Source organism: Anguilla rostrata, chromosome 15 (assembly GCF_018555375.3).
Source record: "Anguilla rostrata isolate EN2019 chromosome 15, ASM1855537v3, whole genome shotgun sequence".
Lineage (NCBI taxonomy): Eukaryota > Metazoa > Chordata > Actinopteri > Anguilliformes > Anguillidae > Anguilla > Anguilla rostrata.
The window spans coordinates 12,347,180-12,635,537 of NC_057947.1; the positions used below are offsets into that span (position 1 = coordinate 12,347,180).

Below are 288,358 nucleotides of genomic sequence, written 5' to 3' on the forward strand. Positions count from 1 at the left end.
TAATAACGCGCACCTCTCTCTTTGTCCTCACCGATAGGCAACATATTCTCTCCTTTAAAGCCAGGCTTGCCTTTCACATGTCTCGCCTTGTAATCCCCTTATTCCAAGATAGCAATTATTTTGAGTATTTTATTATTATTATTATTCATGCAGCTCTTTCCGAAGGGGCTGATTGCCGCTGCTTTCGTCCTCGGACCCGATCCGCGGTTTTCTCGCTTTGGGTGGGGGTAAGAGTTTCTGCCCTGGACCCCATTCAGGGGGACAGATTTTCTGGGCGTTTGAGCGTATTGTGAAGTGCGGGTAATGAGAACCAGCAAGCCCTTTAGCACAGAGAGAAACATTAAGAATCTGATTAAAGATGGTGAAGAAGAGAGAGGAAAAGGGAAGAATGGCTTGTTAGGCCAGGGGAGTAATTACACACGCGGGTTTTGATCTTTTCCTTGCTGGGGCATGAATGGATGGCGAGATGGGGCTAAAGTACAAAATAAAAAAGGACTGTTTCACTATTTTATATTTTTGTACAGCTTCTCCAATTTTTCAGGAAGTATAACTACATGAGTAATTATATCCACCCTCCCAAACAACTGACCAAATACCCATTCAAACGCCCACACACACACCCACACACTCACACACACACACGCACACACACACACACACACACACACACACACACACACATACATATACATTCACACACACCGGCTTGTTCAGTTCAATCGCTTGCTGTATGGACATAATTGTACAATTTTCAAATTGTATTTCTTCAGAAAAAAAAATACCAGTGACATCAATCATATTGGGTTCAGTGAATAATTTAAGGCTAGTGTTACATTATGTTAGATTTTACTGTAGTGTATGTCTAAAGGCAGCTGTAACTATAAATCATGTCATTCTAATTTTTTTAAAGGCAATATAGAATCTCTGAATGTACAAAATACTACCTTAAATCAATGTCTAACCTCTATAGCACAGATCACACTTTTAAAAATATATTTAGTTTTGCATTGTGCTGAACATAAGTGTGAGCATGCTGTCCTGTACAAGACTGGAACCTTCAAATTGATGACCTACGAAAGACTCAGTGCTAATTATTGTACTGTTATTGTTATTGTTAATTTTGAGGGCCATGCATATGAATATACAAACATACATATATACATTTTCCTCACAAGGCCATAATAATCACAAATTTTATTCCTGTATTAATTCTCAAAGTGTGAACTCACCTTTAAAATTTTACTTCAGCTGTTGCTGAAATGAAAACGGCTATTTATTTTCAGCTAAAAACTTTCAGAACTGGTTAGTGAAATGGAGGCTGAAGTCCGTCATACAGAGCCATGCACATAAGAGTCCAAGAGGTTCTAAGGAACAAGTCATTTCAGAAGAGTCCAAATGGGGGGGGTGCCGTTATTTGGGGAACCGAGATACAGGGCCATTGTGGGTGAATCGGGGGAGCCTGCAGACCCCGCAGGAGCAAAGCTGGCCTCCGGGAGCACCCCCCCCTGCCGTGCCCCACTGGAGGGGGGGCAGCAGGGGCTCTTCGGTGGGGCCGGGCAGCAGGGGGCACTTGGTGGGGGTAAGGAGGGAGTCGGAGGCCAGGAGCAGCTGGCTGGGGGTGAAGAAGGGCCAGCTCCCCGTGAGCAGGAGCCTGGGTCCGGGCGTGGCCCCCACGCCCACGCTCACCTCCCCCAGCAGCCTGCGCATCTCCTGCAGTGACGAGCTCAGCAGCAGGATGTAGTTGCGCGCCAGGATGAGGGTGGAGATCTTGGAGAGCCTACGGCCGGGCGGGGCCCCGGGCAGGGCGGCGTGGGCGTGGCTCTGCGAGGCAGGGGAGGAGTACGGCACCATCACCTCCCTCAGCGCGTCCATGGCGACGTTCAGGTCCTGCATCCTCCTCCTCTCCCGGGTGTTGATCTTCCTCCTCAGCTCCTGCTGTTCCATGGGGCTCAGCTCTCTGTGGGGTTTCCCCCCGATCCTCAGTGGCCCCCTGCTGCTCCCGTGCTGGCCCGTGGGGTACCCCTCGCCCCCCGGGTCCTCCAGCTCCCCCCTGCCCTGGTCCTGTCGAGAGGGGAGCTGGCTCGAGTCCCCGATGTTTGGGATGGTCTGGCTACTCATGGGCGGTTCTGCAGGAATCAGTCTGGAGATGTGTCCGGCAGTCTTCTGCAGGATCACGCACACAGCAAACGCACCACGCCAGGATATCCTGTAGCAAAGGACTGTGGGTAGTCTGACTTGCACATCCACCCAAGGCACGGGCTGAAGTTCTGTAAGTCCTATAAGTGAGCAAAGAGCCGGTGCGTTCCTAAACTAAGTGCCATCTTCCCACAGATGCTCCAAGTTAGCGTCTGACAGGTTCTTTAATTGTTAAAATCACAGCAGCGCTTTGCAGAGTAGACTTGTGAGAGAGAAAAAACAAAAACAAAAAACAGTCACATGAAGAGGTCTCCACAGTATGGCTGTTAATGCTTCTTTTGTTCCTGTCTCCCTCTTGCAGGCTTTGATTGGAGAGATGGCTGGTCCTGTGCTCTTATGAGATGCAGAGAGGGAGCAATGTGGCATTTCTTCCCAGATGGATCTCAGCAGAGATATTTAAGGTGAAAGCTCCTCCCCAGGTCCAAGAATTGACTGATGTCCACTCCCCAACCCCAGCGCACATACGCATGCAAGTGTGCGTACACACCGACATACAGATGCACACACACACACACACACACCTAAGAGAAGGCCTTTGTAATGGATTTTCTGTAGGGTCCTCCCTTTGTGGTCAGTCTTTCCTGCAGTATTTTGAGCTGAACTTCCACATTTCCCTTTCTTGATACCTGAAAAATAAATCAACCTGTAATCTATGTGCTACACAAGAATTCTAATATCTGATCCAAGCCAAAGCAAGTCAAAAAGTCCAGCATACAAAAATAAGGTAATCTTGCGTAAGACTCCTTTGTCTAAAGCTACTGTAAAAATGATTTGCTCTGCTTGCAGAGTTCCTCATTAGTTCCCCAAATTAACAGTAATTCTAAGCCTTTCTGGTCTGAGACAGGGCTCAGGAGTATTTGGGTTCCATGTGGTGAGTGTGCTTGGGGGTGTGGTTGAAGCCAAAAGGGGAGGGGATTGTGTGCCTCTAGAGAGTAAACTGTAGCTGAATGTTGATAAAGTGGAAGCCAATCAAGGCATAATGAACACCCAAGGATCAATATTTTTGGTTGAGCAAGTGCTCTCTGATTGGGGATAGATAGAATTTTCTCAGCTTTTCACATTTTGCCATTGGTCTTAAAATGATCATCTGGGTTTATACTTGCCTACAGTACCTCCAGCTTGCATGTACAGGAAAGGAAGATATAGACAATATCAATATACACACTGCTACATAATATCTATAGAACATCATCAAATGTCCACCTACTAGTCTGCTGTTTCAAATTCCATAAAACGTTTACCATCCATGGAGACCAACTGCAGATGAAACATAAAACTAAGTGCTACAGGACCGATTGAGGTCCTTCAGCGAGAGGGCTGTCAAAATGTTACTTTGTGTTTGGAAAGGTATTGTCAAACTTCAGATCACTTACTGGCAGAAAAATCATTGTCACGCACAGATAAATCAAGCTGTCTCTCTACAGCATTCCCTTAAAATCAACAGATCATCACTTGCCACATTTCAATTCTAATTGAAGTACCACCATTGTTTATTGTGGGCATTCAATAGTTGAAGAAATGAAGATATACAACCGGCAAGCATACTTTTTTGTATAAACCTTTTCGTAGCTGGGTTTAATGCATTCTTTTCTTAAAGGGGGAGAGTTTTTAAATTTCAGTAGTATAAAACGTTCTGTCAAACAGTGTGTGCTCTACTGGCTTTGGAAAGAATGGGAAAAGAAAGGAGTTTAGATCAGTGAAAGCTTAGGGGCGGCTGGAGGCGGCAGAGAAGCCGGTGGCTGTACTGAGAGAGGGAAAAAAACCTCAAACTCAGATGTTCCATTTACGAGCTTTAACAAACAGACCTGGAACCGGGCCTCAGTGTCTCTGGGACTCTGAGCTCTCCCTCTCTCTCCGAGAGAAAGACGGGGACAGGGGGAGGGCTGTCCAAAACAGAAAGCGAAGTGTTTACGGTGAAAGCTGGGCAGGATGAAGGAGAAATCTTTTTTCCTCTTTTTTCAACCTCTGAGAGAAAAGTTGCGGCACAAAGCCGGGCGGCGCGGGGCGGCCCTGCCAGCGGCCCGGTGTGGTCCGGCTGCGGCGGTGCCCGGCGCTGAATGGAACAGGAAAGGGGCCGCAATGAAAGGCTGGCCGGATGGCCCGGCAGCTGCCGAGAACAGAGCGCGGACGCGGCCGTCCTGGGGCCAGGATGTGTGTGCGAGACGCGCCACTTCCAGCTCCTGTCCCGCGCTGAAAAGGGCCGCCCGTGATAGATTAGTGAGAACGGGGGCGAGGGCGTGCGGGGCGGGGGTGCAGGAGGAGGGAGGGGGGAGGGAGGGCTCCTTTAAAAAAAGCCGGTGATGGTTTTCGCTTGTCTGTGGCTGTGGGTCTGTGTATGTGTGAGTAAAAGGGACACCTGCACTGATGGGGGTGGGGGGCAGGGGTGGGGGAGTGCAGGGAGGAGCGAGGTTAAAGAGGAAACTCAGAGTCCACATAAAAGTCAGAGCAACAGCCTTTCTATAGTGAAACCCCACCACCCCCCTCAAAAAAGAGGAAAAAAAAGCTGGGTCAAGTTTGTAGGCTTGGTGTTATAAAGATATTTCTCACCAGGAAACAAGAAATCCAGCTCTCTCTCTGCCTTCCTTGCTTCCTCCTTCCCTCCCTCTCTCCCACCTGAGATGAGCTTGCAGCAGCAGTACTGATGCTTCACTGTGAGAGAGAGAATGGGGAGGTTGACAGTCCCTGCGGTTTTCTCTGGATTCACACATTCATCCACTCAAAATCCATCCATCTCAGACTCTAGTCTTTTCCATCCATCCATCTCAGACTCTAGTCTTTTCCATCCATCCATCTCAGACTCTAGTCTTTTCCATCCATCCATTTCAGACTCAGTTCCGTCTCAGCCAGGCCTGGCCTTGGTCACTGTTCTGATGCACAGAGCCACACCAGTCATCTTTCACTTTGTTTCCTCAAAGATGAATAATCCACCAAAAGAACATCTTTGTGACCAAAAGAGATCAACATCAGACTGAACCAAGACACGAAAGTATCTCAGCCTTTTCTCATGATAAATATACAGTGTCATTGAAATCTCAGTTCAGACTCACTGAGTTCTCTGCAGTATCTTTTGAATGGTTTATCAATCTACTCAGTAAAATCGCAATTATTCAAGAGAAAAAAATATATTTTATAATTTTTGTATAATTTTAAGGAACAATTTACAAGATGTTGATTCCATTTGTCTATTTCTTATTTATGATGTGAGCATGTCACATTGTTTTTTGTTTTCTTGATGCATTGCTACAAGTGCTCAGATTTTATGAGATTCTGTTTAAATTCTTTGAACAAGCCAGTAATCAGATACCCAGTTTATCTTCTGAGAAAGGAATAGTGCACTGCGAAACAAAGTGGATGGATATGCTTTCCCCCTGGGCTGACAGAGTTCTCCCAGACTCCAAGTTCACTGTCAACTATTTATAAGAAACGGATCCATTTGAGCAAATTCTGTAATATTTACAGATATATGTGAATTGATTGTGCCTTCACCAAATACAGTTAATTTTGTTTTACTTAAATTCAATGATACTGTAGTTTATTAATATCAAACTAGCTATTTATAAATTTCAATTCCCTTCCAACTGTATTAAGTAGCTTCTCTACTTCTCCTCCACATACCATGAGACATATAACTTTTAAAATAACAAAACGATGGGAGTTTTTTATTGTCCCAAAGACTATACCATGTACTGTATCTGTTGCAACTATGCAAGACTTCATTGTTTTAATTTGTTGTCTCAAGTATGGAAAGTCAAGGTCTCTGCTTCTTGGGAAATTAAAATAAGTCAGTTCTGCAAAGATAAGTGGTGTAAATGTCCAGAACTTTGTCTCAAGAGGCCTCTGTTCTTTGTAAGGTCAAAAGTAAATTGGAAACCAAAGCAGGCTGTTGTGTTGTTTTCAATATTCATAAACAGCACTTTCTCCACACAATTGTCTTAAATACAATGGGCATAAAATTTGACCAACTGCTAGTCCTTGACCAGACACCTTGAGGCAATATTGCCCAAAGACATTTTCTGTTTAAAATGTGCATAAACAAACTAATGAGAAATTAACAGATGCAAACGGCTATATTCTCCTGAGGCGGCAGGTGCTACGGCAACAATACAAATGTAAGAAGCGAGTTAAAGGGTTAAAGGCGAGAGAAATGCTGCTCTCGTTTGTGCCCCAAACTCCTAATTCAGCCTTTGAGAGATGACAGTCAGTTTCCTCGAACGATATGAGAAGATTACAAGCTGTTAATAAGGTGGAACCAATCGCTGAAGGATGACCATTATCCTTCACAGCATCCTTGGGGAGCTGCCGCCTGCAAGAGGGGCCGTTTGGGCTGTATTGTGGTTTGGGGAGGGGGGGTGGGGGGTGACCTCATGGGCGTTTTGTTAAAAGCCGGATGAGACCCCCCGTGCTGTGTCTGTGCATGCTAGCTTTGTCACACTCGTTTACAGCTTGAGATCTGTTTCCACACACAATCAGTACGTTCGCTCAGCGCACGGTACCACATAACAGACTTTCACATGAAGGGTCGGTTATATGATGCAGCCTATGGAAATTAACCAAAGTCATTTTTTTATGCTGGACAGGGGGAGAGACAAGCACAGTCTAAAGCTGGTTTAGAGTTATTCAGCCTGTTTAAAGCTACTTTAGAATAATATGGCTGGTCTAAAGCTGTTTTTAAAAGATACATCCAGTCTAAAACTGATTTAGAATGGTAAGGCTGGTCTAAAGCTGGTTTATAGTAATAAAGCCAGTCTAAAGCTAATTTACAGTGATATGGTTGGTCAAAAGCTGGTTTAGAAGGTAAGTCCAGTCTAAGGCTGGTTTAGAATAACAAGGTCAGTCTAAAGCTAATTTAGCAAATATCTGTGTTCACCACTTTTCTTTGTGTATTTCATGAGCTATGGACAACATCCTAACAATAGTAAAGGTTGACATTGAATGGTATAAAATACATTGAATACGCCGCATGAACGTACTGGTGATGGAACCACAGGAGCAGCACTCTGCTCTGAGATCTCCTCTCAGGTCCAGGCGTGTGATTGGCTGGGCTGTTCAGGCGGGGGATCCTGAAGGGTGTCCCCCGACAGCTGCCGTCGCATGGAGCCCTTCGACAGAGCAGAACATCGCCACACCTCTCAGCACACCTCGCAAATGCGATTAGGCCTCTGCTCTCTGGCCCCCTCCAACCTGGTCACACCCCTCCCCAGACGCCCCGGGCCCAAATCTGTGCTCCGCTCTGATTCAATTGTTTGGCACGGGGGCAGAGCGAGGGCAGTATCAGATTGCAGGGCGGGACGGTGCCCCATATGGTTTTACCGCACAGTCAGAAGTGCCACTGTCACCTAACAATGGTACCAAACATTAGAAGGGATATTGTAGGAACCTTCTCTACTCAAATCAGCACCCGCACCTTGCTAAACCCCTATTTATAATGTGCTTTACAGCTGGGCCAGGTATACTCTGATTTATCCAGGAAAGTGGAAAGAGGACTGAATAAGCAGGAGGATAATATCACTCCTCTCCAGTGTGCTTAAACATTCATCGCTCTGTTCCTGTGCTCTGCTCTGAGTCATCCCCATGTGCAGGTACTACATGCACACTCTTTTTTATCATTTCAATCCTTCTGTTGGTAACTGGCCAACTATGTCCATTTCTGTGGCCTGCAGTCAAACAATGCTGCCCTTAAATGCAGGCATTGCACCTATTCTTCTCAAACTCCATTTGGCAAGTTTGTTTTAGTGATGGCTGAACTCACCAAACTGTGTGAAGAACAACAAAACATATGCTTGATTTTATTGTTCTTCAAAGATAATTAGATATGGTGATGGAACAGCCTATTTTTCTGATTAAGGAATGATTGGATAAGTTGATTGCTGAACTGTACCATGTTCTCTACACTGGCAGTATTGGTTCCATTAGCCTTTATGATTAATTCTGCTGAATTGTTTGATTAATATAATAGGGTAAGGCATCCCTGTGTCAGTGCAAGCAGTGATTTTGGGGAAGGAGTGGTTGATGATGGGAGCCCTGCTGCTCTGCACTGGCACTCACAGGGATTATCCCAGGGGAGGGCCTGGAGGGATTGGGTCAATGGGCCCCCACATGACCTGGTGGAGGGGCACCTCGTACTCCACCTGTTCAATGGAGACAGCCATGTTAACACCCTGCACCCTGTATCAACTCTAGCTGCACCCATTCTAACACACTGCACCTGGTCTTTACCATGATTTTCACAACTCTACCTCTGGTCACCCCTGTCCTCTCTCTCTCACACACACACGCAAAAACACACCTACACACACAGATACACTCACACACAAACACGCACACACATACCCTATACAATGAGTTTATCCTTAAGCTGTATCTTTCCTTGTCCTAAAGATACAGAAATTTAAACCTGTAAAATTTCAATGCTGATGAAAAAGCAGAAGGTAGACGTGCAGGCAGATGGATTTGAGTGAGACTACGCAGAGTGAATGAGCCTGAGGGTGAATGTGCACTGGATGTGTCCATGGGACCAAGTCTAATGCAGTGCTGTTAGACCCGTGTGTTACGCACTGCGAGGGGGCTCAGGAGCAGGCTGGGGGTGGAGGCTGAGGTGCAGCTGTCATCTGAGGATGGTTCAGGGTTAAGATGGATGAGGCGTCGATGGGGCTTCCCTTTCCTCCTTTCACTGCTGCCCTTGTGTCCCCGTGTCTCTGGGCAGATTCATTACGCCATTTATCTTCACTTGTTGGAGATGTCCTGACAAACTCAGGAGAGTCAATCCTGCATCAGCTCTGAGTTGGGTCTGTCTCCTGGAAAGGCAGACACCCTGAATTCCCTTTACACTATGGACTAAATCAATCAAATCCTAACAAGATATTTCACTGAATACAAAATGGTAGCTTTACTTTCGGGATTTGGGCACATCTTCCTGTCAAATCTGCCCCCCCCCCCATACTTCGCGACACAACCTTGACAGTGGGATGTCTTGTATTGTCAGAGAGAACATCTGCCATTAGCAACTGTTTATCTCTCTTTCCTTCGCAGTTATTCATTTCTCCTTTTTGGGGGGTGTTTCCTCATCCATCATATCCTATGACCCATTTATATCCCTGTTTCCCCCCTCATACACACCCCTGCTCAACCCTTTTAGACCCCCAGACCCCAAACACACGCCCCAGACCTTGACTATGAAGTTTGGCCCACAGCTGATGCTATTGGGAAGTAGCAGATCCATCACTGTCGGCTTACGGGCCGTGAGGTGGGGGGATTACAACTGCTCTGAGCCCCATACCACCCAGATCTGAGAGGAAAGGTTCAGTCCCTGTTTACTACACCACGCTGTACATACACACACACACACACACACACACATGCCTACACACACACACACCCACAAGCACAAACACACACACACATAAACACAAACACGCACACACACATGCGCACACACATACACACATGCACACATAAACGCACACATAAACGCACACACACACACACACACATGCACACTTCAGAATTCATTCTGATGCTGCTATCTGTAGTTACATCACTGAAGACATGTGAGCCAGTGCCTGTGGCAGCCATACATGCCCAAACCATAACACCCCCGCCACCAGGTTGCATAGATGAGGGAGGGTGCTTTGGATCTCGGCCATTTCCTTTTGGCCTCCACATTTTGCTTTTGCCATCACTCTGATACAAGTAAATCTCATATATCCACAAGACCTGCTGGCTCTTTGGGCACTTCTTAGCCACATGTAACCTGGCCATCCTGTTATTTCTGCAAACTAGTCGTTTGCATCTTGCAGTGTAGCCTCTAAAGTTATGTTTGTGAAATCTTCAGCGGACAGCAGTCGCTGACACATCCACGTCTGCCTCCTGAAGAGCGTCTCTGATCTGTCGGACAGATGTTTGGGGGTTTTTTCTTCATTATGGTGAGAATTCTTCAGTTATCAAGCATAGAGGTCTCCCTTGGCCTACCAGACCCTTTGAGATTACTGAGCTCACCAGTGCTTTGTTCTTAATGATGTTCCACACAGTTGATTTTGGTAAGCCTAAGGTTTGGCCTATGTCTCTGACTGTTTTCATTCAGCCTCATAATGGCTTCCTTCACTTTCATTGGCACAACTCTGATCCTCATGTTGATGAACGGCAATAACAGACTCCAAAGGCAATCAAAAGCCCAGAATCAATACTAGATACTGAAAGTTCTCTTATACCTGCACTAAGGAAGTAACAGAACACAATTGACTAATCTGAAACACCTGTGAAGCCATTTTTTGAAGCATTATGGTGCCCTGAAATGGAGGGCCTGTGTATAAAAAGTGCTGCAATTTCTACATGGTGAAACCAAAATGCATAAAAATACCCCAAATATCCTTTAATAAAAGCTAAGAATCTGCACTTAAACCACATGTGAATTGTTTGAATACAAATCTAAAATTGTGCCAAATCAAGAAAACATTTTTTATTTGTCCTAATGGTTATGGAGCTCACTGAGTACACACTCAGTGTGTGAGTGTGTGTGTGTGTGTGTGTACACTCTGTCTCACACTCACACACATTCACACACACACTCAGTCTCCCTCACTCTCTTTATCTCTCTCACAAACACATGCACCCACTCATTCTCTCTCTCTCTCTCTCTCACACACACACACACACACACAAACACAGATGAAGTGGGTGGGGGGTGTTTTAGGGGCAACTCATCTGGTCACTTCCCCTGAGAGGGGGACAGATGATTGGCTCTTTATTCAGCGGTGTGCGGAGAGCAGAGGATGCTCCCCACCCCCTCGGCCCGCTCCCCCATCGCGCTCCGCCGAAGCCGCTCTGGCTCTCGCTGTGCCATTGATACCCAGTTGATAAACTCCCAGGATCACTTTGAAGTTAAATCCCATCTTCAGCACACCCTCTTTCATTAGCCCGCCACTAGCGCTAACCCACCCATGAATATCCAAAGGTTCGCTTGCTCCGCGGGATTATCCCACTCCCCTTTCTGAAAAGCAGCTTTGCGGAGGATTCATCCACAGAAAACACTCAATAGAGATCCTTTCACTCTCATCCTCTCTCTGTCTCTCCTTCTTTCCCTCTCTGTCTCCCACCCTCTTTTCCTCTCTTCTTCCCCCTTCTCTCTGTGTTTCTTCGTAAACACATTGATCCACCCTTCCAGAAGGTTCCTTTGCTTAGCGTGCTGGATAGTTCACTGGGTCCCACCCCACTTTCAGAAGCACTATTGCACCACATGGCAACCCTCTACGTATATATATTTTTTCAAAAATGTTGTTTTCTGTTAGGAATAATACAAGTACATCCCAGAATAATCTAATTTAACAACTGGTATTATAGCTGTCCCGATGGCTTTCGATACAGGGACAGCTCACTACTTTACTTCTGCCTCAAAGAAGCAATGGACCGAACTGCATGGCCTTCACACATACACTGTATCAATGAGGCTCCGTTAAGATCCTTTCAGCTGTCAATCACTGCAGATTATGGTATGCTTGCTTTATCAGTTCAGCTCTTCTGCTCCTTGGTCATCCACTGTTTCCCATAATCCACTCTGGCAAAGAAAAGAAAAACAATAGGACTACTACAAGTTATTAACTGCCAATACTGGAAGTTAGAAAACTCTCATAACCTGTCAGCCATTTTACAACACTTTAGCATGTTTAATACAATTAATATTACATATATAAAACAGCCATGACCAGCATGGTGTCTAGCTGACTGTCTGAGACAATGGTGATTGAAAGTGAGTGAGAATACAGTTTTTTTCCATTTATTCCACAGAGACAGCGTCCTAAGATGTGGCCTTAATGTCATTTGGGGATTCCCTGGTCCCCCAATACATCAGTGCATCTCTGAATTAAAACGGGGTTCTTTGTGCGAAGCTGCTACAATCACACTCTTTTATGTGTATTCTTTCACTTTTTGCTGTCTCCGTTTGTGTTTACCATTACCTTTGATGCATTTCTTCAGGTCTTTACCCATAATCCCTTTAGCTAACACAACATGGAGCGTCTGTGTGAATGGGCCTACATCTGTGCTGTGTTTGGGAGGTTTAATTCTGCTGTAAGTTGGTGTCAGACCAGCGTCCCTGCCACCCCCTAAGACACGCCATGAATATTCAGTTGTCAACAGCTGAATGTGGAGCTGGGAGCGGAGGATCTCTCTAATTCCAAGCCAAATGCCGCTCATCCCCAATGCTGCTTTCTGCGCACTGCATGCAGGAGGACCCAGGGACTGTGATCGTAGCAGATGCTCTAAATAACTCCAGATGTGCAGCTTTTAATAAGCCAGCTGTCAATCATACATTAGGGGAGGAGCTGGAGGCCTGGTGTGGCTCACAAAGCCATCGATTCTCAGTGAAATCCCACTGCTTGATTCTTTGCTGCAATACGCCCCCTGAATGTAGTTATGGATATATGCACCAGTGCAGTTCTGGACCCTTTTTGTGATGTAAAACAGCAGGTCTGTTAATGGGCCAGTTTGGTTACATCCAGTCTGTGATTGTGATTGTGTGCATGTGCATGTGTATGTGTGTGCATGCAAGATAGGGGACCACCATTGTATTATACTTGGTCTTACCCCTTCACCCTTAATTCATTTTCATAAGTTGCATCTAACTGAATGGTCATACTGAACTCTGAAAACTGTTAAGAATACAGAGCCAAGTATCTGGTGGTTCTGTAGAATCTGTGGCATGACCTAATGAGGTAGATTGAGGGGAGTGCAATTCAGACTGAAATGTTGTACTCTGTGATGTGACAACTTTATGAAGAGAAGGAAGGGTGGAATAATCCAGCAGATGTCGGCAGAGGAACAGAAGGTATTTCCAGGCCAACCCTGCTGGGTGTCAGATTGCCATTCTACCTTGTGGCTCCCCTCACCCAAAAACCAGCCTGCACGTTTGGCCTGATTCATGGAGAAGAGATTATAGTCATTACCACTAAGTCATGACTACACCAGAGCCTCCACACTTTTATGCTTGCATGTATGCCTGCTCACTGTGTGCATTTGTTAGTAATTTTGTCTGTATGCTTGTATTTTATTTCTGCATCTGTACGTGTGTGTCTCTCACTCTTTCTATCCGTCCCTCTCTCTCTTCCTTTATTCCCACCTCTAGTTTTTCTCCCTCCCTGTGTGTCTGCATCTTTCCTAAAATGCTATTTCTCCAGCTTCCTGTTCATTACCCCATTTATACAATGGGAGTTTGTCCCCTTCTGCCCTTCACACCTGTTACTGTGATTCTACTCTGCTCTCTGGGGGGATCTGGGAACTGAGAAGGCTGGGGATGCAGGGGGTATGACTTATCAAACAGTCAGGGAAGAAACAGTGCCCTGGACATCTCTGCCTTTCTCTCTCCCTCCCTCCCTCTTTCTTTCCTTCCCTTTCTCTTCCTCTATCTCCTTCCTTTTCTCCCTCCCTCTCCCCCTCTCCTTCTCTCTCCATGTCTCTTTCTCCCTTGCTCTCTCTGACTCACTCCAGATGCCAGGGTGCTAATTATGGTCCCTGGTGGATACTGAGGGCATTTTCTAAAGCCTTAGACAGACACACCCACCTGCATGCTCCTGTAGCTAATCCTGCACGCCAGTTCTCTTTAATCTCATTTACAACGCTGGGAATTGCTATTAGTTTTGTTTTCTGATTGCAAAATATGTGCCACAATACAGGAGCTGTTTTAGTTCAGTACACTATAGCTCTGTCTCCACTTCACCTCTCTGTCTCTGTCTGTCTCTCTCTCTTTCTCTTTCTCTTTCTCTTTCTCCCTCCCTCACTCTCTCCACATCTTGTGAACTGTAGACACATAGCCTTCCCTCCTTTGGCCTTTCTCAATCGCTGAGTCTGTACTTGAGATACGCAATGAGTGTGCAGCTCACGATTTAGGATGATAGAATAGTTTGGAACAAGATCAAAATTCAACATTATTTCATACCTTTCTGTGCATATTGTGGAAGCTTTTTAAATGAGCATAGTCACTGCCATGCTAAAACTCCCTGACCCTAACCTACACCCTAACCCTCCACTCTATTATTTAGAGGGTGTTCAAGGGTAGATTGATGATAAATAGAGGCGGATCTGTGCTGAACCCCCCAACCCATGATTTACTTCTCACAGTTCTGTAAGTTATTGCAAATTACAGCTGTTTTGGGTGGAGACCATCTCTGTTAGTCTTATATTCATCTAAAAAAATACAATTTGTCTAATTGAGAGAGATTGATTGGTTGCTCTTTTTGAATGAGTATTTTAGTGATACTGAAGCTAAGTTCAAATGACAGCGAGAGAAGAATGAGCTCAATCAAATTAATTTTAAATATTTTAACTCTACAGTGCTTGCTCAGGTATTAATTATCACGAACATCGTCTCGCATTAATATTTTAGTGGCTGCATTGAAGATAATATTTAAATAAATGTGCTGTGTTTGTGTGTGTGTGTGTGTGTCTGTGTGAATGCACTTGTGTTTGTGTGTTGTGGATGGATGTTCATGGCAGGTGTGACTTATACAAATAGTTGCAGGGAAGAAAATTAATAAATATACATGGTCAGAGTTTGGATTTTTAAATGTTTTCAGTAATTTCTGTCGTTGATAATAACAGATGATGCATATTGTACTTATTTCTAATATTCCCTTTAATTTTTTCGTTCCAAATTTGACCTTAATAATCAAACACAATGTTCCCTACGTTATCAGCGGTGGACAGCATATATGCATGGTATCCTGAAAGAAGACTCGTATTGAAATACTTCACTGAATAATATGAGAGTCTTGCCGTGTATCTGCAGTAAAAATTCCAGTTTTTTGTGTATGTGTATCTAAATTCCTTAGTCTACATTTTTTATGTAAGTGCACCAGAATTAGTTACGACATTGTTTTTAGGACATAATTCCCTGATCTAAGTTTTACTGCATTTCTCGCAGAATTCCGTGGCCTGTGTTGTATTTGTGGTCTGATGATTATTGCCCTCAGTTCTTTTCGTCCGCTGCTTTGCCTTTAAAATTTACGTTATCTTTACAACTTGATGAATGCTATTTTTTGTTAGGAACGTACTTTTATTTGTTTATTTTATTCACATGTTTATGATTTACTCAATCAACTGAATTGTCAATGTGGAGTTGCCTGTTTTTTTTTTAAATGTTTTATCCCAGATTCAGTTAACCTTTGCAAGGTTTTGCCGATTGAGTTGCCACACTAATCAGTGAGCCTACAAAATGCTTACAATGAACTATAAGCAATGAGAAAATAGTCACATATCATTATATAAACGAATAATCCGTAAACTGATAAGATATTGTCAACTGAACTTTCCATCCCGTTCAGCACCAAATGACGGAACAGCACCTTTCACCATGCAGCCTCGGTCGGGTAGTTTTTGTAGGTCCGTAGGTCCGGAGCACAATCTGTTCGTGCGTTAACGGCAATTGCGACCAGTCGACCACCGCTGAATCTTTATCGGCGGGCGGACTTCTTCATTTAGTAATTTTGCAGTGTGTGAGCCACTAAAGAACTTAACAGTCCTTTAAAGATACACATGCATAATTTATTTATTTATTTATTTATTTCAAATTCAGATTCTGTTTTTGAACTTTTAATCGATATAGACATGGATATATAATTCTATATCATGTATAGGCCCATGCCTATTCCAATGTTCGCTATAATATTTTTTTTTGAACTGGGTCTGCCACTAAGCCTTAAGCCTACCAACCGAAATTTCATTTATGATTAAAAAAATTGAGACCTATAAACAAATCCTACTTCTGTTCTGTAGTAGCAGTGTAGCCTATGTAGCGCGTTATTTAACATGTCCTCCTTTATTTCGTTTGCATTATAGACACCGTGAATTCAAGACGTAGCCTATTAAAAATTAAAGATGAAATATATTTTCACTGGTGCGTCATTTACAAAAAAATACATGTTTAATTATGTCTTTAGAATGCCCTCATTGGCTTTAATAAAAAAAAACTGCTTTCACAATGAGAAAAAGAACAATAATTATAATAGAACCTACTGACCAGAATTAAGAAATAAACAGAATGAAATAAGATACATTAATATCTTATATAATATAGGCTATAGACTATATTTACACAATATACATAAATATAGACTATAGGCCTATCGTTGAGAACGCATCTGCATTTATCGCACATGTAGCCTACATAAAACCTTCTGTGGAACTTTTAAGTAAATTATCAATATTGCTGTTAACAGAGAAATGATTGAAAATACATTCTTTCCCTCATATTTTAGGTGACCCCATACACGGTATTGTGTTTTAAGCGCCGCTGTTTTCTTATTCTTTGTGAATCTGTAAGTTTCACCAGATATTAAGTTTCTCGGGAGCATCTTAATAGCAAAATCTAAAGTCCCTATATGAACCCACTCTGTTTAGAATCTATAGTGGTACTAATCCGTGCAGAGAATTAGATTCTGCCATTGTTTTTTAGTTTCAAGTGAATAACAATGTAGCCTACTCGCACGAAAACCTATTCAAACTCATGTCAGTAATTTGTCTCGTGGTGGATTTGCTCAGCAGTAGTTCCTGTACTATCTCAAACCGCTTTCTGTCCTAAATTAGGCTATATATTCTATTTTGTGCTCAAATTTTTCAGACTCTTATCGCAACTGTAAAACAGTATTCGTTTAAAGAACCATTGCTTTGTAATGGAGAAGACAGTCTCAGCAAACGCTGATCGGCAAACATCAAAATCGGTAGATGCCAGGGTAAAGTCAACATCTAACCGATCTAATTATATGTCGTAATATTTAATCTTCAAATAAGGTCTAATCTGATTAATTGAAAGTTCGCTAGGTCAGTTTCTGTGTTTAGGTGCAGGCTATGAATGCATGAAACAAGGCAATGAATTTGTGTTATTAAATTATTTGATCACGTAGGACTTTATGTGTCAAAACTAATAAATATAATGAGACCAAGTAGTCGACGCTCACCTTATTAACATATGTAATCCCTATCGAAAGACAACACATTTAGGTATGCACACATGCTATTTAAAAGGACATATAGGCCTAATATCCTAATATATAAGGTATATTTTAACCTTTATATTAAATAATGGTTCGCATACTATTTGTAATTAGTAATAAAAAAAAGAAAAAACTGTTAAAAGAAAGAAAATAAAAATTTAAAAAACTTAGCCCAAAGGCAAAAATAAATAACATGACGTATCAGACAAAATGAATAAATAAATTTGGCTTGAATTTCGGACTGGAACTGGGGATGATGATAATAACAATAATAATAATAATAATAATAATAATAATAATAATAATAATAATAATAATAATAAAAACATGTGCTACAGCATCAAAAACAGGTATTTAGGTCTAATTTAAAAAATGGTGGTTTTTAATTAAACTTAATCAATTCAGTTGTAGCTTTTTTGTAATGCATCTTTTTTAGTTGGAAATTAACTTCAATGCCATATAAACATGGCCTCAAGTCAATGTTTTATGTTATTAGGTAAATAGGCCCATGTGTGTAAAAGACCAGAATGAAACAAAAGTTAGACCATTAGTTAGATTTTTATTTACATTTAAAATCCCAACATCTCACTCATTCGTTTAAAATTCCAGCGAAATAAGTAAATAAATATCATTTAACACTTTTATACAAAAATAAAGAGGCAATCGTTCTTTTCATCAGGCAGTGACAGTAGCATGCTTGTGGAAAACACTATCAAATGGAAGAGTGGGTAAACTCCATACAGGCAGTGGCTGTGGATTAGCTCGGAAGACATTAAATAAACATTCGTGGGGACATGGGGAGACACAGGACAGAATGTGCAGAGCGCTTGCGATACAGCTAGCGTGACATCAGTGAGTTGGACGGCGAGTTGAGAAGCATAACTAAGATAAAAGATCGAAAAAATCACCAGAAACACATCAACAGTGGCCGTTCTAATAGATAATCTCCCATACTAAATAAGCAGAATTCTGGCTCTAAATATTTACACAGCAGACATAACCGTTTCAGTCATGTTATTGGGGAGGGAAGTTTTGTTCCTTCCATTTTTGGATTACCAGTCGCTAAACACAATCGAATCCAACTAGAATATCACTTTATATCATTTTAAAAAAATTGTTATCCGAACCATATGAGATTCTATCAAGATGAAATATGCACAAAGTAATTTACAAATAAGCGAGTACATCAAACAGTAAATGCTCACGCGGCCTAATATATTATTTCAGTGGTTGATGCCGTGATTCAGTCGGGCTAAATATTCCATGTTTGATGTTGCATAAGGTCATTGAAATTGAAAAATATATATAATAAAATATATAAAACAATACAGTTTCTTTTCCCTTGACAGTACATAATAATTGAACAAAACAATTAGAGAGAAAAGGGAACACCAGACTTCTGCAAACTAAGCCAGCTAAATTGTTAGAAAGTTCTACATCAGGCGTATCACCTAAACAAAGGGATACAAGGCAGTTCGTTTTTTTCCTCTATCTCTCGTTTACAGTAAATTTTTTGGAGTTATTTGGAGTCAGTGGCGAGCCTCGGGATGCTGACCGCGCTCATGCCAGAGACGTGTGGAGGAGGCGCCTGGCACATGCTGCACGGGCAGGGCATCCCTGCGCCCCAGTGTTGGAAACTGCTGCCCAGAGGACCCGCGCTCGCGGAGGGCGCTTTCAGCAGTCCGTGGTGAGGTCTGACCGAAGTGACGGCTGAAATACCGGGCGCAGAAAGAGAAGCGGTAGACACTGCCGGTGGGAGGAGCGGGTGGTGAACCGGGTGAGATGCGTGGGAAACGGCAGGGTGACCCGGCAAAGGACCAGTGTGTGACAGGGTCCCACACGCTGATGGGTGGAACCCGCTGTGGTGACCGCCTCCGTAGATCTCACTGACCAGGCGCTTCATTTCTTCCAGAGAATTACTGAGCATCAATATATAGTTTCTGGCCAGAAGGAGAGTGGCAATTTTGGAGAGCTTGCGCACCGAGGGGCCGTGAGCGTAGGGCATCACTTCTCGTAACCCGTCCATTGCGATATTAAGATCGTGCATCCTCTTCCTCTCCCGACTGTTGATCTTCAACCTCATCGACTGAAGTTCGTTCTCTGATAGAAGCTTTCGGTCCTTCTTTGAAAGCATTTTCAGAGTGAGCCCGTCCTCATCATTGCTGGAAAGACTCCGCAGGTCAGTGCTCAGCTCCGGTGGAGAGTCGCTTTGCGTGGAGGAGACGGCGCCCGAGAAGCCACCTGTCTTTCTCACTGTAGACATAAAAATATCTTCCACCTCTGGGGAAGATGGCCTGCTGGACACTCGACTGGTATCGGAGTCCATGGTCTTCACTTCAATGTGCACAACTTGTCCTATGGGAGAACAGATATATCTTAGTAAAGTAGAGCTGCCGTTTTTTATTTATTCCATAATTTAAATATAGGCTAATCTGAGGTGTTTTTTTTTCATGCGTTTTTTCATTTTTCCTAAATACAAGTGTATATAATTCATAAACCAGCAAAAATGAAAAGTTTCTACAAAGTATTCCTATATTCATAGAGGATAAAAGCGGAAATGTGCCAGAGACAACGATGTAAAAGTAATAATAATAAATGAAATTATATATTATATATTTGGTTTAAATATTCAAGCAATGAAACATGCCATTTGTTCCCGTGTCCTAAATTTCTTCGGTTTAAACTAATGTTTAACAAATTCATAAACAAAACCACGCTATACTTACCGAGAGCGAGAGCGCAGCACAGAGCAGAGGAAGTGTCACTCACAACTCGGCTTGTTATTCCAAATCAGTACTGACGGCCTATTGCAACCTTGGGCATGGCGACAGGTTTTTATAGCGGGCTCGACAATGAGGGGGCAAGTCTGAGGGAAATTGTTATTGTCTTTCATACTGCCAGCAAGGGACCAATAAGCTTCCTGCTAACGAGTAGAGTAGGGGGAGCGTGGAGGGGTGGTGAGGGGTCTCCAAATCTGATGTCATTACAAAAAAAAAAAAAAAAAAGAACAGGCTCAATTAAATCAGACACACTCAAGCAGTGGAATATGATCGAAAAAGACGGAAAACTGCAATATAAAAGCAGGTTCATAGACATGCTGCCAGCCTATAATTAGCAATGCAGTCAAATAAAACATATTGGCGGAGACTACGACTCATTTTCCGCAATAAACATAAATCAACAGCAGTTTAAATTTTAAATAGGTACATCTACGCTTATTACGGAACAGTCGCGCAGGCAATCGATATCCTATAATGAAACGGAGAAATGTAAGTGTGAGATTTATATTATTAAACCTGCCCCCGCCAAAGTCTTGGGAGGCTAAAGTTAGAGCGGCTGCACTAAATGAAACGCGCTCGTGTGTTAAATTCACAGAGCGTCCTCAGTACAGCATCTGTTCCGCCTACTACAATTCAAAACTTGAACGTAATTTGTCTGCGCAAGCGTGACATTACATTGACAAGTAGGAATTAATGATTGAAAATAATATTCGTTTGTGAACAATCAAATGAAAAGGCGGTATGATTTTTCAAATCTATAGCCTAATCCAAATTTCTGAATCCATTAGTTTGGACCATTAAAAGGGAACTGAGAGTCTAAGTATACCCGTCTCTTCTCTGGTCCGTAACTAATTATTGCAATTTGAAGATCTGTTGAAGAAGATTAGAGTAGGCTACAGAAAATGTGGTGCTTTCTGGTGCAATATGTTCCGCGCACGTTTTCTGTCCCCGACACACACACAGCGCGCGCCTAGTTAATGCACTGATTGCAGGTTTAGTTAACGCTGCGCTTATTGTTTTAACCCGGCGACCCCTCCTGCGTCTAACAGCTGACGGCGTTGTTCCTTAATTCAGCCGTTAAAGTGTGTTTAAAACGTTAATAAACGAAGCGTGCAAAATTGTTCTTTAACGGTTATGATCCGTAACATTTCAATTAGTCAAATCTGCAGTCACAACAGTGCACGGTCTATCAGCGACACTGCGAGGTAGGGGTGGGCGTTAAAGAGAACACAAATTATTTGCTATTACTCCAATACTATAAACAATCATTCTGCTCAATTATCATTGGTTTGTCTATTTTTGAAACGGTAGGCTAACTGATGTAATAACGCTGTCATATGGTTGCAACACACTACCATTTCCAGCAACTGCTAATACAATATCACTACTACTACTACTACTACTACTACTACTACTACTACTACTAATAATAATAATAATAATAATAATAATGGTGTTATTATTATTATTATTATTATGAAGAAGAAGAACAACAACAACATCAAAAATTACCATTATTGCTGTCACCACCATCATTTTCTTTTTAAAAAGTAATTTATTATTATGCGTGGATATACAGCATATATGGTGCAATAGCAATGTGGGAAAAACAGTTTTTTTGGGGATAATATACACACGTCTTAGTGATTATTCAAATGCTGTTTTCTGGAGCATAATACTGTTTACTTTTTTACACTAAAGGTAAATCCGTTATACTCCATTAACATGGATGATTTGACTGTGTATGGAACTATCTAAATGGTTCCAATTGTGCTTAACTTTTTAGGCATAATTATCACGTGCCTAACACGCAAGCATACTACTCTGTCACTAAAAATGCTATCATCAGAGAAACTACACTTCCGATCATATTTAGTGGGACAAACATGAAAAGTACACTGAGAACTGAGGAAATTCATACTAAAGGCAACATTGTCATTACTGCCTGTGTCATACATAATGTATACTAATTTGTCTGATAGTCATTAATTTCATTGAGGAGGAAAGTGCAGAAGCACAATCTTGGCCCTGTGAGCCTAGGGTCCACTAAGACCTGCATGGGGTTAATCAACATTCCTCCTCTACCTCTCATTAAATACACTACCTTCAATATCAACACCAAACTAAAAAAAACAGTTTTTGGAGGGAAAAACATGGGGTGGAATTTAATCATCAGTTAAGTCAAAGGAAAAAAATCATGATTCAGGTACATTAGACCAATTTATAAGGAGCATTGGAGAATATTTATTTCTTTAAAAAGACTATCCAAATTCTTGAACAAATATCAGATTTTTAGACAGCACATAGTAGCATATTTTCTTTGACATATCATGTAACTAAACAGAGCAGCTATGCTGTGGCATGCCTGAAGTGTAAAATAACAGTATGTAACAGTAAAAGACTGTTCATTGTCTGTTATTCTCCACCAGAGGCAGAACTGTGCCTTCCCTCACTATTGTCCTTTCTACACACCCACTATATTCTCTGACCTTTGACTTTTACTGCCATCTGTTTTAATGCTGATCCTTTGCTCATTTACAGAAGAAATAAAAAAATTCATAAATATTTATTCACCAGTGTGTGGGTGTAGATCACTGGGGGTCATGCCTCCTCCCCAACTTTGGGCAAACATCAAGTGGAACTGTTAGTGCGTCCCCCCCAAAAAAAAAATCCTAAAGAAAATGAAATTTCTTGTATGTTTTCCCCCAAAGTTGAAATGAGATTTATGTCCTTGCTACAGTGTATGAATTACAATTTATATTCTATATGCACCAAATATTATGCTTCTAAATTCTGCGCAAATCATATTTTATTGTGGGCATATACATGTTTGTCCCTCACAATTTTAAGTTTTCCTTTGTTTCTCTAAAAAAGATGCATGTACTGATAAATGTTAGTCAGTGTACCAGCTAGGCTACTGTTTTTTGTAAACATTGGTGAAAAATATACATACAGCAAACACTAATACAGACATCATTTCTTATGAAAAATAAAAAAATAAAAATAAAAACATTCACAGATATGCTGTACACTGAAACTAAGTATTGTCTTTGCCACAACTTTTGAAAGCTAGTCTACTACATGCAAAGTGCAACTATCCATTGGATCATAGTTCTAGTAGGCCTACTCACATTAGTGCATACGGGGCCTTGTCACCGACGCTGTACTTTCCCTTGTGATGGGGTTGACCAATTGCCGTTTGTAACGTGGCCGGTAAGTAGCTGCTAAGGTGAGTTACTTGGCGCACAACTGTGCAGTAGACGACTGAGCGCGAAGACGGCGGATTCGCAAGCCTCCCATATTCCCACTAGTGAGACACAATGCGGTTCCTGCGAACGCGGGGGAGCTCTGGAGAACATGTCACAAAATCAAGGTTATTAGCATACTTTCATTGTTTCTCCCTGTTCCACGGCCCCTTCGCTCGGTGTGTGTGTTGTTTAATTGTTTTCTCCTCCCGTGTCTGCCCGTCTGTTTGCTTGTTTACTCGCGCTGAATAAGATTATGGTAATGAGAACGGATAAACCGCGCCACTGTGAAAAGTGCCATTTTAATCACTGCGTTCAGTTGAGCGCGATGCCTTCATTAGAGATTCTCATAATCTCACTTGTTAGCGTAACAAATGGTAATAAATGCCTTGCGGGTTAGACTTAAAATATTAAAGGACATTAAAGGAGACCACGGTTAATGTTTGCGTTTATTTCTCTGTATCATTATTTTAAATGTCAGGCTAAGCGAATAACAGTGAATCAGGGAGAATATTTTCTAGACTTACTCCCGCAACGACTATTGTCTTTAAACTAAGTACTCTATGTGGCTTGAGTTAGAGAGAGAGAGAGAGAGAATATAAATTTAATTTTATACATTAAAATCATGTGCAGCCGCACCGAGATGTCTAAATGGACTTATTATCCAGGGAGATATTCCAAGGATATGAATGATCACGTAGAAATGTGTGTGTTTGCTTTGCTTCTGTAAATAATATGCTTTAGTTTATAGAAAACAAGTGTGATCTACAGTATGTGGCATGTGAATTAGAGCTGTTAAATAGTGATACACTGTTGGGTGTGGCATGGTGTTGGGTGTGGCCTCCACACTTTGTATAGGGACTGAGTAAGAATACTACCTTCTGCAATTCACAAAGTATCTCAGAGCAGCAGTGCTGATCTAGGATCCGTTATCTAAAATGATCCATTATGAGATAAGGACAAAACTGAGCAAAAGTCAGTCCTTTTAGGAGGGGGACAGCGTTGCTGCACTGAGAACCAGTTCCATACCTGCAGTTCCCTTTGGAGGGCCTGTCGTTGTTGCCCTCTGTAACTTTGCGGTTACTCTGGTGAAATGATGCTCAGAGTAGCTTATCAAACAGATGAAAGGTCTCTGTGCTGCTGGTACATGCTTAATTTCACAGATCTGGTGCAAAATACGGAACATTGAAATGGAAGGAGAATTATCACATTTACTTCAGCCTGTTAGCCTATAATTATTCTGTGGTTAGCATTGGTACGCAAATCTTAGTGCATTGCGCTGAATAACAGTGCATGTTTAATGGAGAATGCTCTCTCCGGCATTCTGTGGGCCAAGTGCTTGATTGCAATGCTTTTGCCACCTTAAGGCTAATTGTTCTGAGGCGATTAATTGATCCTGTACAAACCAACCTGTTCTTCATGTGGATTCAATTATCTCTGCTTCCTGCTGCTTTCCATGGAACACATTGATGTTCAGGGGAATGATGTTTTAGAAGACAAATGGATCCAAAGTCCTTAGTGGTCTAAACAAGACATTAATATGATTGCTAAAATGATGACAGTTGGAATGGACGATTGTACACTATAACCTTCTGAGACCGGGCGACCGGGAAATGTTTAAATATTTTCTTTTTTTGACATAGTACAAGTGTTTTGAACGACTAACCATGTTTCAGTGAAAATCTTTTTTTTTAAATTCCATTTGTAGGTTTCTGCTAGTGGAATATATGGTTCTTGAGAAAGACTCGTATCCCATAGTAACTAGTGTCAATGTCCATACACATCCAAAGTGTATTTTCATGGTTATGAGGGTTCATGGTAGTGAGGGTTAATGGTTCTCATTTCTGAAGGTGAGCGGTTGTGGAGGTTCATGGTTGTGAGAGTCTGTCTCTGCTCATCTCTCACTGTGTCCCTCCCAGAGATGACTGAGTGACACTGACCATCTCTGTGCCCCTTGGTCGCTTATTTACATCCTAATCCCACTGTCTGCTCCCATACGCTGCAGGTCCTCTGTCTGCAGCTTGCTGAAGCAGGAGGTGGTTTGGGATGTCACAGCACTACTGCATATTTTTTAAAGGGGGGCTTTGTCTGGGACTTTCTTTGCAGATAATGAAGTTGAGGGTCATCATCATAATGATGAGTGCAACTTACAAATTTTGGCAGGGTATGCACACGTCCCATATCCAGTGTTGGGGATTAGTTAAACTAGTAGTTTAATTACATTTTGCAGCAGTTTGCTGGTAGTTCAACTAAATTCAAATTTGTGTAGTGGTTGTAGTAATTAATTCGTTTTTTGTAATTTTGAGGTGTTAACTACAGAAACTACCAACTGTTTTTGGCGCTAAAATATTTTTTATCCAAACCCATTTGACCAAATGCTGCCTCCACCTTTTCTTTTCCCTCTAATCCTGATTGGTAAGAAGCATTCCGCTCCACTATAGTTGCCAACGATCAACTGCCAATTGGCACACATTTCTGGTTCCGCCCACTGAGCTGTATAGTGGTTCTCCCCATGTGCAAAAAGAAGACATTGCTTGCAGTCAATTCTGAGGAGCATGATAATAACAATTTGTAAATAATTTTTTTACAAAGTACTTTAAACTACATTTTTTGAGTAATTGCAGTTTCACAAGCTACAGTCCATTTCTCTTTAGGGTAGCATTCAGTGGGAAGTAATTGTTAGTTGGTATGACTGTTTTCAGAGCCCAACACCACCCATACCAGCCTTCAGCAGGGAAAGTCACCAGTTGCAGGAGCTAATAAAATTGCAGCATGCTTTTATTTTTGTTGTTTGTGCATGAAAATTGTGTCACTGATTTACTGGATCATTCCGGTGTTATAGAATGTTCCAGTGTTTCTCATAGATTCTGTGGAAATTGAGCAATGCATGCTGTTTATTCATTTTTAAAATAGTTCATAGGGTTTTTGGATGAGCCCTTCATGCTCACTCTCGCCAGTCTCTTTCTGCTGTACCTCACCTCTCTCTTCTTTCTGTCAGTACCTGTGCGACAGGTGGTCTAATGTTGTTTTCTTTCTCTCTCTCTCTCTCTCTCTCAGGTTGATGTTGTTCTCTCTCTGTTGGGTGATGCTGTGCTCTCTTTTTGTTGGGTTGTTGTTCTCTATCTTAGTTGGGTTGGTGTTGTTTTCTATCTTAGTTGGGTTTGGTGTTGTTTTCTATCTTAGTTGGGTTTGGTGTTGCTCTCTGTCTTAGCTGGGTTGGTATTGTTCTATGTTGCTTGGGCGGGTGTTGTTTTCACTCTCTCTGTTGGATTTCTGTGTTCTGTTTCAGTTGGGTTAGTATTACTCTCAGGTCGATGTTGTTCTCTCTCTCTCAGTTGGGTTGATGCTGTGCTCTCTCTCTCAGTTGGGTTGGAGTTGTTGAATGCCAATACTGAGGAGGAGCATATGTGAACCATGCTTAATCCCTCTAATCTGCCTTCGAAATAAAAAAAAGAATAAAGGGGAAAGAAAAAAGAAAAAAAAAAACTCCTCACTTTTTCCTGGGGGCTCCTCCGGCCATACAACCACCACCCTCCCCGCCCATCCCCCCCCCCCCCAAGGATTGCCCAACAGAAGCCGAATGAATTGGGATAAACTAATGCCACTTCTGTTCAGCCTGATTTTCTCAACTTGGATCAACATGAAGTGAAATTAAAACAAAACAATAGAGAAGACTGTTGAAAGGAAGTGGGGGTGTGGGGGCAGGGCAGTCCACTGGGGGGGGGCAGGAGGGGGCAGGTAAATACCCCTGTATTACCTCACCTCAGGCCTACTATTCATGAGCAGATTAGCCCGCACCAAACCCTGAGAAATATATTTGTGTCTTTTAGGGAAGCACGGTTCTGTGTGTGTGTGTGTGTGTGTGTGTGCGGAGGTGTGGGATGGGGGGGTGTGGGGAGGGGGTAAGGGGGGAAGGCGGGGGGGTCCATGTATAAGGCTTTATCCCTACAACAGCTATTAGGAGGTAATTAAGTCCTAACACAGAAGAGCCTCCCATCGCTACTATAACACCACTGCAAATGGAAAGCTTACAAGCTTCTTTAGAACAGGGCGACAAATTGAATGGAACTCATTGGGGTTTAGCTATTATTCCTGGGGACCCATCTGGTTGGTAAAAGAGAAAGGGGATTTGGTGGAGGTTGTGAGGGGTTGTGCTGGGGGGTATTTCTGGGGGCCAGGGGCGGCAGGGGCACACTGTCAGAGCGGAGGGGTGGTTTTTTTTCTGGGAGGGATTTCATCTCCTTTTCAATGGGCGGGCTGGGATTTGCTTTTGGCAAATGTTACAAATGTTTCGACAACCTGTTCTCTGATCCTGTGAGGTCACGGGGGGGCGTCTGAGCGCCTCGGCTTATTCCCTGGGCCCCCCCGGGGAACGGCCCGCCTCGAGCGATGAATGCGTCCCCGCGTCCGTCTTTCTGTCTGCCCCATCACACCCCCGAGCTGCTGACGCTTTGTTTCGTCCCACGGCCTTCCTTTCCGCGACGAGAATGAGGCGGTTGATTCCGACCTTTTTTGACCTCGCGCCTCAATGCGCGGAGGGTTTATGAGGAACGAAAAAAGCCCCCCTGCCCTCGTCGTCTGGACACAAGGAGACACGTCGGACACAACGAGACAACATGCTGAGCTATAAATAGTCAACATGCAATCACTGGGATCGCACGCATGCACATTCAGACATGTAGCCAAGTGGCATTTTCCCAGAAAAGCTTAAGAGTGCATATAACCAGGCTAGTGCCAGATGTATAAAACTGACTGATTCACAGGCAGATCTAAGTCAACTTTTGAGGCTAGCACAAGAGAAGGTGAAAGATTCAGAAACACATATACACAACAGGTCAGCATAGTCCTATGGGGAGGGTGAATGGGGAGTGTGGGGGGTGGGTCCTGCAGGGACAGGGGGGTGACCAGGATTTGAACACAGTTCTAAAACCTGAACGGCCAGTGGAGTGCATGCCAATATGGGCCCAGCTGCTCAGAGCAGTGCAGGGCTTCACCAGCTCTAAAGCAATTAGTCTCACAGGGGGAAGGGGGGGTTCTGGGTAACTGCAGAGCTCTCCACTCACCTAACGAGGGGGGTAGGCCCCTCCCCGCCACATTCCATCAGCAACAGGTTGCTTCTTCTCTTTCTGCGCAGTGATTTGCAGCATCCAGTGCCCTCATGGTCACCTTCCAGGCTGTAAGTGGGTGCAAACAATGCTATTGTCTTCAGACTCTTAGCTTGCCAAAGGAATATCCCTCTGCCTCTCTTCCTCTCTTTCTCTCTCCCTCTCTCTCTGGCTCCGTCCTCAGGGGAGCGAAGGCACACAAAGGCTGTGGAGATGAGTGCTGTTGTGTATAGGGCTGGAGGGTGCCATCTTCAGCACACATGTTCCACAGGACAATGCGGCCTCTTCAGCGTCCGTGGAGAGCTGCTGCCTTTATCACCCTGCCTCCACACTCAACCGCACGCTGGTACTGCGTCACGCTAACACACCGAGACTCAATCAACCACACGCTACGCTGGTACTGCGTCACGCTAACACACTAAGACTCAATCAACCTCACGCTACGCTGGTACTGCGTCACGCTAACACACTAAGACTCAATCAACCACACACTACGCTGGTACTGTGTCACGCTAACACACCGAGACTCAATCAACCACACACTACGCTGGTACTGTGTCACGCTAACACACCGAGACTCAATCAACCACACACTACGCTGGTACTGTGTCACACTAACACACCGAGACTCAATCAACCACACGCTACGCTGGTACTGTGTCACGCTAACACACTGAGACTCAATCAACCACACGCTACGCTGGTACTGTGTCACGCTAACACACCGAGACTCAATCAACCACACGCTACGCTGGTACTGCGTCACACTAACACACCGAGACCCACTCAGCTGCACCCTGGTACTGTGTCACGCTAACACACCGAGACTCAATCAACCACGCGCTACGCTGGTACTGCGTCACGCTAACACGCCAAGACTCAATCAACCACACGCTACGCTGGTACTGCGTCACGCTAACACACTGAGACTCAATCAACCACACGCTACGCTGGTACTGCGTCACGCTAACACACCGAGACCCACTCAGCTGCACCCTGGTACTGTGTCATGCTAACACAGAGACCCACTCATGCTTGCACACACTTTCAACCACTTGCTACCTACAGTAACACTAATGCACTAAACCTCAGCCTGAAGTACTGAGATAAACTCACTGCATCATACTAAGGTGCTCACACTCACTCTGGTGCACTGGCTTTATGTCACACTGACACACTGATGATGTCATAACAAACCTCATGGAAACTATGAGTCAGATTTGAGAAACTGAAGACCTAAAGGTACAGCCAATTCTAATGGTCAATGTAGGAGAAACAGGTGTCAAATACTGTTAAGATAAGCTAAAAAAAAAAATTATGAACTGGAAAAGAATGAGCAGAACTAAAAATCTGAAAAGCTTAAACAGGGTTTCTGCCTTGATAGGCACTGGAATGAGCTGAAGTGGTTGGGATTCCTGTGAAGTCCGGGTGATTGTTGAATCACTCAGAAAGAGAAGAGGAAGACAAGGGGAAGACACAAAAAGAGCAGACTGATTGAATTAAAGTAATACCGGCTCAGGATTTGGGGTTTGGGGGGGGGGGGGGGTCCGATGTGGAGGAAGAATAGCTGTGTGTGAGGGGGAGGGAGGAGCGGGGGGTTTGGCAAGGAGGAAAGTGGGACTTGTGGAGGGAACAAGACAACATTTTCTTTTCTTTGCGCGGTCGTCCACCCTTCAGATGAGCTGGTTTTGTTGTGCGGCGCTCCTGGCTGTTCCCTCTTTAGCGAGCTGGGTAGGGGGTACCGATGAGCTGTTTGTCGGGGTGAATCGGCTCGGAGTGGTTCACATCATCAGCGCATTGATGCCGTCCCCTCCCCTGTTGTAAAACAAGGGTCTGTGTGCCTGTCGGAACACTGGGGGCATTGTGTCCCCCTCAAAACCGCTATACCACCCAGAATTCCCCCCCTCCCAACCCCCCATACCTAACTGCCCCTGGTGCAAGCTTTGCCCCTGCATCTCCTCACTGCTCCATAGTACTCTGCTGCTCTCCCTCACTGGCCCTGTGTCAGGGGTGTGTGTGTGTGTGTTTGTGTGTGTGTGCCTGCCTGTCGAAGAGTCCCACTGGAGGCTGGATGGGGTGAGTGGACGGAGGGGTTAAAGAAGAAGGGATGCTGAAATTGTTAAGGAGATGCAGAGGGAAAGTCAGTCAGTGAGGGGGTGTGGGGAAGCGTGGGAGGGGGGGCGGAGCCCAACGTACCCCCCCCTCGCGGTTAACACGGGAGGTTAATGGAAAGATTGATGTATGGTGACGGGCGGACAAAACGGAGGGTGGCCATAAAAAGAGAGGGAGAGAAAGAGAGAGAAAAGGCAAGGGGTGAACAGGGCTTGTATCATGGGCAGGGGTATGTGTGTGAGTCTGGGGAGGGTGAGGGAGGGGGTATATTTACTGCACTGGGGGGGGGGTGGGGGGGTAAACCTCTCCTTAATTACCAGGGAGGCCTCCGGGGTCTTCCAACAAGACGAGTGCAAATGGAGAGAAAGAGGGAGAGGATACAGGGTCAGAGGAGGTCAATGCTGACCACCTAAGATGTCTCCCTCTACCCCCCCCCCACTCCCCTCAGCCCCCTACCCTAACGCTGCTCCTCCCACCAGCATCGCCCAGACCCCGCCCCCCCCGTACCAGGACAATGACATAAATAAATAACCTGTCTCCACAGTGAGAACTGTAATTTACTGCCTGGCCACTCTACAGCCATCGCTTCTCCATTTCTCTTCCCCTCCCGGGGGCCCTAACGGCCGGACCCCTTTCAGCATGGAGGGTGTGGCTTGTGTTTTTAGAAGGGCTGTCCTCGACTCCTGGAGCACCTTGAAGAGGACCCCACAAAGACAGTGGGGCAGGGGCTCGCTGCGCGGGGAGAATGTTCCTCTGTTCCCCGATCACCTCTGAGGTTAACGAGCGTTTCATTTCCCGCTTTTGTTGGCTCGCTGGAGTCGGGCGTCCCTGCGATGGTGGCGCTGGAGTCGAGTCGGGCCGGGAGAGCGCCCTGTGCCCGGCTCTGCTCTGCTCCGCTTTATTCGCCCTCTTTAGTATTCTCTCTCCACAGGCTCTTATTCTGATCTTACTTTGTTTTTCTTTCTCCCTCTCCATTCATCCCATCTGCTCACTTTGGCTCACTTTACTGACATTCACCTTGAGAGAGGGAGGGGGGGAGGGAGAGAGAGGGAAAGAGAGAGAGAGAGAGAGGGAATGTGCATGCCACCAGTCCTGCCTGCCAGTGCTGCCAGATCAAACAAGATTTGTACCTGTATGAAGAAACACCAGAACACACACAGTGTGTGTGCGTGTGTGTCTGTGTGTGTTTGTTGCTATTTGTGTATTTGTTCCCGGGTGGTGTGTTGTGTGTCTGTGTGTGTTTGTTGCTGTGTGTGTGTGTGTGTGTTTTACCATTGTGTGTGGGTGTGTGTTTCTTCCAGTGTGTTTGTATATGTTTGCTTGTTTCTCTGTGTGTGTTTGTGTCTTTGTGGTTCTGTGTGTGTGTTTGTTTATGTTTGTGTGTTTGTTTCTGTGTGTGCATATGTGTGTGTGTGTGTGTATCTGTGTATGTGTGTGTGTATGTGTTTGTTTCTGTGCATGTGTGTTTGTTTCTGTGTCTGTGTGTGCGTGTGTGTGTTTCTGTGCATGTGTGTTTGTTTCTGTGTGTGCGTGTGCGCGTGAGTGTGTGCGAGTGTGTGTGTGTGTGTGTGTGTGTGTGTGTGTGTGTGGATAGTGATGGGGGAGGGTCTGTTCTCCAGCCAGTGAAGCTGAAATAAAGCCACAGCAGGGCAGGGCTGGTGATCTCATATGCTGCCAGTACAGAGTCTCTCATGCAGCTGCACTCACACACAGGGTCACACACTGAGCTGGGCTGGAGGCAGGTGGGCCGGTGGGGTGTGTGTGTGGGGGAGGCAGCCACTGGGATTGGCAGAGGTGCAGAGTGATAGGTGACCGGTTTCATTCCCCTGCTTCACCCTGGTGTTTCTGTGCACCTGCTGCCTCTCTGCACAGAGAGCACAGGCTCCTGCCCGCAGCAGACCAGGAAATGCCTTCACACTTCCTGGAAAGACAACAGGTCTTTGCTGGAACTTTGCTCTTTTGGCTTTGCCGGCTTTTTGTCATTCCAGTGCTAACATGTAGGGTAAAGCCTATGCCAAAATGAGACTGGGTGATGGGTAAGCAGTCTGTCAGTGGGTAAGCAGTCTCTAGGAAAACCTAATGGAATTCAGTAACTAACCTCTATGCTGACCTCACCTGACATTACATCAGCATTAGTGGACTCTAGGTTTCTGTGTGTTGAAGGAGAGAAACAGAAGTTGCCAAACATACCGTTGTGGAAGCAGTACTCATTTAACGCATCGTGCCTCAGACCCTGGACCTCAATGATCTGCCAAAGCTGATGGACAGGTCTCTGGCCTGAGAAGCCCCCCCAAATGCACTGCCGCACAGAATACCCCTGCATCACGGCAGTGACATCACAGAGACTCCCCGTGCCAGTCTCCCGTTAGCATCCAGCTCCCAATTATACCGTAAGCAGCGGGCGGAATTAGCGGCGCTTAACGGGCAGGTGGTAATGAGGTGATGGAGGAGTGTTAAACTCCCGTAATGAGGTGGCGGGGACGGCCGGAGCCGCAGCCAGGACCTGGCACCATTAACGGAGGGTAATTACCGCCTGTTTGGGGGGCTTGTGTCAGTGTGTTGGAAAGGTTACCTTCACGCCCACCCGACTGAAGCAGCACTCTCTCCGTCAGTGGAGCTGGAGGACTGGCAGATCTCCAGCTCACTGAAACAGCGCTTCAGCTCCGCGCAAACAACAACAAAAAAGAAGTTCCTGTCAGCCACAGAAAAACACCGTCCAACTGCAATTCTACTGCCTACACGTGCTTTTAGACTTAACACAAATGCTTTAACTCCTTTCATAGCTTTTTGTGTTTGTGTGGAAATTGTTAAATCATTACTTGACTGAAACTCATTTATTAAAATGATTTACAGTTTAAATTAAAATGTAGTGAATGTGTAGCTAAATATGGCAGAAATGACAGCACATTCTGTACCTTAAGTTTTGTTATTCAAATCAGAGGACACGTTTGTTGCTGAATTAGTTGAAGAAGAGGTCAGATTAATATAAAGGCCTCAAAAGAGGACAGGAAGGATGTAAGTTTCTGCATTTTTCATCTGTTCCCTGGCTGACCCACAGGTGACCCTACTGCGACCTCCCGGAGACACCCTGAGTTTGGGGAAGCCCTAGAGATGACCCCATCAATCAGTGCTTGGTCACCAAGCCAGCCAGTGTGGATGCTGGGCTCAGACAGCGGGCAAGACCCACCGGCCTGCACTGTCTCCCATTCTACCAGCTCCTGCATTGTTTCTCTCCATCATCATCAGCAACTCTCCTTTGTGATTAATAACCACATTCTGGTATGTGATATCAGCTCTCCCTCTCTCTCCTCTCTCTCTCTGTCTCTTTCTCACACACACTCTCTTTCACACTCTGTCTCTTTTACTCTTTCTTGCTCTCCCTAGCTCTTTGTCACAGTCTCTGTAGCTCCATCTCTTTGTCCATGCATTGTGCAGTCTTCCCGGCTACTTTCATCTGTTTCCTCTGTCATACTTCACAATTTTTCTTCTTTTTCCTTTTTTTTCCTTCTTCCTGTGCTCTGTCCTCATCCTCCTCTCATCTTTTCTCATTTTCATTTCCCATACTTCTCTCATGCATCTTTTCCTGCCTGTGGTCAGGATGGTTGGGCAGTCCAGGTGATTTACAGAACACTGGTCCTGATTTAGTGGAAATCCATCCTTCAGTTATGTTACTGGACCACAGCAGTGTTAACGGCTGGTCTAGCTGTCTCAGAGAGGGAGGCCATATTACAGTAGACTAAGAGTAGCTGGAGGTAGACAAAGAGAATACAGAGAGGGGAAAATGAGTTTTAGGGGCACCATGTCCCCCCTCCCCTCCACCCGTCACCCCCCCATACCAAAGAGAGCCCCTGCTGATCCTCACAGCCTACATCCCAATCACAATGCCCTCCCCTCCCCCACCAGCGGCCTGACCGCAGACATTATCCATATTGTAGAAATCTGGGGAGCTTTATGCAGAAAAGTCTGGGGTTGAATTGGGGTTTGATGCTCACTTTGTGAGTCTCTCCCAATCCAGCCTAATTGGCTCATTTCCTCATCCAGGGAAACCACATCATCAAATCACATCATTGGACCAAGGGATTTTTATAGTCCCTTGGTTGGATATTAGGGTTCCCTGAGTTGGATGTGGGGGGTGTCCTGGGTTGGATGTTGGGCATCCCTGGTTAGTGTTGCTGTACCCTGACAGGCTAATGTAAGCAGTGAATCCAGCCTTCCAGGTCAGGCCTCCACCAGAAAACAGATTAAGATGTAATGTGTTTTTGTGGATAAATTAGGGTGTTTGGGAGAATGGATTGGAGGTTGATTTGGATCCATGCACCCATTGAATGGTTGAGAGGGAAACCAGAGAGTTGGAACTGGTTAACGTGAGAACCAGTTGTGCTGCAGTTTAATCACACTGCTTTTAACCCTCTGAAAACTTTGGTGTGACTTTGGGGGTGCGGGCTAATGCACTTGGAAAGTTTTATGGTGCTGTCAGCGATCACCTGTATTGGATAACTTCACACAGAACTGAGGATTTTTAGGGTTGAGGAATTGTGATTTTGTCACATTTGCACACACACTCTAACACACACGCCTAACAATTTTGGATGCACATTTCCTCTATAATTCGCTTCTACTATATGCATTTTTTACATTCTTTGAGTATGTGATAACGTTTCCTTCATTTGACTGTGCCTGTTTGCTAGTTTACTGGTGCAGTGAAAATCTTTGATCATCTCACAAACAGGAAGAGGTCAGAAGACCCACCTTATCCTGCTTATAATAGGGGCTACAGTGCAGAACTGTGTTTATTTTTTTCAGAATTTCATTCTGGCCTGTAAAGGTCAGAATGCCCATTAGAACTGAGTGATGAACCTATGATTGACAGATGAACATGCAAATGTCACTGATAAAGCTATACCTAATTGGGTATTTGTGCCACTAAATGTGGAACATGCATTAAAATGATATTAAGAAAGGAGGCAATAAATGTAGTTTAGTTTTTTATTAAATAAATACAAATTCTCTAGACATGCACAATGAACCAAAATACCATACAGATATTAAGGTGTGTCTGAAAGTCATATAATGACTGAGGGGAGGGGATCCCACGGAAAATAGATAACATTTTTGATGTTAAATGTTGCAATTACATGTATAATAAAATATGAGCCCACTGTGTCGTAGTGATAAGGTAACCATGTAAAAACTTTATTGCTCTTCTGTGTACTGTGTTACAGTTACTGTGGCTGGGCTGTGTTCTGTGACTGAGCTGAACTGTGACTGGGCTGTGTTCTGTGACTGAGCTGAACTGTGACTGGGCTGTGTTCTGTGACTGAGCTGAACTGTGACCGAGTTGTGTCCTGTGAGTGAGCTGAACTGTGACTGGGCTGTGTTCTGTGACTGAGCTGAACTGTGACCGAGTTGTGTCCTGTGAGTGAGCTGAACTGTGTGGGTGTCTGTGACTGAGCGACTGTGAGTTGTGTCCTGTAAGTGAGCTGACTGTGCTGCTGTTCTGTGCAGTGAGCTGAGTTGTGTCCTGTGAGTGAGCTGAGTTGTGTCCTGTGAGTGAGCTGAGTTGTGATTGTGCTACAGTGTGACAGGGCTGTGACTGGACAGAGCAGAGCACAGAGCAGTACAGCTGTACAGTGGCTGGAACATAGCCCGACCCACATCGCTTACACTGCCGTGACGCTAAAGGTGAGACTTTCTTCAGCGGTAAAGAAGAGGCCTGTTTCAGTCCTGCCCTAATTACTCCACCCGATTACCATTCCTCTTCTTTACTTTATCCACAGAAATGTGTTATGACTTACCCCCACCCCCCGCCCCCCTGGCCCCCCAGCCCTGGTTTGTGGTTTTATTGCTGCCTCCCTCATGCCACCAATTAGCTGAATAATGTGAGCAGGCCAACCTGCAGATCGCCCGCTGCGTAATGATCTGTGATTACTCGAGCAGAAAGACACAGTGGCCTGAAGAAAAGAGAAGGAGGTATGAACAGACTGGGGGTTGGGGGGATTGGGAGGGGGGCGCAGTGGCAGGGCTGGCCCTCTCTTTCTGTTCGTCACTGGGACTGGCAGTGTTTCATTTGTGCTGGAACAGTATCCGGGACCTCTCAGTTTAGGACTGACTGCGCTCCGGGAACTATTTGCGTGAATCCAGAAACTCTTGAACAGGGAGAAAAGTTATTATGTTTTTAATCCATGTGTTCATGTGCGTTCATGACATTCGGTGGCATCCTGGTCTGCCACCTCCTGATTTACAAACTAAGCAGTGGGGACCAGTGTTCTTTTTCTCTGCCCCCCTCAGTGGCGAATGCATCGATCAAACGGCGTCTCTTCAGAAGAGCAGCGGCGCTTTGGGGTCAGGGCTGGTTGACTTTATGGGACCGTAGAGGAAAGTGGCTGAAACGTGTTAACGAGGCAAACGGACAGCGTCCATTTCCTGTCCCCTGCTGCAGGGCCTCTGGCGGAGAGAGACACAGTCCCTCCCGCAGGTGGAGGCCATGCTGCTGACCACATGCACATTTTCTATGGACCAAAAACATTGGCATATCTTTAAAGGCGCTGTAAGCAACGTAAATAATTGATTGGTGATCAGTCACATGTACACGCTCACATGATCAGCGCTGCAGCCAATGGGATGGCTGGCCCATGAATCCTGTCACATATGCCAGGCTATTTTGGTGGGATTTTTCAGGAATCCATTTCTGCTGATCCTACAGGCAGAAGCTCGATCAGTCGTTGGTCAATTCCCTTTACACAGTGAGCAAATGAGAGCACAGGATGCAGCTCAATGATCATTTGAGCTTCTGTGAGGAGTAAACATTGCAGCAGAAAAAGAGCCTATGCCTCATAAAAAATAATAATAGAAGCAACAGTGAACTGTGCTTAAAAATCAGTAAATAAGTACAATTTGCAGGGCTTAGACACTGAGGCTCTGATGGAAACAGGAACAGGTGGTTAGAGTCTTTCGTTAACAGCTTTTTCTCCAAGGTGCTCTTGTGCAATGAGACTGAGACTGAGAGTCTGTGATTGGATGCGGCTCCCCACAGCCCTCAAAGCTCAGCCGCATTTTAAATGAGACCATCAAACTGTCCAAGCTACTGTAACTGTGAACCACACCTATACCACCTTGCCTTCCCGCACAGTAACAGACTCAGTGCTAATTCAGTTTGACAGTTTAAATTAGTCCAAAATTAAAAATGTACTCAATAAGATTTGTTTTGACATGATATTTTACTTTGTGCTACAGCCCATTAGCCTTATACATTCTTACAGCACAGTTCATATAGCAAATGTGCTTTACTGATAATAGATCTTGAAGAACAGATTATTGCATGCAAAATGAGAGCCATGGAAAAAATATTGTATTAACCTTGGCATGGCAATATGAGTAATAAAAATGAGCTGTACATCTTTTCTGCAAAAAAAAAACACTGGATTTATTTGAATAAATCATCATTAGGTTACGGCCCACCGTGGGCTATTGCTGCAGAGCAGGGCGTAACAGTCACAGTGTTGTGCTAGGCGGTTCATTAGCATTTTTACGGCGTACCCCTAACCCTGTTCGTGTCCCTTTGCTCACCACGTTTGGGGAGGAATATGGGAGTTTTTCTGTGGGAGAATAAAAGGCTACTTTCTCAAAGCTGAGGTGCGGCAGTGCGGCTCTCCCAGAGCTGATCTGACCCCACGCCTGCGGCGGCCGCTTTGTCTGCTTGGTCAGAACCGCAGCATTGAGGAAGCATTGTACTTATTAATTAATGAAGCCTTTTTTCCCTCCAGTCCCAGATTACCATATTCATGAGGTGGACAGCTTTGCGACAGCTTTGAAAGAATAACGCGAGCATGTTTTCTTTCTGCGCTTTTTTGTTTTTTCCATACGCAACCCCATTTGTTGGATTCCTTAAACTCCCATTAGCGGACGCGATCCGACATGTTGCTCGGAAAACAGCGGCAGCATCTCAGACCGCTCCATTTCATGCTAGAGTGAGCAGCCTCTGATTAAAAGCGGCATTGATATGGGTTCTGCACAGACACCGTCCTCTAATGCAACTTTAGTCACTTGCAGTACAATGTGAGGGCATTGTGAAGGCAGCCGAAAAGAAGATATCAACAAGTAAATGCAGCCCACACTATTCATATTTATATGAAATATACTAATTCACTGGTGCTGGTTGAACTTTTTTGTCTCATTGTCCCAAGCCTGACTGCCCTGGCCTGCAGGATTCAGGTTGTATGGGCAATTCTTTGATTCATACACTATACACAAACTTCTGCAGGTGCACAGTGATTCCATCCATCCATCCTTGGTTGACCCAGAAAACAAAAGCATCTCTTCTCTGAGGTTGACCTATGACCTTTTGTATCCTATGGTCTCACATTTTCCTGTCCTGCTGAAAATATGTCACTTGTTTTATTTTTTTCATATTTGTGTGTGGATGTACAGTTAACTGTTCTCCAGTGTGTCGTTTTAGCTGTGGCAATTAAGTATGTTTTCAGTGTTATTCTGTGGTCAAGCTAATCTTCAGATGGATGGAGAGGGCAAGTTTGAGTCATTTCTTTTTTCCTTTTTTGCCCCCTTCTCTTTCTTTTGACAGGAGCAAAAACCAACAGCCTCCCTTATTAGCGATGTCCGTCAATGTCCTGTCATTTTACTTTTTGTTTTTTTCCCCCTCTTGCCGTTTAGAGTGACACCCCCTCTCCTAAAGCCCCCCTTCTCTCTCTCACACACACATACACACTCACACTCCCCACCAATTTGTTGCCTCTGACATCACATTGTTTCTGAGCTTTGCTGTTCAGGCTGCTTCGTTAGCCTTCCTTTAATGAGCAGCTTAATTGAGCTGTCTACCAGGCCACCTGTCACCCTCCGGCCTTATTAACATACTAATGGGCTGACATTGTGCTGCTCTGACAGGCTGGGCTGGGGGGGTGGGGGGGTTCTGTCTGGAATGGGGATCACAGCTCACTGAGAAGGAGGGAAGGAGAGAAGAGTTTTTGGAAGGAAAAGTGGATGAGAGAGCAAGAAGATGAGTGCTGGAGTGAAGGAAATTAGAGAAGAGGAGACAGAGAAGAGAGGAATGGAAGAAAGGGAAGATGGGAATAGACAAGGAGAAAGTAGAAAGAAGTAGAAGGAAGGAAAGTAAAACGAAAGAAAAGAAAGGAGAAGTTTTGAAAGAAGTAATGATGAAGAGAATAGTTTTAGAGTGAAGGAGAGAGAGTAGTTGAGTGAAGGGGACAGTGTAGTTTTAGAGTGACGGGGAGAGAGAGTAGTTTTAGAGTGAAGGAGAGAGTAGTTTTAGAGTGAAGGAAAGTATAGTTTTAGAGTGAAGAGAGAGAGTAGTTTTACATTGAAGGAGAGAGGATAGTTTTAGATTAAAGGAGAGAGAATAGTTTTAGATTGAAGGAAAGAGTGTAGTTTTAGAGTGAAGGGGAGAGAGAGAGTAGTTTCAGAATGAAGGAGAGAGTGTAGTTTTACAGTGAAGGAGAGTAGTTTTAGAGTGTAGGAGAGAGTGTAGTTTTACAGTGAAGGAGAGTAGTTTTAGAATGAAGGAGAGAGTAGTTTTTTAGAATTAAAGAGAGAGGGCGAAGTGAGGGTGTAGCACGGGTAGAAAATTACAATTGAAACTTCAAATCAACATCAAAATCCAATCACATGAAAGATACATAAGAACATTAATTAACATTTAACATTTACAAATGTATTGTAGAAGTTACACTTTTATGAAGGTTCAAAATTAAATGTTCTGTTCGTGAAAATATGTAATACGCATTTCCACAGAATCTCTGCTTTAGCCAAAAGGGGAGAGTGACCAACAGCTGCACAGAACATCTGAGAGCTTCCTGTTAGCCGAACAATGTGAGCACGTGCAAATCCGCCGACAGGAGCACAGGTTCACTTTACCTCGGCAGAAGTGATGGAGAGGAGGAAGCTAAAAGAATCGGGGCTGAGTGTCATTGTGCGAATGTCAGCGCGGGTTTTGTTTTCCCTGACTGGCATATTCAGAGGCACCCCGGGGCCTGAGGCCGGGAGAAAAGGGCAGAGCGCGCGGGGTACGGGCCAAGACGCCCCGCGCCACTCCCCTCTCGCCCGCTCCCTGCAGCAGGTGGCCTGCGCAGCCACAGTTTAGAAGTTATGTACAAAAAACAAAACAAAAAACAAAAGGGGGCCAAGTACATTACTACTCTCACTGCACGGTCAAGAATGCAATCTTAGAAATGCAGGCCAGAGCCAGGCTTGAATGAGCGTCATGGCAATGGTGAGGATGTTTAGACGCTGACTGTTTTGACATGCCGTTATGAGTATACAACCCCCAGGAGACCGCTTAACCAGAATGCATATTCACTGAAAAGCAAAGAAAAGGTTTTAGTGTTAAAAGTTTAAAGTAACTGAAATAATATAAAAAAAACACGTGCAGATATCAGTATGAAATTTAGGTAACTTCATCACCTCTGAAATGTTTACCTTTGTATGAAATAATTTTTCATATATCAGGTTTATGCCTAAAATAATACATTTGGGAAAGAGCTGTGGCTGACTGCATGATTTAGTCTCTGGTCAGGGACATTTAAGGGCTTATGATATACCTCCTTAAATGGAAGGGGATTCAATAAAATGCTCAAGAGGTTTTCATGAGGCCATTTTCTTCATTTATTAACTGTAACCAGTTTTACTCAATGTCACACACACCTAAAGTAGCTCAAAGTCTACCCCATCACTTCAGCAGAAACAGACTCAAATGATTTGATTACAGGGTCAGAGGGTTGGGAGGGGGGGGGGGGGGGCTGAAAGGTGGTAAGTGTTTTGGGATGCCAGCCAGGACTGAGTGACACACCTTCACCCATTGGCCGGCTGGCTTGACCCTGACCTTCAGCCACAGTCACCCTGACAGATGGGGGTGCCTCTTTAAGCCACAGATAGATGTGAACTTTGACCCCCAGACTGACCACTCGGTGTGGACATGTGGGCGCAGAGGTGGGGCAAAGTTCCTCTTCAGCATTAAGGCCTTCCCGTGACCTTACCTTGCCTCTCAGCCAACACAGGCAGGGACATGTGACACTTCCCAGGGGGCAACTGTACCACTGCTCTGATCTTCTGGGGTCTCTTGACTCAGGCTTTCATTGGTTCTTTTTCGGCACAATATCTGGGCCCTGAGAGACACCCAAGATCACATGAAAGCATGGCAATCTTTTTTCTGTATTATAGGGAATATTATTTTTTATAATTGTGTTCTGCTTTGATCCCCGGAGGAACAATGCTTAATTGAACGTGTGTACAGTGCATAGGGATAGTATGTATGTTTTCTCCTCATTGCCGGTGGTCTGCTGTTCCTACAGTGTGCATGTGTTGTTTACCATTATCGCGCACAAACCTTTATCTGTCCAATGCTTGGCTGGATATCTGGGTTTATAGGCATCAACTCTGTGATCCACACTGAGCCAGAACCAGAGATTCTGGAGGAGAAAATACTGGTCTATCATGATGCATTGGGACAAATAGAATCCACACATCCATTCCTGAATATCAGCTGTGATACAAGCTGTGATATCAACTGTGATGTGAGTTGTGATATCAGCTGTTGTGATATCAGTTGTGATGTGAGTTGTGATATCGGCTGTTGTGATATCAGCTGTTATGTGAGTTGTGGTAACAGTTATGATGTGAGTTGTGATATCAGCTGTTATGTGAGTTGTGGTAACAGTTATGATGTGAGTTGTGATGTCAGCTGTGATGTGAGTTGTGATATTATCTGTGATGTGAGCCTAGTTGGGCCATGCTGTGGACAGCGTAATATTCCCAAAGGCACAAAACTGGGAGAGTAAGAGATTCAGGGGAGTTGTGGTACCCCAAACTCACCATCTCTTTTCAACCATGTGGCAGGAAAAGGCCAAAAGGAACAGAAAAGAAATGTAAAAGAAATTAAAAAGGGGAAGGGGAGAGAGGGAGGGAGGTAAGGGGGGATTATGGCTGAAAAGGAAGGGTGGAGAACGAAGGAAGAAGGGAAGTCATGGTAGTGAGGCAACACGCATTCAGCATGGGATGAATAACCGAACCTACACAGCCATATGCTAATGACAGGCACCATTTAACAGCGCAAATTCACAAACTCCATTCCCCTTTCTGTTTCTTTCTGTGCCTGTCCCTTTCTCTGGGGCTAATTGCTGGGCTTCTCTCTGCTTTAAAAGAGGGGCTCTGTTGTGAATTAAGCTCCATATTGTGCCCTTGTTCTGCCTTCTCCTGCCTGCTGCTCCCAGCCACCTTGCTCACATATTGGGCCTGATTCTGTGTGTCGCTCGTCCGGCGTCTGCATGCGGATGGGAGGAGCCGTATTATCAGCCAATGCCCTGTAACGCCCTCCGCCCCTCCAACACAAGCCTCTACGTGGCCCCATGCCGCTAACACCATGCTCTACGGGGCACTAGGGTGGTTGGGGTCACAGCATAGGCCCCTCCCTGTGCCGGCACTCAGGTTGAGGGGATACACAGTCTTACCAGATAGCCATACTTCCTGCCAGAAACCCACTCGCTACCCAACACCCCATTCTCTACCCAACACCACTCTCACCCAGAACCCACCTCACCAAACACACCCTCTCACCCAAACCCACTCTCACCCACACCTACCTCCACCAGAATCCCACCCTCTACCCAGAATCCCACTCTCGACCCAACACCTCACTCTCCACCCAGAATCCCACCCTCCACACAGAGTCCCACTCTCTACCCAACACCTCACTCTCCACCCAGGACCCCACCCGCCACCCAGAAACCCACTCTCTACCAAAACCTCACTCTCCACCCAGAACCACACCCTCCACCCAGAACCCCCTCTCTACCCAACCCCTCACTCTCCACCCAGAACCACCTCACCCAGAGCCCCTCTCTACCAAACCCTCACTCTCACCGACCACACCTCCACCACCTCACCCACACTGTTTTCAGCCTCTCACACTGACCAGCTGCTTCGGCTCACTACACTAAAGAACTGTGTGTGTGTGCATGTGTGTGTGTGCTGGGGGGCGGGGTATACAGATGAAATCAGATGTAATGGCTGTACATGAATTAAATTGTATATTGAGCTTTGTAAAGGTGAAAAAAAAAGATTAGCAAAAGAGGACATATTTTCCTGACAACCACATCATACACTGTATGAGCACCTGCTTCTCCAGAGATGCTGCTTTAAGTGTGATAAAATAGTGGAACAGCTAACAATCAATTTTTCAGAAAAGTATTGTCAAGTAAAGTTTTGACATATTTACATATAAAATGCAACAGCAGTATTTTTTAGGTCACGAGAAATAAATTAGAATAATAAAGTCAAGGAAATGAAACTCATGTTAAAAGTGATGAAGAACATTGAATAACCCCAACCTACCTGACCAGTCCAGTCCTGTCCTGTCCTGTCAGTGAAGCTGAAGTATTTAATCTGAACTGGACCAGAGACCTCTCTTTTCAGCAGACCCACAATGAAAATGTGTAAAAGCGGCTAAAGCAGACGGCGATCCAGCCCTCGACATGCGGCGGCGTTGTTCCTGAAAATCGGGACAAGTGGTTGGGAAATCAGAAAATGTGTCGTTGGCCAGCGGCGCCTCGTCTTTCGCCCGCATGCCTTTCCCCTTTCTGCTGCGCACTTGACCCGACGCTGCGGCCCGGCCTAATCCTCTGATCAGCATGCCAGGGAGGCCCGCTCCGCGCCCGGCCCAGCCCGGCCTCAGATTGTCTGAGGCACTTATACTAATACACTGGGGTCTTGGCCTATTGTGGGGCCACCCCGGAATCAATTCAGCTCCGAGCTGGGAAAATTAGACGGAAAGAAAATATAAAAGTAAGTGAATGAATTGCATTTTTCAGTGCATTTTGTATTATTCCGACAATGAGACACCCCCATTATGTGATTGTGTGTGGAGAGATAGAGAATAAAGATAGAGAGGGCGAGAGAGAGAAGGAGAAAATCCCGCTAACGTCCCTCTGGTCCAGGTCCCAACACCAGGTTCAAGTTTTTTTGCACGGCGAGTCGAACAAAAGCGCGGAGTGGAGGGCTGGACTTGGGGAGAGCCGGCAGCTCGCGAGGGGAGAAAAGCTTGGCACACAAACACTTAGCGCTTGTTCCACTGAGCGCCGCGCTCGCTCCAAATCCACAGATTTGTTCGAACAAATTGGCTGGGCCCTGAGGTCTTGTTTGCCTAGCCCCTGGACTGAGAGAGAAGGGGGATGCGAGCGACACAAAGCCCCCTCCAGAGAGTGGCGCATATGGGGAGGAAGTAAATAAAGTCCCTGGTCTGAACTCTGGCCTCTCTCAGGATAGTCTACTACACATACTGTAGACAATGTATCATCTTATATATTAGAAAGCACAGTAAAAACACAGTAGACAAACCAGTAACATACGCTTTTCATAACCTCTAGTAGTCCTCTGGACCAAAGCTATTTGTTTTTGGAAGCGTTGGGGCAGACATTAAACCCGGTTTTTTGAATGCTCCCATCCTGTTGGGCCGTCCCATCACCTCGGCCAATGCTACGTACTTGCCTCTGATCCGCAGGCTGAGCTGTCACTGCACACAAACACCGTACAGGTGATGCAAAGACTGTGGGCACCTGCTCCACCACAGGAGGCGCTATTGAACAAAAAATGAATCATTGCAAATTTCTAATGAATTTGCTGTCAAGACATAGGATATTAGAACCATGAGCACATGGAAATGAATTACGTTTCTCCTTTTCTCCATCTTACACTCATCCACCTTACACTCATCCTTTGGTCATATCCTTTCATCCTTTCTCAGACATACACTTTTGAGAGAGTATGTTTGACATCTTATATTTCATAGTTATGCAAATAACCATTTCTTATTGAATTCATGTCACTCATCTTCATTTCAGCAGAATTTTGCTGCTATCACAGTGTGTAATGGGAACTAAAAACAGCCACTTGGCTCCAGCTGTTATTTCTTTAAAAATGTAGTTGCACAGAAAGGAGGAATCCAATGCTACAGCAGTCACTTGCACTGACCTAACCATTCTTGTATTTAGGACCTAAATACAAGAATGATGACTTGCAGCTGTTATGTCTAAGAAAGAAGAAATGTTCTGCACTGACAGTAAGCTTGCACTACTCCAAGGACATCAGCGTTTAATTTTAAGATTTATTTTATTCTGCATATTTATTTGTGGCTACATTTGCATATGTATTTGAATGTTTTCAAAACGTGTTTTTAAAAAAATACTATTTTATAAATTCATACATTTTTGGCAGTGTGTTTTTGCCCTGAACTAAAACAGCGTATTGAGCGTGGGTGAGGGAGTTTAGGGGCAGTGTTTTAAAACAAAGGAGGCGGGGCAGTCAGGAAATGACAGTGTGATTGGACGATGTTAGTGATTTCCTTTATCACTCAGTGCCCTTTGAGCAGTGGCAGTGTAGCATGGCACCATATGAAGTCCCAGCCAAAAGCTAAGCTCTGTGACTAATCCTGTTTGCCCCTGTATGGGCAACATGTCCCAGTAGAGTGGGGAATGGTGGCCTGCACACGCACCCCTCATTTGAGGGACCCTAGTGGGACGCCCCAGCATCGCTCCCCATCTGGGACAGGGCCTGCTCACGCTGGGGGGTGCAGAGAGGAGGGGGTTAAGCCTGAGTGCCCAGGCATTTACAGACCCAGACACGCCCCCCTGCCCATGCCCCACCTGGGGTACCCCATGACCCCCCTTAGACCCCCTCGATCCCACAGCCATGGACAGAGCCACACTCACACACCGAGGACCACCAATAAGGATAAAGGCAATGTTAACACAGCACAAGCTAATCCTCTCCAAGTATTAAGCGATTCAGGGACATCCTCCCTCTCTCACAGTCTTCTGGCTCAAAATGGCTGCTGTGCATCACCCACGTGAGGATACACATTGTTGGTGGTTGAAGTGGGTTTCTGAGTTCCCGCTCTTCACTATAAAGAGCCTTGTGATTGTGAGAAGGCATTATATAAAAATGTAATCCATGATGATGATGATGACAATGATGGTGGTGATTATTATTATTATTGTTATTATTATTATTATTAATATGAGCTGGCAATTATAGCAAACAAGGACTATGAGCATGACTGGCTCCATTGGTAGCAGTGCTTACTACAGCGTACCACCTGTCTAGTGCAATATTTTGGAAGACCTGCATTTAATTAAAATATAAATCCAGAAGAAAGACTTAACTAAAAAAGATACAGTATTATGGATTAACTGGCAGTTCAAATAAAATAAAATAAAAAGAGTGTGAGGCCAAATGTGACAATGATTGGTCTCATAGCCTCACAGTGTTGGTTAAGTGAAGTACTGTATCCCTCATAGCCTCACAGTGTCGATTAAGTGAAGTACTGTAGCCCTCATAGCCTCACAGTGTCGGTTAAGTGCAGTACTGTATCTCTCAGCCTCACAGTGTTGGTGATGCAAAGTCTGTCTCAGAGAGGTACAGTGCTGGTTCTGTCATGCTGTTAGCTCCCACCTGGGACGTGAACCTGAGGCGTTATGGGTCAGCAGTGCAGAACTCTGACCCGATCTCCTTACTGCCGCCCCGATGTCCACCCAGGGGTCCAGCTGTCCGGCAAAGGAACGGGGAAAACGGGTCCGTGTTCTGAGGCAGATTTGGGCGTGACCTCTGAACTTGAGCTGCGACTCAAACTGACCACTCTCTCCATTTACGGGGTCAAAAAGTCACAAAGGTTCCAGCCCATGGTCACAGTGCTAGTGATTATGACACAGATCAGATTATCAGGGTGATCCATAATCAGCCGCATGTGTCCGTTGCTGTAAAAGAGACCAGCGTTGAAAAGGGAACCTCTGGCTGGATTCCAGAGCTGCATGTTCAAACCTCTGAATCCATCCTCTAATAAGCAAAACCCCTATTTCTTGTTCTTATTGTTTGCATTCTGTCTTTTCTAAAGGGGCCTACTTCTTGTTGTGCACTCCATCTCCATCAGTGATTTCCCAAAACTCAGGCAAGCAGGGGCCTATGCCAAACATCCAATATGTGGCTTTTCAGACACTTGGTGGTGCTTTAGCCTTTGATCGAAATGCAATTTCCAACAGTATTAAAAATCCCCAGTCAATTTCCAATTTACATTTGTTGGTTCCACCTTGTTGGACACAAATTGCAGCTGACTGCATATATTGTACAAACAATTCAGTCTTTCATTTCAGTGTTTAGTATACATATTGTGAATGCAGTTATTTGAATTTCTTTGGCTGTGATACGTAAAATATTTAAATTGTTTCAAAATAAAACTCAACTTCTCCATTGAATCCTTGAAATTTGGGTAGCCCTTTAACCAGTCTGTGAGAAGATTGCAGGTCTGAAGACTACCTGGATTAACTCTCAATATAGTATTGCTTTTATCACGTATATCTTTCTATCTTAATATACTAGCACTTTCATGTTACACTTGTGTTTTCACCTGGCACTTATACTTGTATATCGTTATCTTGACATTGTAGCTCTATCATATCTCGTCACGCCTCATTCTAGTTTCACTTTCATAACTTTCTGACCTAGCCTATGCTTACTCTCTGAACTGGACTTGATGTTCATGGCTATGGATAACTGTTACATAATGAGTATTGCACGTACCTTATTGGACACTGTGTTTTGTAGTTGTCCAGTGACCTTCAGCATGCACTTATTACGCATCACTTTGGATAAAAGCGTCTGCCGAATAAATATAATGTAATGTAAAACAAAAATTCAACAGCAACCATTTTTTTGAAAGCCATACATTATTCAGATTTTAAATGTCACAAAGCAACTCTGGTTATTATAGGCCACACTTATACATGGCAAATATGGGTCCATGGTATTTTTTTACTTTAAATATTTTTAATGCTTTTATGAATTCCTCAGTAAGCTGTTATTTTGCCCTGGATGCAGTCTCAGAGCAGCCTGCTTGCTGGTGCAGTGTTGTGTGCTTAGTTTATTCCCAGGCTTGAATGCCCTTAAGGAACATGTTTAATTTCATGTTTTCAAACAGGGAACATTTCAGTCCATTAAACCGTGAACATAATTAACGAAATATGTCAGCAATTTGTAGTCTCTTATTCTGTATACACCAGGGCATTTGCGTCTGCTTGGCCCTGTAATCATGTCTTGAAGCTATCCCTTTGTGTTCACACATTTTATTTTCATTTGAAAACAAAAACGTTGTTTGACCGGCAGGGCACTGTCATCCTGGAGCTTCTAAACAGTGTTGCAGGAATGTGGGGTTCTGATCAGTGAGTGGATTATGCAACAGGGACACATCAACAGGGTCACATTAACATAAATAATGCTATAAAATTAAAATGTCTTATGAAAAAAAAAAATATATATATATATAGATATTCTAACTTGAAATCTGCGGTCATGGATGGTTGTGGCCCTGTGCGACTGCATAGTGTGTTTATATCAGCAACCAGCTGAATCCTCTAATTTCATGATTTAAAAAGTAAGACAATTGTGACAAAAAAGAAAAAAAACACCAAACAGATTAGGAATATCTGCCTACTTCTGTATTATCAAAAAGTTTCCAATACCATAGATATTTCCAATACCATAGTCAGTAATGTCATGGTATAATCACCACGCAGCTAGATGAAAATTGCCACGTATTAAACTCATAGACCACGCACTTGTACCAGTACAATTATGCCCCATGTAGATAAATTGGTTTTATGAAGCAGTAAGAAACTACTGAGCCTTCTTCTGACATCACTCCATATGGGTGAAATCTTATGGGAGATTTAAGTCATCGTCATTTGTCTAATTCATGTGGTGATATACCGTGTTGAGGAGTTTATCTCTATGAAAGAGTATGAGTGCCCTCCACTGGACACATATATATTTGATTTCACTAATCATTAATTAAGGCGGGTAAACTTGAGCTACCATATTGAGCAATGTTGAGAGGGAGTTCAGAAGGACATCCTGTGGTCATAGCAACTGGGGAACATTGAAAGAGGAGAGTAGGCAAACAAAAAGCATTTGGGTGGACAATTGGTGGTTGAATGTGGCTAAATATGGACCTGGTGTGAGAGAGATAGTGCCTGTAAATTTACCTCCATGATTTCTTTCTAAAACCAAGAGTAGATATGGATTTGATTGAAAGCAGGAGAAAATGGGGTGAGGGGGAGGATGTGACTAGGTAGAGGTATATTGATAGTAAGTGCTATTAATTTGTTAAGATGTTCACAGATGGATCTAAGGATCCAGACAGTGGCAGGGGAGGAGCAGGGGTGTATACCCCAGAGTTTGATATCAGGCCATATAATTGATTGTCAGATCAAGTCTCCGTGAATATGGCTGCGATGATGGCTGTTATAACAGGCTTTGAGATGCATGCACAATTCACCTACTGTGCTGGATTGTGGAGAGATCTGCTACTAGAAATGTATATGTTGTTATTCAGACTTCACAGAATGGGCATTACAGTACAGTTTTGTTGGGTGCCGACACGTGGGTGTTGGGGGAAATGAAGTAGCAGACAAATTAGTAAAAAAGGCCACTAAAGAAGGAACTGATTGATGGAAAGGTCCCATTAGGCAGAACGAACACAAAAGCAATTATCAGGACAGCTGTCAGGGAAGAGTGGCAGGAACAGTGGAATAATGGCAAAGATGGCAGATGGCTATACAAACTGCAGACCTCCGTTAGGGAAAAGCAGGTTAAGGGGAAAAATAGGAAAGAGGAGTATTGGTATTGGCCAGGATAAGGTTGAGGCACACTGTTTGAATTCCACTTTGCGGTTGATGGGGAGACACATAGATGGGTGAGATGTGTATGGTACCAGAGACTGTTCAGGATGTAATAATGGTATGTGGCAAATTTGTCAATTAAATAATTATGTTATTTAACAGGATATTGGAAGGCGGTGGTATGGTTGGTGATATTAGAGACATTTTGGGTGAGGGGGAAGGTTCAAGTAGGAATTATAGGGCCGTACTGCAATATCTATTAGAAACCGGTTTGGATCAGATCTTATTACTGGCCTAATCTGCTCCACACTCCAGCACACTAGGTGGCAGTAATACACCTTTCATGCAAGTTACGAACGGCAATGGACAACGTCGAATAAGAAAAAGGTAAGGGGAGTGTTTTTTACATGGCGGCATATTTTCTGAAGCCAAAACAAATCGGTTTGGTTTCACGGTTTGACTGGTTATACTGAATTATTTGCACATAACGTTAGTATGGAGAAGAAAAAGAAGTTTAATATCAATTTGGACAATTCAGTTTTCACAAAAGAAAGAACTCCGGTTTGTAATCTAGTGTTTTATTAACTTTGTCGGTGTGTCGGACGGTGTAATAATGACAAAATGAATGAAAGTATGGCTGAGAATAGTGTAGCTTGATAATTAGAACACAACATTAAAGACAGCTGCTGACCTCCGCAATGGATGGACAAATGGCTGTATTATCTAGCTAGCTTAAGCGAAAAGGATAGAAATGTGTCTGCTTATCGAGTGCATAACCTGACATACCCAACGGATATGAATGAAGTAACGTTAGCTACCTATTTTGAGAACGTAGCTATGTTCTCAAAATATGGCATCATTAACGTATTTTGCTAGACAACTTTAGCCTGCCTCACACAATGATTATAACTCTCTAGGAGACACCCTGCTGTAGGTATAAGCTCTACATTAGGGTGTCTGTAGCTCCAGTCTTGCAGGTTGTGTTTTAGTGCTTAATAAATTTGATCTTTATTTAACTGGTTGCAAACGTTAAGGTGAAAACCAGTCCATAACTAGGTCTGTCCAGAACCAGAGCGGTGACCCATGGTCATGTTATGATGGGCTATTTGTTAGACTAAATGGATTCTTGAGCCGTGCGGTTAATTCAACGGCATCTTGAAGTCGTTACGCAAAACAATCTGTGAGCTTAATTCACATGAAGATCAAATATAACGGATTGTGTAGTACAGTGAAATATGTTTTAACTTAAAGTCCTTTGTGTGTTTGTGGTCGGATGAATTTCAGGCTTTTAGGTAATGGGCAGTAAGGCTTCCTATATGTTCATGCACCATTTGTACTAACGTTCATTTTTACTTTGTCACTTTGGACAGGTGAAGCCCTTGTTTAAACCCTCTTCTGAAAACAGCGTAGGAAACCCATCGGTGTGCGTGTCCAATGAGCCCACAGCGCCGTCCGCTGGCCAACCGCTGTCCTATGCACAGTTTATTGTCCAGAGCAAGCGGCAGGTGCCGCCGCAAGCCACCGGTCTCCCTGAGAGAGGAGGCGCACCGGGGGCAGGAGTGGGGGGACAGGTTGCCAGAGAGGAACACGGGGAGCCAGACTCCAGAGGGGGGAGCTCAGGAGACCCCTTGGGTTCCACAGAGCCAGCAAAGCCCCAGGGGAAGGCTGCCGAGGCAGAGCCCCAGGCCCCTCTGGAGGGGGCCTTACAGGGACAGGAGGAGCGAGGAGGTCATAGGTCAGAGACTGCCCCCAGCAGCGTCCCCAAGATGCTTGGCACAGGAAACAGCATTATCGTTAGCCCCAGACAGGTAAGAGTGACTGGAAGCTGCCAAAATGGTGAAGTAAAGCCATTTTTCTCCCAAGCTTCAAATTGCCGGCTGTGCCTTTTGAGGTACTGTGGAAGTGCCTGCACTCCTCTGATGCTCTCACCTGTGAGCCAGTGACAGAGTTACTCTATTGTTCACCCTACAGGACATACAGCTCGAAAGGAGAGGCAGACACTTTAAAACCCTACAGGCCACACATAAGTACATCAGGGAGCCAGTGACTACACCGTACAAGGCTCAGAATACTGCAGGAGAACCAGTGCCTATTTTACACGGTATTTTTCTCCATTTAATCAGAGAAGGAGCACAGAGGGTAATGGATAGAGATGGTATCACAGTACAGAAAGTAGGGATTCATATGTGGGTTCAGAGTCAGACCTTCTATGGACACCTGAGAAGGACTGGTTGAAGGGTTAAAGGTTGAAAAGTGTAAGCGCATGCTGTACTGTGGTCTTCAGAGAGGAAACCCCATCCTGAAGTTTGTGAGGAGCGTGCCGTGGGAGTTTGGTGAGGTGGTGCCAGATTACATCCTGGGACAGACGACCTGCGCCCTGTTCCTCAGGTCTGTGTGGATCAGTGACTTTCCCTCCTGCCATTGGATAATGGCTGACCGTATGTGTGCATCCTTCATAGCATGGCTCAATTCTGGGAATTTTCAAAATATGAGATTTTCCAAGGAAATAGTTTCCACAAATTTAAATGAAATATTACAGAATTTATGGGAATTATTTTTGTTGCAAACTGATTCCCTGTTCTCTCTGATGTGTTTATTCTTTTTGTCATCAGTTGAAATATATTCTTCATGACAAATAAAACCTTTCTTAGGTTATAGCTTTCAGTTGTATTTGCGACATTGCTTGCACATTTTTCATCAGAAATGTCTTTAGGCCCTGAAGACCGGTACTTATGTGAGTGTGTGATACCCTGTTTCTGTTTCCCCCTGTGCCTGCAGTCTGAGGTACCACAACCTGAACCCCAATTACATCCATGACCGGCTCAAACAGGTGGGCCAGACCTTCATGCTGAGGATCCTTCTGCTGCAGGTGGATGTGGTAAGAGCAGACCGAGGAGATTCCTGCTTCCTTTTCCTGTCGTTTCCTGTAATCGAAGTAGCATTTTTATCCTCAGTAAACAACAGCGGTTTTGATTTGTTTGATTTTGATAGCGTTTCATTGAGGTTTGTAACTGTGACTGTGAACACGGAGTGCTGTGTGGGTTGTTTGTAAATGCCGCTGTACTTAAACAGGTATTGACTTATTGATTGTTCCATTCCATTAATCTGTTTCAGTGTTTCAGGCATTTCTGTCTGTGTATTGACTCCCACCCCACCCCCATCTCTGTCCCCCGCTTCAGAAAGACCCCCACCACGCCCTGAAAGAGCTGGCCCGCATCTGCATCATGGCCGACTGCACCCTCATCCTGGCCTGGAGGTAGGGGGAGATGGTGTTTATCTCTTTCAGTGAGTTAAGGATGGGTCACTGCTGTTAGGCTGACTCACTCCCTTGTTCTAATAACATTCTGTGGTGTACCCATAAGCCCCGAGGAGGCGGGGCGTTACCTGGAGACCTACAAGTCCTACGAGAAGAAGCCCGCTGACCTGCTGAAGGAACAGGTGGAGAAGGACTTCCTGTCCAAGGTACGGACTGCAGAGGAACAGACCGAGAGACAGACAGGAATGGAGAGAAAACACTCCCCCTGCTTGTCATTTACCATCTAATCCATTGTCACCTGGGGAGGCCTGGGCCCCGTATCACAAAGCAGTTAGCTGGATAACTGTGCTGAGTAAAACCTGGAACACGGACTCAAGCAAAAAGAGCGGGTTTTACTCAACGGGTTTCACTAGTTTAACTCTACTCCAGGTGAAGTAAACCCATCCATTGATTCTCAACTTTGCTCAACTCACTCAGGTGACCGACTGTCTGACCACAATCAAGTCCGTCAACAAGACAGATGCCATGACCCTTCTGTCCACGTTTTCTGTAAGACTTTATTTTCTGGAAGGATTGTTTTTAACCATCATATTTATAACGGCTCTCTGATACAGACTCTTTACATTTTTCTGCAGAAATATGGTGATTTTCAGTGAGAAACATGTTTTTGCTTGTTCTGAACAGACCATAGAAGGGATCATGAACGCCTCTAAAGAGGAGCTTGAGCTGTGTCCCGGCCTGGGACCACTGAAGGTCAGTGAGTGACTGTGTAGTATGGTGGTTAGGGAACGGGGTTTGTAAATTAAGGTTTGCTGGTTCAAATCCCAGGGGGGCCATGGTATTGCTTCTGTGAACAGTCAGGTGTACAAGGGGGTTCTATGTGAATTAAAGAAAAAAAATGCTCAGTGGAGAATAAAAGCTCAGGGTTTTTCCTGGCTCAAAATGGGACAGAGGCAGTACTTTAGTTGTGATCAGATTTACCACATATTGCTATTAATGTGAATTATACTTTTAAATTTTCAGTAATGATCAGATGATGACTGTTCTGTTTTTCACCTGCTCTTCTCACAAACTCTCTTTAAAATAAAAAAAATAAAAAAGATTCTACTGGCCATATCTGCAAATTTGATAACTTTAAACGGATAGGATGTAATTCAGGAAATCTTTCGGACCCGTCTGAACTCAGAGCTTCATCTGATCATGCACTCCATGCATACAGTGCTGTAGCTTTGTTTTCTTCATTTGCACCTTTCCTAGTGCATTGTGCTGATTACGATACAGCGCAGGAGTAATGCTGCTATTGCAATCACAAATGCTGAAAATCCTCTGAGTGCAAGGCTTGCATTTATAATCTTTTGTGCAGACATCAATCATATTTTTGTGGAGGTGGCACCAAATCCTACTGAACTCTAAGCAGGAAAAGCCCTGGAGCTATAAGAGTGGCGGGCATGTCTCTGTATAAACAAGTGATTGAGAGTGACTGTGTTTTGCTGTGTTGATCGATGTCTTGTTGCGTTGTTACATTTCTGTGCACTTGTTGGTTGCGTCTCTCCTGCAGGCTCGAAGGTTGCACGACGTGCTCCACCAGCCCTTCCATAAATCCAGGAAGAAGGCCGACGCGTAGGGCCAGCAGCCAATCATGATCCCCCCTGAGTGGCATTTCTCCTCCTACTGCAGCTCTTAACCAATGAGGATCTGTTGCTAGCATGTTCCTGGAGGCCTCAGACTGGACACAGCAGGTGATCTGATGTGCTGTGTGGTCAATAGCTTCAGTGAAGCTGAGGGGTACAGAGTTTCAAAGATATTGAAAACTTCTGACTTCTATTAGTCTTATCTGTGGAGTTAATTTCATGCCAACGTATTTGTAAATTTTTAATATTGTAAACCACACGTTTTGTACTAGTACACAAGTCTGCACATTCAACTGCCATTTCTACCAGTTTCTACCATTCATAGCAAGAGTACTTTGGTCATGATTACCTTTAAACCTGCTTATCAATGTGGGAACAGTACTGTGCTGAATTGAAGCTTTATTAAATGTGAAGATAATGTATGCTTGCTATACTGTACTTGTTATACTGCTCTTATGCATTTGGAGGTGCATATCTGTGTACTCAACATAAGAGCAGCATAATGTCACAGCCATTTTAGCACAAGTCAATGCAACAATAAACTGATTTATTTATAAATCTTTAATACAAACATACCAGCAAATCAACCCCATTAATCACAATAGTAAAGACAGTGCTGGCTCATTTACAGCTCTCCATTCAAGTTTTACTTTGATTAAACATAGTAAACAGTATAAAGCCACCTCTTATCAGATGTATAGACCTGTATATGTATAGGTCAGATCTAGACCTACATGTATAATATCCTGGACTTAAGAGTACGCATCCGATATAGTGCAATGCTTGGAAAACCAAGGCCGTGGTTTAGCTTAATGCCCATAAAGAGACCCGACTGAGGATGACGAATGAAAGAAGAAACTCAACAGAAATGGCTGCGTTTGCAAAACCATTACCCATACATTCATTTTCTCCCCTGAGAGAGTCAGAAAGGCCACTGGGTTCAAAGGGCTCTGGCCCGTTAACACATTCCACACAGACTGCAAGTTTAAACGTTATAGGGATTCACCTGAAGCATTAAACTCACCACTCACTGTGAATTATTTGGTGTAGACAAACGTGTTTTGATTGAATTAAAGTCAGTAATTGATGGCTCTTTGCATCTCCACCCATTAGGGGGTTTACGGAAACATAACTCCTCATCCTTACCAGGTTTGAGGTTCTCTTAAAAGGCAATTTGATTGGTTAAAGCCACTGGTCTGGGTATGATGTAACCCCACGTGGTGCTATTACTTCCCTTCACACCCAAGCAGGGCCTCCACCAATCAGCAGCAGAGTTCAGCAGAAATGCCACTAACCCGTGCCCCCCCCCATTCCCCAGTGCTGCATTCACACTGTACAAAAGCTCCTTTCTCACAGTGATTCCAGACATTTGTACGGAGTGACAGCGTCTCGTTGGCACTGAGGGGAAAGGGGGTTAGTATCCAATTAGAGTGCGTCTGTGGTGCATACAGGATTGGAGTCTTCATTGGTCAGTCTGCTAGCTGAGCCAGCTTCCGTGTTTCAGTCTGTTTCCTGACAGTGTTTCCCTATCTTGGTTGCTCCTTTGGGGAAGGTGGACAGTCCGCCCCTGGCATGTCGCTCAGTCGTAGTGCAGGCTCTTGAAGTTGAAGCGCTTCCTGTCTGAGAAGCCAGTCATCTGTGGAGAGGAGACATCCATTCACAATTCCCTCCTTGCATGCTGTTAAATCTAAACTTGGACTTCAGCTGTAAACTGGAAACTTAATAGCAACAATGAAGGTGGCTCACCTGATTTGGATCTTTAGTGAAGTATCTCTTCTCTATGACCTGAAAGAAAACCAGCAGCAGACCATTGGCCATCACAAGTGTCAACACCATGTATCAGAAATACTAGAGCAGTACCAGGCTTCAGGATGATGTACTGTCTGTCCTTACTCGCATACAATCACATGTACTCCAAGGACAGCGAACATGTGTGTCTGTATATTCAGGACTTTTTTTACAGGTGGTGTATTTTAACCGGGATGGCAGTAGCGAGTCAGTGAATCTCACCTTGTCAAAGAATCTGCTCAACTTCACAGCGTTTGATGAGCCTGCAGCAAAGTATCGTGGGTTTGTGCAGTCCTGGAAGAGGGGAAGAAAAACAAACCCTCTAAAACGCATTTGGAAATTTAAGTATTAGAATGTGCACTATAACGGATGCAGGGACTGTGACTATCAGTGGAAAGTTAATTAAACAGTCATTTTTTCATACAGTATACCCCTCTGGTGCAGGAGACTGGTATACTGAAGTGTGGTCTACTGCCCACATCTGCTCTCCGATGAATGGGTGTCCATATTATATTCACATTATAATCGCTGGCAGATGACAAAATCTTGTGTCTAAGGATTATGCATTCTATCTCTGACCCCAAGGTTACTGGTGCAGGGACATGGGAAATCCAGTCAGGTTTAACCTAGAGTTAGCACCTTTAAATAAGAGGAAGAACCAGGTTTAACCAGGAGGAAAAAAATGGTTTAACCGAGATATAGTATCAGGAGTAACCAGGAGTAGTGGTCAGGTTTAAGTGGGAAAGCATTGTGTTTATCCAGAAAAAATGATCAGGTGTAACCAAAAGAACGCACCAGGTTTATCTCCTCTGCATTGAAGTCTTCGGACAGGAAGGCAGTTCTCTTCAGCACGTCATTGCGCTTGTTCTCCGGGATCTGGTCAAACTTGGTCCCGATCACAAGCAAGGGGAGGGAGTTTTCAGCGAACTGCTCTCTGTCGTAGTCACTGGGGACCGTGTGGGAGGAAATGGCAAAGCAGCCGTGAGATTTTGAAGAACAGATCTGGCTTGCTGATAAAACATGTCACGTAAATTCAAATATTTGTGTTGTCAGTCAGAGACATACCCATTTGTGACAAGAACTCCTGTGGGTGACGAATCTTTATTTAAGGCCTCTAATGACCAGCGGTACAGATTCTGAGAGGATTTCTTGTTTGTTAGGTCATGGACTAATACAATGCCTGGAAAAACAAAATAACACAAATATGAAGTTGTAAAGGAAATCTGATTACACTGACTGCATTAGTGTGTTCATCCTTATGGTTATTGCTCTTTACCATTGACAGAGCTGTAGAAAACTGATCGGGTGCTTTTCACACTGCTGGCGCAGCCCACGGATCCTCCAACATCCCATAATTCAATGTAGAATGTCTTCTCATCTGGAGTTCCCTCTTTGTAGTCATGGACCTGTCAAACAGTGATTGTGTGTAAACTCCAGGTATTTTCATGAGCCAGTTTACGTGATTATACTTAGTTGTCCGAAGTTATCGGTTGGTAGGTAAACTGGTAAACTGAGTAAGCAGGGATTCGTATCATTTTCAAAACCATTCGGAATATGAGTTTACACGAACATGTAACAATATCACCCGTACACGAATCAAAACAAGAATTAGCATACTGTTCAATTAGCTAGGAAATTGAGGGCATCCCTTACCCGCACATCAACTGAGCAACCCACTGTCCAGGATGGGTTGCCCAGAACTTGATTTTGACACAACAAATGCACAAGAGACGACTTCCCAACACCTGTAAGATGAAAATGCACCGTCTCATTCAGTTGTTAGCTTGGACAGTTACAACTAGCAGAAAATGTTATATTCGACCTAGCTCGTTAACGTAGTTTGTCAGCTGATTGTCAAAAAGAATGCGGCTAACAGCTAGGTGGTTATAATTATTGTTAATATTTTATATATTAAGTATATTTTAAATTATTATTTTTATTTTTTTTGGAACATTAGCTAACTTTGGTATAGCCGAGGACGGTTGCACTAACTTTACTAAAAATAAAGACTATAAGTCTACACTGAGCTCCACGTAGAATTATATGTAAAACTAGCTAGCTAGATAAGGCCATGCTTCGCCTTAACAAGTGAAGAGGCAGGCAAAATTAGTGGTCTCCATAACTACATTGCTTGGTAATTTGGCTGAAGTTGGCTAACTTAGTTGAAGTTAAGGAACCACACGTGATATGCATGGTATTTTAACTACACGATGCACAACGCCAAACATGACTTCATATTCATATTAAAATAAAAGCAAATTGAAAGATCACTGACCTGAATCACCCAAAACCAGTACTTTAACTCTATCAAGAGAAGCCATTTTTCATAAACATTACGACGTTGTCCCGGAAGCACACACTGTACGCGACAGCTCACTCTTCTTCTTACATGATGTGTAACACTATATTGCACAGCCCGAAAAGTGTATCATCGCCACCTACTGTGCAGGAGTTTGGTTATGGTTAAATACCACACTGAGACTGTAGGTGGAAGTAGAGTACACGCACCGCCACACTGAAAATTATTTTTTCTTAAAAAAGTACTTAGGTTTTAAATAAAATGAGACACACATTCCATGATAGTTAAACTTGTTTATTATTTAGTGTACAAATGTGAGCAGATGGAGCGAGATTCAACACAGGTGGTCTGCAAAAAAATAACTATGTTTTACAGCAGCTGTGAGATGATGGTTTGTGATTTTGCTGGTTTTCCCACCTTCCTACCATGGCTGTGTGCAGACATTAGAACAGAGAACAAGTCCTATATATGAATCTAGTGTGTTTTGAGTATACACACAGGGTAGCTGTGTGTATACTCAAGGAATACCAGGAATCCGTGCTTCATATTTATGTAATACAGCGAAGGGTCTCATTCAATACTGCATTGCTTGTCTGTCCCTGTCTCTGCCCATGGCTGCTATGTGCATAGCTCTGCACAGACCTAAATCATGGCCAGACTTATCATCATTAATGCCTGGGGCAGATAGAAATGCTAGTCCAATAATTACTGTCAGTGATATAGATAGTGACAGAGCTGAGCAGAGAAAGACTTACTCAGGCTCTGGTTAAGTGGGAGGGGGGCTTGTCTATCCCCTGTTTTGATTCTGCGCGGTTACACATAGAGTTCACATAGATTCTACGTGGTTACACATAGAGTATAGAGCTTACGGGTGTTAATGTGTTCCAGTCTTCAAGCACGTGTGCCGAACGCTGCCGTCCGTTGATCTTCACTGCCGTATTCTCCTGTCCCTCCTGATGTAGGGCGTACAGCACCTCCCAGACCACCGTGAGGCTGTGCAGCAGACTCCTGAGTTACAGGCCATCCGCAATGGTAACGATGGTGATGGTGAAGATGCTGTTATCAGTGTTATTATTTTCACCATCATCATCAGATGTAGAGTGGCGCAGTTGCGTGCAGTATATTCTGGGCACAGACTCCATCTCCTGAAGTTGGCTGGGTTCCACATTGAGGGAGCACACCGTGTGCTGTAGGTCTCACATTTCCCTTTCAGCCCTGCAGCACATGTATAATTCAGCTGACCTGCAGAGAGGGAGGGGGAGGGAGCGGGAGAGCGAGAGAGAGAGGGGGGGAGCGATTCACTACATTTTAATTAACGTGCGGTAACTTTCTAATCACTGCCAAATATTGTGTGCTGCAGCCTAGCAAGTCCAAGCAAGATTTTTCTTTAAAAACATGTAATTAATGTTTTATCTTAATCAAGATCAACGGTAAAGGTGCTTCTTTAAAGTGACTTTGTGACGGTGTCTATGTAAAAATAAATTATTGAATTGCACTGAGTAAAATTGATTTATTTTTGTAATGCTTTAAATTTTATAAATGAGCTTTTTGGCACATTGTGCTAATTGTTTTCTGAGCTACATTTTCAGTGCCAGTTTCAGGTGCAGAGTGTTTTAGTGGATCTGGTCTGAATTATGGTATATTATAAAGATTATAACCCCATTAATGTTAATGAGAAGGGAGGGGAGTATAGAATAGCAACATAAGTTTGCCACTGGTGCCAAACTGTAGACACAGTGAATGTATTTATAGGTCTTAACAGCAGGGAGGTAAAGCGTAGGTGCAGTATGTGAGGTTACTGGTAAAAGCAGTGTAAGGAGAGGGTACTTGGAGTGCAGATTTATGAATGGAGCAGAGCAGATTTTGACCAATGGGAGCTGTCAGAGACACAGGAGCGCCTGTACTCCAGACTGTACGTGTGAACGTGAATGCATTTTTATTCAGCGTGCTCCACAGTGATTGGCTGTCCCAATGTGCCGTGGTTGACAGGGCTGATAAATGGGCAGAGTGCAGCCTGAGTTATTTATTTATTTATTTATTCATCACATTCTCGGCTCGATGTCTGGACCCTGTCCAGAATGCTTTGCTGCATCATGACATCACTCCATTCCTTTTCTAGATAGGGTATGATGTGCGTGTGTGTGTGTGTGTGTGTGTGTGCGGTGCGCGTGCGCGTGCGTGTGTGTGGGTAAGGGGTGTCCAGTGATTCCATCTGTTCAACTGACAAAATGATTTATCTTTATCTGTATTTGGATATAAAACCAAAGTGGTCATGGATTAGAAGTTGGGTAAACCATAGGGTTGTTCAACCTGGTCTAGGTTGGAATGTTGCTAGCTAGCAAGTCACTGTTGCAGGTAGCAAAACACTACTGACTTCAGAGTTGCTAACACTTGATGATTTTTTTTTGTAGCAGTCAGAAAGTCAGGGATGGATCATTGTAACTACGGTGGCAGATTTGCGCAGTTTGTGTGTGTTTGTTTACATGGACACGCACATATTTGTGCTTGAAGGTACTGTGCCTCAGAGCCACTTTTGGAAGAAACAAAATCTGTATATAACGCATGATCTGTGTATTTCCAAATGCCATGCTGGATTTGGATACAAGTGCGTTTGTATTTCTGTGTCAGCTTTTTTGTGTTTATGTGTGCATGCATGTTCAAATACATGCGTGCTCTATGCACAACATAATATGATCAGTCAAGCCTACCCTAGTCCTGCACAGTGATTTATTTGTTCTGAGAGTATTTCCTGATGCCCATTTCCTGAGATCTCTGAGTCTCTATATAAGGAAGAGGATTTGCTCACAGCCTGTTAAAGCCTGCATTTTATTGAATGGGTAGGGTTGCCAGTACCAGCACTAGTTCACCTTCAGCTGAATATCCCTGGTATTACAGAAGGCCACATTCACCTTGATTATGAATTCATCCCATCAGGGGGATCCACGCTGGTTATTAAGAACTCAGCTAGCGATGCCAAACCTTCCAGTCTGTCAGAATGGCGGAGGCGAACTCCATTGTAGGTTCAGCCAATAGTCTGACAGATGACTGATAGGAAATGGCACTAGTGCGTGTGTTAGTGCGCATGACAGAGCCGAGGCTTAACAAAGCAAAGCTGCCTTGAGCTACTTGTCAATCATTCAGAGTAATTTGCACACTGGAAGAGGACACAGAGGGAAGGCTTGTGTACCGGAGTGAGTGTCATTATAATATAGGGCCTATAGTATAGGCAGATTGCAATCATATGAAACATACATGCAGACGCAGACATGCACACACACACACACCCTGTGGTGAAATAAGTAGCAGAACATGTTCCGTACAGCAGCACCATCACCGCCTGCGACATAATTGAAGACTCGTTGACGCAGTGCAACTGAAGACATCACTCTAGGCTGAACACTGACAATATTTCGCCTGTAACATCACTGGAGGTTCAACACAGACATAAGTACACCTGTGTCATTACCACAGCTTAATCCCTGGCACAAACATACCTGTAATACACCTGTGACATCACACAAGTTGTGCCTTTGTTGTAAAATTTGGGTCATCGTGTTTTGGAATAAGCATTTGCGCTAGGCCTGTCTCATTACTGCAGTGTAGGAGGCTGTGGTAAATCAGGGATGTGGCTGGTGCGCCACAAGACAAGGGCAACTCTACTGGCCTAATCCCTTCCTCTGAGTGATGCTTCAGCCAATCACGTGCTGCCCTGTGGAGCTGCCAGCAGCAGTCAGCACTGGCCTGGTCTGGACCATGGCGTGCACCTACACTGTGGAAGCCGGTGTCTCAGCAGGGTTGTCCACCTGCCTGCCTCTTATTTAACTGAGAAGAAGTGCCCGTGACCCGCGTGCGATTGCCGTGGTAACTCTGAAAAGGGAAACGTGGCCGCTAACCCGTTAGCCGAGGTGCTCATTTGCTCCCCTTCCCTTTTTGCACCTCGGCCCGTGCTGGCTGCCTTTGGAGCTGTGATGAAAAAGGCCCAGCAGGCGGGGAGATCGATGCGGTTTCTGGGAGTCCGGGCTCCCCGGGAGAGGAGGGGGAGGCCTGTGGGGAGGCAAGCGGTGTCGGATAATTGGTGTCCTGCTGATTCCAGCACTTCTCAGGATGAGCCTCCACAGTCAGACTGCAGCGGCGGGCCTGGGTTACACTGCGTAATGTCCCCACAGACGCCGATCCACAGCCCCTCACGCTCAAACGCACTTTAACGTGTGACCCTGACCTGTCTCATGCACACATTCTTTCACACGCTTACCTCTGCAGTACATAAAAGATTTTTATGTTGGATTTTTTTTGTCAGTCGAACAAGCTATCATTGCTGGAAACTTGCTGAAGGTAAATTTTACACAGATATAAGGATGCACTTGCTAAACAGGAGTAGTGGTCAGTGTGTGGAACAGCTTGCCGGGTCAGTCTGAAGCAGAGAGTCTTGGGTACTGGAGTCCAGGCTTGACGCTGGCATGCTGGAGGGTGAAGGATGCAAGCTTAAGTGCCTCGGCTTCAGGGAAATGTCTGTGAGCTCCATTACAGCGTTAAGAGTTTTCCTCCAAGGCGAAGCCGCGTTCAAGGAACTGCAGCAGAATATTAATAGGCTTTTTAACATTATTGCAAGGTCGCTGTGATTCATGGAAACGGCGAGGAGCGAGCTCTCAGCGGCCGCATGACGCAACACCGCCGCCGGCGGGAGGACCGCTGGACCGCGAGCGTTACCGCCGCGGCGCGGAGCGAGCGGGAACGCGGCCAGCGACCGGCGGGCGAGCCTGTCCGAGATGCCATCCCACCAGCTGGTCCTCGTTGCCCCGCCTGCGTCCAGCGGCACGTTCAGGACAAAGGCTTCCTGGCTAACAGGAAACACATCGAGAGCGCCGGGGAGCATTCCAGTTAGACTCATCCTCAGCTGGGGACATTTCACATACTGTTCTTAAAATGGAGCCCTGCTGTTCAAACCAGGTTCTGTTAAGATAACAGAAAAACATGCCTGGAATGTGGCACAGACACCCCCACATGGCTATAATTACTCATGAAAAAACATGTAGTTTATCTGTCATTAACATTTTAAGAATGTTCTGAAAGTAGGTGCATTTAAATGTTGCTAATGGTCCCGGTAAAGCACAGTTCAGTTCTCTGTGGAAGTTCAGTTCAGTTCAACTTGAATGAGACAGCTGAATAACATTCTGAGGCCAGAGCTCCAATGTTCCACCTGACAAATAAAAAATAAAAAAAGATTGTGGACGCATCCAAGAAAGAGAAATGCTTTCACATTGGGAATGCTCACTGCCCTGACTGTGCTGCTCTGGCACTGACAGAGGAGCAGAGAGATGACCAGATAAGCAACAGTGACTCATCAGGTCCTGAAGGAACATGTTGAACGTCAGATTCTCTGCCAGCCTTGTGTTTGCGTTTACCCCGCCAGCCCGACCCTTAGTGAGCTCATTAGAGCTATGATTTCATATTCAGATGTTTCTTAGAAAGCGATCTCTGAAAGCAGAGATGCATTTGTGGGTGATGCCATTTAAGGTGACGCTGAGCGGTTGCTGTTATATCCTTTAGTGTGGCTGTCGTGGTTTCTAAACAGATCCTTCCTTTTAACAGAGCTATCTTTGAGCCACATTTTGCAATGTGGTTAAAGATGCTTGACTGCTTCATGGTGAATGCAGAAATGAAAAATAAAGGTCAGCATTCAAGTGGTTATGCCTGTATCTTGACTGACATATTCTGTATTGAAAAGAATTTAAGCTTTGAAGGACACAGGCTTAAATGCTAGAGCTAAATCAGTGTTTCTCAGTTTGGTCTTGAGGACTATTGGTACAATGCTACGTTTAATTCAGTTGAGCAGTCAAATCACCGATTCAAGTGTTTGCTTTGTTTGTTTAATTGTGATTCAGAATTCACATAACTAATTGTGACCATTAGTTTGTGCATTTATCGATTGTAGGAAATGTTCATTCTGACCAAATAGTACAGTTAAAGAATATTCTGTGAGTTATTTATATTCATTTATGCCTCTTAAATTAGTCTCGGACAGCTATTTAGTTTTATTTTTAAGCATAAGGACTTATTCTGCGGGGACTGGAGCTGGTAATTGAAGGAATAATTTAGCATATATCGAGACTGCTGCACCCACATCTGCAGGAGAGAGGGGAAATGCACGGACTGAACGCCGGCACAAACGCATACCCAGACAGCACATTTACTGCGCAGAGATTTGCACACATGAATTCAACGTAGAGATGCCAAATGAAGACAGAGCTCACTCAAACATAATTAATTTGGAGCTCACGCATAATGAGGACCAACTTGCACAATAACCACTCAGCCTCTGGGGAATGTAGGAATCGGAAGTGTGGACCACGGGCAGGAGTCAGAGAGTTATGCATGATCTTGTGTTTTTCCATTGTCTTTCTGAACAGAGAACTCTTGCCTCTGATGTCATAGTAGACTCCCCAGAGTCCCTGGGCCCGGAACACGCAGAATACAGATGCCTGCCGCAGCACCAGATTGGCTAACGCTGGAGCACAGATACTGTAGACTCACCAGAAGGTAATCAGCTCCTGCACCCCTTCCATCCGCTTGGCTTATTAGCTGTGGGAGGTTCTGGTTGGTAACAGGATGTGCTGGTACTGCATTATATTACATGAAAGCCATTGCTACAGTACTGCGCTTGGTCACACCTCTTACTGAATTTCAAATGGGAATGTTTTGGCTTCGATGTTAGGTAGATGGAGCTCTCAGTGCTAAGAATTTGAAGTAAGCAAGGTGTTTATTTTTCCTTTATTTTTGGTGGTTTGTGTCATTACCATACTTGGCTTCCACTGTTTCAAGAAAGACTCTGTCTTCTGACATCTGAACAACTGCTGCTTTTGACATGTGGTTCTAGAACAATCTTTTTTCTTTGTCTAAGCTGTCCAATGCTTATCCTGTGATTATATTCAGTTTCAGAAAGACAAGCTGTGCAATTAAACACAAAGCGCTTTGTTTGGTTGTCTTATGACAGTGACAGATTACAGGCTATGGCAGCTCCTTAATCCCCACTTCTGAAATTTAATGAGTTTATGCTTTGCGCATATGTCAGGCATATGTAGTTTTAAATAATGTATTATATAACTGATGAAATTCTCTGCCAGTTGTTTGTTGCTCAAATGATGTCTGTATTTTCATCATGAAATGAAAATATTGCTTTATAATTGCAGACAAAATTACAGAGGAAATTACAGACAACCCATAACAGTCTGCACAGGTCAGTGGAATCAAATAATAAATCTAAGTGTTGGGATCCCTTCCTTGCTTAACAATAATGAGCCTGTGGCAGTGTTGATGAAATAATATCTGTGTGCCGAACGTTGACGTTTAAATTTATTTGAGTGAGTGTTTCTTTATGCGTCTGAGTACTGAGGGAGATTGTTAAGAAACCTGCTTCCTGTGGGCCAGTATCCCAGCAGGCTCGTGGGCTGAACGGATGCCTATATTGGCGGGATATGGATCGAGCAGGATTGGGATATTACGTGAGCAGCCGTTTTCTGGAAAAGCTGCTAATCCAGTTTGGCTCTCTTGGTTTTTCCCCGAATGCGATTAGCCGCTAGCCGCCCTTTATTTTCCTATCCGGCCGCGCGGTAGCATGGCTCTGTGTCCTTGGCGCTCGGACGGAAGGTGAAATGCGAGAGAGAGATGAGAGCCCCTCTCCTCAGGGTCCTCCCTCCGGGTGGCTAGCACTGCGAAGGACCCACAGCCCCTGGAACCCGGAGCACAGGAGCTGAGTGCCTGTGCCTGTAAACTGTGTGCTATAGATGGGATCTAGACCGCGTAGCGAAAGGTCACTCAGAGTGCCAGGGCTTCACCTGTGCGTCCCACCTGAGTGTTGATTCAGCCGCTGCTGCTGTTTTTAACCTGACAAGTGAAATAGACCTATGGCTTTGGAAAGGTTACCTGTCCTGAAGCAGCCACATGTACTTGACATTTTCACTCCAAAAATTCAGCTGATTGAGAAGTGAATTTGCATGTAGGGAGTTCTAATGTCCTCTGAGCACTATGAATGTGCTAATTGGCCAGCGCATTATTGCTTTTTTGTGCTTTTGGCCAAACTCAGAGCTGAGCGGGAGCGTGAATAGCTGACTCCTTTCCGGTGGGGAAGGTGTTTTGAGACGTGTGAACGTGAGGCCCAGTGAGGTTTGAAGTGAGACCTTTCCCAGACGTTTCCTCTCAGGTGACTGGGCCTGTCAGCACTTTGCTTGTTTTTCTGAGCTGTGACAAGACGTGGTAATGGGAGCGTGCTTATTCACCTGTTACACTCCTCAACAAGAGCTCCGTGCTGCTGTTTCCTCAGATATTCCAAAAGGCTGCAGTACCAAACCTTGGCATTGGTTGGCTCTCTGTTGTTTTCCCTGCAGCTCTCTGGGTGGGGAGCCAGGTATGTAACAGACCCCACCTGGAGGTGGGGGTTCCTGGAGAGTACCTGTCAGCGGTGCTTCAGCTCCCTTTGAACAGCATTGGTACAGGCAGGTTCCTTCCTTCAGACGCTTCAAACGCTCTACCTGCGCCACTGCCGGCTCCGCCGCCTGCTGATTCGCCGGGATGGTGCCAGACTCGCCCCGCCCCCTCACCTTCTTATGTGACCACATCCCAGGACGAACCATCTGGCAACCCTGCCCAATTAGTTCCTGCTGATTGCCCTTCAGAAAGGGGACGTGAGAGTGGTGCGTTCGCTCCGCATGCCGACACAGTGAAGGGGCGGGGCCCCAGCTGGCGTCACTCCGAAAGGTCACCATGACAACATCTCCCTCTTCCGCTCTGGCCTTTGGGCCTTTAATTTAATTTTTAAGTTGTTTAATTTCACAAGGTGCCGATTGATCTCCGAGCGCACCCAGGGGTGGGGTTTCCCAGGGAGTGTCTGTCAGCCCCTCTGATGGTACAGACAGCAGTGCATTGTGGGAGGCGGCTCAGGGCTGTGTGTGTCTCTGAACTAAAGAGGGAATAATTCAGGAGGGCAGGGAGGGGCGGAAGCAGAGACACTTGCAGTGGTGGGAGGTCTCCTCACTGGCCTCTTAATTACTGAGGATTACACCATAATTAGCAGGCCTCAATCAGGTTATGTATCTATTAAACTGTCAATCAGTTTCTCCTGCTATCTGTCTGTCGTTTTAAGTTTGACTGCAGGTGCCTTTTCCACTAATTAACAGAGGGTTGGAGGGAGACATTGACTGGTGTTGGAAATGGACTGACTGGGTTGTTGTGAATTGCTGTAGAAGCCACACCCGAGCAGAAAGACTTTTACAAGTGAAACCTCACCAAGATGGGGCAAGGGCAAATCTGCAGCTGACAAAAACATAGATAGATAGATACTTTTATTTGTCCCCGTGAGGAAATTGGTTTGCAGCATAATCACAGGCATTTCATCATAACATCACAAAAAAACACTAATAGACATACTCTATACTTCACACTACACACCTCTAACTACACATACTTCACACATTGCAATAAATTAGGTGTAAAATATATAAAAAATAGCAATAAAAATAAATAGTTAAGATGGGGGTAGCCTAGTGTGAGTGAAGCCTAAATACACAGATACTACATGAACCATCATAAAAAAGAAATAAAAATACAAATGTAGAGTAGCGTAAAAAGTTGGATATTATTTAAAACATGTACAGCATTCTACAAGCATCGTTGTTAATGACAATTTAAATATAACTATGGAATTAAAATATGCAAATTTGATTTTAATCTGTAGATTCTTTCCTAGACTAAGGGCCATAATATGTAAGACATTTATTTCCATCTTCTGTTCTAATACTTTAAACTTTGATTTTCAGTAAATTGCTTGATCTTCGGTTGTGACAGGAAATGTATCCAGGTAATTTGCCTTGATGGGCTTTGTAAATTAAGTTACACTAGTGGTGCAACATCTGCTGCACATGCGAGCTCTAACCAACCAAATATATAACTAAAAATTATGTTTTGTAGTCTGATTTTGTGATAAACTGTATCATCACAAAATCAGACTATAATACACACCATTTTTAACGCTGCTTTGTCCCATTTGTCCAGCTTAGCCAAAGGACAAGCAAATCTATTTGTGTAGTCGCCGTAGGCAAGCTGGAAATGTAAAAAATAAACCAGAAGTCAAGTTTTTGTAAGAGTTAACATAAAAACAAATTTCCATTTTGTACGTAAAACTTAATGTAAAATTTTGTTTCTTTGCAAAACCAGAAGCATCTCCGGCCCTCCAGGCCCAGGGCTGTCCGTGGTCTAAAGAGTGTGTTCACATCTGCCCCAGTAATGAAGGGAGCAGCAGTTACAGACACTCCTTTCTCTGTGTCCTGGCTAATTAATGCGCATCCGGTCGGCATGGGAACGGTGCTGTCACACCTGCCATCATCACTCTCCCTCTCCGTCCACCTCCACACGGCGGCATTCTCAGGTGGGAACCTGCCGCAGGACTGTGATGCGTTTACGCCTGTTAGACGGCACCTCAGAAACATTACTTGTGACCGACAAAAAGCCCCCGCAGTGGGTGGACGGGGTACACAACTGCACTTGCATGAGAACAGCAACACGATGCACTCCCTGGGGCATGCGTGTTTAAATTCTGTTATCTACGTACATTTCAACAGCAGTGACCGCGGCAGCCATCGTAGTTAGCAGAAGAAGACACCACTAAAATGTTAGGCATGCAAGAGATCTGATCTCCCATACAAGGGCGTCCCTGTTTGTGTCATCAAAGAGGGAAACTGTCATTGCGAGTGTACTTGGACTGCATACCAGCACTAGTGGGCATGTATTAAAAAAATTCCTATAACTGTGTTACTTTAATCAAATTAATAAACAAGAAAATATAGGGGAATACTTGAGTACTTTTTGTTTGTTAGTTTTGATTGCCTTTTTGGCTTTACATTTATATGTCTGTGTTACTTTAATAAAACCATTCATTCCGAATGGTCCAATTCTATGAATTGAGATAGCAAGTTCCAATAAATATTGAACCGCCACATTCATTAGATATCTCTCCTGTCATGAGTGGTTACTTTTTTTAGTCATCCTTATTCCTCCGTCATGATTTGTGTGCCACGCTGAAATGTATCCCTTGTGAAATGGTAGGCAAGCTTCCAGTTAATGGTACTGAATCAGCAGTTGCTGAACTTCACAGCCGGCCATTTTCTTTATTTGTGCATTTGGAGATAGCATGATACCCAGACCAGTAATAGTGCTGAGACTGCTGAGATGAGGCCTCTGCTGTAAACTAATGCAGCAGAGAAGATGAAATCCTGACCTTTGCTCAAAATATATCTTGTGACGGCTGAAATATTATGATAGCCGAAATGTCATGATTTACAACTAATACATAGCACATTATTGTGCTTGTGAACTGCGCTCGCTAACTGTTGGCTGTGGTTCTGCAGGTATTTGATTTGCTTCAATACTTTAGTGAGGTTTAGGTTGTTGTACAATAATCAGCACAAACTGTGCTTGGTATTTTTTTTAGTGGATCTACAATGGAATGAAAGGTGGCTGCTCCTCTAGGCTAATTACAGTCCCTACCACGAATGCCAAAACTGAGCTTCAAATGCAGACTGTCACGCAGACACACATATACAGGGCTGGATTTGAGCCTCATGAATCCTTCCTCCAGAGACCTGATGCACTGGGAGCAGTCTCATAAAATGAAAGTGATTAGGCACTTTTGGCACTACAGAGAAGAAAACAAAGCTTTTATAGGCAGGCCTGCAATAGTTACATGGCCATTTATATTCTCAAAGTATCAAAGAACCTTCACTGGCACAGTGTCAGTTTGCATATACATATGAACACTTTCATGTGCAGTTTTAACATTTCTGGCTGCTTTGGCTGCAAGCTTTGAAGCAAGAAATAAAATAGGACGTTTAAAAATGAAACGGAGTGATCTTCGTCCAGCTTTGTTAACTCCAGCTCAAGGTGAGAAAGGAGAATCGGGTGCAGAAAAAAGGTAAATAATGGATGTCTTGTTTTGAGTGGGATTCACCGACCTCAGCTTCAGAGCGGGAAGGTTAATGAGCTCTAAATGAGGACAGATGTTATGTGTGTAAACGGTAATTGGTGTTAGCATGTGTGCTGCTCCTGAAGGAGTCCGGACCACTGGTCATGCGCCAAAAACAACGGCGGGTTTGGACTGCTGCTCCGTCTGGACTAAAAGCAGCACAGGGCCAGCCATTTCCCACACACCATCGCGTCCACACACCAATACCATGTTCTCCCTCTCTTTCTTCCCCTTCCCTGATCTCTGCATCGCTTCATTTTAGTCTCTCACTTTTTCTCTCACTCTCTCTCTCTCTATCTGTGGAAGAGGAGGTGGTATAATTACATGTTCCCAGAAGTCATGGAATGGAGTGAAATGTTTTTTGTTTCTCTTTCTCTTTAGGGAAGCTTGTTCCCATTGTTTTTAATCGATTTGGAAGAGGAGGCAGGTGGATGTTTAGGAGAGTGCAGCTGCACACCTCTTTCATCCCTTCTTTTTCTCTTTCCTTCCTTGAATGCGCTTAGTCTTTATAGGTTCCTCTGGCAGCAGTGTATGAAACAGAAGTGCATCCACTATTCCCCTTCCCCTCGCTGTTCTGGAGGAGGGGCCTGGGGTAATGACTGACTCGATCGGGGATCAAATTACAAAGCCTGACCTTCAACATGTGTCCCCGCCTCTCCCCGTGTCATTGCCCCATCGATTCCTTCAGAAAGACGGCAGAGAGGAAATGAGAGAGAGAGAGACTGACAGAAAAAGAGAGGAGCAGACTGCTCTCTGTGTGCAGTCGGTCTGTTCAACATGTGCTCGCCAGATAACGCTCACCAGACTGATCAGAACCAGCCGAGGTGACCTATCAGAAGCCGGCTTTCCTTCTCATGCCTGTGGCTGCATGTGGCCTGAGACCGAGCTCTGCATTGGTCATTCCCGCTCACGCCACCCTCAGAGCACCGCAACAGCGCCCCCTGGACCCCGGCCTCCCAGGCGGCGCGTCCACCCGCAGGTGCGTTTCAGACGGAGCAGGAAGGAGATCAGAGTAAACCAGTTATATCCGCCCGCAGGCATCAGCAGCAGCCTAGCCGGGACACAGCTTGTCAGCGCATCTCTCTTTCACAGCGCATGCATTAGAAGTGACACAAAGCATTTTATACAATTTCTATGGGTGACACGCCAGAACCGGCGCATTTCTGCCATCATGCCAGGTAATGACAGGCAGGTGTGTGACAAAGGGAAAGTGACAGAGCGCAGAACTGCTCAGGTTTGTGAAATTTGACTTGGTTTGGGTGGTTTGAACAGAAAACACAATATTAGTGGCAGAGTCCTATTGACTGAGGATGTCCACTGCGAGGAAAATCCGCTTTAATGTGACAGCTCCTGGTACCCCAGAGGCCTGTCTGACTGCAGTGACCCCTCCCCTCCCTGCCCCCCCTTTTTAAGGCTTATGATGGATTTTAAACCATACACCATACAGTTAGCAGCTAATTTTAGTGGTTTTGAACAAAGTAAAGCATGAGAACAGGCGTTAAATTTTACAGTGATCAAATGAAAAGAAATGAAAAGTAATTAGCTAGCTAGCAGCAAATACTCTGGAAACTGCCTACCTTAAAAACAGGCAAACATCTGTGTTCGGAATTCACTGGAGCCAATGAATTTGTTTATCATTGTTCAGCTGACCGCATTTGATCTGATAGACAAACACAGGTAGCTGTGCAGGTGTTTTCGAAAAATATGTTTTATACTACAATCATTGAGGATTCCATCAGACCCTTTAGCCCCACTCATTCTGTCCCAGTGACTAAGGCTGCCGCTGAACACAAACTCATGAAGATGAAACATCTTCAAAGGAATTTTCAATGTCAGTGACTGTCAGAAACAACTTATTTTATTTATATTTTCCCCCTGTATTCTTGGCCTTGGCCGCAGGGAAATATTGCTTTGATGTTCGGCAGTAAGAGCTGTTGCCAGGTGATACCGAGGGGAATCGCGCTGGAGAGGCTACAGGCACAGCACATTACAAATGGAACACTTCCATTTTGAACAGAGCGCTCACGGGACCGTCACCTCAGACAAACATCGGTGCGCTGGCGCACTGCTCTGAAGGGTGTTCCCACCGCTCAAGTAAAAGGCAAAAATAACAAAATTTTATTCTGTGAGAGAGAGATTGAGAGAGAGAAAGATGTTTTATTTTTACTGTATACATTATTTTTACATTCCAATTAACATCTCTTTCCTTCTCCATATTTTCTCTGTTCTCTCTCTTCCCTTTTCCTTTCCTCTGCCCTGTAACCATCCCTTTATCTCTGTCTTTACTAATCCCTCCTTCCCTTGCCATTTTTATCTGTTTCTCTCCATCATCTCCTGCTTGCACACTGTACGGCTGTACTGGCATCACCCCCCCCGCCCTTCCACACTGCCTGCTGGGAAATTCCTCTGAGTATCCACGCAGAGCCACACGATGACGTCAGCGCTGTGCTGTGCCGGCGCTCCCAGCGAGGCCTGCACTCGCACAAAGCACTTGTGCTCTACAGCAAACACGCAACACGCGACACGCTGCTAGCCCAGGAGTACGCGCGCCGAGCGCTAAAGGAATCAGAATTTCCCTTTGTGATTATTTACGTTTTCGGCAGTGTGTGTGCTGATGTGACGGTAGTTCATTCCCGTTTTCTGTTGTTCCTTCTGGCTCATGGTTTTGTCCATGTTTCTTTGTTAGGGGGTTATCTGGCACAGATTTGGCTGAATGGAGCCTGAAACAGAAATAGCCTGTGATAGCCTGTTCCCGGCCGTGCCCCGCCCAGCCTCCTCGCCCCGCTCTGTGTCTCTCTGGGTGGTGGAGAACAGGCTGGGAGCGCGCTCTTCCCGCAGGCCCGGCCATATGGCAGCGCCCACAGGCTCCAGGGACAGAGCAGCCAGTGGAAGGAACTCGCGGCTAATGACTATGATGGCCGTAATGATGTACGTTTAGCGTTATGAGAGTCTGTCAGCTTTCCCCACTCATTTCCTCTGGCACTCTCCAGCAGAGCCATTCATTTTACACACATTCATTTAGGATTTTATAAAAATATCTCAATGGGACAAACAACTGAATCAGTCCAGAATGTTCAATGGTAAAGCTGTTTTAAGCAAAACAGGAAAACACTGGAGATGCTTTTCCCATATGCAACTTGTGCTGTATTATTAAGCTTTAGTTAGCATTATTTCTGTCCTTGGTCTCACTTAGTAAACTTTGATAAAGACAGATTATATCTGGGTGAGGCCATTCCCACTCTGCAACTCATTTACTGTATATAACTGCTGGCATAGCACAAATAGTCTGTTGCTGTTTTGTTCTTATAGTTTCGTCCCTCAGCGCTCCCTTGATTTACTGCAATCTTGTTTTTTTTATATTCTGCTGAATTTCAGTGGTCTCCAGGCAACGTCAGCCAGACATTTTTCACTCATTTCTTAATTTTCTTGTGTGCCAGTCCATCATTCCAATAATCAATATCTGACACAATATCAATATCTGACACTCTGTACTGGCTCGACCTGTTGGTACTAAACGGACGTCAGCAGGCTAATGCAGGGCTCGTATGTAATCATGTGCAGTGTCCTGTCAGTGGTGGAAACAGTCCGGTGTATGTTCCTTCCGCAGAAGGGCAGTGGAGTGGTTGAAACAATCCCAATTAAATCCCAAGGACACCGTCGCGCACAGTTGACCTGCTTGTCACTCAGCCTGGCATGGCCCCGCCCCCTTTCCTGCCCCCTTGTGACAGAGCTGATTAATCACACACGGTAGGCGACGGGCCGGGCTGACGCCTGAGAGCCGATTTATGGGATGTGTCTATGCAGCCTACACTTCATTAGGGACAATTCCAGTGAAAAGGTCAATGCTGAGGGTAGACGCCGCACCAGGCACAGCGTCGGTTCCACTGTCAAGCAGAACGCTAAAGGGACTGACACTCTGGAGCTCGGCTCATAGGTTAGGCTCAGCGGGCAGTGCAATGACTGGAAGTTATCTGGAGTTTGTGGACAGTGGAAGTCATATGCTGAGAGAGAGAGAGGGGAGAGAGAATGGCATAAAGAAAAGTGCAGGTGATCAAATGAAATGTGAAATGATGATGAAATGAAACTGCTTTTTCACAGTTTGTCATTCTTATGTCACAGGCAGAACTAACTGCAGAGTCACACAGCTGGCTGTAACTTGAGTGTGTTAAAATCAGCTGAGGAGGAGATTGGCATGTCCCATTTTAATGGACTCAGGGTTGAGGCAGGGGTTGGTGCTGCCTTGTGTTCCTTCCTGATTTATTTATGATTCTGATCCTTTTTATTTATTAGACACTTCTATTTTTGAGACTCCATATGTGAGAGGTTTTTAGTCTCTGGTGTGCCATGCATTGTCACTTGTGAAGGATAAAAGCATTAGTTGGCTATTTGGCAATGCATACTGCTGGGGTTGTAGACAGTGAAAGTATTACACTGATAAAGCACTCACATAAGGGGATTTTTAAAAAGCCTGGCATTGAAGCACAGTGTGTTGAATGGATCTAAAGTCTGCTGTCTTTGAGGTACAGTTCCATACAGATGCACTCCTGTCTGAGATGAGATGAAGATTGATAAAGCTCTACATCTGTATAGATATCAAATGCAAATAATGGTTAATACAAATAGGTATACTTGTGTTTGGATAATGAGATTAAAGAATAATACAGATAAGCAGGTGTACCCCTCTGTGGATATGAGGCTGAAATATGTTGCCTGTCTGAAAAGTACAGTACTGACATTGATAAATATGGTAAGCTTCTGCCTGGGTATGAGAGAGAGAATGTGGAAGCAGAGCTGGCTAGATCTATTCAGTAAAATAACATGACTGTACATAGAGCTCGAAGATGTTTTGGGTAAGAATGACAGCTGGTAGGATGAGATTATCACCACCATCACCCCCAGCAATACAGAAAGAGAGAGAAAGAGAGAGAGAGCATCTTTCTAACAACTCTAGTATTTGTTTTTGCTAGCCGTTAATTAGCTAATCTGAGAGGCTCTGTGTTTATATTTTATCATCAAATTCAGAGTGAAATATCAATGATCTTTCTGCAGCACAATTTATGGCCCAAAAGCAGATGCAAGGGACTCAAGGCTGTGTTAAGAAAGAAGCTTATTTGAATAAACATTTGCTGCTTATAATGAGGCTCAATGCCTCTGAGCTCATACGTATGCACTCTATCACCTCATTTCATCTGGTCCCCGTGCAGCAGGATGACTCAGTGTTCAGGTTCCGTGGCTCCTGAAGAGAACCTGTTGTGTCCCTGAGCACCGTGTCCTCCCCGGGGCCGACAGCCGGCATCAGCACGCAGCTGAGCGACTCCCCACCCCCGATTGTGGCTGGCGCGGTCCTCCGCCGGGCCCGGATGGGAGCTGTCTGTCGGGCGTGGTCCTCTGCCGGGCCCGGATGGGAGCTGTCTGTCGGGCGCATCCCTTTACGCACCCGAGAGACCAGGCAGTGGTGAGCGGCGTGTCCCAGCGGCTAACGCGTGGGATTAGGACACTGCACCACACCCAGAGATGTTTCTCGGAGGGGCAGGCAGACTGCCGTAGAGGATACTGCTTTCAGTACTGCCCTGGAACTAAGAGTTCCTGTTAGGCTTTCTGTTGCCAGCAAGGAGACGTCATGTTCTCTCGTCTCTCTATGACTCAAGATCTTGTAGTGATCAACCGGCCGGTGCAGAGTAGCAGGCCTTCAGCGGCTCTTAACCCAACCTGACAGCCCAACCTGTCTCAAGGTATTTAGCTCACCGGCGCTCTGGAATATATTCTGGTAGCCGGTGTTTGGGTCTGTGCTGATTCGATTTATGAAAGAAAAATTTCTTTCATCGTTCTTTACTGTGCTTTCCCCCATTCGGAGTTTCTGCAGCTTCCCTTCAGAGTCAGCACATCCTCTCGAGTCTCTTCTATTCCAAACGGCTGTCGATTCAACCGGCCAACTACCAAACGGGTGTTGATGAGCGTCCATTAAACCCAGTTATCCAGCATTGTAACCATGACGATACCGCGCCCACCAGCCCTGGTAATGTGCACCCAGGTGCTCGCTCATTGCAAACGCGTTAGAGGCCCGTAAAGTCAACTCGGTTAATGAACAGACATAAATCTGTTTCCTCATTTGACAGCAGACATGGCCTGTAACGCAGTCTCTGTGATATCCTTGCTATTAGATGCACCTTCCATAAATCACAGAGGAGTCCCCTGTCCGGACAATTCAGCTTTTAATAACTCACACTGCGTCATCAAAAACACGTTCACAATCGAGTATCGACATCACTAGTTTCCTTTTCTGAGAGCACAGCATGGAACATTTGTATATGGAAATGACTAAAATCTTTAGTAATGAAGTTGAAACGAAATTAATCTTCCTGCATATCAAGACTTTGTACTTTCACATTCACAAGGTTCTAGGCTGTAAGGGCTTGCTGCAAACGTCTGAAGTGTTCCATTTCCTCTCTCTGAAGAGGCCATTTCCAGCACTGGCTGTTAAGCTAGAACCATTAGCGAAATGAAATCCCCATCAGTAAGGGATAGGAGGAATATTCATTACTACAGTCTCTCTGTTAAAAAGCACCATCAATGACAGGGATGCCTTTACCAGCCTATTTATATGTAAATCAAGCTGATATCTCCCCCATTGCAGACCCCCACCTAACTTCCTTAATTAAATGGGGTTGAGCAGTTTATTCCACATCTGAAATTCAGATGAATTAAAACTACACCCCTTCTTTGAGGTGGCAGGACTCAAAGGGCTATCTCTGCAATGAACACGCACCTCTGCAGCACACACGTCCATGAAACGGCCATCTTCCTGCGGTAATGAACTTCAGCCGAAGGACGGCGCATCTGCAAAACAGCAAGTCTGCATCATCAGGTGATGTCAGGGATAGATCTGAGAAAGGCCTGTTCATAAAATCACACACGTGTGTGTGTGTGTGCATGGGCGTGTGCGCATGTGGGTGTTATGGGTGATAGGTTACCCATGGTTGCCATAGGAGACAGATCAGATGTCAGATGTTCTCCTCTGCATGGCCGTTTCTGGGTTTGAACACTGAGAGAGCTGACAGCCACGGGCAGTTATACTCAGGCACACAAACTCACCCCCACATCAGTTCATTAACTGCAGTATTTAATGTAGAGTGTAAAATTTTATTTTTGGGCCTGTCTTGTCAGAAAGACATTCTCTTTCAACTCAGGAGAGAGCAAACAAGAACGCCCGCTCCTCTGGAGCACTTTATTGACCAGAGGAGGGCGCTGGTGTGCGGCGAGATAAGCACAGTCCTGCTGACTGAGCACCACCCTCCTCGGGCGCAGTTCGTTAAGCGGCACCCTGGGGGGCTGCCCGCCGCGGCTGGCACCGGCGCAGTCAGCATTCCGTACCTGGCTGTGGGGCGCGCCCATGCGCTGCGCCAGAGCCGTAACGGGATGAGTCACTCGCTGTTCTGCAGCACTTTTGGACGCGTGCGTTTGGGCCTGCAGAGTCACCCCCCTCCCGTCCCCACTGTCACCCCTCCTATGGATTTCTTTGCCCTTGCGTCTCATGCATTGTGAGTGCATCTTCAGACCTGCTGATTCTGCGTGAGTGAAGCCATGGCCCAAAAATGGGAATTGACTTCCGTGTTTTGGGACTACAAACCGTAACAATCTATAGCAGAGTAGAAAGCAGACAGGTGCTATCACAGTGGCCAATCCCCTTTAGTGATGTCACAGTGGAGAGTAGGCATGTCTCTTCCTTTTAGTTATGTCATAATGGAGAATGTGCATCCCTGTCCCTTTTAGTGATGTCAAAGCGAACAGCCTACATGCCATGAAACTGCCATGTCATTGCGTTCGATCAGATTGCAAATGTCCAAAATTCATTTTTTGATTGGATTTGAGCTGTTTGTCTTCAGTAAATTGTTTCTATGTATATTACTACATCAATCATGCTGCTTTTTCACAGCATATAGTCTGAGAATGGGGTCTGATAGGCATCAAAGACATATCTACAGTATGTGTTTGACTTCGGCCTGGCCTGTCCTTACCTTTCACAGACCAGGCAGAGTTCCACCCTCAATTCTTCTTTTTAATAAAAAGGAATAAATCTGACTCATCAAAGTCTGGCTCATCTGATGGAGGTGGAACAGGAGGTACTACCTCCACTCTACAGGAACATTAGTACAGTGGGATGGTTTAAATGGCTCTTAATGAGGTAGGCCTATGAGCATCATGGTTCAACTAGTCCTGCTCACTCTTCAGACAGGTAGGAAAGAGAATGCTCCTTTTGTCCTGTAGAGTTCATTGACTCCATTATTGCATACTGAACAAACAATACAGAATAGCTGTAGGACAGTGCATCTGAAAATCACAAAATGTCGTGGCATTTGAGAAGATGAGCTGCGTGAGGCAGCTTTATCTGTAGAGTGCCATCTGAAGAAGTATAGTGGTGTAAGAACAGCCTCAGGGTTATGCCATCCATGGCAGAAACAGACCTCTGTGCATTTAGACTAAGATCCTGAGCTCCCAAGTGGCTCAGTCAGTAAAGGCACTCTCTGCAAGTGCAGACCATTCCATAGTTTACTAATAGATTACTGTGTTACTTTGGCATTGAGATCCTGTGTTACTGTAGCATTAGCTCCTTTGTTACTTTAGCATTGGGAATCTGTGTCACTATAACACTAGCTCCTGTGTTACTTTAGCATTGGGAATCTGTGTTACTGTAGGATTAGCTTCCTGTGTAACTTTAGCATTGGGAATCTGTGTTACTATAGCATTAGCTCCTAGGTTACTATAGCATTGGGAATCTGTGTTACTGTAGGATTTGCTTCCTGTTTTACTTTAGCATTGGGAATCTGTATTAATGTAGCATTAGTTTTTGTATTTCTGCAGAATCGTGATCCTGTTACTATAGCCTATTAGCATCCTGTGTTACTGTAGCATTGGTTCTTCTCACAGGATGCCAGGTGCTCTCTGTGACAGTTATGTCTCTGTTTCGAGTAGTGATAAGGCATTGAATAAGTGCATTGTGTGGGCAGCCATGGTGGGTACAATAAGAACAACAGGTAAAGTGTTAGTGAATGTAAATTCATTGAGCCTCTTGCTTTCATTTATATTGTGTGACTGTTTATGCTGCAATTTCTTGGCTAGCGCTCCCTTGAAAAATACATTTTAGATCTCGATTTCGATGGGACTCCGCTGGATTAAATCAGTGTTTTATAGTGTTTATTAGTGGTTCAAATGTTCATATCTCTCTGTTGGGTTGTGATGTGGTATCTTCACCTCACTGCTGGGTTGCTTATTTATTTGCAATAGGTCAACTCACTGTGTTGGGTTGAGTGCTTATCTGTGGCTCATCTCACTGCTGGGTTGAGTGTTTATCTGTGGCATGTTAATCTCACCGTGCTGGGTGGAGTGTTTATCTGTGGCATGTTAATCTCACCGTGCTGGGTTGAGTGTTTATCAGTAGTATGTTAACTGACTGTTGGGTTGAGTGTTTATCTGTGGCATGTTAATGTCGCCGTGCTGGGTGGAGTTTGAGAGGAATTATTCGAGGAGGTCTTTCATGTGACCTTCAGGCCTTATTGGTGACAGAGAGTGGATTGGGGGGAGGGGATGTCTCATTGCAGGCACATGCCTGATTTATTGAGCCATGCTGCATGTTAACAGATTAATAGCAAGGACACACATACTGAGAGACAGACTCATAAAACAGACTCATTTACACACTAATGCATTACTTTCCACAGAGCTTCCCATCTCTGCACTTCAAAGCCTTCGCCGTTTAACGTTAATTTAGCAGCTGTGTGACGCTCTGGTGCTCATTCTGCCAAAGAGCACAATTGATTCTGAGTAGCAGTTTCCTCTGACAAAAGCAGAAATATTACCCTGTTCCATAGTGACTTGCACAATTCAGCAAAAGCATGCGTCTGCAGCAAATCTGGGACCATCACCCCTGCCCCCAAATAAACGGAAATAAATAAATACTTTTAAAATGTCTTTACAGTATCCATGGGATGCTTGTAATCCTTGAAAAGGTCAGATGTTCACATGCTGCCCAGGGCCGACTTCTGGGCAGTGATGTCATCATCTTCCTGATTAAGGTGATTATCATGGCAGTTTATCCTGCTCAGGAGCCATCTTCATGCCTTATGTACCGGAGACCACTCATCACTATGGAGACAAGGCACCTGGCAACCCCTCCTGCTGTAAATCAGGGGTTCTGGTTGCTATTTTTGGGTGTGTTTGTAAGTTCTGGGTGAGCTCGGAGGAGTAAGAGCGGAGATATGATTATTCACCAGAGCAGCGGTTGATGGGAAATGAGGCGGATTGAATGAGAGCGGAGGGTCTCATCAGACCTACTTGTTAAGCAGAACATCAGGCTGTATTGATCCTGAGGGGTCAGCTGTGTTTACCTTCTCATCTAATTTCAGAAAGAGAGAATGCTATGAACTCTGAAAATACTGAGGGGGATATTGAGGACAAACATAACCTTTCCATTTCAAACACACACTCTCCCATAGGTTGTGTCTAGTTAATAAAAAGCCCCAGGGGATATAAATAGAGTATACATATTAAAATGATAAAGTCTATTATAAACTATAGTCCTTTATAAGCTGTAAAATCTGTGGTCACAATATGTAGTCGATTCAAATTCCTGATGAATGTGACAAAACAAGCACAAAAGGGAACAAGGAAGCAGAGGTCAAGAAGCCACCCTGCGTATTTACATCACTGAATTCTACACGTTGTGGCTGTGACATCACTTCTGAGCCGTACAGTGCATATTAATTACCCAGAGGGAGTAGTGCATATTGAGTGGTTTCACATTTCCCTGAGAAACAGAGAGGTTGTTTGAGGTTAGCGGGATGGGGACGACGTTGGGGAAAATTGGGACAACCCCCCCCCCCCCCCAAAGATCTCTGTGATAGATACTGAAAACACTTTCCTATGTCCATCATCTGTCACATGATCCAACACTGCATTCAGCCCTGCATTTAATACATCCATCAACAGAATATTAACGCATCATTCACCTTAAAAGTTTTCAACAAAGCGGTCAACACACTATCCAAAATAGCATCAATAGAGCATGCAAGGCTTGTTAAATACAGCACTGGTCTATAAAATCATAAAATATATAAAATTATAAAAAAACACATCCGACAAGCAGCAGTAGGTTTGAGAGTAATGTACTGCTGGGTCCATGAAGCCAATTCCAAATTACATGAACCTTCTAAGCAAAGCCTTATATACTGTAAACGTGCAAGCTAATTCAATATACAATTTATATAACCTGAAGGTAGTGAACACCAAGCTCTGTTTGCTTTTCCACTGTCTTCTGTTGTGTCTAGCCTTGACAAGTATTATTTTTTTTCACCCTTATCAAGTGAAACTGTCTGGACTGTCAAGCTTTCAAACATTATTTTGGTGAACATCCACGCTGATTGGTGTTCTGGGCAGCTCTGCGCTGGTTTCGTTTTTTTCTGGTTTAAAAAAGTCTCAGTGTTTTCGGAATCCAGAGATGATCACATGCAGACAGCATCATGTTGTCGTTGGGACGGACATTTAAACGAAGCGTTCCGCCGCAGGGTCTTTTTTATGAGCACACAGAAGGGGGTTTGGTGAGACTATGTCGTGCTGTAACCGGCTTTCTTCTGCAGTCATTTTGGTTCTCCCCAGGGCACCTGATGTGTTTGTGTTCTAATCCCTGTGGGCAGGTTTGAGCTGTGAGATTACGCTTGTCGCCCGCCATGCCACTCAGGCTCTGTGCCACCATCTTGGTGAGGTGTAATCTTTGAGATTGCATACTCAGGGGGACAGCAGGGGAAGATTATTTTGCTTTTCCCTCCAGCCCCCCCCACCACCACCACCATTCGTCTACTCAGTAGATTGTCTTAAAATTCTGAAGTGTTTGAGAGGTAACAATTTATTACAGTTGTACCAGAACCCTGTATAACTATCAGTTAAATGGAAAGCCCTGTATAAATGATAGCCCTGTATAACTATCAACTAACAGTTAAAACTACCACTGCTACTAAAACTATTTCAACTCTAAATAACAATTACAATGACAATAACTTACTACTATTATTATTACTATTATTATTAGTATTATTATTATTGTTGTTGTTGTTGTTGTTGCTGTTGTTAGTGGGGGTGGTGGTGGTAATTTATTACGGTACGCTTCTGGCCTGAGGGTAAGCATATGCGTGGAAAAAGAGATGGTTGATGATGTAAGTACTTATACAATGCAATTATTTAGTATTGTTTTTAAACGTTTTAATAATTTATTACGTAAAAGGGATGTCCAAATTACTTTTAAGGAGCTCCATGAGAGGCGCAAAATATTTTAAATCGCGCTCATACATTATGTTTCCCTCCAGCTGAAGCCATGCGAATAAGTCGCCATAGGTCCTGGACGTTCGGAACCACGAAAAGCTCTGCTTTATCCGAAATCCATGCGACGGTGATTAATTGCACAGCTGTCGAATACAAACAGCTGGGAAAGGTTAAAAGCAACCAATCAGAATAACGTCTTATCCTGAAGATCCAGACGTGTTTACTGCAGGTCTAGAACAATAGGCCAATGTAAATGTCTGTCAACCTTAAGCGTTGTGATATGTTATGCGAAAAAAAGATAACTGAAAATGTAGCATTTTATTCGAACGTGTTGGGTTGCGCATATCTGTTAGCAGTGCAAACTGTATTTATTTGTATTACGAGCTAAATGACAGTCGCTTTATTCGTTACCCAATCGTAGCTCGGAAAGGGCGGGGCGTTGGCAGGAGTCGCCAGAGGCGGTCCACAGGCGTTCGTTTTCAGTACCGCGGACAGCGACTCGCACTTCACTGCAGGAAATCCTGAGAAGCAAATTGCTCGTATTGCCTACTGTATGCTGGATCTGCAACTCGACGCGAAGACTTAAAATTCAGTGCACCAATTCAAAGACGTCGTCCGTTTAAAGCTAGTGAAAACAAGCTTCTTGGACCTGCAGTCTTTTCTTTTTTCCCTGTGTGTGCGTGTGATAGTGTTTGTGTGAGCGCACGCGTGTGTAAATGCATGTGAACGAGACCCCCTTTTCTTTGCTGAAGCATTTATGTTTTACATGAGCAACGTTACGAACATTGTTTACTTTCGGTTATATACCCAATGATCATCGTCTATTTTGCTTATTTCCATTCACCATTGTGTTGTGATTTTTTAAATGTATTGCTGATTTCGGGGATTTTAAGTTAGTGCTTGATCATGCAAAAAATAATTAACTTTCCTAGTTCAGTTTGAACTTTGTACATCCATGATCCTGCATTCGCATTTTTCATTATCTTTTTATTTGTTACTCTTAAGAACAACCATACGGACGTATTTGGACCAAAAAATCTAATCAAGATGAAGTCACTCCATGACTTTATGAATTTTATTTGGGAACAGAAGGGAGCGTAGAGGAGCGCGAAGCTGCAGGCACAGCTAACGTTGAATTTCCGGAAGTTTTAGTTTAGACTTTGTCGACCTTCTTATTAATGTTATTTCAGTTTGATCGATAAAAATTTTTAGATAGAATTTGTAATTGACATTTGTATGACATTCCTTCAAAATGAAGAAGTTCCGGAAGGTTTTGGACGGACTGACAACCTCTTCTCCAGTAAATGTCGGTGGTACACCGCCTTGCAGTAGCGCGGCCAGTACTCCGACCACAGCGTCCACTCCCAGAGAAATCGAAGTGCAGGAAACACTTGTATCCGAAAACTTTCAAATTTGCAAGGTGAGTTTTTTTAATTTTTATCTATCTTTTGGTTCTTTTTCACTTCATTTTGTCTGACTAATTTCAGTGCTTGCTTGTAGAAGTTCGGTTGCCGGAGATGCGCTTCGTTCCAATATAGTCTATAGGAGATTGTATGTTGTAAGAAATCACAGTGGGGCGTAACGTTGTTGTGACGAGTGTAAGTCTACCGCAGGGTGTTGTGTTGTATGGCTGAATAAGTGCGACACGCTGAAAGTTTAGCTTGGTGTGTCACACTGTGAATCCTAATCCGGAATTCAACGTCGCGCACGAACGAACATATCCGACCTGACGCCTTTGACTTTGGGTGTGCGCAAGGCAGCAATTTGTTTTGCTGTAGATGCGTCCTGTTTTTGTCGCACGATTCACATCTCTGAAAGCGCGATTTGCGTCTCGTCAGTCTGCGGGCTACTTATTTCACTAAACACAGGGAAAGTGCAATTTAGGCACATCTCTCTCAAATTAATTGCCATTACCAGTCTCCAATCTGTACTGTTTTGGTGACCAGCTCGGAGAAAAGGCAGCGATTAAGTGATTTTATTCATATAAGGCCTATATCGGTTGAAATATTTATGGAGGAATTTTCCTTCAGGAAGACGCTGTTGTTAGGATTTCATTTCGAAATCTACTTCGCTGCGGAGCCTGCGCACGCTATTGGCAATGGTTATTAATTCCACACAGGCTTCGGTGCTTACCGATCTGTGTAGCGCTGACCTCATCCTGTTGTCATTTCATGCTGGTGCACAATAACTACCAACTGAATTCTTCGAGGGTCCTTCAGTTCTGGTCAAATTTGTGAAAATGATTCAGAGCCACTGTTATGGATCTGGTATATCCATAGGAAGAAAGGAAATAGTGTCTGGAATTGATGACATAACTGTTGTTACTCCCTTACATAAAAAGCAAAGGGCCCCGCGGTGCTATCCGGCTGATGTGATTTTCGTTGGGGTTATTTTTAGCAGCGACAGAGCCGGTTGCTGCGCACTGATGTACTGGGCGCTGACTACAGCGTTTATTCCAGGTTGGAGGAGCGATTATTTGAATCCAGTGTGAATTATTAAACAGAATGAATGGCCGGCAGTGTTGCAGCAGGGCGGAGGGGAGAGGAGTATAGTGAGACATTAACGCGAAAAAAACAGCTATTTACTTCCAAGTAACTGGTGCAGCACTGGCCGGGTGTGGAACCAGAGAAGAGATGAAACCGTGATCTGTGTGCGGCCGGGAAGGGAGGGGCATAATTCTCGATTTGGAATATTTAACTTTTTGCTGTCTCAGGTGTAATTCCATTGGATGCAAATAAAATTGTATTTATTTGCACACACATGCAGCCTCACACATAGGCACACACATGCAATTTAAGCAAGTTTATGGACGGGATGCATACTTCAAATATCATGTCAATGCATATTATTGCACAGAGTATTAAATAATGCAGCAGTCAAACTGAAGACTGTAATTTGTAAGACAGTAGATTATATGACAGAATAGATGCTGTCAGGACATCAGAGTCCATGTAACAACATATATTGACTGTCATTACTTGTGGCCATGCCTTAGAAACCCTTTCATTGTGTGTTGCATGCAGACCTACACTCTTGGACCTTATGGCCTCTGTGTGTAGGACCTCAGGCATGCAACATGATGGGGGCTCTTATATGAGCATAGTTTCATGTAACTAGCTATTGTGGTGCCCGCTTGCCACTTTTGTATGTTGCTTTGGCTAAAAGCATCAGCTAAATGATTAAATTGTAAATGTGTGTGCATGCGTGGGCGTTTGCGTGTGTGTGTGTGTTTGTGTGTGTCTGTGTGTATATGCTTGTATGTGGGTGTGTGTGTGCTCGTGTGTGTGTGTGTGTATCTGTTAGTATACGTGTGTGTGTGTTTGTATATGTTTGTGTGTGTGTGTGTTTGTGTATGTTTGTGTGGGTGCGTGTGTGTGTGTTTGTGTGTGTGTATGTTTGTGTGTGTGTGTGTGTTCTGATCCCCAGTGTGGTGGTGACTCTGTGATGCTTGTGGTGCAGTGTGCTGTGCTGTGCTCCATTAAGAATGGCCTGCTTTTATTGATTTCACTGTTGTTCTGCCACTTATGAGGCCCGGTGAACAGGCCATTACATGATTGCATTCACTCCTGTTTAACTCAGCACACCAATGGTACCATGATCCTCACCATGATAGCACTGATGCTAGAGGGTGGAGCATTTCACACACTTTACATGTTTTGTATGTTATCATTTTTTCTGTATATTATCATTTTGGTTGTGCATGTACAGGATACAAAACCAGGGCGCGCATAAAATAGAGCTGTTTATAGTGTTTATTTTAATTTATAATTTGTACTTCAAAAACTCCAGCACTAAATCTGATGTTTTGGCAGAGCCTTTTTCAAAGCTTTCTCCCAGCACTCCCTTGAGAAAGGCCAAAACAGTTTTGTGCTGCCATTTCGGAACTACACATTATAAATTATTTATTGCACTCCGGTTCTGTTAGACTCGTCTCCGATGATTGATTTTGTCATAGCACTGCATTTTTGGAGTGTTACTGTTAACGTCTGCTTTTCGGGAGTCTTCTTTATTGACTAGGTGTATGTACAGTGAGCTCCATAATGTTTGGGACAAAGACATGTATATATATTTTTGATTTGGCACTGCACTCTACAATTTTAGATTTGTTATCAAACCGATGTGGTTATCATGTGGTTAAAGTGCAGATTCTCAGTTTTTATAAAAAGGTACTTTACATTTTGGTTTTTCCATATAGAAATTACAGCACTTTTATACATTATACATACCCCCCCCCCCAGGGACATATGAATGAAATGTAAACAAAATTAGTCATGTTTAATACTTTATTGCATATGAACCATAGACATCTCCAGGTGTTCAGTATCTAATGTGGTGTTGCTCTGCCAGGCCTGTACTGCAGCCAACTTCTGCTCCTGTTTATTTCGGGGGCTAGTGGCTTTAAGTTTTCTCTTCAGTGTATGAAAAAAATGTTCAATTTAATTTATATCAGGTGAATTACTTGGCCAGTGAAGAATTTTACAGTCTTTAGCTTTGAAAAACTCTCTAATTTTGATTTAGCACCATGTTTGGGATCATTGGTTTGCTGTAGGATGAAGTGCTATCCAATCAGTTTGGAGGCATTTTTCTGAACTTGAGCAGATAAGATGCTTCTGTACACTTCAGAATTCATTCTGCAACTGCTATCAGCTATAATTTCCACATGGTGAAACCAAAATGGATAAAAATACCCTTTTGTCTGTTTTGGAAAAATACATCAGTAGGCTATGCATTAGAGTGTAAGACAGGATCCAGGATCCCCCCAGTCTCATCTTCTTTGAGGAACAAATGTTCCGGGCTGATGGAGGTTTGTACAGAGGGGGGGTCCTAAAAGAGCTATGTCATAGAACTATGCATTACTTAGCTGGTAATACACTCTAAAGGAATGTGTCTGAGGACTGAATCTAATCAAACTCAATCCATTTCTCTGTGTAGACGTCCACTTGGTTTTCACACACACTAACCTTCACAATGCACGACATAAACGTTCTCCTGTAGTACTGTGTGTGACCTGTAGAGTGTACAATAGTCACTGACACTCCTGTAGTACTGTGTGTGACCTATAGGGTGTCCAATTGTCCCTGGCTCTCCTGTAGTACTGCATTTTACCATTACAGGGTGCAATAGTCACTGACTGCAGTAGAATTGTTTGATCTGTAGGGTATAAAAGCTCTTCTATGGGGCCTGCAGGGTGTAAAATATAAAAATATACTGTACTGTGAGTAAATATAGTCTACATAGCCCTTGTAGCATGATGCACATGATAGTGGTGTCCTTACCAAGGAGATGTCACCATGACTCAGCCGAAATACCCTTTTTAGTGAATTAAAACTCATTATGGAGACTGATAAATCATCGCGGTCACATGCCGACTGAAGAGATGAGTTGTGCAAGAGGTATGTCTGTGTAATTCCAGGTGCGTGTGTGTGAGTGTGTGTGTGTGTGTGTGTGGGTGGGTGGGTGGGTGGGGGGGGTCATATATTGGTGGGCTCCAGGGAAACAGGCTGGGCCCATGGAAGTGGGCATGGAATCTAACCTGCACCCCCCCCCCCCCACATACATTCTCTCATACATAATATTAGCACATTCCTCTGCTAACATACGACAGGCAGCCATAAGAACATGCAATACCAACTTACATGTTCACACACAAACATACAAATTCATGCTTACTGTGCATACACATGTGCGCTAACCAAATAAAGTTATTGTTATTCAGTGGTCCGGGCATTACAGTAAAACAGACCGTGTGTAGTGGGCTCTGTGTGTGTACATACAGTACACACACAGTGTGTGTTCCTGTACACACACACAGCTTTCTTTAGTGTGTTGTACACATGAACACATAATAGGTTTTAGTGTATTGCTCTACACGCTTACGCACTCACACATACAAACATTAGTGTCCACTCTGTGCCTATACCTACGGGTGGCTATGCACTCTGGTCCTGCCTGTATGAGTGTTTACTCTGGTGCACACACACCCCTAATAGCCTGTAAAAAGAAAATGAATGATACATGAGACACTATGAAAAACAGCATTTCTACAGTAGCCTGGGATGAGCTTGATATCAACAGTATTAATACAAATACCCATAATACTGTTCAACCACCATTAAATCTGCTCTATTAGCATACAGATAAAATGGCTTTCTGTCCTGGTGAGGGAATATGACAGAGGTGATTAGCAATTAAATAGTACACATGTGAAAAAACATTTAAGCAAATTGATTAAGATGGCGAAGTAATTACCAGGCCATTAAATATGTTGTAGCTGTGCAAGATAAGGCCTCCGGTCTATCCAGCTTGCTGTGAAAATTCCTTCTGCTGCAGAGGTTATTCTCCCTCCAATTTGCAGAGACCCCAGATAGCCCCACTTGCTATAGGCTACTCAGAATTTAGCTCCCCAGTCTCTCTCGCCATTTCAAAACAATGTCAGAGCACGCTCAAAATCTCTTCTGTCAGCTCTCCCTTCTACTGGCTGCCCCCGGGTCCCACACGAGTCTGCACCAGCTTACAGAGGAATGCCCTGCAAATGGCTGCATCCTGTATCACTTTTATGAATGAACATTTTGATAAATCTTAAGTATGTTGTAAAGACATTGTTAATGGCTGAAAGAGATGAGTGCCGTTATAGAGTTTGTGTATTATGAGATTGAATGGGCTGTGCTCTCCTAAAATAGCTGTGCGTAGAAGTGCACATTCTTTAGAACAGTGGTGCCCAATCGTGTGCCATGGCGGGCTGAGAGTATGCAGGTTTTCATTCCGCCTAACCACTATACCTGCTGATTTCACTAATGAACACACCTTCAGCCAGAGGGGGCAACTAATTAGTGAAATCAGCAGGTGAAGGGATTGGTTTGAATGAAAACCTGCACACTCTCACTTCAGGTACTGCGTCGCCTGAACACGCTCCATGCACACCTGCTCACTCTGCTTCACCTGCCCTGTGTGGGCCGTCTCCCCCTCACCAGTGCCCAGGCGCACACACACACACACACACACAAGCAAGTACTTCATGCATTATTAAACCCTTGTAAATGTTGGAGTCACAAGCTGAGGTGCAGGTGGTCCTGCGGTCTCGCACAGATGGTGTGAAGATGTACATCACTTATGTAAAGATCTGCTGTGGTTTGACTCACATGCAGGTGACTTATGAATATATATTATTGTACTCAAGGTCATACACCATGTATTCTGGGCATTTCACTGCATATTCTTACAATACTGTTTTGAGACATTTTACTTATTGAATTGTAGATTGTTGTTGTCAAAATGTGAAGGCCGATCATTTTAGAGGTGTTATTCTTATAATAGGCATGCTCTGTGTGATCATTCTGAGAGAGAGAGGGAGAGAGAGAGAGACACTGCAGTGAGACTGTGAGACTGTAATCTGACCCCACCCTTCCCCAAATATGGTTCAGTCTGTTTTAACAGCTTCTGAAACTGAGCCAGTTACACAGAATATTTAAGAGGTGTGGGAATATTCAGTGAAATTTATGAAGATGAATAAAAAATGAATAAAATCCTTAAAATCCTTCTGCTGCAGGGTCATTGTGTACCTGGTGTGGCATAGGGAGTGTTTATAATCACATATCTGTGGCATGACACAGCAGGCCAACTGAGCTCTGAAATTCAGGTGGCTCCCTAGAAATCCGCCCGGCGTCATCGTGTGGTAAATCTCTGCTCCGTCGGCTTGGGCGTGCTGGTCTTTGGCTCAGATAGGGTCGGGTGGAAAAGCAGGGACGGGAAATGGGTTGTAAAAAAACAGCCCTGGACGAGTGGAACGAACCACAAGCTCTAGGGCAGCGTTTTCAGTGTGGAATACACGGCTCACAGGAGTACACCCTGGCTCCACTGTTCTCCTAATACAGCTTTTCTCATCTCTAGTACTGGAGAACTGTAGGGTGTGTGGTCGTTCTTACAGAAAAAAAAAATCTTCCTATACAGCAAAGTGAAATTTTTTGTAACTACTCTCTTTGCTGTGAAGCGTGTTGTGCCCGAGCTGTCTGTGTGTGATTTATTTATAAGTGCATTCACTCTGCTGGTGACTCCATCATTAAGTTTTCATTTGCTCTCAGGCCTGGGAGACATTAAGGCCCCAGAGAGCCTGTAGTCCTCTCTTTCTCTGGCTCCCTGTGCCTGGCTCTGCACTGCTGCCCGACATGGCCACAGGCGGCTGTGGGGCACGACGGTCCGGCTCCCTGTTAGGGGTGGTGCGTGGGGAGGGGGGACGGCACCTCCCTCGCCCGCCGGTCGTCACGTCTTTGTCTGCGCACAAAAGGGAAGCCCGTGTGTTGTGTTGTGTTTTGTTTTTGTTTTCCTCTCCAGTGTGGGCCCTGTTTAATGGTCTGTTTCAGCAGCTCCAGCTGTGTGAGGCTCTTCTCTCTCTTACTCTCTCTCTCGCATACGTGTGTGCGGCCCTGCTGAGAGGAACAGAGAGTACCCTTCCTGCAGCTCTGCAGCAAACTGACCAGCTGTCTGACGTCCGCACGCCCACACGCGAGAGCATCCAGATACCACGCAGCCCACGTACCACGCTCTCCACATCAGCTTCAGCTCCCGTGAAAATCTCACCGCATGCCGCAGTTCAGTACTGCACTGCCTAGCTTGCATGGGTGGGAAAATGCTGAAAAAATGATTGAAGTAAAAATAAACACGTCGCTGCTGAGAGCAGAATGTGATCTATGAATAAAATGGCTGAAATATGAATGAGAAATTGTAAATGCCTCAGCCAGATACTGAAAGGGGACAGTGGGCACGTTACATTAATTTTTCAAGCGTTTCACTTCTCTGTGTGGAGTGAGTGCCTCTGCCTTCAGCTGAAGGCTTTTTACAGGCCATGACAGAGCCAGGAGCTTAGCTGCAGGCTTTTATGAGCCTGCACAGAGCTGGGAGACTCCGTTGCAGGCTTTTTACAGGCTTTGTAGTGTCAGAAGACTCAGTTGCAGGCTTTTTATAGGCCTGTGAAGAGCTGGGAGACTGTTGCAGGCTTTTTACAGGCCTGTGAAGAGCTGGGAGACTTGGTTCCCAGCTTTAAACAGGCCTGTGCAGAGCTGGGAGACTGTTGCAGGCTTTTTACTGGCCTGTGTAGCTATGGGAGACTCAGTTGCAGGCTTTAAACAGGCCTGTGCAGAGCTGGGAGACTGAGTTGCAGGGTTATTACCAGCCTGTGTGGAGATGGGAGACTCGGTTATAGGCTTTTTACAGGCTTTGTAGACCAGAAGTGGATGGTGCATGGTGGCAGGTTCATGTAGCATGCTGCCATACGTCGTAATGTAGATTTTACAGCTACCGTAGCCCTACTTAAGCAGGGTATCACTAGAATTCTGCTTATAATATGCTTGAAAATTCGCTTGAAAAAATGGGAAGTCACAGGTTGCAGTTTTTTGGCTTGTGTTTTTGACACTAGCTAGCCATCAATTTAGTCATTCGCATAGGTTAGTTAGATTAGCTTGCCTACAACTGCCATCCAGTTCGCCCAGTGCTTTGCAGTGCTTTGTGCTCAAAATTTAAAGGACCTGACCTGAACCAAGCCCAAGAGGAACCACTTGTGGTGTTTCTGAGGTCATAATTAGACATTAATTACATTAATTAATTACAAATTTCACTCACAGAAAACCCCTTACCTTGAAAGAACCTAGTTCTGCAGTTCCTTGGTTCTGCTGAGATACTGCTGTCTCTGTTAAGCCTGGCTGTTCACGCCTTGTAATGTATTGGGGTGGGGCCAGGCGTGTGAAAGCTGTAGAATAAATATCACTGGGACGTGGCTGGGGTCAGCCATTGGCGATCGGTGGCCATGTATTTTCAAAATGGCCCTCGAAGGTCACATCTCTCTCCTGGTCCAATGAAAAGTGGATGTCATCACTCAGGTACATGAGGCAGGCAAAGCCGTCAGGCTTTAATCGCAGGCAAAATGAAATTAAAGCCCATAAGCTGAGCCTTTCATTCATTAGCAGAGTGAATAATGACTGGGATGGCATGAGGCAGGTCTGACATGCTGCCCACTCACGCTCACACGCTCTCCCATCCACACAGAATATGCTTCGCTTTTCTTCTGCTTTGGGTAATCACTGATGCTCTCTCTATCTCTCTCATTCTGTCTCTTTCTCTCTCTCTCTCTGGCTTGCATCAACCGACATTTGTCCTTAATGTCCTCTTACAAATAAATACAAGTGTTACTTCTTTGTTCTGGCAGTCTGGCAAGGCGATTACTTAACTTGTCAAACAAACAAATACTGTTAGCATTTAATAGTCGGTCAATATCGAGGAAAATGTTGATTGAACACAGCCAACTCTCCTGACATTTCGATACTTTTTATCTGTTATCCATTTCAGAAACATGCATAAATTATTAATGAATGAACAGAAACAATTATGAATAAAATAACAAACAAACAGAGGCTGTGAATTCTCTGCATGCGCAATAGGACCACAGATGTCTCTACTCCTTGAAATGTTTCCCCTTGGTGCTTCTCTTCAGAAGCCAATGCTAGCCTTGGAACCTACTCTTTATTCAAAGTTTTAAGATGGCTAATAATCAAACAATAATATAAATCTCTAGTACTCTTCAACATCTCATAATTCTTGTTAAAGTAAATTACAATGGGACTCTCATGAGGCAACAGTTTTTATTTGTAGCCAAAATGATTGCTAATCGATATTATAACCTGGGACTAAATTAACATGTACATCAAATGTGCCAAGGTCTTAGATATCTGGCAGGTTCTTTTTATGCTTTACTACACCAAAATTAAAAAACGAAGCATATTTCGTATTCATTGCACTATTGTATGTATAGTTTGCACCGCATAACATTAGACAGTTGCTAACATTAGGCAGCCAGCAGGATTAGGAGTGTGTTGACGTTTTGATCATTTGACTGTTGGTTCTGATAGAAGTTATTTCTGGTGAGTTTGAGGAAGGTTATTGAAGTGGATAAACAAGCTGAGTTCTACCAACAGAGCAGGATTGCATAGGTGGAAATCTCAAATGGACACATGGTTTTTTTATGACTTTACGAATTAAAATTCATGAAATTGCTTGCCAGGGACTCATTGTAGAGGCAAATCTTTGTAGTGCTCAAGGACCAACATGACAGAGGACGAAATGAACTCAGGAGATTAATTTGGAAAAATATATAAATAATATGCCTAGATGTACTGCACAGTCTGTTCTCCTTAGCATTTATATATTTCTTAGTTTTAATTTGAACTCAGATTGAAAGCACAACACATTCATCACAGTATTGTACTCTATGTACAATTTTTTTATTATTGCACTGTTATGTGTACCTTGCCACAATCCGTTCTTCTCCTAATTCATTTAGTATTCAAATGCTTGACGTTATTTCCGATGTAATCCTTCTTTCAGACGGTTCGCCATGGATTTCCGTACCAGCCCACTGCTCTGGCGTTTGACCCCGTTCAGAAGATACTGGCCATCGGCTCCCGGTCCGGGGGCGTGAGAATGTATCCTTTCTGTTATGTCTTCGCATGCAGTTCATTTCCTGTATTTTGTCAAAGTGCTCGATATCCAGCCCTCAGGAGAGACTGTGCATTGCGGTGATCACGTGGGAGTTGGAGGTAAGAGTTTAATTCCACTGGTTCTCCTCCCTGCTCACCTGTTGGCTTAGGTCTGTTATTAGTCATGTGACACGCATACATGTGGGCGTGTGTATATGAGTGATTGGTAGGGCAGGACATGGCGTGCAGTGTCGAGAGAGATGCTGGAGTTTCCAAGTGATCTGACACTCCCCCACCTCCCTTTCTCCACTCCTCCACCTTTTTCTGTCTGGCTTCGTCTCCTTGGAGCAACGGGAGTGCTGGTTTTGGTGACTGCTCAGGCAAGTTCAGGCTAACAAGGAATTTTAATGATAGGCAATACTGTGCCAAGCGATATTGAGAATCTTATAACTTCTTCCTCATGTGTGCTGTATCTGTAGTTTCTACGCATCTCCTGTCATCTTCATCTGCAGGAGTGGGTTGTTTCTCTGGAGAATCAGAGACATTTTACAGGCTTGTAGCCATCAACTGTATTGTCCTTGTATTTATTTAATTATGGGGGCGAAGCTGTTCCAGCACAATAATTGTTCTTCTGAGATAGCTGCATTGTGAAAGGTTGTATAATGTCAGTGGAGCCTTGTGCATTGCATGATTGTGTGAGAAAAGTGTGTCACATACCAGGTTGCAGACTTTGATGAGCACTCTTGGAAGATGAAACAGCTTGTTTATTTATATATGTACGTATGTTCACTGAATTTTTCACTGGGAGACGCGGAGATGCTGTCTTTGGAGAGTCACAGTGGGACCCAGTGCTGGAGAAGGCACTGAGGCCTCATTTATCAAAATTTTCTTGGATCTAAACTTAAACATAATCGTGAGATCATTTCCCAAGTTGTGTTTGCACTTATGATTTTTAAAAATAACTGAGACTGAAAAAAAGCTCACTTTGGATTAAAGTGGAGTATCTACATCTTATGCACCCGTGATACATAAATGTCAAATGAACATCCACTTGAACATGAACATGCTTTACAGTAACCCAGTCTTGTGAATGTGGCTGATAACAGCCATTTCTCTCTAAATAGTGTTGCATTTGAACATCTCTTGCACTCTTCATGCCTAACATTGATTATCAATTAAACGTTATTCTTAAAGTACGAACACAGCCCACTTCTGGGCTTTGCGGCAGCTATCAAATGTGCTCCATATAACCAGCAGGTAATTAACTTACGTCTAGAAGTCTATAGTATATGATATATATATAAGCAGGATAGTCAAGGACAGATAAAGGACAGATTAAAAAGGGGATTTTCTGAACAGCTACGACGCAAGCCACCGTACAATTTGATCGTAAGACTGTTGAGGCCCCTGGTTAATTCCCCTCACTTTGCTATAATCAGCCACCAGCCTGATCCTTTAAAGAGTATGAATTAGGCTCTTTGAGAGAAGGCTTGAATCTTAAGCGATCTGCCCAGTGGTGAGTACGCATTGGTTGAACTATACAGGGCTGCAGCGGTTGTCAAAGATCTGTGCTGATACCCCTTGATGGAGAGCAGGCTGATGTTAGTGTTAGGGCTGATCAGTTTAATGTCCTGTCTTTTGAGGCTTTTGGCAAATGCAAACATTTCACTTAAAACATAGTTTTTGTTATTAATACTTATGGAAGTCTGTCTTTTGAGGTCCAGTTGTCCTCAGACATTATCTTTGAGGTTTGTGGTTGAGGAGCTGGGCATGTACTGTAGGTTCAAATTCCAGGTCTGGGTACACTGCCATTATTCCATTAGGAAAATATTGAGCAAAAATTTTTCATTAGTTAGAAAACCTTTGAAGCAGATCTGGAGGCATAGATCCTGAATGCGTGCAGAGGTTTTCAGCAGTCTAAGTAAATGAGTGAATTCCTTTCTCTCTGACCTTCAGTCCCTCCCCGTCCTCTCAGGTAGATTAGCTCAAAACAGCTTTATTGCAGAGCTTTATATTCCGTCATGTTGTGGGAACGCATAAAAGGTTGGCAAATTTGAAATAACTGCATACCGAATATGCCTGAACCTGGATGATACTAGATTTGCCCTCTCTTTCTTTCTCTTTTATTTATCTTGTTCTCTCTCTGAAACTCGTCCTCTGTTCTGTATCTGGCTCATAACTGAATCACTTCCTGGGCCCGCAGACCCACCACACTGACACTTTGCAGGATTGCATTTTTCAGCCCCAGTTAAGAAATCCATATTGATCCGCGGAGCAGTGGAGATGAACATTCAGACGCCTGATCAGTGTTGATTGCGTGTGTCTGTACGCGTTGGGCGCATGTGCTGCGTGTGTTAGTCGTTTTTATGTGGTTTCTTCAAATGAGTGTGAGGGCACGTGTGTGTGTGTGTGTGAGAGAGAGACAGAGAGTGCATGTGTGCATTTTCATGTGTGTGCGTGCCAGAAGACTGGATCTATAACATTTCCAGACAAAAGAGCCCCTGACAGAGGAAAATCAGGATCAGTCATTCAGTAATGATTAGGTGGCCTCAAAGCCAATACAATAAAAAGCTCAGGCAATCTCCATCATAACACATTAATGAAGAGGAGGAAAGAAACACTGTATGCTCAGATGTAATTACTGAGAGTGCTCAGTGGCTCTGGTCTCTTTACCAGCACGGAAGATTGTACTGTAAGTATTCTGTGATCACCTGTATAATTCAGACGTTTGTGTAAATTCCAAAAATATGTCACACCAATGAGAATTAGATCCCTGGTCTGTGAGAATGAATAACTCAGAGTATTTATATACGGACTGCTGTATTACAGTGATGACAGTGTGTGTGTGTGTGTGTGTGCACATGTATGTGTGGGTACGTGTGTGTTTGTGTATTAATGCGTGAGTGTGGATGCAGTGCAACACAGCATTTCATTTCATTTATAAGCAGCTTGTATGCACCGTGAATACAGTGAGAAAGCAGGCCACAGATGGAAGGCTGCTGCTGCTCTCCTCTTTAATGACAGTCTGAATACCTGCTGGGTGGAAGAGATTGATCATAGGACCTCACTGCTGTCACCAGCTCTCTATTCAAACCTGCAGTTCTGTTTTCCCACACTCAGTTAAAACCATAAAATCAGAATGTAAGCTATGAGCTGTGCAGTCTCTCTGATTGGCTGTGAGGGTGATGAGGTCTTCAGTATTGTGATTGATCTCTTATTACATTTCAGTTCCTCCCAAGATTTCTCCCTACTGGAGGTATTTGTTTTACTCATGTGCTTGTTATTTGTGGGTTTAGGTCTGGCTTCTGATTGGTTCTTGCTCTGTTTTTGCTCTTGCTTTGTTTTTGCTCTTCAGCCACTCTATAAAGCTTCTTCGTGGCAGTTTTCTGTAAAAAGCTCTATACAAATGAAATAGATTTGATTTGATTCAATACTGCTTAGGCAATATGACTTTTAACTTTATGGGAATGGTCTTTCAAAGCATTATGGGTAGGATTTGCCAGTATGATTCTGAACATTCATAATTCTGGGTTGCTTCTGTTTTCATTTTTTATTGTGCGAATAATATAAATGATTTGTTGTTTTAAATATGAACAAATGGCTTGCCCATGTAGGCTGAAAGTCCATTTTAGTGCTCTGCGAAGCAATACGGAGGCATGATGTGGTTTATTTAGCCCCAAGGGGCCTATGCTGCACTATGACTGTCTGAGGTAAGGTGAGGACAGCGCTAAGAAGCTCAGAGCAGCATGCGCTTTGCTTTCTCCGAGGTGATTCATCCTGATTCAGCCGCGGAAAGGCTGTCCTGCACAGAAATGATAGCTGAGTGAAAAGGGAACAGAGATGCGGTGTTGTAATGCCCTCATTGTTTTCTGTTTCGTGCTGTAGGGAAACATTGCCCATTTTTTTCATGAAAGAAAGACGCTGCCAGCGCACTGTAACTATTTGCAACAGCGCATCTCTCAACCATTTTGTCTGGGGGCCGAATTCAAATAAGAATGTAATTGCTGTAGTCTGATATTCTGTTTCCAGGCTCTGCAGTGTGTACTTTCGGTAATTTAAGCGAATTGGAGACAGGAATGAGGGGGTGATATATTCAGTGTGTTATATTGCAGGGTCTGGCCAATGCTGAAGCTCCATTTTTCACAGGGATACTAAGCAGAAAGCTGTCTTCCTAATAAATGACTACTGTCTAGGAGGAAGAGGTTAATGCTTATCTTTCAGGCTTAATGATTATCTTTCAAGGTCATGTGTAAATGCTTATAGTGATATCCGGAGGCAGGAATTATACATCATGCACATACAAATACTTCAAAACCGTGAAGGTGTGGCTGTGCATGTTTGTAACTGCACAAACAATTCCAGTGTAATCAGAAAAAAAGGTCTACATCCTACATCCTACTGTCTACATCCGCATTGAGCCATGTAGTAAATATCACTGAATATTCTCACCTCCGGAATTTTCTGTGTGACTGGGTCAGTTTAAGAAGATGTTCAAACAAACTTCTCCAGATTTGAGGAAGCGTGGGGTCAGATTAAAATCTCACTGCAGTGTGGAGTTCACACCTCTCTCTCTCTCTCTCTCTCTCTCTCTCTCTCTCTCTCTGTTTCTCTGGTGTCAGTGCAGCTGTTCTCTCTCCCCTCTGCCACATATCCAGATAATGGGTCTCACTTCTTCTTGACTGTTCTCTCCACAAATGAGTGAGGTGCCAGAGGGGCAAGCATGATTCAGACCACCCTGTTTCCATCTCCATATACACACTGCCTTACTGTCAGGGAATGGAGAAAATGAGCTTTCTAACATGGCTACACGGGGATACTGAAGCCCCTTTAACCCGAGTCATGTGACTTTCCTTACTCCAACCCATGAGCATTCTGTTCCAGCCTTCCTGTCCAAGTCAGAGCTTCCTGTCCCAGTCGACAGCGCGATGCCTTTTAAAAATGGCTTTCGAAACGCACCGCGGCGCGAGGGGAAACAGAGCTGTGTTGTTGTGACAGCTGCCATATTCTTGCGGTGGTCATCGTGACAGCGGGGGACGAGGTGACAGTGACAGCTTCATCCACACTCCCGCAGACACGCGTGGAACCTTCCAGATCCGCTTTCTCACTCTCCGCCGCATCAGAACGTGCAAACTGGCCTTCATAACATGGGAAGGGTGAATCAGCGTACGAGTGTGTGACAGATCCAACAGAGGGATATAGAAAGAGAGAGAGAGAGAGAGAGAGAGAGAGAGAGAGAGAGAGAAAGAGAGGATCTGGACTCCACAGAGAGAGAGAGACAATATCACTGGGGAACATCACATGAAAGCAGTTAGTAATGTCTGCTCGGGTCACTGGCTGTGTAAATAGGCCTGGAGACAAATTCCCATGAGGCTTTGCAATTTTCTTTGCTCAGGTGACATCATCTAACAACTCTCTGTGTATTTACATGGTAGCTCCCCGCATTGACTCAGCAGATGCTGTTATCCAGAGCGACTTGAAGATGTGGAAGTATTTGTGTCAGTAAGACAAATGTGGGATAGCACCAATAGGCACAGAATAACAAAGTGTAATGTCAGCAAAACGAAACAAAAAAAAAAACAGTATTGTACTTAGTATTGTAAACAAAAGTACATTTAACCTGTTTACATCACTATGCCTATTGCCTGTGTTTACATAACCAAGCATGATTAATATCACAAAAGGAGCTCCAAAAAAAGAAGAGGGTAGCTACAGACATTTGAGCCATGGTGCAGTCTGAAGAGATAGGTCTTCAGTCTGAGTCGGATGGCCCTGGTGCTCACTTCTCCGCAGAACTGAATGTGTTTTAGATGCAGCCATTGATGTCGGCATGTTTCGGCGCTAACCCTCAGATCTCTGCAGGAGTATTTTCTCATTTCTGTGAGCGGCAGGCTCCTCCTGCAGCGTGGGCGCTGTGGGCTCGACCGTGGCTACGGCCTCAGGGCACCTGTGTGCCATTGTGTTCTGGATCACATCCACACAGTAAACACACCTCTAGAGAGGCGGCTATAAATACAGTGGAAAGGAGGAAGGAAGCGTGAGTGAGGGAGAGAGAGGGGGAGAGGGGCGTGGCTCCTGTACGCGCTCGTCTCCGCCGCGGAGCCCTGGTCACACGGGGCCCTCGGGGCGGAGGCAGGAACTGCAGCGGCGAGCTGCACACACGCAGGGAAAGGTCACTGCACTATGAATGACAGCACAAAGGGGGAACGTCAGCGTGCTGCCGTAAGGCATGGCAGAGCCTGCGAGCTCGACCCCAGATGCACCTGAGCGCTCATATGCTTTGTGTGTGTGAGTGTGCGTGTGTGTGTGTGTGTGTGTGCATTGCATGTGTTTACCTATGTGCGCATGTGTGTGTGCGTGTGTGTATGTATTTGCGCGTGTGTGTGTGCGTGTGTGTCTGCGTGCGTGTGTGTGCGCGTGTGTGCGTGTGTGCTTCCTTACCTTGTTGATTGTGAGAACACAGCAGCAGCAGAGGGATTATATTACAGTGCTCTGCCCATTATGCAGCACTGTGCCTACAGGCTAACAGCAGAACCTTTATGCTGCAGTGCTGTACCAGCAGGCTAGCAGCAGAGCCTTTATACTGCAGGCTAACAGGCAGTGGGCACAGTCTGTAGTAATTCAATCTTCTCACCCATTTTCACCCATTACTGTGGAGGTCGCGGCCCACCATAAGGGATGGCTGAGTCTGTGAGATGGGAGGCAGAGCACTGCAGAAAACAGATCTGAGATGCGCCCGAGTGCTGCCGCTCTCCGGGTGAGGAGCTAGCGGGGGGAGCTAGCGGGTCCCCGCCTGACCCCTGCTCCCATCGGCGTGCGGGTCTTTGATGAGCCTTTTCACTCTGTGAAGTTTAAAATGGCTGTTGACAGTTAGTGCTCCCGGTCCCAGGAGAAGGGGAATAGATTTTCTCAGAGGAGGAAGTGCTGAATGGTGCAACCGTGCTAAAACAGCAGGGAGGTATCCCCGGTGAAAAGAGTCCCGGTGCCTGCTTGTAAAGGAAAAAAGGGGCTAGGGGACAGGAGATAGGGCATAGGTGGGAGGGCATAGGGTGCACAGTGTAAATTATATATCATAGGAGGGGGTCCAGAACTTGCTTAGAAACTGTAATCATCTTGGTTTATCTAACACACTCTTCCCCATGGTAATTTTCTAAGTGCTGTGAAATTGTAGGTTATTATTGTGTTTTTCCTTTATTGGGAATATTTTTCCCTGTGCAGAATGGATTAGGGGAAAAGTGGGGTAACGTGTTGGATCCCTGTCCCCTGGGGATGGGATAATGGGTGCAGGTTTTGGAGGGGGGGCGGTCTCTGAGGACAGTGGTGAGGTTCAGTTTCATAGCTTGAAATGGCTGTCTTTGTTTTGGCCCGGTGTCCATCGTCTGATGGGCGAGGTAAGCGAGGCCCGGGGGGGGAGGAGATACACGACGGCGCGCTGAAATACGCGGGAGCTTAATGTGCTCATTTAGATACCGCCGCCGTCGCCGTACCCTGCCGTGCGTGTTTCCATCTCATGTTTTTAAAGAAGCGGTTATTCAGGTCTGACAGGCTCGCCACAATCCTGCGGTTTGAGCAGCTCCACGGTACCCCCTGCGCCCTGTGTGCCTATGCTTTCTGATGGGGGGGGAAAGACATCCAATACACGGTTTGAGAGTATTCATATTATATTTCATATTTATATTCAGGCTTGTAAGGGGGGTGGGGGGGGGGGGTTGGAGAGATGAGGGGAGGGGGATAGGGCACCTGTTGCTATTGACCCAAGTGCTGGATTTGCCCCTTTAATTTGATTAAAAAATGTACAGTATATTTGTATAATTATTGTAGCTGCTATTCATTTTCATTCATTCATTGTGGTTAAATGTATTCTGCACAACGACTAGACATTGTAAAACAGTTTTTCTAGGTTTGCGTGCCCTTTTCTCACTTTGAGCACCTGCCCCTCAAAAGATCTCTGCATGGCTTTCCTTTTACCCCCATCAATACTTTAATGCCCCCTAGTATTCAGAATGTTACAGAAATGACATCTCAAAGAATATGGTGTAAACACGACTCTACTCCCCTTCTACAATAGCACCTATCTTCCAATTATCTTTGCTCCCTCCTGCACACAACAACTGCAGAATTACACAGTGTGTAAGTATGGTTTTTTTTGAGAGTTAATGTTATTATTATGGCTGGGCCATAGCAACCAAAGCAACACACCTTTAGTTCCCATGCGAAATTATGCAGTCACAGGAGACGTGTTGCACACAACATGTTAGCTGCCCTATATTGTGCCACTGATCTTATGCGTTTATCACACTTTGGCCCACATAAAGCCTTATTAGGACAAGCCTAATTTTCACCGCCTTTTTTTATTTTTTTAACTAATAATAAAGAAACAGAACTGTCCTAAATATACTCTGTTCTAAAATGGCTTAAAATAAACAGAGGTGACCAGACCCTGCCTCAGAGTGGAAACAAGCATCTGCTTCTGAGACTGGAGATAATTCACATCTGATAGGCCAATGCCTGACAGGGAGGACAGATTTTACAAAACAAGGCCAAAGCATCCCATTCAATGGAAACAACCATTTCTAAAGGTCCATATGTCATCAAGGCTGTGATCCATAAATAAAATGCATTTTTATGTGTTTGTAGTCTGTTGAAATTTTTATCTGCCAAATTCAGAGCACCTCCTAAAGCATAATTCACTTAACCACTGTTGTTGACAACCAATCGGAATGAATGCATTGAATGTTTTTAACAGCCAATCAAAATGCAGCTTGTTTGTTCCAGGAAGCTCCTGAATAGAGGTGTGCTCACTACCCCAATCTGAAACTGTGACCATAACCCTCAATCAACCAGACTAGTAAGAAACCAATTCTCTCAAATATCTTTATTTCTGAGATCTTGGCATCACAAGTTGGACTGTTGAAAGTATGAAGTTTTCCTTTCACTGTTTACATGTACCAAGACAACCCACGCTGAATTATTTTGATTTTATTTATTTTTTGGGAAATCAGCTTAGCGTGAATTATTAAGCTTTTCCCAGTCCATTGCTTATGTGTCTGCGTCTGAGATTGTACTTGCTTGTTTTGCTGGTTTTATTTCACAGTGAGATAGCGTGTGTTTATCATAGGCCGTGTTTTGAAGAGCTTGACTCATAATGCACATGCAGAGTACCATTTTCCCCACGAGCACGAATTGTGACCATGTATTTCAAAGTTAATCTGTATACCAAAAAAATAAATAATAGTGCACTATATTGTTCTTTGGCTACAAATCAGAATTTCTGCTTTCTGCAGGGCCATTGAGTTGACTTGAAAGTGTTTGGTCTCACTAGATTTGCCACGCAGGTGATTCAGATTGTGATTATAATTGCTGTATATATTTTGTGCTGGGTCAAGCAGGAAACAAACCGCATGCGCTGATGGTTTGTCCCCGGCTGTGGAAGTGGCCTTGTGTCTCCGAGAAAGGTAACCGGATCGGTTTCACATAAGGCTGGTGTGTGTAGGATGTGGGTTTGTGGCCTAATCACACATGCAGGCCTGGAGAATGCGTCTGTGATGTGGGGACCCCATTACGGGGCCATGCTGGGTCTGCCTTTATCAGCTGAGCTTCATTTAAATTGGTGCCACTTAGATTGAGATTTTACGCCAGCAGCATCTCTCCATTCTCCAGATAATGCCCAGCCCGGCCCGGTGTTTGCGTGTAATTACGGCTCATCATCGTCGCCGTGGCCCGGGAGTTTGGAGCCAGGGAAAGGGCAGATCCTGCATCTAATAAGGAATGGCTGTTTTCCCTGTGGAGTGGAGGTGCGGCGCGGATCGGTGTTTGTGCGCGTTTGTGCTCGCGGTCAATTACGGGTGACAAATGTGTTCTTTGCTGAACGCGATGCTTTCGCTGCGACTGTGGGCCGCCGTACACACGTGCGCGCGCACGCACCTCCGAGCCTGCTCGCCGAAACCCGTCCCTCGCGGCTGACAAAGCAGCGCCCGTCGCCGAGGAGGATTCCTCATCAGTTTCATTTGTGGGCGAGGAGCTGTGTGTGCTGTCTTTGAAGTCCTTTTGTTCATCCCGGTGGTCCTACATGCTGAATTTAACCTTACCCTTCCCTTCTCGTGGCTCAATCAGTCCTGGCAACAACAACATCAAGGGTGTCTTTTATTTTTTTGTGTTGGAATAATGGTAATCTGGCAGAGGAACACTCGCTGCATGCTAATGACGGAGACGAGTGGAGAGTGGCGACTGCCGTTTTGGCGGCTGCTTAGATCTGCCTCCTGTGAGATGTGGGATGCACCAGGGTGTGATGTTTTATGGACGTTTATCAATGGCCTGATTTTTTTATTAGGTTGCTTGTTTCCACCGCTTTTAATGCTTTGCTTGTGTGGTTCCCCTTTGTTGTGTCAGCGAAGCAAATTTGAATTTGAGGAAAAAGATGAAGAGAAAAGATTCAATCTGCGTGTGAATTGAGAAGTGGGCGCATTGTGAAAGAGGTGGGACTGTTTGTTTGAAACGTGCTGGCCTACCTTTTGTGTGCCAGTTGAAACCTTGAATAAAATACTGCATTCATAAGCATTGCATACTGCCTGTGTGCACTGCATATTGCACTGACGGAGGTTTTCCCATTTGAAGAGCTTCACTCACTGTGTCTTGTCTAGCATGGTCTTGATTGGTGTCCACACTGCAGGCTGATTGGGTGTTGTGACCGACCCTGTCAGTCCGCTCTGTTTGGGTGTTCTGATTGGTCTATGGGCAGAAATTAGTGCCAGCAGAAATTGAATTTGAATTGCATAACTTAAATTTCCATTGCGATAAGGCCTACCCTCGCAGGGTGAACATGCTGTATACTGTTCCTGAATTGCTTTCGCTCAGAGTAAATGTGAAATGAGGATCATGGCAGTTAGTTTTTCTGTACAGTGTGATGCTGTACCAGTCCTCTTACATTACCTGCTCATAACGAGTACTGACAGTCAGTGCTTTGAGATTGGTTTTAAACCCTGCCCTTGTAAGCACCTCCGGTGATCATTACATGTTTGATGTTTATATTCTAGATAACCAGCTGGAGTAATGCTGACGGGTCACGTGGAGGTGTGTCTGTGCTGCTTCTGATTGCATCACGATCACTGCGTCCCGTGGCCCTGAGCTCCATTAGGGATGATGGATGGAGTGTGTGTGGAATCAGCTCTTCATGTTGTAATGCTCACTTTTGCTTACTGACAGATAATGAATGTTCCCACTCTGCCACTTGTCTTAAGTGGCATTTAGAGAAGATCAGGAGACATGACTCACTTCTGAGAATGAGCTCGGTGCTTTCCTTTCATTGCTGCGCAAAGCTTTAAACTGTGTGCGTGCGTGTGTGTGTGTGTGTGTGTGCGCGTGTGCATGTGTGTGCGTGTGTGTGTGTGCGCGCGTGTGCATGTGTGTGTGTGTGTGTGTGTGCGTGTGTGTGTGTGTGTGTGTGTGTGCCATTTCACATTTCACTCTCTTGCAGTCTACCGAATGCCAGTGTGAGTGTGTTTTCTCGCATGTGGCAGCTGTGTGAATATGTCTCCTCTGGGCTTTTAAACATGCAGAGCTCTGCGGCTTCAGAGAGCGCTGTGGTCTGCCTTCAGAGGTGTTCATGAGGTGAAGCCATTGTGTGATTATCAGAGGGATGAGATAACAGGATTTTTCTCTCTGTATGAAATGATGTTGTTCATCTCCAAGGAGAGCAACTCATCCAGACCTGTGGCTGGGACACTCCGGTCACCTATTTTAAGTGATTAAAGTGTCTGATTAAATTGGACATAATTTCGGCGGGTTGTTGTAATGTGCTGCGAATGACATCATTCCTGTTCTGATGCGCTTTTAGGCACACAAAGCCTCCTTTCAGACTGCAGTTGCATTCTCAAAATTTCAACAACCGCTGTGAGGAGAATAAGGTCAAGGTTGAGAAGGATGTTCCATCTGGGAAATCAGGCGCTTTTGAAGATTTAAAATTTAAAAACCCCAGCAATCTCATTTGCATTCACATCCTAAAAAAACCCTGATTTTTGCAACCTGAGGATTACTGTTTCAGTATTACGTGGGAATACACACACAGCACTAACACAAACGCATACACCTGCATGTACAGGCACCATGAATGCAGTCTTGTGGGAGGATGATGATGCATTAGCATGGAGATTACATTCCTTCAACAGAATTTAGTGCACTTTAAGAAGCTTTAAGAAGCTTGAATATTTTCTGTTACAAAACTGTGAATATATTTTGTTTATTTTCTGTTATATATATGTATATATATATATATATATATATATATATATACACTGTTTATGTATTATATTTTTAAACTGTGATTTGGTCTATTTAAATGTTATCTAACATTAGGAAGTAAATTAATTTAAAGCAACTTTTTAGAGTCCTAAAACAGAAGTGGGAATGGCTGTATGGTAATTAGCAGGAGGGATATACACATGTAATTAGGAGCAAGAAAATTTCAGTCTGTTGTTAATTAATGCAGCACTTTCTCTTTCTTTAGCATACTCTGTCTCTCCCCCCCTCTCTCAGATTTCTTTTCTTTTTCGTACCATTTTTATCTCTTCTTTTTATATCTTTGTCTTTTTCGTCCTCTCCCCTTACTCCTCCATTCTATGTTGGTCTTTTACCTCTCTCTCTCCATCTCTGTCTGCATCCCTCTCTCACACCACTCATCTCTCTCTTGCTCTCTTTATCTGCACACAGCCTGTGTGCTCAGAAGAGCAAGCAGTGAAAAGGAAAGTGCTTTAATGATTGGTTCTTGTTGCTATAAAAAGCTTCCAGGAGAAAATCAATATTTCCTCATGGTGGATGGTTCTGTTAGAGTGATATATTAAGAGATCTGCAGTAATGGTGTAAATGTTTTGATTGGTTAATTTTATCACATGGTTCAGACATTTCATTACTGGTACCCAATCAAAGCATACAATACATAAACGTAAAGTAATAATTACCCATTCTTAGATTTCAACAGTAAAATAATAAGCTTGCTATCATTGGCAGACTGTAAATCTGAATAGCTTGACTACAAAGTGTCAGATTTTACTATTGTTATTTTACTGACAAAAACATTCTGCTTAGTCGTTTTCCAGGGATTTCTGCCTAAATGCAATGCCTCCACAAAATTGTACAGCAAAATAAGTTAGTAATTTAGCATGCTTTGTCTTTATAAGAATCAGATCAAAAATTCATTTTTGTTTGGATCCGTGTCTATGCAAAAAAAGGACTTGTACACAGCAAGTCAGTGTGGAGTCAAGTCAAGTATTGAATCCTCCAGAGCTGAAGTTGTTAAAACAGTTAATCTGTAGCTTCAGGTTTCTCATCGGTACCTTGCTGCTGGTTCTGCATTGGTACCTTGCTGTAGGTTTTGTATCGTAGCTGTGCTGCAGGTTCTATATTGTCACCATGCTGCAGCAGAACTGGATATGAGTTGTGAATCTGAGGAGCTGAGAATTTAATATTTACGCTGCTTTTCTGCAAACCTTGCATTTTTGGTCTGCAGGAATTATGCGAAAAGAGAGTGAGGGAATGTATATACTTCAGCTAAACATACCCACCAAATGCCATTGAAAGATGCAAAGCAGATGTTCAGCATTACATCATAATACGACTGCTGTTTTTATGGGAATAGGATTGTGATAGTTCACAGTGCTCCTGCAATGTGCTGAAACATCCTCCTGAAGCCACCTGTAGGGTATCATTAACACTCCCTGAACCAGCAATGGCTAATGACTTTTTTAGCTTCATTGAAAAGAACCCCCTGTCGGTCAGGTTTGTGTGTATGTTTGTTCAGAATTAAGTATCTGCATTCATTTGAGTCCAAAGAGCTGTAAATAACCACTTCCATAGTGACTCCTGCTAATGCATCATCATCATCATCATCAATGGAGTTCCTGCAGCACAGCCTATAGAAGACTGCTGTGTTTCTCTCATATTCCTTGTTTTTTTTTTAGTCTAAAGAATGCTTTTTCTGTCCTTGTGCATGTTGATTTAACATACAGTTACTGTACATCTATCAGTATGCATCTCTGCATGCCAATATAACAGTCTGCATCTCTGTGCATTTCAGTCTAATAAGTACATCTGTATATGTCAATCTCACGCTGCATCTCTTTATGCATGCCAGTCTAACGACTGCAGCTCTGTATTCCAATCTATATGAGCTTCTCTGTACATGCCAGTTTAACAATCTGTGTCTTTACGCATGCCAAAAATCCAGTACGTGTAAGTATAGGGATAAGGCTGGTCTTTTGTTGTACATGGCAGTCCGTAGCCTGCTTTGTGTCTTTGTGCAGAATGATCTAAGAAACACTGTGTCTGCAGTCTGTGATGCTGTGGAGTCTCTGCCTGCAGTGAGCAGCAAAGCGGCACGCCGTCAGACACTGCGATAAATACTCCATTTTATAACATCCCTCCCTGGCCAGCACACAGACTGGCCCCTCCCGCAGCTGACTCCTGGCTACTGCACAGCTGAATCTCTGTACCCTTTGTGTTTTAGGGACCCTGTGCGTGTGTGTGTGTGCATGTGTGTGTGCGTGCATGCGCATGCGCATGTTGAGGTTGAGATGAATGCCGAAGAATATATCTCCATACCATTTGTCAGGTGGTAGTGGAGTAGGGAAAATTTGACTCAGCAGAATGTATCTCGTGCAATCCAAATGTGTTAGGCTGTGTTTTCCTCAGTAAGAGCCAGTGTGTTATAGATATGCACACATGGGAGCTGTGGTGTGGAAGCCACAGGCACATTACAGCCGAGAGCAAAGCACATTGATTCCCATCTGTGTGTGTTAGCAAATACAAAAGAACAAATTTTACAGTATTAGGAATGAGGTGGGAATGGTCTCTGATGCCCACCCTGCCTTTTCTGGATGCTTTCTTGTTTTTTGAAATTTTATTTATTAATCTATTTTTTTTTTTAATTTGGAGCACAGTGTGCAGCTGAACATGTCCAATTCCCACCCTTATATGGAATGTCCAATTATCTGCTTCCTCAGCTGCGTTCACACGTGAAACCACTGCTGATTCAGGGGAGTGTGGACAGCCATGGTTCTGCTCTGCTCGCCATCTTCTTCTGTTCACACCGCAGACTACAGCCAAGCTCCCACAGACTGGAGTTGGACCTTTCATATGGGCCTTTGCCATGCAGTCCACGGCTCCCTGATAAACCATTGGAGGTCGCTGGAGAGCGATAAAGCGTGGTGGCCTAACCGACTGAACCCTCCCATAACCTGGGCGACACAACCGGCAATTGCATCACCTTATGGAGCTGCCACAGCCAGCGCCAGCGTGGCCTGGATTCGGTCTGAAGCCATGGGGTTTGTCCTCAGCCTAACGAGCCACAAAGCAGACTCTGCTTGCTTTCTCATTGGTTCATGAACATCAGTGTCTGCAGGCTCCTGGAGGGTTGCAGTATCTGCAGGTTTAAGCAGATTTAAGGTGAAGTAGATTGCTAGTAGACTGGGACAAACTGTACACCAATTGCTTTCATACATACAGCAGTCTTCTGTCTCTTAGTGGACTGTTCACTATTCAATTCACAAGAGTGTTACATTATTTATTTTTATCTTCTTTCTCTCTCTTGCTCTCTCTCTCACTCTCTTCACTCATTATTAGCGGGAATCCGAGGATGTAAGAGCGACAGGTCCCTGCCTGTTGAGAGTTCCACATGCACTGACCCCAGGGGATGCTGGGATACGACAACTTGAAAGCCAGAGTGTTTGAGATATTAGACAATGACAACAGCCTTCATTCTTATGATCTATTGAATCTGCATATGCTCCAGCCTTGAAAGAATTAGCATTTGCAGCTAATTTTGATGAATAATTACAAGTGCTTGTTTGTTTTTGTTTTTTTTTCTTTCTTTTTTTTTCACCAGCACAATTTTGTGAGCCATTTTGAGTCCTTTTGTTGATTGCTGGTCGCTAAAAACAGTGATTTTATTTGTGAGAATATAAGGATCTGTTACATGTTAATTGAATCCAGGTGAGACTCTTCTCTATTGTTGGCTTGACTGTGCTTAAAGGATGAAGCACAGTCTGCTTTACTGTGTCAGTTTTCCTTGGATTTGTACTAGGGTTGATTATTAATAGAATGAATTTTCAAAGTATTCAAAGTTGAATTTTCAAAGATGACTGAAATACAACATTTTAGAACTATCTTCTACATGATTAACGACATGGATTCTGATAATTGGGAATTTCTGATTGGGTGTGCTATTTCTTCCTCCCTCTCTGATTGGTTGGGCTGCTTCTTTTTCCTTCTCTGATTGGGTGGGCTACATCTTTCTCCCTCTTTAGTTGGGTGAGCTCCCTCTTTCTTTTGCTCAAATTATGTTGGCTCGCTCTTTTCCCCTTTCTTATTGCACTGCAACTCCTGGAGGTTTGACACATCTTGACAGTCTTTTGAGCTGTGTGTTCAGCCTCTCTAAGTGATCAATAATTGATTTAGTGAGTGATGCAACACGTTGTTCATTTCAAGCACAGTTAGCAGGCCCTATGACTGGTGAGAGAGAGTGTGAATGTAGAGACAGTGTAATGGGTAAACCTTGCCACGGATTTGCAGCCTTACTGTCATAAACTTCAGAGAGTCTGGATTCTGCTGTCTTTCTCATTAGCTGATGATTTGTTCTCCATTCCCTTTCGGTGTTTTATCTCTTCTCTCCTTTTCTCACCATCTCCTTAAAATCTTTCAGTGAAATTCTTTCATGTCAACTGAGCTTGTTATGAAAGAGTAGAAACAACAACAACAGCGTTTAGCAGATTTGTCTGTTGTGCTATTGTTCTCCACAATGCTAAAACAAAGGGCAGTTGTCACTTCGGTTCTGTCGAGTTCATCATTTAGCGGGGATCATCTTGATGAACGACCTGCGGGACAAACGATTTTCACAGCCGGTTTGTTTGAACAATGTGAGCTCACCTGAGTGAGGATGAGTCATGATGTATTGATTCTATGTGAAATCTCTGTAATCACTCCCCTGTCTGCAGTGGTACTGGACCATAAGAGGTCTGCCTTTCTGGTAGCATTTGAGTTCTCTGGAAGTTAATTCCGATAAAGGTTATGAGATGGCTGTGCTTTTGTCTCTGCACCACTTTTCCAAACAAGGTTATGCCATGTGGACCCAAGTCAAATCATTATTTGAAATGCTTCAACTACAATCATTTTCAGTTGTATACAGAATTATTATTTTATATTTGTACATTTTTGTTCAAAACATGTTTGACTGAAAATCCTCAACGGTCTGTAGGATTCTTTTCATATTTTACTGGCATGTAAAATGTCAAAGTATTTAAAATGCATGTCTGTCTGAGTCCTGACTATCCTATTACTGAAAGGCAGCAATGTGGAGCACTCGCAAACAGAAGGTTAGTGGCTTATATCCCAAGGATTATGGGTTAGAGCCATAATCAGGAAAGACATTGTTGCACTTTCAAAATGTGCAACTTCGTTCAAATTCCCTATCAAATTTGTTGATGAATGATGCAAGTACCTTTCACAAGAACGTAGTGAGCATGTAGTAATGGCCTGGAATCATGGTGTATTTCCTTTGATTTTGGGAACAGCTAAGTGAATAAGTAATTTTGCATTGTAATTTTGCTCAGAGCAGGCGGTGAATTTGACAGCGAGCGCTCCTGTCCCATTAAATCCACTTCCTGTCCTTTATCAGCTCAAAGCTGTCGTCGGGTCATTGGCAGAGTTATCATTATCCCTGCCTGTTTGATCTCTCCTGCGTTAAATGGAGCGTGGTGAATGAATGCCGCTATTTACTGGCCTGTCAAAAGCAGTATGAAAGTTTGAGCGGAGGGGGAGGGAGGGAAGAACAGAGCGTGCTTATTGCTGCTGATCGCAGTCATTAAACTCCCTCCCCCCTAAACATCGTTCCTCACTCTAATTCCCAATGGCTAGACCAGACAGATGCCCCCCAGACAGCTATGCACCCCATGAATGATCAAATTCACAGAAACTGGAAAAAAAAAAGTGAATCAAAACAATGAAGAATTATTGCTCATCCAAATCACTGGGTTTATGTAGATATTGGCCTTTATAACAGCTGTCATCTTTTGGTGTGAAGGAAGCCTTGAAATGAGAAAGCGTAAGGTGAGGAAAAAATCAAATGGAGACATTATAACACGGCAGTGACCTGGCGGTGACAGGTTATCTTATCTCCCCGACGCCGCTGCGATTCAGAGCCCGAGAGAACCCCTCAAATCCAATCAGATTTCCCCGCTGAGAAGGGCACGCGGTATTTGCGTTTTCTCCTCATTTGCGGCAGGCCACCTGTGGCCCGCCGTTATCGCTCTGAGATCGCGCGGCCGCTTTCCAGAACGTTCCTTCCTCTCCTTCCCCTGCGCGGCAGATGTTCCCGCGTGGCTCGGCACCACAGACTGCGGAGTCATTTCTCTGCATTCATTTCCTCCCGTTCGCTAACAGGTGTATCATCTGGCTATCAGGTTCCCTTTCCCCCCAGATGTGGAAAATACAATCAGAGGAGATAATTAAAGAGAGCAGTCTATCAGCTACCTGAGCTGTCATTCAGAGGGAGAGGGAGTGAGGGAGAAGGGGAGAAAGGGAGGGCTTCTTTGAACCAGACCATGGTTGAGATAATCACTTAGTTGACCTGTAAAAGTTCAGGTTCAGTTCATAAAACCCATGCTCTAACCTCTGGACATCACAATTATTGAGGATTAAAACAATAACTTTTTCCTAAATTAATGAGAGAGAGTAAGAGACAGTGTATAACATAATATTTTGGCATAATGCCACTTTGGCCTGCTTTTCAGACATCATCGTTAGAATGTTTTGGATATTTAAAGAAAAATACAGATCATTTGTCATATTCCCCTTGACATTTCATATTCCCCTTTACTCAGACCAAGCAGATTTTCAAGTTCTTTGACATGCATGATATTGAAGAGATAGTTTTCACTGGTTTAATGTGGATACCACTGGGTTAGATCGGATCTCCATTCAATGCAATTAGCATTCAAATTTTCATTTGACATCCCTAGAACAGCTGCACATTTGTAATTCGAGACAGAGAGACGAAAGGGCCAGCATGCTCTTGTTTACTCTGTTTAATCTTGGCACTAGTTAAAACTATCATTTTTAAAAATGCATGCAAAGAATATCTAATGGCAATTTACCTAGCTGTGCAGTACATGAGCATGTATGATTGATGTTAAGGCATTGGAATTGGTGCATCTCAATTCTGTTTATTGAGGCTCTTGCTATTAGCAGTTTATTACCTGGAATAGGAAATAGACTGGATTGCATTCACAGCCCCTGCCCTGGAAAATGGTCACATGGTCAGGCTCTTCCACCAATGAAAGTAAAGCGAGTTTTTGAATGGATTAATTATTATCATTGTGGTAAGATGCTGGTAAATTTATGAAACATTGTGGAACTGAATGGGTTACATGTTTGGATCAGTGGCTCTCCGGCTCCCTGACCGGACTCAGGATGCCAGTGTTTCTTTGCCTCTCAGTTCCTGCAGACTCTGTGTGGTGTGTTTGGTTCTCAGTGCGGTCCCTGCTCTGTGTGGTGTGTTTGGTTCTCAGTGCGGTCCCTGCTCTGTGTGGTGTGTTTGGTTCTCAGTGCGGTCCCTGCTCTGTGTGGTGTGTTTGGTTCTCAGTGCAGTCCCTGCAGGCTCTGTGTGGTGTGTTTGCCTGAATGCAGGTCTGACTCATCTTCATTTCGATCACCGTGCTCCACAGAGCTGTCAGATTGGATCAGCAGGGAAGCTTGCAGCTCCCAGGCACAGACTAATGACAAAATAACTAAAGAGAAAGGCAAGTTGAGTGAAAACAGGGTTTTACTGAAGGACAGGGTTTTTTTCTGAATCAAAACTATGTCTTGGTTGGTTCTTTGTTGTGGTATTGACCACAAGCCAAATGGAAAGTAAACACTCAGTAACGCTGGACCCATTTTTATGTGTCACTTCCTGCAAATGGCAGTTGAGCATCAATGAGTTCTCATTGATTTTTCATTCAGATGTTTGATTCAATTGATGGCCACTTGACCCCTGACCTTCGGCTTTTGTCCTTTCACTAGCACAGCGTTAACAGGCCTGTGGGGGCACGGCAGGAGGGGTTAGTGAGAGGAAGAGGGGATCATGCATTGAAATGGTAGGCTTTTTCAAGAGTCTTTGGGTCTCTGAATGCCAGGAGGTAGGTCTGTGACTGTTTCCATTCATTCAGATGCTAGCATAGGTCTTTCAGAGAAGGGTTCACATGCCCCTGTATGCTCCAGGCTATGCGTTGAGGCACCTGTAAGAAAGTGTACAATCCTGGCCCTTGAGGACAGGAAAGGTCCTTTCAGGACCAGAGGAGTTCTTCCTGTTCTAGAGTGAATTCGGGAGAACCACACATGACCTTGAAGTGACATTATTTGAATATCTGTGGGGTTAAACTGTGTGTGTGTCTGTGTGTGTGTGCGTGCCTGTGTATGCATGTGCCTGTGTGCGTGTATATATGTGTGTGCACATGACTGTAAGCACTTGTGTGTGATGCAGTGGGTTTATGTCCTGTGTTTACTCTGCTCCTTGCATGGATACTGCAGGTTCCCAAACAGTGTGTGCAGAAATATTTGCTTTCTCACAGTGCCTGTGAAAGATTCAGAGGCACACACTGTGCAGGGTCAGGGTTAGTGTTGATTTTTTTCATGTGGACTCTGTGCCTTCTCCAGGGAGATGGCTGTGAGATTCAGTCTGCTACTGAAGGAGTGACTGTGGCAGTGAACTGATCCTGGGTCCTGCTTTGGGCAGTGAACCCTCTGCTCCTGACAGAGGAGACAGGGCTCAGCTGATCTGAGATCAGGTAGAGGTGATCCCGCACAGTACAGATTGCTGTTGTGTGCCGAACAAAGAGCATCTGAAGGGCGTGTAACAAATCTGCTATCATTTGAAGCATGCCTTAATAAATGCCCTTGCCCATAACTCTTTGTCTGTTTGAGAATATTGGAAGAATAAGCTAGCTCTTAATACCTGACATATTTCATATATTATGCTTATAAAAAGAGAACTTGGGTATAATGCCCCTCTTTTTAAATTCCCTTTAGATTCACTTTAATTAAATCGGAGAGGTGACATACTTGCTGCATGTCTAATTGCTAAAACAGTACTAGAGTTGTCCTTTCCCCCCAGGCTGAGAGGGGACAGGGGACGGAGGTGGGACAAGGGAGTAGTATTTTTTTCTGTGTTTGCATTGCTTCCCCATCAGTGATCTCGATCTGATCAGCAGTGATGCGGATACTGTATCTGTAGAACTTTGCTAGAGGCTCTAGAGATTGTAGCCCTGTGAGGGCTGTTGATTGGTTGTATCAACAGTTTGCCGCGGGGCTCTTGGAGCTCAGAGCTGTGTTAGCGAATCGCACAGATGATCATGCTGATGCATTGCACTGTCAGGCAGTACAGCTATTTTGCAGGCAGATTCACCACACTGCTATGAACTACAGAACCCAGAATTCCCCAGGAGAGCTCAGAGTATGAGTACTGCTATATCCATACTGTAAGTGTCACACTGAGCTTGATCTAAAGTTGATGTGCATGTGGTAGGATCTTCAGCTTGATCCTAAACTGGATGTAGACAGGTAGGAGTCCCCATGGTGATGTGTCATCTTGTGTTTCATGTAGACAGGTGGGGCTTCCCAAGGTAATGTGTCTCCTGTTGTAAAGACAGCGATGGGTTCCCTGAGGCTTCAGTTTCAGTACAAACGCAGCACAGAGCTTCAGCAGGGCGTGTGGTGGCAGTGTAGCGCAGTGGTTAGGGAACCAGGACTGCAACTCCAAGGCTGAGGGTTTGATTACCAGCTGGGGTGCTGCCGTTGTACCCTTGAGCAAGCACTTAACCTGAATTGCTGTAGTAAATATCCAGCTGTATAAATGGATTTTGTATAAAAAGAATGTGAGCTTTTTAATTCGCTCTGGTTAAGAGCATCTGCTAAATGCCCAAAATGTGGTGTAATGTAATGACTCCTCTCCTCCAGCCCAGGATGGGTGGATTTGAACTGAAAACAGACCATGCCAGTGGGCGGAGGGGTAGGAGGGGAGGATCACTTCCTCAGTACGGTTTAGTGGGAATTCTACGTACAGTGGAGAGCTGGACTGCAGTTGTCCTGCATTAATAAGGCTTTCCTGACACTGCAGGGTCTGAAGGCTTTTCAGACCGGCAGTTCATCTCTTGGCCCTGGTTGAGGATGCTGAACACTGGGAGTCTGCCTGTGTGAATCAGAAGGGAGCTGTCACACTAGCAACATCAGGCGTCCCATTTTCAGACCCTGTCACTCTCTGAGTCACAGCCCACAAGCCTGCATTCATTTTCATCCTCTCCTCATCTCACCTCTCGTCTCCTGATTCTGTTCTTGCCTGTGCCTGTTGTTTACACTTCCCCCTCTTTCCCTCTCCCACTCTCTCAATCTCTGCCTAAATCCCTTCTGGACCTCCCTGTCTTCCTGCCTGTTCGCTCTCTCCTTTTCTTCACCTGTCTCCGTCTCTTATCGTTCCTTATCCCTCTTTTCAGCACATTCTCACTCCCAGTCGTTTTGTCCCTTCTGTCTTTCAGTGTTTTCTTTCTTCCCCAACCCATGTGACTAGTCTGCTAGCCTCCCTACTCTCTCTCCCTCTCTTTTACTCCTAAACTCTTCCTTGCATTTTCTCTCCCTGCTTCTCTCTCCTCTCTCACTCCACCCCCTCTCTCTCTCTGAAACATAGGATGTCTGCATGTGCAAACCTGACTCACTGCATTGAGTGTGATACATAGTTTATAACCATACCTGCAGAATGCTTCCGTTGCAGTGAGTCATAGAGCTTCTCTATACATATCCCCACTGCATTTGTCCGTGTGTTAGACTGGTATGTCCCTGTTAATGCTGGAAGAATGACATGGCTGTGCTCACTGGCTCAGTGGAATAGGGCCAGCCGCTAGGAGTGCATAATAAGGTATGTGCTTTTTTTCTGTTTGTTTCTTGTTCATGCCTGGAAGTCCTCTCGTGGGCTTTGTGCTTCCTGAGAGAACTCTGCCCAGGGTTGCCAGGTGAGAAGAGAGGTGCAGGTGTTGCGCTAAGAGTGTGGGAGGTTTTCTCTGTGGTTGACATTCGGATCACAAGCTCTTCAAGCAGGATTTGAATGTTCGATATATGATTCCTTACCATGTGCTTCCTATGAAAGCCATTTTATACCTCATTTAAGACAAACCAAGGAAAGCTACAAATGATCTTATAACAGAATCATTTATAAATAGTCTTAGAAATTAAATGAGAAAGTGGAGGAAGTGGACAGTGAGTTACGTGAGTGTGAAGCTGCTTGTATTCCAAAACACAACAAGAGTGTATGTTTTTGTGTGTACGTGTGTGTGGGTGTGTGTGTGTGTGTGTGTGTGTGCGTGCGTGTGTGTGCGATACAGGCAGCCTCACTGCAGTTCTCTCCAAATCAGGAGTAAAGACATAAGGCTAAATAAATACAGACGTTAAGCCACATTCTGCTCCATGTCGCCGCTGGACCGCAGTGTCCACGCGCTGATGTGCAGCAGCTCTTACTCTCGCTCAGTCGCGCTCCTGAAAGGCAGATGGGACAGAAAAGAGTGCGTGCCAGTGTGCGGGGAGCCACCCGTCTTTTGTAAACACCCATGTGACCCGTCCTCTGCCCTTCATTCATGAGAGCGTGGAGCCCGGCCCACGGCAGTCACCTTCTCAGAGGTAATTAAACTCAAGGACAATTAATAGGCATTCATGCATCGGCAGAAATGAAAGCTGTGACCCCATTCCTCTCCTGACCAGAAACCATGGAAACCCCTGGCACTACCACACCAGCCTCCCCAGAGATCTGCCTACCTCAGGTATAGGTTCCTCATTTACATTGTCTGTCCATGCCTGCACTTTAATGCCATTAGGTATGTATATTCATACAATGGCAGGGGTAAACGCTTCGTTCTTATGGTGAAAGCTCTCACATATATTCATACATATAGGTAGAATAAGCATGTCCATTTGCAGCTATCTCACTAGCAACCATAACTACCTGGTCTTGTTAATATGCAGGTTTATTAGAGATACAAATCATGCAGTGTGGCGGTGTTGTAAAATGATTAGGACTGCGCTTGTAAATTGAAGACTGTGAGTTTGATTCTCAGTAGGGATGCTACAGTTATGCCCTTGAGAAAGGTACTTAACCTGAATTGCTTCAGTAAATATCCAGCTGTACAACAGTAGAAATGTAATCTGTGTCGTTTTAGATAAGTGTCTGCAAATGGCATAATGCAATGGTGTCAGTGTGGGTTTAGAAAGGTATGTGATTTCTCACCACCATGTTTATGGCAGTATTACTGTATGTCATTGTCATAGTTTATATCTTGCATGTTAAAACACACAAACACGCACACCCATAATGCATTTCTGTTTTAGTTGCACATTTTGTTTATGTATTGCTCTTATATATAATAATGCATTTTGATAGTCATCCTCCTTCCAGCAGTGTATGGCTGCTGATAGCAAAGTAAGCCATTGTCTCTGAGCATCGTTATAGCCCTCAGACGGAGTGTTGAAATGCGGAATATTGGGAATATCAGTAGGAGCAGTAGGGAGCAGTTTTACCTTCTCCAGAGAGGAGCAGGTGTATCGCGCAGCGCTGTCTGTCACAACACGCTCTCACTCCTGCCACGTTCCCCCGCGCCTCCCTGCTGACATGTGACACCTCTGCACTTTATTTTAGGTTCTTTCTCCTGTCTGTCCCGCGGTGTGAAGTCCTGCGACTCACTGGCGAAAAAGCGGATGATCGAATGCATTTAAGCACAGAGATTTACACTTCCTCTCGCTAAGAACACACGGGATTCCATTTCCTCAACCTGCATGTACCAGAGACTTGCACACCTTTGTGTTCTGATCTTCAGCCCTAGTTTTTCTGTGGAAATCACGCTGTGGCAAAACAGGTCGCTGTGTTGAGCCTGCGTGGAAAGGCTTTCCTTCATTTGAAACGGCAAAGTTGGGTGTCTGTCTGTCTGATTTTCTGTCTGACAGGACCTGCATTCCTCTGGCTCATCTCTTTCATGATCCTGCCCTGATTGATATATAACATCTGTTTCATGGGTCTGACTTGAACGGATAGGATATTGTGTTATGGTCTTCCCAGCTGGTTTTATTGATTTCACTGTGTTGTCAGGAGAAAGAAAAATCAATGCAAGGAATTCCATTTGAAGACATATTTATAGCCTGGTCAGAAGGCTAGTGCTAACCAACAGTGCTGTTTTCAGAGTTTGAGCTTCATAACACATAACAATTGTATGTGCATGCGTGTGTGTTTGACTGTGTGTGTGTGTGTGTGTGTGTGTGTTTGAGTTTGAGTGTGGATACACATGTTTATATTCTTCATTAGTGACATAGTTATTACAATGGATTGCTGATAAGAAGTGTTTTCAAATCCAGCTGAAACTGAGCTGATGGGCATTGCAGGCATAGATTCTCTACCTTCAGTTTTTCAGCCAGTCCTGGCTGCAGCAGAGAGTGAGAGAATTGGAGACATTTAGAGAGCTTCCACAGAGACCAGGCTATCTGCTCACACACCTTTTCACATATTCTCAACAAGAAGGCTGCCACTGGAACCTGAGGCATCTGTCTGCAGCTGATAGAGGACAGAGCAACCTAATACCTCCCCCCCCCACCCCCCGACACAGACCGTTATTATTTTTTTGGTCGAAAATCTTTACAATTTGCCCTTTCTTGTTTTAATTTCAATGTAAATGCAAGCAGCTCATAATGATTTGCTTTTCTCCATTGTATTACATGGATACATTCATTTCAGGTCAGAAAACACTGTCACACACACTCATTTTATTTCTGAAACTAGAAGACAGGACATCACAGAGAAAGTGCATTTGCGAGTGCATGCGTGAAGAAAGCAAATTGTTCTACACTAACTACTGTTATTTTGAGTCCTACGCTGTGCAGTTGCCTAGAGCAAAGCCTGTGTACTTTTATCTGCATGTTTGCCTTGTATCTGTTTTTAAATGTACCTGCTCTATCCATCTGTGGCCGCTTGCCCCCACTGTCCCACGGAGAGAGACTAGCCCATTTCTCCTGAGTCATTGCTGAACATCGCAACGACCACAGATTTCTTTTCTTGACTATTGACAGTCTTTTAAATCTCAATTATCTTACTTTTTTGAGCAACCAGGCCTGTCTCTAAATCCAAAGAATTTTCATTAAAAATTAAAAATATTAAATATTGGAGCTGGTGTTGTCGATCCCATCGCTCCATCTCCTTGGGATCTCCCTTCTCACCACCCTTCATCTAAAGTGGAAGTTTTTGATGTGATTAATGAAGAAACTATTAGTGATATTATCGGGAAGAGGAAGTCATCCACATGTTCCCTTGACCCTATTCCTACTAAGCTTTTTAAAGGTCTTCTCTTGCTGCTCCCAAGACATAATTATGATTATCAACTCATGATTGCAATCTGGAATTTTCCCTAAAGCTTTCAAGACTGCCGTGGTGAATCCAAATTGGACAGTGCAGTCTGTAACAATTATCGACCCATATCCAATCTTCCCTTCCTTAGTGAACTTTCGGAGAAGATTGTTCTCAGTCAATTGACAATTCACCTGAACGACAATAATGTATTAGATTAATTTCAGCCAGGCGTTCGTGCCAACCACAGTACTGTCTGAGACTGCACTCTCCAAAGTAGTTAATGACCTTCGACTTTCTGTTGATGACAACAGAAAGTCGTTGTCGTTGCTTGTTCTTCTAGGCACTGCATTTGACACTATTGAGCACAGTGATTTAATTGATGGACTGAAGAAATGGGTTGACCTCTCTGACAGGGTCTTTAACTGGTTCCACTCATATTTAACAGGGAGGTGGGTCTGTCAGTCTGGGCGAACTGGTATCTGAAAGTACTGAGAATATTGACCTTGGCATTGCCCAAGGAAGTATTCTTGGCTCAATTATATTTTCTCTGTGTATGCTCCCTCCAGTCACCCGGTCATCTCATAAGTCATCACAATGTCAGCTATCACTGTCATACTGATGACACGCAGGTGTACATATCTGTTTAACAAGGTGATCCCAAAACTCTGAGTGCCCTCACGGCCTGTCTCACTGACATCAACTTGTGGATGAGCACAAACTTTCTAAAGCTAAATGAGGAAAAGACAGAGATTCTCCTTGCAGGATCAAAAGTGAAATGACAGATACTCATCTCAAAACCCTGCTATCTTCTGAACAGCCGAAAATAGTTTTACTTTGCTTTTTAATGTCACTAAGACCACATTTTTACAGTGCAGCTTATTGTGTTACTAGTTTAATGGTCATAACTTACTTCCTTGTGTTGATATGGTTAGTCTAGGTTTGGACTGGGGGAAATAGCCAGTTAGATTCCATACTCTTTTGTATGTAGGCCAGTTCTCCATTTCCCAGGCTTGTGTTTAAGCTGCGTTGCTTCAGCATTTATAAACAAGCTCAATGGCTCAGAAAAGTGATATGTCTGGGATGAAATTGCTATTTATTATTATTATTATTATTATTATTATTATTATTATTATTATTATTATTACTGTGTATATGCAGTGTCATACTGATAAAGAGTTATGTCTGTCACAGAGTGTGAGGATTTAATGATCTTGTCTTTACCTTTAAGTATTACGTTTTTTATTTTTACTACAGGTGACTGAGGTAAAGTGTTTGTCTGTACATGCCTCTCCCGGTGTGGTTGTGTTCAGCGTTTATCTGGGTTGGGCCTTCCCCATCCAGACCTATTTGTCATGTGTGTTGGAATCCTTGATTTGATGATGAAATCAGACTGGGACGTCCCGGCGTGGACTGCTACTGCCAGCATGACAGTGGAGCGGCCGTCCTGCAGCTGCAGTTCCTCATCAATGAGGTAAGAGCGACCCTGGCTCGCCACCCTGGCAAGGCATTCTGGGATTGATGGGCATCAAAAGTGCAGGCTTTTCTGTCAGTCCTTGTATTGTTGATATGTAGTTAATGTGGATGGATACCAACTGCTTAACTTGTTTGAGATTTAGCATGGAAAATTGTACTCGTACTTGGCAAATACATTTAAGATGATGATTGAATTGATTTAATGTGATCATTGGACTAAAATAAATGTATAAAATTGTTGACGCATATAGTAATCACAACAGATAGTGGCACTGCAGTAGTAACAGATTGCTTATCTAGCACACGTCCGTGTGCGTTGCTTTGTTTTGGGCATATTATTGCCAAGGAGGTTGTTCTGGGAGAGGAGTGGCTTCGACTTTGTTAATGGGGAGAAACACTGTGTGCCAGACTCTCAGAGAAAGTGCCAGACTTGCTCTCTCATGCCAAAAGGTACTGCACTGCCACACTAATGAATATGACACCAATATACCAGACAGGGCTGCTGTTAAAAACCTCTGCCATGAACGCTTGATCCATCCGCAATGCATTGTGGGCTTGGAAGCTAAAAACTGCTTCTAATGTTGCAGAGAGGCATGGATGTTAGCCAACTGTTCTCATGAACTAGTATAATACAAATAGAAGTTAAAAATATGATTGGAGCTGATATTATTCCTGGTGTTTTTTTATGAATGCACCTTCTAAATTTAAATGATCATTTTGGAAAGGAGGACAAAAATTTGTGTTTGACTGAGCATCATTTAGCATCCTGGAGGGGAACAGAGTTCATTCATGAAATTTTACATATTTTGGTAAGAAGACCTCTATTTAACCCCTTATGTAGCACCCCCTCTTTAACACAAGCCTGAAAATGACGTACCCAAAATAAAATGGTTACTGTTCCTAAACTCTTTTGACTACAGACATAATTCTGGTCTCTACTGAAAGGTAGCCCATGTGAGTTTGTTTTGGAATATTTTCTAAATATTACAAGTAACAGATGCTAAAATACAGTGGAAGTGGAAGTTTTTTCTTCTGTTTTTCTTTTCAGTGGATGCAAATGCTTGTTGCTGTGCCTGTGGCAATGCTGCCACAGCCACAATGCTAGACAAATCCTCGCTCAAATTTTATGACAAAACCATCAGAAATGAACATTCTGCATGTTTTTTTCTGAGCTATGTCTAGGCAGGTTTCCAAAAAGGCCATTTGGATACTCGAAAAGGACACTCGGAAACTAAATGATATTATGGGTCTTTAGAGGTGTAAAATTCAATATATTGTATAATATATGCTCGTGAAAGAAGTATGCTTAAAAGTTGCTTGCTTTCCCCTTGCCTGTCACCCTCCTCCCTCTCCATCCTGTCTGTGTTGTTCCAAAACAAAACAAAAAAAAGGTGAGGACCCCCCAAGCTTGTTCTGCTACCCCACATGTTACAAATTATGAATTGTTGTTGCTAAAACATTGACTTTGTAAAATAGTTTATAGAGATAGAACCATGAGTTTTACAACTTTCAAGTAGTGTATTGTATGACCGGACTGATTGATAATTTCACCGTAAAAAAAACCAGAAAGAATGCAAATAAACCCACTCCGGCCTGTGCGATTTAAGGGGTTAATGATCAATGGAATTTTATTCCAGACAGAAGACAGTGTAAGAGTAACTGTAAGAGTTTCAAAGACAAAATGCAGGAACAATAAAGTGAGATTGCTACAGCAACTCAATAGTTGATCTATTTCATGACATTGCTTTCCAACAGACACCATACATGGCTTCATTCCAGAATCGCCAACAGATCTTCATTAAGATCTCACTGATATGTGGGATGTATACAGCATGATGCTATAGACATATAAAATATGAAGAGTGCTATAGAGGGGGCGACATAGCTCAGGAGGTAAGAGCGGTTGTCTGGCAGTCGGAGGGTTGCCGGTTCAATCCCCCGCCCTGGGCGTGTCAAAGTGTCCCTGTGTAAGACACCCAACCCCTAATTGCTCCCAACCAGCTGAATGGTTCCTTGCATGGCAGCCTTTCACTGTTGGTGTGTGAGTGTGTGTGTGAATGGGTGAATGAGAGGCATCAATTGTAAAGCGCTTTGGATAAAAGCGCTATATAAATGCAGTCCATTTACCATTTACAGTTATAATACAGGCTGGGATTGTGGTGCTATTTATTGGAGAATAATAAGCTGTGTCTTGTAGACTTTTACAGCCAGATCTGAGGGTGTTGGAGAGAGCAAGTCAACTAAACGAAATGCTCAAACTGCCTCTGATCTTTTAGAATGTGATTCTATCTTTTGGAAATGCAAATGCTAACATGTAGGTTGTGTCACGAATGGTTGTTGTAATTGTTTCTTAAAAAATAAAAAAAATCCAGACGTTTATATAACAAGAAAAAAGAGAGCAAGGCGTTGGAGCAAAGCTGTTAATCTCTGCAGAGGTCTGTTCTGACTTTAATTTGGTGCCAAATCTCTCTCTCTCTCTCTCTCTCTCTCTCTCTCTCCCCCCCTAACCCTCACCCTCTCTCTCTCTCTGAAATGCACACATGGACACACACATGCACAAGAATCAGCGCACACACACGCACACATACATTTAAATTATTTCAAAAAGAAAATGAATTTTACAGGACACAAATGGTTTTTCATTTTGATTAATAAACCAACCAGCAGCTCAGGTACAGGTGTGTTCCATCTGTGTGAGGCAGATTCAGATGATAAATATTGCACTTTAATAATAAAACAGGGTTCTGGTTGGTATTGTGTCTGTTGGGAAGCCTATCAGGTGAAGATCTGAAGGCTCATCAATGGACATCGTAATGGGATTCAGGACATTGTGTTCCCCATTGTGTTCCCTGTCTGTGACAGATGCAGGAGAGAGTCTGATGTTAGCACTGTAATGCTCTGAGTGTCAATCTCCTGTTTCTTTTAACCTGTGACTTTTTTTGTGGTATTTATTTTTGATTATTCGATTTTTCTCTTGCAGTTATGTAACGTTTCTCCTCACTGCATTTCTCCACAAAGTGACTTTGAAAGTCAAGTCTCGTTCTGCCTTTATCTCTCCCTCCATGCCTCCATCTCTCCTCTTTGATTCCCCTTGCCTTGTCTCACCAGTGTATTGATGAAATTGAGCAGCCTGAGGCCTGGCTTGTGTAAATACCCACACTGTAGTGTGTCTGGGGAGGGTCACCCTGGTGAGCAACACACTTAGGATTATTGATAATGGTCAGCTACATGAGGGGCGGAAAGCACGCTTTGAGAAATCACATTATACACAGTATTGTGTAACTTCATTACCTGAAGGTGCTTTGCAATTAGATCGATGTACAGGGTCAATCAAATCTGACATGGATTTACTGAGCATATCGGAGTTAATGCTGTCAGACTATATGGAACTGACCCATGTAAACACGATAAGGCGGCACTCACATTAAAAAGGAAGGGTTCAATGATCTCCACACTGTTTGCCTGTCTCTGAATGATTTAGCCAGATTATCTGTCTAGAGTATTGCACAAAAACACCACAAATGGATTCACAATTCATGAAGAGGTACAATTAAGAACCTCCTGGGGAGTAGACATAGATATTGTGTTAAACATTAACATATTCAGCTTGTTATATCACAGTAAAAACAGTAAGGGAATATTTCCTTATCTTTTCTATTTTCTTTCCCTGCACAGGAAATTGAATTTAAATTTGAACAACGGTGAAAAAACATCAGTGATGATCCTCCACACACACACACACACACACACACACACACGCATGCCATGTGCTCACACACACACACACACACACACACACATATGCACATGTACACACACACACATATGCTGTATGTGATTCATTGCTGTAACAAAATTTTAAAAAATAAAAACATTTAGAACAGTTTAACTGCAGCATGATGTCATTTTTGTTATTTTCTTACTTGGTAGATGTAATAGCAGGTTTGACTGGGCGTAACATGATGCTGTTTGAGAAATTAAACATGGAATTAAATAGACAAAATCTGTGCTGATTGCTTTTCCATGTTCCATTATGACTTCCTATAGGGGGCGCTGGTCACAGCCTGTGCGGACGACACGCTCCATTTGTGGAACCTGCGACAAAAACGCCCGGCCATCCTGCACTCGCTCAAATTCACCAGAGAGCGGTGAGTGCTCACGTGCCCGCACACACGCACACACCCGCACACATACATACACACACAAAAAAACTCACTCACGCACACAGATAAACTCACTCTCTGACACACATTCACAAATGGTCACATATGCACGCACACACACATACATTCACACACATACACAAAGGACATATTCACGCATACATGCACACATTTTTATTATTAGACCTTTATTTAACCAGTTGAGAACTAATTCTCATTTACGATAAACAAATGCACAAACCCGCCCTACATACACACACATGTGCAAGCACACAGAAACACACAAAAGCACTCAGAGACACACACATACACAGACAGAGCAGAAAGCTTTTTTTATACAGTGTTTCCTGAAGGTGCAGCATACAGTAGATGGTTCTGAACAACGTACCTGAGGGTGTACAAATTATGGTGCTGTAAATGTTTAGTATCAGAAGGATGTGTTTGTTTGGTGTAGATGTTCAAGAGATGTACCAACTTTAGCTTCAGCTGATTCTCACTTTTAATAAGTGAAAAGTACAAGAGTTTAAAACTTTTATCAGCATCAGGCAAAAAAGTTTAAGGAGTTTTACTCCATTACATCTGAAGGGTGAGCAGCACTCCAAAAGACTGAACACATTAAATTAATGGAAATGTTTAATGGTTAAGCTTTCTCTGCAGACTCTTTTGCTACCTTGCTTTTCAAATTAGTGATATGTTGTGTCTCTATGTTTCTGTCCGTCTTTATGGACTCATAATCAAAGGTTTCTCTACTGAAATCTCTCGCCCTCATCTGTTCTCCATGAGTTCTCTCTAGTTTGGTGTGTCATGCAAATCACAAATTTTTCAAATCACAAAATTTTATGATTTACAACTACAGTTATAACTCAGAAGGCCAGAGTTTATAAACCTCACAGTGGCACTTCTCCAGCTCTTCTCTGAAGCGTCCACAGCGTTCAAAAGAACGGAGAAAGGAGTTATCTGAATGTTCCCCGCTGCAGGGCTGCCCTTTGTGAATTCTGGAAGCCAATTTCATTTCAATGCTGCAGTTTCAACAGGATAGCCTCTGACTTCTCTAAAATATCACTTCTAATAAAGCATACCATTACAGTGACCACCGTAGAAATGTAAGATGTATATTATTGAATTAAATCACTTAATTAAATCTATTTTCCGCTCCCGACGACATACCGCAAACACCCGCAGTCAGACTTGTTTGTGTACTTGTGTCACGCCCTACAGCCGCAGGCCTGTGATGCGAGCGGGGCGGGGGAGACGGAGGAGCGGGGTTTAGCCGGAAGGTTCTGTGTGTGCGCATGATTAGTGATCGATTCAGGGTTTCTCACTGACCTGCTGTTACCGGGTTACGCATTCCATCATGACTGTTTGTGTGAATGCATATGTGAGCTTGTGTGTCTGTGTGTGTGCACGTGTGTGCATGCATGTGTGTGTTTGTGTGTGCAACAAAAAAAAGGTGACAGATCTGAAAAGTACTGTCTATGCCATTATTTTAATTGACTCAACGTCAATGATCAGTGCAAATTTGATGAAAGAAGAAATATTCACAGTCAGTGTGTCCATTCAGGGAAAGCAGTGGACATGCATCAGATGGCAGTTTGAGATGAGGATGATAGGTGGCAGATACAGTGGATCAAATTGCATTCATGCTCACAGACAAGCTATATTCAGCCTTCAAAACAAAGCAATTAGTGTCATGCTGTTCTATTCAATGCAGGGCAATTTATCTGGCGGTAGGGCCCCATTCCACGATAGTAAATGGGTACAAAAATGTCACAAATTGACAAATGCACATATATGACAGTGACAAAATGATTTAAAATATTTCTACTCTTTGACTGCACCACTGGTTGTTCAACAAGCTTTCTTGTCAAATGAGGTACGCCGTTTAGCTGAGCCGACTATCAGAGCTAAACGTGCCATCAAACCGGCAGCCTTGGCTCTTTTAGTGATAATAGGTTTCTGCATCCAGCCATTCCCATGCTCATCTCAATACAAAAACACACAAACCTGCAGGAGAGGGAGTCCACACACTGGAGCCCAGTCACCTGACATTGTTATTGCAATGGGAACCTTTTGCTCTCCCGTCTGATGATGTGTTTTTTTTTTTTTTTTGCGGTCTCTGTTCTTCAAAGCCAGGCAAGCTGTGAAATCAATCTCTCCTCCTTTCCTTTGACAAATGCTTTATTCCTCATGTGATTTGAGGAAAGACCAGCTCCTGAGCCCCGAAGTAGATCCTGCTGGCTGAACCTCTGCCTTCCAAAACCCGGAGGCCCTGGTCTCACCCTCTTTAGATTTATGATCGGATGCACAGATTCATCTTCACTACAATCAAACCCTTACTTTCAGAAGGCCACATTCTCCATGCCTCCAGCTCTTCTCTTTTTCTTTATCTTGTTATTGTTTGTTTCTGGGTGGATGCTACCCTGACTCTGTGGCCAGTGTATCTCTCTCTCTCTCTCTCTCTCTCTCTCTCTCTCTCTCTCTCTCTCTCTCTCTCTCTCTCTCTCTCTCTCTCTCTCTCTCTCTCTCTCTCTCTCTCTCTATCTCTCTCTCTATCTCTCTCTATCTATCTCTCTCTCTCTCTTTTCCCATCTCTTCTGCCCTCATTCGCTCTGATGCTTTGAATTTTCCAAAGCTGTTAGTTCCTGAGTTGAGGTATAGCGAGTAGCTAATGCTCTGAAGATGTGTATGCATGATTGTTGCTCTGAAGATGTGTATATATGATTGTTGCTCTGAAGATGTGTATGTATGATTGTTGTGTATGAGGATGCTCTGAAGATGTGTATATATGATTGTTTCTCTGAAGATGTGTATGTATGATTGTTGTGTATGAGGATGCTCTGAAGATGTGTATATATGATTGTTTCTCTGAAGATGTGTATATATGATTGTTTCTCTGAAGATGTGTATGTATGATTGTTGCTCTGAAGATGTGTATGTATGATTGTTGTGTATGAGGATGCTCTGAAGATGTGTATGTATGATTGTTGTGTATGAGGATGCTCTGAAGATGTGTATGTATGATTGTTGTGTATGAGGATGCTCTGAAGATGTGTATGTATGATTGTTGCTCTGAAGATGTGTATGTATGATTGTTGTGTATGAGGATGCTCTGAAGATGTGTATGTATGATTGTAATGCTCTGAAGATGTGTATGTATGATTGTTTCTCTGAAGATGTGTATGTATGATTGTTGTGTATGAGGATGCTCTGAAGATGTGTATGTATGATTGTTTCTCTGAAGATGTGTATGTATGATTGTTGTGTATGAGGATGCTCTGAAGATGTGTATGTATGATTGTTGTGTATGAGGATGCTCTGAAGATGTGTATGTATGATTGTTGTGTATGAGGATGCTCTGAAGATGTGTATGTATGATTGTTGTGTATGAGGATGCTCTGAAGATGTGTATATATGATTGTTGCTCTGAAGATGTGTATGTATGATTGTTGTGTATGAGGATGCTCTGAAGATGTGTATGTATGATTGTTTCTCTGAAGATGTGTATGTATGATTGTTGTGTATGAGGATGCTCTGAAGATGTGTATGTATGATTGTATTGTATGAGTCTCTGAAGATGTGTATGTATGATTGTTGTTATGGATGCTCTGAAGATGTGTATGTATGATTGTTGTGTATGAGGATGCTCTGAAGATGTGTATGTATGATTGTTTGCTTGAAGATGTATGTGTATGTATGATTGTTGTGTATGAGGATGCTCTGAAGATGTGTATGTATGATTGTTTCTCTGAAGATGTGTATGTATGATTGTTGTGTATGAGGATGCTCTGAAGATGTGTATGTATGATTGTTTCTCTGAAGATGTGTATGTATGATTGTTGTGTATGAGGATGCTCTGAAGATGTGTATTATGATTTTCTCTGAAGATTGTATGTATGATTGTTGTGTATAGGTCTCTGAAGATGTGTATGTATGATTGTTGTGTATGAGGATGCTCTGAAGATGTGTATGTATGATTGTTGTGTATGAGGATGCTCTGAAGATGTGTATGTATGATTGTTGTGTATGAGGATGCTCTGAAGATGTGTATGTATGATTGTTGTGTATGAGGATGCTCTGAAGATGTGTATGTATGATTGTTGTGTATGAGGATGCTCTGAAGATGTGTATGTATGATTGTTGTTATGAGGATGCTCTGAAGATGTGTATGTATGATTGTTGTGTATGAGGATGCTCTGAAGATGTGTATGTATGATTGTTGCTCTGAAGATGTGTATGTATGATTGTTGTGTATGAGGATGCTCTGAAGATGTGTATGTATGATTGTTGTGTATGAGGATGCTCTGAAGATGTGTATGTATGATTGTTGTGTATGAGGATGCTCTGAAGATGTGTATGTATGATTGTTGTGTATGAGGATGCTCTGAAGATGTGTATGTATGATTGTTGTGTATGAGGATGCTCTGAAGATGTGTATGTATGATTGTTGTGTATGAGGATGCTCTGAAGATGTGTATGTATGATTGTTGTGTATGAGGATGCTCTGAAGATGTGTATGTATGATTGTTGTGTATGAGGATGCTCTGAAGATGTGTATGTATGATTGTTGTGTATGAGGATGCTCTGAAGATGTGTATGTATGATTGTTGTGTATGAGGATGCTCTGAAGATGTGTATGTATGATTGTTGTGTATGAGGATGCTCTGAAGATGTGTATGTATGATTGTTGTGTATGAGGATGCTCTGAAGATGTGTATGTATGATTGTTGTGTATGAGGATGCTCTGAAGATGTGTATGTATGATTGTTGTGTATGAGGATGCTCTGAAGATGTGTATGTATGATTGTTGTGTATGAGGATGCTCTGAAGATGTGTATGTATTATTGCAGTGTTTGAGGGAAGGCTTTGATGTTTTTATCCTTCTCATGACCCCAACAGACCCTCTCTGATTTTTGACAAATATAATACTCACCTGCCAGGTCATAGTCGATCCCCCGCAACGCTAAATTGTACAAGCTGTGATATCGCTTTAGTGCATGTTATTTTCGGCTGCGACCAAAATAGTATGCACTTATTCTCTGGTTAATACTGATGCTGAAAATATTTCTAAAATACTCCATTGTGACAGCCAGCCAAGCGAAATCGATGCATATGCATGGATGTTTTACGTGTCTATCATAGTGTTTAATTGAAGGGCTCTTGTGCATGTTTATATAATGATAATTACTATGTTATGCCTGATGTTAATTACATATTATGCTCAAGTGTTTCTGTTTTAAGACTAATTAGAATTGGCTTGAGTTCCCTCAACATGAAATAAGGTGAAAACAATAAGTAGGAAACGGTGGTTAGGTTTCTTTTGGCAATGTACCAATTGAGTCTAATGTGTCTGAATGTTGTCTTGGTAAATCTAATATCAATACGAGGGCAGGCCAGAGTTTCCACCTGTATATGTACAGACATGGATAATGTGAGTTGTGTCTAATTAACCTGACTTGAACGTAGAGTGCGATTGCAGCATTTTTCAGTTTTGTGGTCCACGTGAATCGATATGGCCCAGCATCTGCCAAAATAAGACATTATCAGTTGGCTGAACGCAAGTGAAATCATCCGGAAACCTATCAGAGGAAAGCTGAAATAATGCAGCCTCTGTATTTTCGCTGATGCCACACGGGCTGGAGAATGTGCTCCCAGAGTGCATTGCATTTTCACGCCTAATGCCGATCATCCATTACCCTGACGGTACAGAACATGGGGAAGAGATGCGCAGTCACAGGACAGGAACGGCATCGCGTGCCCCTGAGCAGAGCGCGTGCTCGTCTGTGGGCTCCCCGATCCACAGCCCGGGCTGCGATGAGCTTTGCGCTGTGTGTATGATCGGGCCATTCTGTTTGCAGAGACAAAGGGGAAGTTGTATACAAATAATCATTTGTACGTATAGAATGTCCACTCTATATGCATTACTGTATGTATCTGTCTATGCTTGTGACTTAGCATAATGTCGTCACCTTCTATAGGGGAGAAGTGCCTGAGTTTAGGTAGCCAGATGGTGCATGAGCCTGTGCAGTAATGCTTTTCATGTATACTGTATACTGAAATATGAACGGCAGATATAACACACAGGGAAACCATTTTTGGAATCAATAATTGGTGTCATTATCTTGATGTAGGTTTTTTAGATCAGATGACTCTGGCCCCGCTGAGCTCGGGTTTGATGATGTAAGGAAGGCTTTATTCTTGATGGGTGCGATGGGTAGCCTCCGCAGTGTCAGTGCTGAAGAGCTGATTTCAGAAGCAGTGAGGGCTCTTCTGATAACTCTCAGAGCCCGTAATGGATGCATGTCACCGGCTAGTTTTCCTCCTTAATCACAGCGCTGATTGAGTCTGGAGGCTTCAGTTAGCTGGTTCAGACGGTCCACGGTGCTGCTCTCTTTTCTTTCACCTCTTGATGAGTCACTTTAATTAGCATCGTTCTTTAATAAGTGAAGCATTCTAACAATAGTTATGCAAATGAATGAAGCAAGTAGGTATAGAGATACAGGAGATTAAGTGTACGGACTGATGCCTTTGGGATTGATTAAAACAAGCTGCACACACACTGATCCCTTTGTGGCCGTGTAGGAACAAACCTGACCATGCATTACCACGGCAACACATCCTCTCAATTTGACAAACAAAAGCCAAATGCTCTGAATGCTGTGTGAGGGAATTTGACAGTTGATAACATGTGAGATTGGGCCTACGTGACAAGCAGGCTGTAATTACTTATTGATTAACTGATTTTAAGTTACGCATTCTTCTCCAAAGAATGACAATCCAGAGCTGATTGAATAAGTGATGAGTGTGTGTGCGTGTATTTGTGTGTGTGCGTGTGTGTGTGTGTGTGTGCGCGCACATGCAAGGATTTATTTCTGAAATATAAATAGCTTTAGAAATACATAGCAAAATGCATCTATTCTAAATGGCATATGCTTAATCTTGTTAGACAAACTTTTAATATACATACCTGGACATATCATACTGTATGAACATAGTCTAAACTCTGATGTCTAGATGTCTAAATGATACCAAATTATATCAGTGACCATGTTTCTGAACTTTGACATGTATATAAGTGCAAGCATTACTTTCTTTGTTTCTGTCTTTGAGATAAGTTTTTTTCTTAAATTGTGGTGAATGGTGACATGACTGAACTGTAAAACCGGTAATTAAGTAGTGAAGACTTTTTTATTTTAAGGGATGCCTGTGTCAGTATAATTGGCCTCTTCCAGTGACATTGTTCCCCTGGCAGTGAGAAAGTGTGACACTCTCTCAGTCTTGCGCCGGATCTTTTGGCATCGTGGGTGCAGCTGTTTAATAATAAACCTCTAGGTGATATATGTACTTTTCTCTCCTCTCTCTCTCTCCAGCATTACGTTCTGCCACCTGCCGTTCCAGAGTAAATGGCTGTATGTGGGCACGGAACGTGGGAACACGCACATCGTTAACATCGAGTCCTTCGTCCTGTCTGGATACGTCATCATGTGGAACAAGGCCATAGAACTGTGAGTGTCCTGCCTTGCTATTGTAGAACACTCCCCCAATCCACTAATACGGCACCGGCATGTGCTGATCAGGGCGATGGTGATGATGATGATGGTGATGATGATGATGACAGTAATGTCTTTTTGAATTTTCTTCTATTTGTACGTCTGATAAAGATAGCTTGGCTGTGTAGTGGTATTTACTTTTGTTCACAATACTAATTGTTTTTTTTACTAATATTACCCTAATTGATTATAAATGGGCCTACTGTGCCTTCTAGGTGATATCACACTTTTGTACCCCTGGGACTAACACCGATGCTCTCTATTTTTTTAAAGGGCATGTTGGATAACAGGCTCTGTAAAGTGAATGTGATATAGTGCAATGGTGATGAAGTTATGCAATCTAAGGCAATGATGGTGAAGTGTAATGTGATGCAGTGACGGTGAAGTAAAGATCGCACTGTTACTGAAGAGTCTGTTTTGGGGAAGTTCACTGTTGAATAACAGGTCAGGCCAAGAGAGGAGGGGGAGAATTCTTTATTCATTTATTTATTTATTTTCCTTTATTTAACCTGTTGGGCCAACTGAAAACTCAGTGCTCTGTGGCGCTGATGACCTGTGGCCAGTTGCACCTGTCATGCATAAGTATGAACTAAGCCTAGTTGCAACATAAATCTCTGCTAAGCTACAACTTGTGCGCTAATAAAATTAAACATGTTGCACCATTCAACACAGTTAGAACGTAAGCTTATGCATAAACTAAGTATTTAGCCATTGACTATAGATTAACAGCATAATTCATAACACAGTGGTATGGCCAATGACTATACCGCAAGATTAAAGAGCTGACTCCAAAGGAAAGCCTGGCCAAAATGGGTGAGCAGAGAGGAAAATGAGCTGCGTTTTTATCTTTTGTGTACGATGGCTGTGTCTGTGGAGGCACGCTCACACAGGGTGGGAGGGAACGAAGCGTGAAAGTGCTGAAATTGAGCCAGGCTACAGCTCCAAGGGCACAGTTACACGAACACACACAACACACTCCTATCAGTCTCGCGTGTGTGGGATGGTTTTTCTGCACCGTCAAGAGCTTTTTGCCAGAAGGCTCCCCCAAAAAAAGGACTTTTATCGTCTTACAGTCATCTGTCAATGTCTGTGCTGTCCAGTCCAAGTTTGAAGGGGAAAATGGAGAGACTGCAGTGTCGGACCTGCTGATGGAGACACATGCAGATCTCTCTCCTTGGCTGAGGGTATGTTTGCCATTCCATTAATTAGGCTGATGCCACAGTTGGGCGGCTCTCAAACTGTCGGGACGTGTCATGAAACGTCAATAAGAGTCTGAGAATGTTTCAAAAGCGGTGAGCCAGCCGCCCGAGCTCAGCGCGCCAGCAGCAGAACAGGGTATCACGCTCCTCCCTTACTCATCGCTATGCACAAGCTGCCTTTCTGTAGAATATTCCAATATTGGGATAGTATTTATTGCATTGTTTGTCTGGCTGGTTTGCCTTTTTTGTCTTGAAAAGGATACATTTTAACTGAGTAACAAAAAATGTCAGTTTTCATTATTGGAGTATTCTAATGTTACAGGATTCCGTAGAAATAAGGTTGAATTGAAACTTAAGACTTAAAATGTCTAAATTAATTTCTGAGAATGGTCTGTGGTGAACATTATATTTGGAGCTTACACAAAAAGCAGACAGACAGATGAATGCACTGTGTCTCTATAAGATCAGTGATACACTGAATTCTAGCCTCATTGATTTATTCAGTTTGTCTGATGTTACATAACCACACGAGGTGGGAAAAAAAAAAAAAACTACAAACGATGCTGAGGCAAAATGCAAAAATAAATCAGACTTGTGCTAGGCTGACATTTCCGTCCTTTGAAATATGAATCAGCTTCACAAATCAAATTTGCACTTCAATTGTATCGTTCGGTTTATATTAATCCACTGTAATTTTGTGCCATTATATACAGCATTCCTGTCACAAATATCCATCGTACTAAACAATGGCTTTCACATGACACGGATACTATTTTTCTATAGTGCTGTGGCACAATTCTGATCATGTTCTGCACTGTTAGCTTTGCGGGATGTTGTATGCATTTAACCCAGTTCACATTTAACGTATGCCCCACCGGGTTGGGTAACTCGTCTGAAACCTCCCAGTAGCAGTTGTGTCACACTCACTTGAATCACTGGAATCGTGAACGGTGTTCTTCAGTCCCCCGAGCATCCTGACCTCCACACATGATTAACTGCCTCCAGGTTGCCAACTTTATTAAAATTGATGAGGAGCCTTCTCACACCAACGCTGCATTAAGTGCATTAATAAAATGCTGACAGTTCGATCATGCTTTCATGACTGAGCTAATGAAGCTCCCAGGTGCTGGGTGTCTTTCTGCCCGGTTTATTGCTGCCGTTTTATCACCTTGTGTCACCGGGCTTTCACCACTTTTTTTTTCGCTTGCAACCTGTTTGCCGTTTTGTCCCATTTGGTTCACGTCGTTTCTGACAGGCCTGACGCGAGCACGAATGTGCTTGATTCCATATGATGTGCCCCTCTGCTCTCAGACACTGCCCGGCTCAGAACCCGAGCTCACGGCCATGGAGAGGTTTCTGCGGTGCTCTGTACCTGTGTGAGCACGGCTCAGAACCAGAGCTCCCAGCCATGGAGAGGTTTCTGCGGTGCTCTGTACCTGTGAGAGCACGGCTCAGAACCAGAGCTCCCGGCCATGGAGAGGTTTCTGCGGTGCTCTGTACCTGTGAGAGCACGGCTCAGAACCAGAGCTCCCAGCCATGGAGAGGTTTCTGCGGTGCTCTGTACCTGTGTGAGCACGGCTCAGAACCAGAGCTCCCAGCCATGGAGAGGTTTCTGCGGTGCTCTGTACCTGTGTGAGCACGGCTCAGAACCAGAGCTGCCAGCCATGGAGAGGTTTCTGCGGCGCTCTGTACCTGTGTGAGCACGGCTCAGAACCAGAGCTCACGGCCATGGAGAGGTTTCTGCGGTGCTCTGTACCTGTGTGAGCACGGCTCAGAACCAGAGCTCACGGCCATGGAGAGGTTTCTGCGGTGCTCTGTACCTGTGAGAGCACGGCTGCGAGGCAGTTTGTGCACTCTACACACGAGCGGGAGACGAGCGGTCTCAGAATAACTGCACGTTAAAAACAGCAAAACAAACACCACCAATAATCTCAGAGCCTCTGAGAATATTTAATATTTACTTTTCCAAGGAAGCCGATTTCATTGCGGCATTTTATAATTTCTGTTCCGGCAAATTTTTATTATTGAACGTACAGTTCATCTCAGGAAGGGCTCCCCCTTTGAACCTTTGTTCAAAATTCATTTAATGAATGAATGAAAGATACAGAATTGATGATTTCATCACTGTTGGGGAAGAGTAGGGGTGCTGCTTTGTTAAAATTGTGATTATATTTCACCCTCCATAATTGTGCTAAGCAGACTGGAGGTAGCACTTACAGACTGAAGTGGTTTTGAAAGTCACTGTTTCACCCCATTCAGTGTGCTCATGTAATCCTCACGTATGATTCCACCACATGGTCTCTTTTCCATTACAAACATGCTTTATTGCATGTCAGTTTTCAATGAATCATTGCTTTCTAAAGTTTATAGGCACTGTGTCTCATTGTGGTGTGAAAACAAATGAGGTCGCTGTTTGTTTCTGTGTTTATTAAAAAACACAAGTTGCAAAACAAACTACCAAGCACCCTGAAATCAGTGTGATTCTGGAGCCTCTGTAGTCCAGAGAAAAACAAATTCCTGTTCTGTCTACTGGGTGCTCTTTCCTAATTTACCTTTGATTTTTTTAAAGTATAACTACTAAAATGAGTGTAGTCATAATAATGATAATTATGTGTTTGTGTTGCAATATAATTGTTTACAGGTTAAAGCTATCCAATTGCAGGTCTCTATTGTGTTCATAAGCTCTGATTTCAGACAATATAGGTCAGATCTCTGCGTGTTACCATAGTGAGGAGGGTGACCTGTGTCGTGCTGCATCGGCAGCAGGAGCGGACTGATGAGTCAGGGAGAGCACGGCGGGGGGTGAGGACCATGGAGACTGAGCCTAACTAAAGAATTTTACAGGAAAAAGTGTTTGTGTGGCTGTGAGCGTGGGTGGGTGTGGGCGTGTGTGCGTTTGAGTTTGTGTGTGGGTTTGTGTTTGGATTCTGTGTGTATGGTGTGTGTGTGTGTTTGTGCGCACATGCGCTTGTGTGTATGAGTGTGTGTGTGTGTGTGTGTGTGTGTATATAGGGAGCTGGCAATAGTGTATTTAGACCCCATGATTCTTAGGCACACTGCCCATCTCCTTCTTGCCCACAGATGGGCTAGTATCAGTCTTTTTTCTTTCCTGATGAGATTTCCGCTCCTCTACTGTTCAGAATGTTCTCCGATTCCTCCAGTAAAACCAGAGGGCACTGAGATTTGAGTCCTTTTGATAATATCAGTGGCTGGGAACACCTTCTGCTCCAAGGGATTCCTCCCTTCAGTTGAATTGTACAGCCAATCAGCCCTGAGGTGTAAATAGCACATAGAGCAACATGGTCCTGGTTCTTTTGTTTAGTTTAATATTGGATTCCTCTGGAAAGTTTCCTGCATGTTCACTATTTTCAGGGAGGGCCTCAGAGAACCCTTACTGTGGCTGCCAGCCCCACAAGAACAGGCACTCATACTGATCGCTCCTTGAGCCAGAATGGTACCCGCTACAGTTGCCATCTTGGCTCATGAGCTGCTGTGACAGTCTGTAAGACAGTCAGAGGCTCTCCACATGCACCATTGTGAGGTGTGGTGTGTGATGTGTGACAAGATGTGAGAATTTGCATCCTGCACCATCTGATCTGACTTGCCTAGCTGCAGCTGTTCTCATATCTTAAAGATAATCATGGCGGGCGAAAGTTGAGGGGAGGTCAGGGGCTGGAACAGCAGAGTAATTCACTTCTGTGCCCTATCAATAATGAGGACGTTGCGCATTCCCCTTGCCATTGTGGTTATGGTGATGTTGAAGTTTTTTTGAGTCTTGTTTTTTCTAACCCTGATTCTCCAACTGTTTGCTGTTTTACATCACTTGTTTTCCTTCACCATGAGGTTCAGAATGAGTCAAACAATATTACTGTAGATAAGTAAAATCAATTTGTAGTTTCTTGTTGCACTGTCCTTTTTGTCTATTTAAAAGTCAGCTGGAAACCCTTGCATTTTAATATATATCTTATGTATAACTCACCGATCTTATCTTTTCAGTTGTGTGTCTGATCTGACCCTGATAATCCTGATCTGTTGGGTGAGGTAATACGTGTGTATGTGTGACATCAGTAGGAAATGCTTGACAGACACAGGGCTGAGACAGAGCTGGGCCCTCGCCCCTGTGCGAGGCCATGGCTCCGCCCAGTCAGAAGCTTTAATTACTTCCTCCGTCTCAGGGGGATCAGACGTGCTGCAGAGCTACACTGTGGACTGAGGCGGGGCTGGGCTGCTGTAACCATCAAACACATCGGACAAATGCTCTTTGGACCTTCTGCCTCTCTGATTCAATTAGCTAGCTATGTTAAGACACACCAGGGGATGTGATGTGGCTCCTTAGTGGCTTGGAATGTGTCATTAGCTGAGTGTTACTGGGGGCTGGAGGGGGCAGCAGCGTCTGAAACCACATTTCTCTTTCTTCTCTTTCACAGAGCCACCAAAACACACCCCGGGCCCGTGGTCCATCTGAGCGACTGTCCGAAGGATGAAGGGAGAGTGAGTACAGGGAGATGGAGGGATGGAGGGAGAGTGAGTACAGGGAGATGGAGGGATAGAGGGAGAGTGAGTACAGGGAGATGGAGGGATGGAGGGAGAGTGAGTACAGGGAGATGGAGGGATGGAGGGAGAGGGAGCTCAGGGAGATGGAGGGATGGAGGGAGAGGGAGCACAGGGAGATGAAGGGATGGAGGGAGAGGGAGCTCAGGGAGATGGAGGGATGAAGGGAGAGTGAGTACAGGGAGATGCAGGGATGGAGGGAGAGGGAGCACAGGGAGATGGAGGGATGGAGGGAGAGGGAGCACAAGGAGATGGAGGGATGGAGGGAGAGGGAGCACAGGGAGATTGAGGGATGGAGGGAGAGGGAGCACAAGGAGATGGAGGGATGAAGGAAGAGGGAGTACAGGGAGATTGAGGGATGGAGGGAGAGGGAGCACAAGGAGATGGAGGGATGAAGGGAGAGGGAGTACAGGGAGATTGAGGGATGGAGGGAGAGGGAGCACAAGGAGATGGAGGGATGAAGGGAGAGGGAGTACAGGGAGATTGAGGGATGGAGGGAGAGGGAGCACAAGGAGATGGAGGGATGAAGGGAGAGGGATGGATGGAGGAAGGGGGGTTCGAGGGATGACGGGCAGGAGATGGAACAGTTCTTAACAGGCCTGAAAGAGCTCCATTTGTTTTATCACAACACAGCACTTTATCAGACTTGACACAGTGATATTTGATTCTAGAATTCCTATACCCTCTCAACACCACTGGTATTCCCTGTGGCCCTTGGAGAGCCACGCGGTGGCTGGTTTCTCTTTTCAGCCTAAATAAACTGTGTCAGGGTGGTGAGATGGTACTCCGGTTTCCTCCCACTGTCCAAAGACATGCAGGGATAGGTTCATTTGAGAGTGTAGATTTCCCCTAGGTATGAGCGTCTGCGTGAATGGTGTGTGAATGCCCTGGGATGGACTGGAGACCTGTCCGGGGTGTATTCCTCACCTAACCCATGCTGGGATAGGCTCCAGCACCCCCACGACCCTGACCAGGAATAAGCCAATTAGATAATGGATGGATGGATGGATTAACAGTGTCATCAACAATATTTAATTGTTCTATTAAGTACTGATTAACAATGAGTTCACCATGCATCTCTCCAGGACCAGGGTTGCAGATCAATAAATAATGAACCTAGTGGGTTGAATGGCCTGTTCTCTTTATCAGACATTCTTATGTTACATTTTCTCAGTACATATGCTGTTGGGGGCGGCACGATGATGCAGTGGGTAGCACTGTCGCCTCACAGCAAGAAGGTTGTGGGTTCAAATCTCGGCTTGGGGCCTTTCTGTGTGGAGTTTGCATGTTCCCCCCGTGTCCGCGTGGGTTTCCTCCGGGTACTCCGGTTTCCTCCCATAGTCCAAAGACATGCAGGCAGGCCGATTGGAGACCCTAAATTGCCCATAGATATGAATGTGTGAGTGAATGGTGTGTGTGCTCGGCAATAGATTGGCGACCTGTCCAGGGTCTATTCCTGCTTCTCGCCCAATGCACGCTGGGATAGGCTCCAGCACCCCCTGCGACCCTGCTCAGGATAAGTGGGTATAGATAATGGTGTTTCAGTGCTCAGGACAAATTGGTCAGCCTTCCTTATGGAAATAGAATAAATATGAAGAAAAATATATCTTACAGCAATGCATATTGCAATATCTGAAAGTGGCAATAAATTGTTTATTTGTCCATGTGCTGTGAAGTATTGAAATTTATTTTCTGATCTTGATGAAGTCATTCTTTGTATTCCATTTCCATAAGGGCTTTCAGAAAAAAAATCTATGTACATTTGCTTGAATTAGCGTGTGTGTGTGTTCTGTCTCCTGAATGTTCTCACATTTCAAAATGAATTAGCTGTTTATCTTAGCATGTCATTGTTGTGTGTGAATCAGGTGACAGAGTTTACCAATGTGTGCGCATGTGGGACTGTCTCAGATTGCATTCCTATTGCAGTCTCTGGTGCTGAGGGAGGCACAGTCACAGTACAGCATGCTCTAACGTGACAGGAGCCTTCAAGTGGTATTCCTGAGGGATGCTGGGATTAAGTGAGGGGATTCAGCCTGGTTGTCATGGCGTCCCACCCGTTCTCAGCTCAGCTCTCCTGTCATCTCCACTTTACCACTGTCTTTACCAGGCATGGATTCCTATGCCGCTGAGACTCCATCTCCGTTTACATTCTGCATGTTCTTCTGATTGATTTGAGATCTTAGAATGTCATGCATCATACTTCTTTACAAAAGAATTGCAATTTCCAAGTAATTAAATCAAAAGTTTTTTTTGCACATCTTGAAAGATGCAGAAGTATAGTTCCAGGTGTGAAATAGAAAATTTCACTTGGTCACTGATTATTGTCAAGCGCACAGAGGTTTGCTCATAATTAGACTCTACGGGGATCTGAATGCTTTGCACAGTGTTTGTATGTGCATTGACGCAGAATGAGAGCGAACGCATTCATGTGTCATATTAGGTATTTGACGCTTTTCTTTTAATTCGGGGTGTGAGCTTTTATGTTCCCTCTTTAGTTTGTGTTTTTTATGCTTATATGCCTGGGGAAATTTTCTGATCAAATAAGGCATGCAAAAAATTAACTTTCCATTTTCAACCCTGCTATTACTTGCGCTGTTGTATCATTCTATAATAGTAATCCCATAATGCCACTTTACTCTGTGTGTACCTGCATCTGCCTGTACCTGTTCCCCGACCACTCAATGACCCTGCGACTCTGACCTGGCTGTTTTCTCCCTCTCCATAGCTGCTGATTGGCTTTGAGAGCGGCACAGTGGTACAATGGGACCTCAGGGTGAAGAAGGCTGATTTCCGAATCTACTATGATGAGGTGAGGACACTTTACTTGCTGTTACGTGATGAAATGCTTCTGCGGGGTCCTGAGAATTTTCCGTGGAGCTTTGCTGACCGTAGCGCGCGATCGTGTGGAGGAATGGTTTTGTTGCGGGTGTTTCAGTCCCTGGGTTTAAGCAGCCTCATGCCGGGGCCGGTCCTTTCCCGTTCCCACTGCCCATGGTAAATTGCAGCGTTTTTTTCTCACCAGTTTCTCGGCGTCTCGACGTGACATCGTACGCTGAGGCTGCCCCAGAAGACGATAGCGGCACCCTGCGTGACCTGCCAAAGCAGCAGAGCTTCGTTACCCCTCTCAACTCCGTTTATATATTTCACAGCGCATAAAAGTTTTAAGACTTTTAATTGGGCCCCTGCTCATGCATGTGAAGTCTTGAAAAGAGGACCGAGAATAGAAAAGCCTGTTTGAAAAGCAATTAATGTGGTTGCTTAGAACAAAGGGACAGTGTGGGTAACCGAGGGACGCGATTCTTAAAGGGTATTTCTATTGTGGGAGATGGTATCACTCTCAGCCTTTCTCCTCAGTGACTCTGTACCTCTGTAAAAAACAGGAAGCATGCGGAGTGCGCTTCAGAACTCTCTCTACGAAAAGAACGGTTACATCACGAGAAGAACCAGCGCGTGTTGTAATTAGTCTAGTTCGATTAACTTTCTTATTCTTCTCCAGCTGTTTCTCTCTGACTCACTGAACTTAACAGCAACCTTCAAATGTTTTAATCATACATGCAAATTCATTATGCAAATTTTTTAGTAAGGTGCAATCATGATTCATCAAAGTATGCACCAAAATATGATACATAACTTTGGCCTTTTTTTCCTCATTACATCTGTTACTGTTAAGTTCATGACTTCTGTGGGGTGCCAGTTAAAATAAACGTGTATATTAACTGAATTCTTCTCTACCTGCAGTTTTAAAAGAAGAAACACAGGTGGCCTAAAACTTTTGGCCTATACTGTATGTAACCAGGAAGCCCCATTGACATCTCTTTTTCAAGGGTGACCTGGCATGCACACGGAGTAGCAATGGCATGACAAGACATATACAAAGGCTATAAATAAATAAATGAATAAAAATTTTAAAAAGCCAAAAAGCTTGTATGTGATTTATTCTATGAATGTTCATTAAAGGGCTGTGGTCAAGTATAATACCATTGCAATGGGCATTCTGAAGTGTAACATATCACCAGAAACTCCTATTGCCAGCTGGAACCTCAAGTAGTTACAAAGCAGAGTGGGTGGAAGGAATGCGCAGTTGAGTGTCTTGTTAGTTCATACAATCTGTGGTAGAGAGTCCTGAAGGAATGCAGTATTGTTGGGGGTATCTGGTTATTCTGTGCAGGCTCTGTACATTGCCCTGTTTGCTCTGTGCCTGCTGCAGGCCATCCATTCGGTCAGCTGGCACCACGAGGGGAAGCAGTTCATGTGCAGCCACTCAGACGGGAGCCTGACCACCTGGAGCCTGCGCAACACCGCCAAGCCCTTCCAGGTCACCTTCCCCCACGGTGAGACCTTCGACATCTGACCCCCTCCAGTGAAAACAGAGCGATATTCAGCCCTGATCCCTCAGCTCTGATCCCACAGTGTGCAAGCGGTCAGGCAGAATGCACACACACACACACACACACACACACACACTGGCATTCCAGCGCTGAGGTTTGGGACACATTAACTCAAAATGCAGCTCTGCAGTTTTACGGAGGAGGAAGTGAGAGGCATTAAACACCAGGGAGACATTGCACCATCTGCCTCATCTGCAGTGGTATCATTCACTGAGTGAGACCAGCAGCGGGGGACAGTGGGGCAGGCCGAAGAGTGTAGTAAATGCATGGAGACACTGAGGATGTGATGCAAAAACATATACGACAGTTTAAAGTTAAAATATATGAAAAAATGAATTAAAATCTATACATCTATCTATCTGTTTGATTGAGTTATTAATAGATTTGTCTTCTATGACTTAAAACTAATAGAACTAATAGAAAATAGAACAGATAAATGGAATGTTTTATTTTCTTTTTTTCTGCCTTGGTTTGTATAAGCCTTTAGTTAATCAGTCTGTGTATCTCGCCACATGCTTAATAGTGACATTCCTGAAATAAGAGAGAGACTGGGGGGACATTAGCTGTTGTGTTTTCTGCTGTTTTGCTTCAAAGGTAGCTTGAAGCAAAACAATTTTTCAATCTTATCTTCTTTCTCTGTCTCTCTTTCTCTTTCTCTTGGGTGATGAGATTAGTCTGTTGTCCTGAGAGCAGGGCAGAGCACTGTTGGGGTTATCCGGGTACAGGTGTCGTGTCTTATCTGCCGTAGAGTCTTATCAAGGGGGTTTGCTGCATTGAAAATATCTGCTGGTCTCTTTCTCTCAATTTCTCTGTCTCTCCCTTTCTTTCTTGCTCTTTCTCTCTCATAGTGATCATCAAGCATTACACTCTGACAGTATTTGAAGCCAGTACATTTAATTAATATGGATAAATCTAGAACCTGCCATGAACCTGGAGCTTTTTCTGTGGCCTAATGGATCTTACTGGTGAAGAACTCCATGCCACTCTTAGAAATGAATTGTTTATATTTGTTCCTTTTGAAGAGTTATTAAACCCACCGCTTTTCCCCCTCTTCCTTTTGGGTGGGAACAGGGAAGGTGCAGAGAGATGGAAAGAAGCCAGAATCCTGCAAGCCCATCCTGAAGGTGGAGTTCAAAACCACAAGGAGCAGGTGAGCGTTGTACACCTGTCCCCTCAGAGACTAGAGCTCAGGTGTACCCCTAGCGGCAGAGCAGGAAGAGGTGATCAAATACCTGCACCCTTAACATAGGAGCACAGATGGGTGACCAGGCATGAGTACCCCTTAACACAGAAGCAGAGATATGACCAGCATCTTTCCTTTTATGCAGTGCCAGAGACATGTAATCCGGCATCTATTATAACCCAAAAACAGGAGCCGAGTGGACTCCAGATTCACAACAATATCATTGGTCTACAATTGCAGGAGCTCCATTAAGTACACTGTATCTGAGGGGACATGAGTGATGTGGCTGTATGGGGCAGTAGCTAATGCCCTTTAGCGCTCTATGATATGGATGTAGGGGTCTGTGTTAATGCTGTCTCTGTTTTAGCAGTGAGTGATGTGCATTATAAGAGTTTGTTTAAATGCTGTCCGTTTTTTAGCAGTGAGCAATGTGCTTTATTCGAGTCTGTGTTTAAATGCTTTCTGTGTTTTAACAGTGAGTGATGTGGTTTATAAGTCTGCATTTAAACACTATCTCTGTGTTGTAGCTGTGAGTGATGTGGTTTATGAGAGCCTGTGTTTATCACTGTGTTCTAGCGGTCAGTGATGTGGTTTTTAAGAGTATGTCTTTAAGTCCTGTCACTGTGTTTTAGGTTTTAGCAGTGAGTGATGTGGTTTATGAGAGCCTGTGTTAATCACTGTGTATGTCACTGTGTTCTAGCGGTCAGTGATGTGGTTTTTAAGAGTATGTCTTTAAGTCCTGTCACTGTGTTTTAGGTTTTAGCAGTGAGTGATGTGGTTTATGAGAGCCTGTGTTTCAGCCCGATGACTGTGTTTTAGCGGTAAGTGATTACGCGTGTACAGGTCTGTGTTTCAGCCCCATGACTGTGTTTCTACAGTGAGCCCTTCGTGATCTTCTCTGGGGGACTGTCCTATGACCAGGCGGGCAGGAGGCCCACCTTGACCATCATGCACGGCAAATCCATCACCGTGCTGGAGATGGACCACCCCATCGTCGACTTCATGGTCCTCTGTGAGACGCCATACCCCAATGGTGAGGATGATTTGGGGGTATAAAGAAAACGCAGGGCAGGCAACGGTTTTTTTTTTAAGTTAATTTTTTTGTGATTGCTGAATTTTTGTGAAGAAAAACACAAATGTGAATTTACTCGGATTAAGTATAAAAGCTGATTGAATGCTGGCCAGAGTGCATGGGTGACATCTTTTTGCACAACTTTTTGTACAACTAAGCTGATATTTCCCTGCGCGAAAGAAAGACAGAGAGAAAACAAAACAAGAAAGAAAGAAGGAAGTATTATGTCATGCGGTCACTCCTCATTTCTTTTTGCTTTGGAAATAGATTTTAACTGAAATGAGTTAACAGTAAGACTTCATATGAACCTTTTTGCCCTTACATAGAGGGTAAAGGATTTCACTTTTAGATTATCTACTTCATGGTGCTTTACTAGCATTTAGACCCTTATCCAGAGTGAATTGCAATGCACTTCCAGCACTTCCTGATTTACAGAGGAAGGTCTGTACTCCTAGAACTTGAGTATAGTGTGTGTATCCATCTGCTAATCAGCAAATGGGAATTGACCTCAAATAATTTTTGCATTTAAGTAATATTATTCAAATATTGATAATACAAGGATATGACTGTTTTAATTGGTTATAACTCGGCACCTAAATTCTGAGTTGAAGCAAATACTGTTGTGCGAGAAAAGGAGAACAAAGTTTGTTTTATGAAAACTAAAAACCACAGTTTTTAGTTTTCATAAAACAACAGCGCATTTGCTTTAAACAAGACTTCATGATTCAAATATTAGCACAATTCATTCAGTATATATTTGATTGGATGCAAGTGCAGGGCAACTCTAATCCTGCGATGTTGTAGATGGTTTTTTTATATGAGGACAGTAAGCAGTGTGAATACGTTAATTGATGGCTATTCTTTTGGGGTCTGCAGAGGTACAGGAGCCATATGCTGTTGCTGTGCTGCTGGAGAAAGACTTCATTGTTGTGGACCTCACTCAGAGCAAGTGAGTGCATTGAGAAAAAAAAAGCAAATAAATGAAATCATCATCTGATGTGAAGAAACACATGCAGATATACACACATGCGCCTGCACGCGCACGCGCAGGTGCGCACACAGATTCTGTGAAGACGAAGCCCAGTGTTGTCAGCCTTTACAGAAGTGAAGTGCGTCGCCCCCGGAGATATCTCTCTTTCCATCTGGGTGACTCAGAACATCCTCACCTCCGCACGCTTTCCTCAGGAGTGATTTACCTGCTGAAGGGAGCAGCCGCTGGGGTCACCCGCCAGGGGAGATGATCTCACACGCGAACCTCACACCCTTGCAATGCCTGAGGCACGAAGCCCTCTTACGAAGAGGTTAAGCACCTGGGATGCGCCTTGGGTGGATTCACGGGCTGGCTTGTCAATCAGAGTCATTGTGGGAGGAGGGCGGGAGAAAACGCCCACGCTGACTGGAGGGTCTGAATGATGAGGGCCTCAGTCCCACGCACGGCATCTCTGTGCTGAATGCACCGCCGAGCAGCCTCTCTCTCCCTGACTAATCACGAGAAATATCTTCAATTTAACATTCTCTGAATATGGTGCACAAACTGGTGACTCATGTTGTGTAAACAGATTTGCTGTTAGAGTGGTTTAAAGAGATTTGTAAAACAGCAGATTTTGCCATTGAGGTCACAAAACCTATGAATACAAGAGAAGTATTTGATACTTGCAAACGCAAAAATAACATTTACATAATAAGCTGGAAAAATGTGCGGAAAGCCTTGTTTCAAGTCTGGGCATTACCCCATTAGCTTGATTGTTTACTTGCTTAGTCAGAGATTACCTTTATACTGTACCTTCAAGACCAGGATTTTAAATTACTTTACAATCAAGGGAATGAGGCAGTAGTGACTCAATCACCATCAATGTGTAGCAATGACCTGGATAATTACATCCATTTTGTGTCAGGCTATCAGTTGTATTGGAGAAGGAGGGATTAATAAACCAATTAAACTGGGTGCAGATATGAAAATATTCAGAAGAAATATTTGAATATTACAGCTGATGGAATTCCAGCTAAATAGTCATGTGGTATTGTAGTTTGCATGGCTCATGAGCAAACCGTTGTTATTACTCAGTGCCAAAATCTTACTGCCCTCTGCCTGCAGTTTCCCCATCTTTGAGAACCCCTACCCCATGGACATCCATGAATCTCCTGTAACCTGCACGGCCTACTTCGCTGACTGCCCACCTGACGTCATACCTGTCCTCTACTCCATAGGAGCCAAACACAAAAAACATGGCTACAGCCAAAAGGTAAGAGCATGTGCACGCTCAGTACATTATCCTCAATTGGACTCACATATAGCAGCCAAGTGTTGTATTGGGCTCTGTGCATCTTTAATGCATGTCATGCACAGATGTAAGGTGTCATGTTTTATCCCTGTGAGCAGAAGAGTAGCACGGAGGGCGTCGTCATTTCTGTGCTCAAGCTAGTTGCCCGATGCCCATGAATTAGCACTGATGAGCCTCCCGTTAAGGAACGAGCATTGCGAGTTGCCTTTAACTCCCATTGGCTGGAGACGTTGTTCTCTCCCATTTCCTGGTCACGGCTGTGGTGCGGCTTACGCTCATGGAGCTCGCTCATTACCCACGGCTCTCTCCCCATGGCCCACTCCCCACGGCTCACCCCCCACGGCTCTCTCCCCATGGCTCACCCCCCACGGCTCACCCCCCTCTTCAGCTCCATCGCTGTTCTGGATGGCCGAATCCATGCCGATTACTCAACCACTCGAGTCGAAGTTCGCTTCCTCCCATTTTGGTTTGGCCGCCTAATATATTTATTAGTATTTCCCACCTAAGTTTCGCCGCAGGGGAGCTCGATTATATGTAAGAGAGAGTCAGTTAATTATTCACTAGGGCTATGGTTCCTTCTCCAGAGCCTGTAGGGAGGAATATTAAAGTGGGATTATGCTGAGATGTTTGTTTCTCAGGCAGAGATGGGTGGGATGACCAAGGAGGAAGCACATGGTGATAACTTACTGCGCTTTAGATTTGGGCTGTGTATGAGGCAGGGCACTGTGCTGATATTCATATTGCTATGAAAATTAATAGAGTACAATCTTTGGCCATAAATAAAATGAAAAGCCCAGTGAATCAGTTACCCACTAAAATTAATGAAGATAAAAAGAGAAAAAAAATGTTGAGGAAAATGCACAGAAAACGCATGAGGTCTGTACATTCTCTCTGTACTGGCCCCCAGCGATTGAATGAACTTCCTTTGGTGGTCAGAACAGCACAGTCACTGACCATCTTCTTACACAGACTGCATACTCACCTCTTCAACCTGCATTTTATCTCTACTCCCATCCACACCCTCTAACAACAGGGGTGTCAAACTCAAGTCCTGGAGGGCTGCAGTGTCTGCTGGTATTTGTGGTTTCCTTTCAGGGAGCATCCAATTAAGGCCAACAACTTAAATAAATCACTGCTGAAACAGCAAAAACCAGCTGATGATATGGCCTTCCAGGACTGGGGCCTGGCACTTCTCCCCTCAAACTTGTCTTATTATTAATTCATGGAATTAATGGTATAAGGTTTGGTATAAGTAGTTTTTGTAAGGTCATTGCATGAATCTATAATGGGTGTGTCATCTGGTTTTATATAGTTAACCTTCATCGATGCTTTAACCGATGTTGCACACACCCAGTCTCTGGTCTAAGAGCATTTTTAGCCTGGTCACTTGCTCATATTACTCATGTGCTGTAGATGCATTTATGTTATCTCATGACATGTTGCTCTGGATATGAGAATCTGAATGTAGTCTTGTTTCTCTCTGATTGGTCAGGAATGGCCAGTGGGCGGAGGGACATGGACGCTGGGAAATCAGACGTACCCAGAGATCATCATCACAGGGTGAGCGCATGGCGTGTTCAGCCTTCAGTCTCAGAATGTTCAGTCACAGAATGTTCTATTTTATATGTAATATTAATGTATTACTTCACAAGTATAATGATGATTCCTCTTCTTCTTCTTGTACTTCTTATTTTTTCTTTTTGTTGTTGTTAATATGCTGTTCTGAGCACATAATCAAAGAGCCCTGCACCCACAGTCCTGTCTGTCTAATGCCTCTAATCTACTGTGTCAAACGGTTTAAGTGATGCATGTTTTTTGATTAACTGCTCTTGATGGGCGGTGTGTATGTGTTGGTTCTGAGCACAGAGTAGGTTGTATACCCATTGTATGAGTAGCTCTGTTGCTCTCAATAGACGGTGTGTGTACAGAGCCTCGTGAAGGGCATATTTCCCAAGGCCCCGCTGGATTGGAGGGTACAGTGTCAGGGTCCTGCTGTGCTGTATTACGATTTGAGAATGTCCTGTCTGATTTTCCTCTGGTCTCCTTTCAGCCATGCAGATGGTTCCATAAAGTTTTGGGATGCTACTGCCAGTAAGTACACATGGCCATGTTCAGCTAGTCATGTAGACATTGTAGCATTAGTACCAGTTACTGTATGTATTTAGCATAAGCAATGCTAATCATACCTGGTCGTTTGCTACCTCCTGCCCATACACATCCTACACAGGCCAGTATCTTACTAATTTAAAATATACATATTAAATAGAAGTAGACTGTGATCTTAGCCTCTCAACCTAGAGGTGTGTAGATCACTGGAAAGGTAAAGCATACAAAGTCATTCTACTAATGAGGGTAATATGGTGAAATGTTTGAATGTGTAGCCTCATGTGAACTGAAATGCTTTGTGCCGTTCTCGTCCCAGGGGTACAGAATAGGTCTAGTTTGCCTCAGATTCCCATCACTGGACTGTGGTGATCACTGGGTCATCTTCCCAGAACTGGATGTACAAAGGGCCCTGTGCAGATTCCCATGATCATTCCAACACTGGGTCTGCGTATCCTCCCCTCCCCCCCTCCCCCCATCCTGTCAGTCACCCTGCAGATGCTGTACAAGCTGAAGAGCTCAAAGGTGTTTGAGAAGCAGAAGGTGGGGGAGGGGCGTGGGGCGGAGCTTGTGGAGGAGGACCCGTTCGCCGTTCAGATGGTCAAGTGGTGCCCGCAGAGCCGGCTCTTCTGCGTGGTGGGAATCTCCGCCCACGTCATCCTGTACCGCTTCAGCAGGCACGACGCCACCACGGAGATCACGGTGAGCGACAGTCATACCAAGGGCAGCCAGAGAGAGGCGCTGTGGAGTCCAATATAAGATCTGAGTAACTACAGAAACCTGCAGGCTCCATGACTCTAAGGTCTAACGTGTGGCTCTTAGCATACCTGTGTCTTTCTTCTGATTCTCTCTGTGTATCTGCATCACACCTCTGTGTCTGTAACCTGTTCGTCACCTGAGCGTATGTTCTCTGCACAGTCTCTGGAGGTGCGGCTGCAGTGTGAGGTAGAGGATGTCCTTTCCCCATCAGAGACAGAGGCGACCCCCACCCCCTCAGACCCGAGCCCGCACTCGCCCCAACCCCCCCCAGCCAGCCCAAACAACACCCCGCCCGAGGTCCTCCGAGACAGTGTCCCCTGCCTCAGGTCAGTTACAAGCGAGGAGAAAATATGTCTGTAGTTTTCATGCCTGGTTAAAGTGCATCTCATTGGCTGGAATGTGAGCACAGCCTATTCTCTCTGAGCACCCATATCTGCCTGTGAGACTCCACCTCTGTGGCTCACTGGGTCCCTACCTCTCCCTCCCTCCCTCCCTCTCTCACTCTCTCTCTCTCTCTCTCTCCCTCCCTCCCTCTCTCTCTCTCTCTCTCTGTCCCCTCTCTCTCTCCCTCTCTCCCGTCTCTCTCTCTCTCCCTCCCCTCTCTTTCTCCCTCCCTCTCTCTCTCTCTCTCTCTCTCTCGTCCCTCTCTCTCTCTCTCTTTCCCTCCCTCCCTCTCCCTCGTTCTCTCCTCCTTCTCTCCCTCCCTGCCTCTCAGGGTGAAGAACAGGCCAGTGAGGATGCCCCCAGGGTACCAGGCAGAGCTGGTGGTGCAGCTGCTTTGGGTGGACGGGGAGCCTCCCCAGCAGATCACCAGCCTGGACCTCAACTCAGCCTACGGCCTGTGAGTCCCTTATCTCTCCCCCTTTCACTTTCCCTCTCTCAATCCATCCGTCTTCTGTTTGTCTGAACATTTACCTTTGGGCAAAGCCCTTTAATACAGTACTGTAGATATACATTCAGGATTTAATATATGGAGAAAATTACATTTTAACATATAATGTACAACCAGACTCATTCCTTTGTTTCCAAGTATTTTTTTCCCCATCTAATCTGTTGCATACCTCTATATCTTAACCACTAATTAATGAAACATGATTTAGCAAGGGCATTATTTATGCGGAGGAGGTAGTGGATTACAAACCTCCCAAAATGACAAAACAGGCCAAATAACCCCTCCCCAATAAAAAGCATGACGATGAGAAAAATGATTTCATATAATAAAGATGAGGATGTCATGTTGTGACTAGGATATACTGATCAGTAATCTGAAGTATTGGCCCATTAGAATTCAGCAGAAATGATCACCCCATATTCAATCTATAGCTATGTCCTTGATTTACAGGGCATAAAATGTAAAGAAAGATAGATTGCAAAGAATTTCTCATTAAGTTCAGTGAGGCTTCATTAAGTGTATGCACTGTTTCAAGGTCATATATGACGAGATTCTTGTGGTGCTGGGTCTGCCTAGGACCTGTTCAGGGGCATATTTCTATAGCCATGGAATTACATGTGCTTTTCAGGATGGCTCTGGGTAACTGTAATGGATTGGCAGTGGTTGATTACCTGCAGAAGAGCATCATCCTGTGCATGAGCACGCTGGAACTGTACGGCTCCAGCGATCCCTACCAGCGTCTCACACGCTCCCCCCGCAGGAACCGACAGCTCACTGCAGGTATGGAGGGCAGAGACGCTCACTGCGCACGCGGCTGCGCACGCACGCATGTGCACGCACACTCACGTGCTGCATGGTACTCGCTGAACTCCACGGTGACATGGTGCTGCATGGTGTTTCCGTCTGTTTCTGTCTACTCTCCGTTAGTCTCGCTCGAGCGCTTCTCCACCTGAGAGGTGAGGCCACTGCTCAGATAGAGCCCTCCTTCCTGCTGGGTTGGGCTGGTGGAGGGCTTCTGCACCACTCCTGTTCCTCCACCCACTTCTGCACCAAACAGCACGCTATTCTAGAGTCAGGAACAACCGCACGATCACAGAGGGAAAATAAATGCAAAACGCTGCAGTTATGGCAGTTATTTTCCAGGAGAGCTGAATCATTTCGCTCTCCAACGACAGGAGTCAATGTTATCCTGTAGTGAAGCCACCAGTCATCCGTCTCTGCCACAGAGACATGCATAAACATTTAGAAAATTGCTGCATAATCTTGCCGGTACTCTGTTCACCACCAGCCTAGTGCTCCTGAGGTGCTGCTTGCAGAAGCAGCTATCTGCTTTATATAACTTGGTGCATCTGCAGGGGAGAGGTGGATGACATTTAGCAGGGCACAGTGTATGCTTCATAAAACAAGTTAAGCATTGACTCGTGAAAAGGAAAGGAAAACAAAATTCTCAGTTTCAATAAAAACATTTTTTTAATACACTGTTAGTTCATGGGCTGCCATTATTCATGTAGTTAGCATAAAGATTTTATAGCGATTATTTTCACATGTTCCTTTGAGATCTACTGAGTCTACTGAATATTCACTGTAGTGTTACTAAAGTTGTATGAAAAGATCAAATGTATACTTTATCTTTGTTCCACACTAAGGGGTAATCATGAGGTTTATCTGTAGTGGTTGGATTCACTGAAGTTTGTGCCCATTGTCTTAAGTGTACTGTCTTTGTCACTACACAGCCAAATGAAACATTTTTACAGGACATTATACCAAATTTGTATCAAAAAATAACATTATCAACATTTTAAGGAAATTCCTGTATGTTCAGACCTTTAATTGAATTATCGAATCGTGTTGCCATTTTTATATGAATCTAAAATATCTTTGCTTAGATTTTTGAATTCATTTGTTATAAGTACATCAGTGTCCTTTGGCTGTGCAGGCATGTAAGCACTGAATGCGTGAACGCCATAGGGAATGTGAATCTATGCTAATGTGGATGTGGGACCTGATCTGCTCTCTCTCCTCCCTGCCACTAGTGGGTGCTGGTTTGGGGTCACTCTCCTTGTTCTTCTCTCTCCCTCCTCCCCACATATCTCTGCTGACTCTGGCTGCTGGTGTTCTGGCATGGTCTCTCTGGCAGACAGCATTTGCATGCGTGGCCTGTCTAACTTTTATTCAGATTCAAAGAAACGGATCCGTACCTCCTACCAGAGTAAGTTCGGCCTCTCATAGGGCCGGGGGGAGGGGGGTGGGGATTCGGGTGGGACGAGGCGGGGCAACACTGAAAGGAACTTTTTTTATATGGTACTCTTTAATCAGTCAGACTTGATCAAACTATTTTTATTTGGTTTTATATTCTCTGTGTATGTCCTTCTTTTCCATCTGCACATGTGGTGATTATTAATATTTATACCACGGCTTTGTTGAATCCTCAATTCTGATTTATTTACCAGGTAGCCGTGGTATAAGTGGTATTAAGTACAGTGAGTGAGTCTGTTATTTCAAAATAAGGCCTTACAGGATGCACATCACCCTGTTGGTGCTTATTTAAAACAATTGATTGCTCACTATACATTAACCCTTACATATACATATACATATACACATTAAAGAGCACTATACATTGCCATCTGAAACATAACATGTTTGGGAAGTATGTTATGTGTTTGAAATATGAAACGTGACAAGTTTACAGAGAATTGCATTTTTGATGTAGGTTTAATCATGGTATTATTTTGTGTTCTTGATAGGCTTTTCAAAAGGGATAAGAATTAAATTTTGCCTCACCGAAATTTTGAAAATCACCCAAAACCTCCTGTTTCTATCTGTGTGATTTTGTGTGATTAAATACTTTTTTTGGTTGTTTAATTCATGTTTTTCTTTTCATGTTCCTACGTCCTCTACATTTCTACCTCAAATATCACGAAAACCTTCACACACTCTGTTCTAGAGTATAAGGGAGTATAGGACCATTAAACACATTGTCCAGGGATCGTTCATCTGTTAATCTAGTTAAGTTATCAAGTAAAATTCTTTCCTGGGACCCGACTGTGTTTCTGCAGCATCAGAACACAGTCTAGATCAGTACTAGGCAGTCCTCTTCTCACAAAGGTATCTCCAAATCATTACTTACTTGTAAGTCAGTCACCTGAATGTAAACATGGAACCAGAGTTTCCAAGGAGCTGTAGAATCTTTGAAAATATCTACAAAGGCCCCAAAATTTATAGCTTTTTAGGCTATACCCAGATGCTGCTGCAAACAAACAGACTCCAGTGTCTCACAGAATCCTGCCTGTGAGGTTGAACAGCACTGTTTGAAACTGAACATGCTCTTCTGTCCTTCCTTCCTCTTCTTCTCCAATCATTGACTGCTGGCACACACTGCTCACTGCTGATTGGACATGTCAGGCCTTACGGAACTCTCAGACAGCCAGGTTGCCCTGGATATGGAGAGGAGCAGGTCACCAACCTCAGGTAGGCCTTGTAGTGACCGGTGTTTCCGTGTTTGATATCGTGGTAGCATCGCGAGTGATACATGGTCATGGACCATGCATGGATGTTGGACATTCAGTTATCGTAACTGAAACGAGGAGCCTGGTCTGGCTGATTGGCCTGGCCACTTCATTATGTGTTCTTATGCTCTAATATTTTTTATGTTATGGGTGTCACTGTTCACAGTCATTAAAATCAATTGTGAGTCTGCTATAAACTATCATTCTGTCCCTCTGTAGGGTTGCCAGGTATGTGGCCAGATATTCACTTAACCTTATGATACAATGAGGGATTTCTCATCAGGTAGAAGACATTGTCCTTTCCAAACAAGTTTATTAGCTATATTTTTTTTGAGAGAGAGCTGCGTTTTCCATATCTGAACACAAAACAGTTTGAACATTTGGATGAACATGTGTGCATCGTGGGAAATGGCACATATTAACAACTAATTTTGAATGTGCTTGACGTGCCAGAGATTGATGGGTCGGCCAAATTGCCTGCAGGGGGTTTCAGTGCCTTGTATTTCAGCCTGCAGACAGACCCACTGATCCATGCCCTGTGCATCGATCTCTGGCATTCCATTAAGAGAAAATCCAAATTCACGTTGCCCTCAGCAGCAATGATAACATCCAGATGTGTTTTGTTTTGCTGCAGATGGGTACAGTAGAATGTTTGCGGGTTGGGATATTTCAGTTGTGTGGTCATGGTATGTTCATGAATTGAAATGTGTGGTGCTGTTTGAGTGTAGGTTAATATGGGTTTTTTGTTACAGTGTTGCTCTTCAGTCTGTTGCTCTTTTCACATGAATGGTCTTCACAGCTTCTGTGTGTCTGGCCTCTCCTCCCTTCACTGGTCTGGTCTGCTGACTGTACTGCCCCCTGCTGGTGCGATGAGCTCCCCGCAGCGCTTCTGACAGCCTCTTTTGGCCTACCTCTGACACACACTAAAGTACCCTGGCTCCCCAACCCTCACCATGTTCTGCTATTTGCCCTTTTGTTTTTGAGTCTGAGTCTGCTGTTGTCATAGTAATAGTATATAAGTACGGTGATCCTATTTAATTATCTAAAGTGATAATGATAGTTGTTGGTTTGATGGGCTGCAGTTACTGATTATGAGTGTCCCTGCTGTGCCTTCTCTGTGGCACTGCTGTTCTCCACTCTGCTGTTCCCCAGTAATGTAATGTCTCCTTCAGAAAGAGAAGCAAAAAGTGAAAGAAATACAAAAAACAAAGGAGAGAAGGGGATGGGGTAGAAACAGATTTGTAGTGACAGCGGAGGTCAATAACATGCCATTCAGTCCTGGTGAGGGGCATTCTGGTGGCTGGGACAGACAGCAGGGAGCCTTCTCAGATTCAAAAGGTCAGAGTCGGAACTTTATGGACGGTCCCTGCGGGTGTGGCTGGTGCTTTATAGACGCTCCCTGCAGGTACAGTCAGGGAGGACAGAGGAGAGGTAGCAGGGGGTCGGTACTGGGACCGTGGCAGTGACCGATCTCAAACGCACTGTGACACACACCCGCCAGGCTCACCTGGCTCCCTTTGTACAGGTACTGCCAGGCGCAGGCCACTGCTGTGCTCTACTGAAGCCTTTGCCCGCTACTTTCAGGCCCTTTGTTCTGGAGGATTGAACCCAGGCTTGGGTCACTGTTGAGTACAGCTTTATCTCCATGGGCGGCAGGGCATTCTCTCCAGAAACAGGCCTGATATTGACAAATCAGCCCTTTTAGAGCATGCGGACACTGAAGGAGGAGGAGGAGGAGGGTGAGGGTAAGACAGAGAGGTCCTGTAGGGGAATCTGTTTTCAGGTTGGATGTAGTAAGAGAGAAGACCTGTAGGGGAATCTGTGGGCTGTGGTTAGATGGAACTCCAGCTGCAGGCACTGTTAGCCTCCATTAAAGAAAACCTGGGACCATGCAGAGAGAATGAGAGGCATTGAGTGCTGTTTGTAAAGAATGAGAGGGCACATTTCTGTATTTTTTTAAGTAGTGTGATACGTCAACTATGATGTCAGTGTTTGCGCATGTGTGCTTGTGTTTTAGTTTGAGAGTGACTGTGTGTGTGTTTGTGTGCATGTTTTCTTTATCAGTACTCTCACACCATGATGGGTACGTTCAGACACTACTCACTCATTTCTATGCAGAGCCCATGGGCGGTAGCCTGTGCTGTCCCCACACCCTCGTGTGATAATCTCAGCCTGTCAGTGGCATTCAGAGCCACATTAATGAGGCGCAATGAGCTTTAGGAAGGTGGCTGACTGCACCTCGCCGTCTGCCGCCCTGCTGTGTGCGTCTGTCTGGCGGTCCTCTTCCCGGTGAACGGACTGAAAGAGAGAGAGAGAGGGCTTGTTGTCTGCATGCACTGAAGCAGAAAGTGATTTCAAGAGACTGCTTTGCGGGAAGCTAGTCAACATTTCAGCTGGTAGGATGGGAGTGTAGCTGTTCGGAAGACCTCTGTGTGTCTTAGAGGAGGAAAAGGAAGTGATGTTTGAGAGTCCCAACAGCCCTTAAACACTTCTGGCTGCCTCACGTGCATGGTCTCACATCAGCGGTTCATTCAGGCTAATCTGCGCTGTCTCTCTTATGGTCTGGAGCTTATGGGAGAGGAGATGAAGGAGGGGCTAGAACGAGGCCTGTCTGCTATTAATATTTAATATGAGGAAAGATTGTTCTTGTGGCTGTTTGAGACGGAGTAATGCTGGGGTATTAATAATGGATGTGTTCAGGTTTTATAGACCTGCACTGAGTGAGGCATGGTCTGCTGCAGATCCACACAGGCCTGCACAAAACACACACTCACATCCAGTCACATCCTTATACTGTACATACTCTCTCTCACACATACACACTCACACTCACACTCACATTCAGTCACATCCATACACTGTACACTCTCTCTCTCACACACACACACACACACCCATTTATATAACTCACTTATGCATAACCCTCATATAACTCACTTATACATGACCCTCATATAACTCAGTTACACATAACCCTCATATAACTCACTTATACATGACCCTCATATAACTCACTTATACATAACCCTCATATAACTCACTTATACATTAGCCTCATATAACTCACTTATACATAACCCTCATATAACTCACTTATACATTAGCCTCTATAAGCTCACTTATACATAACCCTCATATAACTCACTTATACATAACCCTCCTATAACTCACTTATACCTTAGCCTCATATAACTCACTTATACATTAGCCTCATATAACTCACTTATACATAACCCTCATATAACTCACTTATACATAACCCTCATACATGACCCTCATATAACTCGTTTATACATAACCGTCATATAACTCACTTATACATAACCCTCATATAACTCACTTATACATGACCCTCATATAACTCACTTATACATAACCCTCATATAACTCACTTATACATAACCCTCATATAACTCACTTATACATAACCCTCATATAACTCACTTATACATAACCCTCATATAACTCACTTATACATAACCCTCATATAACTCACTTATACATTAGCCTCATATAACTCACTTATACATAACCCTCATATAACTCACTTATACATTAGCCTCCTATAGCTCACTTATACATAACCCTCATATAACTCACTTATACATAACCCTCCTATAACTCACTTATACCTTAGCCTCATATAACTCACTTATACATTAGCCTCATATAACTCACTTATACATAACCCTCATATAACTTGCTTCAGGCTCCCCATACAGCACACCTATCTCTGCCGAGCTTTGGTTGACCAGCCATCTCCCCTTCGACACTCTATTCTCACCACTCAGGGAGATGCATGTTTCTGTCAGTCCTCTGTGATTGTTTCAGATTGGCCTCTGCTTTTTTCTGCTGGGGTGAATTGGTGCTGACCCTGATTTTTTATTTTATTTTTTTATTTTTTTTATTTTACTGGGACAGTGGGCAGCTTGTCTGAGAATTAACTATCAAGCTCAATTTAATCTGTTGTCCCTGGGCAGGCAGATGGAAAAGATAGTGTACATAGAATGTACCTGTTAAAGGACAGACAAACGTTCATTCATTTTGGTCTTTGCTAGGCGTGTGCTACACTGTCATGTGATCATATTACTTGTAGTGTGTTTAGAGTAGCAGGAATAGAACCAGGGAAAGGAAACCAAGTTGATGCTAATGAATATGTGCTGTTCTGCTCTCTGTACAGAAACAGAATCTCTGACAGGTGTTCATTCAAGACACCAGGGGTAAAAGCAGGAGCCTTCCTGTGTTTATGAATTGTTTAAGAGTAAAATCCTTCCCACATCTGAAGATGCAGTTTGAGAGTGAGGTTCGTGAGATAAACAGAAAAGCCTCTTTGGTCCAATCAGGAAACTGGGCTAGAGTATCACAGGTCCAGATGGAATTGTCGCCACGGAAACCTTAGCATTTGATATGGATGTCAATCTGAAGCAGGCTGTGTACCCTAAGCTTCCCATAACTTTTTTTTTTTTTTTGAAAAAGCCTGTTAATTACTTTATGTCCTTGTCACATTGATCCTGCTGTACTCAACAGACCTGGGTCAAAGGTCATAATATTTCAGGTACTCAAACTCTTCAGATGTTGGTATAATTCGAAGGGGCTCTTGCAGATGCCTGAACATTTTCAACAATGCTATTAACTGAAACATATCACAGTATGCAAGTAAAATTTTATTTAAAATTTTATTTGTAATTTTGTTAAAATCTGTGAACGTTACTTTTTTTTCAAAATAAATATCTCTTTAGAAATTTACTGGATTTGTAATGGTTTCTAAAAGGTTGAAGTATTTTTTGGATAACTGTTTGGTCCTGTCTGGTGTTTTTATTTATTTATTTATATTTTTGTGTCAGTTCCATACCAATCCTCCCTCCACCCTGAGCCCCGCCCCCTCCCTGACCCAGCAGCTGGTCTGAGGCCCTCCCACTACAACCCCGTGTATTACTTGCTAGACAATGGTAAGCATGATGTCATCAATGCCAGATGCTCACATGTCATAAGCATCCTGGGCCTGTCACGTACATGCAGAGATCTTCAGCCTTGCTTCCAGAACCTTCACCACTCCCATATCCCTCCATCGCTGCACCTTTGTGAGAATGGTGTGTGTTAGCTTAGCCCTGGTCCGTTGAGAAAGTGTGTGTGTGTGTGTGTGTGTGTGTGGCTGCCTGTGCATGTGCACTTGTGTGTGTCTGTGTCTTTGTCTGTTTGTTTATTCAGCCATGGTTGATTGTCAGAAGGGTGTACCTGTTTGCTTAGCCTGGTCAGTCCAGGGACTTGTGAAGCTGCTCTGCTGCTATCATAATGTGCTCCTGGTGGATTCGTCATGCACTGTATTTTTTAAAAGGAAATGGCTCGCCATTCATTTTATCTAACCGAGGGAGGGTTATTTTTTCCACTCTCAAACCCCATTCATTTTTAATAGCCATATGTGCATGGCAGTCTTTGTTTTGCTTGAGTCTGTCCATTTCTAATCTCAGAGGAAATGTTAGCAATTGAGTTCATTTTGGAAATAACTGCTTTCATAATGTATTCTGCATCATGCAGTGCTTCTAAAGACTGAAATAACTCATATCCCCTCAAGTTATCCCAGTGAAATTAAAAACAGATTGGTTTGAGATTTTACAGGAGTGTGTGCAACTGCCGCTTAGTCACATTTGGGAAGAATGAATGTACCCCAGTTGAGTATGCACTGAAAAAAGCTATCCATCTCTCTCTCTCTCTCTCTGTCTGTCTCTCTCTCACACACAGTCACACACACGCTTGTGCACACACCCATTCACACACAGACACACACACACACACACACACACATTCACGTACATTCACACTCGCGACCTCACCCTCTATTGGTTGTAATGTGGGCACAGCCTATCCTATCTGAGCAACCATATCTGCCTGTGAGACTGCACTATCCACTCTCTCCCTCCCGCCCTCTCCCTTTCTCTCCCCTTCTCTTTGTCTCTCTCTTCCTAGCTCTGTTCCTCCCCCCCCCCTTGTCTCCCTCTCTGTCAAACACACACACACACACATACACACACGCCCTCACCTCACTATCATTCGCTCACTCGACCTCTCCCTCGGATATTCACATATGATCACATGCTCACACTCTGCATTCACACGCTCACGCCGGATGGCTCTGTCATTACCTGAAGTGTGTCCTGAGATTGCCTTGATGACTGCCCCCGCCCCGATCCCCCCTCCCACAAATGCATCCTGCTGAAGCTCTCTTCTGTCCCTCCATTTATATGACTCCAGCAGCATCCGCTCAGCACCGAGCGGAGAATGGCCTCATCTCATTAACAGCTCTGACTCAATAGACTGCATCTGAAAGACATGCTGCATTGATCCACGATTCAATTACGAGTGTTTACAATGTGAATGTCCGTACACCTTATACAGGGGACACTCTTTATATGGACACCTTTCATTTATTTCTCTTGCAAGGATGCCTGCAGCAGAAGCCGAATATGTCCTTTGTCTGCATTTCTTTGAGAAATAAATTCAAAAGCAGAACATTGGAAATCAAGGTCTTTTACAAAATGGCTTAATGACTTCCAAATAATGGAATTCTGCGGTTGATAGAATTTAACCCGAGCATATCTTTAACTGGGCTGTGAAACAGAAGCTTTTTATTTAGAATGGACTGAGCCTTTTTCACGGAAATGTATTTTTTTGTGAATTCACAGAAGTCTGCTGCCCTTTGAGATTTTCGCAGCAACAGCAGGTATAATAGCATCATTAACTGTTAGGATTTATTTTTTCCCCTAACATCAGTCATGTTTAAAAATGTCAAAATACCTTGACAATTCTTTTCAATTGATTAGCCAGCTAATCCCTGACCCTATGTAGCCTGTGATCAAATAGGAGCAGTGAACTGGCAAGTGAAGCCTCTCTGTGAAACACCAGCATAGATGTTACAGTCTGCACTCTGATTCCTCTTTCCAGGCATTTTATTGGTTCTGCAGTCCTGGCAGACTTCTCCTAGGTCTACTGCATAGATTCTTGACAGTTGTACACCAATGAGGGCCTAACTTCAAAAGCAGGACGTTTAGGGAGAAAGTGCGCATCCACGGCTGCTTGTGATGAAAACTTGACTGCCCACCCCATCAGTAAATCTGTGCAGGACTTGGGTTTGACTTGTGGTGCAGCCAGCACACCCTTCAGACCCCAAAATCCTGTTCCTCCTCTTATGTACCACAGAGAACTTCCAATGCATTATCCCCCCAAATTCGATTTCCCTTTGCAGTTTGTGTGCAATGAAAAATGCATGCAAAAAAACTCTTGTTTCATCTTTTTTTTCATTTTCTCTTAAAATCAAGCATTATTTGTTTGTTGTTTTTGCTTCTGTTCATTTTGTGCCTTTTCTCTGGGAGCTCTGACTTATTCATGGATTGCAATGTCCAATCCCAAGGCCGAAGACATATGTGGTCAGTTGCCTGTTTTCCTCAGTGATGAGACAGACATTGTCCTGTAGACATCTGGACTGTCTGTAAAGTCTTTGAGTGGAATCTACTAAGTCTGAATGCTGTGCGTTGTTAGAGCACTATCCTGTCTGTGAGAATACGCACTGCATGTGGAGTTGGGCCTCCTCATCTTTCAGCTGGTTTCCAGGGTTTCTGATTGGTGATTGGGTTCTAACATTCACCGAGAACAGTCTTTACCCATTTGCAAAGTTGAAAATGCATTTTGTACTTTTTTCATGATATTTATGTTTTTTTTCCCTTGCCTAGAGACAGCCAACAATGTTGCCTGACATGGTAATATTGAGCCACATATCAAATCTAATTTTAAAGATGCTTTTTGGATTTTTGGCACTTGCTCTTTCACATTTGGCATTCAAGTTCCCATGCATGTGTTATGAAATGTGAATACTTTGCGGGATTGATGCACCTGACACCACCAGTGGAAAATAGCATATAAAGGAGCAATTTCAGAATACAAACACATTGAATCCACATTCCTACAAAAATGTCAGCATGCAAAGTTATCAAATATGTCATTTTAATATGAAAAAAAAATTACAGATTGCCACTTTAATAATGAACTGTTTTCTTTCCTAAACTGACAGAAAGATAAACCTGCCCACAGATTTTAAGTCTCATTTTGGTACTGTCAGCAAAAGCCTACAGTTCTTCATTTCCTCTTATTTATGTGTTCTCCTGTCAATTTATGATCTTTGCCCACAGAAACTTTCTGCACATAAAAGTGTTGTCCTTCTGTCTCTATCTCATTCAACTCTGTCGGCATCTCTCTGTCATGCAGTTCTTTTTAAACTTTTTTCTGTTCATTTAATCTTATATACATATTTTATTTGACATTTTAAAAAATATTTTCAAGGATTTCTGCTATCTCATGGCTATAAATAGCGAAGAAAATGATCCCATTCGTAATTGGACCATTCATATTTCATCAGTGCATTGTAATTGGTCCATGCAAGACTTCTTCACTCTTGTGATTGGACTCTTCTAGAGCACATCAGAGCACACATTGTATCATCTCTTTTGGCACTTTCTGTCCTCTCTGGGGCTCTTAACCTGAAACATCTTCAGTCATAATACAGTCCAACATTGTGTAATTTATAAACGTGGTTCAAAATGATTTTATATATTGAAAATGAAGTGGATGGTGTAGATAGACTGGTTTGCTTGGTAGCAGGTTGAGCTGTGTGTCAGGGTATGTTTTGAATGTGCCTGAGAGCTGGCTGGGATGATCAAATGTGCATTGATCTCTTCATACAGCCAGGTCTGTATAAGGAGCCCCAGGAGCCTTGCACCTGAATTTTTATTCTCAGGACTAAACTGGCTGTTCCACAATATAGAGAATATAGGCTGTTTTCTCAGGCTGTGGCAGTAGACCTGAAAGCAGAGCCTGCTGTAAGTATGAGATTAGGGCATTGCATTTGCTTACACATGCTCTCCCTCACACTACAATGACACGGCTTTAGAAATTATTCCTACTTTACTCATGTAATCATAACTCTGCAGACGTGTGTGTGTGCGTACACATTTGTGTGCTTTTTAATGTTATATAGCCTACTTTTACACAGAAAAGTAAGTGCTTTTTTAGAACCATGGATGGTTCTCATGAGTGTTACTCTGAAATCTAATGTTACTGTATCTGTGACTGTGTTTCTATTAATGTTTTCTCCAATCAATATTAATTTGTCAGCAGTTGCTGCAATCTATATTAGCTCAGTTAAATTGATTGGACTTGGCCAAAGAAAGCACCTCTAGACAGGATCTCAGCAAAAATGTGGCTTAAATTCCCCAAAGAGGAAAACAAAAATTTAACTATAAGCACAAACAATGAGCTCCATGGCAATCCCACTGGACTCTCACATTTTGCACTTATATAACCTGGGAGTTACAAGATAGAACAGAACAGAACAGTGCTAACACAGTACTGTAAGTCAGGTAATGAGACACATCAGACTTCACCATAGAAACCGTTCTAATCCCAAGTCTGCTGCTCCAGTGTAAAGTCTCTGTTCCTGTGAGCTTCAAAGATCTCGCAGGAGGAACAGCTGAGAAACCACAGCTCCTCATCAACATCCGCCCTTCAAACATACTGTCTGTATTTGACAGGTAGAGATGCAGGCCTGAAATTGTGCAAAAGGCTGCTCTGCGGAACGGGACATATTAACAAACAGATGGGGAACGAACCTGGATGAGCAGACACAAAATGTACATGTGCCAATATGAGATTCTTTAAGCCCAATTAACAGTATAACAACCCCCCCCCCCCCACCTCAAACACTCATCAGTCTTATTACTTCTTATTACTGCAAATGCACTGTGACCAGATGAATGCTATAGCTTCTGTAGAGCCTTCCGGAATGTGTCTTTGACTGCATTACCCTGTGGCCTGTAGGCCTGCAGACAGCCTGTCTGTACAGATGCAGGGTTCCTCTGCTTCCTCATTTGTACTAACACTGGGTCAGAAATACATGACAGGTAACACCTTAACTTCCTGAAACCCCGAGTCCTGCATATCGATTATCCTCCGGTAAAATAACGTGTCCAGTACAAGCTTGTTTTTAGGTCAGAGGACCCTGGGTTATCATTACTCCCATATTGCTCCTTGAAATGCCTTTAATCCCATGCGGTTCCCTGCAGAACAGTCTGACAGCCTACAGGCCAGCCGGCTCTTCTGAAGGGTGCCCAAAGTCCTGCTTTTTATGAGAGGGATGGATTTAATACTGTGAATGAAACCGGCACCAACAGAGCACCAGTACAGAGCTGCAGAAGCATTGCTGGCTCTAAGGGGCATTTCTGTTTATTTCAGTTACATGTAGAGCACACACACACACACACACACGATAGGAGTGATTGATTAAAAAGACTTCCCGGTGCTGTTCTATTCCTCTGCTGAACTGTTATTTATTTTCATTGGTCTGAGAGTAATTATATTAGACATTCACTTTCCCATTCAAAAGACCGGAAACTCCCGTATAAACATGTTGCATTTTTGTATGGTATTTTTCTCTGGATTTAACTGACTGTGCTGCTGCCCAGACCTGCTGTTGAACGCATTTCTCTCCTGCCTGCTGTCTCGCATATTCATATCATCTTATGTTTCTTTTCTGGTACAAATAAAGCAAGCTGCATCACTCCATCTGATTGGTCTCTCCTCTGTCTCTTCCCCTCCACCCCCTCCTGCAGCATTGTTCTGATTGGTCTCTCCTCTGTATCTTCTCTCCGCCCTCTCATGTAACACTTGTTCTGATTGGTGGTGCTTCCTCTGTATCTTCCCTCACTCCCTTACTGTCCTGCCCTTCCTGCTGAAATCATTTCCACTCCTAGACAACTCACTGGTGTTGTTTGTTTGTTCATTTTTATTTGTGTTTGCTAACACTGTGCCGTTATTACAGATCATGTAAACGGACACTGCACGAGCCCCACCTCCCAGTCCTGTGTTGCCGGGAAACCGCGTGCCCCCCCCATTCCCGAGGGGCCGAGGCTGGGGGGCCGACGGGGGCCTAGCCGACCCCCTTTCCGGAAGGCCCAGTCTGCCGCTTGCATGGAGATCTCTTTGCCTGTTTCCCACACGGAAGGTGTGTGCCTGACCTCCTCCCCTCCTTGTCCTCCTCACACATAAAAATTGGTGACATGTTTTTAGCATATTGAATTTATTTAGCAATTATTTAGCAAAGACAGAGATGGAGATAGGAGCCTATCAGCATCCTTGTTGATATAAATGGGAAAACGTTCCCTCAATCACCAATTTTTATATTTTTCCCTTTATGCAGGAAAATGTAGCAGTTTCTGTGATTTCAAGGATGAAAATATTACACAACTGAAAAATGCAGAAGATACAAATGCTAAATGCGGTTTGTATTTGAAACTTGAAATGACAGAAACTACTGTGTTTTTCTGATTTCTGTTTGAATCAACACTGATATAAATGTGGAGCTGCACTGTTGGACTGATCCCAGCTTTCTACTAATCTACAGACTAATTCAGTCAACTTTCATGTATTCCTATTGGATCTTTTGGGCTGGTAGGTTATTACATCATATAACAAAAATATATTCCCTTGACAAGTTTCTAAAAAGCTTCCAAGTTTAAATAAACTTTTAGTTAGCTGTATTTTCCATATTTTTTTAACGAATGCCAGTGAACTTTCCAAGGATTCAGACTGGGCATTTAACCAACAAAAACTAACACTAACTCATGTTTAGACTAACATTCACCCTTCATGATGACACCCACCAGACCTGGGTCAAATACATGTGTGACATGCTTTAACGCTTTAGATACTGGTAAAAATAGGTTAAAAAACTAAATCAAACAAAAACATTATGAAAAATATACAAAATAAAAGAAGCTGAATATTGCTGAAAACGGGTACAGCAATTTTCGCTGGTGTATAGAGGGTTAAAGCATTTAAAATAATGATTTGAGCCAGGCTCAGCTCTCACCCTGCTAGTGCTGGTAACCCCCACCCTCACCACCCCCCCCCCCCCCCCCGCAGATATGTATGACCACCCTGTCCACTTACACTCCTCAGTAAGGGAAGAGTGTCATCTACCTGGGCCCGGGCAGTGGTCTGGATGCAGTTTGCATTCATTTGTCCTGATATTTCAACCTATCAAACACCAATATATTCAGGTGTTCTTTTTTCTTTCACAAACACAGCTTGTCAAGTTATTTTTTTATGACTGATGAAGCTGTGTATGTAAAGCAAAATAGTAACACTTAACGGAGTGTCTGCCTGACTGAAAAAGCATTATCATAATGGTGCCCAGTAAAATGGTCCGTGTTAAATCAAGAGAGTACACTGAACTCCAGAGAACATTCAGTCCTGTCCGAATAGAATTGACACAGAATGTTTTACTGTGTATCACCCTGTCATGTCCCAGTTGTCCGAGTTTGGATTCATGGTTCATCTTTGCTGTCTGTGGCAGCAACTCAGTCTATTAGGATCACATGCAAGATGCACAGCTGCTGATGAGGGGAGCCACTCTGGTCCGTCACTGGCTGATTTCACGTTTTACGCGTAAAAACACTTTTAACCCTGTTTTTTTATTTAACTGCAGTGCCACTGTGCCTAACCTTGTGTGACTAATTCAAGCAAATATTTTCAGGTTGTCAATGGCTTTTCATTGTTTACCCAACATTTTATGTTTTCGTATTTGTTATTTTGGGCCTTTGAATGGCTGAAATGGCTAAGTCATTGACAGCACGTGGTAGCTCTGCCCACTGAACATTGTGTAAATTCACGCATGGTCCTCTATATTGGGAGTGGTACTGTCCTATAATAATGTATGGCAAATTTTGGTTGTGCAAGCAGAAGGCAGCTAAACCTCATGAAGAATTCTGTAGTCTGCACATCCAATGAGTCGTGCTATGACCCTGTGAATGTTGTTTATTTTTAATGTAAGATGCTTTACAGAAACTTTTGTGAAAGAAAATAGCAAATACAACCACATATAACATAACAAAACATAACGTAAGAGGAGAACAGGCCATTCAGCCCAACACTGCTTGTCTATTCCTACCACTAAACTGTACTTAATGTTTAGTGTACCTAAAAGCTAGATAGTATCTAACACTGTATCAAGCCAGGCCTTGAATACCCCCAGTGTTTCTGCCTCCACTACATGTCCAGGCAAGCTATTCCACGCATTGACCACTCTCTGTGTGAAAAAATATTTCCTAATGTGAGGTGATAGAACCATATGGATAATTCCACAATTTTGGTGCAAAAATACAACTGAAGTTCTGTAGGAATTGGCCATTGATGATCACTGGTTTTTTATCACATTCCATAACGCTGTCTAGTGCTTGGAGCTACTTCAGGCTGGCAGTGTTGGGTAGTGGAGAGGTTGCCTCGCTTGCCAAGCTCTGAATGCAGAAGTATCTGAGTGACGTTCGAAGGTTTGTTGGCTGCTCCGTCCTCAGTCAGTGCAGATAAGCACAGGAGGGGGCTGATGAAAAATCTGCCAAAGTTACTCTTTAAAGGTGATTCTGTGAGGATTAATGACTTCTAGGAGATCTGCGTCTCCTCCCAGCTGGAAGCTCAGAGTTTGGGACGGAACAGTGCTGAATTAGCTAGTTTTGGGGGGAGACGGCCATTTTAACCCCCTGTATATGAAACTCTTTGAGGCTTCACTCCACTGTGGGACTGGACATTAAAGCACAGAGCACTACAGGATGCTAATAAGCCAGCAGCACAACTGTGCTCCACACTGAGGCCAGGTCGTTCAGCCCAGTTACTCAACACTGATTTATTCAGCTAAAGAGGTGATCAGATCAGCACCCACCTTTGCTTAGGTACACAGTTCAGCAATTCAGCTATAATAATGTTAATTCAACTCTTAACAGATAACATTTGGTCCCACGTTCCGGAGTGGGACTAAATGGTATCTGTTCAGAGAGGAATTAACACTGTTAAAGTTGAATTAACGCTGCACATTTTACTGTGTACAGCTCCTGGAGTGAAGGAAAGCATTGCCACAGCCTTTCGGAACCCTCCTGTCACCTACATGATCTCAGACCTGAAACAAACCCAGTGCATCAGGAGGAGGTTTGTTGCCTGTGCTTTGACAAAGACCTTGGGCGAAGCACGTCAGCATAGACGCCATTGCATTTAAATTAAGTTATGAATAAAACATGGTTGCTGTAAACGGTGCTGTCGAACCTCTTCTTCATTCATTCACTGCAAAGCAACCTTCTTTGACCCTTTTTTCCCTCAAGATTAAGCATTTTATTTGGCTCAAACCTAAGGATTTAAATGTAAAGAATGTTCTTGATTGTGCTGCCATGCGTGTTCACAAAAGCAGTGCCTCTGCTGGTAAGGTTGCCAGGTCTTTCTTCAGCATCTCTCTACACGTCATCGCCCAATTATGCCAAACCCTTTTAGTTTAACATCATTAGAAGGGCCAAAAATTTGCACTCCAAACACCAGCGTGGAGGGGGGCTGGGAGATGTGCCAGTGTGGAAGAGCACTGGGAGATGTGCCAGGTCTTGTGATGGGTGGCTTGTTTGCCAATCCAGTCATTAGTTTATTATTTTGATGCCATTTAGTTTAAAATGGGGAGAAGGCAGGCTGATGACAGAATGGATTATTAACGTCCGCTAAACCCAGTAAGCTGCAGTACTTATCCAAAGATCAGGCCAAAATGGGAGCCGAACCTGCAGAATGGAACTGCAACTGACTGCTACCCACAATGCAGTTTTGCCTCACATACCATAGGGAATCAATCAAATGGGTTATGTGTTTAGTTTCCATGTAAAATTAAAGTCCCTAAGCTAGTGTGTGTTCTTTTTGGAGAATTTTTTTTAAGTGTCCCTAGTTTGGCCACTGTTTATGCAGGAACAATCAATCATTCTAAACTAGGAACTGACTGTAAAACTTGAGATCTGCAGGGCATCCATTCACACAAAATCTCAAGCATTGCCTGCAGCTGAGAAGCAAAAGGATAAAGCAGAGATGAAAGACCTGAAATGCCTTTTTAAAGGGTGCGTGTGATCGTTGTTAAATCCTGAAATGCACTGAAATGCATGAAAAGTAAATGAAAATGTAAATGAAAAGTAAAGGCGTCTGTGGCAGCGTCTGTGGCACTTCTGGTCTAGCCTGGCCATTGTCTATTTCATATCTTTGGTGCCCCCTGCAGGCTGCTCTGACATTCATGCTCTTAATTAACTTTTAATTATTGCAGTACCCTGCCACAGCAGGGTCACTGTGATGATTAAAGGTTAATTAAGAGCAGGAGCTTCAGCATGCTGATAATGAGACACACTGTGGGGAAGTGAACCAGCCAGAAGAAGGGCAAATGATACAAACGGTGTAAACAACAACAGTCTGTCCCAACATGCACCTGGAGGCAGCTTTCTTTCTTTAGCCAATGCAACTGTGTCACTGCAGTATGCATACACCACACAGGCTAATTATGAGATGCTTTGCATTGTGGCTCTCAAAATTGAATAGGTTCGGATGGTGCACACGTTTAGCATCCACTTAAAAAAGTGGCAGTGTAATTGCGGCAGCCCCGAACCCCCCCCCCCCCCCCCCAGCCCCCACATTCCTCCCTACTAACAAGTCTGTGAACTTATACATAAAATAAGCTGATCAGGTCATCTACAGCACTGTACACACTTTAAAAATAGGTTTTCAAATTCAATGAAAACTTGTGATGCCTGAGCAGTAATATATCGTAAAGCACATTAAGGACACGTTCTGAATTTGTTACTTTGTGTTCCTGTTTATTTCCCTGCTTGTTGGTGCATCCGGCTGATCCAGCATCAGCGGCGTTGTGTTCAGGCTTTTTTGTGTTAGGTCAGGGTGGAAGGAGTGGCCAGGAAAGGGGAGTGTCTTTCTAAGGCTCCAAAAACTCTGAAGTTACACCCTTCCTTCCCTTACCTGGAATATAGAGCATGTACAGGGGAAAGAAATATGGAAGAAGCTCCATCGTGTTGTTCAGCAGTCACTCCAGATGAGTAAAATGGAAGTAGAATGAAGTATGGAGGACCCTTCTTCAGAGAGAGCTGGGCTGGGCCTAACTCTGCTTTCCGACCTGAGACGTATCTTTCTCTTTTCCCCCTCTGTGATCGTTTGGCACTGTCTGTCTGTCTGTGGTTGGGGCTGGCGTGGGGGTGGGGCATTTGGCGGGTGGCGCTGTGTAGGTTATGCTTCCCGGCGGGCAATGCTGCAGCAGTTACACGGAGTCAGTATGTACTCTCACGATGAGCACCACGTCACCGTGTACGCCTGGAACGAGAAAGGTAAGCGCACCGGCCGCTGGGCGCGGCGCGTTCGCGGTCTCGTCCCGGTCCGTCCACCGCGGTTTGCCGCCCGTCCCGTCCCGTCCCGTCCCCCCTCCGTCTGATGCTGTCCCGGTCGTCACGCTCGCTCGCGCTCATCTGTACGTCCGCCGTGCGTTTCTTGCTCGGCTGAGCGACGCGTTTGTCTCCGACCATGTTCATCCTGCGCACGCTTTGCACAGTCGACGTGCGTTTCCATGTTTGGCTGCACAGTCGTGCACATTTATCCCTGTTGTTCGCTGTTCATCATTTGTTTACATTTATTACAGGGTGCATTGTGCAATGCCTGCATAAAACCGATTTCAATTTCAATTTAGTACCCAAGGTTTCAACTGAATTTGTGCCTGTGAAGGGTTTTTGATATGGGACTATGACATGCCTACCTGTGCTTAGTAGAGACATGTGCTTGTGTTATGCTGTGTGTCTGCAGTTAGGCCGCTGGGTCTCTGGATTGCTGTTAAAGAGGGGAAGGGAAGCTTTCGCATTAAGCCTTACTGAGCCGTCGCCATGGTGAAAATCATCAGTCTCTCCCTGGCAATATGCCGTTCCCTGCTTCCTACCTCTGCTTGCAGTGGTCTCAGCTAAATCACTGGCATCAGTCACGTCACCTGACAGTCAAAAGTTTATTAATCAGCATTTTAGGGAGCTTAAATGTGTTATACATGCTGTGTGTGTGTGTGTGCGTGCGTGCATGTGCGCGTGTGTGTGCGTGCATGTGTGCGTGTGTGTGCGTGTGTTCATGTGTGCGTGTGTGTGCGTGCATGTGCGTGTGTGTGTGCGTGCATGTGTGCATGTGTGCGTGTGTTCGTGTGTTCGTGTGTTCATGTGCGTGCGTGTGTGTGTGTGTGTGTGTGTGCATGTGTGCATGTGTGCGTGTGTTCGTGTGTTCATGTGCGTGCGTGTGTGTGTGTGTGTGTACGTGTGTTCGTGTGTTCGTGTGTTCATGTGCGTGCGTGTGTGTGTGTGTGTGCGTGTGTCTGTGCGGCCATGTGCGTGTGTGTGTGCGTGCATGTGTGCGTGTGTGCGTGTGTTCGTGTGTTCATGTGCGTGTGTGTGTGTGTGTGTGCGTGTGTCTGTGCGGCCATGTGCGTGTGTGCCTTGTTTCTTTTTCTTTGCATCGTTGCCTACGCTTGCCACATTCAGACTTTCCAGTGTCTCTGTTTTTATTTGGGGGAATCACAGCCATTTCCAGAGTAGCATAGCCGTGGTGTGAAAGTGCAGGCCGCGCCCGTAGCTAAAGCACGTCTAACCCAGTGTGTCTCCCTCCCGCTCGGGGCCGCTTACCGGCGCCCCCTGCAGAGAGCCGCGAGAACTCCTTCAGCCGCTCGCGGAGCTCCAGTGTCTCCAGCATCGACCGCGAGACCAAGGAGGCCGTGACCACGCTGCACTTCATGGAGTCCTACGCCCACAAGACGGACGCCGCGCCCACCCCCTGCCTGTGGGTGGGCACCAGCCTGGGCGTCGCCCTCGTCCTTGCCCTGTCTGTCCCTGCCCAGGAGGAGGAACGATTGGAGGAGCCTGTCACCGTGACACCCAGCGGTGAGCCCCACCCAACTCTATTAGAGCCAAGCCCCAATGACCACTCCATACCAGTCTAGAAGAGGCAAGCCCCAGTGATTTATGAGTAACAAGGTGTTGATCTTCAGATGAAACAGACATGAAACTTCAGTTGTGACTGTATGTCCTTGTTGCCTTCACTGGGGTTTATCACGTGAAGCATGTAGACACACACTCCCTTTCCCTTGCAGCTAAATATTCCACATCATATTGCTTATTAAACTATGTTGTAGCATACACTGTGTTCCGTATACAGATGTTTGTTAAACATGATTGTCAAACATGACTCTACCTGTCTCCTAGGTTCTCTCACAGAAGAGAGACCAGAGGTCTGATATCTGTCTTTATATGCTAATGCTAACTCCTATAATATCCCTCTGCTCACTCCTTGGTTTTCCAGGCGTAGTGCTGATGCTAAAGGGGTCCGTGTTGATGTTTGGCTCATTGGACTGTGGGGGTGCTCTGATCCCTGACCCGTACGAGGTGTGGATGGACCCGCATGCCCCAGAGGACCCCGACAGGCCCCGAAAGCGCAAGCTGGTGACTGCGTCGCCCGGCTCGTCCCAGGACATGGCCGGAGAGGGCCACCTGGCGGTGGTGTGCTCAGAGCGGCAGGCCAAGGTCTTCCTCATGCCGGCGCAGACCTGCCTGTTTGTCCACAACATCACCGAGTCGTCCTTCGTCCTGCGGGCCGACGTGGTGTCCGTCTGCAGCAGCGTCGGCCTGGCCTGCTTCTGCGCCAACGGGCACATCATGATGCTCAGGTACTGACCCTACCCTACTGACATCTGATGCCCACTGACCCTACTACCTCTACTAATCCCTACTGACCCTTACTGACCCTACCAACTGCTACTAATCCCTACTGACACTTACTGACCCTACCAACCGCTACTGATTCCTACTGACACTTACTGACCCTACCAACCGCTACTGATTCCTACTGACTCTTACTGACCCTACCAACTGCTACTAATCCCTACTGTCCCTTACTGACCCTACCAACCGCTACTGATTCCTACTGACACTTACTGACCCTACCAACCGCTACTGATTCCTACTGACACTGACTGACCCTACCAACCGCTACTGATTCCTACTGACACTTACTGACCCTACCAACCGCTACTGATTCCTACTGACTCTTACTGACCCTACCAACTGCTACTAATCCCTACTGACCCTTACTGACCCTACCAACTGCTACTAATCCCTACTGACCCTTACTGACCCTACCAACCGCTACTGATTCCTACTGACCCTTACTGACCCTACCAACCGCTACTGATTCCTACTGACCCTTACTGACCCTACCAACTGCTACTAATCCCTTCTGACCCTTACTGACCCTACCAACCGCTACTGATTCCTACTGACCCTTACTGACCCTACCAACTGCTACTAATCCCTACTGACCCTTACTGACCCTACCAACTGCTACTAATCCCTACTGACCCTTACTGACCCTACCAACCGCTACTGATTCCTACTGACCCTTACTGACCCTACCAACCGCTACTGATTCCTACTGACCCTTACTGACCCTACCAACTGCTACTAATCCCTTCTGACCCTTACTGACCCTACCAACCGCTACTGATTCCTACTGACCCTTACTGACCCTACCAACTGCTACTGATTCCTACTGACCCTTACTGACCCTAGCAACTGCTACTAACCCTTACTGAACCTACTAACCCCTACTGGTGCCTACTGATCCTACCAACCAATACTGATCCCTAGTGACCCTCTCTGAAACTACAGTCCCCTAGTGTCTCCTACTGATCCCTAGTGTCTGCTGCTGACCCTTACTGACAATACTGGCCCTACAGACCAAGCCCTGCCTGGCCTGCTACTATGCCAACAGCCATGGCATGAGGATCAGGTACTGATCCCAACCGGACCTCTGTCACACCAATGTCCCAGACACTCTGTGCTGTGTTATATTTTTACAGGGTGCTGTGTTATATCTCTACAGGGTGCTGTGTTATATTTTTACAGGGTGCTGTGTTATATCTCTACAGGGTGCTGCGTTATATTTTTACAGGGTGCTGTGTTATATCTCTACAGGGTGCTGTGTTATATCTTTACAGGGTGCTGTGTTATATCTCTACAGGGTGCTGTGTTATATCTTTACAGGGTGCTGTGTTATATCTCTACAGGGTGCTGTGTTATATCTTTACAGGGTGCTGTGTTATATCTTTACAGGGTGCTGTGTTATATCTTTTTCACCTGAACTGATGGAAGAGTTTGCAGTGATGGAAACAATTCAGCAATATTCAGAGATGTTAAATGTTAAAATTGGTTATCGTGTGGGGGCGAAATGTCACAGATGTCGCATGCAGTTTGATCTCGGGCCTGACTCACAGGATGTGCGAACGTGTCGCTCTGCTGAGCGCTCTCTTTGCGCAGTTACAGTAATGAGAGCAGTCACCGTCGCCTTTCATTACAAACTCCTACCTCCAGCCTGCATGTGGCTGTGCAGCACCCCGATTTGATAGGCAGCTCAAGGAACACTTTTCTGTAGTGCTCAACTGTCTTTTTCCTTTTTGAATTGCAGCCTGCCAAGCTTGCGCCCCCTGCTGGACGTAAACTACCTGCCCCTAACGGACATGCGCATCGCCCGAACCTTCTGCTTCACCAACGGGGGTCAGGCTCTCTACCTGAGCTCCCCCACTGAGATCCAGCGCATCACATATAGCCAGGAGATGTGTGACAGCCTACAGGTCAGTGTGTGTGTGTGTGTGTGTGTGCGCGCGTCTGGGCCTGTGTGTGTGTCTGTGTGTGCGTGCCTGTGTGTGTGTGTGTGTGTGTGTGTGTGCGTGTGGGCCTGTGTGTGTGCGTGCCTGTGTGTGTGTGCGTGCGTGTGAGCCTGTGTGTGTGTATGTGTGTGTGCGTGCCTGTGTGTGTGTGTGTGTGTGTGTGTGTGTGCGTGCATATGGGCCTATGTGTGGGCCTGTATGTATGTGTGTGTGTGTGAGTGTTTACAGTAGAAAGTAATCATCACATATCATTACCCATTTTGTCACTGTGAAGGATATAAAATAAAAATCTACATGAAATTTTGTTTTGCTTAACTGTTTGATCTTTCGGAACTAGCATGATCAAATATAGTGCATAACCTTTTACATTTACCCAGCTGCAGTCATACTGATCAACCCTGCAGCAAAGTCTTCGTTCTGAATGACCTCACTAAAATTCCAGCTGGATTAAGCATTATAGAGAACTAGCTCCATTTGTTTCCCTGAATGTGAGTGAAACAGATGAATAATGTGACCCTCCAAATAAGTCTGGAATAGTGGAACTGAAACTGCATATTCATACAGTGTCTCACCACTGATCACACGCACACATGCACGCACACACACACACACCCGCACCCACACCCACACCCACACGCACACACACACACACAGACACACACACATACTCTCACACTCACACATACAGATACACACTTATGAGAAATGATGCTGTCATTGGAGTTTTCCTACCCTCTGGTAGGCAACTCCTTATGATTTCAGACACAATACTGATGTGTGGATTTAATTCTTTTTCACATACAATAAGATGGAACTGAGGTAAATGTATAAAGAAGTATAATGCACAGTAAAGACAGAGTTTGGTTCCATATGATGCTGTCATAGTGGCCGAATAGTAAGTGGCGGCATGTACATACATACACTGTGAATGCAGGTAATTTCCCAATCTTTAATTATCATAAGTTATCAACCAGCCAATTTACAACATTCATTATCAATGATCATTAATAATATTCAATTAAACATTTTTATTTAATCAAAATTTTAAATATTTTGCTTGTGAAGTGTAATAAAATTGTAATACGAATTATATGGCTATACACTGCCACCTTCTGTTGGACTGACACACCATCTTTGTATAGAACCATATCTTTTTTTTTGTTGTTGCTTTCAAAGTAGATATTTTCTCTATCAGTGTTTCATATTGCAGCATCTGCTGTCATACCACAGTCACGCTGCAGCCGCTATCATACGGATTTGCCTAGTCATGCAATGTCCCTAATTCCCGTTGCCATCTTGGCTCACTCTCATGACTGTAGGGAGGGGAGATAGTTAACACAATCTGCCTCATCCCTGCTGGGGGATTTAGGCGATAAATAAACAATGGGAGTAGTCTGGGCCGGACCTAGTATGGTTAAAGGATCATTCTGAACGTGGAGGTGCTTTCATTTAAGAGAAGCCAAATGCTAGAATCAGAGAGAGTCTGCTTAACAGTCTCCTGGTACCATAATAGTCTCCTCTGAGTATTTTTCTGACTGTTTTCAAAGTCTTAGAATTCTTTAGATAGTGTGTTATTTCTTAGTGCATAGTGTATAATATCTGCCGTATCTTGTATCATAAATGAAACGGTTCATATCATTAAAGCTGTCTCTTCACGGGTATTGCTGATTCTCATATTGTGTCATGATAAATTGTTACCCAAAGTACAGTGCATCCTACATACGTGCATACGATGCGCAGGTCTGAGTGGCTGAAGCACTTCCTCACGCACAGGACGAACGTTCATTTCCTCTGCCAGCATAGAAGGACTTGACCTTAAATAATGATTAGGCGGACGCCTGGCAGTGGAAATAGTCTCACTCTCCAGAGTACCGGGTCTTGCCACCAATTAGCTCATATGAGCACTCCCCATTCAATAGGCCTATATGCAAACTTGCTCTGGCATGCAAAATCTCTTGCAACAGGTTTTAAAGTCTGTGGAGTCAGATAACACGTTTTCCTCACTCTAACCGATTGAAATGCCAGCTTATTTCCGTAACTGATTAGTTCATCATTTACAGGAGATGTTGGGGGAGCTCTTTGTCCCGGTGGAGACCCCCGAGGTGCAGAACAGAGGCTTTCTCAAGGGCTTTTTTGGTGGGAACGCCCAGACCTTCGACAGAGAGGAGCTGTGTGAGTGACGTTTTGCCACTTTACCGCTTCACCACTTCCTGTGTGACAGCAGCGCATGATCTCGCGCTCATGATCTTTCTCTGCTCCTCGCACTCTCTGCATCCTTATTTCTCTGCTTCTCTCTCTCTCTTAGTCTCTTTCTCACTTGCTCACTCTCTCCCTATCTCTGACCCACTTTTAGTGCTGTTGACTTGTGTGACACGTATATACATTTGTGTTGAGAAATAAAATGTGCTCGGTTCAACTCAATCATAAAATCACATTTTCAACTACAGCCAATAATTTCAGAAACAACATGAAATGTTGAACTTTAAAAAGAGATTAAAATAAGTAAGCAAGCGCACTCTGATATAGCTTTGGCTGTGAGTGCTTCAGGCTGGGCTCCTCAGCCCAGGTTCTGGCCTGCTGCTGGAGGTCACTGACTGGGGCTCTGTCTGTCTGTCTGTGCCCCAGTCGGAGAGGCCGCGGCAGGGAAGGCATCGCGGAGCCTGGCCCAGCACATCCCGGGCCAGGCCGGGATGGAGGGCATGAAGGCCGCAGCCGGGGGGGTGGTGGGGGACCTGGCCCGCGCCCGAATCGCTCTGGACGAGAGGGGCCAGAGACTGGGAGAGCTGGAGGAGCGCACTGCGCTCATGATGTCCAGCGCGGAGATGTTCTCCAAGCACGCCCACGAGGTAGGGCCACCGGGGGGATGGGATTAGGGGGTTAGGGATGGGGAGACTGCACAATTACAGGATAGAGGGATGGCTGAAAGCCTGAGTACATACACTGTCTGTCAGGGCTAGGGTTCATCTGAATTCAGTTCAGCAAATTTTGAACAATGAACAAATTCAATCAATGAATTAGAAAAAACATGCCTGTAATGTTCTATGGAATTTAAAAAAATGAATTCAATTTCAGTTCATTTCTTGAATAGACTAAGCTGAATTGAAGTTTACCCCAATTGCACTGTAGGTATTCTGTCAACAGAAAGTGATTGTTAAAAGTGACTGGACCTTTTTAATCATTCTGATCATTCTGTGCTATTCCCTCTCACAGCTGATGCTGAAATGCAAGGATAAGAAGTGGTATCAGTTTTAAAGGGGGTGGAGTCTCCTCTACCTTCCGAGACCAGAACTCAGAGCAGGGAATGGGACCTTCACTCCAACAGACGCACCGCGCTGCCTGTGCCTGCTATTCCCAGCAGCACCCTGTGCAGGGTTTCCTGTGGGGGCGGAGCTGTTCTTCCCAGCAGCACCCTGTGCAGGGTTTCCTGTGGGGGCGGAGCTGTTATTCCCAGCAGCACCCTGTGCAGGGTTTCTTGTAAGGGAGGACCTACTATTCCCAGCAGCACCCTGTGCAGGGTTTCCTGTGGGGGCGAAGCTCAGCACAGAATGAGGCTGTGGACAGAGGGTGTGGAGACATGGACACAGACCGAGGAGGGGACTGTGAGACAGGACCTCACCTCCATCTTCGTGCTGGACTATAGTCCAACTGTCTGTACAGGGATCCTCTCTCAAGATGGACGGACACTCTGAAGCTATAAAATCAGTCCGATTGCATGAAACAAGGTGGAGGAATTATATATATATATATAAATATAAAAACATAAAACTGCCATATTAGAAGCAGCATGTTACTTCAGATAAAGTTTTATTTAAATGTGTTATAAACCAATTACAAAAACGAACCATAGATAAAAATAAAGCCCTTTCTATTTTTTGAAATAGCCATAAAAAGAATAAAAAAAAGAAAATACATAAATGCATAAAAGGCCAAAATAATCTTGGTCTGGTGGGTTTGTTTTTTATGTTTTAAGAGTAACATTTTAAACAGCAGCTGTTTTGCTACACAGTGCCACTATACACACTCAATGCTCTTTGCAAGAACAGACCCAGACTGGACAGACCGTGTGAGACTGTGTGAAACCTGGATTTCACTTGGTTGCAGGTCATTCATTCTCTTGTTATATTGTTACACTGTCCACTTTATTAAGCTGTCATCAGAAATTTTTGACTGCTGTTAATTGTCATTAACATGGCTTCGGAAAATGTTTAATCCCCCGGCAAAATATTATAAAAGTTGTTGTAAATATACAGTCTTGAAACCAAAGGTGATGAAGAGTAACTGTTTTGTTACCAGAGATTTCTAAACATAATCAAATTTAATGTGCCATAACATCGAGGGGCGGTCGATACATGTAAACTAGCAAATGGTGACGTGGTAGAAGTAATGCAGTTCCTATGGATTTAAATAGCCAATCACTCAAGCTAGCCTTTAATGAACGTCTGTTTACGTTTTGGTTTTGTTTGTCACGAACTTTATTTCTTTATCCATTGTTTTTCCTGCTGCCTTTCTTACATGTAGCAAGTTTGGTGAGTAGGTCTGTTTCACCCAAGTCAATGAAAAACGCATTTGTCTGCCAAAGCAATTAACATGAATGACAGGAATTAGGAGTATATTATTCAATATTCTTGTGAGATGGTCAGGCATTTCAAAATCAATGGTGTCATTCAGAGTTATGTTTGATTGTGTTTTATCATTAATGATTGTGCTTGCCTGCTGCTTATTCATTTATATCCATTACATCAGCATGGGGAAGTTTGTAGGTGCCATTTTAATGGATATATACAGTACTACATATATACACTGATCCTATTTCTTAAATACAAGATATATTTCTAATATCTGAGAAATATGAGTTGAATATATGAATTTGTATGTAAATGGAAGGCAGTGGTGAGGAAAATGGCAACCACAGACGCTGCAGTCTGCATAGATACACATTTGGCTCTATGCTCTCTTATCAGAGGTTTTGTGTGCGGTTGTTTCGGTTTTGCGCATATCACTGTAGATTCTCAGAGAGATAAGCCCTTCTCCCATAGTTCATGGTGATAACCGTGAAACTGTAAATGTTTGTGAATAGAATGTTCGATAATATCTGTAATGTATATGTTGAACAGATCAATATTAGTGCATCATGTGTTTAATCTCCAATGAGGAGTGATTTTGGCACAAGTACACGATAGAATTTGTTTGCAAATGATCTAAAAGTGAAAATGTCTTTTATCCGAAGGTCTAAAATGGCTGAAAGCATTACAGTGCCCCACACCCCCACCCTTTTGACCAAAATAATAATAATAAATAATCCAAAGGAACTATCAGAAATGATAAAAACCACTATGACCCCCAATTTATACATTTTACACAACTCTGGACCACACACACCCTGAGCATTATCACAACCCTTTTTGTTTCTGATTCAACCTTACGGGTCCTCAAATTAAACACATTATGGTTTATAGGTACTTACAGATACCACATTCTCTTTCATGGACATTACAGCATGACTCATAGGCTTTTAAACGAAGATATAAACCTTTACTTGATTCCTGCCAAACCAGAGCAATAGCTCTCCTTAACTCCACAGATCACATACAGGCTTGGTTTGAGATGGTATGCAGCGGGCAGTCTGTTGTACTCCTTAATGAAAAAGAGAAGAGTGACCTTGCTTCTGCCCCTGTGTTCTCAATGAGCTGTAGACTCGCTGTGTCACAGTCTGTGGTGGCTATCTGTGACAATAACAATAGACTGGGTGTTTCTCTTGATATTTTCAGTAATAGAGTGTAAAACATGGGGAATTGAGAATTGCATTTCTCAGGATTGTCCTATATGGCTAATGTTCCCGTTTATGAAAGGTATCATACCTGATATTCCGGATTCTATGAAAGTCACTGAAACGGGATCTCTGTCTGTAGTTGCATTAATGGCTCATTACCTGGTTTCATGCAAAATTTCAACAAAGGTTTGTCTTGTTTAACTGGATTCTGACATCTTCTGTTCTTGTTGATATTATAGTAGTGTAATAGAGGTTACTCAAAAAATTATGGAAATATGTTGATGCAGATTAAAGCAAAATAAACATAGATTGATGTACACTCTTTGGGAGACTTTGTGTTCTCTTTGTTTTTGCAATGATCAACTTTATGGCCAATGAGCATCAAGGTCCTGTTCTGCTAAAGGTTTTTGTTGAGATTAGAATGGAAGCATTTGTTGAGACATCATTGTTGTCTAGCACTGATGTTGAAAACAGGAAATGGTTTATATGAGTATGAAAGAGTTTGAAGGGTATGATTTCATTGCGCCGGTCATAGGGCTGAAATGTTGTAGTTTGAAAAAGTACTTTATCCAGTTCAGTTTATAATGATGCTCTGATTCTGAAGGGGAAGAAAGTTAAAATAGTACATAATAAATCATAATAATGGTTCAGACTGGTTAAAACAGTTGCTAATTGGTTATATTATGTCAAATACTGGCAAATGACTATTTTACTATATTGTGAATAGACAGCTAGCTATACTGGCTTATACTGATCTTCATGTAATGTGTGATTTTACAGTTTTCTCAGGAGTGGTGCACGTTGAGTCACACTGCAGTGAATTTTTCTCCAGGTTCAGACCTGAGAATCCAGACCTTGAAATGAATCTTACTATTTGATTAATGTTGTTTAGAATGTCAGGTTATGTGTAAATGGAGTTATACAGGTTTTTTTTTCTTTCTATATGCAGTATTATTAATTTGTGACAAAAAAGTGGCCAAAGCATATTCTGTCTGATCATGCTACAAAGTGTAAGTGTGTAAGGAATTAGACTACCCTTTACAACCTTTCATCCTTTCACAGGTACTGCAGTGGAAATATAATTGATCACTAAATGTAAAAATAAGTGTAAATCTTTTGCTTATTTACAGTCATGTTGTGAAATGTGTGGACCGTGTTATACCATTTTTTGAATGGCTCTGATTCAGTGTACTCCCTTACAGAGGCCAGGTGATGTTTTATTATGGAGCAGGCATATGATTGTAGTGATCACCCCCACAGGAGAAATGACCACGCTCATAAGAGGTGATAAAATGAAAATGTTACGTATTAATTTTGTGACAATTTATGGGGATTTTTATCACTACAATAAATGGACCCACACAGCTGTGTGCGTATGTGTGTGTGTGTGTGTGTGTTTGGGCATGTTTATATCTGTGTGTGTGGACACATCTGTATCTCTGTATATATGGATGTGTGTAATTCTGCATGAAGCTTCCCCTCGCAGATGAGGCAAATGAAACCTTGCGAAATGTCACACCCAGCAATCGCGAGCGCCTGTCTCTTCATGTGAAAATAAGTGTGGGGCTTTACCGAGGACACTAAACAGAGACCAGGATTGGCAAAACATGACAAGCAATGACATCTTTCTGGTCCTAACACTTACACACCTTTGCCACAGTTTCCGTAGCAACCTGCTCTGTAAGATCCTGTGTGACATGCAAGGGTGGGTGTTCTTCAGCAGAGACCTCTTATTCTCTACTCGTTTTACAGGAAGATCACGTCTGCACCTTGGAGAGCCACACATCCAACAGCACGGGAAATGCACAAACGTTTTGCAGAAACGTTTCACTCATGATGCCTGGAAAGTTTTGACACGATCGAGGCAGCCTCCTTTACCCTTTCACCAACAGAAGAGTTTATGTGTTCTGCAGTGTGAGAACAACACAACAGCAGAGGTGTAAGTAACACAGGTCTTATAAACAAAGTTCTGTGAAAGATGTCTTGTGGGGTTGCAGTGGACTATTCATATTATAGAATTATCACTGTAGGATTAGTGAAAGAAGCCAGACGTGTCTGTATTTTAGCCAAAACAGCATTACAATGGTATAAATTATCGAATGTCGTATTTAACTCAGTTGAGCTTACCTGTTCATAAAATGTTCCCTGTAATTGTATAGCAATATCAAATACCTCTGGAGATTCCAGAAGACCACAGTTGAGATAAATTAAGGTAATGTAAGGTGGTTAGTATTGTATTTTCACAATAATTGTGTTATTTTTTGTTTGTGCAATGTCTGTAATGGTCAAATAGCTGAAACAGACGATGGTTGCAAATATAATTATTTTAAAAGTAAATGGTGGTGAGTGTCCCAAGTACCAAGGATTTAAAAAAACAATAATAAAAAACATGAAATTTCATAATCTAGGTCTTTATATACAATTTCTTAACTGGAGATCATTCTCACTACATAAAACTAGGTGGTGTAAATCTGAATCTGTCTGTGACTGTCTCATTCACACTCTTTCTGTTGCAAAATCATATTTGGGCAAAGTTCCTCTCAAGAGGAGGCAGTGCTGTGTAACTGTCGATGATCCACAGTAGATGGCGTTCCTAATGGTTAGTATTTCTTTATTAGATAACATGAATTTGAAGTGGGGTTTGATGTCATTTTACTCCTCCTATATTATTTTTATTTGTATTAAATTAATTTTTAGAGGCCATGCCTCAGTTTATCCCCCCAAATTAAATCTAAATCTGTAGAAGACTTGTCTGAACCTTTTCTCCTTGCACATAACATTGTGCAAAATAAGTAATAATATAAAAGTGCCTGTATGTAAAATCAGTATGTATGTGTAGTATGTAATAATGTTCATGAATGGATATTATTAGCAATGCTAAGGAAATGTTCTGGGCTCCTCAGAAATCTTATTTGGCCAGATTTGCTTCCTGTTTCCTGTCTTTTTCCACCATTGTTTTACTATGAGGAAACGACATTGTTTGTTCCACCATGTGGTTTCCTCATAGTAACTGCCACTTAACAGAGTGAAACTGAGTTTTTTTTTCATGGTTTTACAGCTTGAACTTTCCATAAGTTTCCTGTATTTCAAAATGTAAAACATATCTTGAGAGAGGTGGGCGGGAAACTAAAAATGGAAAATGAAATTGCAGCAAGAAAACTGCCAATTGCCAGCTGCCAGTGATTTGGGGAGAGATCACTAGGGGATTAAAGTCAAAGCCAGCGATTCGCTTCTAGAACCGAGTCAGGAAACCTCTGAAGAAGATAACATTTCAAAACCTGTTCACATAGCAGAAACAACCTGCCAGGATACAAACTCTGACTCACACATGAAGTAACGTGTCATTTTGGGCGGTGCTACATGGATGAGGAGGACCGAATCCATACCCGAAGAGCACATGAACAGAAATGGGACACAAGGCTGCTGCAGCGACAACACCTCTGACAGCTTTACATCTCTTTCTTTTATTTTGTACAACACCCAGGCACATGGAGACGTTCTGCTAGGCTAAAACACCGAGTCTGTGGTATTCAGGACATGGTCTACGAGCACACTTTGGCTGTTGTGGTTGTTGCTGTTTTGCTCCAGGAGTGGCTTTGTGAATTCAGAGGTACTTTTTAAAATAACATTTTTTCTGTTTGTCTGTTGCTGTATGGTTCAATGGGTCTTTCTCCCTCTCTTATGAAGCACTGGTTCTAATGATTCCTATACCTAGAAATGCAGTTAATGCTGTTTTATCTTTGCATGTCTCACCCAAATGCAGGCGTGTGTTCCAGCTCTGTATTGTACGCATATAAAGCTTTAGATGGGGAACGTTTCGTGATGCAGTGTGCCTCTCCACACCAACCCTATCTCTTTAACAAATCTGGGGTCCTGGAGCGACGCACAGAATGGTTCAGGCATGAGGGAGAGAATAAGAAAGAGCTTCCTGGGGTGGATGACAGCATTGTGAAAGTGGGGAATTCCCTGTGGTTCTCTAAGATTACTGAAAGGCACTCTGGGAACTATTCCTGTTATACCAGGTAGGTAAAACTTTAGAGATTCTTATTCATGTGTTATACATTTAGGGTATGTGTAATGGATGGAGTCCTTACCCAGGAACACGACCCATTCATTGATTTCCCTGCGGAGTCTTTGCTGCCCTGTTTCATGACTCCCCTGGGACTTCAGGGGGAGATGTGAAACAGAGTGTGATTAAAGAAAAATGCTACACTAATCAAAAAAGTTCCAGGCACAAGCACAGTGCTTTTAGTAACACTGCTGCAACATCACAGGAACGTCACAGGAACGTCGGCTGTTGGTTGGGGCAGAGAGGGTGTGCTGCACTTCCTGGTTGATGTGCTACAGAGGAATAAGACTGCTTGCCATGACTATGGAGAGAGCGAGGTGACCCTGATTTTGGGACAAGGAGGCAGCATCGTCTGCCCAGATGTGAAGTGCTATACTTCAGCTCCAAAAGGAGCCATCAGGTGGTACAAGGTGAGCACACACCTGTGCAGATAAAAGGTTAGAGCTGTGCTATACAGCAAATACAAACAGCAACCGGTCATTTTACAGGTAACTAATGATTCATTATCTGCGATATGCAGTACTCCCTTTCTATGAAGCATGTAAGCCATTTCCAACCATAGTCAGCTTGTGGCTTTCGTCCATATGACTATTTTTCATGTATTCTATGGACAGCAGGGTCTCTGTTCTACATGACACTCAGTAACCATGATATCAATGACGGCTGCATTATTTAATACTTTACAGCCAGTAATAATGGATTGTGTTTATGTGGTGCCTTTTCCACATGGAACTTTGGCTTTTGTGGGGTATTGCTCATTGAGAAGTATGAAATAATGAAAAAATTCTGCACTTTCATTTTTTCAGAATGCAGTCCCTGCTGAGAAACTGAGCCCTAGCCATGTAGAGCTGCAGGACAGCCAGCTCTATCTGATAACTGTCTATGAAGAGGATAACGCTAACTTCACCTGCGACCTCAGCTATGTGGATGGGCTACACTGGACCGTCAGGAGGACTGTGAGAGCCAGAGCAATACGTAAGAGATCCATTTTTACTCTGTTCTCCTTGTTCTGTCTATACTCCACACCTCTGCATATACAATACAGTAGCTAGTAGCAGCAGCTCTTTATTCACACTTTTGTTAGTATTACCATTTGCATAACTACTTGCTGTGTCCAGGTGCACAGAGAATAATACTAATAATAATAAAAAAATTTAAACATGATCTCTGCACATGATTTCCTGTGAGTTCTGATAAAGTTCAAATAGACCAAAACATTGATTTCTTGTCGACATCAATAAGGCATTGCCCTGCAGGCATTGACCAGTCAGCAGGTAGCAATGTCAAGACCAATATCACATAAGTGCATAATGCCAGTTAAGTGTAAAGCAATGCTTTAGAAAAAGAGGCCTTGGTTTTGAGACTGTGTGAAGAACTTACTAAAGGATATTAGTCTGAAACCTGAGAACTATTTACCGAAGCTGAGATCAGGTGAGAACACCTTTAATAGAGCTGTCAAAAGCCAGTTGGCACACCAACCAATCCCTTTATATTGCATACTTTTCCTATTGACAGCGCAGGACATCGAGGACCTGCCCCACATCCTGTATCCCCATGGTAACGAGACAGAGGAAGCAGAGCTGGGTACGGTATTCTGGAACCTTCCACTATTCAGTATTGTATCATTCAGTATACAAGCAAAGCTCTTGTTTTTGATAATTTCATGTTCTTATCTGGGTCAGAATAAGGTAGGTTATGATTTTTGGTGTGTGTGTTTCCCTCCCAGGAAAGCCACACATACTCACCTGTAAGGTGCAGTTCGGCTTTGAGAGGAACTCCAGAGCACTGATCACATGGTGGGTCAGATACCATGACAACGGCAGCATGGAACCTTTGGAGATGGGCTCTCCTAAGTGAGTTTCAGGAGTAAAATAGCTAATGCTCAGCTTTGTAACAACTGTCTATACTGTACATTATTTACAATTACTCTGTACTCATGTTTCACAGAGAAGAGAAGGTTGTATTTTAAAGTATTTCTATATTGAGTGATACGTGTTGAAGAGTATGTCTGTGTCTTTATTTCGCGAATGAAAAACAATTCTATATGTTGACACACTGTTTTTTCGAGAGTATGCCAACCCTCTCAATATTTCATAAGGATTCAGGGAATGTGTTTTGTCTGCAGTAGTGAATGTAATATGTATCCATGACCGGTTGTCTTGGGTCCAGGAAGGTGGGTCCAGGAAGCTTCTGGGAGCAAATACTCAATCGTAGTGCGCACCTGCAGCAGGTGACCCACAGGCACCTGGGAGCCACTTTCATCTGCCGGGCACGGAACTCCAGAGGCAATGCCACCGCTACCATAAGACTACAGAGAAGAGTTGAAGGTGCTATGGCTGGTTATAATAATAATAGTAATATAATAATAATAATAATAATAATTATTATTATTATTATTATTATTCAACTGTTTTAATTGCAGTTACTTGGTTCTTATGCAGTGTAGTGTTGCGAACCCCTGTTTTTTATGAATGTGCTGCACAACAGGGGAACAGGGTAACTGTGGGCATGCTAATCCCAGTTTGTGTTGGTTCTGTTCCAGTGGCTGGACTCTTACTGGTTATTCTGTGGCCTGCTGTCACTGTGATGATTGTGACAGGAATCAGCGTTTTAGTGCGGATTTACTGGCTGGAGATTTACCTTCTGTGCAGAACCTACCTCCCACTAGAAGAAACAGTTTCAGGTGAGATGGCCACTAACGTGAATGTGACCATGCCATAGCGTATGGCTGATATCTCTCTCCGAATCACTCAATAATAATTTATTACATTTTTCATGTTTATTACAATTTATTACATCTCAAAGAGTGGCTGAAATGAGTATATCAAGCAATAACAATACCAACTTGAAACTCCACTTATAGCACTGCAGTGTTTACTTACTAACTTGCTCTTTATTTCTCTTTAAATAAGTGAAATATTTACTGACACAGGTCATTGAAATATAACAAAATAACAAAGGAACCCACAGTAATTTACTAAGCATATACTGAAATGGGAGAGTGCACAAGGAATACATGTGGTGAGATGAAAAAGACTGTTTATCCCCTGGACTACAGCTCTGATGTTTTCCCCTCTGTTTTATATTTTCTTTGTTGCCCGATGTCTGGGACAGTAGGAAAGGAGTATGATGCCTTTGTGTCATGTGTGAGCGGCTCTTCCTCAGATGAGGAAGACAGCAAACTGACAGGGGAGACCCTGGGGCTGCATCACCTCCCCAATGTGCTGGAGAAACAGTACGGATACAGGCTGTGTCTGCTGCAGAGAGACCTGGTACCTGGAGGAGGTGAGATCCGTACCCAGCTACTATATCTCGCTCATACAGAAACTTACAAGGGCTCAGGACACTGAAGATCTTAACTGTAGCATTAGTATGTTAAATGTGTCGTTCTGTGATGCAGTGTACGCAGAGTATGTGCTATGGTAGCAGTCATAGCAATAGCAGTATTACCAGTATTAACAGTAGCAGTATTAGCAGTAACAACAGCAGTGTCAGTAGGAGTAATAATATTAAATGTGTTATACTGTGGTGCAGTGTGCATACAGTAGAAAACATGCTGTTGTAGCAGTGTTAGCAGTAGCAATAGCAGTGTCAGTAGGAGTCGTAATATTAAATGGGTTGTTCCGTGGTGCAGTGTACACAGAGGATGTGGTGTGGTCCATGCAGAGGAGCAGGAGGGTGATCTGTGTGTTGAGCTCCTGCTACCTGCGTAGCAGCTGCCTGTTTGAGCTGGAGACCAGCCTGGAGGCCCTTCAGCATGACAGGGGGCTCCGCCTCATCCTGGTGTGGAGCAGCCCGGCCCCGCCCTGCCTCGCAGCTCTGCCCCTCCCTCCCACGGTGAGGCGGGCCCTTAGAGTCTTACCTGCGCTCCACTGGAGCCCTTCCCATGTCAATCCCTCCCATTCCCCTTTCTGGAAGACCCTAAAGCGGGCCATGCCGATCAGTCCCCTCCCACCACCATCCATCTCTGCACCAAGCCCCGCAGGGGCTCACTGGGGAGAGCCCTGAGACATAACTATATACTTCCAACCATCTACACACACTCTCTTTCACTGTGTGTGCGTGCGTGCGTGTGTGTGTACATGCGTGTGCATGCGTCTACATGTGTGCAAGTGTGTGTGTGTGTGTAATGGGGTTTTCGAAGGAACTACATAGTTCAAATTTCAAACCCCCACCTGCACTTGAACTCTCTAGGAAAACCACCAAATATATATATATACACACACACACATGCACACAGGAAGCCATAGCTGCATTTCTAAATGTGTGAAGTTTTCCATCTGTCTCTGGTGTTCACTGGAACTTGTTTATAACTGAACAGACAAACTGACATTCAGTTTCTCAGAATGATGTGCAGGCATTGGGCAGTACAGTTTTGGGTCCAGTTTTTTTTCCTACTGTCATAATGTAACACTAAAATGAAGAACTGGAACAGTAAGTTGTATCCTAACATAGATTTACCTGATGTATTTGAATATTTAACTTCCTTGGTTCAAAATCATCATCATCATCACCATCACAATCATAATCATATTATCATTCTTTTAAAAATGATTTTATTATTTATTTGTTTTTTTCTTATTGTTGTTATTGGTGATATATGGGATAGAAATGAGATTAAATCTTGGAATAAAAATGAAAAGGACAGAAGAGGCTGCCATAAGAGGCTACCAGACAACTGTCTGAATACAGTTAATGTGGAAAGATACAGAACAAAGTACAACTTCATGGTAGTGATGGGCAAACTGAAGCTTTCTGAGACAATGACACTTTTGAAGCAATTGTGTTGGTTGAAGTGTCGGTGTCATGAAGCATTTAACACCTGCTTCTCTAGTGACATCTGCTGGTTAATAAATATGCCTTTACTCTTCACAGCAGTCATAAATTGTAATGAATGAAACACTACCGCTTGACTTTTGACTGTAAAATTCAGTTTTTGAATATCAATGCTATAGCCATGTATTCTCAAAACCCTCTCCAAATGAGTCTATTCATTAAAAGTGTTGTACAAATGAAACGTGTCATAATGCTGATGAGATTAAATAAACGTGCTGTGTGTTTCATGAGCATAATGCAATCATATCGACCAGTGCCTCATCTATTTCCTCTTGCATGCCTGGTAAAGGAGAGCAAATTGCAGTTTTGAAATAATTTCAAAATATTTTCACCTATTATTGAGCCATATTAAAAGATTGTCCTTTAGCTTTTCCCCCAGCTCTTTGTAGCATTATGGAAAGTATATTTACGTTAGCACACAGATAGGTTACATTTTTATTCACATTGTTATTCCTATTATTAGTAGTCACACTATGAGTATAATTATAGTTTTTATTTTTTCAGTGCTACCTTGCATAAGAGGTTTGCTACCTTGATTTAACACAGATGAACAGTATTAGCCTATGCACTCACACATGTGAGGAACTTTTAGCTTCGTCAATTTGTTTATTTTACAGGTTTCAATTTGGCGATTCATTTTTGGAGCTCTGGAAGGAGGTGATCTGGAATCAGACGATTAGCACAAATACACAGAGTACACCCAAATAGAGGTTCATTTTAAATGAGTGAAGAAGCTCTGATCCCAGATCTGTCATATTGACAGACTAGTTGAGTAGTGTGACAACACAAAATGACAGGCGTCACTGTAACGTACCGAAGCTTCGGTTTCTGCAATTACGTAATTTGAAGCAAGCCTCGGGGCAATACCACAGACGGATCTTTGGCAGTACTTCGAAACCCGCCATACGAAACAGCGGTGATTTGAAATCTCGACACCGTGCCGACATGTGAGTATCGAAAGTAACATCCATCTTTCCTCCACGGCACTAGGTGGCAATGCCCAGAACGCAATGACAAAAGTTCAAAGTCATAGGCTAGATATCTCAGTCTAGGGAAGTTTCTTACGTTCTCTATATTGTTAAATTATAGATGCATGTCTGAACACAACGTTAAATATGAATTTATTCCACGAGGTAATAGAATGATGAAATTAACGTGTTTAAGAAAAACAGCATATAAAGGCATTTGTGTACCAAGTTTTCTAAGATTGCATCTTGTTAGTTCACCCGTAGTTGCTGCATTATGGTGCATTTTAGCCATCTGGAAACGAGCAAATATATATTTTTAAGTATACAGTTTTTTCTATCAAAAGCTGACGATATTGCTTTCAGACTTGTCACAAATGTGTTGATGATTTAAAATGTATTTCACTTGCAGGACAAAGTAAAAATTCCTTTCGGGTCCAAACACCTGGATGCGGCTATATGCATCCCTGCAGAAGCCAGCGATGTGCGAACCGCCGTAGTTCTTACACACGGAGCCGGGGGGGATATGAACTTCAGACACCTGGTTTTACTCGCTGAAGCACTGTCTTCGGCTGGCCTACTATGTTTGCGATTTACGTGCAAAGGACTAAACCTCGTTTACAGAGTTAGGGCTTATAATGCCATTGTGGTAAGGGAATTAAATGCATACTGTGAACACTGATGTGCGACTAAATGGTTGATGCGATCAATCTGGTGCATTTTCTATAATATATGTACCCTACTTATGGTAATGCATTTGTCTCTTGTGTTTGTTTCATTCTGTAGGAATATATACAAAACCTGAAGACGTTCACTTTCAAAAACATTTTTCTTGGTGGTAAGTGACAATACATTTTACAGCTCATTTACAATGCATGTTCTGCCAAGGAAATCCATTACTCCCATCTGTGTTGTAAATACAATTTTTTTGCAGCACCAGTGAATGTTCTTATAAAGTAAAATATTTTGTATATAACACAGTGGAAGGGCACTACAGATAGAAAATGCACACTAATAGAAACATTGTGCAACTAGTGCAGAGAAAGGTGAAAGGTAAATAGAATGTTCCTGTTACTGGAGTCAGTGTAGATATACATAATGGATTAGGAAAGCAGCCCTCTGTGCAATGTAAGGTATGCCCTGTTAACAGGAGTATGAGCACTCTGTGCTAAGGCCCTGCCACTGCAATTGAATGGGTTATATTTCATTAATTCAGTCTTCTGTGCGATGTACATATCGCATGCATGCATTGGGTTAGGGGTTTATTTGTTTCCTGTGCGTTTGCTCTGAATGTGTCACCATTGTGCCCCTTTTACCTTACAGGCCGGTCAATGGGAGCCAGGGCTGCTGCTGCCTTGGTAAAGCAGCTGAGTGAGGAGGCTGGTGACTCAGTGCAAGGCCTGATCTGTCTGTCCTTCCCACTGCATCCTCCTGGACAGATGCATGCCCACAGCAAGCGCAGTGAGCATCTCCTGGAGCTGACCCAAACGCCTGTGCTTTTCGTCTCCGGAACCGATGATGACATGTGCCAGAGGGTGAGGAGAAGGCCCGGGCCAGCTGGCAGTGTAGTGTAATGGTTAGAGAACTGAGCTTGAGCAAGGTTCTTAACCAGAATTGACTCAGTATTAATATTCAGCTGTATAAATGTAAACTAATGGAAGCTGTGTAAGTTCTGGACGAGTGACCCCTACAGTAAATGCCTAAATTTAAATGGCCTAGGGGAATTGCCAGACAGGGTCTTCAGTCTCATGCTTTGACTGTAACTAAAGCATACATTGGGAACAGAGATTTAGCCATCATGCTGCACGTGCAGATGTCCAGTTTCCGATGCCAACCAAATCTATGATATTTTCTGCAACACATCAGAACCCTCAATTTGTGCCCCAGTGCTTTAATGAAGAAACATATGACAGACTGACACATGAGAAATCTTCATAGTTCTGCTTCCTGATAAGCACCAGGGGTAATAAAATGGAGAATAGGACATTGGTTTTGTCACTTTTCTCATATAAGCCGGAGGGTAATGACACCAATGTCCTGTCCCTATTTTATTACCCTGGTAAACAAACATTTTAATACTTCCTATAGGATCTACTGGAAGATTTAAGAAAGAAGATGAAAGTTCCAACTGCAGTTCACTGGATAGAGGGAGGTAGCCATGGACTAGCTGTGAAAGGGAGGCCAGAAGAGGAAGTACTGCAGGAAATTAACTCTGGTGTCACAGCATGGATCCTAGAACACATTTAACTTCACGGTCTTCCTTCAATTCATGTTTTTTTTGTTGTTGTTTTTTTTAAACATACATTTTATAAGCCATTGTTTTTTGTTCAAAGAAATAAAGTTAATACTTTTATATTCTGCTGAGAACAACCCTTCCACCTTTCATGATGACTTATGTGCCTGCCTGTGAGACTGGCAAATATAGTCAGGATTCAGTTCTGTAGACTGATTTGGGAGGATACACAGAGACAAAATGGATATATAGCCAAGCTCAATTCAATTGGTTTTGTGTGAATGTTCTACTGAACTTCTTGCTTTTCTAGTGGGACTGTTCTGTACAATGTTGTTTAGGGTAAGGATTTGGGATCGTCGCTGTAGGAATGTTCAGATCCTTGTTGGGGCACTTTGTTGTTTCCTTCAGCAATGTAGCCTGTATTCCAGTGGCTGCTAGCGTGTCCTATTTATAAAACGAGTACGTGGGGAGAGGGAGTTGCACAAATTTAATAATGAGCTAGTATCCACAAATATACTTCCCCTATGTAGAAGCTGTGCTATCCCTTTAAGGGGCATACCGCGTATCGCATAGTTTCCGGTTTCGCTAGGCTACTTCCGTCTCAGAGTATCTTCTGGGAACAAACATGGAGGTCGACTTGTGGAATAGAATCAGTATTCCGCGCCCAGGAGCGATTTCTACTACTCACATTCCGTTTAATAAATATACAGGTAGGTGACTTGTTGATTTATGTGAAACATAATTAGCCAATGTTTAATTTCGTGGCGCGATAGCTCTGTGTTGTTGCACTCTTGGGAAAACTGGGTTGATCAGGCTTATCCGAAAAACAGCACGGTTACCCACGTGTGTTCGTGATCTCCCTTTGCAGGAGTAGAGCTATGTCTGCAACTCATTGTCAAAATATGTTAGGGCACATAACGTATAGGTACAATCATGACATGCATTCTGGTAAAGTTTGTCAAATGGGTGTAATACTCGATTGACTTGATAAGATTGTTATTGTAGGTGAGTTCAGTTACCTAGCAAAATACATGGCATAGTTCTGTTTTTTATGTACTGTAACTAGCGTTATCCAGCGAACGATACTACGGTACTGTTCACTGTCTAATGTCGCAAATTAGGCCAACGCTAACTTGTTCATCATAGTTTTATCCATGTATCACTTGGGAGCTCTATTTAGCCATCCAGGTACAACATCTGTACAATCAATTCCCCATACAGAATGTTTCACTTAATCGTCTGGATTTCTATCATGTTTAATGTTTTTATTCTAATTTACCCCAAGACAGTGAGGTAACGCACCTGTTGAAAGCCTCCGAAACGGTGTTAAAATTACTGCGTAGTAAAGTTCTACAGACGGAAGTCCGCGTCCTGTACGCTCTACTCTACGTGCTAAACAACAGTCTGAGGCAACATCTGCCGTTCCGGGCTATTAAACAGGTGAGCCGTTTACCTGCTCAGTCAACTGTTAGTATGTGCGGGGTCTGTAAGAGAAACTTGTCTTTGCTAACTGTTGTTACACTGCCTTGATGGAAATTAAAGCAGTGAGACCTGAAACTGACTGAATCTTGACTTGTTGCTAGAATTAAATCCAGAATTATGTTCAATCATATTGTTACAGGTGGAACAATGCATAAACCGCCTGAAAGACATGAAGTTGGAATCTGTTCTTCAGGACTTGAAGGAGATGTGTCCAACAAAGGTGCAAAGGTTGCTGAATTTTTACTTTACCTTGTCATAATGTTTGTTGTATTGAAAATTTAACAGTTGCTTAATTGATATGGGTATGTGTTGTTTACTGCAGCTGAATGTATTCATCCTTAGTAATCATTAACTTGGGGTTATGCTGGTTTGAGAGAGACCTCAATGGTAAAAGTGTTTATCAGTAGCATTGTCAGTCATGATTAAAAGTGTCTCCCATGCAGCTACTTAAAATAATAACGACAATACGTTTTACATTTTTAGTAATTCTAAGGAGAGCTTGTGTTTGGCATTAGCTGCAACTGAATGAGCTCATGAGCTGTTCCTCTTTGGCGGTGTCCCTGTATCTACAGGCTGGTGGGGAAGAGGACTGGTCAGTGTGAGGTTCCCAGCCAGCCCACCCTGGAGTGGATGTGTCTCAAAGTACTAGGTGCCTGCAAGCTGATGATCTGCATGGCAGAGCGCTGCTCCCGAGCCTTCCAGTATCCTTCTGCCAGAACTAGGCACTAGCACGGGTATTACTGTAGACTACAGGCACTAGCACGCGTATTACTGTAGACTACAGGCACTAGCACAGGTATTACTGTAGACTACAGGCACTAGCACAGGTATTACTGTGGACTACAGGCACCAGCACAGGTATTACTGTAGACTAAAGGCACTGGCAGAGGTATTACTGTAGACTACAGGCACCAGCACAGGTATTACTGTAGACTACAGGCACTAGCACAGGTGTTACTGTAGACTACAGGCACTAGCACAGGTATTACTGTGGACTACAGGCACCAGCACAGGTGTTACTGTAGACTACAGGCACTAGCACAGGTATTACTGTGGACTACAGGCACCAGCACAGGTATTACTGTAGACTAAAGGCACTGGCAGAGGTATTACTGTAGACTACAGGCACCAGCACAGGTATTACTGTTGACTACAGGCACTAACACAAATTTTACTGTAAACTACAGGCACTAGCACAGACTTCTTTACTGTGACAGATATTACTATCGACATATTTGTGCTCTCTCCAATAGGTTATTTTACCTCCTGCAATCCTTTCTTCGCTTTCTTGGCTCCACCCAATGGAGGAAGAATGGAAAAGAAGTGAGGAAAGGATACAAGGACTGTGGAATCAAGGCCATGGGTAGTAGGCAAATAGAACATCCTTGTTCTTTCAAGTGTCAGTTTAAAGGCACATCAATTACTGACGTGGCAGATGTGGAAAGGTGGATCCACCGGTCGCTCATTTATACACGTTCCGAAAAAATACTTCTGCAAGGGATGCACTCATGCATCTTCACTGAAGCATCCTCTGGGAGACTCCCAGCTCTTTGGTCCTGGCATGCCCTTAAAGATGGCAGACCTTGATCGATTTCTGGGTCTGGTGAGGACCAAGGAGACAAGGACAAATAATAAGCTATTGGAATGAGCCTCTTCTCCTCCTTCGTCATGTGACCTGGAAATCCGCCATTCGCCAATCTGAGGTCCGCCATCTTTAAGGGCATTCCAATTCTTGAAATGCTTCTTGAAAGAGCAAGGAGGCTCCTGGAATGATTCTTCAGCGAGGACACACGAGTGCAGCCTTTGCGAAAGTCATTTTTTGGAACGTGTGATGTAAAAACGATTCACCTGTGGATGAACATCTCCACATCTGCCATGTCTAATTGATGTCGCTTCACACTGACGCTTGACTGAGCAAGGACGTTCTGTTTGCCTAGTGCATGTTGCCTCGATTCCTCAGTCCTTGTATCTCATCCTTACATCTCCTTATATCTTCCTTGTGGCTTCCGTTGGGTGGAGCGAAGGAGCATGGAAGAGATGCAAGGAGTGAAAATAAGCAATTGGAATGAACCCCAGGTCACAAGGCACTCGAAGAACACAGTGTATTGAGAGGTGAATGTAACGACCTTGAACATGTAATATTTGTGCAGATTTTTAAAATTGAAAAACCTTAGCACAGCACCCCCTACAGACTTGCAGGGCAGCACCTCCACTGGCGAGAGTTCATTGTGCTGAATTTGGTGCTCATGAGCATGCTCAGTCGGCTTTGGTGAGTTTGGTGACCCCTTCAGTGTGCTCAGTTCCACGCAGCACAGCTCCAAATGGCAGCACAGCTCCAAATCGAATGAATCCCTGAGTTTAGAGCTGTTCTGTGTTTGCCCATTCCTACTGAACTTCTGCTGGATAATAGGAGTCGCTCATGCTCCCCATTCATTGGTGTCATCTCTCAAGCTTTGCTCTTTTTAGCCAGATGATTACCAAGCTAACCTTATTTTTGAAAATGCGCATTAGTGTGAACACCTTTATGAATGTGACTGGTACATTTGTAGGGTTTTGTATTGATCAAATGGCATGCATACAGGACGGGAAATTAGAAATGTAACACACTGAGAAGTTTGACAGTGTTGCTGTTACTTTGTCTCAGTCTGTAGAGCAACTCTTTGATGTGTCGGGGCTTTTACCTTTACCAACATCCCTGAGCTGTTTTCCCGGGCCTGTCTGCAGGGCATTTTCCAATGGGATCATTCGAACCCTGGCCCCTGTGTATGAGAAGATGATGGTGCTCCTGCAGGAGGTGTCCCAGGCCAAGCCTATGCCCTTCCTCTCTGATTTCATCCTCCCAACGGACCTGGAAGCATTCCTGGGGCCAGTGGCAAAACTCAAAGGAGACCTCTGTGGGGCCAAAGGGATGAGAAGGCCTTCAATGTTGAACAGATTGTTCACAGAGGAGGGAAGGAACAGGAAGAGGAAGCAAGCATGCTTGCACAGGAAATCGAGTCGGGGGAGTGACAGGGTGGACCTGGGAAGTGTAGTTTCACAGAGCCGTGCTGAGGTCACAGGTAAGGCCTGACTTATGCCACTGTTGTCTTTTCTGAGAGTGCGTTTTTCTGACTGATCTGTTTATAAAGTGTTGCTCCAAAATGTGTTTACACCAAGATTTGGCAAGATTTGTGAGTGGACATTCAACATTTGGATGGGGGAGAAATGAACCACTGTACATGTGCCCTGTATTAAATTTTTTCATTGGTGTGAATGTCTTTAAAAAGTGGGTGATGTATTTCATGTGATACCTCTCAACTCCTTTCAGCATCAAGTTCAATATAATAATTTTTTATTTTCTTTCAAGGTGCTTGTTGAAAAAAAAAAAAAGGAATTCAGCACATCTTGCCTACTTTCTCTGTTCTTTAGATCACCTTGGTGGATTTGATTTGAAGTCCATGCTCAAAAGACCATATGGAAAGAACAATCAGGTTTGTATTGGGGTTTTGGGTAGAATAAAAATGATGAGAAAAGAACACGTTTTTGACATGCCCATACAGCATGTAGCAAAGTTCAGTGTTGTTGGGTGAACATCAGCTACTGAAACTGATGACACCCCTAGAGATGCAGTAAAGGTTATTACTTTACTTGAATGAGGACCTTGGTTTTTAGCTGAGCTGGCTCTTATATTTTGTTGTGCAAATGGCTGGCTGAGGCCATGGTTTTAAACCCGTACCAGACCTACCCCTGTTACACTTATAATGCTGGAAACATTGGAATTGTTCCATTGAGTAAGAACTGTTGTGCTGTTTTGCTTGTTATTATGAATGTTATTTATAAAACATGGACAAATGTAGGATTTTTTTGATCGTATGTATTACACAGAAATGGGACTGTTGAAACTTATTTTTATTATTGTCTCCCAATGCAGTTTGTTTTTGGGAGGCTTACTCCATGTGAACTGAATATACCCAAAACGAAGAGTACATCACAAAAATTGGCTGTGATTGGTCAGAAGAAAAGCTTCCTGAAGAAGCTGAAAACCATGTCCTCACTCAGTGACATGGGTGCCCATCTGCAGGAGATGATTGACTGGTTTAGGAGTAGGAAAATGCGGAGAGAGAGCAGCTGTCTTCGGCTGTTGCAGTTAAAGTGTCTGAGACTGAAACGGCTGGAGGCTCAGGGGCTCAGGTACAGTAACGTAATCTATAACCCCCCCATAAAAGACATGGGAAGATCAGTAGCATTGGTGTGTCAGCTTGTATGTTTATACAATAGATGGAACATGGTGGTACAATTATTCAATTGAAAATACATTTTTTATAAACTTATAGTTTCTGTCCTGTTTGACTAACAGACATGGAACCAATGTCATTAGATGCCCCGGTCCAAATGAATGTTTTGACTGGCGAAGTGGCTCATATTGCATTTTCTGATTACTTGGTTTTTCGAAAATCCAAAAAAAATCCATCTACTCATAGATTATTTGACTAGTTTCTATAAAACTTTGTGTACAGCATGTACTCATGAATATATTTCAAATGTTATATCTGCAAGGTTTCTATGGTAATGAAGGTGCAGCAAGCCAAAAAACTTACATGTGGGTATGGTTTTTCACAAAAAATTGCTGCCATTGCTCTAACAGTCGGTTGAATTCACAATATTTATACAAACGTCCCCTAAGTGGAAACTTGAAACCAAAATCACTAGATCCCCCTCCTCAGAGACAATATGTATCTCAAGATCCGTTTACATTATATTTACTTGCATTATATTTTTATTCAGGTATTTTGAATAAAAGTTATGGAATGTCTGTTATGCTATTACCTGAGTGTAGCTTTATACAGTAGCATAATAGAAATGTCTAACATTTAAAAATGATTTTATTGTGCCTATCTAGGGTGAACAGGAAGCTGCAGAGTTTGAGAGGGGAGATGGGTAGAGCTCTTTATCCCGGTGAAGCCCGAAGGACTGAGCACTTCCTGTTCCTGCAGCGCTACAGGACCAGACACTGCCATTCCCTGCACAGACAGTGGAGGAGGCTGCACTGCAGGGCTCTGTTCAGCTCAAATAGGAAGCGCTCGTATAAATGCAGCAGAAGGGGCGGGCCGAGCCAGACGCTAGCAGGGGGCGGGCTCTCCCCTGAGGAAGGGACAGGGGGAGGTGGGGGTGTGACCAATGAGGACACAGCTAGGGACGAGAAGAGCCATGGCATGCATGCCTGCACATCTGGGCAAGATGACATTGATGACATTTTTGCTTCTATTGGGTTCTGATCTCAGTTGACGCTAAAGCTGTTGTAGGACCTCTGTTGATTGGTGTTTAATAAAGGGCCTGAGTGTGGGACATCAGAACAGTATTTTTAGTGGTATTTATGCGGTTGGTGGACGGTTTGTTTCCAGCTGTGACTAAAGGATTTTGTGTACTCAATGCATGACTCAATGCAGGCCATTGGTGTTTTATTTTACCCCTTAAGTAAGAAACATGTCTGATCTTTTAGTTGTTCCTTTTTTGAACATTTCAGAATGGGTCCTATGGATTGTGCTTCAGTTTGGGTTGTATGCTGCAATACTGACTTGAGCAGTGCCTGAAAATGCTCTGTGAGCTGAGAATGTGGTCCCAGGGAATATGTGGCGCTTAATTTATAGCCTCTGGGAAATGCATTCTGGGTAGCTGATGGTGAAGGTGATTACTTTTAATGGTTACATAAATCATGAATCCAATAGCCTAAACTGCAAATACATTCCTTCAGATTCACTTTCCTAATACTGACACCTGCTGTAAACTTCTTTTTTTTCATTTTCATTATTTATTTCAATTCTAGCATACTTTTTTCAAGAAAAAGCTAATTGCTAGAATCTTTCCTAAAATAATGTGCATGTATTTTAATGCTGTTCAGCTATGAATTAAACCTACACGTGTGTAATTGCACCAAACTGAAGTACTTCACAGTTTTAAGTTCTTAGCATGATCGCAGACATGCAGGTATAATCACACTGACTCTCATGTATGGAAAGAGCAGGTAAAAAAAGCATGTCTTTCAGTTTTAATGTTTCCATTTTGCAGTCAGACTTTCAATAGTCTGTAAGATCGGCATTCTGGGAGCCGGAGCTGAGTGTACAAACCTCAGCACGTAACTACTATTAAAGCAGGAATTCACTGTTTGTTGTCTTGTCAGGTGGTTCCAAACCGTGCTTTTAAATATAACGCCCTATATAATGAATGCCTCTTTTGGAGTGAGTCTGTCTGATGTGCTCTGTGGAATACCTGTAAGGGGTAATTCATAAACTACAGGGTCATTTCAAGTGAGTGTTGCACTTCAGTTTTTTCAGTTTTGATGCGTGTTGTTTCTGGATGGCATTTTGATGATTCCATATGGGTAGAGTAGAACACGTTTCACCTTTTTAGTTTGAAGGTTTTACCCTGAAGGAGAGCAGAGGTGGACTGAAGAGCTAGTGGACTGAAGCAAGTCTTGTGTAGTTGCTAAGGTCCTGCATCGTTTTTACCCACCGACAGAGCATCAGGCCTTGTGTTATGTGTTCTCACTGCCATGAGATTCATTTGCTGCAGACCAGCACTCGGGCATGAATGAACAAGTGCATCATTTTTTAAATACTAATTCCAGATGCATTGAGTGGGTTAAAATCCATAGGGAACTTCTGTAATTTCTGGAAAAACATCAACTTAGTGTATCAAAGTCTTCTATCCTGATTTTATCTGATTAATGCTAGCGTGTCAGTAATTTGTGCACTGAATTGAAGAAATCACATCTGTTCTATCAGGTTTTTTGAAAAGAAAGTTTTCAGTTGTGGAAATGTATGTTAAGTTAATAAATCACAACGGACACTAAGTTTTTATGGACCTTAAACCCCTAATGGAAAATGTGAATGGAAAAGTTACAGTGTCTGACATTATCATTATGAAATCAGGTGAAACGAAATGGGAATAACCCTGTCGAAAATGAGGGTGTAATGAAGCTTTCTCAATAAGTAATATAATCTGCTTCATGCTGAAAACTGAGTAAGTGAAATGCACTGTGCCCTGAATAAAGTTTTTATGCACTTAAAAGGGGTCAATGACTTCAGGTTTCCTCTGTGGTGGAGCTCAGAAGCACTGTCAGCTTCTAGAGATAAAAGCCTGATAATAGAAATTAACTGAAGCAACAACAATAATTTGAAACGATGAAATTGATTTTACTGCATATACCTTGTAAAAAGAGCTGTGCAGGTTAATCTGTATTCAGGAGTTCAGCCCACCCCCCCCCCCCCCCCTCTGGGAGGGTTTTAAAAGGATTGTATGCATCATGGGTTCAAGGAGGACAGACAGGAACACAGGAACATAGAAACAGATGCAGATGGTCATGTAGAGTCAGTGCAGTGGAAGCTGATGTTGGGCTGCACTGTGGAGCTATTCCAGCTCTGCGAGCACTTCCGCAGGCCCTGGGGCGTCTTCATCGGCTTCCTGTGCCAGTGGGGCTCCATGCCTCTCTTTGCCTTCTCCCTGGTGCGCATCCTTCCACGTGCCACCCATTCAGGCAATGGTCATCCTCATCATGGGCTGCTACCCAGGGAGATCCTGCTTCATCCTCCTGGCTGGACGAGGACGTGGACCTCAGGTCAGCAGAGATGTCCATCTCTTTTCAGCTGTGTTTGTGTGTGTTGGACATTTTAACTCTTAAACTTAAATTCCAGTAAATGAAAACACTCCTGCAGTTCGCTGAGAAACATACGGTCATGAATATTCAAAATATTGCTGAAAATAAATGTTAAGATAGAATGTTCATCAACCTGCATAAATTGTATCCTGGTGCGGAAAGGATTGAAATATTGCACATACATGTCTGGTGCCTTGTGCTACTATTAACTGAAGGGCTAGGGTGATGACTTATCTTTCTGGTGGAAACTGCTTTTACAATCATCTTGACGAAATAAACATTCAGGCACAAGAGCAGAATCAGCAGGAAAAAGCACTGGATTGCTGTCTCTGAAGTGAAAATTGAAGGGATAATGTATTTTTTCTGCACAGTATCATTTTAGATCAGAATGTCTACGTGTGTGTAATTTCTGCTGTAGTATTGGAATTATGCACTGTGTTGCAGTATCAGTATTATAGACACCCCACACATTTTCACTCTTCATGATGGCTGCCTTGCTTTTGCTGCACACAGGTTAGTGCATTCTTTAGTGTACACGATGGCTCTGTCCTGACCATTGATTTCTCAGATTTTTCTCTGTGACTCTCAGGAATCACTGGCATCTCTGCTGATCCCTGTGTGCATGGGGACCTACTTCAAGCACAGGTGGCCTAAGAGCACAGGTGGCTCAAACTGAATGTTCAGGATCGAGAGCTGGTAAGTGGTTTTGTTTTTTCCATAATATGCCAACTCGCTATGTATTTCGTTCATAATTTTCTTATAATACTCATCATAGGGGTGAAATAAAATAGTTGGATGAAATAAGATATAAATAATGTTTTGGCATTCCAATTAAAACACTTTTTTCCACACGTGCTAATATTTAAAAAACCCTAAGAGAGATTTCTGTTTTAATTTACTATGTTGAGCAATTTTGTTTTCAACTTTTCATTCAAATTAAACACTTTCTCTTTGAATCTCACAATGCTACCAGATATTATGATCAATAAACAATATACATGTCAGATTACGAAAGACAATTGGCTCAATGAAACAGGAGTAATAATTTTGTTGTAGTTCTTTGGCTGAACGAAACTTGGCCTTGAAATATCTCCGTTTGTAGAACGGAGGGTATTTTTTTCCTGCGTTGCAGCTCTTTGTTCTGCGTAATTTCAACACACTTGTTCCTGGTTATGGTTATACACTTTGTTGTACGTCGCTCTGGATAAGAGCGTCTGCCAAATGCCTGTAATGTAATGTAATGCCAGAATCCTGTGTTAACGCGATCGCTGGTTAGCCTGGAGGTGGGTTTTCAGAACACACATCTGTGCAGTACTATCACGCAGCTCTCTGTCTCCTGTGAGGAGCTGGAGCTCATGTTCATCTTCCCCCTTATTCAGCTGGTGGTGGCTGTGAGCAGGGGGCAGGGTAGGAGATGAGCCTTTGCACATTACAGTAACACTGAAAATGTCACATTTATAACTGCTCACTGTTGTTACCACGAACACTGAAAATATCACATCATATAATATGATATTATAACTATTCACTGCTGTTACCACAACACTGAAAATATCACATCATATTTATGATACAACTACAAGGCTATTACTGCAACACTAAAAATATCACATAATATCTATGGGTATTATTACCTCTCGCTACTATTACTGCAACATCAAAAGTTGCTTTTATGGACAAAGAATCTTTGCCTATATCGTGTTAAACTACTTTTCTGAATATTTTTTTAACACTAAAGGACAGAAAAAATAATTATATGTAAGATGTAAGCAGTGAGGTAATATTATGACTGATTTTCAAATACTTTATAAATATTTTGGGAATTTAGCCTTAATTTTCTTTAACACTATTTATTGGGCAATAGCTTTTGTGCTTTTACTGATTTTATGGTAATTTCAGACTCCTAGCCTCGTTGGGTCCCATTTATTTTTGGGTCTCATGTACTCATCCGTCCAGTGGCAGCTATTATCATTAGCCAATCAGGTGTACTAGAGGCACTGTTGCCAAGGGCAGAGAGTGGGAAGTAGGCCTGGCTTCGGTGCAGTCTGCCTCAAAGGAGAAACGGAAGCAGGAATTAGAGAATGGTGGGTTGGGTGCGACGAGAATGGAAACGCCAGCAGCAAGTTCATCAAGCTGTGACCTCTCCAAGGCGCATGCGCACTTCTGACAATCACACAGTGAATCACCTGACTGGTTTCAATGGAACTTTCTACACCAGTGGTAACCAACCCTGTTCCTGGAGATCTACCACCCCGTAGATTTTAATTTCAACCCTAATGTGGCACACCTGATTTAACTAATTAGCTGCTGAACAAGATCTATAGCTGTTGAATGAGGTGTGCTTTGTTAGGTTAGAGTGAAAACCTACAGGACGGTAGATCTCCAGGAACAGGGTTGGTTACCACACTGACCGCTCCCCCTGAGTCACGTGGTTGTTTTGCACTAATGTGAAGAGATGTCAAACCCAATTAGTTCATCAAACCCAGTCATAATTGCAGAAGCTTACCAATCAGAGCCACAGTCTTGTGAGGAACTGAACAAGGCTGTTACTTTAAAATCTGTGTGAATGCAATTAGAGTTAAGCTCGGGGATCGATGAGCAGCTTTAAGTCTTATTGAGTTTTGTGTGCTCGGTACGCTCGCAGCTGTCAATATCTCATCTTAGGCAGAGAAATAAGACCTGTGATGAGAGGCCGGGCGTCGCTAACACTCTACCAGCTTAGCGCTGTCTCTTCATGCTGTAGCACACGGGCGGAATTATATCTTTTGAGTGTTTCCACTGGAATTTAATTTGAAATTGATATTGACTAAACAATTACTGATATTTATACCCAATAATCTTATTCAGGCTGCTATCATGATTCCTAAAGCGATGGTGTTTTGTAATCAAATACAGACATCCACAGGTTCTATGAAATAGAAAGCTGTGTATTGTATTCTCTCTGATGGTGCACCATATATTGCATGTATGGATATATATACAATGTATAAATATCAAGTAATTATAAGGAGTAGGGCCACCCTTCACCTTAAAAAAAGATTCAGTCCTCCTTGTAATGCTGTCATACACATTCTAAATGATGTAGTGGGATATTGGACTGTTCTTCAAGAAGGAAAACCTCCAGTTCTTAGAAGGATGAAGGAGTTTGAAGTCAACTTTTTAAGTTGCTCAAGAACTTATCATAAAGCTCCAGTGTTGTTTAATTCTGGTGATTGTGGAGGCCATGGAAGGTGCTTGACTTCACCCTGCTGTTGCTGAAACCATTCAAATTTGTTTGGCAGTATGTATAGGGATGTTACCTTTGATTATGGGGATGTCATGAGAGAACAGTTTTTGGGTGTTTTGCAACTATCCTGTTAAATGTCCCTGTTAGTGAACTTTGACTCTCGACTACTGTTCCTCTTTGCGGATGAAGTCTGTTCAGCTTTTAGTGGCTGACGTACCTGCCACCACTTCAGGCACCATTCTTATGACCTCTTTGATTTCTGTTGGTTGCCTTGTATGTGGTGTGTTAAGTGTGAGGTGTGCTACCTGAATCAGTCAAAATGGAAGAGTTTCCTTCCCTCAGGACCCAGTGATAAATCACTGGCCAGCAGAAATGAGGCAGAGTTACAGTTAACTGAAAACGTCTGTTTCCAGAACCTTGGGGTGATATGGGCCTCCCGGCATCCTTACTCACGGAATAGTGATGTCGTACTGCGAGACTCAAGCGTGACCTTTCATTTATCAGGGGGTAGGTTAACAGACGCTTGGCTAGTCGGTCGAGCTCAGACTGAGCCAGAGACGGTATTCACCTTTAACCTTTTTTTGGTTATATGTGTATTTTTCTTTCCTTTCCACTGGCTCCCATCGTTCTGACCTCAGGTTTCTTTATTAATGATTGTCCATCAGTCGTGAGGTTGAGGGGCTGGAGGTCTCCCTGCTCTCCCTCATGTTCTCTGTTGGGCTGAACTGGGGTGTGCATTGCCCTGGGTAGGCAGCTCGCTGAATGGGAAGCTCTGGCCTCTGTGCTCTTTTCTCCAGTTAAAGGGAAGCTTAAGCGCTGGAAAGAGTCATTTCTCTTGTCACCATATTAACGTCATTAATTTCAGTGATTTATTCATCACCGCTGTTTTTTCCACACCTCTCAAATAAATTTTAATTAATAAAGCAAAAACACAGCTACAAGATCCTCTGGAACAATTGATTTATTATTTTGCGTAATACTGTATCAACATTGAGCATATTTTTTCACAAATTCAGAGCCATTTGCAACTTTACAGCGTTATGTATTGAGTTTACTTGACTGTATTTTTCTGTTGAATAATACAACTGATTGAGATGCGGCTAATTTTGCCAGGATATGGATTTGAAGGATTTTCTAAAGAAATCTGTCTCCGAAAATCAGTTTTGTTTGGGAAAATACTTTAATCTTATTAACGATAATTCCCAAGTTAATATAATTTAGCATAAGAAAATTGGGTCCACTTGATAAAAAAACAAACAAAAAAAAACCTGTCTGGCGTTTGTCACTGTGTGCTTTGTCATTGAAGTTAGTAAAAATATCTCATTTTGTAGTTTTTGTTTCTTTATATTTTTTTTGTTTTTGGTGTGTTGGGCCCCTTTGGTAGTTTCTGTGGTTCTGGTTCTGGTTCTGTAGACATCTCATCGCATTCTATAGACAGGCTCTGTGAACATCTTAAAACAAACAAAAACGCATTGATGCACATTGCAGCCTTTTCCACTGGGGGGCAGTATTGGTTAAATTAATTGGCATGGCAGTGTTTGCTCTTTTATTGTATCATACTCTCAGGGTTTTCCTGGTCCCTGTGAAATCATTCCAGTGCCCTTGTTTGCATTCCACACATATGCCATGTAATTTAATTGAAGCAGTCAGCTGTTTGATATGGGAGACATTAACAACTGCCCTTGCCTTGCTCCTGAAAACTCAATCATTTACATTTGCATTTTAAGATGTCCTCATCTTTGACATAATAGAACATGCACATGTACAGTTTCAAAAAAACACCAATTGTACAGAAAATCAGTCTGTGGGTTATCTAGTTTTTCTTTGATTAGCTACAGGTCTCGGGAGAGGGCATTTATGCTCCTGAATAATTGGCTGGAGAATATTTAATCAGTTTATCGAGTTATTACAACACATGACCTTGTGAACCCTTAGAACACTGCACATTTCTAAATGCCTGCCTCCAAAACAAATTATAAGTGACAAGGGTTTAAAAAATTTTTTTTTTTTTTTTTTCTAGCAATAATGAGCTTGTGGACGAGACCTCTTATTTGTGACTTCTTCTGCTGTTTCCTCCTTGAGGTTCATGTTTTCTCTGTCTCTTCGTTCCAGGCCCACTCGTATTAAACGTAGGGAGTCAGAATTTTTATGCAACTGCTTCAGCAGGGAAGGCCTATGGGAAGGCGGATGAGAACACTGTGCTTCACGGCGACACAGATGACCTTCTCTCTGAGTAAATTAGGGTGACAGAGCAGTGGTTTATTCCTCCGGTCTCACAAAGGAAGCGTCCCTTACCGGCTTAAATCAGATTTACAGGGTGCGTTACTGGGGACTGTCTGCAGCAGACAATTTGATAGCGGAGGTTATCGCACAGAAGGCCCCCCGCATTCCCCTCTGTGGCTAATACATTATCAACCACAACAAATTCATTACACTGATATTGCGCTCGCTTTTTTATTATGTATTATTTTTGTCGGTTAAAGACGCTCATGCAGCAGACTCAGACAGCAAGAGATAGTGGAGAGCACAGCGCTAGCAGATTCATTTTTCATTCCTGCTCATTTTTCATAATAACGCGTGAGATCAAATGCCAGACCGATTCATCTCCTGAAAATCAGACATCTGTTGAGGGCCTGATGATGGCATTTTACCTCCGCAGGGTACATATCAATAAAAATAAAATGGATCATAAAAAAATCTATTGTCCGATCCTCTCGCCTGCACTCCCTCTCTCTCTCTCTCTCTCTCTCTCTCCCTCCCTCTTCACCCCCTGCTTCTGCTGTTTTCTCTTTCTGTCTTCTTTTCATTTCTCTGTGAGATTTATAGATGGGGGCCTGTGTTCTCTGTTGGCGGTTGGCGGTATTGTGGCTGAGGGAAGCAGCCCAGCTGTAGAGGGCGAGAAGCACGGTTCACACACACAACCTGCTGCACACACACTTGGCACTAATAAGGCACTGAATTATATCACATCTGACCTTGGCGCCCTCACTGAGTCCATTACTGGCTTCATTTGCATGTTAAGCAGCATGGATGTCCGCTTTGCCCCACCCCCGTGTCCAGGCGAACAATAGCTTAGAGACACCCCAGACTGCCACCCCCTTGTCCTCCTTTGTTTATTGAGAAGAAAGAAGCAAATCTGAGAGAGTAACTGAGCGAGCCAGGACCCCGCCTCCTCCTTCCACACACACGCACACACACACGCACTCACACACACAGACCTACGAAAATATATGACATAAAAGCTCTTACACACACATAAGCACACACATACTCAGATACACACCCTTCTTCCACCTAACACCTTTTTTTAACGTGATGTATTTTAAAAGTGAACAGTTTTTACTGAGTGGTCGGCATTTTCCCTTAGTGAATCAGTTGAGGCTGCAATTGCAGGCTGTGTGCTTGTCAGACACTGTTTCTCCTGTACCTCTTTATTGTGACAGATAGCCCCTGAACCTCAGATGAGGGCACATTTAAAAACCATCGCCAAGGGTCTGTGGTGTGCGTTCTCTCTCTGTCTCTTCTAGTGCTTAAACAAGCAGAATTGTGTAAAAGCTGAGCTGCAGAGCTGAGAAACACACAAAAGGAGAGTAAATCATTCCGTCACATGAGTCGCCAGGGCCTGGTCTAAAGGTCCACTGTTTTTGTTGAAAGTTTGCTTCCCTTGTCTTTTTAAACCTTGTGGCTTAAATGCAACATAAACATTTTGGCAGGTGTTGTGTCAAGGATATTAAAGCACTAGCACCTGATGTTAAGGATATCGATTCTGCCTTAGCTGCCAAGCATTTTAGCTTCCTTACATCAATACTTGAGGGAGAAAGGGAAAACGACCTTGAGCCAGGAAAGAAGGCAGATAAATACAGCAACATAAAGAGAAACTATTACTAATACCAGGTTTCCCTGGTCACAGCCGAATCTAAAAGCAAATACATTAGAAGCAAAGAGGAGTACTATCCCCAAGATCCTTAAAAAGTGCTTATTTTCTCAGAAAGATGCTTTTGCCACTAGAATGTTACTTGCAGCTCACTGTTCCACAGGTGTGTATACTCTGTAGCTGTGAAGCTCACATACCAGTTCTTCCGTGTGCTAGTCCTGTCCTACCTGTCGTGGCTGGGGATTAGCCCGGCTAGCGCCCAGTGTCACTTCATGTACCCTAAGCTCTGCTCCAAGTCTAGGACCTCCAAATGTTTTTATCTCAAAGGCCCCCGAAAAATTACCCAACTCCAGAGAACCCATTTTATTTTGTATCCTGACCCCAAAATACACTCCAATGCAGGGCTGTTTGACATGCTAGTATATGGAAGCATATCTAAATAATAATGTCAATATATGGATATGGTTGAGTATAAACTAGACAAATGAATTGGCTTTGTGCTCTGTGAACGGTTCTGTTTATGTATATTTAAAACTAAGATGGAAGTTGAGACCTGCTGAAAGTTGAGAGAGAGAAGGAGAGGATGAGAGAAGGAGGGGGAAGAGACCGGTTTCTTCAGTGGAGAAAAGATAAAACAGAAATCTGTGAGAAATTCAGATTTTGCCGTTAGCTAAGAGACAGCTGTTCCTGCACTCTGTAGCGGGCAGAAGATAAGCATCCTGTCAGCATCACACTGTCTGGCAGGGAAAGACGGAGCAAGGACAGGCGGCTACGCCCGCACACCTCCCCGAGTCCCGCTGGGGGGGCTCGAAGGAGACCTCAACAGTTGGGTGCCCTCTGACCTTCACCCTCCCCCCTCCCTTCCCCATGCAAACAAACACAGAGAATAGGAGAGACCTTGACAAAAAGCCTTGAGCAGTATGGAGCCGCAGCGCTGCTCTTTGTGAGCCGCTGGACTCTGACAGGACAGAGAATACTAACAATGTGTTTAATGGACATGGCGACGTGGAGTTTTTTTCAGCCTGACTCGCTGTCTGAGCCGTGCAGGTGGGGGGGTCAGCCTATGCCTGATGTAAAGTCACTCGGATAAAGGACAGGACTGAAAGAGAGGGCTGTCCCGGATCACAAAGGGGGTCAGCGGAGGAAAGGCCTGAACAAGAAAAGAATGAAAGAGCCGGAGACTGAATAAAACAGATGGATAAAAAAACAACAACATGGAGACACGAGCTGAGGGAGAAAGAATACAGGCCTTATCAGATCTGCCTCGTACTCTCCCTTTCTCAAATTCTAATAAGCTTAACTGGTGTGACCACACATTGGCATGGCATTCTACAATGTCTTTTTAGGGCCCCAGTAGCATTCTAATGTGTGTTGCGTTTCAGATTCTACGCCCCGGTGTTCCAGATAGGAGTTTTTGCTCTGTTTTATAATTTGGCTCGCTGTAATCTGCCGTCCCAGGGATGTCTGTGTGCGTTTGCGCTGTCCTCGGTCTCCCTGGTGTCTGTCCGCAGCTTCCTCTCCCCAGGTCTCAGACATAACAAACCCCACACGCCGCCTCGCTACGCCAGTGATTGATTAAGCAGACATAGATGTCCTTATCCCCTCCCACCCCCGCAACGGGTCACCTGACTGCCTACAGAATGACGCGTCCTTATTTAAACCACGTCTTCTCACTTACCTCATCTTATTTTCATTTGCGTAGAAGAGTAAAATGTCTCATTGAGATAATAATGTTCAAACTCATCAGTGTTCTCTGGAATTTGCTTGCCTAGGTCTGGCAATAATTTTCACAAGATAGCATTTTTAAGAGGAAGCGGTGTCATTTTTGCCAGTTGGGCAGAAAGTACGTTGCCAAACCGTTTTAAAATGCATGACATGTTCTGGAGAAAAAAGTACTTGTGAATCCTTAATTTGGATTTTAAGCACCTTTCGCATATGTCACTATACATTATGGAAGCACTCATTCATTTGACAAAGTTAACAAAAAGCTCCCATTCACATGCAGGTCAAAAGCATACATTTTTCATCTTGGCAGCCCGCAAGGCCACGCTCGGTGTTAATAAACTGCAGCTCAGATTGGAGTGCAGAGAGAGTGGTGTGAAGACCACAGGTGCTGGAGGAGATGGTGACCAGCTGCATCCATAAACCCGATGCTGCTGCTAACAGGCTGGCTAAAACTGAACAGAAATAATCAGTCAGAAAAATCAGAGTTTGTGCTTGGGGAATCAGACTAGGGACTAAGCGGATGTAAGTTTCACATTGGCAGATGTGCACAGAAATATAATATAGCGTACTTTTAAAGCGTGCATAAACACATTTTTTTTGGGTTTGAAGAAACAAAGAAGCGTTGAAACAAGTGTCAACGTATCCCCATTTGTATCCTTACAAAAAGTGGATGGTGTTGTTCTGCATCAGACAATCAGTGTTTTATTTATTAATGCCTTAAGGGCGTGTGCTCATATCAATAATCTTGTGCCACTAAGTAAGAATGATAATACATTTTGAGAATATTTCACATGGTGCCTCCACCCTTGACATGCCAACAGAGGGCAGTAGAGGACCAGAGATCTCTCAGGCAGGACAGAGTCATTCAGAGTTTACCATCTGTTGCTTTGTGCGAGGTGCCAGGAGAGGAGACGCATCACGACTGAGTAACGCAGCTTTTTATCTCGGTGTGATCAGCCGGGGTGCCAGAGGCTGGCCGGCACGGAGCACCAAACCCAGACGATCGTGGCTTGGTCAGCGTCCACAGCTTTCTGCTCCTCCACAACTTAGCCTAGCCGTGAGGACCACTTCTGAGGCTGATTGTGGCCTTCTGTATTATGCCACAGGCCATAATGCCAAGTGTCCCAGTCCGACTGCAACATAGCAGCAACGGCTCTTCTCTTACGAGCCACTTCCACACAAATTGACCATCTCAGAGAGATGTTTGTACAGCTGTTCATGTGTCTGCATAGCTACAGTAAGGATGACCCATTTTCTTTGTACAATATTTTAAATAATGTTTTCTTTTTTGTGGTTGAGGTGGGGGGTGGAAACAATTTCCAAATGCAGTGGTGGAAAGAAGCTCGACACTCACACATGTATAAAGAGTTTAAATTTGAAATGAAAAGCTGACTTTTTAAATATGTTCCTAGTCCAGCGCACAGTTTCCCTGTGGATTTTTCTGTATGCGCTCACTTGCCCCGCCTGAATCAGCCGTGCTCCATGGGAACATTAGCCGGGCCTTCAAAAGAAGACCATCCAGTCTGCGGTAAACGGGAGTCCCGCTTTGTGCCTTTTTAAAGTCTGCGTTGGCTGCGCAGCTCTGGGCCAGAGCCTGCCTTGGCTGCGTTACAGTGGGGGTTTGGCACTTGCTGCTGCTGGCTGGTGGGTCTGACTACACTGGGCTCCAGAGGAGAGGGAATGTGGAATGGCCGAGCTGTGGCCCCTCTCTGGCAGGGAACCCTCCTGACTCAGGCCCTGGCACAGGTGCCTCCCCCACAGGCCCTCCTTGGGAAATTAAGGGGGAACCAGGGACTGAAATACTGGGTCAGGCTGCGGTTATGGCTGCTTTACTGCCATGCGTAAAGATTTGACTGCACTAGTTTCCCTCTGTTCATTCCCCTCCTTATTTCAGATTACTATTCAGTGTTAGTCTTACAATGCTGTACCAATGTGTCAGTCTGAGTGGGATGGTAGAGCGCTCTCACCTCCGCCTGTATGGGCTCTAACAGGTGCTCTTTGTGCCAATCAATTAACCAAAATGTATTTATAAAGCACATTTTTGCCAAGAATATCACATTATCATTCATGGTATACCTGGTCTAAAACCCATGAAGTGAGACACACACACACACACACATACACACACACACATACATACACATTTTAATTTTTTATTTAGGTCCACATTTCTAAAATACATCATAAGGGCCCAAATATATTTCAGTTGCTGTCTGATGTCCTTCACTTGAGTAGCAGAAAGCATACCAGTAGGGATAAAGCCATGATTGAAGGTATATTCTACTGCTGCTCAATGCTTGTTTGTACGCAGATTTTATCGTGGAAACAACGCTCATATTTATGATGTTTCATGTTTCAGATGTTTCCAGAACATCTTTTTGCAACTGACTACATTAACGACGGCAGTTACGATGGGTGCCCGATAGCGTGGAGTTGGATGTTTAGATGTTTAAAGCAAAGGCACGCGTGCTTGCACGTGCAGCTAGGCTCCAGCTGCGATCTTGCAAACACACACACACATGCACACACACACACAGACCGACACAGACACACACAGAGACACACACACACACATATATACACATTTTAATTCTTTATTTAGATCCACATTTATAAAATACATCATAAGGGCCCAAATATATTTCAGTTGCGCCATCTTGCACACACACACACACACACACACACGCACACACTCAGAGACACACACACACTGAATGAAGCTAATGAAGGAGCTCATATCTGCAAGTTTCTTGCATAAGATAATTAGATCCAGTGACTGGACACACGGGGTCAGCGACTCAGAAGAACACTCACTGGGGAAGGGGGAGATCCAATGGCGTGGAGCACTCAGACATATAAAAGTCTTACATTAATAACACTTCCAGTTCTGGAGGTGGAAGAGCAAGAACAGCCCTCTCACTTCCCCCTGGCTTGTAGATGTGTTAATGCAGAGCAGTTATAAGAAGCTTATCTGATGTTAAGTGTTAAGTGTAATATAAATCATCCTTTTAACACTAATCGCGTGCTCTGACAATTTGACATTTATGAGAACAGAAATACTTGATAATGAGCATGTTTTTTTTCTTAGCTTATTATCACATGAGCAAATGAAATGACATAACTATAATTGTTTCACATTTTTTTATTTTCTAACATCAACAAATATTTTTTTTTAGCTAAACGAGGTGTTTGCATTACTTGCTCCTCCGCAATAATGTAGCAATAAAATCCCTAGCTAAGCTAGATTCTCTTGACTGCTGTGTCACTTTTAACTAAACTGTGATCCACTTAACCATGACCATAGCCTACATGATCACAACAATGCTCCATTTTTTGAAAAACAGTAAGGGCCAGATGCTGTATTTGGGCTCTGTTGTGGTCGCATATAGCGATACATTAACAATCTGATATTGCATTTTATAATGCCATACATGTTGCAATTAAACATACTCTATAACTCATTGAGAGCGTATAACTTCGTATTCATCAAATCATTGCTCTTGGCATTCATTTTTGAAAAGAAAATATGCGAACATCAGAAACTGGCCTTTATTGCGTTTCAGAATTATTACTGGACACACAAATCTTTGTTAAGAGTTTTGCCGTACAGTAGTTGAATTTTGCTGTTTGTAAACATTTTTTTTTAAAGTTTTTAAGTTTCCCATCTTGCATTTGGTACACCCCACATCATGACATGTTTCACAGATAAAACGGGAAAAATGGGCTGTTATTAAAACAACTAACTATCTTGTTAGACTCAAAGGTAAGCTGCTAAATGTTGGATTTGATTCCTGGGAAGAATCTTGTATAAAGTGGTCTTCATATCATCAGATAATTTTAAACCAAACCAAAAGGAAAACTGATCATAAAAAGATACACGAAGCCACCCCTCTGTCCAATCATTTTTCTCTGGCTCCAGATCACAGTGTTCAATGTTTGCTGAGACAATGTTTGCTAGTACATTGATAAAAAAAGAAAAAAAACCCCAGACATTTGGCCAAAATATCCATGAATTAATTCAATCCCGGTGCAAAAAAGTGCAATACAATGCCTTTATGAGTCAGTCCTGATAGCCCCTTTGACCCTATGACCTCCAACCTTTGACTGCCAGGTTTCCATGGCAGCCTGCTGTCTAAGCATTTGGTTGATCTGAATTGATTTATGCCCATGGTTGCAGTCTGGAGGTCATGTTCAGAGGTCTTTATTCTGTCTGAGGGCTTCCTTTAAACTACTTTTGACAAACTGAAGAAAGGCAGCAGGTAAAACAGAGCCCTGCGCTGCTTTAAGTTCAGATGGGTGCGATACGGCAGCGTGTCTGTACGAGGCCGAGCACAAGAGAGAGGTGGAGAGGTCAGGTTTAACAGCATGGCTCTTATCACCCGCTCTGGTTCTTTTCCAAGCACATAATAAATAATGGAGCTGTTTGTGCTGGGTCAGCCAACTGAACAGGACTTCTTGATATCTGTGTTCCACTTTAATACAATGTTTTTACGGGCTCAACATCTTATAAACCCTTTGCAGTGCCTCCTTTGTGTGTGTCTGTGTGTTTGTGTGTGTGTTTTGGGAGAAGAGGTTGTTCTGGAAATTGGACAGCTGCTGAATGGTCTTTTTTGGGAGGTGGGGGGTGGGGGGGGGGCGGCACAGAATCCTGTCAACAGTCTTATTTTTCATAAACAGTTTGGCGAGATCAGAATTGCTGTATTTGCAGAACTGAGTTTGTGAAAGAAGGACAAAAAACAGATTCTTGTTCTTCCTTAAGAATCCAAGTTAAGGACTGCGGTGCTTTAGGACAGATTAATGATTCAATTGAAATGCAGAGATGATATGAAAGATTGGCATGTGAATGGTTTCCCGCTAGTCCAGGTTGATTGCTGTAAGACTGTCTCACCAGGGTGAGAGACAGGTGCCATGCCTCATAATGTGAAATGAATTTCATTTTCATTGCGTGGGATGGTGACCCTGGTCTGATTTCAGACACCTTGCCCCCATTGCTCCAGGCCAGACTCCTTTCTATGCTCACTCTTCCATATGAAACGAACATCGTTTTCTGAAGACGTGGCCACTGACACGCCCAGTTTTCCTGATCTGCATTCCAAACAGGCCTGGATTCCATGCATCACCAGATCTGCGTCTCCTGAAGGGGGAACGTTGAGAGACTGCACATCCGCACGGCTCCATAAACCCCAGATATCTCCATCGGGAGGGGCGAGAGGGCAAGTGTGTGGTTTCCTGGCTCTTCGGTGTGCTGAGGTCACGGTTGTGGGCGGCAGGAACAGACAGGCCCCCTGTAACGGGAGACCGCGTTGGGCCGCGACGGGTCACGGCTGATGGGCTGACTGGCCGATTGGCCGGCGGTCGCGAACGTCCTCCAGAACCTGTCTCCTGTTACCCACCGCTCAGCTCTAATGGGTCGCAGCCCTCAAACGCTGGTCATACTTTCATCCCAGCTGTCACTGCGCGACATGATGGCCTGGCGTTCTTTCAGCACCCTGGGACAGATGGCGTGGAGCTGAAGGTTCCGGAAGCGCTTTCGGAGAGCATGTGTAACACTGCTAAAACATGAAAGGGAATAAATGCATACTCTGAATGACATGGACATTTGCCCTATAATTTGAGATGTATAATTGTGTTTAACTTTAAAGTGTGTGTGTTTGTGTGTGTGAGGGTTGCCAAATTTGGAATTTGTCAAAACCAGACAACATGCACTGCTGGAAACATAATCGTGAAGGAGGTCTGCACCTGTCAGGGTGGGGAGGGTGTAGACACAGTACTGCTGTTGGACCAGGGAGTCATTTACATGGCAATTCATTAGAAACTAAGGCAACATTTCTTCTGTCGATTACTCAGACCTGACATTACATTGTTTGGGCAGGACCACTAACCAGACCTGTGCAAGTAATTTGAAAACTAGACATTCCAGTTGAAAAATGGATGTCTGGCAACCCTACTGTGTGTGTGCGTGTGTGCATGTGTGCATGTGTTTGTGTGTGCCCTACTACCCGGTTAGATCTCTCTATTCCATAACCCAGAGGAAACTAGCCTCTCCCAGCATGGTCACTTCTGCATGTCTGTTCTAGCCCTCCAGTAGTGGTCCAAACTTTCTAGTGTGGTCAGGACAGCAGAATCATTAGTTATCTTCTGGCACAGAATGAAGACCCTCCTCTTTAAACTGCATCTTTACATTCCCACCCAATTGATCCCTCCTTGTACACTGTACTAATTTAGGTTACGGTGTTTTTATGGTTTTATGTTTCTTTTTAGATTTCTAGATTAGCCTAGTTAATTTGCACTAGTGCATAGTAATGTTGCATACTTATTCACAAGTCTGGGGATCTTGTTAGTGAAATTAACCACATAAATACACTTTCTCCTAAGTAACCCTGGATAAGTTACTTGCTGAATGTGATGTAATGTGTGTGTGTGTGTGCGTGCGTGCGTCCGTGTGTGTACTTTTATGTTAGTATCCTTCCCTCCTATGTAATATAATTTCAAATATCATATTTGATTTGACATATGATGGATCTGAAGACAGCGCATGACCTTCTCCTTCTGAAACACTCACTGGTCATTCCATATAAAAAAAAATAAATTAAAAAAAGCAGCTTTATCTGTACTATTTAAATTTCCGTGGAGTAAATCCAAACAATATCAGTTTATTGACATAATTTTTGAGCCCCCCTGCATTAAGTACATCGCTTCTCTCCTGTTCTAAGCTGTAGAAATCCCAGGGGTCTGAAGGCTGTTTTAAGTGTGCGTGTGCGTGTGCTTGTGTGTGTATGTGTGAATTCAGTGTGGCTTTAACATTTCTGAACTTGGGAGCGAAGAGCCCAATTACACAGAGCCGATGGGGATAAGACGATAAGGCCATGGGAAGCCAGGGGATTCTCCCCTCGTAGGGCTGCAGAGCCAGGCCGGGACCCAGTGCCACGGCTTTCCTAAGCGCTCTGATTACGATGAGGAGTGCCCACATTTTCTCTAAGGGAGGAGGAAGGGCAGAAGGTCTTCCTTCACATCAACGCTTTGGCATCAGAAATGTCTAACGTCAGATGAAATCTATTTAGGCCACTAACTGAGGTGTTATACCAGCAAACCCTTACATGAACTCCTACAACTGAATGTGGCAATCTAAAATCAATCTAACCCCTTCCCCCACACCCACTAATCCTCCCCCCCCCCACCCCCCCCGCAAACTCCAAAATACAGCACTCTTTGTGTATCAGAATCAAATCAACTCTCTTAGGAGCAGGCTGATGGGGCAGCTCTATGTAATGGGAGTATAATGAGATAAGGTAGTGTTTCCCAGTGCGTGCAGCAGGCTCTGACCAGGCCCAGTGACTCCCTGCTGACTTCAGAAACCCTGTGAGGCAGCTTTGAGTGCCTGTAGAGGCCTTCCCTGGTCAGCAGGGCGGGGCAGGGGAGGGAAGCACAGAATCTCATGTAATTGTAGCTGGGACTCGCTGTGCATTGTACACAAGGGCTTCCAGGGGACAATAGGAGCCTTCAGGCCACAGGTCCTTTCCCTCATTTATACAGATTGCTATCACTGAGCACAACAAAGAAATGACCATTAGTGTGATTAACGGCAAAATGAAATGCCCTCTTTCTTCGCATGTGATGTAAGCTGTTTTGTGTTTTTCCTCTTTGTTTTCCCTTTCTTGCATTTAAAAAACATTTTATATGATTTGCTTAATAATGCATGACTGTGAAAAGTGTTGCCAGGGAATGGCATTTTGCTGTTTCATGAACTCTTGTCGAACATTTTAAATGTGTTTTTTTTTTTCTTGCATGGATGCAGAATTACAGTAAAGCATGCAAAGTGACTCACTGCTGTGGCATTGCACTTTCAGTCAAAGAACTCATAGCCTGTATGGAAACACTGTTAAACTCATTAAACAGAAGTGTGTCAATCACACAGCAGCTTAAGATATGTTTATGTCCTGAGGAGAATTTGATGAACATATAAAAAGCAGATTTACATTATCAGGTTTGTTCTCTTTTGGCCCGAGAAGTACTTCTTTCCAGACCAGTGCCAGAATTTGTACAGTATGGAATTAATAAGAAATGCAATTATTATTATCGTTATATTATTGTTATATAGCTTATCGTTATTATTATTATTATTATTATTATTATTATTATTATTATTGCAGGTAGGTACTGTTGAAAATATCCGATTACTCATTTTAAATTGATGAGAAACAAAGCCAAGATCATGAATTCAATAATACAAATGCAAAATAATGTTTGAGGTCATTTAAAAAAAAAAGTTTTCCCTGAAAAAATATGCATATGTTCGACATATTTCTTTGGTCATAGGTATCCATGCTACTAGAGAAAATTTTTGGCACATCGAAAATGAAAAACGAACCCATTTCCTAACGTTTCTTTAAGCTGCTGAACACAGCTGTAAACTCGCCTCAACCCTCAGACTTACCGTTTTCATAACCCTAACCCTAACCCTAACCCTAATTTGAGCCCTAAAACATAACTGAAACCAGAGGTACTTTTGAAAACATCCGATTACTCATTTTAAATTGATGAGAAACAAAGCCAAGATCAATAATTCAATAATACGTATGCAAAATGATATGTTTGAGGTCTTAAAAAAAAAGCTACCCATACTACTAGTACTAGAGAAAATTTTTGTCTCATCCAAAATAAAAAACAAACCCATGTCCTAACAATTTTTTTAAGCTGCTGAACACAGCGGTAAACTTGCTTCAACCATCAGACTTACCATTTTCTTAACCCTAACCCTACCACTGAACATGAAAAGACAAATGTTCTGATCCCAGCTTCTCTTATACTCACAGGTTTATGTCCTTCTTGTGGCCTTTGAAGCCACAGAAAATGAGTGAACTTTGGTTATGTGAGGTAACTGGCTGAAAGCTAGGGAATTTGAAAGAAGATAATAATAATAATAATTTAACAAACTATGAAAAAACACTCTGACATTCTGATGGGACATTGAGTCCAAGGTTGAGGCTGATCAGCTCAGGGTCACAGGGAGACCAGGCCCCGGAAAGGCTGGAATGTGTGTCCCGGCCCGTTCCTAAAACATGAGTAGATATTTTGAGTAGGTAGCGATGCAGAGGTTTCTGTCCGACAGCCTCCTGGAGCCTCGTTGGTGGAGCCTCCCTGTCAGCTCTAGCGATCCTGCCAAAGGCGACAAGGCAACAGTCAAAATACAGCCTGCGCTGAGCTGCACTTGACCAACTGGAGAGTCACTGCAGCAGAGCTGTCAGCACAAGTCACCCACCGCTTCAAGGAGTCTGGGCCTTTCGTGTGTGTGGAAGGGGCCTTTGTGTGGAGTGCTCGGGAACTCTGCTGGTGTGCTTGTCTCTGTCCTGATCGAACAGCCGATAGGACGCTCTTCACAGGTAGACACGCTGAAAGCCTGACACCCTGAAAGCTTGACCTTCAGTTGTAAAGAGCCTGTCAATCAAATTGCTATTTGGCACGGAATGACTTGCGGGCCTATAATATGTAACAGAGATTACAGATGTATTCATAGCACATCCATCAAACATCCACAGACATGAGTGCACACACACATGCACACAGCCTTTCCTCCATCTCTTTGGCAAGAAATTCTTTCTGCCAATGTCCACATGAAAACACCTTGACAGCACTGAAGTGAATCCTAAAATAAATGTATGAGTATCGATCAGTCCTTGCTTGTCTTGTTTCTGCCATACCTGACTATAGACATGCCGTGGCTGCTCTGAAACAGACGGATTGATTTAATGGCCCTGAGGCTGCATGACATCCACTGTCAGCAATGACGGGTGATTGGCTGACCTTGTAATGAAGCTATGTGCCTCAATGCTGCCCCATTCGTGTGCGCATATCCTTTTAATTTTCTCAAAGAATTAAAAATGTCTCAGGGTTGAAATGGGACTGCAGCCACTGCCTCGTACTGCAGCCACACGGAAGCAATCTATCAGCAGCTTGGCGTTTATCGTTAGCGTGAGCGGGCTAATGCCATCGATTATGTGCCAGACTGACCTCGCTAACAGCAGGCTAGCACAAAGAGGGGAGTGGTCCTTCTGCTCTCTTCCAGCCAATCACAAGTTCACTTTCAGGCTGAGATTACCGTGTGCGAATGAGGGATCTGTCCTTAGATGGGTCACATTCTGCTAGAGTCCAATACTGTGATGAGAAAAAGGCATCACCATCTCACAGTGAGATATTGGGCAGAAACCCACACACATTTTATGTCAAGAAATGGTCTGAATACAAGCCTGGTTTTACTGTGTCTGGTGCACCATCATTGAAATTATTCAATTTAACTTTGATCTTAATCCAACGCCATTCTAAAATTATTGCCGACGAGACACAACAAAACAATTTTTATTGTTTAAAAAAAAAAAAATTAATGAGACACTTGTTTGACTAATAGCAGCTGTCATTCAAAAGCTAATCTGAAGGAATCCCAAATAAAATTTTACAACTGAAATTTAACACTTCGTACTTCATTACCAGCAAACACATCAGAAATGTTCTTAGGAATTGCCTATAACCAAGATTACACAGGAGTTCAATACACAGACCCCTGGTAACTCTTAATTTTCTTAAATTATCCAAAAATTCTGTTAAGTGGACATTAAATTAATTCTGAGATTTAACACACCGTTTCATTCAGTCTTAATTATAATAATTCATATCACTTGCCATTTGTACAAAACTTTCCAAATCAATAATCTTTCCAGAATAAAACCCAGACACTTTAACATGCTTATTTCTGCTGGTCATCATAACTGCTTATAAACATATTACCCTGAGTTATGTAAAGGTTCATAAAAATGACAAGTATTTAAAAATAAAATATATTTTATTTAAAATACAAATAAGAGCACGCTAAGGTAACTTTATTAATATTGTTAGCCCCATCATTTGTCCAGTGTGGATACTTTTAATTACTCATACAGCCAATCAGACAGGGTGACTAAAGAGGACCAACTGGCCAGCTGGAGTGGCCACTTCACCCAGAAAAGGAGCATTAATGCAGGTGAAATTGCCTTTTAATGCAACCACTCACACAGGAAAGCCATCTGCTCTCCATCATGCGGAACTGGGTTTAAATGGAGTACACTGATTATGGGAGATGCTGATGCATCTCTGGCTTGTCTGTGGGTTTTTTGTCTCATAATTGAATGAAATTATAGTGGAAAGAGATATTTAATGTAGGGACTCAGTAAATCCGATTGGCGGGGTGGTTTTGGGGGGGTGGGGGCTTGTAGAATGGCCAGTGTGGCAGCACTGGGAGCTGTGTGAATGATACTGTCATCAAAGCTATCTCCCTTTCAGCCGAATGGACAATGTTGAAATTGCAGTGCAGTCATTATTCTAGCATTCTCCCCCCTCCTTCTACTCCACTGAAATGGAATTGATTTATTTTGGTTATATTCATTACTGTCTCTGCCATTAATTCCAGGAGCACAATCTTTTCTGGCAAAGTGTTTTCATAGCATCTGATCAGTATGTGTTTCTAAGGTCACTCAGTAAGCCATACACCTTGAAGCCTTGGATTTCTCAAGCTGCACTGTCCATTGCTTAGAGTATGCATGGATGGCAGGATTTGACTGAGTGGGCTCTGTTCATCTCTGAGGTTGAATAGCCACACTTGACACATTTTTTGGCTTGCATGATTCGCAACAGACCTCTCACCTGCCTGTACCTGCTGTGGTGGCTTGCAAGTGCACAGAGTTGGGGTGGCTGAGAGCATGTTTGATGAAAATCAGGGATCAATAAACTATTTGAGTGACTTCAGAAAACTATGAATAAGGGTCCTCTGCTGTAACCTTGATGATGGGGCTGTGTTTCTGTGATGGGCTGAGAGGCCCCCACTGGCTAACAAGGTTTTATATTAACAAGGGACAGAGAGAGGAGAGAGAGATTCATCTTAGAGAAGAAACAGAGGTTCATCTTGGAGAGGAGAGATGTTCACTTTAGAGAGGAGAGAGAGGTTCATCTTAGAGAGGAGAGAGAGGTTCTTCTCAGAGAGGAGAGAGGTTCATATTAGAGAGGAGATAGTTTCTTCTTAAAGAGGAGAGAGAGAGTTTCATCTTAGAGGTTGACGATCAGAGGGAAAGCACTGTGGGAAGTTGGGGAGAAAGAAAGACACAAAGAGCAAGAAAAGGCTGGATAGATACAGACAGGGAGAGGTTAAGGGAGAGGAGCAGAGAGAGGGAATATGTGATCCCTGTAAATGAAAGTTGCTTTTCCTTCCATGGTATGGCCCAGAGCTACACTTTGGGTTCAGTATGCCTCAGCCTAAGTGAGGGACAGAGTGGGACCGTGTTTCTCATTGTTAGAGATATACACAGCAGGCCAGCACCGGAGCTCATACTGATGCCATAGGGGGGCATCATGGCTATCCCATCCCACAATACATCCATCCACATGATTGTTCAGGAGGCTCACCCTAATTGAGCTTGCCTGCAAATCACTTTTTTTTGTGTGTAACGACCTTTAAAATGCCCCTGCCTAATGAATTATAAATACGGGGCCACACTATGACTGTGTCCTTCATGACAGGGAAAATAAAACAGCTTGAAAAGTATCGGAATGAATCTGCTTTGTGGTGATGCGCCCCAAGCAGCCTGGCTCTAAACACCCTGTGCTTTGTGGGTAATCGTTCCCTGGGTGTCATTAGATAGAACGGTGCTGGGAAACACATTGTGTCCCCGCTCACAGTAAAGCACTATGACCATCTTCTTCCCTTATTTTACCGTCTTCATTACAGTCATCTTGTTTATCCCTGTTTTATCACTTCCCAAGGTGACCTGGAAGGAAGCAATCTCCTGTATAAAAACTAATATAACTAGTGTGACTGTTTGGCCATCACTTAAAGCACTGAGCACAGGAGCACAGCATTTTATTAGCATGGTACAAAATATATATCATTATTTTTTACAAGAAACAGTGTGCAGGTTCAATGAATATGTTGGTCAAAGATCTGCCAATTACAAGATGGGCTCAGTTTACACCATTAATCAGAAAACAACAACAATGACACCTAATAATAATAATAATAATAATAATAATAAAGCTGAAGAAAAAGAGTGCAGCAGCTTCATGATTAGGGAACTTATATTATAATTGGATCCTAGGTTGGGCATTGCTGTTGTGCCCTTCGTCAAAGTATATAACATGAACTGCATCAGAAAACATCTTGCTATATAAATGAGTGTAAAATAGATTAGCTGTGTAAGTCCTGCTCAATAAATAGTGTCTGATAAAATGCCTGAGTGTCAGAATTGTCAGAAGAGTGTTATATTCTATGCTATGGAATGGGATAGACATTGTTTCGCACCGACACAAAATCAACAGTTTGATGTAATTGGCTGTGCTGTGTTGAAGTGCCAAAAACAGTGAATTGCATTGCAATGCTTGCCTCCACTGTATAAAAACTAGGAGAAAATAATATTAAAATATCGGGGTTTTTTCAGTGTTATGACATATAAAAAAGTTATTTATTAAGCAAACAAAGTAGCTGATCTGCTTAGAAGTGATTCTGCCTTTTACTTTCCCAATTGAATTATTCAACAGGACAATGTGCCTTGGACAAGGGTTACATTTGTTTCACATTTTCTTTTACTTCTGAATTTAAGACAACTCCCACTTCACTTCCTTAAATGTTGTTCACTACTGCAGACATAAATAAGGACCACTTGCTTGTGTTCTGTAACATCCATTCTTCCAGAACTGATCACGGCAGAGTTTTTTTTTTTGTTGCTTTTATTCCTGCTGTTGAGAATGGACCAAGATGTCAAAAATTCTGCATCGGAAATTTTGCAGCTGAAGCACAACATCTGTTTCAAACACAAATTAAGTTTTAAAGAAAGTGAGTAGGCAGCGATGGGATCATTTTTAGAACATGTCAGTTTGTGAAATCTGCATGTCGACTTCTTGCAGACAGAACAGCTGTCATACACAGTACTGAAATGTATGACTGTTCATACTGTCCAGAGAATATTCACTGGACTGCTTGGACCTGACAAATCTGAATATGCCATGTAATAATAATGAAAATTGTAATTGTAATTGTTCACACACTCACTCTATGTTTTTGACTAATGTGTTATTATTGTGTGACAATACATGAACTAAGTAATGTACATAAACCAATAAGAATCCGGAAACAATATACGTATGGACTCATTTTTGTTTCTGCTTAAATAAATTCATAGTAAGTCAAAATTGCTATCTATGTTAAAGTGTGAAGTGGGATTTGAATGGGGGCATAATGAATGTGTCTATAGATATTAATATCTAATGTGCAGTGAGCTTGAGACATGACACTCAATGTAGTACATTTAACAAAAAATACACACTACAGTGTCAGATCAGTCCAGAGTAGAACTGCCCTGGGGTAAACCTAATAGATTTTGAGACAACATATGTCTCAAGTGGAAAAATTGATTTTCAACTAAATTAAGTAAAGACAAAAGGAATTTGGACCATAATTCCACACCAGACCCAATAATCCTGGAGTTTATTACCCAGAGAAGCATATGTATTGAGATAGGTTCCTTAGAGTTGGGTGGGATTAGTTTCTTCAACATCTCATGCTTGCTTTTATTTTATTGCATCAGACTTAATCTTCATCTGTTCAGGATGCCATACTCAATGGGATTTTTAAGTGTACATCAGTATGTGTTTCTAAGGTCACTCAGTAAGCCATACACCTTGAAGCCTTGGATTTCTCAAGCTGCACTGTCCATTGCTTAGAGTATGCATGGATGGCAGGATTTGACTGAGTGGGCTCTGTTCATCTCTGAGGTTGAATAGCCACACTTGACACATTTTTTGGCTTGCATGATTCGCAACAGACCTCTCACCTGCCTGCCAACGTAATGTTGAGTCAGGCCATTTAATCCTTTGTTCCGTTGGTGGCTGAATTTTGGGATGTGGGACTAAAGGTACATGCCCAAACAGTAGTAAAATGCAAAACAAGGTAAATGCCCAAACAGTAGTGGCTTCTGTATAATTGTTTCATTAACATGGGCAAAAGAGTAAGGACTTTTTTTGTATTAATTTATCATCACTGCCATTTGTCATTCTTCCTCTGTGTCTTTGAAAAAACTATTAGTTCATGTCTTGTCTCACTATAAGTAATGTACATAAACCTATAACAATCATGTAACAATATACTTTTGCACTCATTATTGTTAATGCTTAAATAATAAGGGAACAATGTTATTTAGGTTAAAGTGTAAAGTGGGACTAAAACCTGATTGATAAGAATAAAATAAAATTAAATCCATTCTATAATAAGACTGTAGCATAGCAAAATGTGGAAAAAGTGAAAGGGTCTGAATACTTTCCGAAGGCACTGTGTGTACAGCAACTTGATGTTTGGACTGTCTTGATCCATAACATGATGTGCAAGATATACATTGCAGGTAGTTTATATCAGCTTATGTACATTACTTTGGTGCTGGTGGAGCTGGTTTGTGAATCCAAATGTTTCTTTGGGATCTGAAACTATAATGGTCTTCTTTCATTCAAGGTACGCTTAGAGGAAATTGTCCCTCACAAATATCCTTTTTCAAGATAAATTTTCTTGCTGCTTTTAGAGATAAACAGCAGTGAGTGTCAGGGGGCAAAGATTTATAATGCTGATTGGGAGAATGGCTGAGAGCGAGCGTTTGGCGCAGTGGGACTATTCATTTACTGTAATGGAGGGACATTACACCTGTAATGCCTGATGAAATGAATGACTGCGCATGCAGTACCTGCAAGCACACGTGTGCTGTAGGCTCAGCGGTTATAAGGAACATGAACGTTTGTTTCAGTCGTCCTACTGCATAGATTAATAACTCAATCTGTTATTTCTTACAGCCATTTTGTCATCTGTTGAAACAGCCTGCTTCATATACAGATTTTTGCATTCACTGTACATTTCCTGTTGTGGTACTGGGTGGCATGCAACTAACTCATGTAAGAGAATCAGCGGTGTGGTTATGTCAGGCCTGGTCCCATGTGCCGGGGATACTATGGGGACTCAACAACGCCGTTTTATATTTTATCTGATATATATATATATATATATAATTTTTAATATCAGACGTTAATATAAAAGGAGTGAAAATAAATTCTATTTTTTAACTGAAAATAGCGTACTGTGATATTTCTTATGATCACTACATTCTATATTTAAAAAGTTCTGCACATTTAAATCAAGGGTTAAATCTAAGTACTATATGAAATTTTAATTTAACATATGTGTGCTAGAAAATGTTTACTCTTGCACTCCTTTTTTACGTCTGTGTTTATTTATTTAGCCTCTTGCAAAAAGGACTCAGTGAGCATGATAAAGATGCATTTGTCCTGTTGAATGCCATCATTCATCACTCTGAGATGTTGTTCCATGCTCCAGTGACAGTGCTGGTCTGTTTGTTTCCCATTTCCCTAATACTCCAGTGCTTTTTACCCCTAATGAGAGAAGGCCATGGTTCCCTACCATTTGGGGTGCAGTGATTCGTGCTGGCACAAGCCTGAACCCCTGTAGTCCATATGAAGGGACCCCAATGGCGTACGGGTAGTCTGAAAGCGCTGTCACTTTCCCTTTCACATACACAACACCCTGCTTACAAATGCTGCTTACAACTTTTAAAACCTGCACTCTAGACACCACCGAGTTGGGTGACCACACAACCTCAGGACCTCATTTATTGTATTAATATTATATAATGAATGAATAATGAATAAGTTAAAAGATAAATTAAAGAAGTGCTTCGCTTAGGTCAGGACCACTGATCAGAGTGCTGCATCTCGGTTGGACCCATTTCCTCAACTTTCCCATCTCCACGCTCTTGCCTCAACATTCCCGAGAGAAACATATTCAAGGGCTTCAGGAACACTGAAAAAGTGAAACATTTATTTTTGTTTCTTTTTACGTATGGCCAACGACTCAGGCTTTTGGAATAAGTCCCATTCATTTCTTTCTGTTCAGCTCAGAGCACACATTTGGTCATCACTTTTCTTTAAATAGTGTACATTTGGTTTGCACTCACAGAAATATGAATATTTGATATGAGGACTGGGCTGATGCTGGCGGACAATTTCTGTTTCTATTTGTGTAATAATGTGCTTTTCCAATGAAGCTGAAACAGGAGCAGGAACTCGGACTGAACCTCCGCTTTCAAAACCTTACATTGCGCTTTCACTTGAATCATTTAGACACTTGCGGTTGGAAGAAGAGAAATGGACGACTTGTAGTGAAAATGAATTTAAGGTTTTACATTCGCAGAGATCAGATTAGGCTATCCAACTTCACTGGCTGCACGAGAAGAAGGGCTACCGCACGTGAGGCACAGCATCAGATACACAACGTAACATCAGAATCTCTCGGCAAAATCTACCATGAGGGCTACTTTTAAGTCTGAATGTACAAGACTGAGTAATGGGAGCACATGAGGACCAAACTGATAACCACAGGATGGCCATGAATTATTGCTGGATATCTTCTCAGATGTGTGACAGGGAAGAGGAATGGTTGGAGAGGGAAACAGGTGTGATGAACAGCTGTCAGTCTGTAGAACAGGAGGTAGGCAGCCAGCTGTCCATCAACAAGAGGAGATTTGGTTGCAGTTGGCTGAATTCATGACAGCCTCTGGTGAAGCCCCCCCCCAAAATAGAAACAATTTTACAATGACAGTTTACAGTCTATGCATAAAGCAGATAATTTTAGCCAAAGCGTCATACAGAAGTTTCACTTGGCTTGGCTACAATACCAGCACCTGGCTAGACACCAATAAAGCTGAAATGACATTCTCATTTCAGAGAGACAGAGAGAGGGGAGCAGAAGAACTGGCACTCTGCTGGGGCTCCCCAAACATGCCTCATCCCCATCCTGAAAACAAGAGCACTCACAAAAAGGTGGACCAAGGCTTACTGCATCGTCTTCATCACAGTCTTCCTCAGGCTGCGTGCAATGCCCAGAGCAACCGGCACAGGGGGGTCTTTGAGTTTATGCCATGACTATGGCTGCTAATGCTGCATCTCAGCATCCTTTGCAGCCAGAAGGGAAGACGTTGGAAAGAATTAAATGTGTGCAAAACGAAGCAGCTCTAAGTCTTATTGGCTGATAGCTGTTAACTCAAAGCTGAAGAATGGCCTCTAAAGCCATTATACTGTGACTTTAGAAAGGCCGGGAGCAGTGTTTACGCAGTAGGTCAGGTGCTCATCCTATTGGGAGTTGAGAGATATAAGAGGGATCAAAGTAGATCTCGCCCAGGAGAACTCCTTCTACTGCATTATCAGACCGTTATACCCTCAGACCACAATGCCGGCAGTCATTCAGACTACAGGAAATGACTTCCACTCTGAATACACAATTCTGCTTCAAGGCCACTATTTATGTGAGATAAAATTCTGTACATTTTACAGCCTACATTGTGGATGCTGTATTGATCAGTTTGTATTACAGCTAATTACAGCTAATTGCTGTGAACTGTGAGAGCTTTGATAGAACCAGTTTGTATGGAATGTATGTTCAGAATGTACAGCAACATCCTGTTCTCATAATCACTGGCTCATAATTAGGACTCCTCATGTTTTCTTATTGACCAAAAACAATACTAAGGCAGGATTATATTCAATTCAATAACAGCACATGCATACACAAATACACAGTATAAGTGCTGTATTCAGCTACAGCTTCAGTATTTGCCGTCGAAACAAATTAGGAGTGGTATATGTGATAGCACAGAAGATGGGAATTAGCGTCTTGCACATTGAGTATGACGCACATCCACTTTAGGAACTTCACATCTGTTTTCTTCTTATTAGTTCACTTCCTCATAAATTCACATGCTTGCTTCATTTGCCTACTTGTACTTTAGTGAGATTTTAAACAGTTAGCTTTCATATACCATTATAGCATTTATAGTATTTAGTATTCGTTTGCATTTAGTGTTCAATCAGTTTTTAAATCAGTTTTTAAATCTCTGTCTCTTTTTGTATATGATGCCTGGGTGAGCTGCCAAAAATGAGGGTTACTGATATCCAATATGGCCATACATGCAGACAACCATAAATATAATCACTCCAGTGGCCTCTTGCAAACCTAATGAGCAGAAGAGATCGTGTGGTTAAAAACATGCTCTTTAATAAACTGCTTTAAGGAAACTGGAACAAATGGCTCTCAGAAAAATTGACAGTTCTGAGGAGACTCTTAGTGAAAGCTGATCTCATTAAAAGATAGAGTTCAAATCAATAACAAATAAAAGAAGGTAGCTCACTAAAAAGTAGAATTTTTTTTGGATTTATTCACAACTCATTGCCAGGAGAACCTATTTTAATAGTTTTATTTATTTAGAATTTTAAACAATGTACTTAAATCAAATATTTAGCGCCTTATTTTTTCAGGCCTGCCTTGGCATTTCATTTAGAGGTCTAATATCTTCTTCGGAGAAAAATGTGACTCTTCCCTCACACAAATTATGTGAATCTAATGTGCTCCAAAGCGGTTTGACACTTTTCCAAAAATCTGTGGCTGTTTCATTTTCTTGTTAGATACCAGACAAATGCCAGGGAAAGGCAAATGGCAGGACTTCCTCCGAAAAACCGAGTCAAGGCAGTCAGCTACGCTGGAGCAAAGTACACCTAAGATTTAACTAAAAAAGTGAAAGATACATCCTCAAAATTGTATTGTAATGCTTTCTAGTTCCTAAATTATCAGGAAATATAAAACACTGTTTATATGTCTAATTACAAACAAAACTTTTTGTATATATTTTTTGCAGTGTTAAATAGTAAATGGTGATTATTTAAGGTGTGTATGCAGGTCCAGTGGTATGTGCTTCAGTTCGCTATGATCAGGCTGAATCATTCACTCAGCAAGCGGACAGGTGTTCTCTGAAACCACATAAACAGAATTAAACTGTGGTTTTCACCATCATGCCTCAAGTTCAAACAAATACATACGCATGACCTTCATGCCTTTTCTAAAGTGATGAAAAGAGGAAAATGAGTGGTCTGGATATTCGATCTCGTATTTCCTGTCGTAGGTTAGTGACGGTGTGGAGCTAGAGGTCCCGTGCTGAGCACACAAGGGCGATGGCTCTTACAGACCTACCACATGTCAAGCCCTGAGCCACAATGGATGAGAACAGCCTTTTTAAATTGGAACAGTAAATTCTGCTTCACTGTCAAACTCAAAATATGTAAAAAACGGAATATAAATTGAGAGTGGCACATTCCTTGTAGTTAGCACACCGAATGTTCCCTGCAGCATGTAGGATTTAACATTTCATGTTGGGTCTAACTACCATCTCGTTGGCACTGCCTGTTACTAGCCCAACCAAAAGGCATTACATCTACAGTCCTTTAGTTTTTAACAAAAAGCACTTGAGCGTAATGGAACATTAAAGCAGGTCTTCATTCACTCGGTGAGTGGTCTTTGAAGACCTTGGATGGAATTGGAAAAAAGAAGTGAAGGGCTCAGTTCTCTAGATGGTGATCAAAGCCAAGCGCAAACGTACAGCCCTGTTCCTGTCTCTCAACAGGCTGGGGACACACTCCACTTTATTGCCTTACACTCGACCGAAGGCCTTGCATGTGGGTGTTATTTTCAGGGTCTGCATGATTACTGTGTCCTGTAAAGTAAAAACTGCATTATGAAACCCAGAGTGCTTCTTTTCAAGGGTCAGCCTCAAACCAACTCACAAAGAAACTACCAGCGACATGGGAATGGACCTTCTGCAGTCCTAAACGGACTCAACAATCCACAAAAAATCAATAATCCTAAAGTGCAGGCTCAGTGTTTATGTCTAACCTCAGCAAACAATGTCGTTCCCTCCTTGTCTACTACATATGTTCATGGGAACATCTCAGATAAAATTTGCACACTGCCATAAAAAATAAAATAAAAATTACGATCATATTATTTCCCTCTCATACTAGTGAGCATAAATCATTTTTAAAGATGTGCATGTGTCAAAATCGGAGCACTTGGCTATGAAGGGGTGCAACTGTTCTGCTTGACTGCAGCTGGTTGTTAGCCATGGACAGATCCAGCTGTGATAGGACAACAGCAATATGGAACACCGAAGCCAGCTCAGTGATTGGACAGAACCCTAAATGAATTCACTGCAGACACAGTGATTGGACACCATTGGTAGTGCCCTAGAGTATGTGGTTTAGCCAGACCTCAACCCTGACAGTGTGCCTACACTCTTGTGCACACACACTTTATCACTTTCAATAGCTTGCTGCACAATTGAAGACTTATGAGAAAGTTTAAATAGTGAATCAAGGAGATTCTGAGGGCTTTTTCCTGCCAGATGGCTGTCTGTTATGTCAATTAATTGTTGGCAGCATTCCTTCAAATTTCAGCACCAGAAAAATATTACACATTATTGGAAAACATGAATTGTTGCAACTGCTTTATTTTCTCGTGGTCTGAGAAAAGTTTAACAGAGGTGAGGGCTTGCATTTCTATTATGCATTTCCTGTAAAGGCATAGCATTTCTAAGTACAATGAAATACATGATCAAACACCTAACCTTTTTGAGCAATGAGAATACAAATAAGTTACTAAATTACATGCATATTCCTAATGACATTGACAAAGAGAACAGCACCAAAAAACTACTATTGCCATCTTGAAATCTCGCCATTAACCTCTCCAAAAGGGAATGAGATAACAAAATTCAATCCAATTAAACCCAATTAAATAAAAAACAGACTCTGGACAGCCTTTCAGGATCCACATCTCGAAGTGAAGTCTGTCAGGAAAAGCTGTCTCTTGTGTTTGATTAATTAAATTTGGGTGTCATCCATGTTTACGTTTGCATTTAAGCATTTAGCAGACGCATACCCAGAGAGACTTACGTAAGTGCTTACATACAGGCTAAGGCAACAAACTGTTATCAGGGTCACAGTAAGTTATGTAGATATAAGATATAAGGTGATAAGTATCATTGCTGCTGTTTGGCTTGATTGTCTTATCTCGCCTTGTCTAAATTGTGTCAATGCACAGAGCCTCGTTAGCTGAAACATACACTTGCTCTTTGGCAGTGGAATAAGAACAGGAGTTGGTACCATAAATCAGATTCATTCACTCCATAAAGGAGTAAAGGAATCATTTTGAGATCACTCTCTTCAGTATGGGGCTATATGGTATTTTTTAAGCTCCTTGTGGTAAATTAGTCATGAATATGGATGGTTTCTACAGAAAAATTTGTTCTGTAAAGAAGCAATAATGCACTAAGCACTAACGCTCAAGGGCCTATGGCATAATGAGTACTGTGAGGGACATACATATACTGCATTTCCTGTTTGTATGCAATCTACAGAAGGAATTAATGTCTTCCTTCTTGCACTGTGCACACACTGTGCTGTGTGCATGAGGAAATTTATTTATTATTAATTAGTATTAATTTAAAAACATTATTTTAAATTATTTTTAGTTTTTCTTGGAGCCTGCTGTGGAGCAGGATCAGAACACTGTGCTCTTCCTGTAAGTCAATGTTTCTGAGAATATTACTGCAGGCCAGTGATGCAAAACACACAAGGACACACACTGTAGGGTTCCATCTGTACAGCACACCACACACATGCACATAACATGCACACACAGGCGCGCATACACATGCACAGAAGCATGCATGCATGTTCACACATGGACACACACACCTAATTATATACACATACAAAAAAGCATGCAAACTAATTCATTCATGGTACACAACTGCAGTTTCTTACTGATATTGTTTATTGTGTTTTTGCCTTGTGTGTGCACATGTACCTGTAGTGAAAGTTCAAGTGTGAAAAGGGAGCGACAGCTTAATGTCTTTCTTATTTTTCCCTGTTCGTAATATGATGAGTACTTATTTAGTTCATGCAGTAGGGATCAAATTTGTCCTAATGCTAACAGAGTAAATGTATAATTTAAAATAAAAAAAAGAAGATTGTTCGGTGATACCTAAGAAAATGCCTCAGCTTTTAAAAGCTTCAATCAGCAATATGACATATGAAGAGATCTTTAATAACCCCAGGTCTGAGCTATAATTGAAAATGCTTTTAGTGCTGCATTATTCAGGCACATCAGAGAAAACCATGTTTACATTTCCTCTCGTTATATGCCTGCTCAGAAGCATCTCTGTAAACCATTTCTGCTAGGCAGTGTGTTGTCCCTCTTCAGGGAAGACAAAGAGATGTGTTCATTGCAACAATTTCCATTTGAAGTATAAATAATTATTCATGAAACATATGCCTGCAGATCTCCTCACTGGTATGGATTATAGAAAAAAGGGTTTTGTTTGTTTCATCTATTCATTGAGTGAACAACAGATATTAAAGTCACTGTGCAAAATACTGATCATGCACAGATACAGTAACTACCACATAGAGCTTGTTCTCACATAATTACAGCATGTGAAAAACCTGCCTTAAAGGAATTTGTGCTTTGACTCCTTGCAAATAATCATTTTAATGTAGTAGAGAAAAAAGAGCGAAAATGGTGATTCTGTAAATGCTGTGATAAATGTAAAAAGAAATCATGGCACGGGAACTAAATGACTTTCGTCTCCCAGAATGGCATGTGGTTATGTGAGTAAGTGTTCCACAAACAGCAGGTGACCTCCAATGAATCAGTTTCTCTTGGATTTACTGATATATCACCGCTTTGATGAACGTCCCACAATTTGGAAAGAAAACGTCTAAAATCGTTATCTACTATTCGCACATTTGAATTCTCAGGACTGCTGAGTTACCCTCAAGCAAGGACTTTAGGCTCATTTGCTCAGGAAAATATATAGCTTCTATGTTTAACGGTAGTAAGTAATGGAAATAAGCAATTAATCTTACAACAAAACATGTATCTGGTTAACTTCCACTGTTATGGTTTAGACACATTGGCTTGCCTTCAATCAACATTTGTCCTTGACATAGGGGGGGCCAACTCTATATTAATGCCCATAATTTTCAATGAGAAATTGGATGTCAGGTGGCCACATACTTTTGGCCATGTAGTGTATGTCTACTCTATGTGTTTGTTCCTTTTCACTAAAAATAGTTTTCCAAGTTAACTTGGGTGAATGACTAGATGAATCCACTAAAATATGTTTTGTGAGGGAAAATAAAACAAGGGTCAAATGCTAATCTAGGCAACTGGTAGCATGAGGAAACCACAAATACCTAGATTAACAGTGAAATAAAAATCATAGTAATATTGATTATATTCATTTAAATGGCTGTATTTCTGCAGACACATATATATATAAATTATGTAAATGGTAGAGCTGAATTTTTCAGTAAATTAGCCTGGTTCAGTGCTATGAGGATCTATTCTACTCTTTATAGGGGGGTAGCTGGAGCCACTGCGCAATTCAGTGAATCCATAATGTTTCAGCAAACACATACTTGTGTCATAGCTTGCCATTTCATTAATATTTAATCCAGGTGACATTTTAAAAGTACGCCCTGGCTTTTTTTGCAAGCAGTGCAAATCCAACATGAAAAAGGAAATTGTAGGGGTTGTGTGGAAAATGTTATTTTCCTGCTGTGGTTTAGACAGGGCCGTTACGTCAGAGGTGCAGAAATAGGCCGTGTTCCGTGCAGACCAGCGCATGCGTTATTCAAAAACAGAAAAGGGCTCTGAACACAGATCACAGTCACTAGAATTCTTTAAAAATATATTCCATTTTGTACACCTTTGTGGAAGGAAAATGCAGACCACACATGATGGATTCCTCAGACCTCAGCAATTTTGGACATATTTAAAACCTTCCTTTCCTGAATAAAATTCCTGAAAAAAATGTTTTTTAAATAACTAAATGACTTTCTTTGTCCTAATATTATGCCCAAAGATTTATTTAAGGTGCTAAATGCCCGAGACACAGACTGTACATATAATGTCTGTCCTTGTCTTATGAGACCTAAGTGCAGGATCTGAAACTGTGGACCAAAAAAAAATATTTTTCATTGTTTTGAAAATGGCATTTGCCTTTCTGGTACAGAACTAAAATGGATGTGGGCTTATCTGACCGGCAGAACATTTTTTGTTGCCATAGGAGACTACGCCTCAGGAAGAGCATTACATGGAGTACCACAAGGCTCAGTTCTTGGCAGAATCTTCAGAGAACATGCCATTGATTTCCACAGGTATGCTGATGATACACAACTTTATATCTCTATATTGGCTCAATCAATGTTCTAGATAAATGTATAACTAAGATAAAACGATGGATGGCACAATTTTTTTCAAAGATAAAAAGAAAGAAAAACAGAAATTGTAGTCTCATATTAGCCTTGTATACCTGCCCAGGGACAACAGATGTAAATTAGCTGCTAGCTAACTCTGGTGCAATTACTTTTTAATTGTGCACTGTCCCTGTAAAAATAAACAATAAAATAAATAAATAAATTAAGAATGTGAGTAAAGCCGCTTTTTATCATTTTAGAAATTCTGCCATGCTATGGCCATTTCTCATACCAGCAGATGCAGACTTTTATTATTATTATTATTATTATTATTATTATTATTATTATATTCTTCTACCTACAGCTCTGTTTTATAGGTTCCTGTTTTGTGTGCTGTTTTATTGTTTTTAGACTTAATATTGTTTCATTATTTTAAGCTGACCTTTTGTTTTAGCAGAGAAATATGTCTTTAATGAATCTGCATTGTCCTCATAAGGACAAAGGTTGAGAAAGTTACTGAGGTTGAAGAGGACTTTACACTAACTGTCCTGACTTCTTGAAAATCATCAAAAGACCTCTGTGACCGGGACCTTTGTGACATTATGTCTAAAGCTCATTTTCACTCAATGGCAGGTGCTTCATTGATATTTAAAGTAAGACAGGATTATTAGCCATAATGATGTGTCTTGATATTTGTGGTGTAATGAGGTGTGAACCCTTATCAGAGAACAGATAGGACATGAGAAAGGACAGCCTTGTCTTTAACAGGATGGTGATAGATCTGGATGTCTGGAGGAAGCTCACCAGACACACAGTCATAATGCTGACATTAACTGAGTTCTGGAATGTGCTACCATGGAGGGCCAACACATCTGATGGCCTCCACACAAGCACCTGTTCGGTTTTTCTCTGTGTTATTAAATCTGTAAGTCCATGTCCTTTAAAAACATGTGCTACCAAGTGTTGATAATAAATGGCACATTGTCTTTACAGCAGATACTACAGTGTGTTGATGTATAATTATATATATATATATATATATATATATATATATATATATATATATATATATATATATAAATAGTTTTATTTTGTTAATTCATTTTTTTTTAATTCTTTGTGCTCCAGCCAGTTTTTGAAAGGTCTTTGGACAAGCCCAGGGAAGGCATTCCCACTGGGTGATGGATGCCTCCACTTTGTTTCTGAAAGAGGAGTGTCCTGGTACATTAGGTCAGGACATGGTAGATCCCCCTCAGTGAAAAATTGAGGAAAAGTGAGGAAATAATTCAGCTTCCTGTGTAAAAATGAATGACAATATAAAAATGAATACTGGCAGCCCTAAAATACAGGGGGTACATGAGAGATGTCCCAATCCAGGTCATTCCATACATTCCTGGAATAGGCCCAGGGACCCGGATTTTGCGTGGGGATGGGGACAGGTACAGAGAGTGAAAAAGAGGGGGAAGGAGAGAAAGAGAATTGGATTGAGGGAAGGAGAGAGGGACAGTGGGATGGAAGGAAAAAAGGATGATGAAACAGAGTGGGGAGAGGTTTAGAGTTAGAAGAGAAGCTGATTGTGGGATGTGGATGACTTCTAGAGGTTAGGGAGTGAATTAAGATGATGGGCTGATATACAGTTAAGTTTTTTTAACTGTATATCAATTTTAGAAACAAAATGTATAAACAATTGTAATAATATATGGAATTACTTATAAAATAAATATTTTATTGAGGCTGCTGGATGGCTAATTCAGTTGATGCACTATGCTGTAGTGCACTGATGAGCCTCACGGCCTAGCATCGAATCTGAACTATGTCAGTGTTGACTATGCTCCATAGGACTCCATAGCCCCAATTACTTTTGAGTGGAAATGCAGAAGCCATTTTGTACATCAGTTGAAAAGCTGAAAGGGATGTATTTTAACTTGACACATTTCTTTTACAGTCTATAAAAGCTTTGAAATGGATTTTGGATTTACTTTATTTTATTTACTTGCACGAAGGATACAAAGCAGTGCACAGTGCCTTGTAACTTGCATACAGATCGTAAGGGCAGTGCAGGAGCCAATAGGGCTGCTCCTGTGTTCTGGGCCGCTGTCCATTCAGCACCCCAGGTCTCTCTGTTACCTGGCAGGACTACAGGACCATGGACAGCGTCAAGCTCCCTCTCAGGCAGTGTAGTACCTGTGGCTCATTGCCAGTCAGAGCTGCTGCTATCTATTTCTTAAATTGGTGTACTATATAAATCTGAGGAAAAACTTGGCCCTATGTGAACAAGCACATGGTAAATTAATGGGGCAAACATATGTCTGGATAGGTTTGTAAGATTCAATATTCATTTAATATGTTGCAATATTTTAATCTGTATTTATTTGTTTATTTATTTATTTATTTTAAGCTGCAAATATACATGAATTTGTACATTTGTTAAATTAACAGTTTCATACATTCATTTAAATGTCTTCCTACATGTGAAAACTTTAGTTATTTGACACTTTGGTGTGACATTGAACCACATTGTCTTCAGATGGTTAGACAAAAAAAAAAAAAAAACACAGGGTCAAGGTACTTGAAATAATTATGATTACATTTTTTTTAAAAAGATTATGCAGTTGCAAAAGCAAGTTGTTGTTTGTCTGTTGACATGAGGTCAGAAGGTACAGAAATTTATGTTTTTAAGGGCTGAGAGTCTGTGGTCATTGTGGTTATTTATGTGGGAAGCACTGAAAAGTGGCAAAATCTCAGTGCTTTATTGAAATGGGGCATGCCGCCCGTCCAAGCCATAACTTGGCTACTCCTACCCCTATAGCCTGAGGGACAGAACTGCTGGGAATGCAATCACTGCATGGTCCTGATCCTCAACCCAGTGAGCTTATTTGTTCTTTGCCATGAAAGTTGTGCTTAACTGGTGTGATCGGGAAACTGGTGTAGAAAATAAATAATAAAAAAAAGTGATAATCCACAAATATTCTGATGTTTCTTATCCATTCAGCACCTGACAAAATGCTATGCTTTTACAGGTGTTTAAAGGATTAAAGGATTTTCAATTTAATCTCCTCCTCTAATCAGTTTATGATAGTGTTCTGAGCCCAGAGCCCAGCATTGGTTGACCAAATGTGATATTATGTCTAGTTTTGTTGCAGACTGCTGTGGCCTCATTTTCTGTTGTCATGTATTTTAGATAGAGATGAACACACAATTGACCTGACTGCTCGCTTGCACCATGACATGTTCACGAACCAGGAATGTGAGTGATGAGAGTGACAGTTAATGTATGCATCCTGTGGAACATAAGTTAACCCATTTTGTGCCCTCCCTCGTCCATACAACAAAAACCAATAGCCAAAAACAAAAAGTGGGTTGTTAACATTAGTGCTGGCAGAGGTCCTGCTTCATTAAATGTTCTTGCAACTTTCACTCAGACAAAAATGCTGATGCATTTTTCTTCCTTTGCAAACAGTTTGGCAGGTCAGGTTTTATGATTGCTGAACTCTCCAATCTGTGTTTATGAAGAAAGAACTAACCGTTGCATTTAACTGCAAGGCAAATTTCATGATAAATGCTACCAGAATCTACGCCCAATTCACACTCTTCTAACTTAAAATAACTTAAAAAACAATTGACTCATTAAAAATGAGAGAAGCTGCAAAGAATTCATCAAGAAAAATAAATGTAAGGAGATAAATTCAGTATTTTATTTGACCTTAGATTTTTGGCTGGCCCACTTCACATGTATAATGTTCCTAGGTGGTCACCTGAGATTTGACATTTTCAGATGCACAGTACAACAACATAAGCAGTTCTGACAGACCACATCCTGGCATTGCAAGCACACCCGACAAGCAAAAATTAGGCTGTATCCTGTATTAATTTGGTGTAGATTGACAAGCTTCTTTTGACAGGAAACATATTATTCTGTCCTTCATTCATCTTTAAATGTATTCAAATATTTCAATTTATTGAGTATAGCTAATGTTTAACCTATGTTCCCTACCATTGAGAAGGCTTTCTATGCTATAAAAATATCTAGTGATATCAAATTTGAGATGACGCTACTTTCTCCAGAGTGCTAGACGATGCTTATGTTTAAGTGTTCTTGAATATTGAAGGTTGGCTGATTCATTTTATCATTAAAATGCAAATTAAAATATTCCAGTGACCTTAGATGAGTCCTTCCAAATGATACCAATACAATAAAATAATAGAAACATGGGAAAAAATATTATTGCGCATCGTAACAGTTGAGACTACCTTAGGTATATTTTCAACATGCCAAGCTTGTAAAATATTACGTTTTCCTGGGAGATGAAAAAACTATACAGAAAAGTTAATTAAATCAGAAACATTTCAGATTTTAATCACATACATGAAAGAGAAAAAATAGGACTTAAATGGAGCAAGATAAAACAGTGGATTTAATTGCTTGGAACAGACTGCACAGTGTCTCAAATGAAGAACAGAAATGTTTCAATTTAAAGATGCCATCCTCCGTCTCTTAGCTAATTTCTTCAAGAGTTATACAATTAATTATTTTACTCCTCTTCAAATCACATCTGCCAACAGTTTAATCAAGAGTAAACGTGCAGTAGAGCAAAAAATCTCACTACACAGTGCCCTTATAAATATATTCATACCTAGATTAACTGAAACAAAAATATGATTAACAGAATTAATGGAAGTGTACAAATAAATAATGTTTAATTGGAAATATGGTGCTTAAGATGCATACTGTACTTGTACTAACTGTACATAACAACTAATGCATCGGCATAATTAATAATCCAACAAGCATACAACCTTGTCCCAGGTGCCTCAGCATTAGTAATGCTGTTGATATTAATCCTGCTTAATAAAAATATATATATTTAAAAATGGGAATTGCAAATTTCACACAACCATTACCCAGATATTTTCAATATTTTGTATCTTTCCTTTGAGATTGTATATTAATCAGATGTATTTACACTATCACATTCAGCATCTAAATCATTTTCGTTTTATTTTCAGGTATCTTGAAAATCTACCATTCCCCAAACAACAAAAACATTCAACAAACAACATCAGTATTGTTCACATCCATGCCATGCAAACCCTCCTGTTTTGGTCAGTTTTCTTTCTCCAGTAAGGACATCCTCAGCAAAGTCCCAGATATATATGTGCCACAAAAAAGAAAAACATAAACAACCAACAAAAAAAAAAGTGTCAAACCAACACAGAAAACTAGTCCAAACAATCCAACAGTCATGGCAATCTAACGAATCCAGTAATCCACACAAACAAAGTTCTTTAATCTTGTGTTTACAAATATTTTCTCAAGACTATTTAGCCGGTCTGCTAACCGAGACAGAGATTTTCTGAACTTCCACCCTTCCCTCCAACTTATCTTCTCAGGGTCCTAGATTGAGTCAGCTAAGCTCATTCTAAGAATAAGTGAATACAATTAGGACTTAAACATATGGAAACAGAATCCATACAACACACACACTCACGGAACATTAGGGTCACCAATGAATCAAAGTAGTTTAGAAATAGTAAGTCTAGCATGTGTATTTATATGGATATATTACAGACATAAATACATGTGTATGAATGTGCATAAATATGTAAATATGATAATATGCTTCATAAGTATGTGAGTATATATTTTATAAATGTTTACTGTAAGTATACATTGTTTATAAGAGTATTTCCTTTCCACGGCAGGATTTCAGGAAAAAAAGAACAGAGAGATAGAACAGGCAGAAAATGTCTGACACCAGAAGCTGATCTATCTCAAAGCTGGAGACAGCCATCCCAGGAAATGCATCTAGTCCTATGTGTGAGCAGAATTTCTCACACCTGAGGGGGGAAAGGGTCATTACTTCAAAACCTATTTCGAGGCATCTTCAAAAAGGCAATGTCGCATCTGGAGCTCAGAATTGAGAGTCTCCTGAATGGGCTGGCGCGAACATAAATCAAAACATACACGGATGATCCAAGCAGCATGAGACTCTATGGTATCAGTCATACACATTTTATCAGAGAAGCATGTGGCTCTATGGTATCAGTCATACACATTTTATCAGAGTAGCATGAGACTCTGTGGTTGCACTCATGGGCAGTTTATCTGAGCAACATACTCAGGACTTTTTCCAATTTCCACCCTCCTGGCCTCTCATACTTAGATGAATGTGCACAGACAAGCTTTTGAGGGCTTAGGGTTGTCCAGAAACAAATAAGCAGGGCACAGGAGTATGATAGAGCGTTTTGTGTTTTACATGGGCCCTTTCTGTTAGACCATATTTTGGCAGATTTTTCAGAAGTGTATTGCCGATTTGGGAATACACAGAAAAGAAAATGTGTGTAGGATGCAGATAAATGCTCTCTAGCAGATCAAGTTATTTTTTCAAGTTTCTGTAGAGCATAAAATGCAAACTTATTTTCATGATGGTAAGCTAGCTGCAACAAGCTAGCTAGATTAATGTGTTAGGGTTTCAGTTAGGGTTATGGTTAGGGTTATGAAAATGGTAAGTCTGAGGGTTGGGGCAAGTTTATGGCTATGTTCAGCAGGTTAAAGAAAGGTTAGGACATGGGGTTGTTTTTGATTTTGGATGAGCCAAAAATTTTCTCTGGTAGCATGGTAGCTATGGTAGCTATGACCATATAAATATGTCAAATATACGCATACTTTTTCAGGGAAAACATTTTTTTTAAATAAATATTATATAAATATTATATAATATATTATTAAATAATATATTATTTTGCATTTGTATTATTGAATTCATGATCTTGGCTTCGTTTTACATCAATTTAAATTGAGTAATTAGATGATTATAACTCAAAATAATAATAATAATAATAATTTGGGTTTATTATATAACTTGACACAGGTTTGGTACAGTGTATAGGTGTTTTGGAGAAGTTCTCTTTAAAGCCTGAAAAAACTGGAATATTCTTTTATAAAAATAAAATTTAAAAAAATTAAAAACTGTGCTTATTTACATTAAACTAGATAAATTATCAAAGCTGTAATGCTGCCTTTGCATTTGATATGTACAATGATATTAAACACATGGCAGTTTGCATGACTGCACATACTGAGGTTCTTGGATGGCAGTCACTGATGGGTCTTTTCCATGGGATTTAACTACAGACCACCTGATTCACTGAGAGTGTTGAACTCCAATGCACTATACAGTTTAGTCATCTGGCTAGCTTTACAAAATTAAATTTCAGAGTAATGGTAAGCAAACACCATTAGAGTAGGAAACTGGCAAAATTACAATCAGAAGTGTCACAGTCAAATTGCATAATGTGGGGTTCTCGTGTAACCTTATTGACATTGCATTAGCCATTTCCACTTGGATGGTTCCAAAATCAGAAGCTTTTATCTATACCCTTTTAATTTAAGATCACTGTAAAAAAAGAGGTAATTTTATTCTCCAATACCCCCAATGCAGCTCAGCCAGAGATTTCTTACATTTCCCCCCCAAAGAATTTCCAATGATTTTTATTTCCAAAGAAAAATCATGAGGAATACAACCTACAGCTGATCATCTCTCTGGGCATTTCAGGGGTAAAACAAAATTGTGAATTAGGGGTTTAAAAATGCTGAGTAGCTGACTATTTTGAGAGATCCCCAAAACTTGGGGAGATTATAAATGACACACCCCTTGTAGAGGTCAACTATTAAAAATAGGCAATGAAACCCAGCTTTATTCATGCATTCATCAAACACAGTGCAAACGCTGCATGTTGATGTATTCATCCAATTCACTTTCCTAAAAAGCTATTCAGCTTAAAGCACATCACACTAAAAAAAATATTCACCATTTATTTGGATGCTAAAAGAAAATAAGGAAGTTTAATGAATCCAGAAATTGCCAGAGGTTTGAAAAGATCCATTCAACCCTGTATTGATTTCTTTCTTGAGCTATGTCTTTTAGGGGACAAATACTGAAATTAAATTGCTTTAATGATTTCCTTTTATCTGAGGTTTTCCTATTAAGGCTGCAGTGGCTTCTCAGTTGTCATTGTTTGGGAAGCCATCACTGGATTTTAGAATTCTAAGCAATTAAATCCCGTATTTGCAGTGGACTAGGAGTACTTATCAAGTAGACATAGAAGATATCAGCCAAACTAAACAAAGAAACAATTTTTTTTTTGATGTTTTTTTTTGTGTGTGAATCTTTGTATGTACATGCAATATAATTCAATCCAATCCAAAATCCAATTCAACCCAATCTTGCATGATACATTTTATACAGTAATGTTGCGTAGCTCTGGGATTTAAAAGCAAACTTACAGTGCCATGAAAAAAGTATTTGCTCCCTTCCCGATCCTCTATTATTGGATATCTATCACAGGGAATGGTTTCAGATCTTTTAGACAAAATGTAAAATTAGACAAAGGGAACCTGAGTAAACAGTTTAAAGTGTTTTATTTATTTAATGAAAACATTATCAAAAACCCATAACTGAAACCAAACGCTTTCAATAATTTCATATCAATCTTTAAATCTTTGTAGAGGAAAATTAGCCCACTCTTCTTTGCAGAACTGCTTTAATTCAGACAAACTGCTAGGTTTTTGTACATGAACTGCTTGTTTTAGGTCCTGCCACCGCATCTCTATTAGTTTCGGACTTTAACAAGGCCACTCCAAAACTTTTAATTTGGTTTCTATTCAGCCATTCAGATGTGGACTTTTGTGTTTTGGATGATTGTCTTGCTATGTAATCCTTGCGCTTTAGCTTCGGCTCACAGACAGGTGACCGAACATTCTCCTTAAGAATTTTATGGTACAGAGTAGAATTCAGGGTTTCTTTAATAATGGGAAGTCATCCAGGTCCCAAGGCAAGTGTAGGGCAGTTCACAGAAGTCTGTCTCTCATCAGACCCTCAAAGGAAAACAGATTGTTTACTACACTGACAGGGAGTCAGCAAGTGTGATAAAGAGACGGTGCTCAGTTGCAAAATGGTTATTACGTTTAAGGGGGCAGTTACTTTTCCACACAAGTGATATGGGGTTTTTGATAACTTTTTCATTAAATACATGAAATACTTTAAACTGTTTACTCAGGTTCCCTTTGTGTAATATTACTTTTTTCCCAAAGATCTGAAACCATTCAGTGTGACACATATATAATAATAGAGGATATCAGGGAGGGGGCAAATGCTTTTTCAAAGCACTGTACATAATGCAAAACAAAATATTACATTTTGACATTATAACCCTGGATAGTGACACATACAGTACTACTAAGATTGCCATCAATTCATTCCCTGGGCTGTGTTCTTGGTGTACAGTATGGAGCTGGTCCAGAGGGCACATAGGTTATTTTAATTTGACCATGAGTTTACAGTGCCTGCAAGGTGCTCTGAATGACTGACATTTCCACTTTCTGAATTTTGACAGAATAGAAATGACTTGTGTCTGCTGCAGCCACAGTATTTCACTTTATTCAATCTCGACAAAAATGGCAAGGTTGTATGTTCTGTTTTCTCCTTCTAAACAAAATGTGATTTTTAAACGATACCTGCTGGGCAGAAATCTGAAAGCAATATCTCATTTTGGTCAATATCATACACTGTCACACAGCTTTCCTCTCATTTTGATACATTGGTGAAATCTATATATATATATCTTTTTTTGCATCTGAAAAATGCCAAAATTATTCACTTTTCAAATGCTTCCTGTCACAAAGCATTCAACAGCTGCATTATCCATTGAAAACACAGAACAAGGAGTAGATTACTTATTATGTATCATTTTAGTCACTACCCACTGAAATGGTTCTGGGTTTACACTCTTTGCTTGTTGGCTCATATTATGGTATCGAGGAGAGGGAAGGTCCTGGTGTGTTTCAAATATACAGAGACAGACAAGCCTCCTGATTGGATAGGGCCCCAGGACAAAGACTCATGATTGGGCAGCATCCCAGGACAAACATTCATGATTGGAAATCATAAGCTTTGACAGGGCTCAAGAAAAGAGGAAGAAACAAGGGCTCTGATTTGACAGAATTCTTGAACATAGAGATACGCAGGGCGCTTGATTTGGCAGGGCTCAAGGGCAGGAAGACAAACAAAGCCCTTGATTAGAATCAATAATGCAAACAGACTACTCAATGACATGCGTTCATGCATGGCCGCCATTCCTACCTCTCAACATTGAATGTGTCACAGGGAAAGTATAATTCAACTGTATTAAACACATTTTGGTTTTGTCCTGTTTGTCAAAACAGTATGACTTCAGCTACACATAAAGAACACGACACATTCCCAAAAACATTTTGTTGTTTTGGTCCTATATATAAGGAAACCGAGGCAACTGATTTGCACTGGGCAAGCTGTTTTAGAATGCTTGATTTGATGGCTTTAGATTTCAATGCTATTAGCTCAGCCTGCACAGTCATTAAAAATAAAATAGAAAGCAGGTCTGTCTCCTCTTCACATTTTTACAAGCATGACAGGCCTTCAAATACACATGATGCAATTATGTGAATTTGACAGGGGGCACACAGGGGAAAGTAGCATGTTGGTCTCAACTTTATTAATGGGTTTTTTTTTTTTTTGCATGTCTGCATTATTTATAAATGAATTCTAGATTTTCTTTGAAATCAGGCAGCAATGCTTTTAAAGCACATTTTCTCTGCAGAATGTTCCCCTACAGATGAGATACAAGGCCATGCGAAGGAAAGAGATGGTTCCTCTAGGCAGGGAAAAAAATCTAAGTACTTTGTGAAATCCCATGTACCAAAAATAAATTGTGCATCATTTCTCTCAAGGCTCTTGTGAATACATGGATAGAAGCTAAACTTTTCTAATGGTTTCTTCCTCATTTTAGGCCAGTGGTTGACTTGTAGGCCAGTAGTTGATTTGGCTGGAATCAGTGAAACTGGACTCTCAATCCCTACCCGCTGCAACAAATCATGATTCGACAGAGACAGGCAAAGCTCATCCTCAGAATTTGGACTGACTTATCTCTGCTGAGAATTGTAGTTCTGTAAGCTTATGAGTAGCCTGGTCAGACTCATAGTACCGCAAGGTCGTGATGATGTAATAATAAGTGAGACTGCTCATGCGGTTTTTGTTGTACTGATATTACTTCTTATCTGGGTCTGACTGTTGTATGGTGTTCCATGTTGAGCAAAGCTGCCTGTTGAATGGTAAGGCTGTATTGCAGCATAGCACTCTTGGAGTCAGGGACACATAACACTTTCCCAGCTTCCTCTGGGCCCAATTACAGAACAGAGAATTTGTAAGCCTGGTGACAAGGAGAGATGCCAGAGAGACAGCCAAGTCACTTTTTGTGCCGAAAAGGATGTAACTGATGGTACTGTTATTACAGTTCTTTGCACAGATTTTTCTCTCTCTCTTGCTCTGATAGGATTTCAGTAAATCAGTCACTCACTGGTCATGTTTGCTTCCACATGATGGATAGAGCTGGATAATGTGATGCACTATGAAGGTCATGAAGGTATGATTTGTAGCATCTAACACGAGTATTTAATTGGTCAGGTAACAGGCTGTCCTTAAAGTGTTGTATTCTTTGTGTTACTGCAAGGGATTGTTTGCCTGTTGCTTCTTTTCTCCGAATCTATTGCATTATATTTGTCTGTTCCATCATCATACCTTATAAAAAAGAGCAGGCAAAAAGATTTTGCGTTTCTGCAATTCTGTTTTGTCCTGAGTACAGAGCAGAGCTGTACAAACTCAGTCATTTTATCAGCCTGGTTTCTTGTTGCATATTTTCACAGAGGACTTTGCTTTAAAGAAGTTTGAAGGGTAATGGTATAATAGCTGTATGTTTCTTATCTGGTGGCACTGTGTACTTGTACAATTATTTTTAAATAATTCTGACTCTCTGCAATGTCATTATGTGTGGCTTAACTTATATTGCTTCTACACTAAGTGAGTCTTTTCTAAAGTGCTGTCAAATTATAACCTCCTCTCCCCACATAAATCTGATCTGGCCACTTGCAAAATTATTTTGTGCACAGTCAGAAAATGTGCAGCCACCCAGAAAATCACATTCAGAAACAAGTCCAATTTGAGCATTGAGGCCTAAATAGAGCCTGACAGTCTCTGTGTGCTGCACCAGTCTTAACACATCACAGCTGTTTCCAAACACCATTTGCAGCAGGTTCTGAAAAATATTGGATTTGGGAATATTTCTAGTGCTTAGACTCATTTGGTGCCCACGTTCATTTCTAATCTTAGACGGTTGCGCTTTCATTTTGGCAGCGTAGTTGTCAGATTTTACATGTGTTTATTAAAGGTGTCTGTATTGCACACAGCCACCTTAATATTGCATTAAAAATGACATAAAACATGATTGTGAATATCAATCATAGAGCTGTTCAGGAGAGGCATTTCAGTTGACATCTTTCCCTGTGACTGGAGATGTGCCCAGCTTAGTATACTGTATCACCCGCAGTCATAACATTGATTTCCATCAAGTACTTTGTACGGGGAATAGCAAGGAAAATTGACTGTGAAAAGATGGAAAGTAAGACATTTCCACATTTTCCACACACAGCAAGATGTTCTGTGGAAAATTTCCTCTGAAAGAATACTTTTAACTCTATAAGAGTGCATTTAGTCCCCAATGGACTCATTATTTTATATCTAAGAGCTTATTATGAGTTGAATTGAAAGTTATGTTGGGGTGATTAAAAAATGTACACAGTTATCTTGCACATGATAAATCACATGATAAAGCAAATTTGCATTTATCTGCATATTATCCTCCCACATGTACATTGATTTATCAAATGTCATGTCTACTAAATGTCCACAATCTTGTACACGTAGACAGGCAGTTTATTGCACAGGACTGTTTTGCATGCATTTCACCACCTCAAAATATGCCCTTGGCCTCTTCCACCATTGTCCCTGTGACTGAAAACATTGTATGAGCTCTATGACATCATCTGATTTCAGGGGTGACATCATCTGACTTTAGGGGTTACATCGTAAAGTACTGGAGCACGATGAATAACTGCGAGATTTACTGCATACCTAATTTCTTCTGTGCACCCCCTGGCAGTGATTTCAATGCAAGCCCAGTTTCCTGGTTATGTGAACTAAAGTTATGCCCAGTTAAACAGCATTCTTAATAGCCTGGAAACCACTTTACTCTCAAAGCAATGGTTGTGAAAGTGGTAACATTATGGATGAATGAAGTGGCCAAATCTGACCTAGTGATTAGATTACTGAGTTTGGCTCCGGTCCTGCAAGAACCAGGCAGTCTTTAAAGAAAAAAAATCAATCAATAAAATACACAAATTAGTTTAACACAATGACTTGCTGAGGTTTTCGGAGAGAAGATTCAGATTTCAAACTCCTCTGCAGGTTGATGTACCATGAAGCCCCTTGATAAATATTTATGCTGTGCTTCTTAACAGCACATGCAGCCAAGTTCATCTCCATCCAGCGTAACTGAAGCACCATTATGGCCTTGTAATTCCAGTCTCCAGCACACAAGCTGTCTGCAGATCAATGGCCAAACACATGGTTTGGGGGCATGTTTCTAACAGCTTGAGAGCATGCAGAGGAATACTAATACCTTGTCCATGGAAATCCATTGCATTGGGGCAGTTTGAATGAGGGCAAGGCTGTATGTTTGGTCCATAAGACACACCAAGGTTCATTGGACCAAACAGAAAACAGTAGCACAGGTTTTGTGAATTATTGACGAAAATGAAATGATTAAATCTGAATTGGTAAGAGACATCATGTGAATGAAACTAAACTGTTTGTGGAAAATGAGTACAAAAGTCGAAATGACTACATGCCATACCTACGTTTTGCTAAATTAAATTTTGTGAAAATGTTTTTTATTTATTTAAAGACACATTTTTAAAATCCAATCAAGAGATTGTAACAAAAATGCAGCATACACAGTAGGCCCCAAGAACAGGGACTGGTAACCACTGCCATGAAATCATGCCTGACAGCAATAAATGTTCCAAATTCTGAGTCTTCTGTTTAGACTTAGATATTGCAAAATAAATTCTATTTGCAAAACAACAAGCTTTTTAGTTATAAAATATCAATAACTTTTTTCCTGTTGCGTAACGTTCTCAGTGTGTGTACAGAAAATGGTTTGGTTTCTTTATGCTGGAGAGACAATGCGTGTTCATTTATGCAAGCCTAACAAGCTATACACCATTGGAATTGGAATTTCATTGGCCAAAATGTGCAATTTAGTCTTTATAATGTTTTGCAATGAACCACCATGGCCACACATGTAAATATATATATATATATATATATATACATTTTTTTTATCATATAGAAGATTAACATTCAGAGGTATTTCATTATTTCTTTTTTTTAAAGTAGGTTGTTAGCAAACCAACATGAGGCAATTTGCTATAATGGTTTGGCAACTCCTATTGTAAATGCAATGTGATTTTCTGTACCTGTCATGTATAGATCAGAACAGTCAGTTAATGAACAATTTAAGGTGCATATTTAATGCAGAACATTAAATAGATGTAAATTGACAAATTTCATAAAACATTACAATTGTCCTCTAGCTCTCTATTCCATCCTAGATTTGTCTTATACCTCACATTACATCTTTCACATCCATTATAAATGTGCAGAAAGTTTTCTATTTTTTATTTTAATTATTATTCTAGTTTTCTGGATAGTCTAGAGAATTTAAACCAGTGCCTGGTCTCTTGGCTTCATGTAGAGGTTGTGTGTTATGTCTGTGTGCTACAGAACAAGGGTAGATTTCGTTTTTGATCACTGCATTGCCACCCAGGTCACTTTGACAATATGAAGAGTAGTTTATCTGCGCTTATTATGCAGCTAATTGGCATGCTTGATAATCAAGTAGAGCACATGATAACAGGCTGCAGGAGATGGCTGGGTTGAGTGAATAGGTGATTTTTGCCTTGTCTCTTTCAATCTCACAAGCTACCATTGAGGTGTATGCACATAATGGCTGTCAGAATTGTTCCTCTGGTGCTTGGTCAAATGGATAATTGCTTATTTAGATCAGAACAAGCAGATCATGATATGAAAGGTGTACATTTCCAGTAGAGTTTATCCGTAGTCTTTGGAGATGACAGAATCATGTGCCATAGCCACAGGTGCAGGTGGGAACCTTGAAACAATGCTTGCAGTTGTTTTTGCCTGTTGTTTCTATTCTGCCACACACCTGTAGGAAAATGAAATCTGAAAAAGCAGCTGCACTTTTCTCAGCATTTCACACACAATATTGGTACTGTATCCTTGAGCCACAGCCAAAAAATAATCACAAAGCAATGTAACAGAGCTCTCTCGTGAAAGCTATCTCTCACAAGAGGTTATAGACAGTTCACCTCATCAGGAGCATATAAAGATAGAGAAGGGCCTCTTTCAATGTTCCTTTTTTACCATGGTTGCCATGGTACCCACCAATATCACTCAACCGATGTCAATTTTTTGAACCAGCCAACTGTATAAGCCATTTTGATTTGCCTTAACTTTTTGAGGGCGGAGTTAAGTGGTGAACATATACAGTATAGCAAATACACTTTACAATAAACACTCAGACATATGCACACATTCACTCACGCATGTACACACACACCCTCACACACACACATACCCAAAAAAATGCAAGCAAAATCCACAGCTTCTCTAAGTGAGGTCAAAAATGGCCAGTAAAAAAAAAAGATAAATCCTTGTCTGTACTATTTAATAAAACAGCAACTCTCCTGCCATCCGAGGTGGTGCATCCAGCCCCCTATTATATAAATGTTTGTATGATCCGTTTCCTTTGATCTGCCCTGAATGCAGATGTTCACTGAACAGCAGAGAGCTCTCAATCTCTCCAGCCCTCTGCTGAAGAGCCGAAGTGACGTCTGCTGCAGGAGACAGGGTGGCTGTGGGCCACAGCAGGTCTGGATGGGTTTTATCATGGCTCTGTGATCAAAACCAGCCCACAACGGAACATTCTGGAAATTACAGGGCCAGATATTTCATATGTCAGGGCAGAGGCTCCAAAGGGACATCAGAAGAAAGCCAATTTTAAATATCTCTGAGAGAACTATAGAAAGAAGGCAGTTTTAACATGTCTATCTCCTGATCAGAGACCTGCAGCAAGATAGAGGTGAAAAACAGACAGAGAGACAGGCACTTAAAATCTGATCATCCTCCTCCTCCACCTGGAGATGGTGGTAATCTTACCTCACACTCAACATTGGATGGAAATGTCACCTTCATAGGATTCATTTAGTGCTCATGTCCTTTCTAAAAATGCTCTTTTCCAAATGGCAGGGGGTGCATACGCGCGGTGTGGTGGGGAGATGGCGGCCCTCGGCATGCTAAACAGCAGAGAGGCACGTGACAGGTTTATATGAGAGTGAAACCTGCAAACCTGTGCCATTGAACACACACTTCAGCCTGACATGTACAGCCTATCTCACATACATACATTAATAAATAAATAAATAAATAAATAAGTACTGTGACTTCAGATTAAAAAAAACAAAAAGAATATTACTATTATTATTAGTGCCGATAAATACATCACACATAGGGATCTCACTCAAAACCACACTGACCCCACCGGGATTTAAAATGGCTACCTTTTGGGTTCAGGGCTCTAAGCACTACACCACAATGCTAAATTATCTTGTTACAAATGCCAAGAGAAATTGGGACATTGCATATGTATTCCAATATGAAGAGATGATTTATAATGCAGAGTCACATTTGATCTTGCACTGGAGTTGTTTTGGATGATAGAAAAATGCCCTTGCAGAAGGAAATGTGAATGCAAAGGGATGTTTTTATACTTACAGGGTATTAACCTTTAAGAAAGTTTGTGATGGCTGGGATTTCAGATAAGTAGCCTGTTGAAAATACTTGAAATACCAAACCATTTGTCCAGATCTGGAAGCTTGGCTGCAAACATAGACAGACAATCTGGCCGACTGGAGAGTGCAAATTGGCAATGCCGGGCAACCATATTACAAAAAAGAAACACAGACAAAGCGATAATCAAATCCCCCAGCCTCAGTTTAGCAAAGCACACACGGTGTAGAAAAACAAGCCTTTTTGAAACGGTCGGCAGAAGCCTCCAGATGACAATGAATTATTAAACGGAAATAAAGGGGATATATTTACTGAGTAATGCTAGCGCACGGCAACGTGGTGCAGTGGTGCATGGTGATGTAATGCGAGGTGGCGTGATGCAATGGAGCGTAGCGGTGTGGCATGTGGCACCTGCATCCAAACAGAATAGACCAGAACAACTTGGGATAATCAGGAAGAGCAGGTTTTTTAAAAATCTTATTACATATTGGGTGATGGAATAACATAAAGTACCCTCCTTGTGCCTCTGCCACAGCAAAGGGATCAACAAACATGTGCACAAGTGTGTAACATATGGATCCCCTCAGAGCCCCTGCACAGGGTCATTATGAGGACTAATAACGAGGACACTAATTTGGACCACATTAATGTGTGAACACCCTGCCTACTAAAGGAGCATATAGAAAGTGAGGCCTTGAAGGAGATGTCACTTATGCCTTTGATAAAAATCAGGATGGCTGAAAATCTTATAATTTTTGGTCCTAGAGGCAAATGTGTTCCTTGTATGCACCAAATTTAGCATTTTTAAGCATCACAACCTTGTGGGCAATCGGGGCCATATTTATACACGTTACTGCCTTCTAAAAGCATGAACATTTGGAATTTTGTGAGTTTTTCCTCACTCTGACAAAATAATATTCATTCTATTGGCATTTTTTCAACTGGTAAGCATAATGAAAAAATTACAATGGGGATCCAGCAGCTTTTTTTTAAGTTTTTTTTTTAGGGGGGTGGGGGGGTCTAATTCCCATACATCTCTCCCATGCTCTCTGCTTGTTTGTCCTCTGATCCTTAGTGGTGAAAATGTGACATTTTCATTGGCTGCGCTTTGCACAGTCCTGATCAGGTGGGATTTCCCTGCTGTATATAACTCCACTAAGCAGGCCTCAGGCCGTCCTCTTATCTGTCCTTCACAAAGTGAGGATGAGGAGGGGCTGTCCTTCATGTGTCAATCACTTCAGCTCCAGCCAAATTGTGTGAAAATATAGTTTAGTGTAGACAGGGGAATTGTGAAGTTCCCCATTCTAGAGTCCTGGTGTAATAAAATGTCTTAAATAGTGCTGTGGAGATTTTAAATGAATTGAAACAAAAAATGACTGCACAATCCCATTATTGTGCTTTATTACATACGTGCTGTGTGTTTGGCCTAGTTTTACTTTTGAGAGAGCATGTGTGTGTTCTTGCCTTTTTGCCGTTTAATTACTGAGCTTAGTATTCATAGCACTTAAACACTGCTTTAATTTCACATTAGCCCAATGAAGGATGATTAAGCTTTAGATGGAGAGCCAGGTAAAACTCCTGCTGCAGCTCCAAGGACATTTTCATCCGGTAAATTCAGCATGTTCCTGCTTCTTTCTGTCTTTGGGGAGAAAGATTATAAAGATCATCTGCTTTCCTGATTGTTAGGGAGCCCTTGCATGAACAATTAACCTTTCGTGTGTCAAATAAAGCTGTTATTGTCTATTATACTTCTGGTTCTTTTATAAATCTGGACAACACACAATCAAATGTGGCATAAAACAAATAAAATACTGATTCACCATGCCACATATAACTTTATGATCATCCATTTCAAAATGGCAAAAGGGAAGAAAAAACCTAGATGAAACTTTTTTTATGGCACTATTACTTAAATGGAATTCTATGGCATAGCTGCTCTCCCATGAATCCCATTTTTGCCCAGCCTCTTTCTTATTGTAAAGTCATGAACACTGATCTTAACTGAGGCTAGAAAGGCCTGAAGTTCTTTGAATGTTCTTCTGGGATCTTCTTCTTAATGAAGTTCCAAACAGTTGATTTTGGTAAGCCTAAGGTTTGGCCTATGTTTCTGACTGTTTTTTTGTTTTGTTGTTGTTCATTTATTTCTCAGCCTCATAATGGCTTCCTTGACTTTCATTGGCACAACACTAGTCCTCATGTTGACAAACGCCACTACCTTTTGCAGTTTTGGCAGAGCACCCAATATTCCTTTTCAATTTGGCGAAGCATTTAAATAGTTTGTTATCAACAACTCATTAATGTGTAATATATGAGATCTGAGAGTAATGAATGTGCTATGGATTCAGTCGTCACACTAATAAATCTGGAGAGTGTCTGTAAACAGGTGCACTCTCACACTCACATGCCTCCTATTAATTTTCTGTCAATATCATTTAGAGGAGCTGTCATTGTACAAGCCATAACCTGCAACCTTTGCACTTGTCTATTTGTTCTATACCCAGAACAGGAGAAGGCGGGGTGTCGTTTGCCCGCATACAGTTTTGAGTGAAGATGCAGTTATTAAAGCAGACCTTTGAAGCCAGGCAGTGTGTTCCTCTCCTCTCCTCACCATGCTCAATGTGCCTGAGGCCATGGCTCCCTGACAGCCACGTGATGGAGGCTGAGAGAGAGCCGGTTATTTCTCACCCCTCAACTCCACTGCCAATTAATTTGTTAATGTTTATTGAAACGGATGTGCCTGCTTAAATTACTAGTACAAATCAAAGAGCCCATTACTTTCTCATTTTATATACAGACTTCTCATTTCCTTAATTAAAATTCATCGCCATCTGGTACGCCTTTAAAACTCTTCCCCCTCCCATACCCTGCCACCCGCAGCACCCCCATCCCCCCCCCTCCCCTCCCCAAAACAAAAATTTGCTTTTCCCTTTTTTGAAGCCATGGAGGCCCATGAGTCACATCCTGTTCCACTTTTATCAGTCCTTCATCCACTTGCCGTACGTCATCAGGAAGTCATTAAACATAGCATCCCGTATGCCTGGGCGCTCTTTGCCGTGTTGTTATGGTATTGGAACAGTCACATATTCACATTTTTAAGTGCAATTATGACAGCGCTGATCATGCCAGAACGAGCAAGCGGATGTCATGACCGCCGCAGAAGCAAAAGTTTGCAGTGAGAAAAAGCTGCCGGGCCAGATCTGTATGGAGCCTGAATGTAGCAAGGGGGGGGGGGAAGCAGTAATTACTGTCCTTCCCTAGCCTTCAGCCCCCCCCCCCCCCCCCCCCCCCCCGCAAGCCTTACGCAATTACACTCCTGTCATCCTGCAGTGGAGGGAATGTTGTCTCACGATGCATGATAATGTCAAATTCAATGCTCTCGGGAATGTCTTTGGGTCTTTCCTCTGCCTGGCCATTACTGTATGACAGATATTCTGCATTTAGGCTAATTCATCACAGCGCGGTGATGGTAATGGGAAAGAGGCGCATTTCAGTGGGCAGCCCTAATCTGCGGGAGACCCTGTTGGTGGAGGAGCCGCCCCACCTCAGCCTCCTCTGACCCATCGTAAAGCATGTTTAAAAGACAGATGACCAAAAACCCAGCCGTGACATCATTTAGTACTCGCAGATATTGCTGTTCTTATTTTTAGCCTTAGCTGCACTGCATCATGCTCTGTCTGGTGTTCACAGGAACTTCCAAATGTAGTTTTTCTCCAGTAATGTGTCTCAGCAGTGAACATCAGTTGTCCCTGGGAGCTACTGTTGACATTCACCCCTTCCAACATACTGCAGATATGTCAGAGCCTTTTAAAACACAGTAGGCTGCAGAAAAAGAGCATATACAGTAGTTCATGCATTTAGATCATATGCAGTCTGTGCATTCCCACACATGTGCCTTAAAACATGCTGAACAAAGCATTGTGTAGTGTCACAGCAATGGTTTGCTAAAATACTTAATTATGAATTGCCAGATAAACAGTGGCCGTGACTTAATCAACATTTGGCTGTGACTCAAAATTGAATGTGAGTGCTGTTTTATTCATAAAATGTGGCTAGTTCAGCAAACACACAAATTGGGTTTACTGAAAGTAGTAACACCTGTCTTTATAAAGTTATACATACAAGTATGGATACAATCCTGGTCACTGTTGATTTAGCCCTAAAGTTAGAAAGTTGCTCAAGCGGCAGAAATCTATGTGCATGCAATATTGACAATTTATACCCTCACATCCATCAATTACTGATGCCACATGCAAATCTCAGCCTTTTAAGGTTCCAACGGGTGTCTCAAGGGCTCAGGCACAATCGCATTACTGCGCTCAGCTAGCACGCCACATTAGATTTGCCCCTGAAACAGCTGCTGAGGGGGGGCGCAAGAGGGTTCCAGGGGCAGCAAGAGGCATCTGGCGGCTGACAGGGACAGACGGGATGACAAATGTTCCTGAGAGCAGAGAAGGTCAGGGGTTTCACCTGGGACTCCACAGGAGTCAGAAACCCACAGGTTCCCGTCTCTGTCTGGGGTACAGGAAGCCAATGAGCTTAAAGACGGTTTTGGTCAGCTGGGTAATTATGAATAACATTTACCCCTGGACCTTCTTTGTTGTACTCCATGAATCCTTTCTGTTACAACCTCTCCTCTCAGATGTGAGAAATTTAATTATTAACTATCAGACCATAATGGGGGTTATAATTCAAATTATAATCACTTAAATGTTACTTGAGCTACTGTACAAATGTAGGTTAGTCCTGAGTGTGCCACAGCAGTACTTATAATCAGTTAGTAATTTTACTCTTTCATATGATAAAGACCCCACCCTATGAAGCTGCTTAATTCTGAGCACTGAAATAAAGCCACATACGGCACACACACACACACACACACACACACACACACACACACACACACACACACACACACCTGCATTGGTCTCTAAATCCACTCTTGTGTGCACTGCTGCTGGGATGTTTGTCCCACTTCCTGTCTCTTACTGTACCAGAGCATTCAGAATGACAGACGGAACACTAGGGAGCACACTTACCCCAGGAATAATGGAGGCCAGTGAAAAGAAGAGGCTCTCTCTGTGTAGTAAATCCTGTGTGTCAGCCCCAATTCCATTACTAGGGTTAATAAGAGGCACATATTTTAAGTGTTGCTTTAATTTGGTTTTACAGCCGATGCTTGAAAAGGGTAAGTAGTACATTCGTTTTTAATAATTAGGCTGGCTGTCGAATTTCATTTATTTAAAAAAAAAATCTAAAGAAGTGACACCCTCAAAAAAGTCAATGTTTTATTTGTAGTAGTTATTGTGCTATTTTTTCTGTGAGAATTTCACTGAAGGCTCAAACTGTACTGTGAAGCTCACAAGTCATTAAAGCTGTTTTGTCGGCTCTCATTCACTATCAAATGGCTTTTTTTGCCTCCATAAAAATGCTTGCATCACATTGTTGAGTATGGAAGAGAGAGAAAGAGTGAGATGGGGACACTTTACCCACATTATCTCAATGAACTGAAGAGTTCAAGCAGAGCATCCTTGTGTTCATCTCACCCTGTCGAGTGTTGACCGCATCCTACTGTTTCTGGCAAACTTGCTGTCCTGTGTTCGTCCTGCTCGCTCCTCTCTCACTCCACTATTGTCATGTCATCATTAGCAACACCTCAGCACCTTGGGTAAAAGCTTGTCCTCTCTTAATGTACGTGTGCTAGGGCCCTTTTTACAGGCCTGACTGCTGAGGGAATATCAGAGGTGGGGGGAGGGGGGTTGCAGCGTAGCCACTAAAGCGAAAACGCACGTCTCAGCTGTTAGCTAGCTGCAGTCCGCTGTGTGCAACCCGAAGGAGAAGGCTCAGCGTTTCGAAGGCCTCAGCTTGGCCAGACCCTTCCCCTTGATCAGGAGGAAAACGTGGCCTGTTTGGCTCAGTGTGGGCAAAGCGCTTGATCAAAGCTTTATGAGGTCAATATCTCTTTCCCATTTGGATCAAACACACAAGGACTTGAGATTTTTGCTCTGGCGCTTTGTCACACTATTGCACTTCAAAAGAAAGTTTACAGTAGACCTTCATTTTAAATCTATAATGTGTAATCTAGAAAATGTTGTCCAGGAAAAGTGTTTTGTGCGTGCCAGCATACTATAATTGTTCCCATCTGTCCACCAGAGAAGTTTTTGTTCAGGAAGATCACACAGCTGGAAAGCTGATTTTAATGCGGTAAGGCAGATAGCTGAAGTGTTAAGTAGTCAGTGTTCTGCACAATAATCCAGAGAATTGCATATGCAAGCTTGGGAAAGAAAAATAAATAAGGATCGATATTTTAATATGCATTTTGGATGACAAAATGATATAACAGATAGTGTGTAAAATCTAAATGTATCCCATTCCAACAGTGTCGTGAAAAAGCACATTTGTGAGGAGAAAACAAAAGTTATTCTTTCTTTAAACAAAATAATAATAAAAAAGTTATGACATCTATTAAATATTACATTTAGCCAATGGGGAAAACACAGCACACCCAAAATAAACACTTTCACAAACCGCACTGTTTTTACTGCCATAGAGAAAGCCTGCATGAATCACTGCACTTGTTATTAAAATCAAACTCGTCGAGAATATCTGTGCAACAACCCTTCACATCGCCACTGGGTATAAAAATCCAGAAGGTTCTGGCGGGGAGAACGTACAGAGGATAAGACAAGGAGAACCAACCGTGTTTCAGGTGGAGGCTGGGCATGATCTGCATGGAAGTTATGAGTGTGTAAGGAAAGGATCAGACATGTTGCAGGTAGTGGTCAAGCTTGTTTGTCATGATTGGGCCAGTGTAAAGGTGAGGATCCTGCAAAAACAGCCCCCACCATCTACCTCCTGGTGATATTCTCAAACTGGTCACCCCTTTCCCGATTCCCGCAAAGTCCCTTCACCCCTTTCCCGATTCCCTTCCAAAGTTCCTTCACCCCTCACCGAATATGCGCCTGTGCGCTGCCTTCCCCTGCTTATCACTGATTGTAAATCAAACACATCCTTTTCCTTTATCCCCAATTGACTCTTTGTTGTTGGAGGCAAACGGGTCCCCTCCCAGCGATAGATCCCCATGATTAATACCTGCGATGCATCACCCATCCGTCCAGGTGCAGTGGCACAGGTCTGCATAAATCAATGAGTATTAACATCCTAAACGATCCTTCCATACATCCTCATTAATAAAAATGGGGGCTCCTGAGGATTTACAGATTTTGGCAGTAATACTGAAGTTTGCTGGGCTTGCGATGGGCTCTCTCTGTGAGTGCACATATTAAATGGATCGTGCTTTGCTGTGATCTGCAGGGGCTTCTGTGCAAAGTATGCGTCACCGCTATTTGAAAGCTATCCGGAATGTGTAATTCATGTGTAATTCATTTAATATTATTATATTATTTTATTTATTGCACTTGTTATTTTAATAATGTATTCTTCTTTTAACAAATTGTGATGTCCGCACAGTAGCCTGTTAGAATATGCTCACAAGAATATGCCCATGTGGTGAATCTATTTTTTTAGGGTACTTTTCCTCTGAAAGTAAACACCACTGTTCTGTATGCACCCTATAACAGGCATGCAGTCACCTTTTCACTCTGTAACCCTCACGCTGTGTGGTGAGCAGACCACAGGACAGGCAGATCACAGGGCCCTGAAAGGCTAGAAGATTTGCTATTATGCTATGAGGTCAAGCCTAGCCTGCTAACTGCAGAACCATCCAGTTGCAGCTGCAATGCAAATGGTAATTCCCAAAATTATAAGAATGCTGCACACATACAGCAATGTTATAATTTATATTTTAAAATATTGCCTAATTATCACTATTAAGCATTGGAAAAGCACAGCCATATTCCACACAGAAGGGGAATAAAAAATATAACAGTTTAAAAAATAAAATAAATAACAGTTCTCCTGCAATTGTAATCCCCGGTTAACAACAGTGTGAATTAAATTTACATTCATGTAAATATATACTATATAATCATGGTGTAGGAATCATTGTATAACCTTAAATACAATTTGTTTCAAAATGTGTAATTATATATATATTAATTGATATCATGGTCTAGTGTTGCACATATTTGGGATTTGTTTAGTTGTAATCCGGATTTAATAGAAGCGGTCAGTTAATACACTTTATTCAGTGATCATATCCGCATTTTTTTTCTAATTCTTACAGGAGTAAGAAATAAATTATACATATGACTGACCTGGGAAAAAGAGATGAAATTGAAGACCTGGTCATTGTATGGCCCAAAGGCTGGAATTAATGAATTCATCACCAGAATATTTAAAAAGCCATGACAGCTGAGACAAAAGTAATCCATTGTCCATCACGACTCCTATTTTCAAGAAGCTCTTGGAACTAAACTTTATTTATTTATTAAGTTTATTTGCAGTGCTCATTATTATAACTGTGCCAGATTTATTCAAGAATCATTTTCTATGCTACAAATTTCTAAATTGGGCAGGTTCATTAACACATTTAAGTAACACAGCAGACAAATACACAGTGTGTAAACATAGAATCACATAAATGAGGTGCATTGTAACTGATGTGAAAGTACATATTTCACAGAACCATTAGAGTAGGGGGCCAGCAAACTACCACAACATAGATGATTTAATCACAATGAAACCAGAAAGCAAAACAAAATAAAAACACATTGGACAATAAAAAGACCTTGTGAAGGTAATCATGTAAGGCAGGTCACTGGCCTACGTGGGGGTGGGTGCATTGTTGATTAGCTTGTAACCATGCCTTTAAAAATGGGTGGTTTTTAGGTTTGTGTAACTAAGAGTAGCGAGTCCCATACTTGTCTGTGTAGCTCTGAGGATACTGCCTTACTGAAGGCACTTGACCTTTTTGGAACTATGCAGCGTCCCCTTTGTAACAGATAACATGTTTTTTTGCACATACTTTGCTTAATAAAGTCACTGAATTGGGTGGGACCAGACTATTTACATTTTTAAAAATAGGTCAGGCATCAGAAAGATTTTTAGAATATTACAGTGGTGGTGGCTGTTATACTTTCTGTCCAGGATCTTCAGAGCATGTTTGTACACAGATTTCCTAAGTTTTACTGGTCATCACTCGATGAGTATGTAAACTATATGAGACATGGAAGAACCATTGCATGCATGTATGGTTTTGCTGTGTCTGTGGTCAAACAGCTCTTGATGAATCTGAAATTTGCCTGAATGAATGTATCCGTGTTCACCAAGGTTGTTACAGGCTTTTTAAAGCACAGCTGAGAATCTACTATTATTCCTAGGTATTTAAAGTAAGTAGAACTGCTTAACCTTTCACCAGAAACATAGACATGATGTCATTCAATCTTACAACCATTATGTTTGGGAGCAGTTATTTTGGTGAGGGGGGGCACAGTTGGCTGGAATTAGCCGTTGAGCAGAAAATAAAGGCAGCTCTCATGAACCCTGAGAGTTTCTGCAGCCTGTCCTGGCCTGTCTCTGTAGCTCAGGCAGGTGGGGGAGCTGCCCTGTGTACCCACTCACACAAGCCCTAGTGTCCCCTCGCCAGCCAGTCTGCACCCCGATTTAAGAAATGAGAAACTACAACTACAACTGAAGGAGTATGAGTAATGGACTCTGTGTGTCTGCCAGTGTCCCTGTTTCAATGAATATTTCATCTCCTTCTCAGTTCTGACACTTGCATTTGGGAGAGGAGACAAAACACAACACCATGAGAGTATTACCTCTCCTACCTCTTAGACCCATGCACATACACGTACACACATGCACACACAAACACACGCGCGCACACACACACACACACACATACACAGTCAGACAGTCTGTGTTCCCAGCAAGAAGTCATTAGCTCGATGACAAAAAATATATCAATAAATAAATAAATAATTTTTAAAAACCAGCCGACGGTGATTTTAAGTGACAGGACGCCACATTCCTTTTTGCAGAAGGGGACAAGTCTTCACAGTCACAGAGTGGAGGACCAGGATGTGCTCTGTCCCTGATGGGCAGAGCCATGACACCATCGCCATAGAACCTTCGGCTCATTCTGTCACACTGTCAGCTATGACAACAGCCACAGTAAATGTGCTCTGCGTCCACACATCAAACACTGGGCCAGACTCTCTTTCACCGATTACATAGCTATACAGGAAAATAAATATGTATTTAAAAATTTTAAAAAGATAGGTTGTGGCTATATGTATTTACACCACAGTCTCAACTGCTAACATTGCTACTTAATTATGACTTTATGCGTGAACACAGGGATAATGACATTTTCATGTCTTTAACTGGAAAGATTTATTATTGTGGTGATTTTTGGGGCAGCCAAACATTTGGTTTAGGCCACCGGTTCTTAGTTTTTTTTATATCGGGACCCAAATTAAAAATACCTTTTATTATCTCTGCCAGGCGGAGCCTGGAGGGGATCATGCATTTGGTCACGTGTGTTTGTGCGTGTGTGTGTATGTTTGTGCGTGTGTGTGTTTATGTCTCTGTCCGCAGCTAATCTCGCATACTACTGGGCCAATCTGCCTAATATTTGTTGTGCATGCTGACAGCAGGCCAAGGACATGAATTCTCAAATATTTTGCAAATCGGTCAACGACAAGTGTTTTATTTCAATTAATATCCATCATTGTTGTCCATTGAAATAGATTGAGTGCTAACTCCAAACTGGCCGCTAGGGGCCGCAAGTGATCAACAGCTGCTTCTGTTTGGAATGCCTGGTGGAGATCTGCACTCTACTGAGTGCACTCTTCTAGTTAGTATTGGGACCCAAATTAGAAATCTTGTGCCTTTCAAGGACCCCTCAAATGTACATACTTGTATAGCCTGGTGGACTACAACCTCATTCCGGGATGCACTTCATGCACTGCCATGACCAATTTTGGGCCATGCTCTATAGTTTCAGAAACACTGCTTTAGGCCCATCTGAATTAGTACGTGGATTGGTATTGCACTTATTGCACAAGTTCTTTTGACCTGCCAGGGTAAATGTCACACTTGGGAAAATCCTACTGATAAAAGCGGGTCTATTCAGACACACAGATAATAACATTTAACTAAATAAATAAATAAATAAATACGGCCTTAAAAAACTTGGCAGAAATCTACATATGTTCAGGATTCAGTCTGTCGACTCTTAAAATGTCTTCTGGCTCTTCATTCACTATTTTTAACAAGCTATCTTATTTAAGGAGTCTGTAATACATTTAATTAAAAAGAGGCATTCTTTTCATAGCATGGCTCATTGTTCCACCATTACAAAGAGGATGAAGCCCTCATTCTCCTGCACAGTCAGTCAGCTGCTCTCCATTCCAGTTTAATCTCTCAGGTTTTATTTAAGCATGTACTCATACTTCTGAAAAACACTGAATTTAAAATAAACATACATATAATATGACCTCTTTCTCAAAAACGGGGACATTTAAAATATTAATTTAGGACCTAATTATTCATATTAAATAACAGCTAACACATTTTGTAGCCCTAGCCTGAAGTTTATATATTTTTTGATAAAAATGCTTAAAAAATATTCACTTTTGCTGAGTGTCAGAGGATGCGAGAGGGGGGCATACTCTACTGTCTCTGGAATGTCAGATTTAATATCCCTCCCAATGGGACTGCTCTTATTCCCCATACTCCACAGTGTGACATCATCAAAAAAACTTTGCGCTATGATGCTATTCAGGAAACCCACCACTGACCATTAGAATGCAATAAAAAATGATAAATAAATTAATAGATACTACATAAATGAAATAGATACATTAAAGATAGATAACTGAGTACATCTGCCAATGAGTGAATGAATGAGTAAATGTAAGTCAGTTTCTTATGAGTCAGAAAATGAGTCAAAATACTGAGTATCAGTGAGTGCTGATTCCAAATACAGTCAAACAGATGTAGTATTGACGTAAAAGGTGTTTGTAAGCCATTTAAAATCCCTGACTAATATAAACACACGGTCACAGTTTCTGATAGTATATCATTCATAAATTTGCTGAACTTTAAATAAAATGGTGTGTCTGTTGCTCACAATAAACACAGTCCCCTTGCTGCTGAAATAATATCGAAAACAAACCTACAAAACAGGAAAGCGCACATCTGAAGGTACATTGAATGAACAATATCTCTATATGAAAAAAAAAAATTTTTTTAAAAGGATGCCATATCATGGAAACAAAACATTAAACTGCAAGAGTATCTAAAGGTACATTGAATGAACAATATCTCCATATTAAACATTTAAAAAGTTTGGTTTAACAGAAATGTTCTTGTACTGTAATTCACACATAGCCCTGCATCACAATACTGCTCCAGCTCAGCTCCGTCTGGTTTCAGCCCACTCACAGGTCACATGACTGCGAGGGAGGCTGAGGGGAGCCCGCTAACCAGACGGTCAACCGCAACAGGACGATGACTGGCGAAAGATGGGAAAAGGTCCTACCGGCTTGCTCACCCTGGCCCTGCTGGACTGGCCGACAGGAAGAGAGATAAGAAACTTCTGTTCTGCTATACTGCAGGCCCCTAACATGCCAGGAACTGCTCACTCAGACAACCAGAAAAAGAGAAAAGAAAAAAAACCTTTATTCCACAGCAGCATTACAGCAGCTGACACTTTTTCCAAGGCAATATGTTACAGCAGTCCTGCAGGGCTCCTGCTTTTTTCTATATATCTAAATGATAGCTAGAGGGGGAATATTGATGCTGCAGACGCAAGTTCAAGATTAAATGACAACCCCATCAAAGAAACAGCTTTTCTTTTTTTTTTTTTTTGCTGTCAGACACATTACTGCCAGAATATGTTGTATTTTTTGCTGGCTTGGCCCAGTGTAGTGGTTTATTGAATTTTAATGATAACTGAGAGGTATTTTTTTATGACTGTTGTCAGATAAGAATGGTTTGGATAAATTATCCTTTTCTTGTTTTTTAAAAGTGTTTCTGTGGGAAGGCTTCTCTGTGTCTGCTCTCTGGTTATGGTTTGGACATGAAACCTTGCTTACTCTCAGTTTACGGTTTGGGTGAAGTCCTGAGATGTCAATCAATGGACTGTTATTTATTGACATTGAAGAGGCATCACTTTTCAAATGTAAATCAATGTACTACAGTATTGAACTGTAAAAAAAATAATACGAAAGGACTAGTGAAGGATTGTAGGAACTATTATGCACATCAATTGAACAAATGATTTGCAGTCAGAAGACTGTGAACCACATTTTAGAAATAAGGTCATCTTACATTTGGATGGCTATAAAAGGTTGTATATATATTACGTAAATATAAATATTACAGATTTAATTTCATATACTCTTTATGACTTGATGATTCTTATTCATTTGACTGTCCAACACCCACATGCCAAAAAATTCCACAATGTAAACAAATGTCAAACATGACATTTCTTTTGATGCAAATTTTAGAGACAGTAAAATAAAATACTGGATTGGGTCATGTGAAGGTTGAAAATTAAACATTGTTATATTGTATATTTCAATTACAGTCATTTGGTTTCATTGGAAATCAAGAGTTGGAATGATGTTGCACATTTACTGTCAGGCCAAGTTCACATTATGGTTTGAAATTAATGCCATGTCAACTGTAAAAACATGATTTTGTTGGTGATGTATTGTTAAATATTAAAACCCAGGCAATAACTTAATAAATTGTTTATTTAAGATAGCTGGATTTGAGCCAGATTTTTAAAAAACTGGATTTTATGAAAGGTGGTAAGTACCATCTTTTTCACATGCACCCTAATGTATGCATTACTGCATGCTCAGTTGTCATGTTATGAATGTTTTTTACAGTGAGTATGAAAGGGTGTTGTGAAAGTTTTATTAAATGCTAGGTTAATAGATTTCATATTTTACCAAAGTATCTGAGATTTGGCTCATTAAAAATTCAAACCATCAACTTGCACAGTGAGAAAATATATATTTTTAAATTCTGTGCTACCAAGAAAATTGCACTGGTTTCTAAAACTGACAAGTTAAATCAGTGCAGTCCTGTTTTAAGTTGTATAGGGTTGTCCCATTTGCATTTGGAAGGAGAGTTAACTTATAGCATGTCTGACAGTGATGCCATGGACTGTTGCATTGAATACACAGCCCACCCAAATTAAGTTTTTCAGTGTGACATATATTTGCATTTTTAAGCTGACAAGACAATGTTGCATAAAGTCAAACTACAAAAACTAGCCAAAACTAGCAGAAGTATGTAATATCTAAGCCCAGTTCACACTCCACTGATCTGAAGGGTTTAATGAGCTTTTGACTCCAGGACGAAGTATAAAATCATGAACTGACAAATAATATTCTGTTACTGATAAACATTCACATAGTACTCATTCATTGTTGTGAAAAATGAATTATTCAATAAAGTAAAAATATGAGTCAGTAGCTATGAGCCTTTATTGTGAATTCATATCTTGCCTAATACATCTGATCAACTAGATAATTCTTTGCATTCCCTACCCAATTTGATTCCCTAACTGAAAAGAAGAGTTTGACCCCCCTGGTTAAATAAAATAAATTGTACCCGATTTTTAATCATTTTTGTCTTTTCTGAACTGATCCAAGTAGTACAATGGCCACTTGCATTGAAGATAGTGCTCAAACATATCAACCAATTATTCAAATAACAGATACACATTTCGGAAACATTGACTGTTCTCTTGGACAAAAATGTGTTCTATAATGACATCCTGACAGCACAATGATATCCCAAGTGGAGTGTTATTCACTACTCTTGAGAGAGGATGATTTATCTCTGAAAAGTCACCAAAACCTCAATTTTACACTGGTTTAATAAATAATTAGTAAACAGATTTTTTTTTACTTTAAATCCACTACAACCTTCATGGCAATCATCAATAGCAATAGTTTGACAGAGAGAGAGAGAGAGAAAGAGAGAGAGAGAGAGAGAGAGAGAGAGAGAGAGAGAGAGAGAGAGAGAGGGAGAGAGAGAGAGGGAGAGAGAGAGAGGCAGACCAATGACATTTTCCTAATGAAGGTCTTGCTGTTGTAGCTGTGGTCAGTGTCAGGGTTGGATCCCTATAGCGACAAATGAAGGTGAGGTGTCAGAAATGGTACAAGTTAATTAGACAAATGTCATGTGCTCATAGCTACCAGACAACAACAGCCCTGCCCACCTACTGGGCAATATATTGGTAAATGTTAAAATAAGTGACCTCATTCATTTTTCGAGACATGTCCAGCTGTTTCAAGCAGTTTTTGCACAAGTTATGTAATTTTTTTTATTCCACACAAATTCAGACCTTGAAAACTTAATATGACGAATGTCATTGTAGAGGTCATTTCTACCTAGAATGGTAATCATTTCCACTGTATTCAACTAAAACTAAAGCAAATAAATACATTTCTATCAGACCTGGGTCAAATGATCACGTGAAAAACGTTAACCCTGTAAGAGTCCAGTACATGTCCTGCAGACTACTGGTAAATTTTTAAAGAAGAATCTTTTTTTGCCAATATTAACAAAAGAATGATTTCATATGAATGTACATGCTAGTAACATGCTGAGAATGTTCAGATATGCTAAGCTTTACTGACCTAGAAGGCATTACACTGTACAATATTTCAAACATGCATTTGACCCAGGTCTCCCTGGAGTATCAGGTCTGTTGTTTGTACATTATATACAGTTAATCTATTAATTAATAAATTGAGCTATGCATAAAAAGGGTTGTGGTTCCATTTAGCAACACACCACACACACACACACACACACACGTGTACAGTGTGTGTTTCGACAGCTGGTGAATGCATTCAAAATTGATTTATTACAATAAGAGAGCATTAATTGCTAATACTCAGGCTGATTTTATGCAGCCTGTGGCCCCTTAGACATACTTCTGAAGGTTTTCATCACAGCTGAACTCTCTCACTTTGGCATCGCACCACAGAGGTCTGAATGTCAGTGTCCTGCCGCGCTCCAGACCCCTCCCCCACGTGCACCTGGTGTGCGCCCCCCCCCACCCACCTCCACCCCAGGCTAATGGACCATGGTGCTCTGGGAAAGACGAAGGCGAAACGGCCGTGCTGTGCTGTGAGTGACAGCGGGGGCCATCAGCTCACCCCTGCGAGACACCAGCCCGACCACAAAAGGCAAATAGACCCCAGTGATGGAGTGAGAGAGTGCAGGGGAACGACAGCGAGGGAACAGGAGAGAGGAGGAAGGTCACACACACGTGTGGACACATGCCTTCCAATGGTCATGTGACACACACCCCAGTTCCCAATCATGAATATTTCATGAACATTATAATCCCACTACAAGACACCAAGCAACATAGAATAGAAAATGAAAATCTCCAGGGTTATAAGAGTCTAAATTATTATAATATAACGTATTACAAGACGGGTTGCAGTGTATTTCAGTGGTTTTATAACTGGGCTGGTAACAGTGATTCAGATCACAGCCGTTGAGATCACTGATTTAGAAAATACTTTCTACACATGCATAAATTAAAGAAACAAATCAGTTACTAAGACTTAAAATATCTCAATATCCTCTCTTGCTGTTACTGGCCAGCCCTTCACCCCCTGTCAAAATGAGACCGTAATGTTTGCTTAAGCAACCACAGTAATGTGTACAGCCAAGCATGGCTCATGCTTGGTTCACCATTAGTGCAAAATCTATGAAACATGAGTGAAAATCAATACAGTGGCTGGATAACAGGTATTGGAAGGCTAGCAGAAAATCTAAAACATCACTCACACTGCACCTGCCAGGTGATCAGCTGCCCTTGGTCAGAAGGCTCTTTAAAGAACATCGATTAATGCATGCACACATTCCTGGCCGCATTGCTGTGCACTCAGCCTCCATGCGTGTAACACAGATGCATGCTAACTTCTGCAGCCATTCTATAACGTCATAATAAATACATTACATTACATTACATTACATTCATTTGGCAGACGCTTTTATCCAAAGCGACGTACAAAAAGTGCATTTTCATGATCGTAGACAACTGCTGAATACGCTCTCAGATCAGATTTTCATTTCTTCACAATTAGTTGTTTCAACTCTGTTGTTTTGTCTCTAAAAATTAAGGGCAAATGTTAATGATAAACTGGAGAAGAAAGACAAAATTCTCTGTGCAAGCCTATACAGATAGACTTGCTGCTAATGAACCTGTTAAAGGTTGCCTATGGGATGACTGGCTCCTGTGCTTACAAAGGCTATGTGCAAACATATCGCTAACCAGCTCCCCAGACTGAAACCATAATAAACACTGAAAAAATGTTCTGTTAATTACCTAGAAGCACAATTCCACTAAACAAACAGTCCATAATATCAAACTGGCCATAGATCATCTTACCTGAAGTGACTGGAGAGCTAATGCATGACAAAATTTTCTATGGTGGAAATATGCACCATTACTGAATACAGAGGTCTCCAGCCTCTTTGTGCTGTCTTTATAAAGCTTGCTCACTCACATTCTTTATAAAGCTCTCCCAGTTACACACAGCAGTAGCATTGTGCACAGCACTTGAACCAAGAGAAACTGCAAAATGTTAGTACCTCAGCCTGTCCTCCTGTGTTCGCCCCCTTGTTTGAGTGCCATTCCATGGTCACACCATTACAAGGATACTCTATTCTTACTGAATAACGCAATGCATCTTTATTGTGAAAATCAAACACCAGGTGCAAGAAAGCATCAGATGCAGTTTGATTCATAGTCATATCAGTCTTTTTCTGGGCTTATGGCATTCCTCTCAGCCCCAACAAAACTGCAGGAAAAGACAGATAGATGAGCCATGCAAATGGGCTTCATTCTGCTTTTAAAGAATAATTTGGCACAGGCACCTTTTGGAGGAGGGTGTCAGTAATGACACGTTTGGTGGGGTGGCGATATAGTCATTGACACCCCACTTTCTAATGCACGGTCATCCAGGACAAAGGCTACGATGATACGCCGATAGGGCCAGGGTGTCCGTGCCTTGGGGGGGGGGGGGGTTCACTGAAACAGCCCTTGTCCTTGGGGAAAATAAGAGGAATGAGGGGTGCACTCCGAGACACAGCCTTGGCTTTTATATGATGATGAAGCCCAGCTGCATTCACACCTGATGTGTGAGCGGTGCGATCGCTCGCCATCGCCGTCTCATAGCCAAAAATGTGCTCCATTCCCCTCAAATGGCACCGTGCCTCGCTATAACTGTCCCGCACAATGGAGAAGAGGACAAATAGTCTGTGATAAAAAATACATTTCGCAATCAGTCAGCGGACACGACCTCTCTCCTCTCGTTAAATCAAAAGCCTGTTTCATTTATTTATATATTTGGTTTTTTTGCTCTGTCGTCTACACAGTGCAATGATCCAGTGCTGCCGTCTCATGACTGATTTCTTCCCGGCAAAGTGCTCTGACGTCAGCAATCGATTTGAAGAGGCCTTATTGCTGGAGAATCTATTCAAAAACAGTCTGAGCTATAATCTCACGGTGATGCATTTGTCATCATGGAATTGGCCATATTCAGCTCAGCTATCAGCAGGACAAATGGTGCTGAAAGGATTAAAACGCTTTCCATTGTTTATTCAACCGTGATGTTTTCACCGCACCACTACAATGTCTCTACAGCTCTATCAGAGCCTCTGCAAGCAGTCTGATTCATTTTTATTGACACACAGCCACTGAGATGATCCAGCTGAAAGAAACCAATCTGCTGGGTTGGTGAGACTAGTCAAGGGTGGGATTTGAGGCAGGCACAAAATATTAGCCGTATTGTAGATCACTGGCTTGGGAAGCATAGCAGTTGTATTCAGCGTTCTCATGGAGATAGAGGTAGATTGCTTGTTCATTCATTTAGTTCATGAATTAGTTCATGCTTCCCTGGACTTTTTTTTTTCTTCTTTTAACTAGGCTGCATTACCATGGCCACCTGTACTGCCACCTACCCGACCCCATCCACTTTCACATTTGAATGTCATTGCAACAAATTACAAAATGAAAACATGACAGTAAAAACAATAAACCTGCTCCTTTGTGGCCTGCAGGGGACGTGTTGATGCTCCGTAAAGCTTCTCTCCTGCTTGACTGGTGCTATAACACAGCATGACATACAATCACACCAGCTGGGAACAGATACATTTTTTACATTTATTTATTGGTATAGGATTATGACAGCCATTCATAAAAATGAACTAAATCGGCAGGTTTTAGTCATAAGGCAAACTCTGATGACTGGCAGAGCAGAGCACAGCTGTGCATCAGGAGGAATTCTGTTGTGCCCCCATGGCTCCTCTCCAGCTTTCTTTGAGGCTTCTACTTGCCTTTATTGTCAGATTCCATTGTAGCAGCGAATTGGCAGCCAGCAAATCATAAATATTAAACAGAACCATTATTCACAAATCTTTTTCCATGTAAATTCTCCAAAATTCAATCAAACTCACATAGCCAGTTAATTTATTTTTTGTTTTATTTTTTATTTTTTGATTCAGTCAAACCAACCTTTTGTGAAAAAACATTCACCTTATTTTAACTGTAACTGAAATTGTAACTGAAATTGTAACTGAAAAACTAACAAATGGGTGTGGCCTGAAAGGATAAATGATAAATTGATAAATAGTGATAAATTTCCAAATCATGCCCTCATAAAAAGCAAGACAAACATCAAAGAAGTTATGAACCTGCATTGGATTGGGGTGATTCTTCTGCAACACTTGGAGGTTCTGACATTGCATGAAATTAAAAGACCTGAAACCTGCCTACAAAAAAGGTTGTTCCATATTAATAGGCTACGCAACTTTATGCATTGTTTTAAGTTATGTACTGTAGATACGGGCGTAATGTTTTACTCACAATTAGATGCATGATCTGTGTGCCCCCCATAGACAATTTTGAGAATTCAGAACTCTCAAAAGGTAATGAAAGCATTAACTCATCTTTGGTGTCCATGACTGTTATCAGCAGATAACTGCTGCTGCACCCTAATATTTATGGGAAAATAACATACAGTGATGAATGAAAACATGTTTTCGCTGATATCATTCAGCAGGTGTTTTGCAGACCTAAAACATCACAGTTTATTTCCGATTACTCTGAATAGCCCATTTATTTTCACTTTAGGAAGAATTTAGCAACAATTGCCACAATGGATAATAGACATCTGTAAGAATTCAGATCATTTAAATGTATAATGTTATCAGTTTTATTTCAAAGCATTCAGCAGCCTTGTAAAACTTTATTATATTGCATTATACCAAGATGATAGAATGTTGTTTTGAAATAGCAACAATCTGCGAACTAAACAAACATGTTTAGCATGAAAAGGCAGGTTCTCTGCAACAAAAATACCAATCATATGCAACCCACAGAGTCAATCACAATCACACTTAATTAAAATTAAATAAATGGTAACAACAACAACAACACCAACACCAGAATGAGTAATGAGTGAAACCCTTGTCCCATTCAAAAACATGTCAATTACATACTGTATCTGTGCTTATTGTTAAATTTGGAAGCATAACTTTGTTTTGGACGAGACAGTAGAAAAGGGTTGGGGGACACAGGCCAATGGGTCTATTACTACAGAGAGCGGGACATTGTGGGATGCCTGTGTGTATCAGTGAGAACATACAACATCTGACCATAGACATGCATAATGACTTAACCCACCCAGAATAGGCCTGGAAAATGCAGGGAGGTGTGTTCTAAGCTGGATCTGGATCCTTTGTGGCTTAGGAAATACCTGAATAATGTATTTTGTTGAGGTCCACTATGCAGGACCCAGTTAATACTGTGTGCTTTGTTCCTGTGGTGCCTCTTTTGGGTCATACATGGGGTTCAGGGTCACATTTTCAAACATGAGCTAGAAGAGTAACACAAATCTGTAGATAATTTGTGTGCGTCTGGGAATATGGTTGATATAAAAAATAAACTTTTCAACATGATCAGCAAAGTGATTTCTTGGATGCAGGGATTTGAGAGGATGCAGGGATTTGAGAGAAGGAAAGAATCTGCATAACTCTAATCACTTTAATTAATTCAGTTAAACTAAATTGTGGTAAAATTAACACTGCACATATCCAGCAGATATTTGGGTCAACATCACAATCAGAATGGCCTTCAAAAATACCCAGAACACCCAGAACATCTTTGTAAAAATGACAGGTGTAATTCCATGTCCAAGCATGAAAGAATGGTGCCACATCCCTCCACCAAAATTCCAGATATGGTAGATTATGTCACTGCAGATACAAGCTGTTGTAGCTGCGTACAAGCTGTGGCACAGCAATGACTCCAGAGTGAGTGATTGTGAGTTTCCACCTTTACAGCCACTATCTGTATATTGGTAATTACAATATACTGAACAAAAGAAAGAGTAGGGTCATTTTGATTTCATAAACAGAAACAGAAACTTGAATATAACATCAGACATTTCTTTGAAAGTACAAATTTACTTAATAGGGTGTTAGGTCGCCAAACACCCACCCCTCTTTTCCTGAGATCTCGTCTTCGAGCCATGCTAGCTGTAATTACAGGCAAACAGAGGCTCATTTCACAAAAGCAATATGCTGTGGCTTTCACTCACACAGTTCACTTGCTAGTCCATTAGGGGAAATTCATCTCATCAGGGGGAATAGGCGAGATCTAACGTGCTTAAGGAGGAATAGCGATTGAAGCAAGCATCTGCCTTTGTTTCACTGCTCTTGTATTATACTTTTCACACAGCATTCACACAGCTATCTTAAGCCATTTGCGGTTGTGGTCCAGCGTAGACTCTGGTCATTATTATGCGGTCTGAATGAAACACTTGTGGTTGAGCGGCCTTCGAGGACAGAGGACGTTTAGCCCCATTTTACATGCAGTCGTATTCCCCTCCTCTTTGACTGAAGTGTGTTCATGTATAATTTGGATTCTGATGCAACCTGAGAGTACCCTTCAATTTCTGACTTCACTTGTTATAGGAGGCAAAGAAACAAACAAAAAGATGATCGTAACTTTCAAGTTCATACTATGAAGTGGATACAATGGGCAGTTTAAATGATCACATCATCATTTAAATTGTCACTTGAAATAATAGTTATCCATTGTCCCTCTATCAACCCCCCGTTCCTCCCCAGATACCCTTCTGCTCCCCACACCCACTGCTGTGCTTATATATCAGAGGTAAACTTATATTCAAACTATTTGGGTGCGAGTTTCAGGGGCTGTGTGTGTGTGTGTGTGTGTGTGTGTGCATGACATTATATTTTCCACAATACGGCTTTGTTCCTTCCACTTTAACACGCAGAGGTCCTGGAGTTGACTTCCATCTGCATCACCTGACTGAGCATTGCAGTGGAGCTGCCATCTCCCTTTATGCTTTGCAGAGAGACACTTCTTTAGCCCGCCGGTTACCACCCCCCTGCTCCCCCCCCCCCACTGTTCCCAATCCACGCCCTCCATAACCTCTTGTCCCTTTCTGCCAAAGCAGGACTGATTCAGACTGATAGCATGTGACCTAAATCTCAGCTCTGTCATGTGCAAGTCAAGCACTTTTAGGTGAAGTTATTCCACCTGTAGGGCCACTCATTGGTTAATTGGAAAATCCACTTTTAGCCTCTGGTTCTATTCAAATTAATTAAATGATGTTGAGAACATGATATTATTATTATTATTATTATTATTATTATTATTATTATTATTAGTGTGGTTGCCTTTGGAACAAAGGGCTGCCGGTTCGATTCTCGCCAGGGACGTGCCCAAGTGTTCCAGCCCCCCCTCCTTCATATACATGATCATTTAAGTGGGGCTATTATGAAACATAAAGAGGGATCTGTTGACCTGTGCCTGTGACTGCTTGACACTACAGTGTTGAGCTATTTGGCCACTAGCCTAACCCTAGCTGTAACATTAACCCTAACCCTAGCTGAAACCCTAACCCTAATCCTAACATAACCCTAAAACTAAACCTAACCCTAACACTAAGCGTAACCATAACTCTAAACCTAACCCTAGCTGAAACCATAACCCAAACCGTAAGCCTAGCTGTAATCCTAACATTAACCCAAACCACAGCTGTAACCCTAACCCTAACTCTAACCTTAGCTGTAACCCTAACCCTAACCATAGAAATAAACCAAACCCTAACCATAACCCTATCTGTAACCCTAACCCTAACCCCAGCTGTAACCCTAACCGTACCCTAACCCAACCTAGCTGTAATCCTCCTAACCCTACAAACCCAACTACGCTTGTATAACCACTAACCCCACACCATACTGTGTCCCTAACCTAACCCAAACCCTAGCTGAAACCCAAACCCTAACCCTAGCTGTTACACTAACCCTAACCCTAACCATAGCTGAATACCTAACCCTATCCCTAACCTTAACAGTAACCCTAACTCTAACCCTAACCCTAACCCTTAACCTAATCCAAGCTGTAACCCTAACCCTGACCAAAACCCTATCTGAATCCCCAACCCTAACCCTAACCCTAACCCTATCTGTAACCCTAACCCTAACCCTAGCTGTAACCCTAACCCTAACCCTAGCTGAAACCCTAACCCTAACCCTAGCTATACCTAACCCTACCCTAACCCTAGCTAACCTACTAACCACTAACCCTAACCCTAGCTAAACCTTACCACTAACCCTAGCTGTACCATACCTAGCTGTAACAAAACCCGTAACCACTAAAACCACTAACCCTAATCCGCTGTACCTAATCCCTACACTGATCCCTAACCCTAACCTAGCTGATAATAACCACAAACCACTAAACCCTCAGCTGCACTAACCTAAACCTAACACCTAAACCCTAACCTAGCTGTAATCCTAACCACTACAGCTGTAACCTAACACAACCTACTGAACTACCCCAACCCTAACCCTAACCTAACCATAGCTCTTGTAACCCTAACCCTAACCCTAACCCTAGCTGTAACCCTAAACCTACTGCACTGCATATTTAGTAGGCCATCGACAGTGTCATGGTTCCCAGACATCCTGAATTATCTGGATTTTTTCCCATGCAGTTTTCCAGTCATGGATAAGTCATGAAAAATGAGATGAATAGCCAAAATGTCCTGGAAATCAATTAGCTGCATCAGAAAATATTTTTGTGCAACTTTGAGTTGCACTGTATACCGATACTCAAAAAGTACCACGGTGCCCAAATTTCAAAACAATACAAGAACAGAATTTTGCTATATTCAATATAAAAACAGGCCTAACATTATTTTCTATTGCAATGGATTACCATCAACTGGAAAATAAATACTGTGCCAAGTTTTGAAGGGAACATTGGCGTAGTGGGCATGCCTCATGGCGTGTGAGTGTGTGTGGAACTGTGAGCGAGAGAAAGCTAGCTGTGTAGCTCTGTAATAACAGTATCAAAACAGCAGAATTTAGCAAAGCATCTGTCCAGAAGCCACCTTAATCTCTTCAGGGACATCACATTTTACTTAATTGTTCAATTTCTTTGCTTTATCAATAAAAACAACATTTTTTAATGTTGTTATTTGCTCTTTATTTCAAAGGTCTCAGTTCACAGGTACCATTCAGGCACCAGTACAGTTTTAAAAGCATTGTTTTAACATTGTTATTTCTAAAATCTAAATAGCACCCATTCATAGTCGTGAATAAGTTTATTACTGATTTTGTGTGTCAGATATTTTGTTCATCAACATTTTAAAGATATTTTAAATTTACATGGAATTTTATTCTTGGATGTCAGTGGTTTACCATGGTATTGATTTGGTATCAATATTGAGGTAGCAATGCTGGCATTGTCCACATTTTGTTATTGGAACAACACTAGTGCAACATTAAAAACTTTAACGGTTAAAGTCGGCACAATTGCAGGGTCCACAATAGCAAACTCTGCATCCCTGCAATCATAATCTGTATTACATGTATTGGTCACATAAAATGTCCAGGAAATGTCTGGGAAAATAATGTCTTGAAAACAGTGAGAACCTTGAGTGTGCAATCAAAGAAATTACATCTGGTAAAAGTTTTTACAGGGGATGCTGTGTCGCACTTCATCACCTAGTATTAGCCACCGAGCTGGTTGAACAATGTGTCCTCATAATAGCTGTTGTTTCATTACTTTGTCCCTTTGGCATCATTGCAGTTCAGGTTTATATGGCTATGACTCAACCGCTATAATCAATACATCTATAAACAGACGCAGGCCAAATTACGCTGTAATATGACTGTGCATTCACCTGGAAAGAAAGGGCCGTGCGTTGCAGAAATAAACAGCCTTTTGCATATTGCATAAGCTCTGTTTATTTGCATCTGTTTATTGCCTTTTTTATGTCAAGAATTCTGGATGGATGATGTTGATTATATTTATAATACACATCTATGGTAAATGTGTGGAACTGAATTTACTCAAAAACAAACACTGCTGCATTGATTGGAAAAGCTGATTAAAAAGTGTGATTCAGATTTGAATAGCTTGAATTAGATTTGCTTATCAAAATGGTCACGTGCTGTGATATCCCAGGCGGGGAAAGAATAGTCAGAGAGTTCCCATATATATAGCATGTATTTGTAAAAACAGTCAACACCTGTCTGACAAAACAATAGGTAATTCAATCAATCAATAAATGAGTAAATCAATCAGGTAAATTCATCAATGTTTCTGCTATAGCATGTTTTCATGATATCAAGAAAAAGTTTTTTTCTGGAGGGCTAAAAAATACATAAAACACAGAAAGCCATTGGAGAACTACTTAAGAGTTGAAATAATTCATTATTTGGGAAAGTTCTGGAAGTCTAAAACCGTAATGAAATGTGGGCAGTTCTTGAAAATGGAATATTTATTTAACATTTGCCTGTTATGCAAATTCCCTGCAGGTCTAAAATGTAGGAATAATTGTATCTGTATTTACCATTCCAGACCATTATGTGTTATAGAAAATATTACATGCAAAATAAATAAAATGTTTTTTTTTTTTTCATAAAACATACCCTGTGACTAAATTTACCAGGCAGGTTATCACATAATTAATTAAACTAATATGATGTACAGTACACAGTATGATAATGTGCTGAATATTCAACATTATAATGAGATGCAGATATTTGTATCACACATTTCAGTCATTCACTGATATCAGCCTCAATGTTATGCTTCCCACTTGGAAATCATTTGTGATGGAAACAGGATGTACTTTCATCTGTATACACACACACACACACACACACACACACACACACACACACATTATTAAGAACGGATACATTTTTTTCACTCTGTGACTTATTGGGTCTTCCAATCATTGGTTTGGGAAGCCTAGTGTTAGCATGGTAATAGCGACAATATGGCATTAAACTGAAAATGAAACGGTCAAAGGGGTGCGCATCAGTCTCGGATGTGGATTTTTCTCTGTTACAGGACATGCCAGAACAGCGGCCTGCCTCCTGGGACAGCATAGGGTCGCCCAACCTCCCCCCAACCCCCCCGCCCCTACAACCCACCACCCAACCTCCAACCCCCAACCCCCAGCCATTAATTCCCCTGTCAGCTCCTAATCAGGTAAGTTTGCCATAATGGGCGATCTGCTAAAAGTGGAAACGTGGGTTTCAAGCTAAGAGCAGCGGGATGAAGAGTGGAGGCCGGTTCTATTGGGCCAGCAGCAGCAGCAGGACCCATCAGGCCAGGTGGGGGAGGAGGGAAAATGACAGGTCATCTCCTGCCCTGGAGAGATCTATTCAGCTGTACTGAGAGTTTTAATCACTGAACTCTGGATGAACCCACTCACTTTTAATTTTATATCTAGTGCACATGAAAAAAAAGGAAAGGACTAAGGATGAAATCACATGCATGCACGCGCGCACACACACACACACACACTCGTAGACTGAAATGGCTGCTTTCAGATGGAAGAGAAAGTCACCCATCTCCAGCCCTCTGGCCATCTTCTGCTTCCCTCACTTTGCAAACGGCCAAAGAAATTAACATCAGTTGAAACTCTGGGGTCTTGTTTACTCGATAAAAGAAAGTGGAGCTGAGGACAAACCAGGACCCTCCTGCTACCCCCGATGTCCTCCTTCACTTAGATCACTAACCCCCCTCCATGTTTTCCTTGGGGGGCATTTCTGCTAAAAAGGATGGCAATAAATGAAATTGAGATAATTAATAGCACGCTGTGCTTTGGTGAATGTAAGATGGCTGCCATTAGGAGACGTCTGTGGACAGCAGTAGAAACTGGGCAAATAAATTCTCAGAGAGCGTTCCTTTCTGTGAAATCAAATTCCTCTGCGGGTACACCCTTAAAAACAACAAACCATGAGCCCGGCCAGAGAGCACAAAGCATTTCAGTCCCTAATAGTTTCAGACAGACACAGTGTCTGCTTTTATCTTTCAAGGGGAATTCTGACAGAAGCAATTCTCCTATCCCATAACTATTCAATCTGAAAATATTTATGTACCTATACATTTCTTGTTTCAATTTGTTTTGTTCATTTTGTCTGCACATAATATACACCTGGGATATGAACCAAAGACCAAACATATGCAATAAAGAAAAACACAAAGTTTCTCTCATTTTAGAAAACAATCTTTGTTCCCCCTCAGATTCCAGCTTTCGGTTTCACCTTTGATAAAACATGATCATTTTTGTCCTTGTAGAAAACTCCAGTGGAATCCCATATCTGAGGTACACTATTATCTTTAAGTTTTAATACTTTTCCTAATTTAAACAATTTCCACCTCATTTAAGACAGCGGCATTGTATTTTAAACTGCATTTTTCTTTTAACACTGAACAGATTTTCAGTGGTTACAAAGGAAACTTAATTTCAGTTTTTATTTGTAAATAAAAGAATAAAAGCATTGTAACACAAATACATGTGCTGGTGAATAGACATACACAGAGCTAATCCATCTAGGGAACCTCTACATGAGAAGTACAGTGGCTTCTAATTTCAGTGTTATTCTCTTTATTCAGTATGCATCTTAAAGGCATTCCTCAGCCTTTACTCAAAGTAAGCTGAGCTTCCTTCAGCCCCTACCCTTTCTCTGGCCACCCCCACCACCGCCCCTCTGTCCTGGGACACGGCGTTTACACTGCAGAGGAGAATGGGATCTAATGAATGCGTAAAGCCCGTGTTCAGTAGAGTATAAAATGCACATTTTGCCAGACAGGCTGTGCAATCTGATATTATGAACCCTCCGCTCAGGGAGCCTGAAATAAGTGATGACTGATGACTGATGAGAGAAAGAGAGAAAGAGAGAGAGAGAGAGAGAGAGAGAAAGAGAGAGGGAGGGAGAGAGAGAGAGAGAGAGAAATAAGTGTGCTAACATATGTATTCTGGTTCAGCAGTTAACTTTTATTCTTTTAAGGAGAAGACTTTGATAGAATTTGGCCCTGTGTGGGGGTGAAAGCACAAGGGAATGTTAATGACTGCGGGCGCTAACCCCAGAAACACTGCGGCACAGCGTAACACTTTTTCTCTCTAACTATGAGGGGGGAAAACCTCTTTTGGACTTCCCTCTGCACTGTAGCTCCTGTGGGCAAAGCCACACACAGTCACGTACAGGCTGACACAGGCTGGCACAGGCTGGCACAGGGAGGAGACCGCAGTGAAGACACGAGGTACCGTAAGCCGCCGTCTTGCTCTTCTGTACACAAACAGCGGCAGTCCAAAATGGAGGCCAGGCACCGGTGACAATCCAGGTCAGGAGCAGTGAGCTCAGTGACGGAAGAGATAAAAAACCTCTCTGTCTTTTTCTCTTACAGTAACTGTAGGCAGGAAAAACTTATGCATATGATTTATTAAGAAATGTTCCCATTACCTCACTTTTGATTATGGCAAAAATTAAATAGTCACATTCCAATATGTAGAGAACATTTTTCTCTAAAGTAAAACTCACAAGATTTAATGTTGGGAATATGAGAAAGGCAGGGTTCGTTTTTTTTTTTTTGTTGAAATTCCCAACAAATGGGAAACTCTGAAAATAAAGCACAGCAATCCCAGCAATATTTACAGTGAGGTTTTTTCTTAATGTGATTTTTTTCCTGGTAGATGACAAGGATCCACTCAGCTCAGTGTTTATGGAACACACTTTTACCCCATTCAATAGTTCAGTGCCATAACAATTCCCTGACCTCTTTCATAACACTTCTCCATTTTACTTTTTTTTGCTTACTAATTATGGAAGTACATATGCAAGTATACATGCAATACTGCCGATAATGACTATGCATTTGATGAATACAGCAGATTGAATTATTACAACTCACTAATTATGATTTCCAATTTATTCAAAATTATTTGTGTGACCATTATTATAAAGGATTGAGTACTTTAGTACTTTAACATATAAACTCCCTCAGTATTTTGAATTTGTTTTATATTCCTGACTCAAGAATTTTGAAACAGCAGATCAGTTATGATGCATGAGTATTATCAGTAATGACAAATAAAATACATTTATAAACCAAACTAGCTTCTTCTGTACACAAATGTCACCATTTTGCCCACATTTGCCCATTTTGCAACCTTTTTTATATCTACTCACCACGTTGAAGGTTTTTATTTCCTCAACTATTGCACGTTGCCATCCATTATATCAAAATAGTTTTTTTTTTGTTTTGTTTTGTAAAGATGAAACTACTAGGAGTGAATTAACCAAGTCGGAAACAATATGCACATATATCAGCATATCAGTTCTCATAAATTCTGCAATTTGATGTCTGATGAACCACAGGCAAGCAGTTCTACCTTTATTCATATTCATTGGGCTTGACTTCTTTATTAATTGTGTGTTACCTTTTTAGATAAAACAAAATAAACAATTTGCAACAGAAAGGTTGCTTCTTTTCCACACACTATTGAGATATTTGTGGAACGTTAGCTTGATCATATAAAATGCAGAACATATTCATATTGTTAAATTCTAATCCATAGAATTTGGTAAAAATAAATAATTAAATAAATGAAACTTAATCAATATCAAAAGTACTTTAACTACAGATGCATACTGTGAAAACAATGAAAGAGCCAAATCTCAGATGTTACAGTAATGAAAGGATGATTTCATTTTGCACTGAGTGGTACAGTGAGAGAAGATAGCCATGTTCTTAAAAGACTCTTAGGGTTGCTGTTTTGGGTTGCTTTACAGTCAGGGCCAGTTATCAGTTACCCTCAAGAAAGAGCAAAAATACTAGACTTAACTCAAAAAGTTTATATTTTTACAACATGTAAATGTGGCAAAATAGGCACGTATTTAATTAATTATTATTTCAATCAAGCCTGCTTCCAATTTCTTTGGATTGATTAGTCACATGTGTCCAGTTGTAATGGATTATTTATTTATTATTTGTGATGTGATGTTGATCAATGTGTATTGTCCCTGTCAAATAAATAAATAAATAAAAATAAATAAATAAATAAATAAATAAATAAATAAAATGTAATATGTATTATTTCAGATTTTATTTTTCTACGAAGACATTCAAATTGAAATATCTCTTAAAATATTATTCAATATGGGACAGAGAATCTAAAAAAATTATATTTTGTATTTATAATTTTAGGATTATTTTCTGAGGTTTATTTGTAAAATTAGTGAATAAATTGACAGTATACAAAAATCTTGGCTTTAAAATATTGATTTTCAGTTTAATGGAATATTCTGTCAAGGATTTAACACACTGTGGTGTATAAAACTATTATATTCATTTTAAAGGTTGAAGACAGCACATTGCAATATTAATAGTAAATTAATATTTACTTTTTCTGACACATAAAACAAAATATGTTTTGGACATAAACTGAGTATAATCATGAACGATGAACACTTAAAAAATGAATGGGATGTGATGGATGTAAATATTTTTTGAAAAACGATTTACTTAAATATATAAATAAACATCTAGTTTTTCCATGGAAATGGTCATTCATACACAGACAGTTTGTTGACCCGAGGTCAATACGCTTGTTTTAGCAGCATTCATCACAAATGTGATCTCTGTTGTTTTGAATATCAAGTTGTGATTGCTGAAAATAGTATGATGCATTACATATTAGCTTTACATTATTTATCTCATGTATTTAGAGGCATAAATATAGATTTTGTTCCCAGTAATTCCATGCACAGCTAAAATTAAATAAAAATATTTTAAGTCAGAAACAGATCAATGTGAAGAAGAATCTGAATTTAAACACAAAAGTAACAAAGGGCAATGTGATAAAAGTTGATGCCAAATTATTAGTTGCAAGAAAAGCTCAAAGAAAATAAATATGATTAAATACATTGTGGAAAGAAACATATTATTATATGTCCTAATGTCCAATTTATTTATTATATTTTTCAAAAAATAGTATTAGTTTCTGATTTAGTATTTTCTTACAGAGTAATATTGTTAGGTTTTTTTTTTTATCTTGTTTTACTTCTGTCTTTTTTATTGTTGTGGTACAATACCATCTCTGTGGAAAGTGATTAAGAATGATATTTATTTTCACATCTTTTTTTATTTTTTAAGTAGGTTCTCTTGATAGATTTGTAAGAAAGCCAGTTCCGTTGACAGATCAATTATTGATTGTAGATTGACTTCTGATATTAAGAGCTATGATTGCAGCCAATAACAGTGCATTTGCGGCCATGCTGTCAGTTACAATGTATATGAAAACTGCAATTTGGTTGAAGTATTATAATCTCAGAGGAGGCAAAAACAACAGAACAGAAATTGCAAGTGATTAATATTTTGCCTTTTCTGTTTACCGTTCTTACTGATCCTTTCAAATGTGAAGATTAAATGGGGGAAAGGTTAAAACTAAAACTCAACGTTAAATCAAGACCATATTTGTAAAATTAACATGAGCAACATTATTTATTTATGTATTTATTGAACAGAAGTTCAGAATTGTTTTAAACAGAAATAAAATATTTAAAAGCTCTGAAAATAGTTTTTCATGAACTTTCATTTTACTTTTTGGGGAAAATAAAAGTTTTAGATAAACGCACACACTTCTTTCTTCTTTAAGAGGACAATGACCGTCACCTACAGGGGGGATTACTAAGTGTGCCAGAAATGCACACACAGCCACACACATGCACGCATGCACACACACACACACACACACCTGCACACACACACAGGTGAAAAACCAAACAATTGTGAAACTGCATTCAAAGTCTTACACTGTAGATACTCAAAAATGTATGCAGATGATTTAAATCATTTTTAAAATTCTAAATTGATTTTCTCCCTCAAGGCAACTGAGAAAAGATTCATTAATTATTCATGCACCTTGATTTAATATAAATTTATGTGAAATTATATTTTCTTGCTTTGTTATCTGTCAGCATCAGACAGATGCTATTATATAATACTAATGAGTACAATTACTTTGATGACAAGAACAATGCCTAAACTTATGGCAGTCTGTCATTTCATAAACTAGCCTCACACAGTGTGTCATAAACATGTGGCAGGCTCATCAAATAAATCAACCTAAAAAAAGAAAGAAAAATCAACTTGTTCATGTGCATGCAATAATATTTTTAAAAATTATTTTCTGTAATAATTTTTTTGCACACACACACACACACATACACGCACACACACACATACATCATTTCAGTTCAATCCAAAATAATCCTCAACTCAAAATCTTCAACTCAGTGAGCACACGTGACAATAAAATACAGGTACCCAGCAAAATATCATATCACGTTGCTTATAAACAGAAGAATACCAAATTAATTTTCATAGATGTAAGAGGAAAAACTAAATTCTAAACAAATCTATCCACCTATAATTAGAATTTGCAGATTGTTGTTGTTGTTGTTGTTGTTGTTGTTGTTGTTGTTGTTGTTGTTGTTGTTGTTATCATCATCATCATCATCATCATCACAGTGGACTCATAGTTCTACCACCAAAAATTTTACTGTGTAAATGAGAATATTCCTTTATAGAATGAGTAGGTACTTGCAGTGTGTTGAAATAAAGTGAAATTCTGCTTAACGTATTTGCCAATGTAAGATTTAAAAAAGGGGATATTTTGTGGTGGCATTTGTGTGGTAGACGGCATACTCGCTCCACATTAGCGTTGAAATTGCCTAATTAATTTTTTGTGATGTGACAGCCTCGCCATCGGAAGAAATGCGCAGACATACTGACCGAACACTCACCTCGCCATTTATTTATTTATTTATTTAACTATGGCTTAAAGCGGTTTTGTCTAGCTAACCTACATAACAGCTTGATGTTCAGTCAGCTAGCAGCTTTGGCCTGAGATAAAGATATCATGAGGAGAACAATAGCAATGCAATCAGTCCCCTTACTGAGATGGATCTTCAAATAGCACACGCAATCTTTGCGAAATGCTATTTTGTTTAACCACTGAAGCAAAATACACTGAACAAATGGCTGCCTAATCAAAGTCACATTATTTCCACATCACAAGAAGGCTTCAAAAAAAGAAAAGAAAAATTAACTCATTTACAAAGAGCTTCAGAATAGTTATATAATTTATGGTAAAATTAATTTAACTTTGAAGTAACAAAAACATTTCTTCATTTACGGATAGAGTGTGCTAACATGTTAAGTGAAAAATAAATAAATGATGCCATGAGCAGTTTAAAAAAAATGAAACTAAAACTGGAGATCTCTAAAATAGCTTCTGACAGTAGTTAATTCAGAGTGTGAAACCAGCACTACTAAT

At 42.5% G+C, this 288,358-nt stretch overlaps 8 protein-coding genes and 2 long non-coding RNA genes across 30 annotated transcripts; 7 read left to right on the forward strand and 3 right to left on the reverse strand.

Moving 5' to 3' along the window:
- Positions 1 to 615: 615 nt before the first annotated feature.
- Positions 616 to 3,018, reverse strand: olig1 (oligodendrocyte transcription factor 1). The gene has a single exon (XM_064310798.1). It carries the CDS (start codon positions 2,116 to 2,118, stop codon positions 1,411 to 1,413), a length of 708 nt encoding a protein of 235 aa, XP_064166868.1. The 5' UTR covers positions 2,119 to 3,018; the 3' UTR covers positions 616 to 1,410.
- A 14,702-nt stretch (positions 3,019 to 17,720) lies between these two features.
- Positions 17,721 to 20,142, reverse strand: olig2 (oligodendrocyte lineage transcription factor 2). The gene is made up of 2 exons (XM_064311291.1): positions 19,901 to 20,142; positions 17,721 to 19,529 (listed from the first exon to the last, which is right to left on the reverse strand). Exon 2 carries the CDS (start codon positions 19,498 to 19,500, stop codon positions 18,694 to 18,696), a length of 807 nt encoding a protein of 268 aa, XP_064167361.1. The 5' UTR covers positions 19,501 to 19,529; positions 19,901 to 20,142; the 3' UTR covers positions 17,721 to 18,693.
- Positions 20,143 to 23,203: 3,061 nt separating this feature from the next.
- Positions 23,204 to 55,413, forward strand: ercc1 (excision repair cross-complementation group 1). Of its 2 annotated transcripts, XM_064310498.1 has the most exons (10): positions 23,204 to 23,327; positions 33,475 to 33,695; positions 51,475 to 51,912; positions 52,389 to 52,492; positions 52,883 to 52,982; positions 53,284 to 53,360; positions 53,467 to 53,566; positions 53,838 to 53,909; positions 54,045 to 54,113; positions 54,919 to 55,413. In XM_064310498.1, the coding sequence occupies exons 1-10, from the start codon at positions 23,312 to 23,314 to the stop codon at positions 54,982 to 54,984; spliced, it is 1,263 nt and encodes a 420-aa protein (XP_064166568.1). In that variant the 5' UTR covers positions 23,204 to 23,311; the 3' UTR covers positions 54,985 to 55,413. The 2 variants fall into 2 exon arrangements, with proteins under 2 accessions (XP_064166568.1, XP_064166569.1); XM_064310499.1 differs by lacking the exons at positions 23,204 to 23,327; positions 33,475 to 33,695 and adding an exon at positions 50,484 to 50,665.
- A 124-nt stretch (positions 55,414 to 55,537) lies between these two features.
- On the reverse strand, positions 55,538 to 59,199 carry LOC135240677 (rab-like protein 3). The gene is made up of 8 exons (XM_064310500.1): positions 59,055 to 59,199; positions 58,433 to 58,524; positions 58,056 to 58,185; positions 57,845 to 57,959; positions 57,575 to 57,725; positions 57,002 to 57,073; positions 56,738 to 56,776; positions 55,538 to 56,627 (listed from the first exon to the last, which is right to left on the reverse strand). The coding sequence occupies exons 1-8, from the start codon at positions 59,098 to 59,100 to the stop codon at positions 56,571 to 56,573; spliced, it is 702 nt and encodes a 233-aa protein (XP_064166570.1). The 5' UTR covers positions 59,101 to 59,199; the 3' UTR covers positions 55,538 to 56,570.
- Positions 59,200 to 83,834: 24,635 nt separating this feature from the next.
- LOC135241075 (syntaxin-binding protein 5-like) lies at positions 83,835 to 183,041 on the forward strand. Of its 10 annotated transcripts, XM_064311187.1 has the most exons (29): positions 83,835 to 84,817; positions 94,768 to 94,865; positions 122,638 to 122,719; positions 126,769 to 126,869; positions 134,252 to 134,386; positions 140,058 to 140,121; positions 142,907 to 142,990; positions 144,389 to 144,512; positions 145,641 to 145,719; positions 146,631 to 146,785; positions 147,701 to 147,773; positions 148,920 to 149,067; positions 150,599 to 150,666; positions 151,157 to 151,197; positions 151,697 to 151,911; positions 152,128 to 152,294; positions 152,684 to 152,809; positions 153,489 to 153,640; positions 154,998 to 155,069; positions 156,266 to 156,331; positions 161,214 to 161,318; positions 167,234 to 167,416; positions 172,491 to 172,589; positions 173,928 to 174,167; positions 174,586 to 174,949; positions 176,746 to 176,911; positions 179,008 to 179,119; positions 179,573 to 179,793; positions 180,158 to 183,041. In XM_064311187.1, the coding sequence occupies exons 1-29, from the start codon at positions 84,650 to 84,652 to the stop codon at positions 180,197 to 180,199; spliced, it is 3,750 nt and encodes a 1,249-aa protein (XP_064167257.1). In that variant the 5' UTR covers positions 83,835 to 84,649; the 3' UTR covers positions 180,200 to 183,041. The 10 variants fall into 10 exon arrangements, with proteins under 10 accessions (XP_064167257.1, XP_064167259.1, XP_064167258.1 ...); XM_064311189.1 differs by lacking the exon at positions 172,491 to 172,589 and having other exon boundaries at positions 83,838 to 84,817; XM_064311188.1 differs by lacking the exon at positions 154,998 to 155,069 and having other exon boundaries at positions 83,838 to 84,817.
- Positions 102,743 to 113,349, forward strand: LOC135241079 (uncharacterized). Its single transcript, XR_010325881.1, has 3 exons — positions 102,743 to 103,704; positions 109,850 to 110,291; positions 110,469 to 113,349. It is a non-coding gene; the product is annotated as an uncharacterized LOC135241079 (long non-coding RNA).
- On the forward strand, positions 115,366 to 122,631 carry LOC135241080 (uncharacterized). Its single transcript, XR_010325882.1, has 3 exons — positions 115,366 to 118,541; positions 118,623 to 118,681; positions 119,554 to 122,631. It is a non-coding gene; the product is annotated as an uncharacterized LOC135241080 (long non-coding RNA).
- A 1,219-nt stretch (positions 183,042 to 184,260) lies between the features above and the next one.
- Positions 184,261 to 191,866, forward strand: LOC135241076 (interleukin-18 receptor accessory protein-like). 10 transcript variants are annotated; one of them, XM_064311202.1, is made up of 13 exons: positions 184,261 to 184,656; positions 184,877 to 184,929; positions 185,252 to 185,316; positions 186,202 to 186,327; positions 186,481 to 186,739; positions 186,992 to 187,196; positions 187,593 to 187,761; positions 188,302 to 188,370; positions 188,513 to 188,639; positions 188,956 to 189,113; positions 189,329 to 189,469; positions 189,901 to 190,071; positions 190,421 to 191,866. In XM_064311202.1, the coding sequence occupies exons 4-13, from the start codon at positions 186,255 to 186,257 to the stop codon at positions 190,792 to 190,794; spliced, it is 1,746 nt and encodes a 581-aa protein (XP_064167272.1). In that variant the 5' UTR covers positions 184,261 to 184,656; positions 184,877 to 184,929; positions 185,252 to 185,316; positions 186,202 to 186,254; the 3' UTR covers positions 190,795 to 191,866. The 10 variants fall into 10 exon arrangements, with proteins under 10 accessions (XP_064167272.1, XP_064167273.1, XP_064167275.1 ...); XM_064311203.1 differs by lacking the exon at positions 185,252 to 185,316; XM_064311201.1 differs by lacking the exon at positions 184,261 to 184,656 and having other exon boundaries at positions 184,663 to 184,929; positions 185,776 to 186,327.
- A 732-nt stretch (positions 191,867 to 192,598) lies between these two features.
- Positions 192,599 to 194,940, forward strand: tex30 (testis expressed 30). Its single transcript, XM_064311212.1, has 5 exons — positions 192,599 to 192,755; positions 193,000 to 193,236; positions 193,374 to 193,425; positions 193,911 to 194,122; positions 194,676 to 194,940. The coding sequence occupies exons 1-5, from the start codon at positions 192,738 to 192,740 to the stop codon at positions 194,832 to 194,834; spliced, it is 678 nt and encodes a 225-aa protein (XP_064167282.1). The 5' UTR covers positions 192,599 to 192,737; the 3' UTR covers positions 194,835 to 194,940.
- Positions 194,941 to 195,090: 150 nt separating this feature from the next.
- On the forward strand, positions 195,091 to 202,586 carry nepro (nucleolus and neural progenitor protein). Of its 2 annotated transcripts, XM_064311210.1 has the most exons (9): positions 195,091 to 195,530; positions 196,106 to 196,260; positions 196,442 to 196,530; positions 196,875 to 197,003; positions 198,494 to 198,571; positions 199,027 to 199,361; positions 199,711 to 199,772; positions 200,213 to 200,472; positions 201,182 to 202,586. In XM_064311210.1, exons 1-9 carry the CDS (start codon positions 195,446 to 195,448, stop codon positions 201,555 to 201,557), a joined length of 1,569 nt encoding a protein of 522 aa, XP_064167280.1. In that variant the 5' UTR covers positions 195,091 to 195,445; the 3' UTR covers positions 201,558 to 202,586. The 2 variants fall into 2 exon arrangements, with proteins under 2 accessions (XP_064167280.1, XP_064167281.1); XM_064311211.1 differs by lacking the exon at positions 198,494 to 198,571 and having other exon boundaries at positions 199,003 to 199,361.
- The last annotated feature ends 85,772 nt before the right edge of the window (positions 202,587 to 288,358 follow it).

Bases quoted from the DNA above. Each gene is read 5' to 3' on its own strand.
- olig1 (XM_064310798.1), bottom strand. From the start codon at position 2,118: ATGAGTAGCCAGACCATCCCAAACATCGGGGACTCGAGCCAGCTCCCC.
- olig2 (XM_064311291.1), bottom strand. From the start codon at position 19,500: ATGGACTCCGATACCAGTCGAGTGTCCAGCAGGCCATCTTCCCCAGAG.
- ercc1 (XM_064310498.1), top strand. The intron at 52,493-52,882 runs GTCTGTGTGGAT...CTGTGCCTGCAG, and splicing joins ACCTGCGCCCTGTTCCTCAG to TCTGAGGTACCACAACCTGA. The intron at 53,567-53,837 runs GTACGGACTGCA...CAACTCACTCAG, and splicing joins AGAAGGACTTCCTGTCCAAG to GTGACCGACTGTCTGACCAC.
- LOC135240677 (XM_064310500.1), bottom strand. From the start codon at position 59,100: ATGGCTTCTCTTGATAGAGTTAAAGTACTGGTTTTGGGTGATTCAG. The intron at 57,960-58,055 runs GTAAAGAGCAAT...TTGTTTTTCCAG, and splicing joins TTTCTACAGCTCTGTCAATG to GCATTGTATTAGTCCATGAC. The intron at 56,777-57,001 runs GTGAGATTCACT...GTTTTCTTTCAG, and splicing joins TGAGCAGATTCTTTGACAAG to GTCATAGAGAAGAGATACTT.
- LOC135241075 (XM_064311187.1), top strand. From the start codon at position 84,650: ATGAAGAAGTTCCGGAAGGTTTTGGACGGACTGACAACCTCTTCTCCA. The intron at 151,912-152,127 runs GTGAGCGACAGT...TTCTCTGCACAG, and splicing joins ACGCCACCACGGAGATCACG to TCTCTGGAGGTGCGGCTGCA. The intron at 176,912-179,007 runs GTCAGTGTGTGT...CATCATTTACAG, and splicing joins AGATGTGTGACAGCCTACAG to GAGATGTTGGGGGAGCTCTT.
- LOC135241076 (XM_064311202.1), top strand. From the start codon at position 186,255: ATGGTCTACGAGCACACTTTGGCTGTTGTGGTTGTTGCTGTTTTGCTC. The intron at 187,762-188,301 runs GTAAGAGATCCA...TCCTATTGACAG, and splicing joins TGTGAGAGCCAGAGCAATAC to CGCAGGACATCGAGGACCTG. The intron at 188,640-188,955 runs GTGAGTTTCAGG...TCTTGGGTCCAG, and splicing joins TTGGAGATGGGCTCTCCTAA to GAAGGTGGGTCCAGGAAGCT.
- tex30 (XM_064311212.1), top strand. The intron at 193,426-193,910 runs GTAAGTGACAAT...TTTACCTTACAG, and splicing joins CAAAAACATTTTTCTTGGTG to GCCGGTCAATGGGAGCCAGG. The intron at 194,123-194,675 runs GTGAGGAGAAGG...TACTTCCTATAG, and splicing joins ATGATGACATGTGCCAGAGG to GATCTACTGGAAGATTTAAG.
- nepro (XM_064311210.1), top strand. From the start codon at position 195,446: ATGGAGGTCGACTTGTGGAATAGAATCAGTATTCCGCGCCCAGGAGCG. The intron at 195,531-196,105 runs GTAGGTGACTTG...ATTTACCCCAAG, and splicing joins TCCGTTTAATAAATATACAG to ACAGTGAGGTAACGCACCTG. The intron at 200,473-201,181 runs GTACAGTAACGT...GTGCCTATCTAG, and splicing joins CTGGAGGCTCAGGGGCTCAG to GGTGAACAGGAAGCTGCAGA.